Below are 288,358 nucleotides of genomic sequence, written 5' to 3'. Positions count from 1 at the left end.
CGCCTCCACATTCACCAGTGGTCATGTGGATAGACACTCCGTGTTATCGTGACTTTGTAAATATTGTCTGACATTAAGTCAAGTGGTTTACTGTGAATATCTTTCCCTTAAAATTTTTGTCTTTTAACTTTGACTCTTGTTATTTGTATTTATTGTGCTTGGTTTTACAGCTGTGTCTGTGGTAACTGAAATTTATTTGATTTGTGTTTCTTTCCTGCCTCCAAGAAAATGACGTTATTTGTATCAGTTCTCTCTATATATTCAGAATGTTAAACTTTTATTAGGTATGTTGTCAGTTTGAGAATTTCATTGCTTTCTTTTTAAAACATTTATCTGTGTCATTTGACACGTGTATCTATTTTTTTATGACACAGTTTTAATGTTTTTTTTACACTTTAACTCATTTAGAATTTATTGTGGTGTATGATGTGACATTTGGATCTAATTTATTCTTTCTTTGTACTGACATCCAGTACTCCAGACATTTCATTGCCAGTAATTTTCCCCTCAGTGGCCTTGCTTTATTTGTTCATTTTTAGAATTATGTCCAGTTAATTGGTCATGTCATTTGTCCTCTCAAAGCCTGTACGATTCTCGTAGAATTGGTGGTTTGTCAATAATATCTATCCTGGGATTCTCTTTCTACTCAGTTGAACTTTATTTCCTGGAGTACTGTTTTCATGCTGGTGACTCTGTTTCCCCCACTATCCCCATTATTTAGCAGTTGGATCGCCCCGTTTTCCGCACTCTGCCACCATCTGCCCGAGTCATCAGCTGGCAGTCGAGTTCTCCCCCCCTCATCCAGAGTTTCACTTTCTATAGTTTCAGTTGCACCTGGCCAACCACAATCCAGAAATATTAAATGGAAAATTCCAGGTATAAACAATTCATAAGCTTGAAATTGCATGCCGTCCCGAGTAGCCTGATGAAATTTCGTGCCACCACGGTCCTGCGTCATCCCCTTGTTGGGTGTCTCCTGCCCGCTGTCGGGGTTATCAGATCGACGGTCGAAGTACCTCAGGGCTTGTGTTCTAGTGACCCTGATTTTACTTAATAATGGCCACACAGTGCAAGAGCAGTGAGGCTGGTGGTTCACATATGACAGAGAGATGCTGTAAAGTGCTTCCTTTGAGTGAAAAGGTGAAAGTTCTCAACTTATAAGGAAAGACACTGAGATGGCTAAGATCTACGGTAAGAATAGATCTTCTATCCATGAAATCGTGAAGAAGGAGAAAGGAATTTGTGCTAATTTCGCTGTTGTGCCTCCTGCTGCAGAAGTTACGGCCACCGTTTGGAGGGATGCTTGGTTAAGATGGAAGAAGCATTCAATTACTATGATAAGATTATTTTTCTTTTTTACTATGAGGTAACTTTAATGGCAGTAAACATTTAAGAAGCAAATAATATGCATACAAGATATAAAATAAATGTAAAAAAATGGAAGTAGTGAATTGTAGGGTTAAACTTTTTCATGTATGTATGTGTGTGTGTGTGTGTATGTATGTGTGTGTTAAGTTGCTTCAGTTATGTCTGACTCTTTGTGACCCTATGGACTGTTGCCTTGCAGACTCCTCTGTTCATGGGATTCTTCAGGCAAGAATATTGGAGTGGGTTGCCATGCCCTTCTCCAGGCGATCTTCCTGACCCAGGGATCAAACCCACATCTCTTATGTCTCCTGCATCGGCAGGCAAGTTCTTTACCACTAGCATCACCTGGAAAGCCCATTAGAAAGCTGTAGTTTCCTTCATTATGTTCTCACACACACACACACACACACACACACACACACACACACACACACACATCTTTTTTGTTTCCTCATCAGGGATCTTTGTCGACACATCAGATTTTGTGACTCCCAGTTTGCCATATCAGGTGTGACACAGTATTGCTCACTTCTACCTAGAAGAGGGTCTCAGAGGGTCTTGCACAGCGTGTGTCAGCTTTACAGCTCTCTTGTCTTTCTCTGTTTTGCAGAATTGTACTTTTAGGGATGTTTTTCTTCTCATAGCAAGACACACAGGAAGTTCAAAAATACATCTATAAATGTACTTCTCAGAAAGTGTTTTGGCGTGCAGGATCACTGATTGGAAGCAAACTCTCTCCTGATTGCAAGAATATCCTGGCTAGATGGCGTTATTTCCTTTGTGGCTTAAATAACCATATATTAATCTGAATTTGAAACCCTGGGTTTCAAGCTCTTTTTAAGTTGTTAGAAATTGCCAACCACTAGCTCAGTAACAGGGGTAAAGTGAAATTCGTTGTTTGGTTTTTGAGGTTGCAGCATAAATGAAACTTCAGGAACAAAAGATAAATTTGGCCTTTGTTGCACTGACGGACGGAAACTGCTCAGTCCAGTGATAGCAGCAAAAATACACAGTTAAGATGATAAACCAAGGTTATGATTGAACAAGTAACTTCACAACAGAGGAAAACTTTACAGGGTCACTGCACAGCCCCATAAGCATTCAGGGTAGGGTTATATGTCTAGGGAGTTTCTAGTCACTGTTGTTTAAAGATGAAGATCTGTTTGCTTTAAAAAAAAATCTATTTAATTATTCAGCAAGGTTTTTGACATTCTGAAAGAACTTACCACAATGTCACAAAGAAATAGATTCTTCCAAGACCATATTTGGAGGGTGACTTTACAAAATGATCCACTTTCCTAAAATGCCCTTTCCTCTCCATCCTCCAACAATGGACCAATCCCTCATGCCTTCTCTTGCTAAGCTCTCATTGGCACCAGCGGAAAGCTTGCACAAAAGAAGCAAAAGGTCCGGACTTTGTTGAAATGGAGTCACTTTGCACATATGTAAAAACTACATCCATTTATTTTGTCAAGCCAAAATGACTGTTTAGGAGCCAGAAGAGGTAGGAGTAGTGGAAAGCAGCATTTTGGTGCTTACACGTGAGTCAGCATATGTCTGCATGACATTGTTCAGTCACTCAGTCGTGTCCGACTCTTTGTGACCTGAAGAATGGCAGCACTCCAGGCTTCCCTGTCCTTTATCTCCTGGTGCTTGCTCACACTCATGTCCGTTGTGTCCATGATGCCATCTATCACCTCATTCTCTGCTGCTCCCTTCTCCTGCTCTCAGTCTTTCCAGCATCAGGGTCTTTCCCCACCATCAGCTCTTTGCATCAGGTGGCCAAAGTGTTGGAGCTTCAGCTTCAGCATCAGTCCTTCCAATGAATATTCAGGGTTGATTTCCTTTAGGATTGACTGGTTTGATCTCCTTGCTGTCAAGGGACCCTCAAGAGTCTTCTCCAACACCACAGTTCAAAAGCATCAATTCTTTGGTACTCAGCCTTCTTTATGGTCCAGCTCTCACATCTGTACACGACTACTGAAAAAACCATAGCTTTGACTAGACGGACCTTTGTTGGCAAGTTGATGTCTCTGCTTTTTAATATGCTGTCTAGGTTTGTCACAGCTTTTCTTCAGAAACATTAAAATGTTTATTCAGGTACACTCATAATGAAGGAATATGATAATTTGGCTGACTGGGATGGTTTAGCAGCAGTGAGGCATACAATTTCATTATTTTTTGATAATAGATATCTGGTTTATAAAATAGTACAGTAGTTTTTAATGTATCTGGAGGTATAGTAACCACCATTTGAAATAAATATCTGTGATTGTTAAATGTATTGTATGTACACAGGATTTGTGAACAACATGAAGGTATTTAACAGAGCCCTAAGAACCTGACATTCTTAATGATTTGGAACATAGGCTGCAGTGCAAAAGCAAGGAAACATGCCTCTGACTGGCAAAATCCCTGGTGCTTTGTCATAACATATGTGCCTTTTGCAGTAAAATTGCATGTAAAGTACGGGAGAAGGTGTGGAACATCAAGGTCTGAAGTCTCGATAATAAATGATAGCGGCCCAGCAGCTGGGTCACTTAAGGCAAACCATCCGCTGTGTTGCAATGGCCCTAGGAGCTCTCAAAAGCATAAACGTGTTTAGTGAAGTGCATTTGTTTCTTGTTTGCTAGTTTGGTGGAACAGAGTACAATAACCAGTATTTTTAATGTTGAAATCATCAAGAAAGTGCACAAACTTTTTTTTTCTCAATATGCTCAGACATGAAAGAGTCAGACATATTCTTTAAAGTCTTGGCTTCATGTGGAACACTCTCTGAAAATGCCAGGGAAATGAAACATTGATTTATTTAAGAGATAATTTATATAATTTCTGTGTTGTCCTCAGTCCTTCTGAGAAGTAGGCATTTTCTAAACAAGCGGTGCTACATTTTTTGAAGCTTCTGCTTTTTTTCCAAGTAATTTTCATCTTCTGTGCATAAGTGTTCAGTCACTCAGTTATGTTTGGACTCTTTGTGACCCCAGTGACTGGAACCTACCAGGCACCTCTGTTCATGGGATTTCCCAGGCAAGAATCCTGGAGTGGGTTGCATTTCCTTTTCCAGGGGACCTTCCCATTAATTCTAGGTCTCTGACCCCCATTACATGTGACCTTGGGCAGTGTAATTAACTTTTTTGATAATTTCCTGATTATGCACACACACACATGCCTACACACACACACACCCACCCATTTCATAGAACTGTGCAAATTAGATACTGTGTCTGAACATTTTGTATATATTGGTTTTGAATGTTTGCTTATCTGACTTATGTATGATATAGCCAAGAAAGTAGGGTTTCTGTGGCTGGTTCCACGTTACATGTCTGGTTGGTGCTGAGTCCAGGTTGGATGCTTGGTGACCTACATCTGTTCCACAGGTTTCTGCTGCCCTGGGGCTTCTAACTTTTTCAGTATCGTGATTTTCAAGCTTTCTGAAGTCATTAAATCTGTTTTATGGATGTTGTTGCTGTTTAGTCACTAAGATGTGTTTGACTCTTTGTGACCCCCATGGACTGTAGCCTGCCAGGCTCCTCTGTCCATGGGAATTCCCAGGCAAGAATACTGTAATGGGTTGCTGTTTCCTTCTCCAAGGGATCTTCCTGACTCAGGGATCATACCCATGTCTCCAGCATTGACAGGCAGGTTCTCTACCACTGAGCCACCAGGGAAGCCTGTTTTATAGATGACCAATGTGTAAAACAGGTAAAACCAGGCTTGCTATGCTGAAAGTTTTGAGGAGCTTAAACCCTTAACCCCCCTTTCTTGTCCTTATAACACCAGGCCTCTGCAGAAGGGCTAAAAGGTCTGGTTTGGTGTGTGCTTTCTCTTAATTGTAGTAGATATCAATACATTTTCTTTTTTTATAGTTTTTCTTCCCTAGTTTTCTTCTTTTTTTCTAGTTTTATTGAGAAGTAATTGACATAAATTACTGTATATGTTTAAGGTATACAGCATAATGGCTTAATTGACATATATTGTGAAATGATTATAATAGGTTTAGTTAGCATTCATCATTTTGTATAGATACAATAAAAAGAAAAGAAAAAAAAATTTTTCCTGTGATGAGAACTCTTAGGCTCTCCTCTTTTAACAGCTTTATATATACCATACAACAGTGTTAATGCTGTATATTACATCCTTGACTTCACTTTCACTTTTCACTTTCATGCACTGGAGAAGGAAATGGCAACCCACTCCAGTGTTCTTGCCTGGAGAATCCCAGGGATGGAGGAGCCTGGTGGGCTTCCATCTATGGGGTCACACAGAGTCGGACACAACTGAAGTGACTTAGCAGCAGCAGCAGCAGCAGCAGAACTTAGTTGTCTTATAACTGGAAGTTTGTCCCTTTTGAACACTTTACCGAATTCCTTTTCTCCCCGCTGATCTCTTTTTCTATGAGATTGGCATGGTTTCTCATTTGTTTTTTTGTTTTGTATTTGTTTTAGATTTCACATGTAAGTGAGAGTATACAGTATTTGTCTTTTTCTTTGTGAATTTACTTCAGTTAACATAACACCTTCAAGGTCCATACATGTTGTTGCAAATGCATATTCTTAAGAACTCATCTGCAAGTTAGGGCTGATGGATAAAGAAAAGTTTTTTCAAGACTGAGGTAAGTTTGATCAGTTAGAAAACTGAAACTAGAAAACTAGACACAGAGAATCTCATTATATGTGTTTTCTCTGTACATTTATATCAGCACATCTTATTTGTCATTTAAACATTTCTTTTCTAATGCTAGGTTCCTGCTAGTTATGACAAATTGTGTCCACTTTAGTAATATTTTAATTTTTTAAGCATATTTATTTTGCTCTCCTAGGTCTTAGTTGCAGCATGTGGGATCTTTAGTTGTACATATAAACTCTTAGTTGCAGCATGTAGGATCTTGTTCCCACACCAGAGATCAAACCTGGGCTCTCTGCATTTTGCAGAGTCTTAGCCACTGACCACCAGGGAAGTCCCCACGTTAGAAATGTTTTAGATAGCATTTGAAACTCCAGAGGTTGCCAACATCCATTGGATCATCAAAAAAGCAAGAGAGTTCCAGAAAAACATCTATTTCTGCTTTATTGACTACGCCAAAGCCTTTGACTGTGTGGATCACAACAAACTTTAGAAAATTCTTCAAAAGATGGAAATACCAAGCAGCCTTACCTGCCTTCTGAGAAATCTGTATGCAGGTCAAGAAGCAACAGTTAGATCCGGACATGGATCAATGGACTGTTTCCAAATTGACAAAGGAGTACGTCAAGGCTGTATATTGTCATCTTGCTTATTTAACCTATATGCAGTGTACATCATGTGAAATGCTGGACTGGATGAAGCACAAGCTGGAATCAAGATTGCCGGGAGAAATATCAATAATCTCAGATATGCAGATGATACCACCCTTATGCAGAAAGCAAATAGGAACTGAAGAGCCTCTTGATGCAAGTGAGAGAGGAGAGTGAAAAAGTAAGCTGGCTTAAAACTCAGTATTCAAAAAACTAAGATTGTGGCATGAGGTCCAATCACTTCATGGCAAATAGATCAGGAAACAATGGAAACAGTGACAGACAATTTTCTTGGGCTCCAAAATCACTGCAGTTGGTGACCACAGACATGAAATTAAAGGACGCTTGCTTCTTGGAAGAAAAGCTATGACCAAGCTAGACAGCATACTAAAAAGCAGAGGCATTACTTTGCTGACAAAGTTCTATGTAGTCAAAGCTGTGGTTTTTCCAGTAGTCATGTATAAATGTGAGAGTTGGACCATAAAGAATACTGAGCACTGAAGAACTGATGCTTTTGAACCATGGTGTTGGAGAAGACTCTTGAGAATCCCTTCTACTGCAAGGAGATCAAACCAGTCAATCCTAAAGGAAATCAGTCCTGAATACTCACTGGAAGGACTGATGCTGAAGCTGAAACTCCAATACTTTGACTGCTTGATGTGAAGAACTGACTCATTGGGAAAGATCCTGATGCGGGAAAGATTGAAGGTGGGAGGAGCAGGGGATGACAGACAATGAGACGAATGGTATCACCGACTCGATGGACGAGTTTGAGCAAACTCTGGGAGTTGGTGATGGAGAGGGAAGTCTGGCGTGCTGCAATCCACGGGGTCGCAAATTGTCGGATGTGACTGAGCGGCTGAACTGATTGAACTGACTAAAACTCCAGAGGAGTATCTATAGTTGCTGACAGGATGGAAGATTTATTTAATCTCCATTATATGTCACTGCCATATCTTCTCTACAAAATTGTGGCATTTTTATGCAGTTGAAAGTGCACTTGCTGCTCCACAGAAGCCATTCCTTGATACACTGTTACCATGTGTTATCATCTACACTCCATCCTTTCAGAGAGATGCTGTTTGTGTTTGAAGCCACTGGGAACTGGAAGTCGTGAAAGAAAGTTACACACATTCAGGGTGGACCAGCTGTGCATAAAGATCTAATCATGACATTCTCTGAGTTGAAGCCTTGTGCCCAAATGACAGGAGAAAGCAGACAGCATTATGTGAAGACAGTATTGCCATCCCAGTCTGCCACTGCTCTTTGTTCTTTTACATCTTGTCTTTCAAGTCTTTCTTTTGTTAAATAATCTTAAACCTTACTGGAGATTAGTATATTATGTTAACTGACAGCTTTATATTCTAATACAGGAATAAACAAACAACTCTCCTCCCACCCTCCTAGCCAATACGAGGTCATTTTAGAAGACACAAGATGGAAATTACTCACACAATACCCTATTTTCAATTTACTTTTGCACTTTTGGAAAGCTGTGAGAATTCATGTTTTATGCATTTGTTCATAAAACATTCACTGAGTGCCAAGTATCTACAGAACTAAGCCGAGGGGTTTAGAGACATACTTAGTTTGAGTCTTTGATAAGTAGGAGGGAATGCACACAATTAAAATACTTGCAATTGATGACAGCTGTGGCTGGTGTAGTGACAGAGGACTTTGCAAACCTCAGCAGAGCCTTGGGAGGGAGAGTTTCAGGGAGCCTTGAGAGTTTCGGGGAGAAGCTGATAGGTGAATAGCGTTGTTAAATGTGAGAAGCACTTTGTCACGATCAAGGCCATGGTCAAGAATTCAAGGCTGGGAAGGCAGCTAGATGTGTTGAGGCCTTTGTAGTTCTCTGGGGGCAGCAGAGACTTGAAGGGTTGAGGACATATGTTTGGTGAATAGAAGATAGTGAGCACCATGGGGTTATGCAGTCAGGATCTTGATGTACTTCTGACCATTAAAAAAATTTGGCCATTTTCACCCTCATGGAAGTGAAAACACTGCCAAAACAGTGGTCATGGCAGATAATGCTACGTATCAGCACGAGTGAGATTTATTCTGGGAGGGGCTTGTTGTCGTCATTCAGTTGCTAAGTTGTGTCTGACTCTTTGCGACCCCAGGGACTCTAGGTCACCAGGCTTCCCTGTCCCTCACTGTCCCCCGGAGTTTGCCCAAGTTGCTGTCCATTGAACTGGTGATGCCATGCAACCATCTCATTCTCTGTCCCTGCTTCTCCTCCTGCCCTCCATCTTTCCAAGCATCAGGGTCTTTTCCAGTGAGTCAGCTGTTTGCATCAACTGGCCAACGTGTTGGAGCTTCAGCTTCAGCATCCATTCTTCCAATAAATATTCAGGGCTGATATCCTCTAGGATTGATTGGTTTTATCTCCTTGCTGTCCAAGGGACTCTCAAGAGTCTTCTCCAGCACCACCGTTCTGGTTACCACTCTGGGGGTTTAGATAACCGCAGATTCAGTGTGATGATGATTAGTTAGTCAAAAATAAGAGGTAATTTTACCCAAAGTTTCCCGTGTGAAATGATTCTAGACAGCAGTAGAGGGACTATTTCTTCCGTGGTTTGCCCTGTAAGATCACATCTTTTTTTTTTTTTTTTTAAATTTGGGACCATTCTTAAAGTCTTTATTGAATTTGTTACAGTATTGCTTCTCTTTTATGTTTTTTTGGGTTTTTGGCCACGAGGCATGTGGAATCTTAGCTCCCTGAGTAGGGATCAAACCCGTACCCCCTGCCTTGGAAGGCAAAGTCTTAACTGCTGGACCCCCAGGAGGGTCCCGTAAGATCACCCCTTGTGTGTTACATTGCATCCAGTTCTGATCGTTACACTTTGAGAAGGATTTCAGCAATGGGATCATGTTTTTCTTTTTTTAATTATATTTTTTGAAAAATACCAACTAAATGGGTTATTAAAAGTCTGAAAACCATGAAACTTTGGAAAGCCCTGAATAGTTAACCAGAATCTCTGGAAGGGAGCCCTGGCATGTGTAATTTTTAAGAAGACTCTGTTGATTTTAATTTGGAGGCGGGGTTGGAAAAACTAGAAGAGACAAACTGTGTTTCATTTCTCAATTTCGGTTATTTGTTTTTGTTCAGTTGCTCAGTTGTGTCCAACTCTTTGTGACCCCATGGATTGCAGCATGCCAGGCTTCCCTGTCTTTCACCATCTCCCAGATTTTTCTCAGATTCATGTCCATTGAGTCCGTGATGCCATCCAACCAGCTGGTAGCCATAATAAAATAACCAAATTAGTGTATTTTGTAAGAAAAGCATCACACTAGCTTATGAATAATATACATTTAGTAGCTTCTCATCCTCATATGATGGGGGAAAGGACATGTGTTGATGTAGACATTTGTTCCCAGATGTCAAGATCCCCAGAAGTTGAGCCTCACTGGCAGTGAGCTCTGTACAGAGATTGGATCATGTTTCTACCACCAGCCTCCTCTTTCTGCTTTAGAAAGCATGGAATAGTTTAAGGAGTTTGGCTATTTCACTTGTGAAATTACACTTGGAAAATTTTGCCTATTTTCTATCAGGAAGGAAGAAAACTTCAAACCTTTTCCTCCATCATATCTCTTCAAGTGCCCCCCACCCCCACCCCGAGCTTGTCTGTCCACTGTCGGATCTTTGGTTCCAATGTAGAGTCCACAGTGTAATAAGTCCCATTAAAATAAATGACTATTGATTGCTTCCCATGATGTCATCTTTTAACTCTGCTAGAATAAAATGCTTTTATTCTTGTTCTGTTTGATCTTTTCCTTATATCTGGAAAAAAAATTGACAAAACAAACAGAAAGTCTTTTGAACTTTTGAAAGAAGGCGTGGAGAAAAGAATCCTATTAGGAGAAACCCACCCAGACATTGATAGAATGCATTCATTTCTCAGAAGTTTGTTGAGCAACAAGTACATGCCAAGCTGAGTCGCTGTCCCAGTGGTAACCGGGTCATAAGCCCCTACCTGTCCAGAGGGTAATTCGCTAGAAGTTAGCTTGTATAGCCATATTTTACCATCAAATCCTTTTGTCTGCCTATGAGTGCACCAGAGTCCCAGTCCTGAGAGGAGAAGTGAGTCACTATTGACTCACCTTATAAGGAAGCTGGAACACCAGGGATTCCAGAGAACTGAAAAGGCTCAAGAGAAAAATAGTAATGTATATTCTAAATATGTCACTCATAAGTACTTTCAAGATAGTGTCAGGAAATATTACATATTAGTAATGTGACCACAGGAAAAGGGTCTAAGTGAGGGGTGAGCTGTGGGACCAGGCACTAAGTTGTGGCCCTAAGGTTTAGGAACAGGGTGGGAGCAAGGCCCCCAGTGGCCGAGTCTTCCAGAGAAGGGAAGAACATGGGGCAGCCTCCTCTCCTCTCAAGAAGGCTGGGGCTGGGCACTGACTTGTTTCAGGACCTGCCTAGGACTGACTCGCCCACTAGAGCAGAAAGGAAGAACTTCTTCCTGTTTGGGGGAAATCCATGACAAGCACATCTGGATTTTGAAATCTGCCAGTTCACTCCAAGTTGTCCCTACTCCATTCACAATCTTATTCCTCTTTTTAATTGTTTTCACAATCTTGTGTTGTGAGCTTCTCATATCCCTGTAGTTGATAATTATTTGCTCTGAAGTGTCTTAACTATATATTCACCACTTTCCCATACCCCTCACTTCAAGTTCTGTTTCTAGGGATCACCCTCCATAAATGAAACAGTAATTTCTATTATAGCATTCTTCAAAAATTATTATTGTTATTATTTAGGTTCAGTGGTAAATGATGTCTGCTTTGCCATATAGAGTGTGGTTAAATCTATATAACACTAAATAGGATGTTTGGCTATTTTTTATTGTAGAATGAATGAGTTTTCTTCTTTCTCATCTCAAATGGAAACTTCTGGGATGAAGCGGAAAATTATATCCAGTAGTTTAAGAGTTTGGGGATAAATAGAATAAACTGTCTTTTCATATAAAAAGATGATCCACAATCAAAATAGCATATTCTTTGCTATTTACAGAGCAGCAGGGGAAGATCTATACTGGTCAGTCCACTGTTTTTGCCAAACTTGTCTTCTTTTATTATATTCTGGCAAAATGGTTGACTATCCTTTGGTGATGCCATGGGTGTACGCTCTCCCAGAAGACTCTTAATCACCACACAACTAAAATGTAGTATTTTCTGACACTGTCTGGACGTGCTTATGAGTGACATATTTAGAATGCACATTACTGTTTTTCTCTTGAGCCTTTTCAGTTTTCTGGAATCCCTGGTGTTCTTTCTCAGAAGGTGAGTCAATAGTGACTCGCTTCTCCTCTCAAGAAAGGGACTCTGATATATTCATAAGTAAATAAAAGGATTTGATGGCAGAATATAGCTATATAAGCTAACATCAAGTGCATTACCTATTAATGTTTGACCTGGTAATAAATATGTAATCTAGGTACAGAAAGCACCTGTCTCACATTGCAGCCCATCTACCCTTGAGGCTGAATTTCTAATGCATCAGTACTTCCCAGTGTGCTCTGATCTTTCCTGTCTCTCTTCTCCCAGCTTGGGCCATCCCTGTGAGATAGTCAAGCTGGGGCAAGGACCTAGAGTCTGATCACTGGGCACTTCTGGGTGTACACTCTGATGTCATGGCAGCCGCAGGCATATTCACAGCTGAGACGGTAGGTGTCCTCCAGCTGTGTAACTTACTTCTAGAAACCTGCGTTGTTAGCACTGCTCTCCTTCTAGGTTTGGTCAATCTCTCATGAAACCCTGCGGTTGTTCCTGTTCCCAGTGGGCATCGTGTCTTGAGTCAGGGGCCACCTCCAGCCTGTCATTAGATAGCTACCTTATCAGTATCACCTTCTGTTTGTCCTACAGCTGGCGAAGACCAGGGAATTTCCTTTAGGTTTTCTTTTTTAGTCAGCAAAGGGAATGTGGAGAACCTGATCTAACTCCATAATAATTTCCCCTAATCATTGCCAGAATTTACTTCTGTTTCCGTAGGACTCAGCTGATGCTATTGCTTTCAGTCAAATTGCTGTTACTTCTTCCCTCTTTCAAGGGAAACCATTCGTTAGAATGTCTTGATCTTTGATTTGTAACTTTTAAATCCTTTACTGATTGGACAAAGCTTTTGTTTGTTAAAGAGTTACCATTAAAATATAGAGTTACCATTTATAAATAAAACCTAGGACAGCATATTAAAAAGCAGAGACATCACTTTGCCGACAAAGATCTGTATAGTCAAAGCTGTGATTTTTCCAGTAGTCATGTATGGATGTGAGAGTTGGACCATAAAGAAGACTGAGTGCCAAAGAATCGATGCTTTTGAACTGTGGTGTTGGAAAAGACTCTTGAGAATCCCTTGGACTGCAAGGAGATCAAACCAGTCCATCCTAAAGGAAATCAGCCCTGAATATTCATTGGAAGGCCTGATGCTGAAGCTGAAGCTCCAATACTTTGGCCACCTGATTGTGAAGAGACGACTCATTGGAAAAGACCCTGATACTCAGAAGGATTGAGGGCAAGAGGAGAAGCGGACAGCAGAAGATGAGATGACTGGATGGCAACATGGACACAGGGGACACGAGTCTGAGCAAACTCTGGGAGATAAAGGACAGGGAAGCCTGGTGTCCATGCAGTCCATGGGGTCGCAAATAGTCGGACATGACTTAACAACTGAACAACAAGAGGGCGCAGCTACATTTAAAAGAGTCTAAGTGTATACATTTCTCTACAGTTGTATCATCACAATTTCTCTACAAGTCTCTCTCAATGCCTGAACCTCCTTTTTAGCTAACTGTAAAGTCTTTTCTATTAAATATCATCTTCTCTTTGTTCCGGGCCCTTAAACTATCTATACATCCTTTCATCCTGCCCTGTAGCTCCAGAGTAAGATACCATCATCTTGCTTTTTAAGGTTAATCTATCTCACTGTTAACTGGATCCCACACCTAAATTATTTATGCATAAGAGCCTACGATGTGCCAGGCATCTGTTAGAGAGCTGAGGACCGACATGAACTGGCCTTGCTTGTCTCCCCATCTCCAGCATTTCCATCTCCACTACCTTTTTAGCCCCTTCTCCTCTCCCTTCAATCTTTCCCTGATGCCCCACTAGCTAATCCCCAGTTCCCTCTTCTTTTTCTTCCTATCTGCTCACTCATTTCCCCTTCTGTGATTTTCAGAAACTTACTAGATTCAGCATTAGATATGTTTTGATGAAGCTCACCTGATCATGAGAATCAAAAGAGGAACTTGGTGCAGTGTTTGTTTCTGAGTCCGTCTTTGGAAGTTTTTGGTAGAAGATGGCTGGGATCAGGGAATCTAATTTCACTTAGCTATATAGATGACTCTTAACATCAGGCCAGTTAGGTAGCACTGGGCTACATGACTTGCAACTCTGATATTTCCCCGTCCAGCCCCTTTACCTTCTGTGGACACACCTTCCATCACACTGCCCCAACCCTTGCTGTCCTCTCCTTTCCTTTCTCTTCCAGAGAGACCACTTAAGAGACCACCCAATTATTAAGGCCCCTACTTCATGATCCAATTTCTGGTCTGTATCTAGAGTCTGAATCTCTTTCATCTTATTCCTTAGACTTCTGCTTTTTCATCTGCCTGGGGGAGAGAGAGATGGCAAATTTAGTACAGAGAAAACTGCTAAAACCAAACCAATGAAAAAATCCAGCAACAACAGTTCCCCCTCACACATACAAATCAGAACCCAGACCTAATACAATATACTGCCAAAATGCTCATATTCAACAAAATATTATGCCGAGTCATGCAGAGAAGCAGGAAAATATAACCCACACTCAGGGAAGAAAGCCAACATTATAAATTATCTCTGAGTAACCCCAGATGTTGTATTTAGCAGACCAAGATGTCAAAGCAGCTATTATAAATAAGTTCAAAGAACTAAAGGAAACCATATTTAAAGAATTAAAGGAAAATATGACATTGACTCAACAAATAGAAAATAGCAATAAAAATAGAAACTTTAGAAAAGAAACACATGGAAATTCTAGAATTAAAAGATATTAACTGAAGTGAAAAATGCACTAAATATATTCAACAACAAAATTAAAATGGCAGGAGAAAGGATCATCACTCTTTTGATACGCTAATCAAATTTATCCAATTTAAATAACACAGAGAAAAAGGCCTAAGAGAAATGAACAAACTTTCAGTAATATGCAGGACAACATCCAGTTTACTAAAATATGCATAATGGGAGTCTCAGAGGGAGGGGAGGAAGAGACAGAGACAATATTTGAAGAAATAATGGCCAAAACATCCCAAATTTGGTGACAAATAGCCAAGGGTTCAACAAATAATAGGAACAGAAGTGAACTTCCTTAACTTGATAGAGGGCATCTATGAAAACCCTGTAACTAACATTACATTTCATCATGAAATTACTGTGTTTCTCTGAGGATCAGTTCCCAAGACATTGATATCAACTATTGGCATTTTTAATCAATAGTTTTGGAGGCTTTAGGACATGTAGTAATGAAAAAGAAAGGAAGAACAGCAGGAGAAAAGAAGAGAGAAAGAGAAGGAAAAGAGGGAGGGGGAAAAGATGGAAGGAAAGAGGAAAGAAAGGGAAGAGGAGGGGAGGAGAGGTTGGAAAGAAGGGCATCTAGATTTGAAAGGACTCTTTTCATTTTTAAATTTCAGATGAAACTATCTTGTATGTAGAGAATCCTAAGGAAGCAACAAAGACAGGAACAACTAATAAATGAGTATAGCAAGTTTGTAAAATACAAGATTAATATACCAAAATCAGATTTGAAATACTAGCAGAGAACATTGCAAACATGAAATAAAGAAACCAATTTCATTCAAAAAAACATCAAAAGGAATAAGTATTTAAGGATTAAACAATAAAAAGAATATGACATTCACAGTGGAAGCTAAAAAATATTACTGAGAGAAATTTAAAAAGAGGTAAATAAAACCATATCCCATGTTTATGGACTGGAAGAGAGAGCTAGGATTTCAATTCTCCTCAAATTGTAGATTCAACAGAATCTCCATCAAAAATGCCAGGAGACCTTTTTTGTAGAAATCGATAAGATGATCCTAAAATTTACATGGAAATGCAAAGGAACTAGAATTACGAAAACAATTTTAAAGGATAAGAGCAAAGTCAGAGCAGTTACACTGCTAAATTTTAAAACTTCCTATAAAGACACAGTAATCAAGAGTGAAATTTGCATGAAGATAAATATGTAAATTAACAGGGCAGAATTCAGAGTTCTTAAACAATTACACTAATAGTTAATTATAATTAAAAATTTTTGCTTTGAAATATAGATTCACAGTGAGTAATACAGGGAGATGCTGGGCAGCCTTTACTCAGTTTTCCCTAAAGGTGACATCTTATGGGAACTCAGCAGAATGTCACAGCTAGGATACTGGCATTGATACAGTCGATATGTACAGCACATCCATCCCCACAAGGGTCCCTCTTTTTGCCCTTTTATAGCTACACCCACTTGTCTTCTCTCCATTCTTGACCTCTGGCAATGACTAATCTGTTCTTCATTTGTATGATTTTGTCTTTTCAAGAATGCTATATGCATACATTGTATAAATGATACATGAAGTCATATACAGGTGACATTTTGGAATTGGATCTTTTCACTCAGCATAATTCTGTGGAGGTTCATCCAAGTTGCTGAGTGTATCAAGAGTTTTTCCTTTGTATTGCTGAGTAGTATGCAATGGAATGAATGTACCAACAATTTGTTTAGCCAGTCACCTGTAGAAGGACACTTTGGTCATTTCCATTTTTTGGTTATTACAAAAAGGTTTGCTAAGAACAATTGTGTACAGGTTTTTTGAGTGAACATATGTTTTCATTTCTTTGGGATGAATGCCCAAGTGAAATTGATGGGTTTATGGTCATTACATGTTTAATTTTTTAAGAAACCAGTGAACTTTTCTAGAGCAGCTGTACCATTTTACAGACCCAGCAGCAAAGTACAAATGATCCAGTTTCTCGTCATCTTTTCCAGTGTGTTGTCCTCATTTTTTTACATAGCCATTCGGAAAGTATGTAGTGATATCTCATTGTTTTGGTTTCAATTTCTTTGGTAGCTCTTCTAACATACATTGTTTTAATTACTATAGCCTGTATATTGTCTTAATAATGAATAGTTTTATTCCTCCCATTTCATCCTCTTTTTTTATTTTCAAGTTTGTTTTAGCTATTCTAGGACTGGTCCACTGATTTTTGAGAAATATGGAAAGACATTTCAATGAGTTAAATATAGCATTTTCAGCAACCTAATCTGGGACAATTAGATACATATATATATATATATATATATATATATGCAGAAAAATGAACTTAGAATTTGGTCATCGTATGCAAAAATTAACTCAAAATGAAATCCAGGTCTAAATGGAGGACCCAACACAAAGAAACTTCCAGACAAAATATAAGAGAAAATCACTGTGGCTCTGGGTTAGACAAAGATGTCCAGCTTATGGTATAAAAGGCACAATTCATAAGTAAGAAAATAGATTTTGGACTTCAGCAACAGTAAAAACTTCTGCTCTTTAAAAAGCCCCATGAATACAGTAAAGGATACATACACAATAATATTGTAATAACTTGCATGGTGACAGATGATACCTCGATTTATTGTGATGATCATTTTGAAATGTATAGAAATGTTGAACTTCTATGTTGTGTACCTGGAACTAAGGTAGTGTTGTAGGTCAGTTATACTTCAGTAAGATTTTTTAAAAGCAAGAATAAAGGGTTCATGAATAAAATGAAAAGACAAACCTCAGATGGGGAGAAAATATTTGCCTATCATATTTTGGATAAATGTTGTTGTTCAGTTGCTAAGTTGTGTCCGACTCTTTGTGACTTCATGGGCTGCAGCTCTCCAGGCTCCTCTGTCTTCCACTGTCTCCCAGAGTTTGCTCAAATTCATGTCCATTGAGCGGGTGATGCTGTCTAACCATTTCATCCTCTGATTTTTGGATAAAGGATTTGTATCCAGATATATAGAGAAAAATATATTCATGCTTACCATTTCAAAAATAGAACCTAATTTTAAAAAGGGAAAAAATATGTGAATAGATACTTTCCAACAGAAGATAGGAATGGCAGAAAAGCACAGGAGGAGATGCTCACTGTCATCATTAGGGAAGATGAACTTTTAAAGCACAGTGTGATGCTATCACATACCCATGAACATGGCTATAATAAAAAAAGGCCAACAACTGATGAAAATGTGAACACACAGAACTTTTGTACATTGTTGATGGGCATGGAAAATTGTAGAACCACACTGGAAAACTGTTCGGCATATTCCTCAAAAATTAAACATAAATTTAAGACACAGCCCAACAATTGATTCCCTTTCTAGGTGTCTACTAAACAGAACTAAAAACTGATGTCCACCTAAAGACTTGTGCCAGTGTTCATAATAGCCTCAAGCTGGAAACAATCCAGATATCTGTCAACTAGTCACTCACTAGATAACCAACATGTAGTATCTTTTTCCAGTGGAAGATTATTTACCAATAAGATGGAGAGAGCTACTTACCCATGCTGCGACATGAATGAATGTCAAAAACATTATACCAGGTAAAAGAATCTAGACACAGAAGACTATACAGTGTTGATCTCATTTTTATGAATTTCCCAGAGGAGATAGGAGAATATAGAGAAAGCACATCAGTGGTTGCATGGGACTGAGGGGGTGGGAGTGGAGATTATAAATGAGAAGGAGGGAAGATTTTAGTGCAACAGAAATGTTCTAAAATTGGGCTGTGGTGACGGTTGCACAGTTCTTCATATTTACTAAAAATAATTGAATTATACACTTAACAATGAATGAATTTTGTGGTATGTAAATGATTTCCCCAATGAAGCTGTGAAATTCTAATAATAATTCTTTTTTGGAAATGTTTTCTTATAGTGCCTGTTTAATAAGTAATCACCAGTGTTTCACCTGGCTTTTAGGAAAGCCAGATTTGGAGAACAATAGGAAGAAGAAAAACATAAGTTATTTAGTCTGAGACTCCTCTTATATCTCCCCAAGAATAAATAGACCCTGGATTCTCTTTAGTGACAGAAATCAGTAAGCTGGGAGAATGGCACCTGATACATCCCAAAAGATGATTTCTCTTCCCTAAAGTGAACTTTCGAAGCTGGCGTTTGTCACATAGCCAAGTTTTTCCTAGAGGTTACCCACAGTCCACTCTGCTGAAATACTAGGAAACTTCCATGTCGTTGTACTTCTCAAACTTACGATGTGAGTAGTGATACAATTCAAGTGATTATTTTTGTTCAGAGAGTTTAAATTGTCTTATGATGAGCAAATAACATTCTTAGACTTGAGTCACACATTCACAGACTAATTACATGCATATCTTTGCTTCACTTGCCTGCACAGTGATCATGTAACTCCAAAGGAAATGTGATTATTTTGTACCTGAATTAATTCAGAGCACAGTTATGTGATCATTGGTTTGAGTCCCTAGGACAGAAACATCAAAGTCTAGTCAGTAGCAAGAAATTATAATGCAGTCCTTGTCTTCTGCAAGCAGATTCTGTATTCTGCTGGTGATAAACTGTATTCTGTTGGCAAATGATTGTTCAGCAGGACAAATGTGGTATTATTCTCCATTTCTAAGCATGAAATTCCCATCTCTAGGACTGTTTAGTGTCCACCAGCCTTCAACACTTCACAGCCAGCCCCAAGTGCTTATGTAATAATCGTCTGCAACCAGTCACTTAAGGGCGACTTTCTTGATGACCTTGTCAGAGGCTTTCTGTTGGCAAGCGGGATTGATGGACTCTCAACCAGCACACAAGTGACAGAAAACACTTCTGTCACAGTGAATTCACTCTTTTGATACACAGAACTCACATTAGAAGTCATAATTGCCAAAACTGGTGTTCTGTAGCTTCACAGATTCTATTTCTGCCTCCTTTTGGGTGGTCACTTGTAGCTGAGTTTGGCAGAAGAGGCCTTATTAGAAGGATGCACGGGTTCTTCCATAGTCTACTGTTTAGCCTGATTTCAATCACCAAGTGAAGGTCTTTCCCCTTTTCACTGAAACCTAACTGATTAGTTTCACAATCTGCTTGTTTTGGCTGGTCATATTCATAGGAACCCCATCCAAAGAGAAAAGAAGGAAGTGAGGGAAAGTAAAAAAGTATAATGCAGTATAATGAACTTGGTCCTAGGGCATGGCTCTTAATCCAGGATGTGGCTGCTTAATGAGCAGATGATTCTGATTAAACGGGACCTCCAATGTCTTTCAGTACCCTGTAACCTCTGGTATCACCATGAAGGTCTCAGCGATAAGGCTTACAATCTTTGTTGGCTCTTTAGAGTTTTCCCCAGGCTTCCCAGGTGGCACTAATGATAAAGAATCCATCTGACGATGCAGGAGACGCAAGAGATGTGGGTTTGATCCCTAGATGGGGAAGATCCCCTGGAGAAGGAAATAGCAACCCACTCCAGTATCCTTGCCTGGGAAATTCCATGGACAGGCTATAGTCTCTGGGGCTGTGAAGAGTCATTCATGACTGAGCACACTTGCAGATATACCCTGCAGATGCCTAGCATAGTCCTTGACCAAGGACTAAAAGTGCATGCAGAGTCATTATTTACTTATTCATTTATGTTTGGCTGCATTGGGTCTTCACTGCTGCACACAGGCAAGTGGGAGCTTCTCTCTAGTTGTGGTGCATGGGTTTGGTTGCCCCATGGCATGTGAGATCTCCCCAGACCAGAGACTGAGGGTTGAGCCTGTGTCCCCTGTATTGGCAGGCGGATTCTTATCTACTGGACCACCTGGGAAATCCACATGCAGGTTTGTAGGGAGCCTCTGTGCTTTCCCCACTTCTCTAATATCTTGCTCTGCAAATTCCCGCTGCCTCAGCAGTCTAGAACTCGGTTCAGTTCATCTCAGTTCATCGAGACTGCTGTGTCCAGTGGGCTTCCCCTCCCAGCCACAGAAGGCAGAAATCAGGATTATTGTGGAACTTATTTTGTATGTTTTCCTTTTCTTAAGGATTATAATTCTGTATCCTTTGGGTGGTCACTTGTGGCTGAGTTTGGCAGAAGAGGCCCTATTAGAAGTCTAGAACTTGGTTCTGTTCCCACCCCCCCACTGCCCCCCCCGCAACTGCCGCCCAATGGCTGAAAGCAGTTGCCTTATCCATGTTTTTTCCTGCTTTTGAGAGGGTGTTCTTGCCTGGGAAATCCCATGGTCAGAGGAGCCTGCTGGGCTACAGTCTATGGGGCCATAAAAGAGTCGGACACAATTGAGGATGCACACGTGTGGTTGTTTTTGATGGGCGGGCAAATCTCCTAATTGGTCTATCAAAGATTGAAGTGGAGGGTCTATATTCAACTTTTATATTCTTATCCAGTTATCAAGAGTAAGCAGTAATTCCCAACAAGATTAATCCTGACACAATCTTTTCTGGGCCAGTCTCTATTCCTTATAGTTGTGCTTAGGATAAATGAGTCAAAAATAGCTTAAACATAGTTTTTAAGAGAAAATAGTTTGTAAGATAAGTCAATATTATATCAAAGTCAAATATCAATTATTTTTTTCTGCTTTATTTCTTGATTCTTATAGATGATTAAGAGTTGACTATCTTATACTAAATATAATTTTCTAGCCCCGCCTTTTGTCTAATGACAGTCTTTTTCTCTCTTCTTTTTATGTTCAGTAATACAACTTCGGACAGAAGGCAGTTTTAAATGTCTGCTCACATAACCATCAAACAGATGTTCTAACATTAGTTGTATAGTCCTGTAAGAAGACTGGACTTTATGTTGAACAGAATTAATAAGAATCTTGGATTACAAATTCAATATTTAGTGTAGATTTCAGCTTCTGGTGTTAGTGATAGAATGTATTGGCTTCCTAGAGGTTCCAATAAAGCTTTTAACCAGCTGTTCTGTTTAATTGTATCCTTTTGTGTGTCTCAGAGAGACAAGATGCTAAAGCTTTAACCTCAAATTTATTTTTGCACCTTGCCAAATACACTGGAACAAAGGTTGAATGTGATACAAATTCAGTACATTGGTATATTGAATCAAACATGTTTTCATGTCACTTGAATTGCAGATTGGCTGGGATTTTACCCTGATGCTACCTAACTCTCTTTCCAGACTTTTAAATCCCTGGTCTCCTTGGTTCGTTTCTTATATGTGCTTTTGGGTCAATTACACCTCTGCCTCACTGGCTGCCTTGTTCTCTCCAACAAGATAAACACTGAACAGAACCTTTTATCTTAGCAGGGCTTCTCTGGACACTGCATTAGAGCAACTTTTCTCTCTCCAATGTATTATTTATGAGATTTTAAGCTCTTCTTTCACTTTGGGTGTGAAACTAAACTTTCTTATACGGTGTAACAGATGTGGCGATAAGTCCAACTGATTACCTGTCTTCCTGTGATTTCATCTGCAGCACTTCCTTCAGCTAGCCGCTTTCAGCCGAGTTCTTTTCTGGCGCTCATGTGATGAACTGGGGGCTGGACTTTGTGACTGAGGGGTGCTTTAAACCTGGCCTGTTGAAGGACGACATGCAGCTGTTTTGGGCAGAGGCTGTCTATGGTGACAGCAACCACAGATTCATTCACAATTGCATGTCACGGCTCTACTTGCCAAGATAACGGGTTGGCCACATTAGGATGCAAGTTGTCTCCTGCCTTGAGGCGACTGTTCCCTGAGATGGTGTTTCCCAAGAATTGTCCATCAGTCCCCTCCCTCATAATCATACTGGGTGCTTGAACGACACACAGACCTGTGTCATGTCTGAGGGTGAAGCCTGGAACTTCCTTCAACAAGCATCCAGGGTGGTTCTCACACAAAGTTTCAGAACCACTTTCCTGAGGGGAGCTATTTTAAGATCCAAACTGGCAAAATATTTACTAATTTTAGTCTATGATGAATTCATGTTGTTATTGTTGTTTAATGGCCAAGTCATGTCGAACTCTTTTGCAACCCCACAGACTATAGCCCGTCAGACAACAATACTGGAGTGGGTTGCCATTTCCTTCTTCACGGGATCTTCCCTGACTCAGGGATGGAACCCACATCCCCTGCATTGGCAAACTGATTCTTTACCACTGAGCCACCAGGGAAGCCCAATGAGTTCATGCACCAGATGACTTAGTGTTAAATTTTTGATCTAGGATTTTGCATTGATGCCTCTTGCTGTGCTTGTTGTAGAAAAGTTTTCTGTAGCCTGGACCAAATATGGCTTCCCCTCAAGGTGGGAAAATTGGCACTTCCTCTTTTGTCTATGTCGTTAATTTCAATGAACAGCTACATCATTTCTCAACTTTCTTAAAGGGATATAGCAAAGTCATCCTTATGGTTCAGGTTCTTCTTTGTAAGGTTTTCAGTTTTCTGGACCAATTTTTATTATAATTGCAGGACGTGATCCTGGCATTGTCTCTGTCTGAATGGGGATTGATGGTGCCTTCAGGGATCTGTATAACTTTCTGCAGACATTCTTGCTCATGTTAAAAGAATAAATGGAATTCTCCAATGGATGTTCTGATTCTCTGCTATCACTAGCCAAGAAGTTGTTTGGATGCTTGCCAAGCCACTCACCTTCTCACTGGTCTCCTTGCTTCTACTTTTGATTATACAACCATTTCTCAACACAGCAACCAGTGATCGTTAAAAACATGTCACTCCTCACTCAAAACCCTCCAATGGCTTCCTGTAGTGGATGCTCTGCTGTGTTGCCCAGATACCCCTCCCCAGGACCGAAGCACTGTTTCCCCCAGATGGTGGGACAGTTGGCAGCTAACAGCCCTCAGCGAGTCACTCTTTAGGAATTGCTCTATTGGAGAGAGTCACCTCAGCCAAGATCACCTTCATGGCAGCCTGAATCCACTGATGGTTGGTGCAGGGGTATAAAGTCTAAGTTGTATTGGCCATTTTAACTCCAGAGCTCCCAGTGGGGTGCACTGCATCACAGTACCTCTTTTCCATCTGCCAAATCCTGCTTCTTTCACACTCTGTGTGTGCTTAATCGCTAAGTCGTGTTTGACTCTTTGGGACCCCATGGACTGTAGCCTGCCAGGCTCCTCTGTCAGTGAGATTTCCCAGGCAAGAATACTGGAGTGATTTGCCATTTACTCTTCCAGGGGATCTTCCCGGCCCAGGGATTGAACTCAAGTCTCCTGTGTCTCTTGCACTGCACATTGAGTCATCGGAAAAGCCCCACCCTTTGTAGCTATAGATGCCTGAGACCACTTCCCCGAAACTTCTCACCCACACATTTCCATCTTGGCGTCTTTCCTAAGGAACTCAAACTGCAATACCTCCCATCACATATATTTTATTTAAAAAAAAATTTTTTTTTGTATGCAGCATCTTAGTTCCCTGACCAGGGATCAAACCTGTGCTCCCTGCAGCGGGCCTAACCCCTAGACTACCCGGGGAGTTCCCCATCACATTTAGAACAAAGCCATGCTCCTCTCTAGTATGGCCCTGTGCAAACTGGGCCTACCTGTCCCCAGCCTCCTGTCCTTCCTTCTCTTCTCTATGCGTTTCATTAGCGCCACCTTGGCTCTCCTGCCATCCCTCAGACACTGCAGTTTTGTTCCCACCTCCTGGTATTTTGCCCTGCCCTCTGCCCAGAACAGAATCCTTGCCCAAAACTCCGCATGACCCACTTCTTTGTCTCTGTCCAAACAATCCCCACTAGAGAGCTTCTCTGATGGTCCTTCCTAGGGTGATGCCCCCTGCCCCCACATCAGCTTCTATCTCCTCATCTGGCTTTACTTCATAGCACTTTTCAAATGACATTTTATTACGTTATTTATTTCTTTTGTTTCTCTTGCTTGTATGGGGAGCTTATGAAGTCAGTCTTGTTGCTTCAAAGCAACACTCACATGTAGTGAGCCCTCAGTAAATATTTCTGAATGAGTGGATGAATGAATGAGTGACCTGCAGTTGACCCAACCCACTCACACAAAACAATAAAGATAAGAGTGTAAATGCGCTTTGCTCTCTGCCGTTTAATCTTCATATCTAATAGATATGTTCACATATCATTACCTGTTTATTTCTTAGCTCTGCCATTTATTGGCTGTGTGACCTTAGGTCAGTTATTTAACCTCTGTGCTTCAGTTTTCTTTCCATACAGGGTTGTTGTGAAGATTAAAGTTGTTAGAAAGAAGACTGCCTATAATGTGGCAACTACTTTGCAAGTGTTAATCAGTTTCTTTTAAAATTGTTGTTGCATCTTTTGACTTAAAAATCTATCTTAAATGCTTAGAACTATTTTGTCATAAATGTTTACTTACCTAACCACCTTTTGTCTGACCTTGAGTTTGTTTCCAGTTTGCTTTACTATCATAAATAATGCTGTAATAACATCCTTGCACATGAATTTTTTTGCATATCTGTAACCATTTCCTTGTAGTGATGCCTGTCATAGAACTACAGTTACAGTCCTACACACTTCTATTATTAAGGTGCATTATTAGCTCTAACAAATAGCCTGAAAAAGTGTAATGGCTCAAACACAACAAAAGTTAATTTTTCACTCAGATTTCGAAATGGGTGATGTTGCTGACTCCTTGTAGGTGGCTGTATTGAAACCGCATCTCCCAGATGTGGCCCCCAGAGTTATCACACCCGTCAGCGTCAAGCCAGTGGAAGGAGAAACAAGGAATGAGGAAAGCGCATTCCTGCCGATCACATCAGTCGGCTCCCCTGAACTGCCCTGCCCACTCAAGAGCAGGAATATATAGAGAAGAAATAGTATTGCAGTTTCTCCCTCTGAATCTTAAATAGCTTCCGTACTGCTTCCAGGTTGTGGGTGATATAAACCAGAGGATGTTGTCACTGTGCTGTGGCCCCATTTAGCTTTCTTTTTAGAGTTAGAAGGCAAAGGTTGTATCTGACGGGTCTACTAGCCCTTTCTTGGTTTTCCATCTCTTATCCCATAAATACATGGTCTAGAAGGGTCCAGTGTCTTTGTGAGTGTCTCTCACAATTCATCCGTGGCATTTTTATTAGGTATGAACATTCCCAGAGGAACTGAGAAGTGCCATTATCTAAAATGCTTTCCAAAATATACACTGGTAGGTAGATAATTTTGGCTTCCCTGGTGGCTCAGACGGTAAAGAATCCACCTGCAATGCGTGAGACCCAGGTTCAGTCCCTGGAGAAGATCCCCTGGAGAAGGGAATGGCAAGCCCCTCCGGTATTCTTGCCTGGAAAATCCCATGGCAGGCTACAGTCCATGGGGTCGCGCAGAGTGGGACATGACTGAGTGACTTTCACTTTCGCTTCAGGTGGGTAATTTAGATGAAATCTTTGGTAGTTAAGAGTTTTTCAAGAGCAGTGCTGGGCAATAAATTTAAACTAAGATTCTTGGTATAACTAGGGAATTACTGTGAAACTTTCAAATGAAAGTATAATCTTTGCTCTTAAATGAGTCAGAATCTAAGTTAAAATGAGTGATCCATGGAAAATGGGAAAAAAACCCCCCAGCTCTTATCATAAATTATACAGTACATAATCAGCACTACCTGATGATCTTAGATAGGGCTATTTTGCTTCTACTTTTCTATTCAAACTGAGAACAATAGCAATGAATAATGGTATGTCCTTCAGCATCTTAACTTCTTACGCAGATGCCTCAAAAGATAAGATGTTATTTTGGACAGATGACAACCAAATGATTTGTAAGCCTCAGGCCCAAGTTTAGTAGGACAGACTAAGCATGTTGACAATATTTTAAACTGTTGAAATAAACTTTTATCATTTCATTTGGAATGATTCCCCAAGCTTATTCTAAATATCTCTATTATGGAAATAAAATATTTTAGCTAGGAGTAAAATTACTTTCTAAATGTAATTTCTTCTAAAAACATAAGTCTAACACTCAGCAAACTTTTCAAAGCTATCTAAAATGGCAGTTCCTCTCAAACATTAAAAAATGCCCACCAGCATGTTATCTACTAAAAACTCATTCTTCATCAGTTCAGTTCAGTTCAGTTGCTCAGTCGTGTCCGACTCTTTGCAACCTCATGAATCGCAGCACACCAGGCCTCCTTGTCCAGCACCAACCCCCAGAGTTCACTCAGATTCATGTCCATTGAGTCAGGGATGCCATCCAGCTATCTCATCCTCTGTTGTCCCCTTCTTCTCCTGCCCCCAATCCCTCCCAGCATCAGAGTCTTTTCGAGTGAGTCAACTCTTCGCATGAGGTGGCCAAAGTACTGGAGTTTCAGCTTTAGCATCATTCCCTCCAAAGAAATCCCAGGGCTGATCTCCTTTAGAATGGACTGGTTGGATCTCCTTGCAGTCCAGGGGACTCTCAAGAGTCTTCTCCAACACCACAGTTCAAAAGCATCAATTCTTTGGCACTCAGCTTTCTTCACAGTCCAACTCTCACATCCATACATGACCATCAGCAAGGATCAAATCCACCCTGTTTTCACCAGAAAATATGTTACCATAAGCTCATTCACAGATGCTCTTGGTGGGATGGTGGATGTCTTCGTCAGAGACCTAAGCCTTTGGGTACATAATGTTTAGAAGTTAGGGAGATGAGGCAGAATCCATAAAAGAACTGGAGAGTGACTGGCAGGGAAAGGGGAAAATTACATGTTGTGAAAGTCAAGTGACAAATTAACATCAGTAGGAGGATGTGATTGGCAGCAAATGCAGAGCAGTAGATTGAGGAATCAGTGAAGTATAGGGAAGCCTGGCGTGTAGCAGTCCTTGGGGTCATAAAGAGTCAGACATGACTGAGCGACTGGGCAACAACAGATTGGTCAAGCATTGGAGGACTGGGAGTTGACCATCTAATTCATGTAGAAATCACTGGTGCCATTGACAAGAGGGTTTCACGGGCTCAATATGGATGGGAGCCTGATGGATATGTATTAAAGAGAGAATTGAAGGAGAATGTCCATTGTTGAGTGTAGATGGCTCTCTTGTCTTTCCAGCCAAAACCACCAGGATTGCACTTTAGTTGAGCAAGTTGGGCTTGTAGCTCATTACAGAGAGGGGGACCATACAGTATGGGGAGCACTGGGTCTGTCGGCAAGGTGTTCTATAATTGGAGGGGGGAAGTTTCAGGAACCAGATCTTTGTTCTGGTTTGGAGGCTATCTGGAAGCAGGGATAATTAGCTATCTTAATAAATCTTCATAGGAAGGCTATGAGTGTGGTCTAAGCTGTAGTTAGTAAAGAATTATCACTGACATCAGTTGGAAGAGGGAGTGTTGGGTAGTTTGTGGTTTTCACAGTGACCTTGCTGTTGTCTGTCCTTAGATAAGATGATAAAGTGGCCTTGTGTTTTGACTGCTTTATCATGCTCACAGAGTGACCTTGTCTAATGTTGATGTTCTGTGAAATTGTTTATGTTCAAAGGAAGAACACCAAGGTCTAGCTGCGAATGGTGTGCTGTTACAGACACTGCTGTTGGAGGACTTGGGGAAAAAGTAGTTTATACATGGTTTGAGTTTTATAACTGAATATTCTCATATGTGATTCATCTCTTGTTCCCCAAACAAGATATTAATAATTAACATGTCTGATCATTTATTTTTCTTTCTATCTCACTTTTTCCACTTTGAGGCTCCAGGTTTTGGGGGTTAGTGTTTACCTAGCACATGACATTGCAAATTTCATAACCTGAACAGAAGATGGTGGTACATGAAATTTTCGTGAAAGCCTAAATTGTAATGCTCCAGACTCATTACCTTTATTTGGCCATAGACTCAAAGAGATTGTCCATTCCAAAGTGAAAGTGAAAGCTGCTCAGTTGTGTCCGACTCTGCAATCCCATGGGCTATATAGTCCATGGAATTCTCCAGACCAGAATACTGGAATGGGTAGCCTTTCCCTTCTCCAGGAGATCTTTCCAACTCAAGGATTGAACCCAGGTCTCCCGCATTGCAGGTGGATTCTTTACCAGCTGAGCCACAAAGAAAGCCTCGAATGCATTAGCAGTACTTAATTTTATGGAATATTGAGTAGTTACTTTAACATTAAAAAAAATTATATTAACTGTTTGGTAACACCATAACATTAGCAATGATTTTGGATATTAGATTTCTTGATATATTTTTGTTTCATACATTTGGCAGAAGAGTCCAAAAACTATATTCAAAAAGTAAAAATGAGTATAAATTTGCATAAAATTAGACCCATGGAAGATTTAATTTTATCTCCCACAGTTTAAGTGATTTTTTTTTCAGCTATTTTCCACTTGGATGAACCAAGACTAGTTACCATAACAACTGTGGTTATTACCACTGAGATAAGTGGTCTTTTTTACACCAACAGTCTTATCAACATGCTCATGGTACAAACCTTGAACATTCACAACGTACAAATGAAAGACTTCTTCATACCCCCAGCCACCAGGACATCTCTCTTGATATATTCATGGTTCTCAGCTTGTTTTATATCATTCAGAGATATTTAATGCTTATATAAGCATTTACACATGTATTCTTCCAACCTTACACAAATGGTCTGCACTTGTTATTTTACTTAACGATTTGAGACTGGTTTCATTGCCAAATATGTACAGCGATTTTGTTTTTTCAAGCTGTTCAGTTCAGTTCAGTTCAGTCACTCAGTCGTGTCCGACTCTTTGTGACCCCATGAATTGCAGCACGCCAGGCCTCCCTGTCCATTACCAACTCCCGGAGTTCACTCAAACTTATGTCCATCAAGTCTGTGATGCCATCCAGCCATCTCATCCTCTGTCGTCCCCTTCTCCTCCTGCCCCCAATCCCTCCCAGCATCAGAGTCTTTTCCAATGAGTCAACTCTTCACATGAGGTGGCCAAAGTACTGGAGTTTCAGCTTTAGCATCATTCCTTCCAAAGAACACCCAGAGCTGATCTCCTTTAGAATGGACTGGTTGGATCTCCTTGCAGTCCAGGGGACTCTCAAGAGTCTTCTCCAACACCACAGTTCAAAAGCATCAATTCTTTGGCACTCAGCTTTCTTCACAGTCCAACTCTCACATCCATACGTGACAACTGGAAAAACCATAGCCTTGAGTAGACGGACCTTTGTGGCAAAGTAATGTCTCTGCTTTTGAATATGCTATCTAGGTTGGTCATAACTTTCCTTCCAAGGAGTAAGCATCTTTTAATTTAATGGCTGCAGTTACCATCTGCAGTGATTTTGGAGCCCCCAAAAATAAAGGCTGACATTGCTTCCACTGTTTCCCCACCTATTTCCCATGAAGTGATGGGACCAAATGCTATGATCTTAGTTTTCTGAATGTTGAGCTTTAAGCCAACTTTTCCACTCTCCTCTTTCACTTTCATCAAGAGGCTCTTTAGTTCCTCTTCACTTTCTGCCACAAGGGCGGTGTCATCTGCATATCTGAGGTTATTGATATTTCTCCCAGCAATCTTGATTTCAGCTTGTGCTTCTTCCAGCCCAGCGTTTCTCATGATGTACTCTGCATAGAAGTTAAATAAGCAGGGTGACAATATTCAGCCTTGATGTACTGCTTTTCCTATTTGGAACCAGTCTGTTGTTCCATGTCCAGTTCTAACTGTTGCTTCCTGACCTGCATACAGGTTTCTCAAGAGGCAGGTCCGGTGGTCTGGTATTCCCATCTCTTTTAGAATTTTCCACAGTTTATTGTGATCCACACAGTCAAAGGCTTTGGCATAGTCAATAAAGCAGAAATAGATGTTTTTCTGGAACTCTCTTGCTTTTTCCATAATCCAGTGGATGTTGGCAATTTGATTTCTTGTTCCTTTGCCTTTTCTAAAACCAGCTTGAACATCTGCAAGTTCACAGTTCACGTATTGCTGAAGCCTAGCTTGGAGAATTTTGAGCATTACTTTACTAGCATGTGCTGCTGCTGCTAAGTTGCTTCAGTTATGTCCGACTCTGTGCGACCCCACAGATGGTCTCCCACCAGGCTCCCCCGTCCCTGGGATTCTCCAGGCAAGAACATTGGAGTGGCTTGCCATTTCCTCCTCCAATGCATGAAACTGAAAAGTGAAAGTGAAGTCGCCCAGTCGAGCCCAACTCTTGGCGCCCCCATGGACTACAGCCTACCAGACTCCTCCAACCATGGGATTTTCCAGGCAAGAGTACTGGAGTGGGGTGCCATTGTGAGATGAGTGCAATTGTGTGGTAGTTTGAGCATTCTTTGGCATTGCCTTTCTTTGGGATTGGAATGAAAACTGACCTTTTGCAGTCCTGTGGCCACACCATTAGTGTGAAATATAACCTTGTTTGTATACTAAATAGCCATGTGAATTTGGTTATATTACTGGATTTGCTATTCTTTTACCTTAATCTCACTATTCATATATAATGTATTTAGTCAGGCTAGTTTCCCCTCAGTACTTTTCTTTTTCATAATCTTCCAGTCTATGGATATTTACCCTTGTTTATATCTTCACGTGGACTTCTGAATGAGTTTATGTAATAAAAGGAAATCTGTTAGTAATTTGTCAGTATCACATTAAATGTTCACATGACCTTAGAGAGAATTCATGTCTTTAGTTGATTTCCTCCTTTCCAAGATCACAGGAGGCCTTTCTTTGTTCAGTTCTTCTCTTGAATATTGTTTGCCGCTAGTAATATGGTTTTGTATGCTTTCCATCACTTTTCCCTGTTTTATTAATGTTAAAACTGTTATCTGGGAAATAGGTACTCAAAATCATCAGGTCTTCATTTTAGACTCCATCTTCTGTCAGTTATACATTTAAATTTTGGTTTTGGGTGTCAGTTTTGAAGAACTTTCTGTTCTCTCCTGTGTGTTATTTTTTCTGCTACCAGTTTTATGATCTTTTAGTTATCAGAGATGTTTAATAACCCTTTATAAGTGATAGGACAGTGCCCATCCTACCCATTCTTCTTAAACCTTAAAAAGTATATGGAATCATACAAGATGCTGAATTGCAAAAGCAATCTTGCGAAAGAAGAAAAAAGTTGAGACAACATGTTCCCTGATGTCAACTATATTTCAAAGCTACAGCAATTAAAATAATATGTTACTGGCATAAAAACAGACACATAGATCAATGGAAAGGAATAGAGAGCCCAGAAGAAAACCCACACATATGTGGGCAATTAATTTATGACAAATGAGCCAAGAACATACAATGGGGAAAGAACAGTCTCTTTAGTAAATGGTGTTGGGTAAACTGGGCAGCCATGTGTAAAGAATGAAACTGGACCACTATCTCACATCATACATAAATTTAACTCAAAATGGATTAAAGATTTATATGTAAGACCTGAAACCATAAAACTCCTAGAAGAAAGTATATGTGATAATATTCTTAACATAGCTCTTGGTGATGATTTTCTTGAATCCAAAAACAAACAAAACTAAGGCAAAAATGAATATGTGGGACCATGCTGCTGCTGCAGCAGCTGCTGCTGCTGCTAAGTCATGTCAGTCGTGTCCGACTCTGTGTGACCCCATAGACGGCAGCCCACCAGGCTTCCATCCCTGGGATTCTCCAGGCAAGAACACTGGAGTGGGTTGCCATTTCTTTCTCCAATGCATTAAAGTGAAAAGTGAAAGTGAAGTCGCTCAGTCGTATCCGACTCTTCGCGACCCCATGGACTGCAGCCTACCAGGCTCCTCTGTCCATGGGATTTCCCAGGCAAGAGTACTGGAGTGGGGTGCCATTGCCTTCTCCATGTGGGACCACACTAAACTAAAAATTTCTGCACAGCAAAGGAAACCATCAACAAAATGAAAAGGCATTTCATGGGAAAAAATATCTTCAAATTATTTATCTAATAAGAGACTAATATACAAAATATATAAAGAAAGCATATAGCTCAATAGCAAAATCCCAAATTTTGTACAAAATAGGCATAAGATTTGATTTCCAAGGAAGACATATAGATGGCAATCAGACCATATAGACCTTTTGATAAAGAGCTCCAGGGAAGCTACTGGACCCTGTTTGAGACAGAGTACTTGACTTTGGACTACAATTGGCTGTGTTTCCAGAAGCTGAACATGCAGCCCAGATGCCATGTCATCAGTGATAGCTGTACCATCATGTCTCCCTATGCTTTATTTGTTGTCCAATGAGGGATCCCTTAGGAGCAGCTGATGGAGAAGGAAAAAGCCCAAGCTTGGTTCCTGCTTGGATTGGGTCAAGATGTAGGTGTTAGGGAAACATGGATTGTGTTTCCCTGACCTGTACTCGGGAATGACATTGAAAGGCCATGGTGAGAAAACATCCTCCTGGGATGAATATATGGTAAGGCCTCTCGTTTCTGCTTTGCATGGAATGAGACGCTGCCTTTTCTTTAGATGGTTTATAGGTATCAGTTCAGTTCAGTTCAGTCGCTCAGTCGTGTCCGACTCTTTGCGACCCCATGAATCACAGCACACCAGGCCTCCCTGTCCATCACCATCTCCCGGAGTTCACTCAGACTCATGTCCATTAAGTCTGTGATGCCATCCAGCGGTTATAATATACACCAGGACTCATGAGCAGTGAAATATGGCCAGGAAAAAGATTGGAAGATTGCAACTCACTGCTTTCTTTACACCAAGAGAAAAATTTGAACACATATTTAATCATGTGTTTCATCATGGAGTCAACATTGTTCAAAACTCTCTTCTACCTAAAATCATTTGAGTTGAAAAAGACTTAAAGTGGTGTTAGTAATAATCCCAGGATTACTGTCAAATTTGTTTTGAGCCAGTTTATTATACTTGTGACAGATAAATATTGGTAAATAAAGCTAATTTACATTCACTGCCTCATCTGATATCCACGGAGCTTTACAAGTCTCCCGTGCTCTTCTCATTAACAAGATTATGCATGTAATGAGAGTAGATGTCTTCTTATCCCCTAAAGTCCTCACTAGTCTCTGAAGGCAGAGGATGTCTTGTTTCTCTCTTCGACAAGGTAAACAGTCTAATCAAGTATTGGGCATGCACATGTTGTCAGATGGCATTATAAGCAATGCATCATAAAATTTACTTACAAATCAGAAGCATTAATCTTTGGCTTGTTACATAGATTTGGGAAGCTAGAACTTAAAACAATTATTTATTCTTTATTTTTAATTTTTTTTCACTTTTTAAAATATAAATTTATTTTAATTGGAGGTTAATTACTCTACAACATTGCATTGGTTTTGCCATATATCCACATGAATCTGCCACAGGTATACACGTGTTCCCCATCCTGAACCCCCCCCCCTCCTCCCTCTCTGTACCATCCCTCTGGGTCATCCCAGTGCACCAACCCCAAGCATCAAGTATCATGCATCAAACCTGAACTGGCGATTCATTTCATATATGATATTATACATGTTTCAATGCCATTCTCCCAAATCATCCCAACCTCTCCCTCTCCCACAGAGTCCAAAAGACTGTTCTATACATCTGTGTCTCTTGCTGTCTTGCATACAGGGTTATTGTTACCATCTTCCTAAATTCCATATATATGCATTAGTATACTGTATATTGTTTTTCTTTCTGGCTTACTTCACTCTGTATGATCGGCTCCAGTTTCATCCACCTCATTAGAACTGATTCAAATGTATTCTTTTTAATGGCTGAGTAATACTCCATTGTGTATATGTACCACAGCTTTCTTATCCATTCATCTGCTGATGGGCATCTAGGTTGCTTCCATGTCCTGGCTATTATAAACAGTGCTGCGATGAACATTGGGGTACAAGTGTCTCTTTCAATGCTGGTTTCCTCAGTGTGTATGCCCAGCAGTGGGATTGCTGGGTCATAAGACAGTTCTATTTCCAGTTTTTTAAGGAATCTCCACACTGTTCTCCATAGTGGCTGTACTAGTTTGCATTCCCACCAACAGTGTAAAAGGGTTCCCTTTTTTCCACACCCTCTCCAGCATTTATTGCTTGTAAACTTTTGGATCGCAGGCATTCTGACTGGCTTGAAATGGTACCTCATTGTGGTTTTGATTTGCATTTCTCTAATAATGAGTGATGTTGAGCATCTTTTCATGTGTTTGTTAGCCATCTGTATGTCTTCTTTGGAGAAATGTCTATTTAGTTCTTTGGCCCATTTTTTGATTGGGTTGTTTATTTTTCTGGAATTGAGCTTCAGGAGTTGCTTGTATATTTTTGAGATTAGTTCTTTGTCAGTTGCTTCATTTGCTTATTTTCTCCCATTCTGAAGGCTGTCTTTTCACCTTGCTTATAGTTTCCTTTGTTGTGCAGAAGCTTTTAATTATGTCCCATTTGTTTATTTTTGCTTTTATTTCCAGTATTCTAGGAGGTGGGTCATAGAGGATCCTGCTGTGATGTATGTCGGAGAGTGTTTTGCCTATGTTCTCCTCTAGGAGTTTTATAGTTTCTTAAAAACAACACTCATTGTTTCATATTTTGTATAATAAGCGATTACTTTGACCTTTTGACTAACAACTAATAACTTAATGCTGATATCTAATGCTTGCATCAAGAACTTTTCTGGAATACTGTTGTCCAATATGGGACCCACTAGCAATGCGTGACTATTGAGTACTTGAAATGTAACTTAACTCAGTTGAGTTGAGCTATAAGTAAAAAAATATGAATTGGATTTCAATGACAAAGTAATTGAAAAGTAGAATATTTTATTAATACATTTATTTAGTGGCTCAGATGATAAAGAATCCCCCTGCAATGCAGGAGACCTGGGTTCGATCCCTGGGTTGAGAAGATCCCTGGAGAAGGGGATGGCTACCCAGTGTTCTGGCCTGGAGGATTCCATGGACAAAGGAACCTGGCAGCCTACAGTCCATGGGGTTGCAAAGAGTCAGACACGACTGAGCAAATTTCACTTAACTTATGGTAAATAATGTTCACTTCAGTTATGTGTGAAACAATATTTGGGTGATGTTGGGTTAATTTAGTCAGTATCAACTCCTATAATTACCCATTGTTTAGTGTAACGCACAAAATATCTGCACACACGGGGCTTCAAATTGTGATCTTTTATTTATTTCATTAAATTTTCTACCATCATTAAGTATTAAACCCCAAATGTTATACTGATTGTGATTTGTATCATCTTTACTCCTTGATCGTCATGCCAGACCCACTAGTGTGTCAAGTGAAGTTTATTACCCATGAATGGAACAACAGCAACAACAGACAAGCAAAGGATGTGGTTTGACCTTGATGATAATGATAAAATGAAGACATAAATATCACTCAGGCACCCCTTCCAGAGACCTAGGATTCTTCTCTATCCTTCCCTTCCATACTCTGTCCACTAGCCATCCATTCCTGCCATTCTGCTTCCTAACGACTCTCAAATGTTCACTTCATCCTCCTGTCCATTGCAACTATCTTGGCAAACCCCCTTAGTGTCTTTCCCAGAATTACTGCAGTGTCCATGGCCTGGGTCCATAATTCCAATTCTCTTTGTCCTCCTGCTTATTCTTAAAATGTGCGTCAACTGTTTTTCTCCTAAAATACAAATCTGTTCAACTTTTTAATGAGGAGTCCTGCAAAAGTCCTGACTGCCCACATGAGAAAATGCACACTGCTTAGAGAATATTCCCTGTGCTGTCTCTCACTACATCCTCCTCTATGTCAGCCATCTTGGGTGGGTGAACATCCTTGATCTGTGTTGCTGCCTGAGGCTTTCAGCCTGTGCTCACTGGCGTGTTAGCCTGGGAAGCTCTCCTTGCCTGGACTGCCCACGACCTGGACTCTCCTGTCATTCTGAAGGTGCTCTAGACTGAATTGTTCAGTCTCTCAGTTATGTCTGATTCTTTGCAACCCTAAGGACTGTAGCCTGCCATGTCCATGGGATTCTCCAGGCAAGAATACTGGAGTAGATTGCCATTTCCTACTCCAGGGGGTCTTCCACACCCAGGGATTGAACTCACATCTCCTGTATTCTCAGGTGAATTCTTAACCACTAGTGCCACCTGGGAAGCACTGTTGTGACCTCCCCAAATTCCTACTTTGAAGCACTAACATGCCAATGTGACTATATTTGGAGGTGGGGCCTTTAGGAAATAATGAGGTCATGAGTGTGGGGCCCTGATCCCATAGGGTTAGTGTCCTTATAAGAGGAGACCCCAGAGAGCTCTCCCTCTGTCCCTACTTTGTGACAAGGATGCAGTGAGAAGGCAGCCATCTGAAAACCAGGAAGAGAGCTCCCTCCTGAAACCATCTCTATTGGCACCCTGATCTCTGACTTTCAGCCTCAACAACCGTGAGAAAATAGATGTCTACTGTGTAAGCAGAGGTCAATGGTGATTTTTATGGCAGCCTGAGTGGACTGATATGGAAGGCTCTGCTCCAGCTTCATTCCCAGAGAGTGTGATCTGGGCTAAGTGCCTTTCCTCCACTCCCTGCAGCTGCTGGATCCTGTTATCAGAGCCCCACATCATTCTGTGGTTATGGTCACTTTGATCTTCCATTTTACTCTGTGAACTCCAGAAAGGCAGAGTGAGTCTTTCATTAGTCTTTGCATCAAATTCTCAACACATGATTGTTCATTTTAATGTTAAAAGAGGTACAGGACAGAATTGGTGTTTTGCTGGCTGAGCATTTTAGCAGTGTTTTGTAAACATGCTCCAAGAAAAATAAAGACTATTTGGGGGATGCATTTCATGAAGAGTTCTCACAAGTAGCTTCCAGTCTGAGGCCACCTGGCCAGAGGGAGCAGCAGGGATCTGGGGCCAGCCAGCTGGTGAGTCTGGGGAGTTTCAGGGAGCCATGTTTCTTGGGAAAGTTACCAAGCCCACACTTAGTTAATGCTCATAACAGGTGGGATTATCCCCATGGGGCACCCATGTTAAAGGGATCTGCTCCCTCCTTCCGTGACCTCAAATGCAAATTGTTAATGACGAAGGAGTGAGAAAGAATCTTTAGTTATCAAGCCTTGGTAACCCAATGTCTCAGAGAAACAGATGGGACTGTTATCTTTGGAGGGCCCTGTTTCTTTGAGCGGAAGGAATAAAACAATACCCTAGCACAGTTGTTCAGTTTCGCACGTTCCTGTTGCAGAAATCACGGGGCAATTTTCTCAGGCTTTGCTAGGGCTGCACCATTTATTTCTCCCTTCACATTAGTTTGTGAACCTAGTGAATTCTTTGTGACTTCATGAGATCTCAGGTAGTGGAGGATGTGGTATAGTGTGTGTTCATTGATCTTTCACTTTCTTTTTTAAAATCTGTCCTTATCAGTTATCTTTCTCTTTTCATTCGTGATCTTATACTTGTTTGCTAGTTTTCCAGGCATGCTGTGTTATATTTTACGGATTAGAAGTGACACATTTGGAGGGTGTCCTGCAGAGTTTTCATGGGTGGAGGGGTCAGCCTCCAGTGGTTACTAGGAGGCAGCATGCTGGAAGAGTAAGGCGTGGCTTCTCCGTGGGGTCATGCAGACTTGTTCATAGATAGCCCTGGCTTAGGATATGTATGTCCTCAGTCACTCAGTTGTGTCCAGCTCTTTTCAGCCCCATGGACTGTAGCCTGCCAGGCTCATCTGTCCATGGAATTTTCCAGGCAAGAATACTGGAGTGGGTTGCCATGGCCTACTCCAGGGAATCTTCTGGACCCAGGGATTGAACCCAGGTCTCTTGTATCTCCTGCATTGGCAGGTGGATTGTTTACCACTGAGCCACCTGGGAAGCCCCTTGTTATATTTACATCTGTTCAGTATTTGGCATCTAGTGCCTTGGTACCCCAAGTGTGTGATGTGTATTGTTTTATGAATAACTGGTGCCAATTTTCCATCAGGGAACTAATTGCAAGAGATGTTCCTGTAAGTGAAGCCCCTGGGTTAGGATGCTGACTGTTATTTATTTTCTGTGTGATCTTTGATAAGCTTCTTGACTTCCCTGAGCCTCAGAACCTATAAACTGGAAATAATGATGCTTACCTTTAGTGTTGCAGAGACAAGAGGCATAGATGTGAACATTTGTTAATAATGCCCCTGTTACTTCCACTATCCTTGGAAGCCATTTCCCTCTGTAGCTAGGAGGAGGGAAGGATGACTAAGGCACATAGGAGAGTTGGGCCATGGAAGGACCCTGAGAAATTGCTGTTTTCATCCAGAGGGATGTCTAGATCATTCATGATGGATAGTTTTTATTTTCTTCTTTAATATTTCTGGGAAAGAGATTTAGCTTGAACACTTCACAGAGAACTTTATTCTAGTGTTTCATCATCATAATGGGTGAAAAGTTCTTCCTTATATTCGGTGGAAATCTGTCTGGTTTTAATGCAAGCTCATTTCTTTGTATTCAGACCCTGGGGGGAAAGGGAAGAATCTATGGAGTCTCTCAACTGAGAAATCCTTCTCATATGAAATCATCATTCCTTTTCCTTTTCTCCGTGAGTCTGAATGAACTAGGGGTCATGAAGGGGTTTTCAGGGACACAGGTCCCCACTGCTTGTCATCTTCAGCCTTTCATGTGAAGCGGGTTCTCTTTCTTCTCATCTGGTTAAACGTGTGTCTGTGCTGAGCAAAGTCAATCTACTGCAGAGTAGAAGGGATGGGTGTCATCTCAAGGTTGCAAAAAAAAAAGACAACTTATTTCAATGGTATGCTACCAAATCCCAGACATTCTAGAAAAGAATTTCCTATTATAAAAAAAGCCCCATTTAGCAATTTAATATGTTGTATTTGAGTCTCTGTGCTTATTACCATTTTGTTCTGATAAGTTGAAGAAATATGCCATAACATGGTGAGACCTCAGCTCCCCATGTTACAGGCTACTCTTCTCATCTCCGAAGCCTTTCCTAATTCTTGTTCCTCAGATAAAAACCTGGCAGAAAGTGTTGTCCAGGTTCTGTTCACTTTTAGGTTCTCATGGTCCTGATCTGGCATTCAGAGATGATTAGCTATTTCGTGTGTGCCTGCTCAGTTGTGTTTGACTGTTTGTGGTCCCATGGGCTGTAGCCCTCCAGGCTCCTCTGTCCATGGGATTCTCCAGGCAAGAATACTGGAATGAGTTGCCGTTCTCTTCTCCAGGGAATATTCCCAACCCAGGGATCAAACTCAGGTCTCCTGCACTGCAGGCAGCTTCTTTACTGTCTGAGCCACCAGGAAAGCCCAATTAGGTGTTAGCTGGTTTATGTTTTACTGGTAGAAAAACCAAGTGAGTTGTTCACAGTGTTTTTAAAACTGGCTTTAAAAAATCGGTTGTTTTCGTGATGGTAATTAAGTTTCTTCCTCCCTGGAAATGGTATACAGATCCGAGCATCCTTTTTGCTCATGATGGAAAGAGTCCGTCCTACCTCATGGAAGGAAAACCAGTAGACAGAAAACTGGAGACAGTTGTTCTTGTCCTGATGAATGTGACTTTGATCCATTGATACATAACACTGACTAGTTTGCCAGTCCCAAGATGGCTGCCCCTCCTTTAGCTCTAAATAGTCTTCGAGGAACCAGGCCGCTGAAGTGTGCAGTAGCTCTCCCCACTCCCCAACATCATTTGTTATATTTACGTCTGCTCAGTGTTCACATCCAGTGTCTTGGTGGCCCATATGTGAGAGATGTGTGTTGTCCTGTGAATAACCGGTGCCAATTTTCCACTAAGGAACTGATTGCAAGAGATTTCAGTGTAAGTAAATAAGGGATAGTTTTATAACGTTTGATTCTCCAGGGGGCCACAGTGGATGCAACTGGGACTTTCTGAATTAATTCAGAACCAGAGCCAAAGAAGGTGGCTCAACGTTTTGGCTGATTCTGTCATGGCTTAAGTGTTGTGACTGGCAGTGTTACAGAATATAAATTCTGTGACCTCAATTCAAAGAGCAACAATTTAACCTCCACAAGGTAGCCTGGATGGGGTGTGCTGTGACAGTTATTTATTCTTTCAGTCATCTTCTTGTTGCAGTAGAAGAGATAATTTTGGTAATCGGGACTATTCCCAGACTTATATGCTCAGCCACATACACCATTAACATAAACGCTTCTATTCACTCAGGCCCTGGAAATAGGAGCTGTGATTAATATGCTCATCCATATGCTTTTTTATATCCTTTAAAAGTGAAAGATGATTTTTGAAAGAATTAAATAGGGACTGGAATTCATTCTGTAATCGCTCTAACAAATGGTGTTTTAAAGGACCTAGCAGGGGAATATTTGTGCTGAGATGAAATGGTAGCTAAGAAATTGATTTCTTATGACAAAGAGAAGTTCTTGCCTCATTTTGAAAGAGAATCTTAAATATGTAATATAATCAGGCTCATTCTTGTTTTTGGCCTAAAGCCAGGACTCGACTTTGCATTGTCGCTCAGATTGTATTCTCTACCCCTGCTTGAGCCTGACCCACAGTGACCCCTCCTCCTGACAGGAGCATGCTGGGATGTGCAGTGATGTCCCCTCATCTTGCCTTTGCATGACCAGCTAAGGTCTCCAGGTTCTTCTGAGTCATGGAGGGAACTGGGTGCCGTGGAAGTGGAAACTCACTCCGTCTGTTGGGTCAAGGATGGACTTGGGGTGCCTTAAATGCCTCTCAAAAATCCATAAATGAACTTAAGCTGAAACAAAGTTCAGGTGGGTAAACCACACCTCAAAAATTGAAGTAACAGATAGTTGTATATTTCTGAATATTTTCTTGTTTTTGCTACTTTAGCTTTTATTTTTATTATCTTTTATATAATTGCTTTACAGTGTTTTGTTAGCTCCTGCTGTACAACAAAGTGAATCAGCTATATGTATACATATATCCCCTGCCTCTTGGACCTCCATCCCATCCCCCAATCCCGCCACTCTAGGTCATCACAGAGCACCAGGCTGAGCTGCCTGTGCCATGCAGAAGCTTCTCACTAGCTATCTGTTTTACACATCCGATCCTTCATGTCAGTGCTCAGTCATGTCTGACTCTTTGGAACCCCACGGACTATAGCCCACCAGGCTCCTCTGTCCATGGGATTCTCCAGACAAGAATACTGAAGTGGGTAGCCATTTCCTTCTCCAGGGGATTTTCCCAACCCAGGGATCGAACCAGGTCTCCTGCGTGTCCTGCATTTACAGGCGGAGCCTTCACCACTGAGCCACCAGGGAAGCCGATGTTACGCATGACAGTGTGTGTGTGTCAGCGCTGCTCTCCCAGTTCATCCCACCCTCCACTTCCCCTCAACTCCTTTGTCCGAATGTCCATTCTCTATATCTGCGTCGCTATTCCTGCCCTGCCAACAGGCTCATCTATGCCATCTTTTTAGATTTCTTATATAGGAGCTAATATACAATGTTGGTTTCTCTTTCTGACTTACTTCACTCTATTGCAGACTCTGGATCCATTCACATCACTACAAATGACCCAATTTCAGTCCTTTTAATAACCGAGTGATATTCCACTGTATATATGTACTACATCTCTGAATATATCCTTCTATACTTTCTTTTGGGCTTCCCAGGTGGCTCAGTGGGAAAGAATCTGCCTGCCATTGCAAGAGACTCAGGAGACAGAGGTTCAATCCCTGGGTCAGGAAGACCCCCTGGAGGAGAAAATGGCAACCCACTCCAGTATTCTTGCCTGGAGAATCCCATGGGCAGAGGAACCTGGCGGGCTACAGTCCATGGGATTGAAAAGAGTCGGACATGGCTGAGCGTGTACACATGTATGCTTTCTTTTATGCTCTGGTAACAACAGACTGGTTCCAAATAGGAAAAGGAGTACGTCAAGGCTGAATATTGTCACCCTCCTTATTTAACTTCTATGCAGAGTACATCATGAGAAATGCTGGACTGGAAGAAACACAAGCTGGAATCAAGATTGCTGGGAGAAATATCAATAACCTCAGTATGCAGATGACACCACCCTTATGGCAGAAAGTGAAGAGGAGCTAAAAAGCCTCTTGATGAAAGTGAAAGAGGAGAGTGAAAAAGTTGGCTTAAAGCTCAACATTCAGAAAACAAAGATCATGGCATCTGGTCCCATCACTTCATGGGAAATAGATGGGAAACAGTGGAAACAATGTCAGACTTTATTTTTGGGGGGCTCCAAAATCACTGCAGATGTTGACTGCAGCCATGAAATTAAAAGATGCTTACTCCTTGGAAGAAAAGTTATGACCAACCTAGATAGTGTATTCAAAAGCAGAGATATTACTTTGCCGACTAAGGTCCGTCTAGTCAAGGCTATGGTTTTTCCTATGGTCATGTATGAGTGTGAGAGTTGGACTGTGAAGAAGGCTGAGTGCTGAAGAATTGATGCTTTTGAACTGTGGTGTTGGAGAAGACTCTTGAGAGTCCCTTGGACTGCAAGGAGATCCAACCAGTCCATTCTGAAGGAGATCAGCCCTGGGATTTCTTTGGAAGGAATGATGCTAAAGCTGAAACTCCAGTACTTTGGCCACCTCATGCGAAGAGTTGACTCATTGGAAAAGACTTTGATGCTGGGAGGGATTGGGGGCAGGAGGAGAAGGGATGACCGAGGATGAGATGGCTGGATGGCATCACTGACTCGATGGACGTGAATCTGAGTGAACTCTGGGAGATGGTGATGGACAGGGAGGCCTGGTGTGCTGCGATTCATGGGGTCGCAAAGAGTCGGACATGACTGAGCAACTGAACTGAACTGAATCATAATAAACTGTGGAAAATTCTGAAAGAGAAAGGAATACCAGACCACTTGACCTGCCTCTTGAGAAATCTGTATGCAGGTCAGGAAGCAACAGTTAGAACTGGACATGGAACAACAGACTGGTTCCAAATAGGAAAAGAAGTACATTAAGGCTGTATATTGTCACCCTGCTTATTTAACTTCTTTGCAGAGTACATCATGAGAAATGCTGGGCTGGAAGAAACACAGCTGGAATCAAGATTGCCGGGAGAAATATCAATAACCTCAGATATGCAGATGACACCACCCTTATGGCAGAAAGTGAAGAGAAACTAAAGAGCCTCTTGATGAAAGTGAAAGTGGAGAGTGAAAAAGTTGGCTTAAAGCTCAACATTCAGAAAACAAAGATCATGGCATTTGGTCCCATCACTTCATGACAAATAGATGAGGAAACAGCAGAAACAGTGTCAGACACTATTTTGGGGGGCTCCAAAATCACTGCAGATGGTGACTGCAGCCATCAAATTAAAAGATGCTTACTCCTTGGAAGAAAAGTTATGACCAACCTAGATAGCATATTGAAAAGCAGACTTTGCCAACAAATGTCCATTTAGTCAAGGCTATGGTTTTTCCAGTAGTTATGTATGGATGTGAGAGTTGGACTGTGAAGAAAGCTGAGTGCCGAAGAATTGATGCTTTTGAACTGTGGTGTTGGAGAAGACTCTTGAGAGTCCCTTGGACTGCAAGGAGATCCAACCAATCCATCCTAAAGGAGATCAGTCCTGGGTGTTCATTGGAAGGACTGATGCTAAAGCTGAAACTCCAGTACTTTGGCCACCTCATGTCAAGAGTTGACTCACTGGAAAAGACTCTGATGCTGGGAGGGATTGTGGGCCGGAGGAGAAGGAGACGACAGAGGATGAGATGGCTGGCTGGCATCGATGGACGTGAGTTTGAGTGAACTCCAGGAGTTGGTGTTGGATAGGGAGTCCTCGAATGCTGCGATTCATGTGGTTGCAAAGAGTCGGACACGACTGAGTGACTGAACTGAACTGAACTGAAGCCTTATGTGCCCATCTGCTGCTGGCATGACTAACTGCCACCAAGCCCATTTCTAGTAGACTGTCTTTGATAAGGGGTATGTGTAATTAGAAAGGTGTGAATTAGATGGGAAAAATTGAAAAAAAAAGTGACTCAATTTAAATGAATAATACACTACAAATAGGGGACATGTTTATAAGAGAGATTTTTTTTTGCCCTATCCTGACATGAGAGCAGTCTGTGATTTATTACTACAGAGAGTAGAAGGGGATAGGCCAGAGCTGCACGAGTTCCAGCTTCCAGGGTTGTAAATTCCAATCTGATATGCACATGGCAATGTCATCCAAAATTTGTCAGTTGACCTTGGCTGACCTCTGTTCCCCAGTCTCAATTAGCTCTTCAAACCCCATGGCCCTCATTTGAGGGCAGTCATCAGATTTGTCATTCCTGTCCTGTGGCAGTCACACAGGAGAGATGATGAGCCGCACGAGGGCAGGGCTCTAATTTTTCTTATTGCCAAATGTTCACAACTGACCTGTGGCTGCCCCTTAAGTCCATGCTGAATAAACGCTGTTAATACAGGGGCAGAGACCTAGTGGTCAGTGTCCATGGGGAGGAACGTGGAAGGTCAGAGTGGAGGCAGGTCATGAGTCCAAGACTGGGACATGGGGAAACAGGAGCCCCTGTATCAGGATCACTGGGAGGGAGCCACCCACAGCATGGCCAGGGGGCCCTGGCCTGGAGATCAGTGGGACCGGAGACCAAGACGAGCCTCAACCGTGCACTGATGGCAGTGTGATGATCCAGGGCAAGGGCAAGCTTACAGTTAGAGTTTAAGGGGCTCAGCTGTGAGAGAACAAGGGCTGCAGGAGCTGAGACCCAGGCTTAACCTGATGCTCTCTGTGTAATGAAAACCTGGACTGACATAGATGTTGCCTCGCTAATTAACTGGTAGCCAGAGCGATGACCTTGCAATCAGACTCTTCGGCTCCTGGTCCTGGCTCTATCACTTACTAACCACAAGCAGGTCACTTGGCCATATCTTGTCTTAAGCTGCTCCTCAGAAAAATGGTTCCAATAAAGCTCTTCTTACGAATCAAATAATAGCTCATTCCTATTAGCGTGCATGCTAAGTTGCTTCAATTGTGTCCAACTCCTGCAACCCCGTGGACTGTGGCCCTCCAGGCTCCTCTGTCCATGGGATTCTCCAGGCAAGAATACTGGAGTGGGTTACCATGCCCTCCTCCAGGGGATCTTCCCGACCCAGGGATGAATCTATTTCTCTTAAGTCTACCTGCATTGGCAGGTGGATTCTTTACCACTAGTGCCATCTGGGAAGCCTGCCTATTAGCAAGACTCTGTAAAAATTAGAAGACTTTAAAACATTAACCATGATGCACTCAATCATTCTCTCTCAGCCCCAGTGGGTTCAGGGGTCAGTTCTCGCCAAGACCTCTTGGAAGAGTCACCATTGACCCTTCAGTGCCTCTTAAGCTCACCTTCAAGGACAAGGATGACCTCAGAAGTATCCTTTTAGAGCCTGGAGCGGAAGAGAAATAGGGCTGAGGGAGAGTGCACAGCCCAGGCCTGAAGTGTGTTCCCAAGGGCTGGTGGAAAAGAGCCTGGGCATCCTGGGCAGGAGAGTCTTCCTGTGTTTCCTTGACCTGCCTCCCTGCCAACCCCTGTGATTGTGCAGCCAGGAAGGTGTGCATGCATGTGAAGAAGCAAACTCTCCCAGGGTTCAGAACTCCTTTGTCCATTCATTTGTCCACTCACTTATTTCACAGGTGTGGGTGAGCCCCTGCTACATGCCAGGCTGGATGGCGAGCCCTAGTCCCACTTTGGTGCTAAGCACCACACATACTCTTTGTGTCTCTTCATACGTGGGTGGATGGTGGGCTCCTCTCTGGAAGGATCATGCCTACTGGTGCTTCCAATTTGGGTTCTGCCATCAACTGAAGTTATTTCATGGAAGGCTTTAGTTCTCCTAGGGCTTTCCAGGTGGAGCAGTGGCAAAGAATCTGCCTGCCAATGCTAGAGTTGCGGGTTGGATCCTTGGGTTGGGTTGGGAGGAAATGGCAACCCACTCAAGTATTATTACCTGGAAAATCCCGTGGACAGAGAAGCCTGGCGGGCTACAGTCCATGGGGTTGCAAAGAGTTGGACCCAACTGAGCTTACTTACATAACTTTTACCTCACTTCCGTATTTACATATATACTCTTTAATCTCACCCTTCCTCTCCAATTTGTGCCTTACTTGAGAAAAATCTCATTTTTCCACAACCTTTCTGTAGGGATGTTGGCTCAGATGGTAAGAATCTGCCTGCAATGCTGGAGACCTGGCTGGGTTCGATCCCTGGGTTGGGAACATCCCCTGGAGGATGGCATGGCAATCCACTCCTACCGGAGGATTCCTGCCTGGCAGGCTACAGTCCATAGGGTCTCAAAGAATCTGACCAAGTACAGTACCCAGCATTATAAGGATATCAGTGATGATTCATCTAGGTTAAGGGACTGGAAATTCATAAAAAATTAGGAAGGAAAACACTTTAAAGTCTTCATAATTGATGAAATAGATAGATCCTCATCATTTTCTTACTAATCTGTTTTACTACTTCTGATTAATTTATTTCCACCTAAAAAACCAGTCTTTAAGATAATCTATCTCAAATACAAATTTAATTTTTCATTTTGTCCTATTTTTGTTTCACTTAAAATATACAGTATTTTGACAACTCTATGATTGGTCAAGGGTTTTAGGGCTCCCTTGAGGTCCCAGACATCACTTATTACTTTAATTGAATGGGAAAATGTGTTTTAAAATTGAAATGCATGCCAGTAGTAAGCAGGATTTTTAAGTCATTGTAGAATAAATTGTGAAATTTATTTGGAAATTCATGGTTATAAACCTATAAAACACTGAGACTTTCAGGCTGTTTTAAAACAGGTCTCTCTTTCATGTAGTAATTCTTCTGTTTCCACATTCCTTGCCCCCATCAAATTTCTCATCCTAACAGCTGGGGCAGCAGTAGTTCTGGGACTATATGGTATCCTGGAATAGAATGTTTAAAACATTTCAAAACACAGTCTGCCAAAGAGTGTCCCCAGTGTCCTCCAGAGAGAAACAGCTGGCTGATTCTAACCTGCATCCAACAAACCAAGCGTGCACAGTTTTCTAGTTTTGTGTGTGTCTTCAAACAGATACTTAAGTACTCTATGAATTTTTGTCCGTTCAAAACTGAAAGTAGAAGTGTAAGTTTTTGTCTCAGACTACACATTGTATATATTTTTTATTTAACAAACACTTCAAAATAAGACACTGAAACAAGAAAAGCTCATCTTCTGGTTTCTGTCGCTCCCTCTCTCCAGATGGATCCCAAAATACTTGCAAGGAACACTGCCTTATTCATAACGTAGAATAGAAATACATAGAGAACCATAACAATTGTACCCACTAAAACTATTTTCTGCAATTACCAACAGAAATAACAAAAATGCTAGGAAAACATATTCATCAAAATGGTATGTTTTTTTTTCTTTGTGAGCTGTAATTAGTTCCTGGGCCAATTTCCATTTTCTGAATTGCATACTAGATGATAGACATTTTTATTTGTTGGGGGGGGGCAGAAAAATGAATGTATTAGCTCATAAGCACATCCTGTCCAGATTACAAATGTGTTTCTCTGGAATGCACCAGTAATAAACAAAGTCTTTCTGAAAGAGAAGTCCTTTTCCCTTGAAACGTTTATTTGGAAACATTAATTTTCATTCTTCATGTATCATTGTGTTGTTTGGCGTATGTTAGTCCCTGAAATGCCATAGAGAATAATACAATATGCTGGCATTGCATGCTAATAGCAGTAATTTCAGGGTAAAATAGAAGTATTTTACTGCAGTAGCCCCCTTCTACCTTGCTCGCCTCTTCCCTTTCATGCCAATAAATAGAGTATATAATGAATATGGAAATTTTGGCTCCATTTTACTACAAATTATTGAGCATTTCCTATGTGTTATATTCACTGTCCTGGGCTTCCTAGGTGGCACTAGTGGTTAAGAATCCGCCTGCCAATGCAGGAAACTCAAGAGACTTGGGTTCAATCCCTGGGTCGGCAAGATCCCCTGCAGAAGGAAATGGCACCCCACTCCAGTACTCTTTCCTGGAGAATCCCATGGACAGAGGAGTCTGGTGCGCTACAGTCCATGGGATCGCAGAGAGTCAGATACAACTCAGTGTCTGAGCAGCAGCAGTATACAGTGTCCTAGGGGAGTAAAAAAATAAACACAATAAAATCCCTGCCTCAAGAGCTGCTAGTTTAGGAATTTTCTGTGACCAACTTCTTGCAGACCAGCGTGGGTCTCACTGCCCCGAGAAGGCCCAGTGTCTTCCAGGGGGGCTCCAGCCTGTGACTTTTGTCCACCTGCAGAGTGATTCGGGTGTGTCTGGGAGTGCTAAGCTGAATTGCCCTTCTTGTAAGTGGGACTGAACACCTTCTCATGCTTTTAAGAGTATTCATGTTTAGTTTTTCTGTGAGCTGACAATGTATTTGTGATGTGTATGTGTTCTAAGTTGCTTCAGTCATGTCCAACTCTTTGTGGCCCCCATGGACCATAGCCAACCAGGCTTCTCTGTCCATGGGATTCTGCAGGTAACAGTACTAGAGTGGGTTGCCATGCCTTACTCCAGGGGATCTTTCCAACCCAGGGATCAAACTTAACGCCTCAGGATGCTTCCTGCATTAGCAGGCAGATTCTTTACTATTAGTGTGCCGCCTGATGAGAGTATCTACCATACCGTTGGTCATTCTCTTTATGGCTTCCTGGCTCAGACAGTAAAGAATCTGTCTGCCAATGCAGGAGATATAAAAGAGGCAGGTTCTATCCGTGGGCCGGGAAGATCCCCCGGAGAAGGAAATGGCACCCTGCTCCAGTATTCTTACCTGGAGAATCCCATGGACAGAGGAGCCTGGTGAGCTACAGTCCATGGGGGTCTCAAAGTGTTGGACATGACTGAGTGACTAACACCCACCCACACACAAACACACACACACACATTAAATGCATCAGCCTCTTGTCTGTTAATGCAAAGCTCAAACTCTGTTCAGAGCTGTCTCTCAAGGTTCTCCCCCAGGGTCTTCTCTTCCTGATGGCCTCTGAGCGGAGGAGGGTTAATGGCTGGAGGAGAAGGAGAGCTGCCTCTTCTGGGTGTCTTGCTCCTGGGTCCACTGAGGTGTGGTCAGTGTCTTCTGCACGTTTGTAGCCTTGCTCTGCTGCTCCTGCTGACTGTGTTCCCCCAGTGCCTCAGATGGGGAGGTCCTGTGCTCTGCAGCTCCTCACCCACCCCAGGCCTCTTCCAGTGGCTTCTGTGCCTCCTCTCTTGGGCGGGAAGTGGGGGGTAAGACAGAGTGGGTGGCAGCTTCCACCAACTCCACGGTACCCATCTCTCCAAGCTCACTTTCCCTTTGACTCTGCTTGTTGGGTGTGGCCTGTGCTGGGGCTCTGACGGGCTGTCCGAGTCCAGCCTAGAGGAGGCCTGGGTTGCTCATGGGGTCCTTTTACTTCAAGGCTCCTTCACGCCAAGTCCTTGTCAACTTACTGAAATTCCTGTGCCTCTGTTTTCTCTGTCTTAAAACAGGCGTGACTGTAGAACCTTAATCATCTTGGCATTCTGAAGGGTAAATATAAGCACTCTGTAAATATTTGCTGTATTAAAAATTATTCCACTCTGCTTCCACCTTGAGGATAAGAGAAGCTTTACCTCTCAGACATTTATTGATTGACTGGGCATCTCTAGGCATTTATTTCAGCAAGTGAAAAAGATGGCTTTTTTTTTTTAACACCTTCATTATATTTAAATTGGGCTTCCCTGGTGGCTCAGATGGTAAAGAATCTGCCTGCAATGCATTGCAGGAGACCTGGGTTCGATCCCTGGATCAGGAAGATCCCCTGGAAAAGGAAATGGTGGCCCATTCTAGTATTCTTGCCTGGAGAATGCCATGGACAGAAGAGCCTGGTGGGCTACAGTCTATGGAGTCGCAGAGAGTTGGACATGACTGAGCAACTAACACTTACACACTTTATATTTAGATTAAAAAGTTCTTTTATATTTTTTAAATATAAATTTATTTATTTTATTTGGAGGCTAATTACTTTACATGGAGAAGGCAATGGCACCCCACTCCAGTACTCTTGCCTGGAAAATCCCATGGACGGAGGAGCCTGGTGGGCTGCCGTCCATGGGATCGCTGAGGGTTGGACACAACTAAGCGACTTCACTTTCATGCATTGGAGAAAGAAATGGCAACCCACTCCAGTGTTCTTGCCTGGAGAATCCCAGGGACAGGGGAGCCTGGTGCACTGCTATCTCTGGGGTTGCACAGAGTCGGACACGACTGAAGTGACTTAGCAGCAATTACTTTACAATATTGTATTGGTTTTGCCATACATCAACATGAATCCGCCACAGGTGTACACGTGTTCCCCATCCTGAACCCCTCCTCCCACCCCCCTCCCCATACCATCCCTCTGGGTCATCCCAGTGCACCAGCCCCAAGCATCCTGTATCCTGCATCGAACCTGGACTGGCGATTCATTTCACATATGATATTATACATGTTTCAAGGCCATTCTCCAAAATCATCCCACCCTTGCCCTCTCCCACAGAGTCCAGAAGACTGTTCTGTATACATCTGTGTCTCTTTTGCTGTCTCGCATACAGGGTTATTGTTACCATCTTTCTAAATTCCATATATTTGCATTAGTATACTGTATTGGTGTTTTTCTTTCTGGCTTACTTCACTCAATAGGCTCTAAAAAGTATTTTTTTTAAAAAATACTTATGTAGAAGCTTTTCATCTGGGTACATAATTATTTTAAAAATAAACTTAGGCTGAAACTTCCACTTATGGATCTGAAAGACTGAGACCTTCCTGTAGGATTCCCTTTCCTGGCAGAAACCAACTGTGAAAACTGGATGTAAAAGAATGAGATTCTAGATAGTGAGCAGCAGCAGACACACCATGCTGGCCAGGGCACGTGTGCTCACAGGGAGAGAGAGACGTGGTCTGTAGAAGTAAGTTTCCATCACCGTGGCGTTTGGTCTGGGACTTAAGTGTGGACTGCCTGACTCAGCAGTGGCAGGGGTGCGTATAGAAAAACTCAGTTTTTCTGATCTGAGAAAGTATAGCGAAGCCAGGAAACTGAATGCTGGAGAGAACAGGGGTAATCCTGGGAGAGCATGGATCCCCAATCTCCATCCACAGCGTCTCTGCTGGACTCCAAATATATGCCTGCGTGGAACAGACTCAGTGCAGCTCAGCTTAAGACAAGAGATCCAGAGTGAGACTGAACTTCTGCCCAGGAAACAATTTGCACTTCAAGACAAGCCAAGAAAATTACCTGCTAAAACAAAGAAAACAGAGAAAATAACAGTATCCAGGATCTGTTAACACTCATAATGTCTGAGATACAGTCAAAATTATCCAATGTACAGAGATCCAAGAAAATGGAACACACTCTCAAGAGAAAAGAAAATGAGTTGTGTCTGACCTGAAGATGAACCAGATGCTGGAACTAACAGATAAGTTTATTAAAGCAGCTATTAGAGCAACAGCCAATGAAGTAAAACAGAACATGTTTTCAGTGAATGAGAACCTCCTCAGAGAAGTGGGAGATCTCAGCAGAGAAATAAAAACAAGATGAGGAGCACATGGAAGTTATAGGACTGAAATTAGAGTTTTGATAAAAAATAGTCACTAGGAAAACTTAATAGTCAAATAGATACGACAGAGGAAAGAGGAACTGAACTCAAAGATAAAGGAATAGAAATTTGTCCAAGGTGAAAAGCAGAAAAAAGATTGTGGAAAATGAACAATGTCTTGTTAGACTGGATAAAATAATCAAACATATAATAGGAGTATCAGAGGGAGTCGCAAAGATCTGGACACGTCTGAACAGCTTCACTTCATTATGAGAAGGAGAGGAGAGAGAGCAGAGCAGAAAAAAAGTACCTGAAGAAATAATAGCTGAATGTGTTCCAAATTTGGTGAAAGTTAAAAATGTTTTGGATACAAAATGCCATGCAAACAAAACCACAATGAGCAAGGAAACTCCAAGGCTAAGTTACATCGTGGTAAATTGTTAAAAGTCAAAGATAAAGAGTAAGTCTTGAATGCTGACACATAGCCTACAGAGGAACAATGATGATTAATAGCCATCTTCTCATCAGAAGCCATGAAGGACAGAAAAGAATGGAATAACCTTTTGAAAATGCAGAAAGAACAGCTGTCAAGCCAGAATTGTGTATCCTTTGAAAAGTGTTAAGAATGATGGCAACTTCCCAGAACAGTGCTGTGTCCACTCAACCCTCTTTGCATAGCCTTGCTCCTGGGACCAGAGCCAGACATTGTTTCAGGGATAATCAGAAAGAGTTCTGGAACTCTCTCGAGTTTCCAGTTCTGTTGGACCTTGTGTTTATTCCCATTGTTGTGGGTGAAGGACCAAATGAACTCTTCAGTACTAGGAGAAGAGAGGAGATAGGACTATGTTATGTAAATATAGGAAAGATAAAAGAATGCAGTCTGCAGTCAAAGATCTCATGGTGACAGCAGTGGGAAATCACACACAAAATTCATTAGTGAAGAAGACCACATAATTGGATCAATAAACAAAAACATGTTTTTTTAAATTTTTATTTATTTTTAATTGGAGGTTAATTGCTTTACACTGTTGTGTTGGTTTCTGCCATAGATCAACATGAATCAGCCGTAGCTATACATTTGTTCCCTCCCTCTTGAGCTTCCCTCCCACCCTTCTCATTTGTCACAGAGCAGCAGGTTGAACGCGCTGTTATACAGCACCTTCCCATTAGCTAGCTGTTTCACACTTAGTAGTGTATATATTTTGGAGAAGGCAATGGCAACCCGCTCCAGAGTTCTTGCCTGGAGAATCCCAGGGACGGGGGCGCCTGGTGGGCTGCCATCTATGGGGTCGCACAGAGTCAGACACGACTGAAGTGACTTAGCAGCAGCAGCAGTGTATATATTTCAGTGATACTCTCTCAAGTCTCAATTTGTCCCACTCTCTCCTGTCCCCGCTGTGTCCATAAGTCTGTTCTCTACTTCTGAGTCTCTATTCCTGTCCTACAAATAGGTTCATTAGTACTGTATTTCTAGATTCCATATATATATATATTAATATATGATATTTGAAAAATATATTTTTTATTTGAATTTCTCAGTGGAGGGTAAATGGAATCAGAAATAGAAAGAAATGCTCAGATAAGACATGGTCTCACTGACGACATCCTCACCATCTGAGCTTGTGATCTGTTCTTTTTTCTTCTTGGGATTTAATATAAATTATATAACTATAAAGACTAAGTATCAGCACTTCTCTGGCTAGCACAGTGAGCAACTCATCAAACTCTTCTTCAGATAATAAAGGAAGACTTCTCAGAAGAGAAGACATTTGATATTGTCTGTCAGAGTGTGAGCATTTCCACTCAAAGGAGGGGAGGAGAAAGGAGAAATTGCTTATTGTATATATAAAAACAAGCATATGCAGAGCACAATACCATTTTAATTAAGCATGCTGCCTCATGAAGAAGTGTAAAAAGTCCTGCAAGTGAAGGCTTCAGGAATCATCCTCATCTCTATTCCTCATACACGGTGTTTTCCAAAAACGAGAGCAAAAAGGGCATCTTCAAATAAAAGAAAATTAAAATAATTTGTCATCAGAAGACCATGTAGCATTACGATAAAAGCTAAAGAACATTCTTTAGGCTGAAGGCAAATGATAGCAGATGGAAAGTTGGATCCTCAGGGCAGAAAAAGAAGAGCAGTAGAAATGATGAATATCTGGGTGATGATGCAAAAGACCACCCTTTTCCTTCCAATCTTTTTGGAAACAATTGTCCTGTGTAAAGAGAAATGTAATTCTGTCTCAAGGGGTTGTAACATATGGAGCTGTAACACAGAGAGCAACCATGACTATATTCCAGCACCTATCTATAGGGTCCCCCACCAGTGCAGTTCAGTAGCTCAGTCATGTCCGAATCTTTGCGACTCCATGGACTGCAGCATGCCAGGCTTCCCTGTCCATCACCAAATCCCAGAGCCTACTCAGACTCATAGAACAGGCAATATACTGGACAAATCTATCCCCCATCCTTGAATTGCTTTTAGTTTCCCCAGACATTCAGTTCAGTCACTCAGTCATGTCCGAATCTTTGCCACCTCATGGATTGCAGCATGCCAGCCCTCCCTGTCCATCACCAACTCCTGAAGTTTACTCAAACTCATGTCCATTGAGTTGGTGATGCCATCCAACCATCTCATCCTCTGTCATCCCCTTCTCTTCCCATTGTCAATCTTTCCCAGCATCAGGGTCTTTTCCAATGAGTCAGCTCTTTGCATCAGGTGGCCAAAGTATTGGAGTTTCAGCTTCAACATCAGTCCTTTCAATGAACACTCAAGACTGGTCTCCTTTAGGATGGACTGGTTGGATCTCCTTGCAGTCCAAGGGACTCTCAAGAGTCTTCTCCAACACCACAGTTCAAAAGCATCAATTCTTCGGTGCTCAGCTTTCTTCACAGTCCAAATTTCACATCCATACATGACCACTGGAAAAACCATAGCCTTGACTAGACGGACCTTTGTTGACAAAGTAATGTCTCTGCTTTTTAATATGCTGTCTAGGTTGGTCATAACTTCTCTTCCAAGGAGTAAGCTTCTTTTAATTTAATGTCTGCAGTCACCATCTGTAGTGATTTTGGAACTAATCTGGAAAAATATTAGAAAATAGGAAAAATTGGAAATAGTAAAATTCAGCCACTGTTTCCAGTATTTCCCCATCTATTTGCCATGAAGTGATGGGGCTGGATGCCATGATCTTTGTTTTCTGAATGTTGAGCTTTAAGCCAACTTTTTCACTCTCCTCTTTCACTTTCATCAAGAGACTCTTTAGTTCTTCACTTTCTGCCATAAGGGTGGTGTCATCTGAATATCTGAGGTTGTTGATATTTCTCCCAGCAATCTTGATTCCAGCTTGTACTTGTTCCAGCCCAGCATTTCTCATGATGTACTCTGCAAAGAAGTTAAATAAGCAGGGTGACAATATACAGCCTTGACGTACTCCTTTTCCTATTTGGAACCAATCTGTTGTCCCATGTCCAGTTCTAACTGTTGCTTCTTGATATGCATATAGGTTTCTCAAGAGGCAGATCAGGTGGTCTGGTATTCCCATCTCTTAAAGAATTTCCCACAGTTTATTGTGATCCACACAGTCAAAGGCTTTGGCATAGTCAATAAAGCAGAAATAGATGTTTTTCTGGAACTCTCTTGCTTTTTCGATGATCTAGCAGATGTTGGCAATTTGATCTCTGGTTCCTCTGCCTTTTCTAAAACCAGCTTGAACATCTGGAAGTTCACAGTTCACGTATTGCTGAAGCCTGGCTTGGAGAATTTTGAACATTACTTTACTAGCCTGTGAGACGAGTGCAATTGTGCGGTAGTTTGAATACTCTTTGGCACTGCCTTTCTTTGGGATTGGAATGAAAACTGACCTTTTCCAGTCCTGTGGCCACTGCTGAGTTTTCCAAATTTGCTGGCATATTGAGTGCAGCACTTTCACAGCATCATCTTTTAGTTGAAATAGCTCAACTGGAATTCCATCACCTCCACTACTTTTGTTTGTAGTGATGCTTCCTAAGGCCCACTTGACTTCACATTCCAGGATGTCTGGCTCTAGGTGAGTGATCACACCATTGTGGTTATCTGGGTCATGAGGATCTTTTTTGTATAGTTTTTTTGTGTATTCTTGCCACCTCTTCTTAATATCTTCTGCTTCTGTTAGGTCCATATGATTTCTGTCCTTTATTGTGCTCATCTTTGCATGAAATGTTCCCTTGGTATCTCTGAATTTCTTGAAGAGATCTCTAGTCTTTCCCAGTCCATTGTTTTCCTCTATTTCTTTCCACTGATCCCCCACCAGGCACTAGCTACATCAGAGTGGTGGTTTTGCAGAGTCTCCTCATGCTCTCAGGTCATTGCATTGCCGAGAGAAATATGACCATGTACACTCCTCAAGGTGAATCCAGAAGCTGGCTCTGCTGAGACTGTAGAGAAGCCATCTGGACACACAGCAGAATTACCATCTGCATGTGCCTTCCAAGTCCTCTTTGCTGCTTGGCCATTAAGATGAAATGTGGCCCAGGACATACCGCAATAACACAAGCACAAAATAATCTCATAATAGCCTTCTCCTTTGAGTGCAAGCAATTCTTTCCCTGTATGTAATGTATGTATATATGTACGAGGGTATATGTACATCTATATGTATGTGTTTTTATGATTATGTATGCATATGTTATAGTTACATGCACACAGATTTCACTGTCCATCAGTCTAGGCTTCTTGGAAGAAAAGCTACACAGTATATTAAAGAGCAGAGACATACTTTGCCAACAAAGTTCTGTATAGTCAAAGCTGTAGGCTTCCCTGTTGGGTCAGATGGTAAAGAATCTGCCTGCAATGCAGGAAACCTGAGTTTGATCCCTGGGTCAGGAAGATCCCTTGGAGGAGGGAATGGCAACCCACTCCAGTATTCTTGCCTGGAGAATTCCATGGACAGAGAAGCCTGGTGAGCTTCAGTCCAGAGGGTCACAAAGAGTCAGATATAAGTGACTAGCACTTCACTTCATGATTTTTCCACTAGTCATGTGAGGATGTGAAAGTTGGACCATAAAGAAGGCTGAGCACTGAAAAATTGACGCTTTTGAAGTGTGGTTCTGGAGAAGACTCTTGAAAGTCCCTTAGACAGCAAGGAGATCAAACCAGTCAATCCTAAAGGAAATCAACCCTGAATATTCATTCGAAGGACTGATGCTGCAGTTGAAGCTCCAATAATTTTGCCACCCGATGTGAAGAACTGACTTATTGGAAAAGACCCTGATGCTGGGAAAAATTGAGGGCAGGAGGAAAAGGGGACAACAGAGAATGAGATGGTTGGATGGCCTCACTGACTCAGTGGATGTGAGTTTGAGCGAACTCTGGGAGATAATGAAGGACAGGGAAGCCTGGCATGCTGCAGTCCATGGAATCAAAAAGAGTTGGACATGACTGAGCAACTGAACAACAATTTTACAGGTGGAGAAACTGAGTCTTAGAATGTATGAGCAATTTTCCTAGGGCTCCTGAAACAGGTAGGAATCAAATATAGCTGACTCCAGGGCCCATGCTCTGAAAGATATTTTTTTACTGCTTTAACCTGTATCACCTTTCCCCAATCTGTATACATAGCATATTTACTTCCTGTGTGTGGGGAAATATGACCTGATCTGGAATATATCTAGATATGCATACTTTATTATGAGACTCTAATAAGTGTATTATATATGTGTGCAATCTATATATGCATCCTTGTGAGGTTATGCTATTTTCTACAGGGTAACTAGCTTTAAGAAGGGCTTCCCTGGTGGACAGTAAAGAATCTGCCTGCAATGCAGGAGACCCGGGTTCAATCTCTGGGTCAGGAAGATCTCCTAGAGAAGACAATGGCCACCCACTTCAGTATTCTTGCCTGGAGAATCCCATGGACAGAGGAGCCTGGCGGGCTACAGTCCTTGGGTCTCAAGGAATTGGACATGACTGAATGACTAAGCACTAGCATATGCTTTAAGAAATTCTAAAAAGTAAAATACTAAAATATATTGAGAAGATAAAGTAGGCGATTTTTATTTGAAATAGTTCTTGCTCCTCTTTTCACATGGACTCGGTATGGACTAGTTTTTCAAATAAAAAGCTCTCCCAGCATATTTAAAATATTATTCCATTTACAAAATAAAACTAACATGCTTCCCCACCCAAATTGTGTAAAAATTATGTTACATTTGTAACAGCTTGAATAACTGCAGGAAATTATATCAACAGAGAAGGTGCTATGGCAGTTAACAGGTGACTTTAAAAAATAATTGATGATTCAGTAGCATTCCTAACTATTATTTTTGAAAGCATTTTATCAAGCAGTCTCAGGGGCAATTGTTACTGTTGTTATTTTTAGCAACATGGCAGAGCCTAAGTACCAATTTAGGTTGCTGTCTACATGTTTGACTGTTTTCTACAGTTAATGAGATTTATCTGTCCTCACAGAGGTTGCCCCTGGCAGCACACTGGGATTTCATTCAGGAGGAGGAGAGGAAGGCAATAACTTGCCCAGGACAAAGTCTCATACCCTATGCATTCATTAATTTACATGCTTTTTGGAATGAAAACACACCACATCAGACAGCTTTGTATTGTGCTGATCGAAGGATGGAATTCGGAAACTGTGTTTAGAATCTCCCACTCTTAAAATCTTGTTCCCAAAGTATTCGTTCTTTTCAGAGTGTCTTGGAAGATTGCCAGAGGCCTTCCAACTCAAACCTTCTCTTCCTCTAGATCAGTAGGAGGTTGACCTAGGGACACCACATCAGTATTTTTTAATGTGTATTTTTTTTTAACTTGCTGTTAACTGGGTTGATAACTTTTGACTACCTTTCAAGTTCTTTGATCCATTAGGGATAAAGTCTTCAGTCTTCACTATCTGTAAGGGAAGGGTTGGGACTTGGTGATCAGTACAGTTCAGTTCAGTTCAGTTGCTCAGTCATGTCCGACTCCTTGAGACCCCATGAATCGCAGCACAACAGGCCCCCTTGTCCATCACCAACTCCCAGGGCTTACTCAAACTCATTTCCATCGAGTCGGTGATGCCATCCAGCCATCTCATCCTCTGTCATCCCCTTCTCCTCCTGCCCCCAATCCCTCCCAGCATCAAGGTCTTTTCCAATGAGTCAACTCTTTGCATGAGGTGGCCAAAGTACTGGCGTTTCAGCTTCAGCATCAGTCCTTCCAATGAACACCCAGGACTGATCTCCTTTAGGATGGACTGGTTGGATCTCCTTGCAGTCCAGGGGACTTGGTGATAAAACATGACAAGCAGTGAAGGTCTTGAGGCAAGGATCAGAAGTCCTGTGCGTGTGGTTGGAGGCTGGAAATGTTGGAGCTGGGAGTTCTGATTTCTCTATCTATCATCTATTACCTTTATCTATCATCAATCATCTATCTATTATCTATCTATCATCTATGTATCTAAAAAAAGTGAAAGTGCAGTCACTCAGTTGTGTCCAACTCTTTGCAGTCCCGTGGACTGTAGCCTGCCAGGCTGCTCCTGAATTCTCCAGGCAAGAATACCGGAGTGGGTAGTCATTCTCTTCTCCAGGGCATCTTCCCAACCCAAGGATTGAACCTGGGTCTCTTGCGTGGTAGACAGATTCTTTACCGTCTGAGCCACCAGGGAAGCTCTATCTATGTTCTATGTTCTATCTATCTGTTTATCATCTCTCCATCATCTATCTACCTATCATCTATCTATCTATGTCTGTCTACCATCTGTCTGTCTGTCTACCATCTATTATCTATGTATGTGCCTACCCACCCATCTCTCTATCTTTGCAGCTAGCAGCTTAGATGGATCTGGGAAAGGCATTCTTTGCAGATATATCTCTGCACAATCAGAGTAACCTCCTGTGGTCTTGGACCCTACTTCAGGCGAATGTCAGACTACAGAACAGTACAGACGTGACTGCTGACCTACAGAAGCAGAGTGAGGCTGATGTTTGATTAACGACCGGAGGAATCTAGTTGCAACCACAAATGAGAATGGTAGCAGGTGAAAGATATTAGCAAAGCCTGCATGAATTTGAATAAGATATCATCAGGAGATGGAACTTACGCATTAACACAAAGCCTCCTTATTCTTCTTGGCATCACCATTTGGGTCACTTTACCGCTGTGCCAATTTTTCTCAATGGAGCTTTTCAGAATCACACACAAATTTCAGTTTAAACAACAGAATAAGCACTGGTAATTTTCCACTTTTCACGATCACCTATAGAATGGATTTTTCTTTTAGTTGAAGTGAGCTTTGTAGCTCTGTTATCTGTTTCATAATATTTGCCACATTTAATTATTATTTAGAGTTGAGTTTTTGAGAAATAATAAAATGCTTTCAAAAACATTCCCTTCATTGTCAGTAATATGTTAAAAACAAATTGAACATATATGCTGAGAAATATATTAAACACATATTTTAAATGGAAAATTTCCAGAGATTTAGCCATAAGCTTATTTTCTCAAAACAAAGGAAACTGTTATTATTGTTATATTTAAGTCCTGGCATTTTATCTTAAAAGAAACTAAGACCATTCTGTGGCTACTGCTTAAGTCTGGAACCCAAGAAACTTGCTTTCTAATGTTTTCTAGAATACTTGGTTTGAACCCATGTTTATCTCTAACTAAGCTGTGGTACCACATATCATTAGTCTTTTATTGACAATACTAGGCTCCAGGAAAAGTGATCACTCATCAGATATACAAAACAGCAGCTTAGCTGAACTGACATAGAAAACATGCGAGGAAACTATATGCCTGTTCTATTACTGATGACATTTGGAACAATAGACCTGTCAGAGCCTCGTGTGAATAGAGGGGCTTAATCATGGCAGGAATTAGTACACACGACAGGTGATTATGTGCTGGAGACATGCCAGGACCAGCTGTAAGGCTTCACATTATTTGTAATCTCAGTAATTGCAGCTTTGGAAAAAAAAAATTATTGGGGAACTCAGGGTTGGAGGGGGAGAAGTAAGCAAAAACCACATACAGCCCATTTATTTCCACAATAAAGTTCTTTACAAATGGGAAAAGTTCAACCCACATTATAAATTAAGGTCCATCCCCTTTCTCTCCAGTTAAACAAAAGAGCAATATAATCATGTCTTCCCTCCCTTTTTTGAAGTCCAATTTTAGTGGCTCCTTTCAAATAAAATATGCCTTCTATCATTTATTTGCTAATTTGAAATGGGATTTCCTTCTAAAATTACATAGGCTACAATATCTAAAGCAACTCGGGAAAACATGGGACCTAGTTGGCATTTTCCCACGTGGAATATTCTGTTATTTAGCTATAGTAAATATTTGATTTCTTTCTGTTGGGGGTTTATACAAAGAGATAATTCTTTAACTCTGAAACCATTTGTGGAAAATGATCCAAGTGCAACCCATGATTTGGAGAATTCCAGACATGAGAGGGTGAAAAGCAAAGCAGGAACATGGAAAGAAGACAGACAACAAAGTTTTTCAAGATCAGGAAACAAAATTCCTGGTTCATGTTCTAGTTAACCTGGAACAACAAGGCAGAATGTAAAAGGCAGCTTTGTTGTAACTGTTTATCTTTAGTCTGTTTGTTGATTGTTTTTCATGGAAATATAGCCCAAACCTTTCTATTTTCATTATACCCGTGTGGTTATTACTACAAATACAATCTTCCTTTAAATGGTTTTTTAAAAAAATTATCATTCTCTTCATTTATTTGTTTTTGGCTGCTCTGGGTCTTTGTTGCTGCACACGCCTTCCTCTCGTTCCAGCCAGCCAAGGCTTCTCTCTAGCTGCAGTGCGTGAGCTTTTCATTGCATGGCTTCTCTTGCTGCGGAGCATGCGCCCTAGACGCTCAGGCTCAGTGGTTGTGGCTCATGAGCTTTGCTGGTTGCAGCTTCTGGGCTCTAGAGCACAGGGTCAGCAGTTGTGGTGCACAGGCTTAGTTGTTCCATGACATGCGGGATCCTCCTGGATCAGGGATCTTCCATTGGCAGGTGGATTTTTTACCTCTGAGCCACCAGAGCAGCCCTACAAATGCAATCTTTGCACCATAGCTTTCCTTTACTTATGTTTTGTTTTGCTTTTTGTAACTTTTAGGTTTGTTTTATGATAATTTTAAACTTATCATTCCAAGAATAGTGTTGGAATTCCCTTAACCAGTTATCCAAATTCACCAACCATTTGCATTTGTCTCGTTTGACCTATCATTCTCTCACTATGTATTTATATCTGCATGCTTTTCTGAGCCTTTGATAATGTAAAGACATTGAGTCCTTTTAATTTCTAAATATTTCAAAGTATATTTCCCCAAAACAAGGGTATTTTCCTATATAATCACAGTCCAATTTTTTTAAAAAGGTGAATTTAACATTGATACATGACTGTGATCTGATCCACACAGGCAAAAGTGTCAGTTATCCTAATCATGGCCTTTATATCTAATTTTATTTTCTCATGTAGCATGTAATCCAGGATTACAAATGCTTTTTTTGTCATGCTAATTTTAGACTATTTTATCCCCAACAATCCATCAACCTTTAAAAAATCTTTTGGACATTGCCAATTTAAAGGAAAAGAGGCATTATTTTACAGACTCTTCTTCATTTCGGGTTTGGCTATTTCTCCTTCATTAGATTCCAGTAATGTATATTGTCAGATACAGCACAGGAGTGATGTTCTGTCTCTCTAAGCGCTTTGCAAGTGTGGAAAGCAAACTTACTAACTAGAGTTTAATTTTTCCTTACAGGGTTTCTTTTAACATAAAATTTATATATAATGATATGCACAAGTATTAAGTGCACAATTTGATGCATTTAACTGATACATACACCTGCCTAATACTTTATCCAGAAATAGAATAGCTCCATCACCTTAAAGAGTTCTGTCACACCACCTCCAGATGATTCCCCTCCCCCCTATAAAGGCAACAGTTTTTCTGACATTTTTTAGACACAAATGAGTTTTGCCTGTTCTGGAACATTCTGTAAACGGAACCACCAGGCAGGTGCCTTTGTGTCTAGCTTCTGTCACACATGGGATCTGTGGGACGCGTCCATGTTTTCCTCTGTCGGTACTTCATTCCTTTTTGCTGCTGTTGTTGTCCTGTAGTGTCTCATAGCATGATAAAGCACAGAAGTTGTTTACCTGCCTTTCTATGGATGAGCGTTTGCCATGTTTCCACGCTAAGGCTGTTTTAAGTAAATGACTTGGAGTATGCTTGGAGCAGATACAAATTTTATTCCCTAGAGTAACGTTGGGAGTGAAATTTCTAGTGGATAAGGTGGGTAACCAGGCGTGCACGCATGCTCAGTCATGTTCCACTCTTTGCCACTCCGTGCACTGTAGCCCCTCCCCCAGGCTCCCCTGTCCATGGGATTTTCCAGGCAAGAGTACTGGAGTGCGTTGCCATTTTCTTCTCCAGGGGATCTACCCAGCCCAGGGATCAAACCCTGATCTCTTACACTGGTGACACCTGGTAAAGGCAAGGTAAAACAGGCAAGGTAAAACATTTAATTAAAATTAAATAAGCTGCCAAACCTTTCTCCAAAAGGGCCTAGAGGAATACCTCAGAAATTTTGTGGGTTCCATTCCAGACAACCACAATAAAATGAATGTCAAATTAAAGCAAGTCACATGACTGCTTTGGTTTCCTAGCTAGCACAGATAAAAATTTACACGATACTGTAGTCTATTGAGTGTGCTCCTCTGTCCATGGGATTCTCCAGGCAAGAATACTGGGGTGGGTTGCCATTCCCTTCTCCAGGGGATCTTCCCAACCCAGGGACTGAACCCAGGTCTCCTGCATTGCAGGCAAATTGTTTACTATCTGAGTCACCAAGGAAGCCCCTATTATTACATCAAAACTTATAAAGCAATGTTTATTCTGGTGTGACCTGTCCATTCATATTCTTGACAGTGTCTTTTGATCAGTAGAATCTTAAATTTTGATGAAATATACTGTATCAATATTTCCTTCTGTGTAGAATGCTTTCTGGATCATAAGGAATTTTCTCCTACCATAAGTGCGGAGATATACTTCTCTGTTTCCTTCTTTCTTGTTGTTGTTCGGTCACTCAGTTGTGTCCGACTCTTTGTGACCCCATGGACTGCCACATGCCAGGCTTCCCTGTCCTTCACTATCTCCCAGAGCTTGCTCAAACTCATGTCCGTTGAATTGGTGATGCCATCCAACCATCTCACTCTCTGTTGTCCCCTTCTACTCCTGCCTTCAGTCTTTCTGAGCATCAGGGTCTTTTCTAATGAGTCATCTCTATGCATTCGGTGGCCAAAGTTTTGGAGTTTCAGCTTCAGCATTGGACCTTCCAATGAATATTCAGGATTTATTTCCTTTAGAATCGACTGATTTGATCTTCTTGCTGTCCAAGGGACTCTCAAGAGTCTTCTCCAACACCACAGTTCAAAAGCATCAATTTTTCAGTGCTCAGCCTTCTTTATGGTCCAACTCTCTCATATCCTTACATGACAACTGGAAAAACTCATATCCTTACAAGACAACTTGACTATACAGACCTTGGTTGCAAAGTAATGTCTCTGCTTTTTAATATGCTGTCAAGGATGGTGATAGCTTTTCTTTCCAGGAGGAAGCTTCTTTTAATTTCATGACTGCAGTCACCATCTGCAATTATTTTGAAACCCAAGAATATTAATCTATCACTGTTTCCATTGTTTCCTGATCTATTTGCCATGCAGTGATAGGATCGGATGCAACCTCAAAAACGACAGAATGATCTCTGTTTATTTCCAAGGCAAACCATTCAATATCACGGTAATCCAAGTCTATGCCCCAACCAGTAACGCTGAAGAAGCTGAAGTTGAACGGTTCTATGAAGACGTACAAGACCTTTTAGAACTAACACTCAAAAAAGATGTCCTTTTCATTATAGGGGACTGGAATGCAGAAGTAGGAAGTCAAGAAACACCTGGGGTAACAGGCAAATTTGGCCTTAGAGTACAGAATGAAGCAGGGCAAACCCTAATAGAGTTTTGCCAAGAGAACGCACTAGTCATAGCAAACATCCTCTTCCAACAACACAAAGAAGACTCTACACATGGACATCACCAGATGGTCAACACCAAAATCAGACTGATTATATTCTTTGCAGTCAAAGATGGAGAAGCTCTATACAGTCAGCAAAAACAAGACTGGGAGCTGACTGTGGCTCAGATCATGAACTCCTTATTGCCAAATTCACACTTAAATTAAAGAAAGTAGGGAAAACCGCTAGGCCATTCAGGTATGACTTAAATCAAATCCCTTATGATTATACAGTGGAAGTGAGAAATAGATTTAAGGGACTAGATCTGATAGATAGAGTGCCTGATGAACTATGGATGGAGGTTCATGACATTGTACAGGAGACAGAGATCAAGACCATCCCGATGGAAAAGAAATTCAGAAAAGCAAAATGGCTGTCTAGGGAGGCCTTACAAATAGCTCTGAAAAGAAGAAAAGTGAAAAGCAATGGAGAAAAGGAAAGATATAAGCATCTGAATGTAGAGATACAAAGAATAGCAAGGAGAGATAAGAAAGACTTTCTCAGTGATCAATGCAAAGAAATAGAGGAAAACAACAGAATGGGAAAGACTAGAGATCTCTTCAAGAAAATTAGAGATACCAAGGGAATAGTTCATGCATGCAAAGAAGGGCTTGATAAAAGACAGAAATGGTATGGACCTAACAGAAGCAGAAGATATTAAGAAGAGGTGGCAAGAATACACAGAAGAATTGTACAAAAAAGATCTTCATGACCCAGATAATCATGATGGTGTGATCACTAACCTAGAGCTAGACATCCTGGAATGTGAAGTCAAGTGGGCCTTAGAAAGCATCACTATGAACAAAGCTAGTGGAGGTGATGGAGTTCCAGTTGAGCTATTTCAAATCCTGAAAGATGATGCTGTGAAGGTGCTGTGCTCAGTATGCCAGCAAATATGGAAAACTCAGCAATGGCTGAAAAAGGACTGGAAAAGTCAGTTTTCATTCCAATCCCAAAGAAAAGTAATGCCAAAGAATGCTCAAACTACCACACAATTGCACTCTTCTCACAGGCTAGTAAAGTAATGGTAAAAATTCTCCAAGCCAGGCTTCAGCAATACGTGAACCATGAACTTCCAGATGTTCAAACTGGTTTTAAAAAAGACAGAGGAACCAGAGATCACATTGCCAACATCTGCTGGATCATCACAAAGGCAAGAGAGTTCCAAGAAAACATCTATTTCTGCTTTATTGACTATGCCAAAGCCTTTGACTGTGTGGATCACAATAAACTGTGGAAAATTCTGAAAGAGACGGGAATACCAGACCACCTGACCTGCCTCTTGAGAAATCTGTATGCAGGTCAGGAAGCAACCGTTAGAACCGGACATGGAACAACAGACTGGTTCCAAATAGGAAAAGGAGTACATCAAGGCTGTATATTGTCACCCTGCTTATTTAACTTCTATGCAGAGTACATCATGAGAAACACGGGGCTGAAAGAAGCACAAGCTGGAATCAAGATTGCTGGGAGAAATATCAATCACCTCAGATATGCAGATGACACCACCCTTATGGCAGAAAGTGAAGAGGAGCTAAAAAGCCTCTTGATGCAAGTGAAAGAGGAGAGTGAAAAAGTTGACTTAAAGCTCAACATTCAGAAAACGAAGATCATGGCATCTGGTCCCATCACTTCATGGGAAATAGATGGGAAACAGTGGAAACAGTGTCAGACTTTATTTTTGGGGGCTCCAAAATCACTGCAGATGGTGACTGCAGCCATGAAATTAAAAGACGCTTACTCCTTGGAAGAAAAGTTATGACCAACCTAGATAGCATATTGAAAAGCAGAGACATTACTTTGCCAGCAAAGGTCCATCTAGTCAAGGCTACGGTTTTTCCAGTGGTCATGTATGAATGTGAGAGTTGGACTGTGAAGAAAGCTGAGCGCCAAAGAATTGATGCTTTTGAACTGTGGTGTTGGAGAAGACTCTTGAGAGTCCCTTGGACTGCAAGGAGATCCAACCAGTCCATCCTAAAGGAGATCAGTCCTGGGTGTTCTTTGGAAGGAATGATGCTAAAGCTGAAGCTACAGTACTTTGGCCACCTCATGCGAAGAGTTGACTCATTGGAAAAGACTCTGATACTGGGAGGGATTAGGGGCAGGAGGAGAAGGGGACGACCGAGGATGGGATGGCTGGATGGCGTCACCGACTCGATGGGCATGAGTTTGGGTGAACTCCGGGAGTTGGTGATGGACAGAGAGGCCTGGCGTGCTGCAATTCAGAGGGTCGCAAAGAGTCAGACACAACTGAGTGACTGAACTGAACTGAACTGATGGGACTGGATGCCATAATCTTCGTTTTTTGAATGCTGAGCTTTAAACCAGCTTTTTCACTCTCCTCTTTTACTTTCATCTGGAGGCTTTTTAGTTCCTCTGCATTTTCTGCCGTTAGGGTCGTGTCATCTGCATATCTGAGGTTATTGATCTCTTTCCTGGTAGTCTTGATTCCAGCTTGTGCTTCTTCCAGCCTGGCATTTCACATGAAGTACTCTGCATATAAGTTAAATAAGCAGGGTGATAATATATAGCCTTGACCTACTCCTTTCCCAGTTTGGAACCAGTCTGTTGTTCCATGTCCAGTTCTAACTGTTGCTCCTTGACCTGCATACAGGTTTCTCAGGAGGCAGGTAAGCTGGTCTGGTATTCCCATCGCTTAAAGAATTTTCCACAGTTTGTTGTGATCCACACAGTCAAAGGCTTTAGAGTAGTCAATGAAGCAGAAGTAGATGTTTTCTGGATTCTCTTGCTTTTTTTTATGGTCCAGTGGATGTTGGCAATTTGATCTCTGTTTCCTCTCCCTTTTCTAAATACAACTTTAACATCTGGAAGCTCTTGGTTCACGTAAAGTTGAAGCCTAGCTTGGAGAATTTTGAGCGTTACTTTGCTAGCGTGTGAAATGAGTGCAATCATGCAGTAGTTTGAGCATTCTTTGGCATTGCCTTTCTTTGGGATTGGAATGAAAACTGACCTTTTCCAGTCCTGTGGCCACTGCTGAGTTTTCCAAATTTGCTGGCATATTGAGTGCAGCACTTTCACAGCATCATTTTTTAGGATTTGAAATAGCTCAACTGGAATTCCATCACCTCCACTAGCTTTGTTTGTAGTGATGCTTTCTAAGGCCCGCTTGACTTCACATTCCAGGATGTCTAGCTCTAGGTGAGTGATCACACCACTGTGGTTATCTGGGTCATTAAGATCTTTTTTGTACAATTCTTCTGTGTATTCTTGCCACCTCTTCTTAATATCTTCTGCTTCTGTTAGGTCCATACCATTTCTGTCCCCAGTTGTGCCCATCTTTGCATGAAATGTTCCTTTGGTATCTCTAATTTTCTTGAAGAGATCTCTAGTCTTTCCCAGTCTATTGTTTTCCTCTGTTTCTTTGCATTGTTCACTTAGAAAGGTTTTCTTATCTCTCCGTGCTATTCTTTGGAACTCTACATTCAGATGGTTATATCTTTCTTTTCTCTTTTGCCTTTTGCTTCTCCTCTTTTCTCAGCTATTTATAAGGCCTTCTAGATGTTTCTTAAAACTTTTAGGTTACTTTTATCTCTGTGACACAGCTGAATTACCCTCAACCAGTTTTTAAAACCATAATTTGTTGAAAAGACTTTAATTTTCCCACCATATTAATTTGATCTCTTGGCTAAAATAATCAGCTGATCATATAAGAATGGATCTATTCCTTTAGGCTATTTATCAATCATATATCACTGCCATGTGCTGTGCTCAGTCATGGCTTTTAAATAAGTTAAGAAAAGCAAAAATTACATGGAGAGATAGATAAAAAAGAGCAAAAAGGAGTCTTATATATGTACTCACTTGAGACACTCTGTTTCTTCCTGTAGAAACCAAGTTTTTAATCTGGTGTCATTTTTACCTTCCAAGTAAAGGGTTTCTATTAGTATTTCTTATACTGCAGGTTTCCTGGTGAAACTATCTAAAGATGATTTTCTTCCAAAGTCACTTTTTATATTTTTGCCAGACATAGTAGTCCAACCATTATTGTTTCTGATGAGAAGTCAGCCATTATTTATGTCATTGCTTCCTTATATATAACATGACAATTTTCTCTGACTGCTTTCCAGATTTTCTATTTACTCTTCAGTGTTTGGCAATTTAACTAACGTGTTATGTATTTACTACCTCTGTCCTCCCCCTACTTTCTTTCTCTTTCTTTTTCTCCTTTTTTTTTTCTCTTCCTTCTGTCTTTCTTCCTTCCTTCCCTCTTTCTCTCTGAGGTTTGCAGAGCTTCTTGAGGTCTATATCTTCTTTTCACTACATGTGAAAACCTGCTCGTCATTATTTCATCAACTTTGCTGTGTCCCATGTTATTTCTCTCCTTCTGTTCCTCCAATTTACTTATGCTAATCATTTGCTGTTGCACCTACCACTAAGGGTGTTCACACTCTCTTCAATTGTTTATCTCCTTTTCTTCACACTTATCTTCAAGTTCACTAACATTTTCTTTGGCTATCTCCAGTAAGCTGATAAGCCTACACAATAAATATTTTTAGTTATATACATCTTATTTTTTCTCTGCTAAAGTTTCCATTTGGTCCTCTTTTTATAGTTTCCATTACTCTGTTGGTCTTTTCCTCCTGTTAATTTATGATGATCATGTTCTTCTTTAAGTCATTGATATATTTATTAGACCACATCTAAAGTCCTTGCTGGGCTTCCCTGGTGGCTTAGCAGTAAAGAATCTGCTCACAGTGCAGGAGAGGTGTGTTCCATCCCTGTGTCGGGAAGACCCCCTGGAGAAGGAAATGGCAATCCACTCCAGTATTCTTGCCTGGGAAATCCTATGGACAGAGGAGCCTGATGGGCTACAGTCCATGGGGTTGAAAGTGAGTCGGACACCACCTAGCAACTAAGCAACAACACGGTCTTTGCCTTCTAATTGCAACATCTGTGTTATCTTAAAATCTGTTTCTACCACTACCTTTCTTTTAGCAATTGTTCACATTTTCCTGTTTCTTCCCATGCTTTATAGAGCACTGGACATTTTGAATGATAACACTGATTTGTGAAAATAGTGATTCAGGGTACTTTGTTTCTTCTCTTGTAAGTGTAGATTTTTGTTGTAGCCACAACTTAACGGTATTAAAAATATTGGAAGCAAACCTCAATCTCCAGCTCCCCTGGCTTGAATAGCAGCTGAAACTGCTCAGTTCTCGCAACCTTCCAGCTGTTGCTTTTCACAGGAAATCTTGGTGTTGCTCCAGAGCATACAAAGTTCAGGGTTCAGCCAAAGGTTTAGACAGAATCATATGTGGTTTTGAGGATTCCTCTTCTGTGATCCTAATTTCTGGAATTTCTTACTTATTTTCTCTGCTCCCTAGCATCTCCCGAATCCATCTTCTGACTTGTTAAGCTAGTGAGACCAGGTTTCTGTTCTAGTTCGTCCACCTCTTGCCACATAGACTGGGGTGTGCCCTTCAACAAGTCATACGAGCACAAAGTTTTATCCAGAGAAATTATTTTCTTCCAAGGACGACTCCTCTCCAGGTTCTGTGTGCTTTTGGTCAGTCCCTACTGCTTACATATACTTATTTTTTAAAATATTTTGTCCCAAGTTTATCATTGTTGTTTGCAGATGGGTTAGTTCAATAAAAAGTCCTTTGCCATTACCAGAAGTGGAACTCCCCAGAGGGGAACTCCCATTATATAACTTTTAAAGATGGCATTTCTGGAGGTTAAATAATGTATTCAATGAAATATATAGATAAAAATGATGTTATTACCCTTTAATGAATATGTGTCACCTATCCAATTACAAGCCCATTGAAGGCTCTCTTGGTCTTCTACTTCTTTGTGGTCTTATGCCTGTCACTAGTACTCAACCAAGGTTTTACAATAATGAAGATGCTTATATTCTTCCTTATATTGCTAAAGAGTCCAAGTGAAGAGTTATATATCCAAAAAAAGAGATCTCAGTTTTGAAAACATGGTCAAATTTTAGTCATCAGATTAGAGATTTCACAACTCTGGTTTACGAATCAGCAAACTATGGTCCACAGACGAAATCTGGCCCAGTGCCTGCTTTTGTATAGGAATTGTTATTGGAACACAGCCAAGGTCATTCATCCATGTATTGTCAATAGTTGCTTTCACACTACGATGGCAGAATTGAGTAGTTGTAACAAAGAATGCGTGGTTGGCAAAGCCAAATATATATAGGATCTGCTCCTTACAGAAAAAGTTTGCTGACCTCTGCTTTAAATCAATGTGAAATAATCACCAGTACTTAAAAGAAGCAGTTCAAAGGGCGTGCTTTACTGGTTATCAATATTTTGAGAAGCGTCTTGGATTTTTTTTGGTCAGTGTGCCAGACAAGAGACTCATTGTGGCAGGCAGTATAGTGGTCCTTTAAATAACGCCATGACCTAATCCTCAGGACAGGTGAATATGGCCAAGGGAACTTTGCAGTTGTGGTTAAGAGTGTGTCCTTGAGATGGGGAGATTATTCTAGATTGTCCAGGTGGCCCTGGTATAATCAGAAGAGTCTTTAAAAGCAGGAATCTCTACTGACTGTGAAGTGATGGAGGAAGGACCAGAGAGATGTGATGTTTCTGGCTTAAAAAGGGAGGTGAGGGGGTGGGAGCTGAGCCAAGGAATGCAAGTATCTTTTAGAAATCGAAAAAGGCAAGACAATGCTGTCTCCCTTGGAGCCTCCAGGGAGGTGTGGCGTCCTGCTGGCACCTTATTTTAGCCCACTAAGACATGTGTCAGACTTCTAACCTGTACAACTCTAAGATAATAAATGCTTGTTAGTCTAAGCACTAAGTTTGTGGTGATTTATTGTGGCAGTAATGAAACTAATCCATTCACATACTGCAACACACAAAGGAATGAATTCATTTCATAATTATGGAGGAATTATACTAAAATTAGAAATACATTAGCTAACCACAGAACACAGCAAAGTATCTCTTCCCAAATCAGCTTTATTTTTGCAACAATACAGTTTGAACAGGTACTTTTGTGTCAGTTTCTGCCATCTGTGGTATTTGAAATTATTAGAAAAAAATTCATGTGCAAAAGGAAGGCAATTCTATGGGCTTCATTGAGTTATGGTTGCCAGGGAAACCATTTTACTTGGTGATCAATATGTCCAGTATGTCTCTATCGCTTTGTGCTTAACTCCCAAAGAAGGGGCCAGCGTGATGTGGGGGGAGGCAGTCCATGGAAAACATTGGGAAAGAAAGGAAAACCCCGAACTTCAGTGAAAGAAAATCTGGATAACTTATTTCTATTGCCATGAAACTGAAAAAAAAATTAAGAAATGAATGACTTTGTTTGGTTATTTTGAAAACTGAATAGAATGGGATTTATTTTTCGATAGCAAAATGGCAGAACCAAGTAAGGCTCCCAGGATTCTCTTGCTATGCCATGAAAGCAAAGGTGCAGCTCACCCATTGGCAAGCCAAGCCCCTCCCAACATATTTTCCCCCCTTTGAATTCTCTTTCAATTAAGAAATATGCAAAAATGAAATGAACTTTGGGACTCTAGGCAATACAGAGTGTTGAATTCTATTCACTGTCCCTGAATCATAGACTGTTTTACACAGCCAAGGAACTGGAACCCTAGAGAGACAGGGTGCCTTCTTATTCTGTGGAACTAGAGAAAATTACGGAGAAGGCAATGGCACCCCACTCCAGTACTCTTGCCTGGAAAATCCCATGGATGGAGGAGCCTGGAAGGCTGCAGTCCATGGGGTCGCTGAGCGTCGGACACAACTGAGCGACTTCCCTTCCACTTTTCACTTTCATGCATTGGAGAAGGAAATGGCAACCCACTCCAGTGTTCTTGCCTGGAGAATCTCAGGGACGGGGGAGCCTGGAAGGCTGCAGTCCATGGGGTCGCTGAGCGTCGGACACAACTGAGCGACTTCCCTTCCACTTTTCACTTTTCTGCACTGGAGAAGGAAATGGCAACCCACTCCAGTGTTCTTGCCTGGAGAATCTCAGGGACAGGGGAGCCTGGTGGGCTGCCGTCTATGGGGTCGCACAGAGTTGGACACGACTGAAGCGACTTAGCAGCAGCAGCAGCAGCAGCAGAGAAAATTAAAAAGTGCTTAGGGAAGGTCTCAGGGCACCAAGGGACTGTTTCATGTGCTATGTTTTGAGGTTCAGTTCAGTTCAGTCACTCAGTCATGTCCTACTCTTTGTGACCCCATGAACTGTAGCATGCCAGGCTTCCCTGTCCCTCACCAACTCCTGGAGCTTGCTCAGACTCATATCCATGGAGTCAGTGATGCCATCCAATCATCTCATGTTCTGTCGTCCCCTTCTCCTCCTGCCGTCACTCTTTCCCAGCATCAAGGCCTTTTCCAGTGAGTCAGTTTCTCACAACAGATGGCTAAAGCATTGGAGTTTCAGCTTCAGCATCAGTCCTTCCAATGAATATTCAGGACTGATTTTCTTTAGAATTGACTGGTTGGATAATAATTTTGAGGTTATTAATGCTCTTTTGCTTAAGAAACCTGAAGTTGACTCTAGTCTGCTCGATCACAGGCAGACAATTTCAGGTTGGTAGGTAGCAATCTGAGAAGAGAGGAGAAGCGTGATAGAGAGACACACTGACCCTTCAAAAAGACACTCAGCAAATTAGCAAACACTCACTCTTGAGATGCAGTCTGAGTTTCAGAACCTGAGGGATTTAACATTTGCACATCAGTTGCAGCTGCTTTTACTTTTTACGTGAAAACCATTTTGAAGTACATTATTGTGAGAATGATTAAATTTGAAATCATCTTGGTCAGAGAGACAGGCAGGCAAAGAAAAAAAACAAAACACAAAAAACCACACACACGAAATGATGAATAAAAGAGCTAACATAAAAGGGATTTTAAGAATCCTTCTAAGGAAAGTGGAGTAACAGGCAAATTTGGCCTTGGAATATGGAATGAAGCAGGGCAAAGACTAATAGAGTTTTGCCAAGAAAATGCACTGGTCATAGCAAACACCCTCTTCCAACAAAACAAGAGAAGACTCTACACATGGACATCACCAGATGGTCAACACCAAAATCAGATTGATTATATTCTTTGCAGCCAAAGATGGACAAGCTCTATACAGTCAACAAAAACAAGACCAGGAGCTGACTGTGGCTCAGATCATGAACTCCTTATTGCCAAATTCAGACTTAAATTGAAGAAAGTAGGGAAAACCACTAGACCATTTAGGTATGACCTAAATCAAATCCCTTATGATTATACAGTGGAAGTGAGAAATAGATTTAAGGGACTAGATCTGATAGATAGAGTGCCTGATGAATTATGGATGGAGGTTCGTGACGTTGTACAGGAGACAGGGATCAAGACCATCCCCATAGAAAAGAAATGCAAAAAAAAGCAAAATGGCTGTCTGAGGAGGCCTTACAAATAACTGTGAAAAGAAGAGAAGTAAAAGCAATGGAGAAAATGAAAGATACAAGCATCTGAATGCAGAGTTCCAAAGAATAGCAAGAAGAGATAAGAAAGCCTTCTTCAGCAATCAATGCAAAGAAATAGAGGAAAACAACAGAATGGGAAAGACTAGAGATCTCTTCAAGAAAATTAGAGATACCAAGGGAACATTTCATGCAAAGATGGGCTCGATAAAGGACAGAAATGGTATGGACCTAACAGAAGCAGAAGATACTAAGAAGGGGTGGCAAGAATACATAGAATTGTACAAAAAAGATCTTCATGACCCAGATAATCATGATGGTGTGATCACTCATCTAGAGCCAGACATCCTGGAATGTGAAGTCAAGTGGGCCTTAGAAAGCATCACTATGAACAAAGCTAGTGGAGGTGATGGAATTCCAGTTGAGCTATTTCAAATCCTAAAAAATGATGCTGTGAAAGTGCTGCACTCAACATGCCAGCAAACTTGGAAAACTCAGCAGTGGCCACAGGACTGGAAAAGGTCAGTTTTCATTCCAATCCCAAAGAAAGGTGATGCCAAAGAATGCTCAAACTACCGCACAATTGCACTCATCTCACATGCTAGTAAAGTAATACTCAAAATTCTCCAAGCCAGACTTCAGCAATACATGAACAGTGAACTTCCAGATGTTCAAGCTGGTTTTAGAAAAGGCAGAGGAAGCAGAGATCAAATTGCCAACATCCGCTGGATCATGAAAAAGCAAGAGAGTTCCAGACAAACATCTATTTCTGCTTTATTGACTATGCCAAAGCCTTTGACTGTGTGGATCACAATAAACTGTGGAAAATTCTGAAAGAGATGGAAATACCAGACCACCTGACCTGCCTCTTGAGAAACCTGTATGCAGGTCAAGAAGCAACAGTTAGAACTGGACATGGAACAACAGACTGGTTCCAAATAGGAAAAGGAGTACATCAAGGCTGTATATTGTCACCCTGTTTATTTAACTTCTATGCAGAGTACGTCATGAGAAACACTGGAAGAAGCACAAGCTGGAATCAAGATTGCTGGGAGAAATATCAATAACCTCAGATATGCAGATGACACCACCCTTATGGCAGAAAGTGAAGAAGAACTAAAGAGCCTCTTGATGCAAGTGAAAGAGGAGAGTGAAAAATTGGCTTAAAGCTCACCATTCAGAAAACGAAGATCATGGCATCTGGTCCCATCACTTCATGGGAAATAGATGGGGAAACAGTGGAAACAGTGTCAGACTTTATATTTCTGGGCTCCAAAATCACTGCAGATGGTGATTGCAGCCATGAAATTAAAAGACGCTTACTCCTTGGAAGAAAAGTTATGACCAACTGAGATAGCATATTGAAAAGCAGAGACATTACTTTGTCAACAAAGGTCCATCTAGTCAAGGCTATGGTTTTTCCAGTGGTCATGTATGGATGTGAGAGTTGGACTGTGAAGAAAGCTGAGCGCCAAAGAATTGATGCTTTTGAACTGTGGTGTTGGAGAAGACTCTTGAGAGTCCCTTGGACTGCAAGGAGATCCAGCGAGTCCATCCTAAAGGAGATCAGCCCTGGGATTTCTTTGGAGGGAATGATGCTGAAGCTGAAACTCCAGTACTTTGGCCACCTCATGCGAAGAGTTGACTCATTGGAAAAGACTCTGATGCTGGGAGGGATTGTGGGCAGGAGGAGAAGGGGACGACCGAGGATGAGATGGCTGGATGGCATCACGGACTCGATGGATGTGAGTCTGAGTGAACTCCAGGAGTTGGTGATGGACAGGGAGGCCTGGCGTGTTAGATTCATGGGGTCGCAAAGAGTTGGATACGACTGAGTGACTGAACTGAACTGAAGGATAGTGGAGAATTCAGTTCATCTCAGTTCAGTCACTTAGTCGTGTTCGAGTATATTAATACATGTATTCATGTCTATGTTTATCCAATTATATAAGAATTTTACTTTTCACATTATCTTTTTCTTTTTTAAAGTTCAGTGGCATTCTTGAGCTATGTTGTTGTGAAAGATGACAGAGTTAAATAAATTGATCTAATTTATATTTCAAAGAATGACAATTAATAAATACCAGAGACAAAATTTAGATTTGTACCTAGTACTAAAATGGTCTGAAAAGGATGTCAGACAGTGTAAATGGATACACACTAGCAATAAGATTACTTTTTTTACTGCTTAAAAAAAAGAGAATAAAACTTGCTTAAAAGATATTACTTATATATAAGTACTTAAAAGTTATTTTTAGAAATGTATAGTTTTGTAGGTTCATAGTTTCCACATGAATGTCCCTTGGGGTCTTGTTTTCTAATCCACCCTGATAATCTCTGTGTTTTGTGTATTTATTTTTTAAATCAAAAAATTTCTGATTGCTCTGGGTCTTTGTTTGGCGCATGAGCTTCTCTAGTTGCAGCACATGCAGGCTTAGTTGCCCTGCAGCACATGGGATCTTAGTTCCCTCACCAGGGATCAAACCTGTGTCTCTCGCCTTGGAAGGTAGATTCTTAACCCCCGGACCACCAGAGAAGTCCCTAGTTGGTGTATTTAGACCATTCATGTTTAAAGTGATTATTGATTCTGATGAGAAGACTGCTGTCATCCCCATCTTTGTTTCTCTGTAGGTAAAGTGTTTTATTTTCCCTCGCTTCTTTCAGGTTTTTTCCTTTATTTTTGGTTTTCTACAGTTTAAATTTGATCTTCCAAGGAGAAGGCAATGGCACCCCACTCCAGTACTCTTGCCTGGAAAATCCCATGGACGGAGGAGCCTGGTAGGCTGCAGTCCATGGGGCTGCGAAGAGTCGGACATGATTGAGCGACTTCACTTTCACTTTTCACTTTCATGCATTGGAGAAGGAAATGGCAACCCACTCCAGTGTTCTTGCCTGGAGAATCCCAGGGATGGTGGAGCCTGCTGGGCTGCCATCTATGAGCTCGCACAGTCAGACACGACTGAAGCGACTTAGCAGCAGCAGCAGCCAGGGTATTCCTTTTTTGTATTTATTTTCTTGGGTGTTCTCTGAGCTTGCTGAAGTTTTGACTTGTTTTCTATCTTTAATTTTGTAAAATTCTTGGCCATTATTTGTTAAAATATTTTTTGCTCCATTTGCTCTTTCTTCTATGTTGGTATTTCCATTGCATGTAAGTTACACGGTAAAAGTCTTCCAGTAATTAGATGTCCTGCTCTGTTTTACTCATTCTTTTAAAATTTTCATTTCAGTTTAGGAAATTTCTATTGACCTATCTTCATGCTCACTGGTTCTTTCTTGGGTGGCATATAGTCTACCAATGAGCCCATCTAAGGCAATTTTCATTAATTAATTAATTAAATTCATTCATTAAGCATTTCATTAATTAAGCATTTCCTTGATACTTTCTTAGAGTTCTAGCTTTTCTGCTTACATAACTGTGTTATCTTGCATGTTGCCTGCTTCTTTCATAAGAGCCCTCCTCATGTTGATCATGGTTATTTTAAATTCCCTCTATGGCAACCCACTCCAGTGTTCTTGCCTGGAGAATCCCACGGATGGTGGAGCCTGGTGGGCTGCCATCTCTGGGGTCGCACAGAGTCAGACATGACTGAAGCGACTTAGCAGCAGCAGCAGCAGCATGATAATGCCAGACTTTATGTCATATATGAGTCTGGTTTTATGTTTGCTTTGTGCCTTCAGACTGTACTCCTTCTGGAACTTTAGCATGTCTTATGATTTTTTTTGTTGTTGTTGAAATCTAGATGTGCTGTGTCAGGTCATGGGAACTGAGGTAAATAAAAATTTAATGTGAGGTTTTATGTTAAACTAGCCAGGAGTTGGGTTATGTTTAATGTTGTTGTAGCCATAGGTGCCAGGTACTCTTTGGGCTTCCCTAAGTCCCCTTCCTTGAGGCTTCTCAGGTGGCTCAATAGTAAAGAATAATGCCTATAAATCCCGGAGAGTCAGACGATGCTGGTTTAGTCCCTGTGTTGGGAAGATCCTATGGAGGAGGGGCAATGTTCTGTAATCTTATAATTGAACTTTAGATTTTTGTGGGCTTGCATCTGTGGGTTAATACTTTCACAAGTGTTTCTAAAGTTAAAAACAAATTCCCCTTGGGTGAGACAGGAAGACCGGAGGGGACTGGAGTTGGGTGACTCCCTCTCAGCATCCATTAAGATAGAGCTCTGGTGATGACCTTTCCCTGGAGAGGGGCCTTTTCTCGAGGAGCCCCTGACATTTCACAGTGGTGATTACTTTCCTCCATCTGCATCATTCCTGGATCTTTACCTGGAGATCCTGTTGACATTCCTGGATTAAACTCCCTGCCCCATCCGCCTGCCGAGCAGGAGATGCAAGTTTGACCTCTGAGTCAGGAAGATCCTCTCGGGAAGGAAATGGAAACCCACTTCAGTATTCTTGCCTGGAGAATCCCATGAACAGAGGAGCCTGGTGGGCTACAGTCCATGGGGTCACAGAGTCAGACATGACTCAGTGACAGGCACACACACACACACACACACACACACACACACACACACACACAGTAGCTCAGGCTCATACTTGCCCATCCTATGCCTCCAGTAGCTTACCCACATACGCACACACACACTGGCTCAGGCTCATACTTGCCCATACTATGCCTCCAGTAACTTACCCCAGCTGCCATTTAACTGTTCCTACTGGCGTGTGGCTCCAGCAGCTTCTGCTCAGGGCAAGTGTGACTCCCTGGATCCTCCTGTTTTTCCAGATTTCAGGGTGGAGTTTGCTCTGCAACTCCAGTTCTCTGATGAGTCCCAGTAAAGACATTCCTTTTCCGGCATTCTTTATATTTGGAGCAGGAGTGACAAATTTCTCAGCTCATTACATGTCAGAGCTAAAACCAACCTATCTATTTTGTTAAGTCTAATCTTTCATTTAAGGTTGCACTTACTGAGTAAAGTTAAAAAGAAAAAAGACACTAGACAGTCATGTAACATTTTGGGGCAGGGGGTATGGACTGAATCAAAGTCACAATTTCCCATTTTCTTAGGGAAACACTGTACAGTACAAGTTGAAAAACTTGTTCTTAAGTATTTCTCTTTTTTTTCTTTTCCAGGGTTCCACTGTGTGTGTTTGGTCTCTTTGTTGTTGTTGTTCAGTTGCTCAGTTGTGTCAAACTCTTTGTGACCCCATGGACTGCAGCAACACCAGGCTCCTCTGTCCTTCACTATCTCCCAGAGCTTGCTCAGGTTCATGTCCACTGAGTCAGCGATACCATCTAACCATCTCATCCTCTGTCATCTCCTCCTTTTGCCTACAGTCTTTCCTAACATCAGGGTCTTTTCTGGTTCCCTAGAATTTGGACTTAGAAAATTGACATTTTATTGTTCTTCAGTCACTAAGTTGTGTCCGACTCTTTGTGACCCCATGGACTGCAGCACACCAGGCTTCTGCCATTTCCTTCTCCAGGGGATCTTCCAAACCCAGGGATCGAACCCAGGTATTGCAGGCAGAAGCTTTATCATCTGAGCCACCAGGGAAGCCAAAAAAAAAAAAAAAAAAAGAAAGTTGCTCAGTTGTGTCTGACTCTTTGTGACCCCATGGACTATACAAGTCCATGGAATTCTCCAGGCCACAATACTGGAGTGGGTAGCCTTTCCCTTCTCCAAGGGGATCTTCCTAACCCAGGGATCAAACCCAGGTCTCCCACATCGCAGGCAGATTCTTTACCAGCTGAGCCACAGGGGAAACCCCGAAAATTGACATTTTATTATTGTTGTTCAGTTGCTAAGTTGTGTCCGACTCTTTGTGACCCCATGGACCGCAGCACACCAGGCTTCCCTGTCCTTCCCTGTCACCCGGAGTTTGCTCAAACGCATGTCCATTGAGTCAGTGATGCCATCCAACCATCTCATCCTCTGTTGCTCCCTCCCTTCTCCTCCTGCCCTCAGTCTTTGCCAGTATCAGTGGGATGGCCACACAGCTCATTCTGGTTTTCTATACCATCTTCCTGGCCAACCTGATTCTAGATTTCATTCCTGTGTTCACATCATCACCATTCATTCCTTCAGCCTTCAGGATTCTTTCTCAAGAAGAGCCCTCCTCTGCTGTCATGGACCCTGTCAGGAGCTCAGAGAAGACAAGTTTCAATGGTCCTCTGTCAATTCGCCTTCAGAGCACCTTGACCTTTGTGCCACTGCCTGTACATTTTCCTCTTAAATTTGGATGGAAAAGTTTGAACATTGAGCTCTTTAAAGACCCTGTGTGCAGCTTTGAGAGTAAAGACCTCTAATCTTCACCTCAAAATGAGATTTTCATTGTGAGGAGTTTCTACTTTTTCACAAAAGCCCCAAACTTTTTATGCCAAAAGAGAACCTAAAGAAATGTCACAGCTAAGGAAAAGCCTCAGTGTGATGCCATTGTCCCTTTTGTGAATGTAGTGTCACTTAATGGTTCAGCCCATTTCATGTCTCAGATAAACAATGTCCAGCTTTTGACTTTTCTTCTCTTTGTTCAGCATGGTCTGGCCCGCTGATACCAGAGAGACTCTGGCTCGTTGTGGACAAAATGAGTTGAAAGGAAACTGCTTATTGCAAAATCTGCCTCTTCCTACAGCATAAATGAGAAATGAGGAAAGCTGTAATAAAATTAATTGTATGTATATCGAATCTTGATGCTGAAGTGCTTAGTGTTAGAAATTCTTTTGAGAACTCAACTCTGAGGAAAAAAGATTTTTCTCATATAGCTTTAAATATAATTCAGTTTCCATTAACTCTCTGAAGCTGTCAAAGACACATTAAAAAAATGCCAGTTCCTGGAGTGCACCTCAACTCTGTATTTTCAAATGTTCTTGAGGCAGCTCATTCAGCAACTTGCTTTAGGTCCCATATGTCTCTATTCTGCTAAGGAAATGTACGGAATTTGTAAGTAACTGTCTCCTTTCATCTTTTATGTTACATGTGTGCTCAGTCATGTCCAACTCTTTGTGACCCCATGGACTGCAGTCTGCCAGGCTCCTCTCTCCAAGGGATTTTCCGGGCAGGAATACTGGAGTGGGTTGCCATTTCCTTCTCCAGGGGATCTTCCCAATCCAGGGATTGAACCTGCCTCTCCTACATTGCAGGTGGATTCTTTACCATCTGAGTCACGAACAAGTCCTTGTATAATGTGGAAGGAAGCTATCACAATATAGATCTTTTGATTAAAGAAAAGCAGACAGCATCCAGTTGATAAATGGAAAGAAGTGGAGATTTGTTTTAATGTTAATGGGGTCTTCTTTGACTTTAATTCTTTATTTACTTCTCTTTTTCTTGAAAAGGCTTAACTAGACACGGCCTATGTAGGAACATTTAGAAATACAACGAGTTTCCAAGTCTTCAAGATTATCTAAGAGCACAGAGAAAGAAATAGGCAAAGAATACCATCCCCACAACTACCTCTGGAGGGAAATGGAAGAGACAAAATCGCTGTAATTGGATTTTCTCCAGTACATGTCAAGAGTACTTGCCTTTGTAAAAAATGTTCATGGGCCATTAATCATAACCTAAGAACCACATCTCACCTGAAAAATGAAAGATCCTCCTTTGGCCACGGCCCAGATGGATTCCATAAGGCAGAGAACATTTCATTTGCAATTCTCCACATGCTTATTATTGACCCAACTCTGAATATTTCTAAAAATAATTCTCATTTACTCACATCGTGAGCGCTTTCACCCTAGAACATTCTTTTCTCTGGGCTTCAATAATGCAATCACACTCTTTAGATGTTCCCAGCAGACCTCTTGGGACCTGAAGCATCAGAAGTGGATGAGGCCCTTCAGGAATGTTCTGGCATTAAGATCCTGAGTGCCTAGAGCAATGGGAGAATGTCAGCTGGAAGATACCTATTCCCTACCTTCTTAGGCCCCAAGAGCTGCCTGCTGTTTTCTGAAGAGTTGTGCCTACCTCTTAGGCTCTCCAGGATCCTTCCAGGATGTTTATCCAACTTGACAGAGACATCATCTGAGCCACGGGGGGTGTGACTATGCCCTTTATTCCATACCCCTCACAAGGAACAGGGATTGGGTAATGGCAGAGGCATTTGAACCCTCCCTTTGCAAGCCTGTGTATCCTGTAAAATAGCAGCTTCTTCCAGCCACATGTTTTGTATTTTTAAAGCCACATATTTTAAGCTTGCTTCCTCAGTTTTTGTCTGAGATTGTTCCAACACTCTTCAGTTCAGTTCAGTCACTCAGTAGTGTCCGACTCTTTGCAACCCCATGAACTGCAACACGCCAGGCCTCCCTGTCCATCATCAACTCCCGGAGTTTGCTCAAACTCACGTCCATTGAATTGGTGATGCCATCCAATCATATCATCCTCTGTTGTCCCCTTCTCCTGCCTTCAATCTTTCTCAGCATCAGGGTCTTTTCCAGTGAATCAGTTCTTCTCATCAGGTGGGCAAAGTATTGGAGTTTCAGTTTTAGCATCAGTCCTTCCAATGAATATTCAGGACTGATTTCCTTTAGGATTGACTGGTTGGATCTCCCTGCAGTCCAAGGGACTCTCAAGAATCTTCTCCAACACCACAGTTCAAAAGCATCAGTTCTTCGGTGCTCAGCTTTCTTTATAGTCCAACCCTCACATGCATACGTGACTCCTGGAAAGCCTTGACTAAACTGACCTTTGATGGCAAAGTAATGTCTCTGCTTTTTAATATGCTGTCTAGATTGGTTATAACTTTTCTTCCAAGGAGTAAGCATCTTTTAATTTAATAGCTTCAGTCACCATCTGCAGTGATTTTGGAGCCCCCCAAAATAAAGTCTCTCACGGTTTCCATTGTTTCCCCATCTATTTGCCATGAAGTGATGGCACCAGATGCCATGATCTTAGTTTTCTGAATGTTGAGTTTCAAGCCAACTTTTTCACTCTTTTTTCACTTTCATCAAGAGGCTATTTAGTTCTTCTTCACTTTCTGCCATAAGGATGGTGTCATCTGCATATCTGAGGTTATTGATATTTCTCCTGGCAATCTTGATTCCAGCTTGTACTTCTTCCAGCCTGGCATTTCACATGATATACTCTGCATAGAAGTTAAATAAGCAGGGTGACAATATACAGCCTTGACATACTCCTTTTCCTATTTGGAACCAGTCTGTTGTTCTTTGTCCAGTTCTAACTGTTGCTTCTTGACCTGCATACAGGTTTCTCAGGAAGCAGGTCAGGTGGTCTGGCATTCCCATCTCTTGAAGAATTTTCCAGTTTGTTGTGATCTACATGGCAAAGGCTTTGAGAATGAGTATAAAATAAATTACATGCGATATGAAAATGTATATTTTAAAGACACTTTTATATTTAATAGTAAGAGCATAATTTTGTATTATTATCTTGAACTTCTAGAACTTTCCATAGGCATTTTATAATTATAAGTATTTTACAACCATCTTAATCAGTAATTCCTCCTAATAGTTTAACAAACCACTTATCTGCATCTTGTCCTTGTGCCAACCCCATGTAGAATCAGAAATAGAAGTTTTGCCTTTAAGCTTTTTCCTTGCTGTTTATTCCTTGATACAGGAGTATCTCAATGTGTCATGTTTGCCCACAGATCATCCAAGAAAGGTTCTTCATTCCCCCTGCAGACCCATCAGGGAGGCAGTGATGAGGGGAAATTTCAGGATTGCCCATTTATGTTTAAATATTATCTTCACAGGGCTTCCCAGGTGGTGCTAGTGGTAAAGAACCCCCCTGCCAATGCAGGAAACATAAGAGATGAGGGTTGGAGCCCTGGTTTGGGAAGATCCCCTCTAGGAGAGCATGACAGCCTGCTCCATTCTCTTGCCTGGAGAATCCCCATGGACAGAGGAGCCTGGCAGCCCACAGTCCACGCGGTCACAAAAGGTCAGACACAACTGAAGTAACTTAGCATGCAAGCATGATCTTCACAGGAGCCTGTAAACAAAACCTTATGGGGTTCTAGCTATTTTGAATGGATTGTGGGCTGCTGGAATTTACAGTTCTTGGGTTCAAGTCTCTTGATGAGCAAGGACTAGATGTATGGGGCAGTCTGGCTACACTGATTTGTACAGAGGCAGCGCATCTTGTAAGACAGGAAAACACCTAGCCCTGCAGTTGGAAAAGTGATGAAATGTTGTTCCTTCAGACAAGGTTGTGGATTTATAGCCTATGCTATCTGTGCTCAGCGTACTTTCCCCAGATGGTGCAGAGCAGGGATGGAAGTTTCTTCTCTCCAACCCAGAGAGAAGTGATCTTTCTCCTTTCTGCTCTTTAGCTTCACTACTTTATGTCAGACCGGACTTTAGCCTTGGATGTTTCATGACCAGCGTCTCTCCATGTGAGGATGGCTAACAGCACTTATTTCACTTCCCAAGCCTCCCCTACCCCCATCAAGGGAGGCATTGCTCTTTTGCGCCTAGTCTTATTTATTTAAGTGAACCTTTTAAAATCCTCAGCTGTGTAACTAATATGGGTCGCAATATTGATGCCCTTGGTTTTGGCTGCAAGGGGCTTTTTATGAAATGCATCGACTCAGCTGTTCAGCTCAGCTGAGCTCCTCTGCATGCTCAAAATTCTGGGTTGCTGTAGCTGCTGAGTAGTGAAAATCAAAGAGGGTCCTTTAGTCATGGCAAGTCTATTCAGAGGACTGTGGAGGTTTGAGCTCTGTGTTGTGGATGTTTTAGTCCTGTGTTGCAGACCTGGGAAAAGGAAAAATGATTGCTTTCATCATCGTGGGGTCCTGCCCCGTGCTCCCCGCCCCCTCCTCCCCACCCCCAAAGCACAGGACATCTTGAGAAAAGACTTTGCCATATGTGACTTTATTATAAACTCTCAGTGAGTGTGTTTAGAAACCTTTCCACCTTGAGACCACCATTCTCTGAGAGCCAGCTCAGCCGTAAAGATGAACTACTGTGACATTCTAGGGTTCTGTCTTTCATAAATTAATTAACTTGGCTGCATCTGGCCTTAGTTGTAGCACACAGCACCTCTGTTGTGTCACAGGAGATCTTTCACTGTGGCGCAAGGTTTCTCTAGTCGTGGCTTCCGGGCTACAGAGGCCGTGGGCTTTTAGTTGCTTACCTGTATAAGAAATTTTAGTTCCCCGACCAGGGATTGAACCCACATCCTCTGCATTGCCAGGTGGATTCTTAACTACTGGACTTCCAGGGAAGTCCCCAGGGTTGTGTCTTTCTGATAAAACATTTGATCAAAAATTACTGATTAGCCAGGGTGCAGAGATCTTGATAACCATGATTTCACAGTGTAAATAAACAAAGAATCACCAAACCATCTACTTTTGGAATGCAGACAATAACTTCCTTAGGGTCAGAGATGGCTAGGTTTAACGAGGGTCAGTAATAGTTCAGGGGGTACTGTGCATGCGTGCTAAGTTGCTTCACTTGTGTCCAACTCTTTGAAACCCTATGTATGGATTGAAGCCTGCCAGGCTCCTCTATCCATGGGTTTCTCTTGGCAAGAATAGTGGCATGGATTGCCATGGCCTCTAGGGAATCTTCCCAACCCTGGAATCAGACCTGCATATTGTAGGTCTCCTGCATTGACAGGCAGATTCTTTACCACTAGAGCCACCATACCAGAGGGTTCAATAAGCACCTTTATCATTGACATCATGAACAAGCTATTAAGTACTAGTCTTGGGACCACTAGTACTCTCTGAGAAGCCAGTAACCATTAGCCGTTCTTTGGGAATCAAGCAAGGACAGTAACTTCTTCCAAAACATTAAATGAAAGTATTCTGTAGACAGTATAATTGACTCATTGATATCAGGGCTTCTGAGAATTCATTCAAATCACTTGGCTGAGCACTGGCCTTAGCTCCTCAGAGACTTAGCAGTAATGTAAACAATTGGTCTTGGAGAGGCTCATTTGCTTTTTGTTATTACAGAGATCTCATCCTTGAATGCCAAAAGGTTTCCCACTGACAGTTCCTAATATGAGCTTCAGAAAAGTCCATCTCCAATATGTATACATGTTTCAAAACCTACACGGAGGAAGTCATATGCTTCATATTTACCATTGGGCTGGTGACATAGCCTGGCACAGTCTGGGCATGTCTTACCTTTATCTGGAATGTAGTGGATACTCTAACATCAGGATAATTGTTTTTAACTGGCCTAAAAACTATATCTGTACTATAGTCATTGACTCTAAATGTGAGCATTCATTGGTGTGGCCACAGGACAGACACTGTGGACAGTTTTACATACAGCATTTATTTTAATTGTCACCAAAGTCCAAGAGTTAGATATTATTCATTTCATTTTATAGGAAAAAAGGAAAGAGAGAAAGTTAAGTCTCTGGCCTAAGGCCACATAGCTAATAAGAGTACATCATATTTTGAATAAAAATTGATCTGATTCCAAAAGCAGGACTTTTGTGCTAAAACTGTACCATCTAATGTGGAAGCTACATGACTGATAGCCCCTAGTAGCTGCTGAGCGCTTGAATGGGGAAACCTGGCTGGTCAAATGTACTGTATGCAAGTTCAAATGTGCTGTATACACTGGATTCAAAGACTTAGCATGAAAAATCTATATATAGTATGTCAGTAGTTTTATGAATTGACATTTATTCATGTTGAAATGATCATATTTTGGGTATATTAGGTTAAATAAAATGCATTATTAAAATTAATTTCATGATAATCACAAAACTTCTATACTTCTCTGCCCTCTCTCTGATGGTGCTTTATTGTGGTTAACTGAGTTTTTATTCCTCAAGACTGAATCTGAACCACCATTTTAAAGCATCTTCAAAAACCTTGGCAAGTTTTTCAGATCAGGCATCCTGCTCAGTTCAGAAAACCGTAATCCTGAACTCTTGCAATTACCACCAGGGAGACAGGCAGTAAAGATCAGTGAGACACGTTCGCTTATTTCTGACTCAGACATTCTGCCTTCAGAAGCAGCTATAACCTGATTCTGAGAGAAAAAGGTACCCCCAGGATAAGGCGCAACAAAAAAGCACCACTCTCCAGATTCCTGCCCAGTTGCGTGTCTCTTCTGGCTTTGCTTTTATTGTGCACGGGATTTGAGTTTCTTTATTCTCATGATGCAGATTTTTGCATATTGTTTATTATTGTTGATCAGATGATTTAATCTTGTTCCAAATTCAGCCACAGAGTTTGAATCCAAGACCTTTATGATAATGGATTCTTCAAGTTCCACAATGGTTATTTGCTCTTTGAAAGTGAAGTGTTAGTCTCTCCATGTGTCCAACTCTTTGTGACCCTAGGGACAGTAGCCTGCCAGGCTCCTCTGTTCATGGGATTCTCCAGACAAGAATACTGGAGTAGGTAGCTATTCCCGTCTCCAGGGGATCTTTCCAACCCAGAGACTGAACCTGAGTCTTCCGCATTGCAGACAGATCCTTTACCATCTGAGCCACCAGGGAAGCCCCCATCTGCTAAAATCCAGGGCTAATTCATCTGCAGTGTTACAAACTTCTTTGTCTCTCTGGAAAAGTGCTAACCAAATACGTGCCCATGGATATGCAAAGTAGAGGATGGAGACAAATATTTGGGAAATCTGAACAAGTTAGGATCATGGGTTTCCCTGAAATATACTCATTGTCATCATTTAAATACCTGTACTGACTGTTACACTGGGTAGCTAATGAATATCAGTGTTCTAGAAAATTTAGAAAATTTCTTATTTCGTATTATCTTATTTCTAGCTTATTTCTGAAAATTCTTTTCCCTTGGTCTGTCTCTGACACAAAGAAAATAAGTTTGCTCAAGAGATATGATAATAATAAATGCAAGACAAAAGAACTTTCATTGATTAATTTAGACAACAAATAAAAATCTGAAGGTAATTAAAGTAAAATCATAAACGCTCTCCACTCTACAATATAAGAAAGAGTCTCTAAATCCCCATTTAATTTTTTCTATCATGTAGAATATCCAGCTGCAATAAAAGAAGAAAATTACTAGTCTCTGCTTTTGTGTACAAATTTTATATTTTCTTTTTTCTAAACTCTGAATATCATCAATTAAGCACTGTCCCCAGAGCAAATGCATATTTGCCTTAAATTCAACAGAGCTTAAGGTTTAAAATAACCAATGGTATATGTAACAATTAAAAATAAAGCTGTAATTTATCATACTTTATTAATGAAGATGACTAGGAAATGACTTCTTAGGAGAGAAATTTTCCATTCACAGCAAAAGTCATTTTCTAAGATAGCCTCCCAGGCTGCGTCTACTGAAGAAGATTTCCATTGTAAATGGTTAGGCATTTTTATAGTTTAGTCTTGTTATGAGAAATGATACTTTGGATTCTTGAGGATTTGGAGCGACAGAAATACACTGAAATAGAATTTTCCTTCTATGCCCCTATAGTAAGATTCATGGGTTTGATCCCTGGGTCAGAGTGATACCCTAAAGGAGGAAACGGGAACCCACTCCAGTGTTCTTGCCTGGAGAATCCCATGGACAGAGGAGCCTGGTGGGTATAGTCTGTGAGGTCACAAAGAGTAAGACACGACTGAACAACTGAGTGTGCAAGTGTGGGAAGAGGAAGGATGAACCTTAGAGCAAAAATACCCATTTGTTTTTGATGCTATTTAAAGTAATAATGCTGTTCTATGACAACCTGTAATGGGACCTACTTGTCCAGCCCCTGCCCCACCCAGCTTCACAGCTCTTTCTTGTAGGATGAAAGGAGGACCATTTCTGCATCTCAGCTTTCCTCTTTAAAAAAAAAGAATTAATTAATTTGGTTGTGCCGGGTCTTTGTTGTGCATGTGGGGTCTATTTCCCTGTCCAGGGATCAAACCTGGGCCGCTTGCATCTGGGAAGTCAGAGTCTTAGCCACTAGACCACCAAGGAAATCCCCCGTCTCTCAGATCCCCTCTCACCCACCCAGCACTCCCACTGTATAGCCTGCCTTCCACATTGTCTCATCGCCAACATTCCCTCTTGGATTGGAAGACTCCTCTCCTATTGACCAAATCTAAGTTTTGTCAGTGCTAAATATTTCTTGTTGTCGTTCAGTTGCTCTGTCATGTCTGACTCTTTGCGACCCCGTGGACTGTAGCACACCAGGCCTCCCTGTCCTTCACCATCTCCCAGAGCTTGCTCAAAGTCATGTCCATTGAGTCGATGATGCCATTCAACCATCTTGTCCTTAAACAACACCAAAAACCAACAAAACTACCAGAATTCCATTAGCTAAATCTCTTCTGTATTTTGCCTCTTCACAATCCAGCTCTAAACCTGGTTATATTTTGTCCATACTTCTGAGTGTAATAATCTGGAAAAATCTTTTCAAGTTTCTCCTCCTGAGTTTATACCCCATTCCCCATTTCAACTTTTATACTATTCTTTCTCTTTCCTACAGGTGAACTGAATGGACTCCCAAACTATCTTGCAGCAAACTAAGTCTTATTATTAGTGTCTTTTCCCTTTTTCTGTTTGTATCACTCATTTTGCTTGCCTCCATCACCATCAGTAGCAGACTTTTGTCTCTGGACAGAACCCTCACGTCAGTGCCATCCTTTGATCCAGATCAGAGAAATTCCTGCCCTGGGCTCCATGCTTTAGAGCAGGGGTCCCCAACCCCCGGGCCACAGATCAGTGCTGGCAGTGGGTGAGCCAGCAAACCTGGATTAGCCACCCTCTAACTCCCTGGTCAGTTATCTGGTCTGGGAAATTGTAGCTACAGGCTTGGGGACCTAGATCTGCCCTTCACTGGATTGTGAAGAAATTCGAAGAGTGACAAGCAAGCCAGAGAGTGATGACAAAGCATACCTCCCAGAGCAGTCACTTTTAGTGTGGTCTAGTGTGCATGCATGCTTGTGCAGTTGTGTCCGGCTCTTTGTGACACCATGGACTGTAGCCCACCAGGTGCCTCGGTCTATGGGATTCTCCAGGCATGAATACAGGAGTGGGTTGCCATTTCCTTCTCCAGTGTATCTAACCCTCGTCTCCTGTATATCTTGTATTGGCAGGGGGATTCTTTACCCCTGAGCCACCTAGCCAGAGACCAATCAATATTGGTTCTGTGTTCCATAAGGCTATTGATGAATGATTGACCTATTGATGAATATCGTACTTATTAGGGTTCTCGAGAGAAACAGAACCAATAGGATATGTATATATAAAAAGAGACTAGTTATAAGGAGTTGGATCACATGGTTATGGAGACTGGTAAGTCCCAATCTGCAGGGGTGAGGCTGGCAGGCTTGAGACCCAGGAAAACTGATAAGGTTCCAGTCTGAGGGGGCCACTGGAGATCAAGGAGACTCGATGATGCTGAAGAATCTGACAGAAGGCATTTGCTGGAGAATTCCCCCTGACATGGGAAGGCTGATCTTTTTGTTTTCTATTCAGGCCCTCAATAGATTGGATAAGATCCATTCACATTATAGATGGCATTCTGCTTACTTGAGGTTCACTGATCTAAATAATCTCACCCCATACACCCTCCTCGTTAACATACAACATAAACATCACATCTACTTTCTAGGATTAAATCCCAGACAGCTTAGACACCGCAGAATGAAAGTGATTTGACAGTCTCCCACAGTGACTCATTTCGATATACTTATTTAGTTCAAATCATTCTTGCTTTTCATACCTAAATCTTCTGAAACTTTGCATGCATGGAAGTGTCATGGTGTACAAAGGGCCTGATGTGCAGAACAAAAATGAGACTGAAGGTGATGCCTGGGGCAGAGTAAAGTGCTTGTGCCATCTGTAGAGTTCCGTGATGAAAGACTCTCCATGGTTTCTGGCAGTTAACAAGTGGATAAGCAGTCATTTAAGACTGATTCAGTACATTTTGTAGGGCTGGAAATTCCTGATTACTTATTCACTTTTACATGAAGAAATTCAGTAATAAACAGATTACCAACTAACGTGACCACATGGTGAGATTCGTCACTGAAGAATGCCGCCTTCTGCTGTCTCCCCGCTCCACCTTGGAAAGTCAAACCACCTGTTCATCAGTGATATGTCAGCTATAAAAATTAAATAGGGGTGGGATGGGGGGGTTAGGAGGGAGGTTCAAGAAGGAGGGGGCATATGTATACTTTCACTGATTCATGTATGGCAGAAGCCAACATAACATTGTAAAGCAATTATCCTCCAATTAAAAATAAATTAAAAAATTAATGACACAAGACATAATCCATAGAAATGTGGTATCTTTTAAAACATATGGGTCTATTGTACAGATGCTAAGTGTTACTATTGTCACTGTGAAAAGATAAGACCTATAAAGTTGGGGGTCTTCCTTGACTAGAAGAAGAAAAGCAAACCCTCTCTGAGAATGCACCTTTGTATTTACGTCGCCATATATGCAGGAGTTCTAGCATTAGGTTGTAAATGTCATGTACTCTAGGACACACCCATGCTTAAAAGCATAACCAGACATCTCAAAGCTGTAACGTTGAGGCGTATTGCCCCACCCATTACTGCAGGTTGAAGGGAAGTGCTACTTGCTTAGTCGTGTCCAACTCTTTGTGACCCCATGGACTGAAGCCCACCAGGCTCCTCTGTCCATGGGATTCTCTAGGCAAGAATACTTGAGTGGGTTGACATTTCTTCCTCCAGGGGATCTTCCCAACCCAGGGATCAAACCCACGTCTCTTGCTGCTCCTGCATTGGCAGGCAGATTCTTTACCACTGGAGCCATCTGGGTAGCCGTATGCAGGTCAGAGCCACTGGATTCTATGTTTTACCCAGAGAGATGTAAAATTGTATATTCCCACCATTCTTTTTAAATAACACAACTTTGAAGATCCAAACAGCATCTTAGGACTTCTAGACAAAACTGTTTCATCTATTCCATAGTGCTGAAGGGCATCAGTATATTTTAAGTTACACTGTTAATATAAATAATACAATATGGAATTCATATTTGAAGTTATATCTTATCCAATGGCTAACACACTACTGAAATACTCTCACAACTATCAAGTTGTGTTAGGCAACATTTCGGGGGGAAATGAAAAGATAAAGTCAACTAAAACAGCTCTTCTGTTGGTACAATGGAGCAAGTGAAGTGATAAAACTACAGAGATAAGTGTCTTAAGCCGCAGACCTCAATAGAGTCATAAAAAGCTGTTTATCTGCGTACAGCATCATCTTCTGTCTCTGCTTATGATAATCCTTTTGAGTTAGAACCTAACTAGTATTTTCTAATATTACCTCAAAAATTGCTTTTATTTCATGTTCATGTGTTGTACAATGAGGAATCATCTTCAGTTCAGTTCAGTCACTCAGTTGTGTCCGACTCTTTGCAACCCCACGAACCATAGCACACCAGGCCTCCCTGTCCATCACCAACTCCTGGAGTTCACCCAAATCCATCCATGTCCATTGAGCTGGTGATGCCATCCAACCATCTCATCCTCTGTCGTCCCCTTCTCCTCCTGCCCTCAATCTTTCCCAGCATCAGGGTCTTTTCCAGTGAGTCAGCTCTTCACATCAGGTGGCCAAAGTATTGGAGTTTCGGCTTCAATATCTGTCCTAACAATGAACACCCAGAACTGATCTCCTTTAGAATGGACTGGTTGGATCTCCTTACAGTCCAAGGGACTCTTAAGAGTCTTCTCCAACACCACAGTTCAAAAGCATCAATTCTTCAGCATTCAGCTTTCTTTATAGTCCAACTCTCCCATCCATACATGACCACTGGAAAAACCATAGCCTTGACTAGATGGACCTTTGTTGACAAAGTAATGTCTCTGCTTTTCAATATGCTATCTAGGTTGGTCATAATTTTCCTTCCAAGGAGTAAGCGTCTTTTAATTGCATGGCTGCAGTCACCATCCGCAGTGATTTCGAAGCCCAGAAAAATAAAGTCTGACACTGTTTCCACTGTTTCCCCATCTATTTCCCATGAAGTGATGGGACCAGATGCCATGATCTTTGTTTTCTGAATGGTGAGCTTTAAGCCAACTTTTTCACTCTCCTCTTTCACTTGCATCAAGAGGCTCTTTAGTTCTTTTTCACTTTCTGCCATAAGGGTGGCGTCATCTCCATATCTGAGGTTATTGATATGTCTTCCAGCAGTCTTGATTCCAGCTTGTGCTTCTTCCAGCCCAGCATTTCTCATGATATACTCTGCATAGAAGTTAAATAAGCAGGATGACAATATACAGCCTTGACGTACTCCTTTTCCTATTTGGAACCAGTCTGTTGTTCCATGTCCAGTTCTAACTGTTGCTTCTTGACCTGCATACAGGTTTCTCAAGAGGCAGGTCAGGTGGTCTGGTATTCCCATCTCGTTCAGAATTCTCCACAGTTTATTGTGATCCACACAGTCAAAGGCTTTGGCATAGTCAATAAAGCAGAAATAGATGTTTTTCTGGAACTCTCTTGCTTTTTTGATAATCCAGCAGATATTGGCAATTTGATCTCTGCTTCCTCTGCCTTTTCTAAAACCAGCTTGAACATCAGGAAGTTCACGGTTCACGTATTGCTGAAGCCTGACTTGGAGAATTTTGAGCATTATTTTACTAGCGTGTGAGATGAGTGCAATTGTGTGATAGTTTGAGCATTCTTTGGCATTGCCTTTCTTTGGCATTGGAATGAAAACTGACCTTTTCTAGTCCTGTGGCCACTGCTGAGTTTTCCAAATTTCCTGGAACCATCTTGGGAAGTAAATTATAAGGAGATTTTAAAAAAATCTAAAGACTTTAGAATCATGTTAAACCCCAGTAGAGGTCCCTTTTTTCTTTTAGATTATTTAAATTTGCAACAGCTAAGCTCTGCTTTGGAAAGCGAGCGTGTCGCCTTGTTTTCATTGTTAGGCATGGCTTCAGGTTACCAAGAGGATTGCTTTGTTGTTGTTCAGTCACTCAGTCACGTCCGACTCTTTGTGACCCCATGGACTGCAGCATGCCGGGCTTCCCTGTTCTTCACTATCTCCCGGAGTTTGCTCAAACTCGTGTCCATTGAGTCGATGATGTCATCCAACCATTTCATCCTGTCGTCCCCTTCTCCTCGTTCCCTCAGTGTTTCCCAGCATCAGGGTCTCAACTCCAATTATGCAACAATTATTGAATAGAAAGCAGTAAGTGTTTTGTTCAGTTCAGTAATCCTTGAGCTCATACAGGGAGATCTTAGGCAGATGTGCACTAAGGTAAATAAGTCTTGTTCCTCATCCTCAAGGAATTCCCAGTTTGGTGCCAGAGAAGTACTCATGTGTGGATATTTACCATAAGACCTGTTGTAGGCAGGTTCCAAGTCCTGAATGCAGAGGAGGGGACCTAACCCAGCCCAGGTGAAAATGACGAGGCACCTGGTGAAACATCCCACTCCTGAGTTTTTGTGTTTCATAAGTCAGCCCATGAATGATTATGTCAATTTATTTGGTCATAACCAGAAAAATTTTTTCTCTTTTTTGAAAATATTTATTTTTAATTGAAGGATAATTGCTTTACAATGTTGTGTTGAAAACTTTCTTAAATGAAGAAAAATAAACTAGAAAAATTTTGTCTCCATTCTGAACCTTCCTTTAGTCCATTTTCCTCCATCTCTCTGAGACACAAACTTGATTTTATCTTCCTGATGAAACTCTCCTGGGTCTCCCATCGCCTGCCTGACTGATGAGGTCTCAGTCTCTCCTTCTGGCATATTCTTCTCCCACCCTCCTAACTTGCCATCCTGGCCTGTTACTCACTTTTCATGTCCTAGATCTCCAGCCAAACTCAAGCCTCACATATTTGCCAATTGCCCTAGAATGCTCCTCTGCGCTTGCATGCGTGTGCTTAGTCACATTCGACTCTTTGTGACTCCCTGAACTCTAGCCTGCCAGGCTTCTCTGTCCGTGGAATTCTCTAGACAAGAATACTGGAGTGGGTTTTCCATTTCCTTCTCCAGGGGATCTTACTGACCCAGGGATCGAACCCAGCTCTCCTGTATTCGTAGTTGGACTCTTTACCAATGGGCCACCTGAGAAGCCTCCTCTACTTTTGATGATAACATAGCCATCTTTTAGGATCCAGTTCAGAAGTTTTCTCTTTTGTGAAAACTTTCTTAGCTTCCCAAGCAAAGTGATTTTCCTTCCTTTGTGTTATCATTGTAGCTTATTCATATCTGTTATTGTAGCAATAAACGGTATCTTGCAACTGCTTGTTTATATATCTACACCTAGCCTCTAAGCACCTTGACAGCAAAGAAAATATTTTATTTTTCTCTGCCTGGCATGTAGAAAGCAGCAAAAAAGAAACCTGTGATGCATCACAAATGATTGCTCTTTTTGTTTCATTGTAGCAATTCAGTGTCTTGCAATTATTTATTTAATCATCCACTCCAACTCCAGACTCAGTATCTTAAGGGCAGAGACTGTGCCTTAAATATTTTTATCTGACTAACATATAAGATGAGTGAATAAACAGATGAGTTAATTTGGGAAACTGGCTATAAATAATAACATTTCATATCTGTAATGACCATTAAATTTTCCTAGTGAGAATATATACAACATAAATACTAGGTCACTTGAGAAAGACACAGCAAGAATGTTGTTGGGTGAAAGTTATCAATTAAGGTGATTGTGCAAGAATAAAACTGTGTCTCCCTCGGCCCCCCATAAAACATTAAGAAATGATGATCTGGAAGGGATATGGTACCAGATGTGCTAGAAGTAAGGCTTCCCTGGTGACTCAGTGGTAAAGAATCTGCTTGCAATAGGGAGACCTGTGTTCGATCCCTGGGTGGGAAAGATCCGTTAGAAGAGGGACTGGCGACCCACTCCAGTATTCTTGCCTGGGAAATCCCACGGACAGAGGAGCCTGGTAGGCTATAGTCCATGGGGTCACAAAGAGTTGGACACGACTGAGCACTTAGCATCACCTGAATCCTATAAAGTCAGCCCAACTTGCTGCTCATGACAATCTATAAAGGAGACTTAGAAAAACTCTAGGGGTCCAGATTTGAGAGCATTTTCCTTGCTCTCGGTGCAATCCTCCTTCCTCTCACCTAGACTCAGCCCTGGAACATTTAAAGGATGCCCATAAAGCTCTAAGGCTTCAGGTTCCCATCCTCATAGGGCTCTTATCCCAGAGGGCATCCCGTCTAACAACTAGATGTCAAGTAGCGAACACACTGGCACTCAATTCTCTCTCTCCAGGTTCACTGGCACCCATATTCTGGTTGTTCACTGATCCCATGGGTCCTCCAAGCCATTTTCAATCAGTCACATCCTTTGTGTATCCACTTCATCCATTTCCAGCTTCCAGTCCATGGTTCATCACTATAATAGATCTCTTGGATACGCTCTCAATGCCCTAGACAATGGGTCAGTGAGCTAAGGCCCTCAGGCCAAATAGCCCACAAACAGGTTTTATAAATAGTGTTGAGTTGGAACACAGCTGTCCTCCCCTTTAATTGAGATATTGTCTGCGGCTGCTTTTGTGCTAAACTGATGAGCTGAGTAGTTGTGACAGACATTGTGTGGCTGCAAAGCAAGCCATATCTAATTTCACGTCCTTGTAATCATAAGGAAAGGAACAAACTTCTGCAGCCTTAAAGGTGGACCAGGGAAGAAATGATTCCACTCTGCGAAACACTGAACTTGTAGTTCTAGCAATGACTTAGTGATGTTCTACTAAAGGCCCGTTAAATCTGTACATGTTACTTTTACTTTGGGTTCTCCATTGAGGCCCTTGGGGTGAGGCTGAGATCCTTTCCCTGATTGTATTTGTAGATACCAGAGGACTTGACCAGGGCTATGTTAGGAAGGAGGAAGGAAGGACAGTTGGAGATTTGGTGAACTGACGTGCACCGCATAACGCAGTGGGGAGAATGCGGTCACTCAGGATACATGGATGTGATTCCATGCCTTATCCCAGGTCTAGTGGTGATGACACTTGCCAACAGTCCGTTCCTTTTTCAAGAATGTAATTTCTCTCAAACATCCACTAGGGGAGTGAAAAGCCCCTTGAAACTTCTCATTCCCATCACATTCTATTAATAATTCACGGAGGTAGACTTCCCTTTATAAGAAGCCTCTGTGGTCTTTCTTTGCACTATGGACCAGACAGCGGAAATAGCTTTCATCTTCTGCTTCTGATAAGCATGTAATTGCATGTAACAAAAAAAAGAATCCACTGATAGTTTCAATAAAATAAAAGACTTTTAATAAATACTTATTGAGCTATAACAAGAAATGACATATTCAGGTGAGAAAAAGATCCAGGCATCTGAAGAAAAGCATATGTTAATTATGCACATTCACGATTTTACTTTACCAACACATGCATCTGATTATCTCATATTCCTCTTCTCCAAGCTGCCCTTTGCATGATTTCTGTGCACAGATACTTTTCACCATTGTGATTCTGACACACAAACCATCTCATCACTTCTGCATTAACAATGACACAGAGGCAGCCAGTATCAGGCCAATAGGAAATGAACTACGGTTCTGATTTTATCCCAACAGGAAAGAAGAGATGTTTATAATTTCCCAGTAGGAAATCAGATCTATTTCTCTTCATACCTTGACAAGATGGTATGTCTTTTCCCTCTCTATTAACTTAATACCAAAATAAATGGCAACTCAGAGTTAAATGAACAGGAATAGACTGCTAATGTCAATCAAAATATATGCCAATCTCACTTCTACTGTCAGTTGCATGGAACTCAAGTTCATTACTGAAAGTATTTATAATTTTCTTTCCTCCTTGTCTAAATCAAAGAACGAGAGAAAAAAACCCAGACTATGGGACTTCCCTGGTGGTGCAACGGTTAAGAATCTGCCTCCCAGTGCAAGGACATGGGTTCAATCCCTGGTCAAGGAACTAAGATCCACAGGCCCTGGAGCAGCTGAGCCGGTGCACCGCGACTACTGAGCCTGTGGGTCTCAACTACTGAGCCCATGCTTTAGAGCCCATGCTCTGCAAGAAGAGAAGCCCCCTTGTGTCACAACTAGAGAAAAAGGCCAGATGGCACAACAAAGACCCAGACCGCCCCCCAAAATGCCAGACTACAACTTATATCACATCATTTTATTTCAAGAGTTGTCTTATAATTTCCCCCAACTCTCCTCATCCAATTGACCCCTACCACCATTTTTAGCTGGAAGGTTACATATGAAAATCAGTGATACACTGCTTATATTTACCTGAAAATGCAAATATAAATCTATCTGTGTAAAAATGGTCCCTTAAATCAAATTATCAGACTCAGAAACCTCCTATTTAATGCCCAGAGCTAGTCTCAGATCCTCAGATACATATTTTGCTGCTTTCCAAGTTGAAAAATATATTCTAGATGACTCATGCTTCAGTGCTGATTTTTCCTTAGCAACATGAAATGGGTAAGAGAAGGAGCCTGGTTTACTGACAGCAGCTCTCTGCCTGTGGGTGGGCACTGGCAAGGGCTTCCATATGCATCTCGCTTAAGATGCTTCTTCTAGGAGGCTTCTTATCAAAACGGTGTGTAAAGCAGTGACGCTCCCAAGGAAGTGACTGGATAAAGGCAGAGCCCGTAAATTGGTGCCCAAGGCTGGCCTATGCTCTTGTCAGGACATTTATGGATTCCTCCACTGACAACTTTCTTCATCTGGGGTAAGTGGTCACATGATTTGTGATGAGTGCAGGGAGGAAATTTAAAAGTAGAGAAGAACAAATGTTAGCTTAGACGCCTGCATTGCCATCAGATATTCATTCATATCCAAAAGAAATGGGGCCAGGTATGTACATTCATATAAATGTGTCTATCTCTTACTATATGTCTACCATCTGTTAGAGAGTGTATACACCTGTAAGACATTACTGCAGTGTCTTTGGAGAATGCATGCTCAGTTACTCAGTCATATCCCACTCTTTGCAACCCTATGGACACACAGAGGCTCCTGCCAGGCTCCTCTGTCCATGGGATTTCCAAGGCAAGAATACTGGAGTGGGTTGCCATTTCCTCCTCCAGGAGATCTTTCTGACCGAGGGATCAAACCCACATCTCTTTTTGTCTCCTGCATTGGCAGGCGGGTTCTTCAACCACTAGTGCCAAGATCTTCTAGAATCTCATACATGGATCTCTTCCTGGAAGGAGCTCCCTGAACTTGCCCACACAGTTAAAATGATGTTTTGGAAAGAGTCATTAGAATCATGTCTTCCTATTTGGTTCCATACATCAAGGGGAGGATGACGCCTACAAATAATGGCTAAACTTGACATATTATGTTAAATCCCACCTATGTCTTAAATAATACTGCATCATAGATGTCATTTGTAAATTGCTTTTCTTCTTGACCGTCTGAATTCAATATAGTAAAACCTATTGTATGGTTTATTAGTTAAAGTATATTTACCTCTTGGGCACGTAAGGCCCCTAGAAGCCTCTCACTACAGGAAGAAGGAGAAGAAAGTTAAGTCAAACTTTCCAGTTGTTGTTAGGTCATCTGATAAAGAGGTCTCGGTGAAAGCTACACCAGCACAAACAAATCAACAACAAAAAGAGCTGCTGTCAGGTTATAACCCAGATTAGCTACTAGCAACTCCTTGAGATTCTGGGGTCTCAAGATAGTCTTGGCCTTCTTTTCCTGGGGCCAACACTGAGGCCCCTGCTATTGAAATCTGCTCTACATTCATAGGTTAGAAAAACTAGACAGTAAGTTCATTTACTCGAGCACATGATTAAGTTACAGTAAAACTATGTGGTTGGAAATGAATTAATTTGAGTTTTAAAAGTAAGTTTTCTCTGTTATGTTTTTATCAAGAAAAGGAATCACCGAAGTGATAAGGCAGTAAATGTAAGTGTGAAACTCAAACGCAGAAGTCAACAGAACCAAGTCACTCTGTGAGGGTACGATCAGGTTAGGAACAAGCCAGTTTCCGGAAAATTGAGATTTATCACATATAATCCAGGAATACAGAACAAAAGCTGTATTTTCTGATACAGAGTAGTGTCCAAGCTGGGTTTCTACATGGGATTTTCTTTTTTTTTTAGCCTTAATGTATGATTACTAGAGTAAAAAAGTTTTTCCCCAGAGAAATATTGGTTTAAAAAAAGCTTTCAGGTACTTCCCTGGTGGTCCTGTGGTTGAGACTCCAACTTCCAGTTCAGGGAGCTCAGGTTCCATACCTGGTCAGGGAACTAGGATCCCACATGGCCATGCAGCGTGGTCAAGAAGTAAAAATTAAAGATGCTTTCAGCTGACTAGATGGTCAGACAGTTCCTAAAACAGTTGCTTTGTGCAGCAAGTGCTAATATGATGTTCTCTCTGGGGAGTGTACTTCTACACAGAGGCCTCACAGAAACATTTAACAACTGACTATAATTTGTGATTAACAATTCCTATGATAACTGGTTTGCATTATAGTAAATATACGGGCCACCCCCTTAATTAATTCTTACCACAAAATCTACAGATGATGTGATCGAGTATCTATAGGAATTTTTTTTAAAGAATCTTTTGATGTGGACCATTTTTAGAGTCTTTGTTGAATTTGTTGCAATATTACTTTTGCTCTATGCCTCAGTTTTATGGCTGTGAGGCATGTGGGATCCCAGCTCCCCGATCGGGGACCGAACCTTCACCACCTGCACTGGAAGGCAAAGTCCTAACCACTGGACCACCAGGAAAGTCCCTATGTGGATGCTCAACAAGCAGTTCTTGGGGTTGAGGGTTGGAGGGTTGGAGTGACTTGTAGTGTTCAGCTATACTCTTGGTGTAAATAAACCCACCATGGCTGATTTCAGAGTACCAACATGATCCCGCAGATTGTGGAGCTGGGGAGAGATGTATATTGGCCACCATTAGAGAGTGTTTCTACCATCTGGATACAAATAAAAATGAAGAAACTTTACTCAAGAGGATAGAGCAGAGTAAGATGCAATTAAATAGTTAGACAGTGTTGAGTTTAAAGTGTTTATACCTTTTTATAGAATATAACAATGTGATATTATGTAGTAATACAAATTATGTGATTTTTAATAATGGCTATATTTAACAACTAGTTTGAAAATTTCCTAGAAATTTAACAGTTGGTTCTTGTGCACTTGTGTGAGCTGGCTCCAGTGTATCATGACTTTCAGAGCTAAGTAATATTTTTGTTAGGAACAAAGGTTTTATTTTTAAGGAATGAAAATGTAAAAGGCCTTCAGTTAATGTATATTGCTGTGTCTAGATGAGTACTTTCTAGATACACTATTTCTTTTTTTTTAAGCTTTTTATTTTGTATTAGGGTATAGCCAATTAACAAACTGTGAGAGTTGGACTATAAAGGAAGCTGAGCACCAAAGAATTGATGCTTTTGAACTGTGGTATTGGAGAATATGCTTGAGAGTCCCTTGGTCTGCAAGGAGATCCAACCAGTCAATCTTAAAGGAAATCAGTCCTGAATATTCATTGGAAGGACTGAAGCTGAAACTTCAATACTTTGCCCACCTGATGTGAAGAATTGACTCATTAGAAAAGACCCTGATGCCAGGAAAGATTGAAGGCAGGAGGAGAAGGGGATGACAGAGGATGAGATGGTTAGATGGTATCACTGACTTGATGGATGTGAATTTGAGTAAGCTTTGGGAGTTGGTGATGGACAGGGAAGCCTGGTGTGCTGCAGTCCGTGGGGTCACAAAGAGTCAGACACGACTGAATGACTGAACTGAACTGAACTGAACTGATTGCCTACAAAGAAAAGTTCTTCTTCTCTGCCTTCAAGGTTTGGCTGATCCTTTGTCCCCTGTATCTGACCCCCGGGGCTGCTGTTCAGGGCTCCTACTGCAGAAGTTCATACCCTTTCCCAAATGTCTCCCAGGCTCTTCTGTCTTCATATCCTTGGTCCTAACATTACTGTGACATCAGTCATCTTCCTCCTTAACTTCCCCATCACATTCTCCAAGGGTGTGATTATTATGGCTAAAACTTAAAGTTGGTGCAAATTAGTGTTCACCTCTAAGGTTTGCTGAAGACCTGTTTTCTGTTTCCACAGGGAACCTACTGTGTGTTTGGGGATGCGAGTGAAAACCCAGCATTTCTACAAACACCGCATTTCATCTTCCTGAAATGAAACTAGATAAAATGTATGATATTCAAAGAAACGATTTTTTACCTCAGAAAATCCCTCCTTGCAGTAGCTTTTAGCTTTAAGGTTAATATAAAATACTTGACATGATGTGTTGCGTGTAGGTTTTATGGTTGCATCACATTCTTTTCTGTGTATGCATGCTCAGTCGCTCAGTTGTGTCCAACTTTTTGAAACCCCACCAAGCTCCTCTGTCCATGGAATTTTCCGAGCAAGAATAATGGAGCAGGCTGCCATTTTCTTCTCCAGGGGACCTTCCCAACCCAGGGACTGAAACCATGTCTCTTGTGTCTCCTACATTGGCAGCCAGATTCTTTAACACTCGCATCACCTGGGAAGCCCTTTCTTTTTCTAGTAGCTTTATAATAGATATTAATACCATGAAAAAGTCATCACTAAAACGTAAAGTTAATATTCATAGGTAAGGCTCCTAATATTAGAAAATGGGACATATTCAAGAGGCCTTTTGTGACTGACTTTCTGGAGTCAGGAGTCTAGATAATAGAGAAATAGGAACAAATATCAATAATATTTTAAACAAATGGAATACTAGCAAATATGGAATTGGTTTACTTGTGTCTTTAATGTTTAACTGATTTATTTAAGAAATATTAATAATTTAATTCCATTTATAATTATTTAATAGGTTCTGAGAGAGATTTTTTATTCTCAATACTTCTTTTCTAAAAACAGGAATTGGAATAATTTTAGGAGTAAGTATAAACCTGAATTTTGAAAGGGTCAACCATAGTTCAGGATTTGGAAGATAAAATGTTCAAGTGAGCCTTGAGCTTAGTGTAACACATGTGCTGCTTGAATCCTTTTTGCAATAATACCTCAGAGCAAATAAAAACAGCTGTGTAGATGAAAAATTCAAATTAAGTATGTTTCGAACAGCCGCTGGTACTGAAGAATCCATTTGCAACTCTATTCTATTCCTTCTGTTACTAAATTCGAGCAAATAGATTGTCAATAAAACTTCATGAGTATCTAAAGTCAGAACATCGCTGATTTACGACAAACACTAATATAACCCAAAGGTTGTTATTGAGCAGAGCTAAAAGATATCAGAAAACAAGATGATAGAGATAGGTAAATGATAGAGATGAATAATGGGTTATGTGTCTAAATATTATGAATATTAAATATCATCCTTAGTAACACAGTAAACCCAGAATTTTAAGAATTACATATTTATTTACTGTTCATATATAGTTCACATATTGTTCACACAGTTATGTGTACATGTATTTTGATAGTTTATTTAAAATTGGCCTAAAATTTTCATAATTGTTTTCCAGCAAAATTACAAGTTTATTCAATAATTCTAGCTAAATAATCTGGCTATTACAAGTAAAGGCAGGGTTAATTTATGACTATTACTATAGTTACAGAAATGATATCATTTTCCTATGAAACAGAACTTTTGAGAGATTAGTCTGTATCCTTATCTTTGGGAAAGTCTGGGTACAAGGTCTCTCCTTGAAAGTAGATGAGCTACCTTGATGCAGGTGAGGGTTGCACGGATGCTGTCATTGGTCACAATTGGCCCCAGGCCCCTGTGAGCCCATTTTCAGCTCACAAAGAGATATATGTAGCCCACCCCGGAGAAGCTCCAGTTTTTGCCTCCCATCAACATCCTTGAGCCACAGGCCTGAGCTAAAGGAGGTGACATACTTACTCATCTTTCTTGTGTCCCCTCCCTACTCATGCCTGGCTCTGGGTAGAAGGAGATGGAGAATGAGGCAGGGTAACTTTGAGGCTCTGGATCATTCCAGCAGGAAGTCTGTTGGTTTGGTGCTGCTTTTAACTTCAGGGGTTCTGAAGCACAATGAATTGCTGAGAGGCGGACCGCACAGAAGGGAGGGCCTGAAGCCTCAGGGACCCGGGAACCGCGTCCTCCGGCAATGGGAGAAGCCCTGGGCCGAGCTGGGAGGGGATGGAGGCTGGCCTTCCTGCTCTATTTCCCACGGTGCGCAGAGGTGTGGGCCTGACCCTCTGGCCCTGCCCGAATAGTCACCGGATATAACGATGTGAATTAATTGACAATATCTTTATCAAATAATTTGGGAAGCCACTCAGAAGAAACGAATTGCTTAGCAGTTAGCAGGGAAGAGAGTGTCACTGAAAAATGCAGGTAAAACTAATGAAACTTGGACTCGTCCAGTGATTTTTGAAACCAACAGGCTGACTAGTTTTAATGCACAATAAAATAAGCTATTTTGAGTGACATGGAAAAAAAATAAGATTCCTTTATAATGTATATTATATAAATAAACAGTGTACAAGGGGTTTGCATAGATTTTCTTACCTCCTCCTGAGGAATAAGTGACTTTTTTCTTTAAAAGGCCCGATCATGCCTTCTTTCTTAACTTTTCCATGACTGTGATTTCACTAGTTCATCTAGAACAGAATTTAAATATCTAATCAAGGTGGAAAGAATTACATACTTAAAACACTCAAATACTCAATTTGCTCTTCAAAATAAAGCAAATGGCTTGGGATTCAGAAATTTTAATAAGTTCCAAGTTTTTATGCTATTAGCCATCTGCTTAGGCAGTGGACAAATGAAAACCTGGGAATATGAATATATCAAATATGTATGGAAATCAAGTGATAATATAATACACTCTCCAGAAAAAAAACATCTCTGATACTTCTAGATGAACTACACCAGGCAAATCTGTATTTTGTCATCAGGTTTGTGTCTGTTGAGGGGACTTCACACACTGTTTACTTTGTTTTAGACGTAACCTACGAACACTGATGGTTCTGAGTGATCTGTTCAAAAGACTGTCTCTCTCCCTTCTGTGGGAACCAGCAGGAGCAAGAGGGCACTTTCAGTTAAATATAATTTGTATTCATGAACTCCCTGAGTCTTTCTTACTCTCTCGCTTTAGATCTTTCTCTGTGTGACAGGTTCAGAGGTTCAGTCTTGATAAGCATATGAAAGTTGGGATGTTTATTTAAACCTCTTGCCTCTGCAAAAACCCAGCCAGGATCTTTTGAGAGCAGCCTTTTAAAGGAAGTTTGCTGGCACCACTGGCTTTCTTTCACACTAGCAATCCTAGGTACGTTGTCTGCCTTCTGTCATTTCATCACTTCTCCTTTGAGCCCTGTCAGCAAAGGAGAGAGGCGGGCACCCGAGTCAACATGCCTATTTTGAGAAAGGAAGGAAGGACTTCACTTTCAGCATTAGCTTCATGTGACGTCAACAGATGTACAGGGACGAAGGGACAGCTGTGACCATCTCAGATCTGAGACACTGGACGGTGATAAGATTTAAGGACACCAGGCTTTTAAGCTGTAGATTTTAGTATATGGGGTGGGGAGGGAGGTGGGAGAGGGGTTCAGGATGGGGAACACACGTACATCCATGGCTGATTCATGTCAGTGTAAGGCAAAAACCACTACAATACTGTAAAGTGATTATCCTTCAATTAAAATAAATTAATTAAAAAATAACTTTAATCCTTTAGATTAAAAAGTCTTTTCTAGCTCATATACATCATTTTATATGAATCTATGTTTTGGATTTCATTCATCTAGTTGATGATAATCCCCCTGCTCAGTTCTGGGTGCTGGATGAAGCACTGGGAATCCATTCAAGAATGCGTGCTCAGTTGCTCAGTCATGTCCGACTCTTGTGACCCTATGGACTGTAGCCCGACAGGCTCCTCTATCCGTGGGATTCTCCAGGCAGGAGTACTGGAGTGGGTTGCCATTTCCTCCTCCAGGGGATCTTCCAGACCCCGGGATAGAACCCCAGTCTCTTATGTCTCCTGCATTGCAGGCAGGTTCTTTACCATGAGAACCACATGGGAAGCCCCTATTCATGGATAAACTTGGATAAATAACTAACTCAAGGAGGTGCTCCCCTGGGAGAATTCCTTTTTTTTTCCCCTTCCATTGACTCAGTACCTTTTTCTCTGCCCCCAAGGTACCAGATTCATTATTCAACAAATATTTCTTGAACATTTCAATCATCAGGTACTGCTACCAAATGAACAGTCACAATTATAAGCCTCAGTGACAGACAACAATACCCTTTTGTTCCTTATTCACTCATCTGCTTGTTAGGTGGGCGTTGGCTGATGGAGGCTGGCTGTGTTAAGCTTGGTTCTCAATTATGAAATGGATTTGGATTCGCTTCATTTACTTTCCATCTTCTTTAGGTTATGGGATATCCAAGGATTGGCAGAAGCACAAGAAGGGTGGGACGAAACATGGTGTTTTACGGTCAGAGCTGGCATGCTGGCACATTCTATGAGCCAGACAAGTCACATGGCCACGCTCATCCATGAGGGTGGAGGTACCTGTCTTCCTTGGAGTCTGGCTGGGGAGGGAGGGGTTGAATATCTGCTGAACAATCATCTCCTCTATCACAAGAGCCTACTGTGTGCCAACTATTGTGAGATGCTAAAGAGGCATTTAAAGAGTCTTTACCCCCTACTAAATAGGCAGAGATAACGGGATTGATTAAAGACTGTGGAAGAGGGATTAAGAATCTGAGCTCTGAAGTCAGGTGGTCTGTGAACTCTGGTTTCTCTGTTTATCGGTTTATTTTGGCTGCTCCGGGTCTTCGTTGCCGTGCGGGCTTTCTCTGGTTGCGGTGAGCAGAGGCTACTCTGGCTGCAGTGCTCGGGCTTCTCATTGTGGTGGCTCCTCTTGTGGAGGGGCATGGGCTCTAAAACACTCTCGCTTCAGTAGCTGCAGCACAGGAGCTCAGTAGTTGCGGCTCCTGGACTCTAGAGCACTGGCCCTGTAGTTGTGGTGCTCAAACTTACTTGCCCCATGGCATACCGGATCTTCCCAGACCAGGGAGCAAACCCTGGTCAAACTCTTATCCACTATACCACCAGGGAGGTCCTGGTTGCTCCATTTATTAAATTTATGATCACAAACGAGATTTCTTTTATCTTCTCTGAGCCTCAATTTCCACATCTGTAAATTGTAAGTGACAATAAGGTACCATCCCAGAGGGTTCTTGTGGGGATTAAATAAAGCTGCATATAAAGTTTTAAATTTAGGATCCGGTGCCATGTAAAGTGAAAGTGATAATTACTCAGACACGTCCCGACTCTTGCAACCCATGGACTGTAGGACCCACGGACTATAGCCCACGAGGCTCCTCTGTCCATGGAATTCTCCAGGCAAGAATACTGGAGCAGGTAGCCGTTCTGCTCTCCAGGGGATCTTCCTGGTCCAGGGATGGAAGAACCTGGGTCTCCTGCATTGCAGGCAGATTCTTTACCCTCTGAGCCATGGGTGCTCTTGTCATCAACACCAGGCACCCCCGGTGGCCAAGAAGAGCATCCTTGTTTCGGAGGTGCTGGGCGGTGAACTAGAGTAAGCTCTATCCTGACATCGCACGTCTATCCATTTGGGTTCCTGGCATCTGTTGGTCCATCTATGTTCCCAAGGGCCTGGAGAGCTCCTTAAGGACAAGACTGACCCCTCCTTCCTAGGATTCTGCCGCTCAGCTGGCACTCAATACATGCTAATGACAAATCGCTGAAACCCAGTCCCCTCCCCACTGCGCTCCCCATAGCACCACTGTTAAAACGGGCTGTGGTGAAGGATCTCTTTGGCTTTTTGTTTGTGTTCATTGTTGTTGCTTTCATTTCCAGTCTGTCGCAGACCAGTGTTTTATCTGCCCGGTGAGACAGAGTTCCTGATCTGATGCTTGGCTGTTGCAGCCACGTCAGGTCGCCAGAAACGCTTCTGAACATTGACTCCTTTTTCCCGCATGTATCTGTGAATGAGCATCCTGCAGATCCATACTGCTTCCCAGACCGACTGCTCCCCACCCCTGCCCCTCGAATAGGGCTTCTGGGTGTCAGGTGAGTTTCCTCCTGACGTCTGCCAAGTGAAGGGTGCAGATCAGCAGATGCATCCTTCGGAGCCTTCCAGGTACTCAGGGCCAATGGGCCAGACCATTATTTATCTTGTCAGTGGCTTTCTCCCATAATCTGTCCCTGCTGCTCTTCAGAGACCAGTTTTCCTGTAAAAACACAACAGAGGCTGCTTCAAATGCAGGTACATGAGTCTAGTGTTAAGTGTAAGAAAGTGAAAGTGTTAGTCGCTCAGTCATGTCCGACTCTTTGCGACCCCATGGATTGTAGCCTGCCAGGCTCCTCTGTCCATGGGATTCTCCAAGCAAGAGTACTGCCCTTCTCCAGGGGATCTTCTCAATGCAGGGATCGAACCCAGATTTCCTTTGCATGCAGATTCTCTATTGTTTGAGCAGTAGAGTCTAGTGTTAGGCCAACTCCAAACTCCAAAGAACACTCATGTGCTTCAGGGGGGCTGCAGAGAATCCTGTAGACCAGACATGCTTCCAGCCAGAGACCATGGGCATGAGGAGACGAGCCTGGCATGAGTGTCTTCAGGGTCCCAAGATGTCGTTAAAGTTCGCTGGAAACCCAGAGCAGAGCTTCTGCCTGAGCATCAGATATTATGGGCTGTTTGGCTCCTGTCAGCTTCTGGGTTCTCAACTTGTTCCTACACAAGCTGAATGGATCTTTGCCCTCAGCTCTTTCTAACCAACCCAGGCTGGAATGTGTGGCCAAGACCCAGTGGAAATTCCACAAAAACTCCAGCCCACTTGCTGTACCCCAGTATGACCCCCACTGCCTCTGACCACCTCTTGGCTGCTCTGTGTAGCAGGGAGGGGGTGACACAGCAGCTTGGGTCCCCTCAGCCTCCAGCAGCTAGTGGAGGGGTGTGTAAAAAGATCACCTCCCTCCCTCTTGTTGCTTGGGGAAGAGGAGCCTCTCTCCTTCCCCATCAAACTCTATGTGTCTTTAGCCTCTAAGGCTCAAGTCTCATTCTGAACACCCCCATTCTCCCCACCCAGATTCAGTAGCTCAGAGGGGCTCCCCCACTCTCTGTCTTCAAATCCTGTGCCCTCTTTCTGGCACCTCTTCACTGTGGAAGATCAGGATAGGAAGAGTGTAGGTGAGTGGGAAGCATGCATGGGTATGGATGAGTGAAAGCCAGCAGGGTCCTGCGGGGCTCCTGGGCACAGAAGCCTTCCAAAGAGCTGCTAATCAAGGAAGGGAGGGGATGGGGACACAGTAGACACTGGTTCCTCCTCAAGGAGTTCATGCAAGGGTTCTTAGTCACTCAGTTGTGTCCAACTCTTTTCCACCCCATGAACCATACCCAGCCAGGCTCCTCTGTCCATGGGAACTCTCCAAGCAAGAATACTGGAGTGGGTTGCCATGCTCTCCTCCAGGGAATCTTCTCAACCCAGGGATTGAACTGCAAGTCTCTTATGTCTATTGCAGAGTTCAAATTCTTTAGCCCTTATCTACCTTTCCAACATCGTGGCAGTGGTCCTTAGGTCCTTTATATAAACTCCATCCTTCCCATAAGGCCCATCCTTCCCACCCCTGGTGCTTGTAGAGGCCCTACCTTCCAAGTCCACACGCACAAAGTCTACCCATCATTTATCCCCCTTTCATTCATGTCCTGTATTAAACCTTCCTTAGTATCCCCAAACGTGATGCCTTGCACACAATAGGTGTTCATTAAATGTCCCACAATAAAGACACTTTAGCAAAACCTCCTTCCTCTTCAGGGTGGGGGCATCCTGTCATTTTGTTGTTCAGTTCAGCCCATCAAGAATTAGGTTTCTAAGTGCTAGAAAATTTTTATATATTGAGGATTCTTTTTTTGTTGTTGTTGTTGGAGATATGGCTTCGGAAAATATGGTTCAACGAGTAAATGATTCAGTAAATTAATGATTTTGACCTGCTGTGGGGAGACACTGGGAGTTTGGCTTCATTTTTTATTACACTTGGCACAGTTTGCCTAGTGGGGTAGGACTTCTTTTTCCCTGTCTCAAATCTAAGATAATGTAGTCATTTTGTCAAAACATCTGACTCTGAAGGAAATTGCTTCTCTTACAACATTCAGAGCAAGTTTTCAAATCACACTGCAAATGAACGGTTGCCAAGACTATGCAACAAGACTTCAGACAGAAAGATCTACTTCCTAGAATCATAGATGAGGCAGGAACTGCCTTTTCAGAAAGGATCCCTCCTCCCAGCATTTTTACCCATGTCTGGCGCCCAGGGCGGGACAGGAGCCCAGGTCTGCAGTTTCCCACTGTGTGCTCTCACCACTAGGCTTCCTTCCCCTTGTTGGAGCCACTCACTACCTTCCTCGTATGTTTGAGGCCCAGGAGAGGCAGCAGGAAGTAAAGACTTGGGCTGAAGCTGGATGTCCAGTGAGAGGCCCCACTCTGACACTTCCTTGCATTGACTGTTGCCAAACCATCAGCCTGCACTGAATACATCCTTGTTCCTAATACAGGAATGAGCCTCTCCTGTAATCCCTGGGTTCCTGCGTCCCTGAGCTTGTCATAAGAACCAAGCAAGAGTCTTTCTGCTCCTTCTCCATCCCAGTTCCTATTCCACATGGGGTTTATGGAGATGATGCTCTGTCCCTTCGCTGTATCTTACCAGGAATCACATGAGGTTGGTTTGTTGCAACACTGGTGATGTTAACTTGGATCTGTTGGTTAACATGGTGTCCGTGAGGTTCTCCACTGGAAGGTTATTATTTGCCCCTTTGTAATGAACTAGGAATTCGTGGGGAGATTCTTGGACACTACATAAATCCTCCTTCCTCACGAGGCATGCATGCATCCGTGAGTCTTAGCATACATTGATGACTCTTGCCTGAATCAGTTATTGCTGTGTTGGTGGTAAAATGGTGAAATTCTAATCCATTATTGCTTCCACATTCATTGCCTGAATTGAACACATAATAAAACAGCGAATAAGACTTTGGGCTTCCCAGGTGGCCCTAGTGGTAAAGAACCTGTCTGCCAATGCAGGAGACAATGAGGTTGCCCCTCATTACTAATGATTCTAGTTGGGCTTTTCGTAAAAGCCTGACCATTGTTCCCTACAGTCCATTCCACACCTGGGGCTGAGCAGGGGTCACCAGGCTCTGTTTGGGTTGGGGCATGACAAACCCCATATTTATTGGGTATGTGCCCCCAAGCCTCTTAGACAATAAATCTCTGTGACAGTGAGAGGGACGTGACCCCAGACAAACAATACGTTCCTTGTTTCCAAACTAAGATGACAGTGTTTCTGGAGTGATTGCAGGTGTATGGTGTTATGATGAGCACAGATGCCTTTCAGTAAACTGGCTGGAACTCATACGTCTAAATGAGACTTAACTTCTGAGTAGTCACTGCAGGAGATGCCCTATGCATCCTCATACAGGTGTCATTTCTTAAAATACTGCAGAGCTCTGTTTTTGGACTGTTTCTAAGGTTCATTTTGAAAAATTGCCTAAGAATCATCAATGTATCATTTCAGTTCAGTTGAGTTCAGTCGCTCAGTCGTGTCCGACTCTTTGGGACTCCATGAACCGCAGCACGCCAGGCCTCCCTGTCCTTCACCAACTGCTGGAGTCTACCCAAACCCATGTCCATTGAGTTGGCGATGCCATCCAACCATCTCATCCTCTGTTGTCCCCTTCTCCTCCTGCCCTCAATCTTTCCCAGCATCAGGATCTTTTCAAATGAATCAGCTGTTCACATCAGGTGGCTAAAGTATTGGAGTTTCAGCTTTAACATTGGTCCTTCCAATGAACACCTTGGACTGATCTGCCTTAGGATTGATTGGTTGTGTCTCCTTGTAGTCCAAGGGACTCTCAAGAGTCTTCTCCAACACCACAGTTCAAAAGCATCAATTCTTTGGTGCTCAGCTTTCTTTATAGTCCAACTCTCACATCCATACATGACTACTGGAAAAACCATAGCCTTGACTAGAAGGACCTTTGTGGACAAAGTAACGTCTCTGGTTTTTAATATGCTATCTAGGTTGGTCATAACTTTCCTTCATTTACTGTTTATCTTTTTCTAACATAAAAATAATAAATTCTAAAATAAAAATAAATCACTCCTATTGGTTGTTTCCCATGATGAGTCCAATTTATAAATATAAGGGAAACGTATCCTATTTCAGGTCTGTGGGCCCAGGTTCAAGCTCACACACCAACGAGGACACTCCCTGTCTTGGATGAGGGCCAAGGAAAGCCACCGTGCAGCTGAGCTTCAGTGCTTTGGGTGGAAAGAAGACTCCTCTGTCTTGGGGATCTTGGGAGAACAGAACCCAGTAGATGAAATAATTGCATCAGACCTTTATTGAAGCTCACAAGCCTAGCAAATCTCCAAGACAAGACAATACATGTCTGACTCCAAAGCCAAGTGCCCTCAGTACGTATGAATCAGGACCACAGCCAGGCTGAGGCCAGCGTCATTACCTTGACCCACTTAGACATCCAGTCCTGGAAGTGGCCTTGGCTTGCCGTGCTCCCCATTTTTGTCTGAATTTCTTGGGTGGGAGGGTCCTCTGCTCACTCCTTCCGCCCCTTGAAACAGACTTTCCCCTCTGTCCCATGGGGAGCACAGCACCCCATCTTCAGCATCCTTGGGTGCAGCATCTTCTACCTAATTCACCAACTCTGGTCACATAAGAGATGCTGCCTCACACAGAGGTCAGTGATGCTGGAGACGTAACAGGCTGTGCTGGACACTGTGTGCTCTTTGGAGAGACGAGGCCTTTGTTTCTGCTGGTTGCCAAGTGGCTGGTGTATAGGGAACAGTCCTGGGAGAGTGTCTGCAGCTCTCTGGGCAGCCTTGTGTCTTATCTCAGTCACATCATCTTATCTGCAAGGTCTTAGGGTAGAGACGAGATTAGTGTGCCTAAAATATCGGCTCAGACAGAGCAAGCCGCAAACGAATTCACAGGGCAGAGTCCTGTTCCCTCTGTTTATACTTTCCAATCCCTAAATTATAGAGCACAACTTCTCTAATGAAAGTGTGAATACACACACACACAAAATCCATTTGATGTAACGCCTTCTAGTGTTCACTTTCCGACAGTACCTAGAACATCGTTCCACCCTGTTAGGTGGTCTTGCGGCCCCTCAGCCGTCCTGAACTAGTGGTGAGAGACGTACACACCAAAGGTCTCAGTCCAAGGAACTCTGTAAATGGGGTGGTTTTCACTCAGGGCTTCCCACACTTGGTCTGTTTTCCAGCCAACTGCCCCCTTCTACTTCGAAGTTCAGGGCCATAACAGTGTTGCACAGCTGAGCCCTGACTCTTAGTGAGCAGGTATAAATGCTTGTCTATTAGGTAAGGTATGGCATACTGCAGAGTTATAATACCAAATGAGTTCTACAGAAAGCTTTAAAATTCCAGGGACTTCCCTCATGGTCCCAGTGGTTAAAATTCCAAGCTCCCGATGCAGGGGGCCTGTGTTTGATTCCTGTTCAGGGAACGAGATCCTGGAAGCCACAGCTAAAGACCCCACCTGCAGCAACGGAAAGGATCCCACATGGTGCAACTAAGATCTGGTGCAGCCAAATAATTTTTTAGAAAACTTTATTTCAATGCTGAAGCTTTAATACTTTGGCTACTTGATGCAAAGAGCCGGCTCATTGGAAAAGACCCTGATGCTGGGAAAGATTGGGGGTAGGAAGAGAAAGGGGCAAAAGAGGATTAAGATGGTTGGATGGCATTGTTGACTCAATGAGCATGAGTTTAAGCAAACTCCGGGAGATAGTGAAGGACAGGGAAGCCTGGTGTGCTACAGTCCATGGGGATGCTCAGTAGACTGAGAGACTGAAAAATAGTTTACAGGTTTCAGGGGAACCTCTCTCTCTCTCCTTGGTTTTCCTCTCTCCTCTCCACCCCAACTGAAGTTCCTATTAGTGTAACAAAGCAGCACAATGGAAAACCTAATTTAAAGCAATTAATTGGTATTGGACTGCAGGCATTCTCAGTGACAGGAATGGCCATGTTCAGTTCAGAACCTGACGGTCTCTCTAGGTCTTTAATTAACTGCCTGTGTCTACACATCTCTACATGCCATTGGAACCACAATTATTTTTTAGGACTACTGTTATTTTTATAGATAAAGCCAAACCAGAAAGTCTTAGGAAGTCAATTTGCATTGGAATTAAAGCTGGGCAGAGCGTAAGCAAAGTGGGTTTTCCCAGATGAAGCCATACTGTGAACAGTTCCATGGGTGGGTTTTCCCATTGTCTTCTCAGTGGGAAAAGTTAAATAGACTAAAGTAACATTTAAATAACAATTTCTAAGGACAAATTGAAACACAACTGAAGACGTGCCATGGGGCCACTCATGACTTATTGCCAGATGTTCCCTGCAATAAGTAATTGTCATGAGCAAGTGTAGAAGCGAGGCCACTTCCTGGTGGGAAAAGCGCATGTGCATGAAGCTGGGGGGACAGGATGGGAAGCGCTGGAGAGGAGGTCCTCCGATTTGGGTTTCACGGGATGGGGGCTGAGAGTTGGGGAGAGGTGGGTGGAGCTCCGAACATGGATGTCCCGCCCTCTCTTCTGCTTACCTGTCGGGGGACTTCTCTGGGTTTCAGACTCTCCTGGCCTGCAGCAGTAATGCTTATGTAAATGAACAAGAGAGACACTTTCCCTTGGCTGATCCTGTCCTAAAGTTGGACACTTTGTCCTGACAATACATTCTGCCCATCTTTCACGGAGAAGGGAATGGCTACTCACTCTAGTATTCTTGCCTGGGGAATCAAATGAACAGAGGAATCTAGCTGGCTACAGTCCATGGAGTCACAGGAGTCAGGCACAATTGAGTGACTAACACTTTGGGCTTCCCAGGTGACCCTAGTAGTAAAGAACCCACCTGTCAGTGAAGGAGACACAAGAGATGTGGGTTTGATCCCTGGAGGAGGGCATAGCAACCCACTCTAGTATTCTTGCCTGGAGAGTCCCATGGACAGAGGAGCCTGGTGGGCTACATTCCATAATGGTTGCAAAAAGTCAGTGCACACGTCCAACATGGAAGGAAAGAGCACCACAGGGAGGAGGAGGGGAGGCACCGGCCTGTCTTCTGCTGCACACATGAATTTAACCCTGGCACCTGCCGAGGAGGAGGCAATAGTGTGTCCACTTCACAGATGAGGAAACTGAGGCTCGGCAGATGTGACTGAGTTGCTGGAGGGGGAGAAGGAACTGGGATTGGGCTCCTCCAATCCCTCTGCTGCCTCCCCCTGGGATGGAGGAGGAAAGAGGGCCTGGCCAGCCAGGAGCAGGTTGGAGGGTGGGAGATGTCTCCATGGGCAGGAGACGTGGACGCTCGGAAATACCCCAGCCCCATGGCTGACCTAGGTCGCTGACTTCCTGCTCTAGGAGACTTGACGCTGCGAATGTCTGCTGATCTCCATGGTTTTCCTAGTTTCTGTTGTCTTTCTTCTCCTGGTGGCCTTTTCCAGCTCACCACGGAGCTCTGAGCTCAAGGAGGAAGACCTGCTATTACATATACACACACAAACTCAGATGTACATATACTGCCCATGCACACACACACACATACACTCAGACGCATACACATGTGTGGATACATATTGTATGTATACCATATACATATATTTATAAGTATATCTATAGTACATGTATGTATATTATGTATGAACATTTAGCATAGGTTATAATCTGTGGTGTTGGAGAAGACTCTTGAGAGTCCCTTGGACTGCAATGGGATCAAACCAATCAATCCTAAAGGAAATCAATCCTGAATATTCATTGGCAGGACTGATGCTGAAGCTGAAGCTCCAATACTTTGGCCACCTGATGCAAAAAACTGACTCACTGTAAAAGACCCTGATGCTGAGAAAGATTGAAGGCAGGAGGAGAAGGGGACAACAGAGGGTGAGATTGTTGGATGGCATCACTGATGAGTCTGAGCAAGTTCCAGGAGTTGGTGATGGACAGGAAACCTGGCGTGCTGCAGTCCACGGAGTTGCAAAGACTTGGACATGACTGAGCAACTGAACTGATAATATGCGTATATATAGTATATGTATGTATGTTACCTACATATATAAGTATAGCATGTACTCATGTATATAATGATATATACTCATGTGAAAGTGTTAGTCACTCAGTTGTGTCTGACTCTGCAATCCCATGGACTGTAGCCCACCATGCTCCTCAGTCCATGGGATTCTCCAGGCAAGAATACTAGAGTAGGTAACCATTCCCTTCTCCAAGGGATTTCATCTTCCTGACCCAGGGATCAAACCCAGTACTCCTGCATTGCAGGCAGATTCTTTACCATTTGAACCACCAGGGAAGCCTGTATATTTAAGTAAATGTATGTTATGTATATAAAAATAGTGTGTGCCCACTATATATGTATAAATATAATTATACACATATGTGTTATTACTTTACTATAAGATATAAAAAAGGTGTCTATTTGAAATTAAATTATTCCATGTTATTCACTTTTTTGTTACACAAATGCTGTTAATAAACAAGATAAAAATAGGACTGGCTAATGGTGGCAATTGGCAGTAAGGAATTTTGTGTGTGAAGAAAATGGAATATTTTGATAATCTTTCTGTCACCTGACACAGCAGTTCCCTTTATTCCTTCTCCTTTTTCTTGGATTTTTTAATGTCTTCAGCTGGCTGGATACCCTGGGGACACAGCAGGTGGTCCTGAAGTCAGCCCCCAAAGCCCCCACCCCCCACCCCTCAGCTTGCTTCTGTGATCTCTACAGATCTGAGTTGCCTAGAAAGTGGTTCCGGACTCACATACACTTAGGGAACAGTTGGCACTAAAACCATCTTTCAGAGATTAATGGCTCTGATAAAGATCCCAGAGAAACAGCTTAAGTTTGCTTAACCTGGACTTTCCCCTAAGTAGCATTTGATTTCTAGAACATTTTTCTTTCTTCGATGCTTACCGCTAAATACTGAACAGGCCCTACCCGATCTCCCTTCATCCCCTTCAGCCCTGCGGGCCAGCTTCCCCAGGTGTATTTGCAGTGTCTACAGCTGGTCTGCACTCCAGGTGTCTGCAAACTTCCCCCTCATTTTCTTCAGTCTTTGCTTACCTGACACCCTGGGTGAAGCCACTTCTAGCCCTCATCCCTGTTTTCTTCCTTCTTCCTAAGCATGCGTCACTGTCTAACAGTCTACTCATCTGACTTATTTGACTTAATCTTTAAGACGACCAGAGCTTCTTGCAGGTGGCTGGGGGGGCTCCCTGCTGTAGCTCCAGGCCTCGAGCCTAGATCAGGGTCTGGAGCAGGAGAGTGACTCCTTGAAGGGGAATGAGGTGGAAGAGGCTGTGTACGTGCTAAGTCACTGCAGTCGTGCCCAACTCTTTGAGACCACATGGACTATAGCCCTTCAGACTCCTCTCTCCGTGGGATTCTCCAGACAAGAATACTGGAGTGTATACATATTCCCTCCTCCTGGGGATCTTCCCGACTCAGGAATCAAACTCGAGTCTCTTACGTCTCCTGCATTGACAGGTGAGTTCTTTATCGCTAGTCACTGGGACTGCAGGGAAGGACTCGCCATATGTGTAATTACCACTGGGGAGCCCAGTGAAGGGGGTGCACACAGTGGATGGGGAGCAACCTGTTGGGAGCCTTTTTGGTCATCCCCTCAGATTAGACTCCCAAAGTGATCTTGGCCTCTCGCTATCCTACATTCATCCAACAAGCCTTAAGCACCTACATCCAGTACACATCAGACAGTTAACCAGAGAGTGGTGATCCAGTTGTGGGGGAAAAAGTAGAGGTGGGGCTTCCCTCACCCAATGGCTCAATGGTAAAGAATCCACTTGTCAATGCAGGAGATGTGGGTTCGATCCCTGGGTCAGGAAGATTCCCTGGAGAAGGAAATGGCAACCCATTCCAGTATTTCTGCCTGGCAGATCCCATGAGCAGAGGAGCCTGGTGGGCTACAGTCCATGGGGATGCAAAGAGTCAGACACGATTGAGCATGCATGCGCTGCCTTCTCACTAAGTAAGATGTCTGCTCTCCATTTTTTTCTCCCATAAAACTGAATGGGTGAAAAAGCAGCTCAATCACCAGGAAAAAAACAGTTAAGAGCAAATCAGTGCTAAAGAAGAGAAGATGCTTTTTATTTCATTTTTAGCTTGAAATCAGCCTCACTCTCTGCTGGGCTGCATAGAATTTCAAATCTCTCTGAACAGACCTCCCCAAATCACTAGGGTTCTAATTTAAGAAATAACTGTGAGGTAACGTGACCCTCGGCACATTTGTCTGGAATAAATTATTTAAGAAATCCAACGTGTGCATGCATATGAACACATAATCGTTTAAGTGCAGAAAATACAAAAATCCATTTCAGCTATTAAACTGGATTTAAAAGGCACCAGGTGGTGAATTTGATGGTGAAAACAAAGCCTTGGGAACCTAAAATGCTGTCTAAATCTCAATTCACAGATTCTTTCAACTAGAGAACTCTCAGTAGATGGATGAAAATCCGTAAGTCAGACACGATGTCTTTAGGGAAGGAGTTTAGTTTTATATCAGATGCTTGTACACTGAGGTGCTCTGGGAAATTTGAAACATGGACAAAACACGTCCAGCCTTTGTCCAGGCCCAGTGGAGTGATTCTTCCGCAGCCACAGACATGAGTCCCACGTTCTTAAACCATGTGTGTGTGTGCTAAGTCGCTTCAGTCATGTCTGACTCTGTGTGACCCTATGGATTGTATCCTGCCAGGCTCCTCTGTCCATAGGATTCTCCAAGCAAGAATACTGGAGTGGGTTGCCATGCCCTCCTCCAGAGGATCTTCTGATTCTAGGGATCGAACCCATGTCTCTTAGTTCTCCTGTATTGGCAGGCAGATTCTTGACCACTAGCACCACCTGGGAAGCCTTCATAAACCCTGTACAGCTGTCAATTCATTCGAAGAAAACAGAAAAACTCTTGTGAAATAACCACATGATCATGAAGTTACTAAATGAGTATTTCATAATTTTCCACCAAAATAAAATGCTCAGTAGTTTAAGTCCTTAAATGCTCTAGGGCTCAGTAAGAGGAAAGGGATGTGACTGAAACATTCGGAAGCCTGACAGAGCTGAGTTTGTGATGCACATAAATAACTCACCTGGCTGTTTTTCTCCATCTGTTATAAAAGAGAAGAAACAACCAGGAAAGATTAAGGTTGCCTAGAAATCCTTGAACACTTCCAACTTATTTACACTTAGCAAGGCAAAACCTGCAAACTCAAGCATCCTCAGAGGTGGTACTGTGAGGGTCCCCCCTTCCATCTTTCCTGCCCCCATTGAAACTCCGTATGTTCTTAATTACCAGCCACTGTGGTTTGATTCAGTGGAAGGAACGTTGCACTCAATTGTGGTTTGCTTTTCTTTTTTTAAATCTTTCCCAGTGAGCAGAATTTTCAGAGCACAACTGGCTGGTGAACCCGTGACTGAGAGGTCAGCACACACACGTGGGAAGGCTGAGGTGGGAGGTATTTCTGCATCAGCTGTGCCTTGGAGACTGTTGGCCAGAAGATGTTCAATGGTTACTACAGCAGTGCTACCTACCGTATGGATTTTCATACTGTTAAGGGTAAGTTTTGTAGTCTGGCAAAGAAAAGGTATGTATGCTACTCCTTGATCTTCGGGACAAATGAGGGGCGCAAGATCAAAGTCTGTCTGCAGATCTAGTTTCGTTCCCCCTTCCTTCCCCACCTCAATGAGTGGAACTTCTCATTGCCTTTGTTATTGTTTGGTTTTATTTATTCATTGACTGAGAGACATGTGGGATCTTAGTCCCCCAATCAGGGATGGAACCAGCACCTCCTGCACTGGAGATGTGGAGTCTTAACCACTGGATGGGCCAGAAAAGTCCCTTACTGCCTTTGAACTATAGTAATTACTGAGAAGGAGACATCACCTTCCTTGTAAGGTGGTTGTGCAAGAAACACTCATCAAATCCCTTTATACAGAGAGGTCTATAGTGTGAACTCCTCTTACCTTAAATGTGCCATTTGTTCATTTTCCAAAAATAAAAACTGGAGAAAGAAAGTCTTCAATGCCAGCTCTAGTCCCCATTTCTAGCCGGACAGTGTCACTGATGGGAACAGGATGGGTGGGAGGACAGGTCATGGAGGGGGGATTAGTGGAGGGGCATGGTGGGGATTCATGCATTCATTCCAAAGATGCATCTTATTCACTGCCCTTGTGCCGGGTGCTGCCACATGTAGAGGGGATAAAAAGTGCCCATGACAGACAATAACGTAATGAATGTCAGTATATCTGATTGTGGTCAGTGCCAAGCAAGGAAGAGGCTCGGATGGAGATGAACACTAAGGAGCTAAGAAAAATCCCATGAACACACTCAGTGGAAGGAAGGGCATTCTGGGAAGATGGAAGCTGAGATCCAAATTTTAACATCTCAGAATCTTTTGTGGGGCACTAGTTAAAAAAGCAGATTCCTGGGCCTGGAGCAGAGCTTGGGAATTTACTGAGAACCTCAAGGAATTCAAGCAGGTTTCGAGGGTGCACTTTGAGAAACAGCGTGTAAGCCTGGCCATTTGATTCTGCCACGTGGTCTTCTATGTACGTGCTGCTATGTCTATATTGGTTGCTTTTCTTCTGAGACAATAGTCACAATGGGCTAGGTTGTGCTGCAGAAAAAAAAAGCAATCTTCAAACTCTTGGTTGTTTACAAGGTCAAAGTTCACCCCCTGGGTCAGGGGCAGAGGGCTGACTTCAACCTTGTCCTCATTCAGGGTCCTGGTGGCTCTGAAGTTTCGCTGCTCTGAGGAATTTTATTGGCTTCCATGTTTGGGGCAAGAAAAGATGGCAGATCTGGGACTAGATGTCTGAGCTGTAACTCTGGTCACTTCTACTCACGGTTCATTGGCCACACCTAACAATGTGGGGTGTGAGAATGCAAACTACTTGTGAGCCCAGAGGAGAGGGAACGGGTACTGGAAACAGTGGCAATGTCTGCCCCGGGGAATGCAGGAGGCAGAGGCATCAGGCCTGGAAAAATGGTACCTAAGCTCTCAAGGAGTTCTGGACACCTATGGATGGTGGAGGCACTACAATAATATGAAAATAGTGGTCATCATTTCCAGAATTGCCAACATTGTCCCTAGAGAAATTTCTTAATTTTTGAAAGTATTTCATACCTGCTAGGGTTAATTTAAAGATAGTTCATGTATATTAGAGCTTCCCAGGTGGCGCTATTGGTAAAGAATCTGCCTGCCAGTCCAGGAGGCAGAAGAGACAGAGGTTTGATCCCTGGTTACTCAGTCATATCCCGCTCTTTGTGGCCCCATGGACTGTAGCCCACCAGGCTCCTCTGTCCATGGGATTCTCCAGGCAAGAATACTGGACTGGGTTGCCATTTCCTTCTCCAGTATAGTAGTATAGTCATGTATATTAACATAGTCTCCTAGTTGAAGTGTCTTTAAATATCTGATAGTTTATGAGGCAAGGGACACAGTGTAGGAATAACTGAGTCTATGCTAATCACCTCATGTGATGGAATTGTTAGTGGTACTGGGTCTTCTGAGTCTGGGACATACTGGTTTCGGGGGTGCCTCAGGGCACGTGGCTCTACCTCCATCTACTCTTCAACCCTGGCTGAAACCCATCACCTCATTTCTGTGCATCTCTTTCTTCTTCCGTAAACTAAGCTGGAAAGAGACAATGGATCACTATGGTCTCTCTCAGAAGAACTGAGAAACTTCCATCTTGATGTGGTCAGGTATGATAAGGAGTTTTGAGTCACTCCCTATATGAGAAATCACAAACCAAGATACACAGTGGTATTTTAAGCTTCTGAGAAATATTCTGCAAGACAGCTTACCACAAAGAAGCAAAAATGGCTCATACCAGCCTACATGCTAAAAACTCATTGTGGAATGAGTCTTAGGATGTGCTTTATTAACTTGGGTTTGCATTTCACTTCTTCCACTTATTGGATGTGTGGCTTCGAGAAGTTGTTTAATCTTCTGATCTCTCATTGGCAAAATGGATTCTAACTTATTTCTAAGGTGCTTGTGAGAGTAATGAGATAATGTGACAACTGGCTTACTTTAGCATTGCATCAAAGACATCCTGATGGTTGCTTCGTGAATAAGAAATGAATTAAATGCCCAGCCTGTGAAAGACTGTGTCATCATTACTGTCATCCTTGTAGCTTCGTTTTGGTTGGTGGCTCAGATGATAAAGAGTCTTCCTGCAATGCAGGAGACCGGAGTTTGATCCCTGGGTTGAAGATCCCCTGGAGGAGGGCATGGCAACACACTCCAGTATTCTTTCCTGAATAATTCCATGGACAGAAGAGCCTGGCAGGCTACAGTCCATGGGGTTGCAAAGAGTCGGGCGTGACTGAGTGACTAACACACTCTGTAGTTTTGTGTCTGGTCTGTACCCGGTCACACGCGATTCTATCAGCTTCTGACAACCTAGACAGTTGCTGGAGATTCCTTCTAATCAGAGAAGAAGGCTCTTACAGACTTTCTTTCTTTCCCCAACTAAAACATGCTCAGGCAGCCCGTGCAGCAAATGCCCTTCAGTAATGGGTCTGGGTCCCCATCAGGCCTTGCCTGCTTTCCTGCCTGCCAGGAGAAAGAGGAGCCCAGTCATCTCTGAATTTTCACTCCTTGCACCTCATCCTGGTGCTTCCCAAACAGCTCTCAGTGCTGTCACGTTATCTCAGCCCCGAGGCCAAGAGAACACACACAGCAGCTGGTCTCCTCCCACTTCACAGATGAGGGAGTGGAGGCAACTTAGCCAGATGGGTCTCAGGTATTGAAGGAAGGGGCTCCAAAGGGCTGTGGATGTCCTTCGCCCTCTGGACTTTCTTTCTTCTTTGTTTCTACCAAAGCAAGGGCACAAGCTAAACACCCAAGAAGCCCTCTGTGCAGCTGGCTTGTTCAGAGCCAAGCCTGCAGCTGCCCAGCCTCTGACCCCTGACCCAGCAGCTCTCAGACAACAAAGGTAAAGTTGGTGTAACCTCCCATCATCCTCCAGGGCTAAGTGGACAAGGCAGGTTGGACACTTCAAAAATCTCGGTGAGATGAGTTGTCTTTTCTAAGTGAAGACTCTCCTTTCTTCTGGAATGCCTTCTGCTGTTCATTCCTTCCCGGGGCATCTCCTGGTCAGTGTACACTGTGCATCCCTGAGGCTGGGATAGGGGAGCGATGCCAAATCACCCCATCATCCAAATGTGTCTCCTGATCCTTGAATTGCGGCCAGACCTTTCCCTCCACTGTTTGCCCTTCTTCAAGTCCTTGACCAAAATAGAAGAATGGGGCTTCAAAACGGCTCACTCAGAGCTGAAAGAATGCGACTCTACAGCTTCATCTCTTTGAACTCAGTGGATTGAAGTCTTAAAAAAAAATTATCGGTTACCATTTGCTAAGAGTGAAATTGCTGAAAATCTGACTGTCCGAGACATGCTTGTGCACACAGGCGGCAGATAAAATTATCAAGATAAATTTAAGGGTGCTTTGGTTTTTAAGTACAACACACCCAGTCTGCCTGTCCTGGTCCTGAGCTGGGCTGTAAGAATCACAGAATTGATTTTCAGAGCAGAGCAGGAATCACAGAACTGAGTCCCAGTTTCCTTCTGTCACTTACTTCCTCTGGGATCTTGCTTAAGGAGCTTAATCTCCATGGATCTGATGTTCATCACTTCTAAAATGGGACAGTAACTACCACCTTGGGTTCATTGTAACATTCATAACATTTATGTAAGCAGAATATGACTTAAATGTGATAGCTTAAAAGTATCAAGCAAACACTCAGTGAGATCTGCTTTATACCCTGGGCTTCTATGCCCAATTCTGGGGCCATAGTTCACATCATAACCATCAGAGATTTGTAAATTTATTAGGAGGTTCCACCTCTGTCCCCAGGCAGAAAATAAAATATTCTGGGGAAAGTATACCATCTCAAAATTCACAGAGAGGCACCCACGTAGTCCAGCAAAGGCTGGGGCCGTGGTGGTCATCACAAAAATCATATCTAACAGGAAAAGGCAATTCTGAAACTAAAAAAAAAAAAAAACAAAAACACCCCACTGCTTGGTAGCTGAGTCTACAAGGCCAAGGAGGGAAAGGAAAGCATTTCTCACAGAATGAAGAGTCCCAGGAACTCAGCAGTAGTGGTGATATTTATTAAAGTAAGTCCACAGGGATGTCCCTGGCGTAGCAGTAGTGGTGATATGAAAGTAAGTCCACAGGGACGTCCCTGGCATAGCAGTAGTGGTGATATTTATTACAGTAAGTCCACAGGGACGTCCCCAGCGGTTGAATGGTTAGGACTTCATCTTCCAGGGCAGGCGTGCAGGTTTGATCCCTGGTCAGGGAACTAAGATCCCATATACGTCTGAGCCAAGAAACCGAGACAAGAAGCAATACTATAACACATTCAATAAAGACTTTAAAAAAAGTCCACATTTTAAAAAACTTAAAAAATACCACAAAGCCCACAAATTCTTTGATCTTCGTTCTTTTAGAGCAGTGGAGCCTCCTTCTCCTCTTCATGAGTGTGGACTGTGTTTGGTGATACTCTCCTGATGAGCTGGGCATGGTGGAGGTGTGTGACTTGGCTTCTTCCCTGCCCAGGTCACTCTCTCGGGGAGAGTGGGGAGCCAGCTACCACGCTGTAAGGACTCCTGCTGATACCACGTGAGCTCTCCTAGAAGCCTCAGTTCAAGCCTTCAGATGATGCAGCCCTGGCTGACACCTCTCTGCAGCCTGATTAGACAGCTTGGGCCAGAACCATCTGGCTAAGCCTTGCCAGGATCCCTGATCCACAGAAACCAAGATAACAAATACTTACTGTCTTAAGTGGCTGAATAGTGGGGAAATTTGTTAGCAGCCATCGATCACTGGGTGTGTTAGTTGCTCAGTCTTGTCTGACTCTTTGTGACCCCCATGGACTGTAACCCACCAGGGTCCTCTGTCCATGGTATTTCCCAGGCAAGAATACTGGAATGGGTAGCCATTCCCTTTTCCAGGGGATCTTTCCAACCCAGGGGTTGAACCCGGGTCACCTGCACTGCAGGCAGATTCTCTACTGTCTGAGTCACCATTACCACCACATAGATATAGACAGATCACTGATGCAGTGGTTAAAAAGTCCCCAGTGAAAACTTCGGTTTGGTTGGAGCCCAGAGGCCTAGGCTTGGTGGCTAAAAGAGACACAGAACCTGAGGCCTGACAGCGAGATGCCTGACAATCTTGTTAAGAAGTTAGGATTAATCCTATTAGCAAGCTATTGGAAGGATGTTTTTACTTAGAAGAACGACATGAACAGAGTTGATTACAATATCCTTGGCAAGAAATGAGATGGGTAGAGGCTGACTGGGTAGAGGGGGACCTCCAGTTAGAAAGTTGTAGGAATAACAGTGCAGTCAAGAGAAGAAGAGAGTCTGAACAGAGTCAATGATAGAGGAGGTGGGTATGGGAGGATTTCTTTCTGCTGCTTTGCAGAAAGAAACAACTAGTCTCTAGGGCCAGCTAGTGCAATCCTGCGTCACTCTACACTGTGTGGGGGAATAAAAGTGGGCTGAACTATATTACAGCCCTATATTCACACAGTGTCATCACACATGCACACACACTATCAATATACTTACACCCATGAGCTAAAAGAAGTGAGCATTTTGCAAAAAGGACTTCACAATTAGGAAATGGCTTACTCTTGGATTTAATGTGAAGCATTTGAAATCATCCTTTATAGAAGCTCTAATTTCAAGGACAAAAAGAAAATAAGGAATTCCCAAGTTCCATAAGAACCCAAAGCCTCACATTTGTTCATGGTATAAAGGCCACAGACGATTAGACTGAACAATAGTGGGGTGAGTTATAGGTTTGTTGGAACACAGGTTAAGGTGGTTTTGAAGCACTGGAAGAACTGAAACAAAATTTATAACTAAAACAGCATAGGCAGTGATATTAAATTTGCCAAGCCCTCATCTCCCAACACCAGTTACTTTGGGAAAGTAACATCTATCTTTGGTATTTCAATAGCCCCAGAAAGAAATGGGTATATAAATACTAAAGCCATGAATATTTTAAATGGCTTCATTTCTACCCAAATGATGAAGGAAGAAAATGTGTGTGCATATAAATATTAAGCTTTCATCCTATTCTCTTTAATCCATTCTACCATCACCACTCATAGCAGTATTTCAGACTCTTCTGGCAAGTAGAGTTCTAGTTGAACTAAAATGAAGAAGAGAACCAGAAAAGTTCAAAACCAGTAGAGAGTCAAAGAACCAAGTCTGATTTTCAAAGGAAAATGTTGGTGAGTGTAAAAGTTGGGAATTATATTGTTTCTGAAACTTTAAAAATGACCCTCTTTTACTTTTACATGTTATATGGAACATTTAAAAATGTTAATCTTCAAATAACTTGATTCATTAAATAGCTGTTGAATACTCAATGTCCTATTAATAACAGGAGATAAGACACATCCACTGGGAGGAATGATACTTCACTAGAATGAAAATTCAAGTGAAAATCTAAGTTCCTTGAGGCAGATACCATGCTGTTGGCCACAGCAGTCTTGGGTCAATGGTAAGGCCTGAAAAGGGAATCACTCATCATATACCCTTTTGATAGACAAATGAATGAATGAATGAATGAGTGGACTACTATATAAACACATGTAATGTTAATGATCTTGGGTTTGTTCAAATAAGAACAAGGCTAAGAATTTCCAAGGTATGTCTCCACTGTCAGAACTCCACTGTCAGAAGTTGTAACAAATAATTACAACTTAAGAGTTTGGTGAAAGATGTGAAAAATCCTGATTTTAAGAAAAGATAAAAAAACTGGAAGTTGTGAACTAAGCAGCAGCAGCAGATTTTAGGAACCTTGATGAAATTATTTTAGCAAAAAGCACACTGATCTAACTACAATGAAGAATACAGCTGTTCAGAATAATTGTGATATGGTGAATATAACTTAATGAAATGCTGTTTCTTCAAGGCCCTCAAAAGTCTCCTTCTGGTCCAAAGTGAAACTTCTGTGGAGGGAGTGAAGGAAAAGACAAAGAGAAACCACCACCATGGAGCCTGCACCAGAGCTATTTATTAAGTAACGTTTCTTTTTTTTTTCTTCTTAAAGATTTCATAAACAACTGAAGTATGTACAAAGTCTTACAGCATTTACAGCATAAAAAGTGTCCTATGAGCTGATGAAGGCTAAGGCAGTGCTGCTGGGAGCTCCAGGGCGTGTCTACAAGAGCGAGGAAGCCGAGCATCCCAGGTGGACCCCTTGGCTACTGCAGAATGACTGTCAGCTGAGGGACAGCCAACTAGACCACCTGTAGGACAGGTTATGGGGGAACAAGCTGATATGCAGCCCTACGGATCTTCGGATTGAAAAGCTACACAGAGTCATGTTTCAAGCTCCCTGCAGCCTCACAGGTTAACATATGTATGAGGACATAGTCATGCTGCCCAGATCTGGTTCAGCTACCAAAGGTACTGACTTCTGAAAAGAAGGCTCTAAACTGATATGGCTGGCATTTCCATTTGTGTTCAGTGGTCTTCAGGTAGTTCCTACCACCCAAGCCCCACTCCCCTCTCCCAGATAAAACAATTACAACAAAGGGAAGGAGGAGAATCCACTTGGAATTCTCAACTGAAAAACCATCTTTAAAAAAAACTTCAGTATCAGCTCTAGGGTGGCCAGTTCTGTCAAATGATTGATAGTCAAAAAATTTTAAATCAACCCAAATCAGATCAATAGCAACAAGCCCCTCTTAACACCCCACCTCCTGATTTAATCCCCTTCATTGTATCTGATTGTCTTTCCTTGGGGTCAGTATTACACAGAACCATCAACGTTTATACACCAAATCAGACACAGAACATATGTGTCCCCAACCATTACTTGTGTAAATGGCAAGAGGACTGTCAATAATAAATGACTGACACCGGATTCCCCACCTTCTTTCTCAGAAAGCCCAGCCCGGTTCTCTCTGGGATCCCTCACTATCTGTTTGATAGCAGAGCCCATTTATTTTCCCATTTGGGTCTCAAATGTAGGCAAATAGGCTTTTTTTTTTTTTTTTTGTAATTCAAAAAGATGTTACTCCCAACTTAAAAGCCAGTTGATAAAACCTTTAATTAAGACACCATAGCGCGGGATATAAAAACACTAGAACCACATAAATATTGAAGAAGTTGTATACCGTTTTCCGTGTAAACAGTTTTGCCAAAGATCGAAGCCCTAAATTAGGATGTGGCCTGACACTTTGGGGAGGGTGACGCGCGACCGGCCAGGCTCTGCAGCGATGGTAGCCGAGGACGCCAGGTCAGTCCCCGTGTTGGCGGGCATGCAACTGGAAAGACATTGCACAACAAGCAACACAAAGAGAGTGGAGAAGCTCACAACACTTCAAGGAGACCTCACAACCTTCACAAGTGCCGAGGCGCGGACAGAGACCCCCCCTGCCTCCCTCCGGGCGCGCTGCTGCCTCTTACACGTGGGACACCTTCTGCGACTCCCTGGCCTGTTTGATGCTGTACAACCACTTGATAATGCGCGCGTTCCTCTCGATGGCGGAGATGCCGTAGGGCACCCGGTCATTGGCACTGTCATCGTTCCTAAGGTCACTGTTACTGTCCTGAGACTGTTCGCAGTCCGAGCTGATCATGCTGGCGCTGCGGAAGTTGAGCGAGATGATGTCCGAGTTGGCCCGCGCGAAGTTCTCCATGCCCAGGTTCTCCAGCTCCTCTGGATCCAGTCCGCAGTAGTTGAAGAAGCGCTCCACGTCGGCGTCCACGCGGAAATACCTGTCGCTCAGGTCCGACTTGGAGCGCTGCAGCGAGGGTCTCCGGCCCACCCCGCCGGCCGGCTCGGCCGCCTCGGCCTCGGGGGACTTCACTGCGGCCGGGGCGGCCACCTTGGGCTTGGGGGGCAGCGGCGGGGCGGAACTGCTGCAGGGGAGGATGGCCTTCAGGGGCCTGGCCCCGGGCCCTTGGCGGATGTCCGAGGAGCTGTGCGACACGTGCAGAAAGGCGTCGGCGGCGGCGGCGGCGGAAGAGGCGGGCTCGGGCGGCCGGCGGCCCACGTGCGAGCCGCCCTCCTGGGGGCTGCCCCGGCCGGGCGCGGGCCGCGCGCGCAGCGACTCGGCGAACGAGTGCCGGTGCAGCTCGGCCGCGTCAGCCCGGGGCGCCGGCCAGTTCCGCGCGCTGTGCTTGTGGCCCGAGCCCGTGCTCGAGCCTTCGGAGCTGTTGAGAATGTTCTTGAGGATCTCCAGCTTCAGGGTCTCGCGAGGCGCGCCCCCCTCGCTCTTGGCGCCGCCGCCGCCGCCGCCGCCGCCGCCGAAGCCCTTGAGCGTGGGGCTGCCGAGCGCGCGCTTGGCGGCGGGGCACACTGGGGGCTTGGCCAGCACCGCAGGCTTCACGGGCTCCTGCTTGGCGTTGATGACCTCCTGGCTCTTGACGTACTTGGCCTTGTCGGCCTCCAGCCGCTCCACGGCGCTGAGTCTCTTGGGGTTGGGCTCCGCCTGGCGGCGAAAGTAGTCGGGCCCCTTGTTGAGGATGCGCAGGGGCACGGCCGACGTGAAGGTGCCGGCGGGGCTGACCGGCTTCACCATGCTACCTGTCTGTAGGCTCTCCGTGGGCATGGCGGGCACTCTCTCCCCGGCGGCCGTGGTGGATGCTCGTGTGCGCGCCTCCGGATGCGCCGGGCAGACACATGTGCGGGCGGCACAAAGCGCAGCGGATGGTCCGGAACCGAGGGTCAGCGGCGGCGGCAGCGCCTCATCTCCCGCTCGGTCACCGCCCCGGGACTCTAATCCCCTCGCCCCCTCGCCGGCCGGCCGGTGCAGAGAGGCAACCAACCCCCAAGTTCCTTTAATCGGGCCTCGCCGCCTCCTTTCTCCTCCCCGAAGGATGTGGGAGTCTCCTCCAGGTCTTTGTGTTCAACTGCAGGCAGAGCTGAAACACACAACAACCAACCGCGGGTTAGGATGGGCGAGTGACATCACGGCTGTAGCAACAGCGAAGCCGCGCGCCCCCGCCCCGCCGCCCCCGCCCCGGGGTGCCCCCGCCAGCCCGGGAGGGAGGTGATCCCGGCGGCCGCACGGGCCCCCGCCGCCCGCGCCAGGCGCTCGGAGGCCGGCGCAGCTCCGGAAAAAGAGCGGCGGAGGGTTCCCACGCGCCAACTCCTCCTGGCCCCTCCCCATCAGAGAGACCCGCCTCCCGATCACGCCCGGCCCGGCATCACTTAAACCCAAACCCAGGAAACACGAGATGACAGTAGAAATGCTGGTCCGCAAAGCCCGGTTCCCAGTTCCTGACATGCTACTGGATTCCTGTGGCTCTCTTATCTGCTTAAGCTACAGTCTCGGTGACTTCCAAGATGCCTGGTTTGCAATGAAGCAAAACTTCTGACTTCTATCTCTCTAACTTTAACAAGAACCTAACACTTCAAAAACTTAAAAGATGGCAAGAAATGACAGTAATCACAAAACAGTTTTTAAAAAGTCAACATGTTTATCTTATTTTCGCTAACCAGTGTATTTGAAAACACCATCTCCTGTAAATGGAATGTGTACTAAGTTCATCTCGTTAAATACAAGCTTATTTTAAACTAACCAAGCACCAAACAGACAAGAAAACCCCTAGCAATACTTCTACATCAACCATATAAAAAGATATTCTGATTATAAATGCTCCATGATTTTTCACACAATGCGCAGAAATCAACTGTTTTGTAGGTATTTTTCCAAGTCCCCCAGAGAACTAAGAAGGCAAGCTGAAAGTGTAAATCATACCTAAATATGTTACTTTATAGAAAACTTGTATAACAGTTAAGCGTTCATGGGTCTTATTTATGGCCTTCTGAAAAACTTGACTCCCCCACCCCCCAGCCAAGACCACTACAGTGAAACGCTTATTAATACTCCCAAGATAAATCTTTCTACTTAAAGAGATGGCAGTAACAGACCACTTACCTGTCTCCTGAGAAACCTGTACTTGAGTCAGGAAGCAACAGTTAGAACCAGACATGGAACAACTGACTGGTTCAAAATTGGGAAAAAAATATGACAAGCCTATATACTGTCACCCTGCTTATTTAACATATGCAGAGTGCATCATGTGAAATGCCCAGATGGATGAATCACAGGCTGGAATCAAGCTTGCCAGGAGAAACATCAACAACCTCAGATATGCAAATGATACCACTCTAATGGCAGAAAGTAAAGAAGAACTAAAGAGCCTCTTGATGAGGGACTGAGAAAGCTAGCTTGAAACTCAACATTAGAAAAAATTAAGATCATGGCATCTGGTTCCATCACTTCATGGCAAACAGAAAGGGAAAGAGTAGAAGCAGTGACAGATTTTATTTTCTTGGGCTTCACAATCACTGCAGATGGTGACTGCAGGCATGAACTTAAAAGACACTTGTCCCTTGGAAGGAAAGCTATGACAAACCTGGACAGCATATTAAAAAGCAGAGACATCATTTTGCTGTCAAAGGTCCATTTAGTCAAAGCTATGGTTTTTCCAGTAGTCATGTATGGACATGAGATTTGGACCATTAAGAAGGCTGAGCACAGAAGAATCGATGCTGGATGTGTAGTGCTGGAGAAGACTCTTTAGAGTCACCTGGATTGCAAGGAGATCAAATTAGTCCATCCTAAAGGAAATCAGTCCTGAATATTCATTGGAAGGAGTGATGATGAAGCTGAAGCTCTAGTACTTTGGGCATCTGAAGCAAAGAGCTGACTTATTGGAAAAGACCCTGATGCTGGGAAAGACTGAGGGCAGGAGAACAAGGTGACAGAGGGCCAGATGGATAGATGGCATCACCGATTCAATGGACTGAATTTGAGGAAACTCTGGGAGACAGTGGAGGACAGGGAAGCCTGGGGTGCTGCAGTTCATGGGGTGGCCAAGAGTCAGACATGACTTAGCGTGCTAACTACCACTCAGCACATGATACAGTGTCACACTTATCTCTGCAGCCCTCTGAACACCAACGACCTCTCTGTCACTGCTGGCAGAGAACACTGATGAGTGAGCGCATCTGCATTCCAAAAACTGGTTTAGACCCACTCAGCAACGTTGGTTATAATTAGGAGTATTAAGAGAGTAAGTACTAAACTAACATGCTGCTGCTGCTGCTAAGTCACTTCAGTCGTGTCCGACTCTGTGTTACCCCATGGATGGCAGCCCACCAGGTTCCCCCGTCCCTGGGATTCTCCAGGCAAGAACACTGGAGTGGGTTGCCATTTCCTTCTCCAATGCGTGAAAGTGAAAAGTGAAAGTGAAGTCGCTCAGTCGTGTCCAACTGTTAGCAACCCCATGGACTGCAGCCTACCAGGCTCCTCCGTCCATGGGATTTGCCAGGCAAGAGTACTGGAGTGGGGTGCCATTGCCTTACTGAAGCTAAAACTCGAATACTTTGGTCACCTGATTTAAAGAACTGACTCATTTGAAAAGACCCTGAAGCTGGGGAAGATTGAAGGTGGGAGGAGAAGGGGATGACAGAGATGAGATGGTTGGATGGCATCACTGACTCAATGGGCATGTGTCTGAGTAAACTCTGGGAGTCGGTGATGAACAGGGAGGCCCAGCATGCTGCAGTCCATCGGGTCACAAAGAGTCGGACATGACTGAGTGACTGAACTGAACTGATTCAAGTAACATATCCAGTAACTATTTACAAAATAAATAAAGTGGTATTAGTATAAAAAAAAAATCAGAGCTACCCCTCGTCCGAGGTCAGGGGTGGCAGCCCAAAGGAGCTACCCCACGTCTGAGGTCAGGGGCAGCTGCCAAGAGGAGCTACCCCATGTCTTAGGAATGGTAGCTGCGTGGGCGCAGGAGAGCCAAGAGGAGCTACTCCACGTTCAAGGTCAGGAAGGGTGACTTTGTTCAGGGTAAGGAGCAGCCATGAAGAGATATCCCATGTCCAAGGTAAGAGAAACCCAACTAAGATGGTAGGTGTTACAAGAGCATCAGAAGGCTGCTGCTGCTACTGCTGCTAAGTTGCCTCAGCCGTGTCCGACTCTGTGCGACCGCATAGACGGCAGCCCACCAGGCTCCCCCGTCCCTGGGATTTTCCAGGCAAGAACACTGGAGTGGGTTGCCATTTCCTTCTCCAGTGCATGAAAATGAAAAGTGAAAGTAAAGTCGCGCAGTCGTGCCCGACTCTAGCGACCCCATGGACTGCAGCCCACCAGGCTCCTCCGTCCATGGGATTTTCCAGGCAAAAGTACTGGAGTGGGGTGCCATCACCATCTTCACATCAGAAGGCAGACACACTGAAACCATAATCACAGCAGACTAGCCAATCTGACTGCGTGGACCACAGCCTTGTCTAACTCAATGAAACCAAGCCATGCTGTGTGGGGCCACCCAAGACAGGTGGGTCATGGTGGAGAGGTCTGACAGAATGTGGTCCAATGGAGAAGGGAATGGCAAACCACTTCAGTATACTTGGCTTGAGAACCCCATGAACAGTATGAAAAGGCAAAATGGTAGGATACTGAAAGAGGAACTCCCTAGGTCAGTAAGTGCCCAATATACTATTGGAGATCAGTGGAGAAATAACTCCAGAAGGAATGAAGGGATGCAGCCAAGGCAAAAACAATACCCAGCTGTGGATGTGACTGGTGATAGAAGCAACGTCCAATGCTGTAAGAGCAATATTGCATAGGAACCTGGAATGTCCGGTCCATGAATCAAGGCAAATTGGAAGTGGTCAAGCAGGAGATAGCAAGAGTGAACGTCTACATTCTGGGAATCAGCGAACTGAAATGGACAGGAATGGGTGAATTTAACTCAGATGACCATTATATATACTACTGTGGGCAGGAATCCCTTAGAAGAAATTGAGTAGCCATCATGGTCAACAAAAGAGTCAGAAATGCAGTACTTGGATGCAACCTCAAAAACAACAGAATGATCTCTGTCCATTTCCAAGGCAAACCATTCAATATCATGGTAATCCAAGCCTATGCCCCAACCAGTAACGCTGAAGAAGCTGAAGTGAAACGGTTCTATGAAGACCTACAAGACCTTTTAGAACTAACACCCCAAAAAGATGTCCTTTTCATTATAGGGGACTGGGATGCAAAAGTAGGAAGTCAAGACACACCTGGATTAACAGGCAAATTTGGCCTTGGAGTAGAGAATGAAGCAAGGCAAAGGCTAATAGAGTTTTGCCAAGAGAACACACTGGTCATAGCAAACACCCTCTTCCAACTACACAAGAGAAGACTCTACACATGGACATCACCAGATGGGCAACACCGAAATCAGATTGATTATATTCTTTGCAGTCAAAGATGGAGAAGCTCTATACAGTCAGCAAAAACAAGACTGGGAGCTGACTGTGGCTCAGATCATGAACTCCTTATTACCAAATTCAGACTTAAACTGAAGAAAGTAGGGAAAACCACTAGACCATTCAGGTATGACCTAAATCAAATCCCTTATGATTATACAGCGGAAGTGAGAAATAGATTTAAGGGACTAGATCTGATAGACAGTGTGAACTAGCCTGATGAACTATGGACGCAAGTTTGTGACATTGTACAGGAGACAGGGATCAAGACCATTCCCATGGAAAAGAAATGCAAAAAAGCAAAATGGCTGTCTGAGGAGGGCTTACAAATAGCTGTGAAAAGAAGAGAAGTGAAAAGCAAAGGAGAAAAGGAAAGATACAAGCATCTGAACGCAGAGTGCCAAAGAATAGCACGGAGAGATAAGAAAGTCTTCCTCAGCAAAGGAATAGAGGCAAACAACAGAATGGGAAAGACTAGAGATCTCTAAGAAAATTAGAGATACCAAGGGAACATTTCAGGCAAAGATGAGCTCGATAAAGGACAGAAATGGTATGGACCTAACAGAAGCAGAAGATATTACAAACAGGTGGCAAGAATACATAGAAGAACTGTACAAAAAAGATCTTCATGACCCAGATAATCACAATGGTGTGATCACTCACTTAGAGCCAGACATCCTAGAATGTGAAGTCAAGTGGGCCTTAGAAAGCATCACTATGAACAAAGCTAGTGGAGATGATGGAATTCCAGTTGAGCTATTTCAAATACTGAAAAGATGATGCTGTGAAAGTGCTGCACTCAATATGCCAGCAAATATGGAAAACTCAGCAATGGCCACAGGACTGGAAAAGGTCAGTTTTCATTCCAATCCCAAAGAAAGGCAATGCCAAAGAATGCTCAAACTACTGCACAACTGTACTCATCTAACACGCTAGTAAAGTAATGCTCAAAATTCTCCAAGCCAGGCTTCAGCAATACATGAACAGTGAACTTCCAGATGTTCAAGCTGGTTTTAGAAAAGGCCGAGGAACCAGAAATCAAATTGCCAACATCCGCTGGATCATGAAAAAGCAAGAGGGTTCCAGAAAAACATCTATTTCTGCTTTATTGACTATGCCAAAGCCTTTGACTGTGTGGATCACAATAAACTGTGGAAAATTCTTCAAGAGATGGGAATACCAGACCACCTGACCTGCCTCTTGAGAAACCTGTATGCAGGTCAGGAAGCAACTGTTAGAACTGGACATGGAACAACAGACTGGTTCCAAATAGGAAAAGGAGTACGTCAAGGCTATATATTGTCACCCTGCTTATTTAACTTCTATGCAGAGTACATCATGAGAAACGCTGAGCTGGAAGAAGCACAAGCTGGAATCAAGATTGCCAGGAGAAATATCAATAACCTCAGATATGCAGATGACACCACCCTTATGGCAGAAAGTGAAGAGGAGCTAAAAGCGTCTTGATGAAAGTGAAAGAGGGGAGTGAAAAAGTTGACTTAAAGCTCACCATTCAGAAAACTAAGATCATGGCATCTGGTCCCATCACTTAATGGAAAACAGATGGGGAAACACTGTCAGACTTTATTTTTCTGGGCTCCAGAATCACTGCAGATGGTGAATGCAGCCATGAAGTTAAAAGATGCTTACTCCTTGGAAGCAAAGTTATGACCAACCTAGATAGCATATTCAAAACAGAGACATTACTTTGCCAACAAAGGTCCATCTAGTCAAGGCTATGGTTTTCCCAGTGGTCATGTATGGATGTGAGAGTAAGACTCTGAAGAAAGCTGAGTGCCAAAGAATTGATGCTTTTGAACTGTGGTGTTGGAGAAGACTCTGGAGAGTCCCTTGGACTGCAAGGAGATCCAAGCAGTCCATGCTAAAGGAGATCAGTCCTGGGTGTTCATTGGAAGGACTGATGCTGAAGCTGAAACTCCAATACTTTGGTCACCTCATGTGAAGAGTTGACTCATTGGAAAAGACTCTGATGCTGGGAGGGATTGTGGGCAGGAGGAGAAGGGGACGACAGAGGATGAGATGGCTGGATGGCATCAATGACTCGATGGACATGAGTTTGGGTAGACTCTGGGAGTTGGTGATGGACAGGGAGGCCTGGCGTGCTGCGATTCATGGGGTTGCAAAGAGTTGGACACAACTGAGCGACTGAACTGAGCTGAACTGAACTGAGTATAGAATCATCTGCTCTCATGATAAGAAAAGAGAGTGTCTATTAAAATAAGCTTGGGCGGGGGCTGATAGTTGTCCTTAACATCTTTGAAAACTCCGTCTCTAAGAACACTCATCATCATGTTTTGTTAGAGACCACTTCGGTAATCTGCAAATGGATTCATTCTAATAAAAATATTTTCCTATGCAAGATTTAAGAAGCCCCAAGGCAATTCCTCCTAATGATTTCCTTTAATTGTGTGGTGCTATTATGATACTTCAATTTAGTTTTAGAAAACCATCTCCTCTCATGAAGATGAAGTAGGATTGTTTCTTTGAACATATTTTGAATGAAATGCTCTGAGGAGTGAGGATTCCTCCTCAGAGCCTGTGGGTCTACTCAATCACTGCCTGGGTGCGCCTCCCCTATGAAGCCAGTCCTCCACAGACGCGGTGGGGAGCCAGAGTAGGAGCAGAGTCTGGGCTCAGAGGCAACCCCACAGGACTGCCCCCAGGAAACCTGAGGGCCCCCAGGAGAGGCCTTGTTTCTCCTGAGCGCGTATGACATTTTCACTGCTTACCGCTGCAGCTTCCAACATGTGTCTGTGGAAGGGACAGTGCTGGAAAGTTCAGGGGCAGAGTGAAGGAGCTGACAGACATCTATGCCCATCAGCTTTGTGGCTAAGAACCACCGCAAACCTCCAGCAAGTGGAAAGATCACCCATCGGGTGATTGGGGCAGAGCCTGGGCCCCTTCCCCTGGGGCACTGCCTCCTCATCTGTGACATGAGTGCTTGGAGGAGATCCCCACTACTCCTTCTCCCTCTAAAAACATGAGGTTCTGAGCAGCCAAGAATGAGTGCATGAATAGTCACTTCAGTCATGTCCAACTCTATGTGACCCCATGGACTGAAGCCTACCAGGCTCCTCTGTCCATGGACTCTCTAGGCAAGAATACTGGAGTGGGCTGCCATTTCCTCCTTCAGGGGATCTTCCTCACCCAGCTTTCAAACCCATGTCTCTTCAGTCTCCTGCATTGGCAGCTGGGTTCTTTACCACTAGTGTCAACTGGGAAGCCCAAGAATGAGTGAGTTATTTCCAGTTTGAAAAAGGGCCCATGGGAACACTGGCCTGTGACTAGACTGTTCTATGATTCCAGCACATACTGTTCTTATGGGAAGGTTTTTCGCACGATGAGCTGTAGTTATCACATAGCGTCCACTGGCACTAGAGCTCACTCTGGCCTACACAACAGTGTTCTTTTCTAAGTCCACCATATTTGGACTGGACCCCCCAAAATATCCACCCCAACTGACTTTCCAGCACGCCCACCTGTCTGTCCAGGGGGCTTTGGTACCATTCAAACTAAATGAGATTCATTCCTCTGCACTCTCAGGACTGAGGTCCCAGGACTCCCAGGCTATGTTGTAGGAAGCATTCCCCAGAAAGCGTGTCTTCCTTGCACCCTACCTTCTGTCTTCATATAACAGAAACCCTGAGAATGGGTGAGCAGAGGCAGACAGCCTGAGGAGGGTTCCTCCTGGCATGCACAGGGGTGGAGTGGGCTGTGTGAGGGTAGCCGTTAGTAGACGTAAAAGCAGCCTGAGAGGTTTGCGTTAGAGAAACAGTTATTTATTTCCTTACGTTTCTAGCCCCTTTTCTGTCTTTGCTTCCCAGTTTCCCTAATAACAGTCAACACACTGATGATGTCTAGAGATGACTGTGGTCACAGTTGAAAAGTTTTAATTTAAACTCTGGGGATAGGGGGAAGGCATCTTATAAGAAGCCTTGAAAGCCACAGAAAAAGCTGTAGGAACTGGTTGGGTTTAGGATAATGTGCTCAGTTGTGTCCGACTCTTTGTGACCCCATGGACCCATGGAGCTTGTCAGGCTCCTCTGTCCATAGGGTTCTTCTGGCAAGAGTACTACTGCCATTTCCTCCTCCAGAGGATCTTCCCAACCCAGGGATCAAACCCGCATCTCTTGTATTTCCTGTGTTGGCAGGTGGATTTTTTATGACTAGCGCCACCTGGGAAGCTCCACATGGCACAACTGATGTTTCCTACCTATTTTAGTTGACACACTGAACCTACTTCAAAAATAATGAAGGTGGCAAAGAGTGCGCCTTCTCTTAATCGTGTCATAATCCTAATTCTGCTCTTTCACTTCTTGGTGCTTCAACAGTGCTGGCTGGCACAGAGTGCTATAGACTACCTGGTGTTTTGGAGTGTAGACTCACATTCAAGACACCTGGAAACCTGGAGTTACACTGTGATGTCACAGACGTGATAACCATGACCTGTGTTCATGAGCTGCAACCAGGCACAAGACCCTCTGCTGATGGCAGGCTCATTTGACCCTGATGTCAAGACAGGCCTGCAGGAGTGCCCGGGCACTGGTGGGAGCAGGCCTGGAGGGGGCTCTTTGCCTCTTCATCTTGTTTCAGGGGAGGAAAATTTGACCTCAGCCAAGTAGGGCTTCATCGACTAAAGTATCAATAATTATCCAGTCCCGCTTGATCCCTGGTGGACGGCTAAGGAGACAGAAGAGCAGCCTGAGGGAAACTCCCGTTCACAGACCATTTTGCCTACATTCTACTCCACTGAATATTCATTGAGAATGTCATGAAAGCATAAAAAGAACTGGAGGAGAAAATGTCACAGAACCAGAGCGTAGGGCAGTTCTCTGAGTGAGGGCAACGTGAACTCAACAGCGGCCCAGCCCGGGGGGCATGGTGGGCATAGCCCTCCCTGCCTGCTCCTTCCTGATGGAGAGGACCGGGCTGGAGGGGCCACGTTATCTGTGTGGGGAGAGCTGAAGGGGTGCAGAGCCAGCTGGGGACAGAGGACACAGGGAGGAAGACAAAGTGGCTCCCTGCCAGCTCCAGTGATGCCTCTCAGGCTTAGCTGTGCCTGTGCTTCCGGGAATCTGCCCGACACCCTGAGTCTGACTCAGCAGGCTGAGGTGAACCGCAGATTCTGCCTTTCTCACCAGACCCCAGGTGGTATCTGGGAAAAGGGTCCAGCCTTTGGGTGGAAGAGGAATGGGAAGGACTCTGAGTCCTGCATGGGTGAGCGTCAGAGTATGTCCTAGATACTGGCACAGAGGATGTGAGCCTGGCTTTCCGGTCTCTCACAGAGTAAAAGTCTATGGCTTTGGAGGCGTGGAAACAGCCATCCCAGCAAACTGAAACTTCACATCTGCCAGCTCCTCACTGGGTGGTTAGGTAAAGACCAGGATCTGAACTGATGGATGGGACATTGGGGAGACCTAGTACACTAGTCTCAGAGCATTTACAACCTGGGGGGCAGCGAGGGATAGAAAATGAGCTGATGTCCACACAGTTTATGTGAAAAATGCGTAAAGCCAAATTCCTGTAACCCAGGCAACATGCATCCCGCGACACTGAGGTCAGGCAGGTCACGGTGACTGCGGCCTCTGTGGAGGGGTCTCCAGCTACGGGGCTGCCACGGAGAATGGCCTTCATTTTTGATGCAGCAAACCCAGATCCCTGAGTGATGGCTCTTTATTTTAAAATTCAATCATGGGCCACACGCTCCTGGTAAGTAAGGAGAACCAGACAGTTAATACCTAACTGATCTTTAAACTTTAGGTGAGAACAAAGTCCTGGAGATGCAGCAAGGATCCTGGGGTGGACCACAATCTCTGATTTATGAGTAGAAGCTCCTTCAGTACATGAACACTGGTCATTTCTCATGTGTGTTATGGCAGAAGAAAGGTAGAAACGGCTTTAAAGAGGGAGTTTGACTAATTCCACTCTGAGTCACCTCACATCTCAGTGTCTGGATCTCATCAATGAAAACGAAAATGTGTTGAATTTGGTGAGCTTGAAAATGCCTTCCGTTCAAACATTCAGACAGTATATTAAAAAGCGAGACATCACTTTACAAACAAAGGTCCGTATAGTCAAAGCTATGGTTTTCCCAGTAGTCATGTACGGATGTGAGAGCTGGATCTAGACAAGTCTGAGTGCTGAAGAATTGATAATTTTGAATTGTGGTACTAGAGAAGACTCTTGAGAGTCCCTTGGACTGCAAAGGCAAACTAGTCAATGCTAAAGAAAATCAATCCTGAATATTCATTGGAAGGACTGATGCTGAAGCTGAAGTTCCAGTATTTTGGGCACCTGAAGAACTCACTGAAAGAGACCCTGATACTGGGAAAGACTGAAGGCAGGGGAAGAGAACGACAGAGGATGAGATGGTTGCATGGCACCACCGACTTAATGGACATGAGTTTGAGCAAGCTCTGGGAAATAGTTAAGGACCGGGAAGCCTGGAATGCTGCAGTCCATGGGATACAAAGAGCTGGACACGACTTAGCGACTGAACAACAGCAAACATTCTTGGAGGGAAAGAGCAAAGAAGCAGTTTACCTTTGAGGTTAAAAAGAGTTCTGGAAGAGTGACTCTTTTAGCTTCAGATCACAAAATGTTTACAATCCAAGTAAACATGTCCCATGTTGCTTCCTGGTTTTCTGGTAACAGCATCTGAGCCTACTGACATCAGCCGTTAAGATTCCAACTTGATTGGGGCGAACTTCATAACTGTAATCTTGGGTTTTTTTCATTTAAGAGCAGAGAAGCCTCACTGAAATAAGAATACAGTCTCCCATAACAGCATTAACTTTTGAATTCTTTATAAATGCAAGAGAAAAGCACTCAAAATCTAATGGTGCTTACGGAACCGTGGGCTGGGTTGAATCAATCCATTAGTACCTAGTGGCTGCGCAATTATGTATAAGATGTAAAGAAACAGGAACGTCTTGACAATTTAGAAAAAAGATTCAAAACACATACTATGACTATTAATTGAATAATGTTGATCAGTCTGGCAGAACTGTCAGAGTGCTGCCCCGCCCGCCACTTCTCGGGAGTCAGAAGACAGAGGAGGAGAGAACTGGCTGGGGCGTCTTTCCTCAGGGTAGCTCTCCACCGAGTTCATGGTTCATCCGAGAAACCTGAAACACGCCCAGGGGTCAGTGCAGAGTGCTGAGCTGGGGGAGAGGGGTGCATGGTGACCGCCCTGCGGGAGTGAGACCAGGACGGACAGACTCTGCATTTCAGGCAGCGTAACGGGGGAGCCTTACAGGGTGATGATGCATTAGCAACAGGGTCAGGTGTGTCGTTGGGAGGGAGGGGCTGCGGGGAGGGGCCAGGATGAGAGGGGAGCAGAGCAGGGAGGCTGGGCAGAGCTGGCCTGGGGAGGGAGAGGCTCTAAGGGGTGACCCCCTGGGGCACAACCTTTAGGCCTGGATGCTGTCTCTGCCCTGGAAGGGCTGAGCAGCCATGGGCAGGTCACTTCTCCATCCAGGGTCTCAGGTTTCCCATCTCTAAAATGGGCACAGTGATACTACCTACCTACTCAGGGAATTGAGAACGTTAAATAAGGGCATAGAGGCTCTTTTCATCCACATCACCCTCATGAGGCAGGTGTCTCTGGGGTTGGAGGGAAGACCGAATGATTTCAAGAGATGTTTTAAGACCTGCACTAGTCTGAACGTGGCATTGGGTCTATGGCCAAACCACCCTGAATGCGTCCCATCGCGTCTGAACGTGGCATCGGTCTGGCTGTGAAGGGTGAGGGGTGGTGGAGGATGATTCTGGGCTTCCTGCTCACACACTAGTCTAGTCTTTCCTCCTTCCCTTCTCTGCACCCCAGGCCTGAGCCCACGAGAACGGAACCAGCTGTGCACATCCACACCTGCCCTCCCTCTGCTGAGATGACCCTAACCAGCAGGATTTCAGGAAACTCACCCTCCCCCTCATTTGTATCGCAGACAGCCAACAATACTGTGGTCATCACAAAATTATACTTAGATGCAAAATGTATTCCTAAATTCAGTGCTTAGTTCCATGGGTTAAAGGAAGCCACGACACTGCATTTGGAGGACACTAACCTGCCCATTTTAATATGAATATGCCATGCTTGTCCCCTTTTCTTTCCCCTCCCAATGCCATTCACTTTAGTAGCTCCTTCTATGCTGTGAAAATGACTTGTAAAGAGTGCAACAGGAGAATTATAAAACTGAAAAGGTAAACGGCGGAGTAACAAAAGCACGTATCCAAAAAAGACTGAATTTGCACAAGATAAATCAAATGGAGACTAAGAAATGAGAGGCCCAGACATCTGGAAGCATTAAGTCCAAACCACTATCCTTTCGGCGGGACCTGTACTTTTTCAATTTCTGAGTGATGTGCCTCCTTGCTTATCGCCCGCTGCAATTCCTCAGCTCCTGGTGGCTGGATCTTCTCTCTTCTGACCTCAGCGTTGCCATCAGCAGTCAGCTCCAAGCTGTAAAGGAAATCGTCTTCTGCCAAAAACATCCTCACTCTGAATATTCTCAGAAACCATGGAGTTGTCCTAATAACATTTCAGCTTTTGATTCCAGTATCCCAGTTTTTAGCTTACGCTTTCAGTTGGCTGGAGGTCTTCACACGCTACATAATAAAAGAATCCTTGCCCCTGCATTTTCATTACTTTGTTTTCACTTTCCACCAGCTGGGTAAACCATTTCTCTACCTTTTAGCAGGTCCTGCAAGCCTTGTTTCTTCTGACATCCATTCTGTGTAGCTGGAGGATAGAAACGCAGGTTGGAATACTGAAGAGATGCCAAGAGGCCAACTCTGCCTTCTCAGACCTTCATGGGTGTGGACCAAGGAGCAGAGCCCACCCTTGGGCTCTCCTAGGGTGTGCTGGGCACACGGTTGGGCAGCACACACTTGCACTGGTATTTGGATCAATGTGTGAAAATTAGAGTCATGTACTGCGTTACGGCAACAGCCTCCAGGTGGCGCTGTGACCTGAGTGAGTCTGCAGGGAAGAGGGGAGAGGGTACAACTCATTACCCAGGAGCTTCCATGTGATGTCCGGGCTTCCCCGTAGCTCAGCTGGTAAAAGAATCCGCCTGCAATGCAGGAGACGCCGGTTCGATTTCTGGGTTGGGAAGAACCCCTGGAGAAGGGATAGGCTACCCACTCCAGTACTGGGCTTCCCTGGTGGCTCAGCTTGTAAATAATCCACCCAAAATGGATTATGGGAGACCTGGGTTTGATGCCTGGGTTGGGAGGCTACCCACTGCAGTATTTTGGCCTAGAGAATTCAGTCCATGGGGTCACAAAGAGTCAGACATGACTGAGCGACTTTCACTTTCACTTTGGTGTGACGTCAGGGGCAAAGAAGGAGTAGAAGGTATCACCTAAGGAGCCGGTATCAGGCCGCCTTGGCTCTCTGCTTAGCAGTGGTTTGGACCATGGCCTGTGCCCACCCCCATCGCAAACAGGCTGAGGCTGGACTCAGGACCCTCTCACCCTTCCAGAAAGCCCGACGCAGAGCTGATGGAGTCTGAGAGGGCTAGACACAGGGTCTGTGCTGGACCCTCCACCCCAGGACACAGGCCAGAGGAAGCTGCGTTTCCACCAGTACAAAGTGCTGTTTTTCTGGGCCACACGAGTACTTGGGGAAAGGTGTTCTAGGGTTATCTTAAGAAGAAGAAAAAGTTTTTTTAATGCGGACCATTCTTCAAGTCTGTATTAATTTGTTACAATATTGCTTCTGTTTCATATTTTGGTTTGTTGGCTACAAGGCATGTGAGATCTTAGCTCCCCAGCTATGGATTGAACCCACACCCCTTGCATTGGAAGGCAAAGTCTTAACCACTCGATCACCAGGAAGTCCCAGTCTAGGGTTATCTTAGAAGGAACTGAGGCCAGAGAGCCCTGCACTGAGGGGAGGCTGTGAGCACCGCCAGAGTTGGGAGACATGTGGCTGCCCCTCAGGGAACCCAAAAGCTCCCAAAGAGATCCAGTTCCAGGCTCCCCCATGTGCGGGGACACCAGGTGACACAGCCAAGGAGAAGACCCTGCCATCTTCACAGACCTGGATGGGCCTGTCCCCAGGTTAGAAAAGTGAAAGCGAAAGTTGCTCAGTTGCGTCCAACTCTTTGTGACCCCGTGGACTGTAGCCTGCCAAGCTTCTCTGTCCATAGAATTCTCCAGGCAAGAATACTGGCGTGGGTAGCTGTGTCTTTCTCCAGGGGATATTTCCCACTCAGGGATGGAACCTGGGTCTCCCGCATTGCAGGCAGATTCTTTACTGTCTGAGCCACCAGGGAAGCCCATGTTAGGAGCGACACCTAATAAGGAGCTGGGAAGGGGGAAGAGGGAAAACCACAGGTTTGTGAAGCTCCCGCCTCCATTGAGATTTCCAAGCCAACAGAAGGCCTGAGCTGGGAAACAGAGGCAGCCCAAACAGGATGAGAGATGCTGGAGGTTTTCAGTGTTTCATGCCTGAAACTGATCTAAGGACTCTGAATTATTGAAGATGAACTGAAGAGGCTATGGGTGGTGTCTGAGATTTCATCCCAGAGGCGGAGAAGAGAATTCAGGGTGCATTCTTGGGGCCTGAGAAAAGAGGACACTCACTTCCCATTCATCCCTCATGAATCCAGGCCGGACAGTAGAAAGGGTCCAGGTGGCATCTGTTGGCCTGTTGATGCCGAGCCCCTCAGTTCAGAGCCAGGTCCCGGGTTTAAGGTCAACCTCATTTACTCTGGAGTCCGGCACTTAACAGCTCTGGGCCCTGGGCACATTTACCAAGTTCGGTGTGCCTCAGTTTCCTCCTGACGACATGCTGACAGTAATCATGCCTACATGTCCCAGGGCTGTGGTGAGAATTCCGTGAGGGAGTGTGATCAAAGGGTCAGGTGGGGCAGCCCGTCTGTTCAGGCAACATGAGCTGTTATTAAATTTCGCTCCCATGTCCTCAACTTGGCACCATCACCCCCATCCTTACATTTCAAGCTTTACGGTAACGGAATGATCTTCTGTCTTAATTCCATTGCTCTCAGGAGATAGCGTGGGTGCTATTTCTGTCCAAGTGGGCTGACTAGGCAGTTTCTGTCTACAAGGTCACCGGTGTGACCCCATTTTTATTTGAGTTTCAACGAAAATCAGTGGTTTTAGATTTCCAAACAAACAGTTGTGCGAGTGAAACAGCCTAGAGTAAATAATAAAACCATTATTAAAAATGAAATCAAATCTAAAATTGATAGGAGAAAAGCAGCTGGCTAAATCTCAGTCCAGAATGGAGCCCTGACTTTAATGTCATTCTCCAAGGTCACTTAGAAAACTTGTTCACAGGCTTCATTTGTGAGTCCACTCTAAAAAAGAAAATGTTATGAGTTTCTTTTAAAATGCCCTTCTCTTATTTAAGACAATTAAAATGAGATCAACAATCAGAAGAAAAACTGTATTTCTGGTTCAACAGTCTTAACCAAAGGCAAAGAAAGTTTTGCTCTAATAGGGCCACCAACTTGCATGGATGTGGGGGGCAAGAGGGTCTTGCCCTGCACCTGAGATGTCAGAAGTTGGGGCTGCATGGAACCAGCACCAAAAATTGCTTGGAAATACAATGATTTCCTCAATACAAAAAAAAAAAAAAGACAAGTAATTAAAAAGCAGGGCAACTGAATTCCTAATTACAGCCCAATAGGGCTGGCCTTATCCACAGAAATATAAAATGATGCTATCTTCAGCCTCTTCTGTCCTCTCCCAGAGGTGCCTCACATGGTCTCTGTCCAGCTACGAGAACATGCGAGGCACACCAAACTTTTTATGAGTACAGAGTCCAGCAGAGCCCTGGCCCTGTCCACACACCAGCACCCTGAGGTCTCAGGTTTCAGGAGACCAGCTAGTTAAGGTGAGGCTACGCATTAGCTGAGGGGCTTCCCAGGTAGCTCAGTGGTACGGAATCCACCTGCCAATGCAGGAGACTTGGGTTTGATCCCTGAGCGGGGAAGATCTCCTGGAAAAGGAAATGGCAACCCACTCCAGTATTCTTGCCTGGAGAATCTCATGGTCAGAAGAGCCTGGAAGGCAGTGCACCATGGTGTCAAAAAGAGCTGGACATGACTGAGCGACTGGGCATGCATGCAAGAGTTAACTGGCTCCCAGTTAGGCAGACCAGGAGCACCATCTAGCAGCAGCAATAATATCCCCACAAACTCAAGTACAGTGAACGTTAGCAGCAGCTCCTGGAAACTCTGGGCTTCCCAGGCGGCACGGGGATAAATAATCTGCCTGCAATGCAGGAGATACAGAGGCACAGGTTCGATCCTTGGGTCAGGAAGTTCCCTTGGAATAGGGCATGGCAACCCGCTCCAGTGTTCTTGCCTGGAGAATCCCAGGGACGGCAGAGCCTGATGGGCTGCTGTCTCTGGGGTCACACAGAGTCGGACATGACTGAAGCGACTTAGCAGCAGCAGCAGCAGCAGCAGCAGCAACCCACTCCAGTATTCTTGCCTGGAGAATTTCATGGACAGAGGAGCCTGGTGGGCTACAGTCCATGGGGTTGCAGAGTTGGACACCACTGAGTGACTGAGCATGCACACAGAGACTCCATTTCTGGGTTCTCATTTGCCATCTCATCCATCCTCACCATCACCCCCTTATGAGGGGTCTGATCCCCCATACCAGCAAGAGAGTAAGCCCTTGTAAATGGTACCCAGGCCAGAATCCAGGGCTGTGTGGCTCGGGACCCTGGGCCCGGTTCTCCCACTGACACGGACTGTAGGCATGTGCACTCTGCATGCTGGGTTTTTCTTTGGCTGTAAATCTGTACACACTCTATGACGATTGTAGCAGAGTGGCAATTCAGACAGAAACTTTCTTTGTGAAAATATTTTCAATTTCTAATGAATAGCCTTGGGGTAAAGGAAATAAATATGTGTTAAATATGTGTGTAAGTACTGTGAAATAAATGAGTTAAAACAGTGACACATATCAACTTGAAAGGAGAAAAAGTAAATCAGTGATTTGGGGGGAGTGGACCAAATTCACCAGGAATGTATTAGGAAAATCACTATCTAAATTATGTTTTAAAATTAACCTGTTTATAATGACCATTTCTCATTAAGCATGTGAAAGTGAAGTTGCTCAGTCGTGTCCAATTCTTCGTGACCCCATTGACTGTAGCCTACCACGCTCCTCCATCCATGGGATTTTCCAGGCAAGAGTACTGGAGTGGGTTGCCATTTCCTTCTCCAGGGGATCTTCCTGACCTAGGGATAGAACCCGGGTCTCCCATATTGTAGGCAGATGCTTTACCGCCTGAGCCACCACGTACCATGTATTTAATGTAGGGACTTTCCTGGTGGCTCAGATGGTAAAGAATCTGCCTGCAATGGAGGAGACCTGGGTTCGATCCCTGGGTTGGGAAGACCCCCTGGAGGAGGGAATGGCTACCCACTCCAGTAATCTTGCCTGGAAAAATTCCATGGACAGAGGAGCCTGGTGGGCTACAGTCATGGGGTCACAAAGAGTTGGACATGACCGAGCGACTAATACACACACTTCTTAATGTACAGAGAACTGTACTAATGTGTTTTCTAGGTTTTAAAATTCAATCCCACCAAGATTTCTAAAGCAAGTGTTATTATCCTTAATTTACAGACAAGGAATAGGCTTCCAGGTGGCTTCACAGTAAAGAAGAGATGCAGGAGATGCAGGTTCCGGATATCCCTGGGTCAGGAAGATACCCTGGAAGGGAGCATGGCAACCCTCTCCAGTAGTCTTGCCTAGAGAATCCCATGGACAGAGGAGCCTGGTGGGCTACAGTCCGTGGCGTTGCAAAGAGTTGGACGTAACTTAGCAGCTGAGCACATGCATAGATGAGGAAACTGATGTCCAAAGACAGCAACAACGTTGTCAGAGAGACTACCGGGCAGCTGTGGGTTCCACACCTGATCTCTATGCCTATACCCTGGCCCATCTTCCCAGGTCACAGCATCACTCCAGCTCTCAAAAAAATACATGTGATGTAATTCTAAACGGTTTACACTTAAATACTGTGAGTATATTTACATTAGGAAGCCACACTGATGATATTCTACTTCCTAAGATCTAAGACCTACTCTCTTGGCCACTCACTGCTAAGAACCAGCTTCTTTCCCCAGCAGGAAGAAGATAAGAAGTCGTTTAAACTTGTTAAATCAAATAATCCTGTTACTCGCTCATGGTGTAAATGCGCATGCAGAGAAGGTGAAATGTTTAATAACTGAGTTCCATGCATTTCTTTCTTGACACCAGTGACTGCAGATCCACCAAAGTTAGGCAAACTCTGATGAAAATAATGAGACTGAAAAGAACAACGGGAACAGAGACCATGTTTCATTCTGTGCGTGACACAGAGCATTTGGAGAGCAAGGGGAACTCGCTTTTCACGGCCAGTTCTACCGAAGCCCTCAGTGGTGCACACAGTAGGCGCTCACTAAAATGGGCACCAGATGAACTAAAGCCTAAAATGCAAAGCTTCCCTGGTGGCTCAGATGGCAAAGAATCTGCCCCCAGTGCAGGAGACCTGGGTTCAGTCCCTGGGTTGGGAAGATCCTCTGGAGAAAGGAACAGCTAGCTACCCAGTCCAGTATTCTTGCCTGGGAAACCCCATGGACAGAGGAGCCTGGTGGACTATAGTCCATGGGGCTGCAAAGAATCAGAGATGACTGAGCAACTCTTTCACTTCAGTAGACTAGTGAGCTCATCGTTTTGTATAGTAAAGGCTCAAAATTCCATAGACAGAGAACCTAGCAGGCTACAGTCCATGGGGTTGCAGAGTGGGACACGACTGAGAGCGCGCGTGCGTGCACGCGCGCGCACACACACACACACACACGATAGCCTCCTGAGAGCGAGCACACACACACACACACAAGATAGCCTCCTGAGAGCGAGCGCGCGCGCACACACACACAAGATAGCCTCCTGAGAGCGAGCGCGCGCGCACACACACACACACAAGATAGCCTCCTGAGAGCGAGCGCGCGCGCGCACACACACACACACACACACACACACACACACACACACACACACACACACACAGGATAGCCTCAGATAAAAAGCCTGGGAAGTGAACCTCAGGACGCACTGTTTACAAATTTGAAACAACATTACAAGTACCTTCTTCCGATTGGAGAGCTAGAGACACCAGCCCAGAAACACACTGGAACTGTTTTTCACAACTTAGGGGGCCCATTAGCCCTGAACTGTGCTTAGAACACAAATATGGTCCAAAGGGAAGTCAACACAAGGTTGAGTTTTACAGCGAAACTAGTAGGTTCACTTAAGAACAAGAGCGACTATGGCTGATCTCGTTTGCCAAACAACACAGAATTATTTTCCATCTCTGGAATAGTTTTTGGTTCTGGAAAAGTTCAGCGTTTGTTAGAATAACTAGTTCTTTGTCTCAAGTGTACTCAGAAAAGACAAGCAGTATTTTTTCATTAAGGCCTCCCTGGTGGCTCAGATGGTAAAGTGTCTGCCTGCAACGAAGGATTCAGACGGAATGGTGAGACAAATACTTTTCAAAGTAAGACATGCGAGTCTAGCACCTATTTCTGCAGCACATATTTTAATCTTTAGCGCTTAACATGTCTCATATAAACCATTTTTAAGCCTAGAACAGCACCGGGTAAGGCTTCACCACAGTCTGCACCTGAAATGTTACTCTGGGTCCAGTGACAAGGTGCTTGGGAACAGTTGATGTGGTCATTCCACCATGCCTAGGCCTGCTCTGTCCTAGCTGACCGGAAGAACAGCAGCAGGCAGGTGGCCAAACTGCTACGTGCTCTGCCGGTCCATCCTCACCTGCCCCCAGGATCCCCTCCTCCCGGGCATGCTCTCTCATGCCTGCCTGCCCTTTCTGCTCCCTGCCCTGGCTTCTCCCAGCCCTCCTCTACCAGAGCCTTGCACGTGTCCCCTAGCCCACTGCCAAGCCTTTTCTGACCTTTCATTCTGTGTCCCATCCCACCTCCCTGGTGCTCCCCTTCCAGTCCTTATTGTGGAGTGGGGTAGTGCCCCGCCCCTAGCCATAGACACCTGGGGGCAGGCTGCCTCCTCTGGTCTGCCCAGCGCAGCTCTGGACCATGCAGGACAGTAGAGATCAGAGTCTCCTTGTTTGACTCGTGTCCAGCACAGGATGTGATAAAGCTAAGGGACTTCCCTGGCCATCCAGTGGTTAAGAAGCTGCTTTGCAAGGCAGCAGCATGGGCCTGATCCCTGGTGGAGGAACTAAGATCCCATGTGCTGGGCGGTGCAGCTGAAAAAAAAAAAAAAGCTAAAACTATCAAAAAGGCTTTGCTTATACCTCTCCACCTCCCTACTCCTGTTGCCAAAACAAAGCAGCTCACTGAAGAGGCTTACTAAGGAGGGTGATAATTTTTTAAAAATTATATGAAAAATAATCTGATAAATACCTTGAAAACTATACACAGTGTTAGATGGACAAAAACCTTTCATGAGATCTGAAAACTCTACCTTCAATATTCATTCAAATGTAATACACTTTTCTAACACTATTCCTTCATGGTTTTCTTTTCAAATGAAACTAGCTGCCTCTACCTTGATTAACTATAAGGTTCTCATTCCTGTTTACTAAAGAAAAATGACTCATCCAAAGTGAAAAAACGGGATTTGGCTTTTAAGCTTCATTCTCTGGCATTGCTTAAATATGTTTAGAGAGAAATGCAGTTCTTCTTTTTTTAACTAGAAAAAGAATTACTTTGCTTGGGGCGAAAGGTGGTTGATGTTCAGAGCTTCCAGGTGTCTGAACCGGCGTCACCACTAAACTCGAAGGGGAAAAAAAGCAGTGAAAGTCATTAATGGGAAACTATCCTTCTGTGATACCTCACGCCAGATAGATGGACACCTTAGAATCAACAGGTTATCACCCGTCCTGCTTAGCAGGCAGGGACACCAAGGCTCAGAAGGTCTAAGTGGCTTGCCTAAAGCTGATCAGTTGAAGGAGCAACCCCAGGTCCATCTGTTTTCTAAAAGCATGTGCCCTCATACAGCCCTCAACAGTTACGGAGATGTCCCAGGCTGCCAGGAGTGAAGAGTGGCTGGGTTTGGATGTGAGCCCAGAAGGAAGGAAGGGAGGAAACAGCATTCGCAGGCTCCCTCCCCACCCCTTGCCTGGAGGATGCCAGACCTCAGGCTGCTTCCAGAACAAAGTCCCTGTCCTGCTTGTGGCAGATCTGTGTGCCCACTGCTGGGAGAAGCTGCAGTTCACAGGGCTCAATGTGCCTGAGGTTAAAGCCTTGGGGAGGGTGGGTAAGAGGCAGGAGGATGTTCTGCAAACTCTGCGAGGAGAAGCATTCTTATAGCCCCCTAAACCCCATTAGACTGGCTTCCCTGGTGGCTCAGTCTGTAAAGAATCCGCCTGCAGTGCAGGAGACACAGGTTCGATCCTGGGTCAGGAAGATTCCCTGGAGAAGGGAGTGGCCACCAACTTCAGTATTCTTGCTTGGGAAATTCTGTGGACAGAGGAGCCTGGTGGGCTACAGTCCATAGGGCCACAAAGAGTTGGGCATGACTTAGCAACTAAACCACCACTACCACAAACCCAGTTAGTGGCAGTGACAATAGAAGCTCTTTGATAAGATTCTCTGTGGGGCTCTCAAAGTTTCACTGCACCCTTGATGGGAGAAAATAATTATCCTAATAGCTTGCTCAGGAAATGAGAATATCTTCTGAAAGGCACAAACATCACAATCTAGTCCTCACTTGCTAAGATAAAAATCAGACTTCCCTGTGTTTGCCTGGTGGCCCCAGTGGTACAGAATTTGCCTGCCAGTGCAGGAGATACAAAAGACTTGGGTTCGATCCTCAAGTCAGGAAGATCCCCTGGAGAAGGAAACGGCAACCCACTCCAGTATTCTTGCCTGGAGACTCCCATGGACAGAGGAGCTTGGTGGGCTACAGTCTATGGGGCCACAAAGTTGGACACAACCATTCATGCACACACAGTTGCACTGCACTTGCCTGGAGGATTGGGCCTGAATCCTTCGGAGCACAGTGGTGGTGGTTTAGTTGCTAGGTCTTGTCTGACTCTTTTCCATCCCATGGACTGCAGCACACCAGGCCTCCCTGTCCATCACCAACTCCTGGAATTTGCTCAAACTCACATCCATCCAGTCAGTGATATCATCCAACCATCTCATCCTCTGTCACTGCCTTCTCTTCCTGCTTTCTGTCTTCCCCAGCATCAGGGTCTTTTCCAATGAGTCAGCTCTTCGCAACAGGTGGCCAAAGTATTGGAGCTTCAGCTTCAGCATCAGTCCTTCCAATAAATATTCAGGACTGATCTCCTTTCAGATTGACTGGCTTGATCTCCTTGCTGTCCAAGGGACTCTCAAGAGTCTTCTCCAACACCACAGTTCAAAAGCATCAATTCTTCAGTGCTCATCTTTCTTTATGGTCCAAATCTCACATTCATACATGACTACTGGAAAACCAAAGCTTTAACTAGAAGGACCTTTGTTGGCAAAGTGATATCTCTGCTTTTCAATATGCTGTCTAGGTTTGTCATAGCTTTTCTTCCAAGGAGGAAGCGTCTTTTAATTCTTACACAGCATGTTTCTATACACAGAACGTGCAGAGTGCTTTAAGCAGGGCACAGGCTCTGAAGCTGCCCGCGAGTCTACAGGCTGATGGAGGAAATCCACATTAGGAGCTGTTTACTAGGCAGTGGGGTGATGACCAGGAGCCAGGAAGGCGGGCTGGTGCCCGGAGGTCAGAGGGAGCTTTTACAGTTACCAGGAGAGGGATGCTCACTGGAGTAAACATGTGCCAACAGCAGCTACACAAGCGTGTATCAGGTCAGCCTGGGTTTGCCATCACATCACCCAAGTTCTTCAGAAAACATTCAGCCAGCAACTGGAATTTAGTAACCAACTTATGAAATTCTGCAGTCAGGACCTCATATGTCTGCAAAATGAAGGCACAGGCTCCAAACTGAGAGATGCTGCCAGAAACTACTTCAGATGCGATGCCAGTGTCTCCAGTTGAACATTTGGATTCATGTAATTTCCTCTTCCATTAGCTTAGAGGGGATCCGACTCTTCTGGGACATTCTTTATTGATTTCTACAGGGAGGGAATGGGATTCTTCCCTTTTGTTTAATAGCCTTAAAGGTAGATGGAGGCTTTTAAATGTTCATGTTCATCTATTTACTCACTGTGCATGTGTGCTAAGTTGTATCAGTCCTGTCCAACTCTTTGTGACTCCATGGACAATAGCCTTCCAGTCTCCTCTGTCCATGGGGTTCTCCAGGCATCAATACTGGAGCGGGTTGCCATTTCCTGCTCCAGGGGATCTTCCTGACCCAGGGATTGAACCAGCATCTCCTACATCTCCTGAATTAGCATGAGGGTTCTTTACCACTAGCACCACCTGGGAAGCCCTAAGGACCTTTACTCACTAAGGTCCTCCAGATCACTCCAACTGCTCCTTCTACAACTCGAGGAGTTAGAGCTTTCCTGTGTTTACAAGTGTATCTAGAAAGACATTTTGATAAATGAAGCCAGTATGTATAATATAATGACTGATTTGCTCCTTTTATCAACTTACAATTGACCATTAAAATGAAATTTATCTCAGGTAGACACTGGAAAAAAGAAACCACATAAGAAACCTATTGTCTATCTCAAAACATATCTCAGCAGCCCATTTCCAGTCATCGCAGGAAGAACCACTCAATATTCAGCTTCTCATTTCTCAATGCCAGCTTTTTTCAAATGTTACGATAAACACTCTAAAGTGACCTATTTTGCCTGACACCTGAGAAAAGTGCTGTGTCATTCCAAAATCCATTTCTCCCGTTTGCACGGGAAGCGATGATACTTCTATAGTCACCCTGCTCTGACAGGTGGGAAAGTCTCTTCTAAGGAAAAATCTCAAGAAAAAAGTTATTCTGAAAAGGGTCCCATATTCTCTTCAGGTTGGGCAATTTGGAACAGTGTTCGTCTTCGCCTCTTTAGCCTGAACCAGAGTGTTAGACTGGGAGCACCCAGGATAGACCCTGGAGGGGAACTAGGCTGTGAAGTGATGGAAATTACAGGGATTGTCAAAGAGCAGGATTATCTCAGAGGCACGTGGCCTGAGACCCCCAGAGGGCAGGAACACAGGGTGCAGACCAGGTTTTGGACTCTAGGGGGTCCACGTTTGAATCCTGCTTCTGTGTCCTCAAGCTCTGTGGCCCTGGGCAAGTCAGTTCCCACTTGGTGCTTTCATTCCTATCTGTTATGTGTGGATCATAACAGCATCTTCCTCACAGGGTGGCTGTGAAGATGGCAGGGCACAGACGGAAGGCACTCAGCCTGCAACCCAGCCCACAGAAGGCAGGCAATGAATTTTCACGGTAACATGACTGAAAGCATTGAAAGTGCCTGGTGTTACTTGAAAGATCATTTCCCTGGTCAACTCATCGTTTTCAAGTCACATAGAAATTCCAGATGTTCTTGTAACAAAAAGAAATGCATCAAAACAGAACCTGTATCTACAAAAAATCTGTCTGGGATTTTGCCAGGTGTTGCAAGTGGGGGAGGAACTGACACCTTTACTAGACTGAGTCTCCAGTTCGTCAGCACGGGCTGTCTCTCCAGTGATGCGGGCCTTCTCTGCTTGCTTCCGTCTGAGTTCTAGTGTTCAGCATGTGACTCCTGTATGCGTTTTGTTAGGTGTGCGTCTGTGTGTGCTAGTCGTGTCTGACTCTTTGCGACCCCATGGACTGTAGCCCACCAGACTCCTCTGTCCATGGGATTCTCCAGGCAGGAATACTGGAGTGTGTTGCCATTTCCTTCTCTAGGGGATCTTCCCAACCCAAGGACTGAACCTGTCTCCTGCACTGGCAAGCGGATTCTTTACCACTGAGCCACCTGGGAAGCCCAACTCTGTTGGGTGTACACTTAAGTATTTCATTTTTTTGAGCTATTGTGAAGAGTTTCATATTTTAAATTTTGGCCAGTTCAGGACGCATCCTTATCATTTTCCACCTCTCTGGACACAAGTTACTAAGGGATAGGCTCTAGTGGCTTTTCTGAGATTCAAAGAGTGTCAGCAAAGTTAATCAAAAGGTCTAATCAGAAAAATGACTTGTGGAGTGTCATATGGAATTCCAGGCTCTATTAAAGGTAGCCTATTAGATCTGTTTGGCTTGGAGGATGAAATTTTTCTGGTAGACAAAGTAATCCAAGAACAGATCTATTACAAGTCCACGATGCTGTGATTTCTGGAGAAGGAAATGGCAACCTACTCCAGTATTCTTGCCTGAGAAATCCCATAGATCGAAAAGCCTGGTGGGCTACAGTCCCTGGAGTCACAGAGTCAGACACAACTTAGAGACTAAGCAACAACAATTATTAGACCTGTGGCCAAGAAGATGTTACTGGGGAACCCAGTCTTTTGTTTTTTAAGGGCTGAATGATTCTATTACCAATTTCTCCAGGTTAATACTTTTATTAATTAACCAGGGACCACTCCACTGCCCCTCCCCAAAATAAAATAAAAAACTGAGATAAAAGAGAGCTAAGATAAAGTAGATTAACAGAGATGTAAAAGAGGATATAAAATTGAAGAAGATTTTCCTATATGGATACCAAATCCTCCTCATTTGTAAGGAATCAGAATAACACATTTCCCATGGAAACAGAACAAAACTGAATCCCTGTCACAAACACTATTAATTAACTTAGAAATCTGCTTTTATTCTATCTTCCAAAGGACATCTGTATAGGAGGAAACTGCTTCTCAGAATCTATAATCAGGACAGAAACAAAACCAAGTCTGGCACAACTGACAAATTCTTTCTCAATTAATCTTGATAAAGCAGGAGTTATGTTAATAATCCAATAAGTTATAATTGCTAACTATATAAAATCTTTACTGTGTCATGTGGATGTGTTCCAGAATCTAGCTTTCTCTGCAAAATGGTTTCTAAACATGGAAGCATCTTATGGGGACTATTATTAGCTTACAAACTGACTGGCTCTAATTTGAATAATGTGAAATATACATAAGGTAAGTGAACAAAATCCCAAAGGTTACTTTTGGTTCAAAACTGTGGCTTCTTTTGTTTATCTCCTTTCGTTCCCAAGACCTTGTTAAAGGAGAAGACAATAGTAAAAAGCTACAAAGAGCAAGAGAGACAAAGCGGATGGATGAGTAGGAACTAACCTAATGGGTCTGGGAAGTTATAAGCTAAGTGTCTGGTGGGAAATCCCAGGGAAAAGTGACTGTACTGTCCTGGCATCACCCCCGCCCCCAAAGTGGCAGGACCCCCGGAGCAGGACAGGCCCCGAGCTGGGGGTTAGAAACCAAGCTGAGAACATGGAGCTTATGAAGCTCCAAGCTCAGTACTGGCTGGCCTGAGTCCCCACTGTGACATGGCACCGAGGTAGCCCCCCATGCACCTCTGCAGGGGGCCATAGGACCCTTAGGTGGGCGGAAACAAGCTGAGGGCAGGACTGAGTTATACTGACGCTCACCTCCTCCCCTGAGCCCTCCCAGTGCCAGCAGTGGGTCAGAGGGTGCTTTTCAGGAGGCAGCTTATCTCCCTCTGAGGAGTGTGTGTGTATGTGTGCGCGTGTGTGCGTGTGTGTGTGTGTGTGTGTGCCAGCTCAGCCTGTGATCCCAGCCAGTGCTTCCCACCATCAACAACCCTCACCTTCATAAACTGAGTTGTCCACCCAATGCTCAGCAGCTCCCTTTTAAGTGTTAACGGGCAGCCAAGCACCTAACATAGAAGCCAGAGACTCAGTAATCAAACAGGAAAAAAGGAACTGGGAGGAAAACGAGAAATTCAAAGGACATTTGAAGAAAACCTCAAAAGGTCTAGGAAATCATCTAGAAAAAACCAGTGAGGCTGTGTATGGAAGCCCTAAAATAAAAACCTTAAAATTTTTTTTTAAAAAAGGCAAAAACAAGATTTGGAAATGAAATATTTAATTTAAATAAAGATTTCTTCGATAGGAGGATTGGAAGGAAAATCAAGGAAATCTCTCAGAAAGTAGAGCAAAATAACAAAAGTTAGAAAACAGGAAGGCAAAGATGATAAAAATGAGAGGATCCATCCAGAAGGTCCAATGGTCAAACTGTTAAAAACCCCAGGCAAAGAAAACAAAGAATGAGGGAAGGGAGAAATCATTTAAGAAATAATACTAAAAAAAGTTAGTCTGATGGAAGGGTCCAGAGATTCAGAGCCAGAAAGAGCAGTTCAAAGAAAAAAGAAGCAAACAAACAAACAAACAAAATCCACAGTAAGGGTCACGTCACTGTGAAAGGAAATCATCAGGATAAAGAGATCTCACAAAGCAGGACACCTAAGGGGCCTGAGTGCCTTGGACTTCTTAAGGCAGCACTAGATTCCAGAAAACAATGGCGCAGTCTTTGCAGGGAGGGACAGTGCTTCTTAACCTACAATTATACGCCCAGGGAAGGTTGAGATGCTTAGACAGCATTGCCGACTCAATGGACTTGAATCTGAGCGAACTCTGGGAGATGGTGAAGGACAGGGAAGCCTGGCATGCTCCAGTCCAGGGGGTCGTAAAGAGTTGGACACGACTGAGCGAATGAACAACAACACAATCCTTCTTCAGCACAAGGACAAGAATAAAGACACTTTTCAGACATGTAAGGATATATGCTGTGAAAATGCTGCACTCAATATGCCAGCAAATTTGGAAAACTCAGCAATGGCCACAGGACTGGAAAAGGTCCGTTTTCATTCCAATCCCAAAGAAAGGCAATGCAAAAGAATGCTCAAACTACCGCACAATTGTACTCATCTCACAGGCTAGTAAAGTAGTGCTCAAAATTCTCCAAGCCAGGCTTCACCAGTACGTGAACCGTGAACTCCCTGATGTTCAAGCTGGTTTTAGAAAAGGCAGAGGAATCAGAGATCAAACTGCCAACATCCGCTGGATCATGGAAAAGCAAGAGAGTTCCAGAAAAACATCTATTTCTGCTTTATTGACTATGCCAAAGCCTTTGACTGTGTGGATCACAATAAACTGTGGAAAATTCTGAAAGAGATGGGAATACCAGGCCACCTAACCTGCCTCTTGAGAAATCTGTATGCAGGTCAGGAAGCAACAGTTAGAACTGGACATGGAACAACAGACTGGTTCCAAATAGGAAAAGGAGTACATCAAGGCTGTACTGCTTGCCACCCTGCTTATTTAACTTCTATGCAGAATACATCATGAGAAACGCTGGGCTGGAAGAAGCACAAGCTGGAATCAAGATTGCTGGGAGAAATATCAATAACTTCAGATATGCAGATGACACCACCCTTATGGCAGAAAGTGAAGAGGAACTCAAAAGCCTCTTGATGAAAGTGAAAGAGGAGAGTGAAAAAGTTGACGTAAAGCTCAACATTCAGAAAATGAAGATCATGGCATCTGGTCCCATCACTTCATGGAAAATAGATGGGGAAACAGTGGAAATAGTGTCAGACTTTATTTTTGGGGGATCCAAAATCACTGAGGATGGTGACTGCAGCCATGAATATAAAAGACGCTTACTCCTTGGAAGAAAAGCTATGACCAACCTAGATAGTATATTCAAAAGCAGAGACATTACTTTGCCGACTAAGGTCTGTCTAGTCAAGGCTATGGTTTTTCCTGTGGTCATGTATGGATGTGAGAGTCGGACTGTGAAGAAGGCTGAGCGCCGAAGAATTGATACTTTTGAACTGTGGTGTTGGAGAAGACTCTTGAGAGTCCCTTGGACTGCAAGGAGATCCAATCAGTCCATCCTGAAGGAGATCAGCCCTGGGATTTCTTTGGAAGGAATGATGCTAAAGCTGAAGCTCCAGTACTTTGGCCACCTCATGCGAAGAGTTGACTCATTGGAAAAGACTCTGATGCTGGGAGGGATTGGGGGCAGGAGAAGAAGGGGACGACCGAGGATGAGATGGCTGGATGGCATCACGGACTCGATGGACGTGAGTCTGAGTGAACTCTGGGAGTTGGTGATGGACAGGGAGGCCAAGTGTGCTGCGATTCATGGGGTCACAAAGAGTCAGACATGACTGAGCGACTGAACTGAACTGAAGGATATAAAAGTGGACCTCCCAGACAGTGAAGCTCACAGAGGCTGTGCTTTGTCAGATGGTGGGGGTGGGGATCAACCCAGAAAGAAAAGCTACATAGACCCAAGAAAAGAGCAGCACCCCCGGACCTCAGCAATAAAATGAAAAGTATCTGAGGGTGTTTCTTCGGTTCTGTCAACGAGAAGTACCAGCAGCTGCTGAGCAGCTCAGGGCAACTGGGGCTGGAGTGACCCTGGGATAAAAAGCTCCAGGAGGAGATGTGTGCGTATTGGTGAAACACTATTCAGATGCTGGAATATGTGGGATTCAGACTACCTCTAGGTGGATCAGAAAGTGATGTTAAAGACAAAAGGAGGCCATGAGTAACTCAATGAAACCAGACAGTTTTTGAAAAGACACGGTTGCAGTATACAAACTGTGTACACAGCAGAGTTTGTGGCTATGTTTTGTGTGCGTGTGTGTGTTAGTTGCTCAGTTGTGTCCAACTCCTTGCGACCCCATGGTCTGCCAGGCTCCCCTGTCCATGGGATTCTCCAGGCAAGAATACTGGAGTGGGTTTCCATTCCCTTCTCCAGGGGATCTTCCTGACTCAGGGATCAAACCCAAGTCTCCTGCATTGCACACAGATTCTTCACCACTGCACCACCTGGGAAGCCCCGTTCTTGGGTAGATAAATCAAAATGTCAACAGTATAGGCTGGTATTCCTGTTCCTGCTGTTTTGAGTTCTCCACCACTGAACCTGGGCTACAGCAAAGGGGCAGCTACTTCTGGATGTGATCCGGCAATCTGTAAGCACATGTTCTGATTTAGAAATAAATGACAGAGAAAGAAGTTACCTGTGGAAATATCAGTGCCCTTCCTGAGGCATCTGGCCTGGGATTTCTGCTGCTAGATGAGTATCAGTGGGTTATTCTCTTTTTCTTACATCCCCATCACTCTCCACCATTAAACAGTTAACAGGATAATTCAGTGGGTCATTCTCTTTTTCCTACATTTCCCTTCACTCTTCACTATTAAACAGTTAACAGGATAATTCAGACCAGGAGACCTAGATCAGAAAGAACCAAAGGGAAGCACCCAGAAAAAGCGACGCCTAATGAAGATTTCCCAAAGCCATCTGGGAAGGAAGACAGCATACTACGTTCAGGGTGGCCTGCATAATGAGAACATATTTACAGGTGCACGGAGTTTGGTATCTTCTGTAAATGCTCTGAGGCCACATGACTTTCCTCCATCCTCATCCTATCAGAAACTATGTGCTCTGGCAGAAGGTGTCCTTGGAGTCAGGGATGCAAGTGTGGGAGGCAGGATGTTTTGCTCCCATGTTTGGTGACAGGACAAATGCTGACTCAATGTATATATGAACTTGGCTTAACCTTGGGCTCCACTGCTCACTGGCCGCATGTCCCCGAAGCAGGTTTTTAACTTACACTGAGCCTCGACTTTCTTGACAGTGAAAGAATGGGACACTTAAGATGCCTTACCTGATGCCTATGGGCTGAAAATGATGTAACAAGTACAGAACACTCAGCAGAATGCTGGGCACAGTCCACACCAGAGCCCTGGGGATCAGAGCTGTGGCCACCTGCTATCCGAGGGCAGCCTGAAGGGTCTGTGGACAGGTTCTCAGGAGGGACCAGGGCCTTCAGAGTTGTCTGAACACTTTCTATGGGCACTGCCACAAGAAGGCTATAAGGACCCACAAGAAAATAAGGAGTCTATTTCAGCCAATTTTTCAAAACCTTGCCAAGTGAGAAGCAAGTCGTTTGGTGTGTTAGCTCTTCTATCCCAATGAGAAACTGACATTCTATGTTTCCCACTCAAACTCAAATTAAGAGAAACATTAACTTTCTTTGGGCTTCCCTAGTGGCTCAAAAAAATCCACTTGCAATGTAGGAGACACAGGTTCGATTCCTGGGTCAGGAGGATCCCCTGGAGAAAAGAATGGCTACCTACTCCATGATTCTTGCCTGGGAAATCCCAAGGACAGAGGAACTTGACAGGCTACAGTCCACAGGATCACAAAGAGTCAGACACGACTTAGGGACTAAACAATAGAACTTTGTTCAGCAATGCTGTCTGATCTTTATTCCTCCATCTTGGGTGGAGTTCAGCGACCTCAAGACGCAGGCATGTGGAAGGAAATGTGGTTTTTGTTGACTAGAGGATACCATTATCCCACTTGTTCAGAAAAATCATCAATAACATTACCTCTGAATGTTTAAAGTAATATATAAGAATAATGTCTATAGGCAATGTTAAAATGAGAATAGAAAGATGAGATTGTAAGGCTAGAAGCACAAATACAGTTGAGTGTTGTTTTTTTAAAATGTATGATCATTATTATTATTGTTACTTGTTTTAGAATAGCAAGGGGAGATGGTATTCCCTGGATGGGCCAAATTCATGTCTACAGATACAGTTATTTTAAAAGGCACTTTTCAAACTACACTTTTAAGGTTCAAGAGTGGACTTTCAGAATTTTTAACCTCAGTGTCTGGAAGACATTCACAACTGAAGCTGATGCAGAGTCTGCTGGTTTGCAGCTGGAAATAAGAGCATGCTGAATCAATACCTCCTCAGTGCAGCCTCTCTGGAAGCTTCTGGGCTCCTGTACCACGGCCATACCTCCTTCTTGAAGATCCCCTGCTCAGAAGTAATCATTTGTGATGAAGCTTTCCACCCCAGCCAGCCACTTACTGAACCTCCCAGGGCGGACCTTCTGATACAGCACCCTGATAAGCCACTCAGTCCTGAAAAATGAGATGGCCAGTTTCTGGATGGGAAGAGCGTTTGAAATCTGAACACCCTGGAGTGTGAGGCCGGTTTCCCTTCTCATCGTCAGTGAGTCTCCAGACACTGATACCTGCTCTTTGGTTTTATCAAGCCCACATGGCTCCTGCCACCGGGATCAGCATTTCCACAAGAGAATGAGCTCATTCATCAAAGACCTGGAAATGATGTCACAGAACGGGGTCAGTGCAGAGAGGAGGAAAGAGAAAAGGAGTATGTCCGACTAAGTCCCTCAGGATTATGGAAACCACATTATCATCAGTAAAGAGATTGATGATAACTGGGAAACATTTTGAAAACTTAATGACACCTGTGCACACAGGATATATACTTTGTACATCTAAAGAGCCCACCCCAGAATCTTCCTGATACTCACATATTTGGAGGACGAGAGACTTCACAATATAGATAAGTTTTTATAAAGACAGATACTTTTGATTTTTAAAAGGCTGTCCTGAATTTAACCTCCTTTTGTTTTCAAAAGAAACAGGAAACCTGAGTCTCTTTAATGCAGATCAAATAAGGAAACTGCAAAAAATGCTTTCAGGTTATAAAGATGGACTGTGCTTCTTTTTAAACTTTATACATTTATTTATTTTTGGCTGTGCTGTGTCTTTGCCGCTGTGCTGGCTTTCTCTAGCTCTGGTGAGCAGCGGCTACTCTCCAGTTGAGATTCTTACTATGGTGGCGCCTTCTGTTTTGGAGCAAGGGCTCTAGGCATGCGGGCTTCAGCAGTTGTGGCTTCTGTGCTCTAGAGCACAGGCTCAGTAGCTGTGGCACACAAGCTTAGTTGCTCCATGGCCTGTGGAATCCTCCTGGACCAGGGATTGAACCTGTGTCTCCTGCAATGGCAGGTGGATTACCCCTGAGCCACCATGGAAGCTGAGGACTGTGCTTATCAGCAAGACATATACCCTAGGTACATACTACCTGCAGCAATGATGAGAGACACCACCTCTGGCTGGTGTTACTGCACCAGGCCTGCAGGAAAGGGCTTCATAGACACTCAGACATCAACTCCCACAATATCTCTGTTAGGCAGGAGCTATTATGAGCCTTCCTTTTATAAATGAAGAAACTGAGGCCCCAAGACGTCAAGATGCTCAAGATAATTTGTCCAAGAAAATACTCACTCTCCCTTCAGCTAGAAAAAATGGAACTGGAACATGAACGGGACCACGTGGGGCCATGATCACATCTGCCCGATGAAGAAACCAAGGTGCCGAGAGCTTAAGGACACCCCCAAACCTGCCCCCTATTCTCCACAATAGCTCCCTCTGAGCTCCCCTCTCTAAGTTTCCCCCACTCTTTTCCTGAACGTTGGTCCATGGATTGTCTGGCTTTGGGGGTGAACTTGACCAAATCGGTCTTTGCTCCTGACTCTGAGTCCGGTTGCCACCAAGAAAGCACCGCACAGCAGCCTATCAACTCTGCTCCTGGAGTCGGCTTGCCTCCTGCTTCATTAGACTCAGAGAAATGGCTGCACTTTGATTCCCTAATTGGTATACCTACAATTGATTTTATTTTATTTTTCTTCTTAAAGGGTTCTGGATGGAGCTGAACAAAAATGCTAGAAAATAAACTTGCCATGAAAGAGGCTCTGTGCGTTAAGCCATCCCCTGGGGTCCTGAGATGCGTGCTTTCTGGTCTTCTTCATTGTCTTTCTTTAGGTTATGAGGAGCTGCTAGGCTGCGAATCCTAGAGGCAGTCCCCAAATGCCACATGCAGCGCAATAAGGAGAATCTCAGCATGGTCTGGGGTGAACAAACCATTCCTGATGCATTCCAGTTCATTATATCCTCCAGCCTCTGGAATCCAGAATCACAAGCCTGAAGGCAATAAATTCAGTTCTGCTCAATATGATCATTTACTTGTTTTCTTCCTGATCTTTTCCTAAGAGGCTGAATGTTCATTCATTCAGCACCTCTGCATTAAACGTCATGGCACATCCAAATCTCGGTGTCTTGGAGGAGGACTTTCCAGACCTTTGAAATGGGCTGATGTGTTCTATGACTGGGTCACAGAACAACTGGAAATGGGACAGAACACATCTGATCTGGTCTGAATTTTAGGACGGGCATATTCGCTTGTTCAGTAACTGAATCACCTTCTCCTATTAAGACATCCCAGCAAGGTTCTATGTGCCAGATAGAGAGAGACTCACTGGAAAGGAGATGTCTCAGCAAAGCTTGAAGGTGGTGAGGGAGAGACCACAGAGATGCTGGGGAGACTAGAGCAGAGGCCTGGAGGCACCTGTGTGGCTGGGAGGGAGAAGGGAGAAAGAAGGGCGATGGGGGCTGCAGCAGGACCACAATGCTCCCTGTGCAGAGCGGGTGCCACCAGAGTGAGGGCCTGGACTCAGGAGATGGGGGGCTCTCTGATGCTCTGGGGCCAGGACAGAAGCAGGGGCAAGCAGCTGGATGGCACAGTGATCCCAGGGTTCTGGAGCTTGGAGACAGTAGTGGGGCGGGGAGAACTGGTCCATTTCTGGATATTTATTAAAGATGGAGCCAACAGGAATACTGTAGCTTCCTCTATTCACTGTCTGTCTCCCACACTCGTATTCAGTTCACTGGAGCAGCCTTTGTTCTCTGCATCTCTGGAGCCCAGAACAGTGCCTGGCACACAGGAGCCCACAGAAACCCGTTGAACCAGTGAATGAACCCGAACCTGCCCAAGTTCCAAGTGCTGCTGAGTGGCCGCACTAGGATTCCATCCCAGGTCTGTCTCACTTCCAAGCCCCAGCTCAGAATCACTATGCTATTCTGCTTCTGCCAGCACTGCAGGCAGAACGTTACAAGGACATGCAGGGGAATTCCTTTCTGTAGTTGTAGAGAAAATGGAAAACAAGGCAGGAAAGTCACCTTAAGAGACTGGCTGGGGTGCGGCATAGGAACGGACGCGATTAAGTGGGCAGTGGGATAGTTCAGAAAGCAGTAGTGTTCATCCACGTGATCACATGTTCTGAGGAAGACAGATATCCCCAGAACTTACAGTGATACAACTCACAGATGAAAACAACAGCAAGCGTTCCACCAGAGGCACCGGTGACCCCAGAGCACTCGGCCACTCTGGTGGTCTGATGTCACTTCTTTTTTAAAAATTATTTTTATTTATTTCTGGCTGTTTTGGGTCTTTGTAGCTATGATGTGTTTTCTCTGGCTGTGGCGAGTGGGGATACTCTGGTTGTGGTGCTCGGGTGTCTCACTGTGGGGGCTTCTCTTGTTCTAGAGCACAGGCCCAGCAGTCGTGGCCCGCAGGCTTAGTTGCTGTGGCATGTGGGATCTTCCCGGACTGGGGATTGAACCTGTGTCCCCTGCACTGGCACGTGGATTCTCAACCACGGAGCCACCAGGAAAACCCCTGATGCCACTTAAGACTGTTTTCCCTGCTGCCTGAAGTCTGAGGACAGCACAGCACAGAGTCTGGAGAGGCACCTGCGAGGTTTAGATATGGCCTCCACCTCACCAGCTAACCGTCCTTTGGCAAGAGATCAGTGCTTCAATTCCCTGTGTCTCAATCTGCTCATCAGTAAAGAGATATGACCCATCTCCTAAGGCCATGAAATCAGGGGGAAATAAACTAACATATGCAAAGTGTCTAGAAGAGACACCTGGATAATTAACCCTTTCTGAAGGTCTGTCTCTCACCTCATTGCCAGCAATGCATCTAACACCTTCCCCACCCCTCCAGGCAACTAAGAAAAGAAACTGCCTTTGATGTGTGAGTCCAGGAAGAGAAGCCTGGCGTCCCCCTCCTGGGGTTCAAGAGAGACAAAAGAGGAGTCTCATTATCTTTACTATTGCTGTTTTTTAAAAAAATTTTCAGCCACACCTGGTGACATGTGGGATGCTAGTTCCCCCATCAGGGATTGAGCCCTCGACTCCTGCATTGGAAGGCAAAGTCTTAGCCACTGGGCCATCAGGGAAGTCCCTGGAGATTCATGATGAAGAACAGAAACCACGAGGCCAGTGTGAGGCTGGCAAGGACGAGGGGACCCTGGGGCCGGGTATGGACACACGTGGGGACAATGCCAGTATCTCTTCTGACTGTTATGCTTAACTACAGCTTTCAAGGAAAGTCCTGAGAATTCCTGGAAATACGTAATTTACTCTCGTCTTCTCATCATAATAAATGATTACTAAATACAAATCTGTATGACTCTAGGCCCAGCCACTATGGCTTCTGGGAGAATCCTCCCAGACTGACAATACCCCTTGTCATGGAAAGGTGACCGAATCTCAGACAGAATCTATCAGGACTTCTGAGGCCACCTCACATCAGGGCAATAATCTGGGAAAATGGTGTCTCCCTGTACAAATATTAGGCTTGGAGTTATTAGTCAGTCCTTCCCTTCTGAAGGGGCAGGGCTGGCTTATTAAAGATCCAGAGGGCAGGCGAGAGCAAACTTATTAAGTTCATGGATTACTTTAAAAGCCGGGCAGGATGTCAGTTATTTTAAAACATAGAATACCCAAATAAAGAGGCTAGGAGTGAATGTGTGAATGTGTAAATGTGTAATGTGCTCAGTCGTGTCCGACTCTTTGTGACCCCATGGACTGGAGCCCACCAGGCTCCTCGGCCCATAGAATTTTCCAGGCAAGAATACTAGAGAGGGTTGTCATTTCCTTCTCTAGGGGATCTTCCCGACCCAGGGACCAAACCTGCAATCTCTTGCATCTAGCTGGCAGGTGGATTCTTTACCATTGGTGTCACCTGGGAAGCCCAGGAGTGAGCGTAGGCCTTTAAGAAATGATGGAGAGTCACTGAGACTCTCCTCTGACATCTACCTTCTTCCTTTGCTTGCTGAGTTTTAGCCAAGACCTGAGTCCAAAGCGGCTATAGATACAAATGCCTATGAAACACGGGGAAAGATTTGTACCCAGAGGCCCTGCTGTATTTATGAATCACTCTCCACCAGAGATCTGTTTCCTTCTTTTGCAGGAAACTTTAAAAGATCCCTGAAAGCCATAAAACCAGATGCTATTTCCTTCGGGAATGTTCTTGGGAACACACTGCTAGAAATTGTTTCCTGGTTTGATGGGAATCAGCGCTCATCTGGAAGCAGGTGGGACCAGGAGGGGGCTGGGTGACCAGGAGTTGGGGCTGCAACCCCAGCAGGAGCCCGGGCTCAGGCCAGGGGGTTCTCAGCACTACCTGCTCCACACAGTAAGGTCCCAGCAGTAAGGTGAACCCGCAGGATGCCTGGGGGCCGTTATGAATGACACAAACAAACACTCAAGGACAGACTGTGACAATCAGGCCTCTGAAGTCTAGCTCACACACAAGGACAGTCAGGGTTTTCCAGGCAAAAATGAATTGGAACTCACTTGTAAAAATGACTAAGTAAGCTACTGAAGTAAAGATGCATGTGCGTGCGTGTGCTCAGTTAAGTCAGTTGTGTCTGACTCTTTGCGACACCATGGACTGTAGCCTGCCAGGCTCCTCTGTCCATCAGATTTTCCAGGCAAGAATACTGCAGTAAGTTGCCAGTTCCTTCTCCAGTTGATCTTCCCGACCCAAGGATCAATCCTGTGTCTCCTGCATTGCAGACATATTCTTTATCACTAAGCCACACGGGGAGCCCCTGAAATGAAGATACTAATCTTAAAATTTAATATTGTTATAATTTTAAACTGTACTAAAAGACAACCCAAAAGAGAGTTATACCTTTTACTCATGGCCTTTTGCCACGTAACTACACTGGCCTTTTGCCAGTGTAACTAATCCAAGTGATGGCTATCCGATATCCATGGCTAAATTTGATTCTTAGTTAAATAAGACATAAAGTGCCTAGCATGAGGCTAGGAATGAGCCTGGCCTCAATGAAGGGCTGAGAGGATGTGGTATTAATCCCTCAGTTAGCTCCTAGAGTCAGGGAATGAGGGGCCTGTGCACCCTTGGGGGTCACAGAGAAGAGAAGCCCTTCCACTGACTCTCCTCATATTTATGGTTGCAAATAGGAAAAGGAGTACATCAAGGCTGTATATTGTAACCCTTATTATTCAACTTATATGCAGAGTACATCATGAGAAAGCCTGGGCTGGAAGAAACACAAGCTGGAATCAAGATTGCCGGGAGAAATATCAACAACCTCAGATATGCAGATGACACCACCCTTATGGCAGAAAGTGAAGAGGAACTAAAGAGCCTCTTGATGAAAGTGAAAGAGGAGAGTGAAAAGTTGGCTTAAAGCTCAACATTCAGAAAACAAAGATCATGGCATCTGGTCCCATCACTACATGGGAAACAGATGGGAAACAGTGGAAACAGTGTCAGACTTTATTTTTGGGGGCTCCAAAATCACTGCAGATGGTGACTGCAGCCATGAAATTAAAAGACGCTTATTCCTTGGAAGGAAAGTTATGACCAACCTAGATAGCATATTGAAAAGCGGAGATATTACTTTGCCAACAAAGGTCTGTCTAGTCAAGGCTATGGTTTTCCAGTGGTCATGTATGGATGTGAGAGTTGGACTGTGAAGAAAGCTGAGCACTGAAGAACTGATGCTTTTGAACTGTGGTGCTGGAGAAGCCTCTTGAGAGTCTTCTCTTAAGGAGAGAAGAGTAAGGAGATCCAACCAGTCCATCATAAAGGAGACCAGTCTTGGGTGTTCATTGGAAGGACTGATGCTGAAGCTGAAATTCCAATACTTTGGTCACCTCATGCGAAGAGTTGACTCATTGGAAAAGACTCTGATGCTGGGAGGGATTGGGGGCAGGAGGAGAAGGGAACGACAGAGGATCAGATGGCTGGATGGCACCACCAACTGGATGGACATGAGTTTGAGTGAACTCCGGGAGTTGGTGATGGTCAGGGAGGCCTGGTGTGCTGTGATTCATGGAGTCACAAAGAGTTGGATACGACTGAGCGACTGAACTGAACTGAAACATTTTATTTAAAGAAGCATTTGTGATGGGACCTTTCAAAAGTAGTTTATGAACTTCTATACCTGCTTATTGGAGAAGGCAATGGCAACCCACTCCAGTATTCTTGCCTACAGAATCCTGTGGACCGAGGAGCCTGGTAGGCTTCTGTCCATAGGGTCGCACAGAGTCGGACACAACTGAACCAACTTAGCATGCATGCATGCATACCTGCTTATTGCTAATTCACGGCTATCACGTGACTACAGTACATGTAAGCAGGTCTGTAGGTATTAGCTTTTCCAGATTTCTGGTGCTCTCCCCAGAACCAGGCTGTTAGTTATGAACTGTCTTGTCATCATTCTTGTGTCCGGAAGTCTCCCAACCTCTTCACAATTCTTTCTTCTGATCTACTTGAATTCAATTTTAAAAATCCACGTTAACTATAAGTCAACCAGGCACTGGAGGGACAGTTTAGGAGTGGGGAGTGTATTTCCATGGCATTATACTGATAGAGCCATTTTCTGAACATAGAATTATTTTTATTAATTTACGGGTAGATGAGGGATGAGTCTGGTACAATCTCAACATGTATATTTAGAATGTTGCTTTCTGTTTGCAAAAAGAGATACAGAGAATGGCAAATAAATACAAAACATAAAATCAGTTTTACAAAGATTAACAAATTCACATAATTCAGAAGTCCAATATTTTTCCTAAGCTAAAATTTATGAATTTCTATTATCAAGTAACAATATCCAATCAGATCTATTTTATCGAATTAGAAGTAAAGCTATCTTCAGGAAAGTAAAGTTCCAAAATAACATTTAGAAGAGATTTTCTATTTGGCCTATTATAATTTGGAACTGACTTTCCTGGAGCATCTTGTACAGTTATTTAAAGAGGAACCTTTTATTTGAGGAACAATCATCACCAGTGTTTTCCCTCCTGTGCCATTCCTTACAGTGCTTGGCACAACTTTACAATATTGTTCAAGTGACACATTCAAACACTTAATACATAATTGACTTTCTGTGGAAATTTTCTCAAAAACTGAAAAAGAAAAGCACTTGTTTTAATCAGATTTTCTTCCCTCTGTTGGTCTGCATTTGAAATAAAAAAGGACATTTAACACTTAGCCAATAACACAGTCCAGATCAAGTTTTGATGTAATTTTTCCAGAATAAAAAGAATCCCTGGTCAGGAGCTCTGATTTATGGTAAAGAAAGAAATGATAAGCTGGAATGGGGGTGGGATGTGAGGTTCAAGAGGGAGTAGATATATGTATACATATAACAGATTCATTTAGCGGTACAGCAGAAACTAACATGACATTGTAAAGCAATTATACACCAATAAAAAAAAGAAATAAGAAAAATAATGCCAGCAGGCAAAATACACTTGAAATACTGTTATCTTAAAACTGAATTACATTTTTATTATATATATATCAATGTAAGATTTCCAAGTGATCATTTATTATTTATTTCTTCATTGATTCTCTGATGGAGAAATTTAAATTTTAACTGTCTTAACCAGCTCCTTTCCTTTTTGTCCTCTGCAAATTAAAGTGCATAATAATGTCATAAATACATTTCATAAATAAATAAACATAAATTTCTTTTTCTTTTTTCTAATCATGCATTTAGTACTACTTTCTGGTTTGGGGCAAATGATTCTAATAAGAACAATTCCTCCTCTAGACAAGTATGATAACCCACACAGAAGAGTTTCTTGAATACATAACTCTAAACAGTCCAGATGTAAAAAATATATGAAGATGTGTGTACTCAGTTACATCCAACTCTTTGCAACTCCATGGACTGTAGCCCTCCAGGCACCTCTGTCCATGGGATTTTCCTGGTTACTGTATTGGAGTGGATTGCCATTCCCTCCTCCAGAGTATCTTCCTGACCCAGGGATCAAACCTGGATCTCCTGCACTGCAGGCAGACTTTTTAATGGTCTGAACCACTAGGGAAGCCCATATTAGGAAGATAGCAAATTTAATTTCTGTTAGCCTGAAATCACAGATTACTTCTTTTGGCTTCAGACCTTTGTGCTGTCTTATATGTCAGTTTCTCAGGGAATTCTGTTTTCTTGTGCCATTTGATCATTAGTCATGGAAGAGAAGAAGCAACAGAATAAACACAGAAGTACAATGTCTTGAATTTTTTTTTGCCCCTGACTCTGAGCCTCTCACTACTACAGCCTTTGAGTGAGTAAACTGAATAATTACAGTAGAATTTTTTCTTCTGGCCTGACTCACTCCCATAATAAATTAGCTGCACAGAAGGGCAGCAGGGTGTTATTAATCTAAGGTCAACCGCCACAGCCGGCTGGACTGCACCGGCTCAAAAGGCCACTCTGGCAACCCCACAACCTTCTGCTTCTGAGGCTAGCGGGCTGGCCCTCTGGCTTCCCCATCAGTGTCTGGGCACCTTGCCACTGTCCAGGATAGCTGACCTCATTTTCCCAACTGTCCTTCACCGTGGCAGTGGGGCACACGGCTGGGGAGGGGGAGAGGCCACTTGAGACACTGACAGGCGCTTGTCCCCGAACTGCCCTCATGTACCGCCTGGCCAGCGACCAGAAAAGCGGCCCGCCCAGGCTCAGTACTGTAGAAAACACTACAATCATCATTTTCATAAGCGCCCTTCACAGAAACAGCTACTGTGTCTTTGTTTGAGACCAATAAATAAATCTAGCCCTGGGGCTTGTGAGAGTTCTATTTACAAAGCCTCTCACCAGGGCCAAATCTGAATAGCAGAAAATGATTCCTGCACACTTTATGTTAATTTCATGAAACTGGATTTTAGTCTTTCTTGGCGATTCTGTTCTGACTGTGAGGCTCCTTGGGAACTGATCAAGCTTCCATTCAGTCTCTCATCTGGTCCTTTGATAAACTTCATTTATACAACGGGGGCTCTGAGCCAACCATGGGGCTGGATGTGTAGGGTGGAGACAGAAGTGATGATAAACAGATAAGGCAGAGGACCTCACAGTCTAGTTGGGGAAGACAGAAATGAAGCAGGCAGACCACAGTCCTGTGATGTGTGGAGTGTCATGTGCTATACAAGAGGACAGTGTTATACCCAAATGCTGCTCTTTCCTGGCAAATTCCTGAACCAGGTGGCCGCTTCCACCTCCTGCAGTGTCTGTAACAGGGTTAGAGAGGGTTGCTGAGGGACTGAGATCCTGCATGTCAGGTGCCTTGGAGCAAAACAGGCACCCGATAAAAAGGAGGTACAGGGTGGGAAGAGGGCTTCCCCGGTGGCTCAGCAGTAAGGAATCCGCCTGCCAATGCAGGAGATGTAGGTTTGATCCCTGGGTCCAGAAGAAGGAAATGCAGCCTCCACTCCAGTATTCTGAAAACCCATAGACAGAGGAGCTTGGAGGGGTACATTCCAAGGGGCTCGCAAAGAGTCAGACATGACTTAGCAACTAAACAATGAAAGGGTGAGAATAAATTACTTCTGGATGGACCCAGGTGAAGGAGGTGTGAAGTTCCCGGGAAGGGTGAGGAAAAATTGCTCTATGTTTTCACTGTAGTTCACTGAACCGCAAAGCAGGAGAAGGGGCAGGCAGCCCCCGCAGAAGGAAGAGTCTGAGTCAAGTCGTGATCCATCAAAAGCCAAACCAAGGAGGGTGGGCATTCACTGCTGATGTAGGCAGTGAGGAAGGGCCTGGTGGGAGCTGGCGGCTTCCTGGGGCAGCTGGCGTCCCCAGGAGGGGACACTTATAGGCCAGGGGGCTGAAGAGGACCAGCGGCCAATTCCTGAAAGTGCCAGAAAGCTCACACAGGACTCCAGCAGAGCAGAAGCTTCGTGGAATCTTTCTCATCAAGCCTGAAGTGAGGGCCTGCCTAGAGGGGGCCCTGGGGTTGCCTGGGGGTCCTGCACCTACTCTGAAAGTTTCCCCTCGTCGCGGCTGGTTCAGGGTCAAATAGCCCACATTTCCCTATTCCTGAAACTGCCTTTGTTTACAGATTTTAGTAAATAAGTAAACATCCACAATCTGAGAAGTAGGAAAGGGTTTTCAAAATCACCACTTAAAAAAAAATCATTTAATTGGAGGCTAATTACTTTACAATATTGTAGTGGTTTTTGCCATACATCGGCATGAATCAGCCACAGGCACACATGTATCCCCCATCCAGAACCGCCCTCCCACCTTCCTCCCCATCCCATCCCCCGGAGTCAATGCAGTGCTCCAGCCCTGAGCACCCTGTCTCATGCATGGAACCTGGACCGGCGATCCGCTTCACATATAATATACATGCTTCAATGTTACCCTCTCAAATCATCCCACCCTCGCCTTCTCCCACAGAGTCCAAAAGACTGTTCTTTACATCTGTGTCTCCTCTGCTGTCTTGCATACAGGGTCATCGTTACCATCTTTCTAAATTCCATATATATGTGTTAGTATACTGTATTGGTGTTTTTCTTTCTGACTTACTTCATTCTGTATAATAGGCTCCAGTTTCATCCACCTCATTAGAACTGATTCAAATGCATTCTTTTTAATGGCTGAGTAATACTCCATTGTGTATATGTATCACAGTTTTCTTATCTATTCATCTGCTGTTGGGCATCTAGGTGGCTTCCACGTCTTGGCTATTGTAAACAGTGCTGCAATGAACATTGGGGTACATGTGTCTCTTTCTATTCTGGTTTCCTCGGTGTGTATGCCCAGCAGTGGGATTGCTGGGTGATATGGAAGTTCTATTTTCAGCTTTTTAAGGAATCTCCACACTGTTCTCCATAGTGGCTGTACTAGTTTGCATTTCCACCAACAATGTAAGAGCATTCCTTTTTCTCCACACCCTCTCCAGCATTTGTTTGTAGACCTTTTGATAGCAGCAATTCTGACTGGCGTGAGATGGTACCTCATTGTGGTTTTGATTTGCATTTCTCTACTAATGAGTGATGTTGAGCATCTTTTCATGTGTTTGTTAGCCATCTATATGTCTTCTTTGGAGAAATGTCTGTTTAGTTCTTTGGCCCAATTTTTGATTGGGTCATTTATTTTTCTGGAATTGAGCTGCAGGAGCTGCTTATATACAAAATCACCACTTCTAATTCTTTACTGTCACCAGCAACTTTTCTTACTATTAAATATTTGTTTGGCTGTGCCCGGGCTTAGTTGTGGCATGTGGGATCTAGTTCCCGCATGAACTTGGGCCCACTGTATTGGGGCTGTGGAGTCTTAGCCAGTGGACCACCAGGGAAGTCCCTTAACAGCAGCTTCTTGCTGCTTCTCAAGTGAATCTTCACCTCAGGTTCAGACCAAAGTGTTTTGGAGTAAAAATTTTAATTTTTTTTCTTTATAAAGGTGATGACTATGATGGAATAAATCGCATGAAAAACTGCATGAAAATCTATGTATATAAGAAATGGAGAAAGTGTTAGTTGCTCAGTCATGTCCAACCCTTTGCAACCGCTATGGACTGTAGCCCACCAGGATCCTCTGTCCCTGTTTTCCAGGCAAGAATACTAGAGTGGATTGCTACTTCCTACTCCATGGGATCTTCCCGACCCAGGGATCAAACCCAGGTCTCTTGCATTGTAGGCGGATTCTTTATCATCTGAGCCACCAGGGAAACTTGTATATAAGAAGGACAGATCCATAAAGGAACAAAATCAATGAGTCACCTTGCTGTACGACCACTTTGCTATAAGTTGCAAAAGACAACAAAGAAGTCACTGTTTCCACCCACAGATTTACTCTGTGTTTAAATCAGCTTCATTTCCTAAACACTATTAAACCAATGCTTAAAAGCACAAACCATCCCCACCCAAGGCTTTTGGTGCCCGAATGTGGCCCAGCAGGCTGTCAGTGTGGGGCCCCGTGAGGACCGGCATGTCACAGGCATGCTGGTGGCCCAGGGGGCCTTTTCCAAAACTGTAATCAAGGGCCCTTTCTCCTCCACAGGCCATAGCACTGGATCTGACGCATCCAAACCACCTAGAGGCTCTTGCTATTATTCATGATACTAACATCTTTCAAAAGCAAACAATTTGCAGCCTTTAAATTATAGGTATTTTTTACAAGGTTGAATGATGCAAGACAGTTTTAATTATTTGAGACATTATAAAGTCAAAACATTCTGCCTGCATACCACAAAGTACACAATGAGGCCCCACTGCTTGTTGATTTAATAAGCAAACAAGACTGCCTCTCTCACCCCCCAAGAGATGGCAAATATAAACCGTAAATCTAGTGATCAGTCTGGAACTGACAGAACAACGCACTATGTGTGATCCAGTGACTTGGCGGTTGGCCCATGGGGCATACCAGTGGGGCCCTCCTGTACAATGAAAACAAACTTTTTTAGTACAAAAATATTTCCTAAAACTACTAAATATTTCACTAAAGAACTTTTATGGTACAGAAATATTTCACTAAAATTATCACTAAAATGTAAGTCTCTGAATATGAATTTTTGGACTCTTTGAAAATTAACAGTCACAAATAACAGAAAGGCAGAGAAGGTCTAGCATCACTATGGTATCTTTGACGATATGAACTGCCTTCGAAAGGCTAGGAAAATACTGGCAAATACTGACGATATTAAAATGAATGTGTGAACCAATTTTCAGTAACAGGCAATCCAAATGGCAACAGGGTGGGTTTGACTATTTGTCACTACAGATGGTCCCTTGCTTTGCAAGGTTAGGACTGTCAAAAGAACCAAACAGGCTGAAACCAGGCAAATGAGCTCAATAATCAACAGCAAAAACGATGGTTCTCTGCCCTTTTAACAATTTTTGGCCAAAACTTTAAAGCTTTTGTTGTTGGTTATAAATGTACAGGGAAATGAATGCTGTAACTTAAAACATATTTGAATTGGCAACATAATCAGATTGAGAACTTTTTCTTTCTTTGTAAGTTTCTCTAGAGCAGTTTGCATAATCCAGGCCTGCCTTCCTCATTTCATCCCACTGCTTATGAAAGGGGTGAGCATCTTTGCCATACTTGGAGAACTGTCACTCTTCTGAGTTCGGATCGGCTTCCAAAGTCAGAATATCTCTGAGAATTCCTTTAGAGGGACATTTCTGATGAAGTCATCTCCTCTGGGACATCTTCACTCTTGTTGACACGGTCACTTTCCTCATCTCTCTTTGCTCGGCTTCCGTCTGCACCTCTGGGGCATCTGGGATGGTGGCAGCGTTACCTTCCCCACAGTCAGAGCATCTTCTACAGATGTCTGATGGGATTCTCACTTTAGCAGCATCATGTTCATGGCTCTGCTGCATGTCCATCTGTCTGGACCAATTCTCTTAGAAGTATCCATGTTTATAGAAAGTCATAAGTTACAACCTCAAAACGAGGAAGCACAGCTCCATGCTTCCTGTCTGTGGGTGAGCTGACCAGTACCTGTGCAGTGACCTATCAATGGCAGACTCCAAATAAAGCAATGTGACTGGTCATAGGTCAAGCTGAGCCCCTGCTGTTTACTTAGAGATTTACAGACTGAAGAGCTAGCTATGAGGTTTATAGTTCATGTAACTACAGCCAATATACTGCAGTAACTGAAATGTGGGCTGTGGCTTTAAGCAACTGGTTTTATTCAGCTAAAACGTGTAACGGAAATTCACACAGATTGGAACCATGTACATGGGGGCAGAATTCAAATGCATCAGTTTTCTTCCAACTCCATGGGCTACGACAGACTATTTCCTATTTGTTTAAGCTGGGGCAGTTCTCAAGTTCCTAAGGTTTGCATGAACATTCAGAGGTGAAAAAGACATTTGAATCTAGGAAAAATGAAACATTCTGAAAAGTAACCACCCATCAGGCAGTAGAGCTGTGATGAAACCTAGGTGTATCCAGCACCAAAACTTGTTCTCCAACCTTAGGTAACATGCAGCCCAAAGCAATTTTATGAAAATAGCCAAAGTCTTTGAAACCATCCCCTCCTCCCCATCTCAGGGCACCTGGTTCTGCAGGTTACAGCTCTGGGCTGCACCCATCCGAGGAAGCTCTCATCTCCCAGGAAAGGCGAAGCAAAGGCAGACTTCTTTTTCTGTACACAATTGCTAGTACAGAAATCCAGCTGATAATATTACAGTAATATTTTCTCCCAGGATGACAGACTTTTCTGAAGCACAAGTCTGATCATGTCACTCTCTTCTTGTACCCCTTTAATGGTTTTGAGGTTTCTAGCCTCAGTCCATCTCGGTTCACAGAATGACCAATGTAAGAGGCACAGTGAGTTTGGGAAGGCAGTGGGCTTTGTGGAGGTAAGGTGGGCAGTCCTCCCAGGAAGGAGGTTGAGATATCCCCACTGTAAACACATGGGACATAAGAATTGGCAAAAGCAGAAACTGCACTGGGAGTACTGACTAAGGCTCAACACCAGGAAGGGAGAACGGAGGCTGAAGGTGGAGGCTGAGGAGGAGAGGCTGTGAGTGACCTCTACTGATATGACCTTGGTGGAAATCAGCTCACTTATGCAACAAACGTAACTAGCTTTACAGTCATCTTTGCACAAATTTCTTTCCATAACTGAAACCATGTATTCTGGTTTAAAGCAGTTGGCTACATTTAAATAAAAATAGTTAATTAGTTAATTTAGACACAATCAGAAGCAAAAGTCAGACATGAAGTATATATAATTTTATGGAAGATCAAATTATGTAAACAATGGTAAGCCTCTAGTATTACAATCAAGTTATACAATAAGAAACTGGCTTGGTCAGATGGTAAAGAATCTGCCTGCAATGTGGGAGACCTAGGTTTGGAAGATCCCCTGGAGGAGGGCATGGCAACCCACTCCAGTTTTCTTGCCTGGAGAATCCCCATGAACAGAGGAGGCTGGCAGGCTCACAGTGTCTCAAAGAGTTGGACACAACTGAGAGACTAAGTACACACACACACACACACACACACACACACACACACACACACACACATTGTAGATACAGGCTTCCCAGATGGTGCTAGTGATAGAGAACCTGCTTGCCAATGCAGGAGGTATAAGAGAAGTCGGTTTGCTCCTTGGGTTGGATCCCCTGGAGGAGGGCATAGCAACCCATTCCAGTATTCTTACATGGAGAATCCCATGAACAGAGGAGCCTGGCAGGCCACAGTCCATAGGGTTGGACACGACTGAAGTGACTTAGCAGCATGTAGGCTGTAGATTCACTCTAAAACAGAAGTGAATGGGTTTGTGGGAATATCCTTTGCGGCTCCGTGTCATCTTTTCCCAGTTCTGTGGATCAGAGGCAGAGGAACTCACTCTGAGTTCCACTGAAGCAGTGGCAAAGGCATCTGCCATCTGCTCCTGTTAACATCCTCACTCTGCTTCAGTGTAAACACATTCTTGAAAAGCATTGGTGAAAAACCCAGCATTGTTGAGAGAAAGGAAAAGTAAGACGTGCGGGTCTAGAAAATAACTACGCAGCGTTAATACAAAAGGTTTCCTTTCCTTTCAAGTTTTAGATACGGAGCCTAAGCACCACTTAAACAGAATATATTTGAGTTAGGAAACTCCAGCTTTCTGCTATAGCATCTACCCTAGGGAAATAAAGCACGTGGCCTGGGACTGTTAAGACAGTTACTTTGCCTCCTGGCCGGTGAGCCCAGACTTTCAGGATCAAGGAAACGGGTACCAAGAGATACAAACACTGGTGAACCTCCAGACGCCATTTAGAACCTGGCTATCTTGCTGCTGATAATATAAATCCACCATGATTAAATTGAAGTGCAGCAACACACCATCGAGAAATCAACTCCTGAAATATGGAAAATATTAGATTTTGGAGGAAGTCAGTATACCTAGATTGGAAATCAATATAGCTCTAATTAATAATACCTTGTGGTTTATTCTGACTAAATACTCATTACGGTCATGGCTACTTTGGGATTAAAATGAAATTATCACTTGATGAAAAGGTTAGAAAGATGTTTACAGTGATTTCATTGCCATTTGGGAGTAACAATTGCTGGCACAAGTTTAGACACAATTTATTCTTTAAACAAGGTTAAGCTGGTATAATTAGGAATAAGTAGACCCTCAAGTGGAGAAGGAAATGGCAACCCACTCCAGTATTCTTGCCTAGAGAATCCCAGGGATGGGGGAGCCTGGTGAGCTGCTGTCTATGGGGTCGCACAAAGTCGGACACGACTGAAGCGACTGAGCAGCAGCAGCCCCTCAAGGTCATGAACAAGCAGAGTGTTCAGTGGAGCTGACAGGGGCAGGGTGCTCAGGACTCCACTTTAAATGCAGCCACACTGATTGGGCTTCCCAGGTGGCGATACTGGTAAAGAACCCACCAGCCGATGCAGGAGATATAAGAGACACAGTTCAGTTTCTAGGTTGGGAAGATCCTCTGGAGGAGGAAATGGCAACTCACTCCAGTATTCTTGCCTGAAAAATCCCATGGACACAGGAGCCTGGCAGACTACAGGCTATGGGGTCACAGAGTCAGACACAACTAAAGTGACTTAGCACGCTTGCATACTACCTAAGGCAGCCCTAGGAAATGAATACAGTATGTGAAATACACTCAACAGAGAACAGAATCAACATATGACACCTGCATGCTGCCCTCTGTGAAGGCGTCTACCTACCTTCACAGGGAATAACAGTCTTATGGAACTAAACTACAACCCATCCCCATCAATTGAACTAATGACTATTTTTTCCAAAGTTACTAAGGAAACACCAGATTAAGAAGTGTCATTTCGCTATATGCTGTCTGTGAATGTGTATGTGATTGAGTACTACACAGAACCAGCAGAGAGGCTGTTTATCTTCCCTGAATTCCAAAAGATTTTCCTAGACTCTAAGTTACAAGAGAAGAGAAGAGGGAAAGGGACAAAGGTTAGGGCAGGGAAAGGTTTAGCCAGACAGCATCATGGGAGCATGCTATAGAGGCAGAAAGCCTACACAAATTCACAAAACATGACTGGGACGCTGAACAAAGGAGCTGCATTTAACGCTCAGCAAGCAGGAAGCAGGAAAGAGTATGAAGGGGTGGACGGAGATCAACAAAATTTTTTAAAATGAAAATAAGCATGTAAAACACACAGCCTTCATTAGGCCCTCCTCCATGTAATACCATATGCTACATGATAGAAAAATCACATATTAATAAATGTTATAAAAATACACACTTTTCTCAGAGTTTGAAAAACATTTAAATACTTAAAATTACTTGTGTTTAATTTTTAAACTTATTAAATATTCATTTTAAAAGCTGTATTAAAATATTTAAGTATATCACAATTAACACTACTATTAATGTATAACCTTGAATAGTTCTGCACATTCCTTTAGAGGCTATTCCCAGTTTAAACCAAGAAATTTGCAGGAATACAGACATTGCACACAGAAGATTTTGAACAATTCGTCATCCTGTCTGAGTAGGGACAGTCCCTCCATTAGGAAGCTGAGATTTAAAAGAGAAGGTGAGTGTCCTGGCAGGGGTTACTCTGCCTGAATGAAGTATGATTATTACTCACATCGAATGTAATACTTCTCAGATGAGACGTGTCTGTCTGTAATTTGAAAGGAATGCTTTACTTTCAATCATTATAACTATTCAAAAGTCAGATATTAATCTTGGATACATTTTTAAAAATACTAGTAGAGAGTTAATGCTCCTGGAATTACCCAGAAGGGCTTAGAGACTAGTAAGTGCGTTTCCATGGTAACAGACTGCTTCGCTGTGGAGAGATCACACATCCCTAAAAGCCAGCAAGCACAAGGGCAAGACAGAGATCTGCATTTTGGCTTTTCAGGGTCACCATCCATAGTAACTTTGGGCAGGATTTTTATCTTTATGAGGATGCATATAGCATTCATACTTAGAAGCTGCCGAGGCTTCATCTGCTCCTCTTCTCCAGGGTGTGGACAATACAACGTGAGAGGGGCGCTCTGATGGTCAGTGGGGGTGACAAAGTCACCCACAGATTTCCCTTTGCTTCCTGCTGTGAGTTACAGCACCTGCTTATCCAGTCTTGATGCTGAGTCCCCAGAGATAGGACAGGCTGAGCTGAAATGAAGGACATTCCCAACAGCCTTCAAGGAGACCAAGTGCACGGGTGGCCACTGTCCAGCAGGGGCTCCATGCACACCAGCTGGACAACTGAGCCATGACAAATGGCCAAGTGTCATGAGAAGGAGGGAGCAGAGAGTGCGGGTGAGCGTACACTTACACCCCAACTGCCAAAAGATGTACGGATGCCCATGACCTGATGCGGACCATCAGCAGTCCCCGAGCCAGGGTGTCTCCATGAGGGATGGTGCAGAAGGAAAGGTTTCCACTTGCTTTGTTTCACTGGCAGTTCTGGCTGGAGAGGTGAGTATGAAAATACCCCTCTCTCTTCTCTTCCGGAGCTCACTTCTAGACGGGCACTACTCTGACCCTCTGCAGTTCAGTTCAGTCCAATTCAGTCACTCAGTCGTGTCTGACTCTTTGCGACCCCATGAATCACAGCACGCCAGGCCTCCCTGTCCATCACCAACTCCCAGAGTTCACTCAAACTCATGTCCATCCAGTCGGTGATGCCATCCAGCCATCTCATCCTCTGTCGTCCCCTTCTCCTCCTGCCTGCAATCCCTCCCAGGGTCTTTTCCAATGAGTCAACTCTTCACATGAGGTGGCCAGAGTACTGGAGTTTCAGCTTCAGCACCAGTCCTTCCAATGAACACCCAGGACTGATCTCCTTTAGGAAGGACTGGTTGGATCTCCTTGCAGTCCAAGGGACTCTCAAGAGTCTTCTCCAATACCACAGTTCAAAAGCATCAATTCTTTGGCGCTCAGCTTTCTTCACAAGCCAACTCTCACATCCATACATGACCACTGGAAAACCATAGCCTTGACTAGATGGACCTTTGTTGGCAAAGTAATATCTCTGTTTTTCTCTGCAGAGGTCCACCCAAAGGCAGTGTTTACTTGTGAGACAAGGGTCCAACCAGACCTACAGTCACGGACCCAAGTGGAAAACAGTCCCACAGGGACAGGACCTTTGTGTTTCGGTTTCCTCCTGATACAGGGATCTGAACCACGTGGTGAGGATCAAGTGAGAAAATCCAGGTAGAGCTTTAAAAGGAGGCAGAATGCACAGCAAGCATCCAATAAATGTCAGCTGTTGTTAGTAACTATTACTGTTCATGTTGTTAGTACTGTTAATATTTTTCAGATCAGCCTGTGTCCTGCTAGGCCATGTGGGGAAAAACTCAAGTCAACCTTACATAAATGATGAGAGGAAAACATTGACTTTCTAAGAGTGTGCACAGACCTCAGCTTTTCTTTTGAGCAAAACAAGTTCACTGCAGCTGAATCTTGCTAACTGGTGACACATTTCGGGAAAAGGACAGAATCATACATCAGGTATAACAGAAATTTCTAACAGATCAATCACAATTTTAGAAACTCTACGTTTCTAAAGTAAAAAAAAATTGTTTCAACAGTATTTTACTTCTATGAAATACTTTTTTTTCTAAAAGATGATCTCCTGATCTAAAAATAAATAAGGGCATCATGACTTTTGAAATGAATAACTTTCACTCAGAAGTACAAGTTATTATCAATGTCTCCATATTACACCTGTTTCTCTAACGCTCTGTCATATCATTACAATGTTAGCAGGTTTACAGTGTTGTTCCAAGTGAGTGTCTTTTCAAGGTAACACAATTATTTTGGTTCTTATTTTGGTTGTAATCCATTTATCACACCAAATAGAATAACCGCCAAGTGTAATCACGAGTGCTAATAAAAATAAAAATTACCAGGGAAAGAAATGTATCTTGAGTAGTAGAAGATCATGGCTTTGAGTTCAGATTCTACTATGTCTTTCTTGAGGAAGGGTAAAACCATAAAACCAAGACACCCCAAAGTAAATCAAGTCACAAAACTAAATGACTGTGAATCTAAGACACCATGTTTTCAGCACCACTGCTGAGGGAGGCAGCAGTCAAATATAAACCTTAAACAACTAAATAGATGCCCTGCACAAAGGACCAGGTTGAGATATCTCTAAGTTCTCAGAACTGTAGAAATCACAGCTTAGCCACCAATGACCTTCAAGTGATGAAATCCTTCATGATCCTTGCCTGCTGAAGGCCCCAGCTTCACAGGGACAAGGCAGGGAGGCAGCCTCTGATGGCAGCATCAGAACCGGAGAGTTGATGTGAAATAAAACCACTCGTCTGTGAAGGTTTTACTTCAGCTTGTCCTTGCCCTTTGTTGGAGCATTTCATTGTCATTCTAAAACCTCAGAGCTTTATTACAGAGTTTTTACCATCGCTAAAGGAATATTCATGGCACCAGACTCCGCCACTGTCAGAGACAGTATTTATGTCCATGAGAAGATAAAACTGTTGTTACAAGGGAAAATGTCACAGATTTACAAGCAATCAAATTTACAAGGCAGCGAGTGGACGTGCATGGGTTTCACCTTGGGAGCCCTCTGATCCAAGACCTAGCATGAAGGCCGAAATATCTGTCCTTCATGGTTCTGGGGACAAAATATCACTTCCTCTCCTGCAGCCCCTCCTCACACTCCAAGGAGGGGGCTGGCCAAGGACAAAGGCCTAACTCAGAACTGGCTTCAGCGTTCTCGAAACTTCCACACAAATTCCAGGGCACGCAATCGATAGAGAATCATGTTTAAATCTTTCTAAAATCTGAGAAATGGGAGAAATAGAAATTGGTTTATTAAAACTAAGTGTTCATACTCATGAAAATGAACATGTTAGGGGCTCAGTCATGTCTGACTCTTTGTGACTCCACAGACTGCAGCCCGCCTGCCAGGCTCCTCTGTCCGAGGAATTCTCCAGGCAAGAATACTGGAGTGGGTTGCCATTTCCTTCTCCAGGGGATCTTCCTCACCCAAGGATCAAACCCAGGTCTCCTCATTGCAGGCAGATTCTTTATCGTCTGAGCCACCAGGGCAGCCCTATAAAAAGCAGCATATACAGGTCCCTCTCCTCAAATCTCTTCTAAAACTATAAGAGGACACAATGCATTATGGAGAGAAAGGGGACCATTTCATCGAATTCAAAACTGAACTGTGAAGGATGGCACATTCTCTCTGGAAACGGCATTTTATTAGAGGAGTTCTAAACTAGATATATGACTTGAAAGCATCCTTTGGGCCCTGAAGGGACTGGGAATACAGCAAGTCAGTAAAATAATGAAGACAGCCATGGAGTGATTCTGGGGAGGTGAGAAAATCTGGGCTTTCATACAGACTCTTTGAATATACATATGCAGGCAGTACAATAAACGTTTTAATGGAAAGACAGAAAGTTGTGATTATCCCTTACTATTAATTATGAAATTATTTGTAATCCTAGCATACTCTACCAGGTATAAAGCAAGTGAAAGTGTTAATTGCTCAGTCATGTTCCACCCTTTGAGACCCCATGGACTGTAGCCTGCCAGGCTCCTCTAAACATGGAATTTTCCAAGCAAGAATACTGGAGTGGGTTACCACATCCTCCTCCAGGGGATCTTCCTGACCCAGGGATCAAACCTGCGTCTCTCATGTCCCCTGCACCGGCAGGCAGATTCTTTACTGTCTGAGCCACCAGGGAAGCCCAACATTTTACTACTGAAAATGTATTCATGTTTATATCAATTTCATTGATATTTCAAAAAATTGGCACTGGCCCCTAGAGACCAGAGCTCTGGGTGTAGTAAGAACTTTGGGACTCAGCTGTCTTTTGAAGCAGTTTTCAGCTGCAGCTTTCCTCAAGTTGATATCACTGGGACATCATATGTAAAACAGGCAGACGCAGAGGGTCTGGGCTGGAGCAGAGCCTCAAATACCCAATACCTGAAGAAACAGAGTTCGAAAACCACTGACAAAGGTGAGTCATTGATTCTATGATGGACCAGGAGGTGCTGGTCCCAGCAGAGCTCTGAGGTCTGGTCTTGGAGCCAGGATGGAGCAGGAGACAGAAGGGCTTGTATCCTGGCTCTTTCTGCGTGAGACAGGCTGCTCTCAAGTGTTACCGTCTCTCAGGCATCTGCCTCCTCGTTCGCAGTGCCAGGATAACAGTTTCCCCATTGCCAAGCGGATGAAGTGAAAGTGCTTCGTAAAATGCGTAAGTCTGTATGAAGAAAGCAAATGGCTACTGCTGATCAGGAGCCTGCAGTCAGAGGGCTGGGAACAGCGCCCATGACCTGTGTCCCTGGTGGGGGACAGGAGAGGCATTCTGGCCCCACAGTGAGGACAGAGCTGAGGGACAGCACTGTTTCTCTTCAGGGTCACCACCTGATAAACTCGCCTAAAGGGGATCCTATGGTCAGAGAAGCCTTCAGTCAATCTAATTGGCTGAAAGAATATGGTTCCTAAGAAGGAAAAACACATTTACTTCCAAAGTCTGAGAAACACTAAGCACAGCAAAACCATCACATGGGACACACTCTGGCAAGTCGGTAAGGATGGGGCTTTTCAGGTGGCACAGTGGTAAAGAATTCCCCTGCCAATACAGGAGACCTGGGTTTGATCACTGGGTTGGGAAGATCCCCTGGAGAAGGAAATGGCAACCCACTCCAGTTTTCTTGCCTGGAGAATCCCATGGACAGAGGAGCCTGGTGGGCTACAGTCCCTGGGGTCGCAAAGAGGTGCACACAACTGAGCACAATCGAGAGAGAAGGGTGGATCTGCAGCCAAAGCAGGGTTGGAATCTACCTGCTTGTTCAACAGCTTCCTTCTGTGAGAACCTCAGGAGGTGATGCATACGAGGGACTCAGCACCAAGCCTGGCCCCTGGGAAGTGCTGGGTAAATGCCAGGCGCAGCCCCAGCTCCACAGTCTCCTACTTGTGCCACGTCATGTACGTCCTTACGCTCTGTAGCTTTCCGTCCACTAGCAAGCCCGTGTCTTCACTGCGAAATGCTCCGACTCCGAAACGCATTTGAGAACATCACTCTCTTTGGTCCTCGGTAAGGTCATCACCTTACCGACCTGGGAGGAGACTGGAATCTGCAGGAGGCCGTTTGTATATATCACGGCAATAAGGCACAAGCAGAAAACAGAAATTGCACTCTCTAGACATACCCTCGGAATCACATGGCCGTCCTATTCACAGACATGGCTAAGTGCCAATAAAGTCACTACTTATTAGTTTAAAATTTAAGAACACTTCACATAGCACTTCAAAAGTGGGTTTCAATAGCACTAAAAATAAGAGATCGATTGGATGCAAATGTCTAATTATCAAAAAGTGCTCTGAAACATAGTCATACTTAAGATTAATAAGACACACGGCAAACACACATAATGTCAAGTGTCATTAATATAGTACAATGAGGAACCCTAAAATGCTGCAGATCTGGCATAAAGTGTCTTCTTCAATTCCTGCTTCTTAATGGGAGACTTAAGGTCACGGGTTTATATAGTTTTTCTCAATCATATTGAGTATCTCTTACTCAAATGCTTAGTGACTGAAGGATGTTTAGAATAAAAGAGCTGTTCTCCAAGGCCCTGAATGAGGCACCTGACTCCACTCTCACTCCTGGAGGCCACCTTAGATGGGCGGCATGTCCCATGGTGAAGTGAGCCCTGTACACAACTGACGGACACCAACACCACGTGTGCAAACCAGCAGCGCTCAAGGAATGCAGCAAGGAATAAACAGCTGCACAAAAGCAGAATGCAGCACATTACATAACAGACACAGGTCCTGGGCCGCTGGCCCTGTTAACCCCCACGTGGCCACGGCCTATATCTGCAGACACGTCACATTCGTACAGCAGCAGACGAGAAACCCATAACCACCCTCTACACGTGCAGAACATCCTCAGTTATGTTAATCCTCACAAACTGTTCTCAGGCCTCTATCATGTTAGAGGCTGTGCTGGGTTCTAAAGACACACTGAGTTAACACAGAATTCCCGCCTCACACCTCTTATAATCTATGAGAAACTGGTAGAGGCAACTTCCTGTAACACAAACCAGATCAATAAGCGCTCTTATGTCCTCAGGTGGGCATCCCTGGTAGCTCAGTGGTAAAAGAAGCCTGCCAATGCAAGAGACATGGGTTTGATCCCCGGGTTGGGAAGATCCCTGGAGGAAGAAATGACAACCCACTCCAGTATTCTCACCTGGGAAATCCCATGGATACAGGAGTCTGGTGGCCTACAGGGGTGGCAAAGCGTCAGATGAGATTTAACAACAAAGCAACAATAACAACACGTCCTCCAAGAATGAGAAAAGGACCTGCCTGCACTCACAGATTGAGGCACTATGAGTACTGGGAATAAAAGTTATGAATAGATGCAGATTTAGGGATAAGAAGGGCCTCCATACAGGAGAGGAACACTGATCCGGGCCCCTCAAGTGGAATCTTGATCCAGTTTCTACTTGAGCTTCATGCTATCAGTGGGTCTGTTTTACCTCTCGGAGGAGATGCTGTAATCTTCCTCTTGATTGTGTTTCCACGTGTCTATTTAGATGTCAGTCTATTATGGACATTTAAGAACTGACAATTGCTTTCCATTCTGTGTTGGTGAATAAAATTGTTATTTTCGTGGAGGGCTTCCTGGGTTGATAAATAGCTTCTTCCCTCTCCAGGAAGTTCATCAGGACACAGAACTCCATGAATTCAGCAAAAACAACCTGCAGTCTCTTCTCTGATTTCAGCCCCAGCCCACGTCCTCCCGGTGTGCCACGTGGACAACAGGGGTGGCTTGTATAGCACTGCTCTTAATAAACAGCAAACAACTGAGAGCCTGGGCAGTGTTATTTATTTACTTTTAATTGACGGATAACTGCTTTAAAATTTTGCGTTGTTCTCTGCCATATATCAACATGAATCAGCCATAGATATACTTATGTCCCTTCACTCTTGAATCTCCCTTCCACCTCCCACCCATCTCACCCCTCCAGGTTGTCACAGGCACTGGTTTGCGCTCCCTGAGTCACAGGGCGACTTCCCACTGGCTATCTATTTTACATATGGTAATGTCTATGTTGGAGAAGGCAGTGGCACCCCACTCCAGTACTCTTGCCTGGAAAATCCCATGGATGGAGGAGCCTGGTAGGCTGCAGTCCATGGGGTCGCTAAGAGTCGGACATGACTGAGCAACTTCACTTTGACTTTTCACTTTCATGCATTGGAGAAGGAAATGGCAACCCACTCCAGCATTCTTGCCTAGAGAATCCCAGAGATGTGGGAGCCTGGTGGGCTGCCGTCTATGGGGTTGCACAGAGTCGGACACAACTGAAGCGACTTAGCAGCAGCAGCAGCAGCAATGTCTATGTTTCCATGCTACTCTCTCAATTTGTTCTGCCCTCTCCTTCCCTGCCCACTGTGTCCACAAGCCTCTTCTCTATGTCTGTGTCTCCATTGCTGCCCTGCAAATTGTTCCATCACCATTATCTTTATAGATTCCACATATATGTGTTAATATATGATATTTGTTTTTCTCTTTCTGATTTACTTGTTTTTCACTTTCTTACTTAGAACTTGGGAAGTCTTTGCATTAAAGGATGAATTTTACATCAATTTGCCATGGAACTTGAGAATCATATAAATACTTCAAGCAAAAAATAATTTCAAGACTACTGATAAATGTACCTGGTATATATTTAATTGTGAAGAAATCTGAATGAATGACTGGCAAAAATTCTTGGATTTTGCTCAAAAGCCTCTTTTTTTTTTTTTTTTTTTTAATGGAAAAAGTAAGTTTTACAAGGGGCCTCAAAGGAATTCTCAGACTCTGGGAGACAGGAATTGATAAGGAATTCCAGGCAAGGGAAAGCTCACAAACTCTGATGAGCAAAATGTGTGGGGAACAGGAGGAGAGAGATGGACATTGACTTTAGACGAAGGTGGGTAGCCCAGTTGAGAAGTGGCTTTAACTACCAAGCTTCCTGGTAGCTCAGCTGTTAAAGAATCTGCTTGCAATGCAGAGACCCCAGTTCGATTTCTGGGTTGGGAAGATCCCCTGGAGAAGGGATAGGCTACCCACTCCAGTATTCTTGCCTGGAGAATTCCATGGACAGGGGAGCCTGACAGGCTATAGTCCATTGGGTTGCAAAGAACTGGACATGACTGAGGGATTTTCACTTTCACTCTGACATTAATAGGTAATGTCAGAGGTAAACAGAAAGGTAACCAGAAAGAAGGGCTTCCCTGGTGACTCAGCGGTAAAGAATCCACTTGCCAATGCAGGCGATTTGGGTTTGGTCCCTGGGTTGGAAAGATCCCCTGGAGGAGGAAATGGCAACCCACTCCTGTATTATTGCCTGGAAAATCCCATGGACAGGGGAGCCAGCAGATTAGGGTCCATGGGATAGCAAAAGAGTCAGATATAACTTAACGACTGAAAAACAACAACCAGAAAGAAACAGGATTTTTGGAGCAGGAAGCAACAAGAGGAAAACAGGGCTTCAGAATTTTCTGCTTACTAAGTGGACTGGTCTGAGAGCAAAGACTAAGGCAAATTGACAAGCAAATGGCAAAGTTAGGAATGGAGCTGTTTGGTGACAAAGAGATGACAATACCAATGCTCGGGGCACAGGGAGAGTGTGCAAGGTTTGATGCCTCTGTGGGCACATGGGGTAAAGAACCATGAGTTCCATTGGTCCAGAGGAGGGTCCTTCCACTGACTGTCCTAGTCAAAGCTGCTTCTCTTTGACCAAGGATGTTGCTGAGCCCAGCTCCAAGTCTGTCTTCCAGAGCATCAGGCCCATGAGACTCAAGTAAAAGCAAGAGATCAATATCTTAGGCTCGGATGAACCTACAAGAGTTAAGTCTGTCCAAACACCCCAGAAAGACCAGGTGCGAGAAAGAATTTCACCTCCTCTGCCAAACAGGAGGAAGTCCCCAAAGAAGAAACTCAGATTAGGAGGATTTTCAGGTTTTCTGTTATATCTGTGAACACAGTACCTAACAAAATAACAGAAATGAATATTCAACCACATCTTTTAAGTTTCGTTTTTAACTGGAGGAAAATTACTTTACAGTGTTGCATTGTTTTCTGCTGTACAACAATGAGATTCAGACATAATTACATATATATATCTCCTCCCTGTTAAGCTTCCCTCCCCTCCCCCTCCCCCACACCTCTAGGCCATCAGAGTGGCAGGCTGGGCTCCCTGTATTACACAGCAACTACATTTACCCTAGGTGTCTTAGTTATGTTTTGGCCGCTATATATATGCCATAGACTGTGTGGCTTATGAACAACAAATGTTTATTTCCCATAGTTGTAGAGGCTGGACATCCAGGATCATGGGGCCAGCATGGTTGTGTTCTGGTGGGGATCTCTTCTGGGCTGCAGCTCCCCACTGTGTTCCCACATGGCAGAAGTGGTGGGGCTTCTCCTTGGAGCATTCTCTGTAGAGGGCACTAATCCCATTTAGGAGGGCCCCACCCTTAGGACTCCAGCACCGCCCAGAGGCCCCAGCTCCTAACATCATCACAGGAGCCATACAGACTTCAGCGTAGGAATCTGGGGAGGGACACACCCCCACTGAGACCACAGCATTGGGCTACTGAAGAGAGACCCGTGTGGAGAGGACACTCCAGTGCTCAAGGATCACACGGTCCTGAGCAGTGTCATGCGGTTTTGAACGTCAGTATTTACAACACACAAATGCTTTCTCGATCACAGTGAGGCAGCAGATACCCAGCAGGCTGGAGAACAGACCAGACAGGAGGGTCTGGTTTTCCTGAAGGTGTACCCCTGCTCTGACAGCCTCTTTATCACTTGACTTTTTGGCCTCTTCCCTTCTGTTATTCATTGAGGACTTGCCCTGGTTTCCAGCATGCATGCTCAGTCATTCAGTAATCTCCAACCCTTTTGTAACCCCACGGAATGCAGCCCATGCCAGGCTCCTTTGTCCATGGAATTTTTCAGGCAAGAATACTAAAGTGGGTTGCCATTTCCTACTCCAGGGGATCTTTTCAAGCCAGGGATCAAACCTGCTTCTTCTGTCCTGCAGGCAAATTCTTTACCAGTAAGCCTCCATGGAAGCCCCTGGCTTCTAGGGTCTCATAATATTCCACCAGACAGCTGTGTCCTCTGGAAACTTTCCCACCCCTTTCCCCATAGCCCAATTTCCCTCAACCGATCTTCCCATCCCATTTATGATTCTATCACTAAGCAATGATATTCAGGTCTGGGGTCTGACAGAAGAGTCAAGGTGGACCTGGGTGTTATACTCAGCGTGTGTCTGGTCACATGGTCACTCTCTGTACGATTCTTGTGCCCTTGTCTACACCACAAAGACTAATCTACAGGGCATGTGAAGACTGCAGAGGGAGCTGTGACCCCGACCCCAGAGCAGGCCTTCCATAGACAACAGCCTTAACTTTTCTGCTTTTTTGCAGAAAAGAAACTACATTGACAATGAATTGACTTACAGTGTAACAGCCACTAATAAGGAACAACAAACTGTGCACACAGCAACCTACAGGATATGTCTTTCATTTAAGAAAAGAGCGTTTTAAGTATGCCAAATCACTTAATTGGTAATTTAATAATTTAAATTGCAATCAGCAGTGGCTTCTTGAACTTCATTATAAATGTGTGCTGCTGCTGCTAAGTCGCTTCAGTCATGTCCGACTCTGTGCGACCCCATAGACGGCAGCCCACCAGGCTCCCCCGTCCCTGGGATTCTCCAGGCAAGAACACTGGAGTGGGTTGCCATTTCCTTCTCCAATGCATGAAAGTGAAAACTGAAAGTGAAGTTGCTCAGTCGTGTCCAACTCTCAGTGACCCCATGGACTGCAGCCTATCAGGCTCCTCTGTCCATGAGATTTTCCAGGCAAGAGTACTGGAGTGGGGTGCCACTGCCTTCCGCGAAATGTGTGCTAAATCCTCACAAATAGAATCTGTGTACTGGAGAACTTTATTTATTTATATAAGTTTAAAGAGTTTTTTTTATGTGGATCATTTTTAAAGTCGTCATTGAATTTGTTACCATATTGCTCCTGTTTTATGGGGTTTTTTTGTTGTTGTTGTTGTTGTTTTTGGCCACAAGGCATGGGGGATCTTAGCTCCCTGACCAGGGATGGAATTTGCACCCGCTGCATTGGAAGGTCACGTCTTAACCACTGAGTCGTGGAGGTTTATTTTATTTCTATTCTTCCAAAAGTCTTCAATTTTTATGAGAGAAATAAAACAACTGAAATCCCAGCTGCTATTTCCAGAGGTTCTCCCCATCTCCCTCTTCTTTTCTAAAAGGCAGTGAGCTGGGTCAGGTTCTCGTTGGTGGCTGGCTCTCCCTGGCCCCAGGAGACCTGCTCAAGGTCAGCCTTGCCAGTTTCAAGGAGCCACCCGACAGGCCTGGTGGAACCTGAGCTCGGAGTCACTGGCCTGGCTGAGAACTGATGTGGGAAAAGGCAGAAGTCAGAGATGCTGGCATGAAAGGACGATAAGTCATGGACAAGAACTAGATTCCTTTCTGCAGATGACCAGCTTCATGAGACACTGAGATGGAGAAGAAGTGATGTGGAAAGCTAGCAGGTATGCCCGGTCAGGGCCATTTCACACACACACAAATGTGCAACGGTGTTTCTGCTGCCAGCGATCTCAAGTCCCCAGCACTCATGCTCCAAAGGAGCAAAACTCCATCCCGAGAGGTTTTGAAAAAGGCGACTTTCTGGGAGAAAACTGACTTTATCAATTGCTTAAGTTTGATTAAGATAACAAGCAACTACAACCAAAGGGAACATTATAACCTACTTCCTGAAGTTCAATCACATGAATAATGCACAAAGGTTGGTGGCTGTGTGTCCCCAGAAGGGTGACTCACATACACATTTCACAGGAGCACTGAGCTTCTAGGCTGAAAACACTCAACAGTTTGACCCAAAGAACATGATAAGGTCATTTTACGCCTGCCTTTTCTTTTTTAGTTTCCTTAAAGAAGGGACCACTTTCGAGAAAACAATAAAGGACCCATCTTGTACTTTAAAAACGTAACAATCTTAAACGAATGCATCGAGGAGTGGTGAGAAATGTTAATGACAATAGTAATATATATTCTTCATAAGGAGACTTATTTGGCATTTGTAAACTCAGAAAAGAACAAAGTTTTAACAAACTTTACATGTGAAAATAGCCTAAAACAACTGAAAACATTTGGACAATAAGACAGAAACTATGCTTTTCATAGCAATCTCTAAAGTACTTTTTGTCTGTTTCTAGCTTACCTAAGAGAAAACTGATACAAAAACAATTTAAAGTAACTAGCGGGCTGCCGTCTATGGGGTCACACAGAGTCGGACGCAACTGAAGTGACTTAGCAGCAGCAGCACACAATGGGAGAAGGCAATGGCAACCCACTCCAGTACTCTTGCCTGGAAAATCCCATGGACGGAGGGGCCTGGTAGGCTGCAGTCCATGGGGTCACTAAGAGTCAGACACCACTGAGCGACTTCACTTTCACTTTTCACTTTCATGCATTGGAGAAGGAAATGGCAACCCACTCCAGTGTTCTTGCCTGCAGAATCCCAGGGACAGGGGAGCCTGGTGGGCTGCCGTCTATGGGGTCGCACAGAGTCGGACGTGACTGAAGTGACTTAGCAGCAGCAGCAGCAGCACACAGTGACTTGGCATTATTTGAGAATTAGACACAGGGACCCAGAGCTAGAGCTTACAACCTGGCGACACTGTGTTAAGGACTGATAGGGTTGACTCCTTTCTCATCTCCCTGATGCAAGATCTTGCCAAACAGTAATATTGACAAAGCTCAAGACGATGCCGCTGTGAAGGTGACTCACTATCTCCTCCAGGCAGCCTATCCAGGAGGGAGGAAGAGTGGCCCTACTCTTCCAGGCCTAAGTTGCCCTGACACTTCCCGTGGCTGCCATGTGACCTCCCCCAAATCCGTAGGGGTGTGTTTGTATTCTTACTTGGGATGTGGGTAACTGAGGCTTGAGCTGAAAGCCACTGGCAGGGCCAGCAAGCAGAGGCGCTGAGGTTACGCCTGTGTCCACTCCACCTCCCACGCCCGGTACTTTCCTGGTCACCATGCACGTGTGTTCAGCTGTCCGACTCTTTGCAACTCTATGGACTGCAGCCCTCCAGGCTCCTCTGTCCATGGGATTCTCCAGGCAAGAATACTAGAGGGTACAGCCACTTCCTCCTCCAGGGGATCTTCCCGACCCAGGGATCAAATCTACATCTCTTCTGTCTCCTGAACTGGCAGGCAGGTTCTTTACCACTGGTGTCACCTGGGCAGCCAATTCCCTTACTGTCAGGAGCCAGCCTTTGGGTGGAGGGGAGGGGGTGGTGCAGGGAATCATAAGAGGGATAAAGATGCCCCTTGTTGCTGGGGACTTGTCCTGCTTTTTTAGCACTTGAAAGTCTCATATTCCAGAAAACTCTGCACTTGAGGGCAACTCAAGAGGGGTGGGTTCCTGGAACAAGTGGAGTTGGGAAGACAGGCTCTATTGGAGACAACCTCCATAAAACCCACCTGTGAGCAGGTGCCTTTCTACGACCTGGGGGCTGGGAACAGGAGACGCCAAGTTTCCTCCAGCCAAAAGGAGCTCAAGGCTTTCATGTCAGAGCTTCTCACATCTGGGATAAGGTAACATGGTGATAACATTGATGGATTTCAGGGTAGATCACTGATATGTGTTGTTGGCTTTTTCTTGAATCTCTCCACACATTGTAGAATTCCACTAGGCAGGAGCTGATTCTTATCTGTCAGCCTGAGTTAGATGCTGAGACTGCTGGAGGCCAACACCATCTACCCAATAAAGTTCTGCATTATGCAATAATAAACAACTATAAAATGCGTGGTATGCTGTCCAAGTAAAAAGGTGTGTTACATATGAATGCTGGAAAAGAGGCTGGAGGAAGGCTGGCAATGAAACTAAAACATGTGGTCACTCAGGGACATGGACACCAAGGCTCAAACTTAGTGATTTCATAAGGGTTGCTTTTCACCACTTGTCAGGTCCCTGCAGACCTGTGTTAACCAGAGAGCTGCCTCTCTTTCCTAAATATTCCCAACTTCATTTGGTGACAGTGGGATCTCAGTCCCTCTGTCAAAGCGGAGGAAGCCCCTAGACACTGATCTCTGCTCAGCCACTTCCTCAGCTCCGTCATGAGATGTGTCTGATTATAGGAAGCTTCCATGCTCACCATCAGGAAGGAATCTGGTAGTGGTATGGACGTGGGACAAAGCACCCAGCGATGTCCTTTATGTTGTTGTGTTATTCTTCAGTTGCTCAGTCATGTCTGATTCTGCAACCCAATGGACTGCAGCATGCCAGGCTTTCCTGTCCTTCACCATCTCCTGGAGCTTTCTCAAACTCATGTCCATTGAGTCAGTGACACCATCCAATCATCTCATCCTCTGCTGCCCTCTTCTCCTTTTGCCTTCAGTCTTTCCCAGGATGGACACAAACATTCCATCCTCCAATACCTGCCCACCCTCTTGGCCTGTCCCCTGGCTGGCATCGAGGCTCTGCCCTCTTGACGTGACCTCCCGTGGGAGGCTGTCCCACAGAGATCTCTGTGTCCCAAACCCTGGGGTACTTGCTGCTAGCCCCACAGCATTAGGCTAGCCAGAAAGCAGCACCTTATTCCCCAAGCACATAGCGCTTCTCACTGTTCATTCATTTCATTTTGTCTTCAAATTCAATCACTTCCAGTTATCAGGGAGATTACTAGTAACTATTAATATGACATAGCCCTTAAAAGACTGTAACTGCCAGCAGACATATCAACAACATGGAAACCCCTGGGAAAGAAAGTCATCATTACTGTTATTAATATTTTTGGTCCTGTAGGACCTCAATAGTGGGATCCCTTTTTTTTTTTTTTTTTTGCCAGATAGCAAAGTATCTGAAACCTCTGTCTCTCTGTCTTAGGGCGATACTGACATGGGTTTCAGAGAGAATCAATATCTTCTGCTCAGAATGGATCAAAACAAAGCAGTTGACTTACCTGAGAGGGGAGTAAGTGTTTGCCCAGTTGCAGGCAGGAATTGCAGGGAATCCTTGATTCCTTCAAGTACTCTCCACTGCACAAAACAGCTAAAAATAGAGGCAAAAAAGAGATGGCTATTGCTTTTCTATTTGACAAAAATAGGTAGGCTATTAACTGTATACAGGAATAGAAAATGATAATTCTTTTAAAACTTAGTCAATAAGAAAGCAAAAACAAACAGGGAAGTAAACCAAACTGTGTTAGTTCTTATATAACCACTTCATCTACAAGCTCAGTGTTCTTGCTTTGACAACTTTTTCAAGGACATATTTAACCAGAGACAGCAAGTATAAAGGTGGTGGTTGTTGTTGTTTAGCCCCTAAGTCGTGTCCAGCTCTTCGCAACCCCGTGGACTGTAGCCCGCCAGTCTCCTCTGTCCATGGGATTCTCCAGGCAAGAATATAGAGTGGGTTGCCATTTTCTTCTTCAGGGGATCTTCCCAGACCAGAGATCAAACACACATCTGCACTGTCAAGTGGATTCTTTACCACTGAGCCACCAGGAAAGCCCCGAAAATCTGTCTGCTGCTGCTGCTGCTAAGTCGCTTCAGTCGTGTCCAACTCTGTGCAATCCCATAGACGGCAGCCCACCAGGCTCCCCCGTCCCTGGGATTCTCCAGGCAAGAACACTGGAGTGGGTTGCCATTTCCTTCTCCAATGCGTGAAAGTGAAAAGTGAAAGTGAAGTTGCTCAGTCATGTCTGACCCTCAGTGACCCCATGGACTGCAGCCTTCCAGGCTCCTCCATCCATGGGATTTTCCAGGCAAGAGTACTAGAGTGGGGTGCCATTGCCTTCTCCATTTTCCATCAAATGTAAAAAGAGAGCAGAAGGCCTTAATCATAGTAAGGTCAAACAGAAGTGTTATATTCCAAGCCCAGATTTTATGGGCTTCTCTTTAATGACCACAAACAAAATAAATGACTGAAGTAAATAAAAAAGCTAATTAAACAAATAAAAGAGCCAACAGGCATCCAATGCTGCTGCTGCTGCTGCTAAGTCGCTTCAGTCATGTCCGACTCTGTGCAACCCCATAGATGGCAGCTAACCAGGCTACCCCGTCCCTGGGATTCTCCAGGCAAGAACACTGGAGTGGGTTGCCATTTCCTTCTCCAATGTATGAAAGTGGAAAGTGAAATTCAAGTTGCTCAGTCGTGTCCGACTCTTCATGACCCCATGGACTGCAGCCTACCAGGCTCCTCCAGCCATGGGATTTGCCAGCAAGAGTACTGGAGTGGGGTGCCACTGCCTTCTCTGAGGCATCCAATAGCAGATGATAGTTCCTGGCAATGCAGGCAGTTCCAAAAGCAATCCCTGAATTACTAAGAGCACAAGAGTTAGGAAGGCATTTTGATTTTCCTTTAAGATGCATTTTTATTTCTTATTTATTTTCTAAAAGATTTTTTCATGTGGACTATTTTTAAAGTCTTTATTGAGTTTGTTACAATATCGCTTCTGTTTTTTATGTTTTGGTTTTTTGGCCACAAGGCATGTAGTATCTTAGCTAACTGACCAGGGATTTAACCCGCACCCCCTCCATTGTAAGGCAAAGTCTTAACCAGTGGACCACCACAGAACTCCCAATGAAGCACTTTTAAATTACTGGATATATTAGAAATTATTTTTGAATCCCACATGATATAAATCTATCGAAATAAAAATACTTTCATGCAACAATCTAGTGTGCATTCTGAGAAGCAAAAATAGGAAGAAAATACATGATAGTTTCTATTTATGACATTTATTACAGACCACAAATAAGACCACAAGTGATACTGAGTGCACGCATGCATGCTAAGTTGCTTCAGTTGTGTCCGACTCTTTGTGACCCTATGGACCGCAGCCTCCCAGGCTCCTCTGTCCATGGGATTTCGTAGGCAACAATACTGGAGTGGGTTGCCATGCTCTCCTTCAGGGAGTCTTCCCAACCCAGGGATCAAACCCGCATCTCTTCTGTCTCCTGCATCTATAGGCAGGTTCTTTACCATTAGCGCCACCTGGGAAGCCCCTAGAAGAGGCCTAATGTCTCCAAAAACATTTTCACAGCCCAGGCAGGTTTTGGAGTGTCAACCCTGCAATATTTATCGACTGCCAATGACAGACTTCCTTCACTGCTTTTTTTCTTTTCTTAATTACTTATTTAATTTAGCTGTTTCGCGTCTTGGTGTCTCTGTGGCATGTGGCATCTGAGTCCCCCGACCAGGGACTGAATCCAAGTCCTTTGCATTGCAAGGTAGAGTCTCAACCCTAGGACCACCAGGGAAGTCCCTTCCTCAGTGCTTTTGACACCACAGATGCCCAGGGAACCAGCCAGAAAGCCACCTGCAGGTAGAACTCTGCAGCGCTTCACTTCCCGGCGTCCACTGACCATTCCTCCTTTCTTTCCACTAGAACTTTCAGACCCTGTTCACCTCAGTTTCTTTGTGGAACATCAAATCTACATGGAAGGACTTTTCAACTTTAATCTGATTATCATTTTTCCTACTGTGATTATAAAACTCTAAAAGAAAAGGTTAGAAAGCATCACTTGGATAATGTTTTACTTTTAAACTATTACATGTTTTATACTCGAGTTCATGCTCACAGGCCTATTTTTGATAGGTCAGAAATGTCATTCATCAATAAAAAGCTATAGAATTATAAGAAGAAAATGTTCAAGTGCCTCAGACACTAATTTTTACTTCTTTATCTCAGAAAAACATAGATTTCCCTTCTTGTAGTTAAAAAAACTTAAGATGTGATTCATCTGAAGATGAAAGTGCAGATTTGGTTACTTTGCAACAACATAAATAACTATTTGGTGCTATCAGAATAGAAAAATGCCCCTTTCGTGTATGTTAAAAGATCTTCTGGGATATCATAGTAAATCACTACACAATATTCACACACCATTATATTAATGTTTACATCTTTAATAAAAAGTTCCTTCTAGACACAGAAAGTCTCAGGATCCAAACCTGAGAGTCAGCATCAGCCAGAACCACTTCCTTCGGCTTCCCATGACGCACAGCCTAACGAGATGCTCATAGGGAGGTTCACACAGAGTACCTTTGACAACAATAATTTACTTTTAAGACAGTCAACTTCTTAGAATGCTCTAAGGCCAAGGTAATTTAGGAAGCATTTTATGAGATTCAAAGAAGGAAAGGGGAGAGACAAGGATGGGATCACATCAATTAATTCCTCCCCAAGTGTGGGTCCAAGCCCATCTGTGGGTAGGAGGTTACTTTCCATATCTGCACAGGCAGCAGGCAAAAATGAAGAGGCAGGAGGGTTCCGGGCAGGTGAGGAAGAGCAAAGCCAGGAACTGGACCGTGCCCTCTGCCCCCTCTACACATCCTGGTGAGATGTGACCAGGGGTGTGGTTTGCATTATCGGGGCGTCCGAAGAGGAAGTCAGAGCTGGCTGCAGGGGGACTCCTCCACTGACCATCTCACCAGACACAGTATCTCAAAACTGAGATGCAGGATGACAAGGAACCGCATCCAACTTATTACAGACAACACCCTATCACCATAAATGACAAACTTTCAGAATATTCCTTGTTCTTTTTTTACAAACTATTATTTGGGAGAAAAGAGTATGCCCCAGGAAAGGATTAGGGAGGGAATTTGCAGGGGCTGGGAGGTATGGGTGGGGAGAAAACCACAGTTAGTATTCTGAAGTTGTCCTCCACCAAAGAACACACTGAACGCCTTGAGCCAGATTATAGCTTCAATTCAAAGCAATTATTTTAACCAGATTCTTAAATGGCAACGTCTGGCTTTTCAGGAGTAGGGAGATAATTCCTGACGGCTTTCAGATACCAGCAGGGTTCTCCACCGATCCCAGACGCATGGTGGCAGTCAGCCAGCCGTGTGACTGGTGACTCAATACACAAGTTTCTGTGGTCTCCACCATCTGATACGGTGAGGACATCAATTTTTAAGTCTGGGGGCTAAACAGTGGCAAGGGGGCTCTTTCCCAATAAAACAGAACTCCGCAGAGAAGCTGTACTCTAGATACACTGAAAAGCAAACAATTCGATTGCATTCGCTTGCGTTTCTTTAAGCTCAGCCTTGGCTGTTTAAATATTTTCTTCTTCCCAATGCAACATCTTTATTAGAGAATTCAAGATTATTTCCTGTTTGATTTACAAAATCATCCAGGCAACCACAAAGAGAAATTTTTCAATGTTGTTAAACATCAGTCAAAGTGGCAAGAACCCCACCTTCTGTGATGTCAACTCCCCATAACAGCATCCCTGTTAAACAAAGCCTGAGCCAAAAATTCTGTCTGGCACAGGGCGAATACACACCTTGCAGTGTCTCTGGAAGAATGGGATATGCAAACATCCTCTACAAGAAAGAGGCTTCATGAAAACTACAGAGGGGGAAACAAAGAGAACCCATCCAAAATGAAGGCTGCACAGATCTTTGAAGAAACAATAGAGGTTACTTCTGCTGAGACCCTGCGCTGACACCAGGAGGGCCACCGCTCTGTCCTAATTAAAGTGTGATTCTCCCAACTCTCCTCCAGGGTTCATTATTCAGGAGAGTCCGGACCGGTGCAAACAAAGTCGCCCGGGTACCAAAACGCACCTCCAGAGACACCTAAATGGATGCAGCGTCGGGCTCCCCCAAACAGCAAAGAAACCAGTAAGATTCGCTCCCTAGCACTTGCACTCTAGCATCCAGGTAAAAACAAGGTTCCCGCCCCCAAGAAGCTGGTTGTTTACCAGTTCAGCCTCCTCCGGGAGAGCTTATTCGAGATGGAACGCTGGAGGGGTGCGTGACATTAACAAAAGCAAGATCAAATTAAGCAGATGACATGATGAGCACGCTTCATTTCATGCATGGCCGTGTTTTGCAGGCGAGATAAAGATGCAAAGTAATTACCATGAGCTGAAACTTTTTCCCTGAGCCCTTTCGGCAGCCAGTGACTGCCCTGCTCTCACAACAAAGACGACCGCCTTCTCCTGGGTGCCCGACTCCTTCTGTAACGTTACCAGCTAAGCACCTCGGCCGTGGCCAGGACGCAGCGGAGTATTTCTGTATCCGTGTCTCCAATGCAGCATAAAGAGTTCTGTGGAAACCTATCAAACCGGCGAGCAGCTCGGCTGGCAACCAATGAGGAGCGGCTGGGGCGGAATCCGGCACATGCTCTCTGAGGCTCAGCTGTCACCAGCGTTTAGCAGGCTGCTAATCTAATTATAGCTAGTTTGCTAGCACAGAGCGACCAGAGCCAAGCGCAGGAGCAAATTAAATTTTAATAAACGAAACCCCGCAGACAAAATCATCTTGATTCCTGTCACCGTGAGGATTGATGGGTCACCTTATAAACCAGAAGTGGTTTTTAAAGTGCATTCTTGTTTTTCTTCCAATCTAGAGAAACAAAGAGTGGTTAAATCAATGTATGGGGTGACCAGCTTCCTTCAACTTAACAGATTCCAGAGAATATGAAAAAGAATGTGTATATATAGAGAGGTATAACTGAATTACTTTGCTGTACAGTAGAACTTAACATGACACTGTAAATCAACTATACTTCAACAAAATACATTTTTAAAAAACTTATATTCCAAAGAACATGAAAAAGAAGATGCATATTTATGTATAACAACCACTTTGGTATAGTTGAAATTAACATGACACTGTAAATCAACTATACTTCAATAAAATAAATTTTAAAAAAACTTTACAGATTCCAAAGGATATGAAAAATTAAGTGTATATTTATGTATAACTGAATCTCTCTGCCATACAGTAAGGTTGCTAAGAGTCGGACACGACTGAGTGACTTCACTTTTACTTTTCACTTTTATGCATTGGAGAAGGAAATGGCAACCCATTCCAGTGTTCTTGCCTGAAGAATCCCAGGGACGGGGGAGCCTGGTGGGCTGCCGTCTATGGGGTTGCCCAGAGTTGGACACGACTGAAGCGACTTAGCAGCAGCTGCAGCAGCAGAAATTAACACAGCATTGCAAATCAACTGTAAGTGTGTTAAGTTGCTCAGTCATGTATGACTCTCTGTGGCCCCATGGACTGCATCCCATCCTCTGTCCATTGGATTCTCCAGGCAAGAATGCTGGAGTGGATAGCCATTCCCTTCTCCAGGGGATCTTCCTGACCCAGGGACTGAACCCTGGTCTCCTGCACTGCAGGCAGATTCTTGACCATCTGAGCCATACTTCAGTGAAATAAATTAAAAAAAAAAAAAACACCGATTTTAGCACAGAGGAATAAATAATAAATTCAGTAGTAGGATGATATTAGTGGTAGTGGTATAAAATTGGAGTTTTTATTTACCTTAATAAGCAATTTGCCACTTATTTGTCCTAAAGTGCTAACTAGTCTCTCAATATAGCTTGAAATACCATGCTAATTCCCACCCATCCTGAGAATGTACTAATCAAGGTGTCAAAAATCATCACTTTGACTACAGTGATGAATAATAATTCAGAAGCACAAGAGATGGGAAAGGGGCACCAGAAGTCACTGTAAACTAAAAAATTAAGGAAATCTGCCCACAGCACAATTTCTTGGTAAAAATAGCTTCAGAAACTGAATCTCGCGAGAGGCATAGGAGAAAAGCATGGTTTCCAACAATCAGGCTATTGGGATCCGCTATTCCCTGCTGTGTGGCATGGGGCAGGTGACTGGATGTCTCTGAGTCTCAGAGGCAATAGCGGGAAGTATCTTGCAGCATCATTGCCGGGAGCTGTGAGCACTCAGCGCTCAGCATGGACCCTGGCACAGAGCAAGTTATAAATTAAGCTGTTATTCATAGCAGCTATCTTTTCACAACACCACAGTATCTCCCTCCTTTCCTCGTACCAGACTACTCTAAAAAGAAGTATCTAAACTTCTCCAGGGCACAGCTTTGTCAGAAACACCATTTAGAAATAACCAATGGGAACAGAATCTAGAAAGAGGGTACTGATGAAACAATTTTCAGGGCAGTAACGGAGACACAGACATAGAGAACAGACTACGGAGATGGGTGGGGGAGGGAGGAGAGGGTGGGACGACCGGAGAGAGTAGCATGGAAGCAAATACACTGCCGTGTGAAAAACAGCCAGCCAGTGGAAACTTGCTGTTTGCCTTGGGGAACTCAAACCACGGCTCGGTAACAACCTAGAGGGGTGGGAAAGGGTAGGAGGTGGGAGGGAGGTTCAAGAGAGGGGACATATGTATACCTATGTATAATTCATGTTGATGCATGGCAGAAACCAAAGCAATATTGTAAAGCAATTATCTTTCAATTAAAAATACATTTGAAAAAGGAAGTAATCAATGGTGACAAGCCAAGAGCAGACTTGATAGCACACAGAACCATTACTGGTATTCACTGTACTAACAAACATTACTTCCCCTCCTTCTTTTTGGATATGTACTATTCACTAACCTCAGCTGACTCTATATGAACCAATCTCAAAAGGAATTGTTGGGAAATGAGGGATTATAATTTCATTTTGTGAGTGATTTGTAATATAGATTAAATGCTATTATAAATCTAAAAAGGGCTTCACTGGTGGCTGAGATGGTAAGGAATCTGCCTGCAATGCACAAGACCTGGGTTCAATCCCTGGGTGGGGAAGACCCCTTAGGAGAAGGGAATGGCAATCCACTCCAGCATTCTTGCTTGGAGAATCCTATGGACAGAGGAGGCTCATGGGCTACAGTCCATAGAGTCACAAAGTTGGATATGACTGAATGACTAACCACATACATCTGAAAAAGTATTTTCAATGGGATATAAATTGAGAAGGTTTGTAATGAGACTGATTAAATTTAAAATGACACATTTATGTGAAAAGGGCTCACAGTGGAGAGGATAGCTAGTCAAATGCAACTTTTATCCTTTTATCTTCCAATATGTTCCTCAAAATTAACAGTCCTTCAATCATATTAACCAAATCTCTTAAAACTTCTTTTTCATAATTCCCCCAAATCGGTATATGTTCTACCAATCCAAGTTCCAATCCAGTGATAACATGCAAACTTCTCATTTCTGTAACTTTGCTGTGTTTTGTTTTTTCTTTGAAAACCTTTACAAAACACTGACATGCTCAACCTGCCTTCAGCACATGCATAATGCTTGTTAAGTGTAGCAGTAGTATGTGTGTGCTCAGTCGTGTCTGACTCATTTGTGACCCCTTGGACTGTGGCCCACCAGTCTCCTCTGTCCATGGGATTTCCCAGGTAAGAATACTGGAGTGGGTTGCCATTTCTTTCTCCAGGGGATCTTCCCAATCCAATGATCCATCCTGCTTTTCTTACGTCTTCTGCGTTGTTAGACGGGTTCTTTACCATTAGTGCCACCTGGCATTATGATTTGCTGTGAGGAACCAAATCCTCCCAGAGATTAATTAGTAGCTGTGGGGGAAAAAAATTACTATGGGGCATCCTTCATCCTTCCCTCTTTGGGTACCACAAACTGTATGAGAAATAATCCAAGGGAAGGAATATCATGGCCGATAAATGTCAGAGCAAAGCACAGAGAATCCTGGTCTATACATCAAAGAGTGAAAAACTGAGGAAATGCAGACATAGACACCAACCGTGAGAAAATATGATAGACACAAATTTCTTTAAATGACTGTCCCAGGTGCTACTTCGCAGCAGAGCCTGCATGGATTATCAAAGCGGGATCACCATTATCGGGAGCTAAAACTCCAAGAGGAATTGGCTTCAGTGATTTGGCCTAAGGCACAGATCCCTGGAGGCTGCCAGCATCCAGCCTGGTACCACTCGCAGGCATTCATCTGGGAATGCCAACAGCTCTGCCTTCCTCTTCACGGAACAGACTGCTGGCTCAAAAAGGGGCACTTTTAAAAAGCTGTTTGATTAATTTGTCTCATGCCTGTTTGGTGTAAGACATTAAACACACTTTGTAAGAGAAAGAAGCAATAATCCCTTCTTAGGTCTTATCTTTCAACACTGAGAGCCCATATATTAGTTCGAAACTGGGTAACAGTTAATTGCCGATCATTCTGTCTTTAATTTTTGGCTGTGCTGGGTCGTCGCTGCTGCACGAGAGCTCTTCTCTAGAGGCAGCGAGCAGGGTCTGCTCTCTAGCCGTGGTGCACAGGCTTCTCACTGCAGTGGCTTCTCTGGTCGCGGCGCGCAGGCACCAGGGCCCTTGGGCTTTAGCAGCTGTGGTGCACGGTGCGTGTTGCTCTGTGGCATGTGGGATCTTCCCAGACCACGAATCAAACCTGGGTCCCCTGCAGTGGCTGGCAGATTCTTAACCAGTGGACCACCAGGGAAGCCCTGCTGATCATTCTTCTTATCACTCTTCTGGGGGAACCTAGATCATTTTCTTCCAATGATCCTCGTTTCCTAGGAGTGGTGAAATGAGATGAAATGGCAAGGAGCAAGGAGACAGAAGGACTCGGGAACCTGCAAGGAGGCCAGTTCTGGAGATACTGACACGAGGCTTGCTTTGCCTGGGCGGTAGCTGTCACCACATTAAGGTGCAGAAGCCCTGGGCACCCCCCGTACAAATAGCTGAAACACACTGCATCGTCTCTACGCTGACGATCTAGGGCAGCTCATAGCTGCTCGGGGAGGGACTTCCGAGGACCCACTGGCCTGGCGTGGTGGACAGCATGAGTCAGCGATGACTGACCACAGTGCCAAGATCATGGGTGTTCTCCCAGGGACCACCTCCCCATTTCCTTGGGCCACTTGCCTGCCATATCCCCCTAGTACAGATTTACATGGTCCCAACCTCTCGGACTGTTTGTCACTCCAGCCTGCTCAGTGGACTACAGAGGGCAGTACTCTGGACTTTGAAATGGCTTTATCACAGGTCCATTTTTCACTGGATCAGCCCAGGGGTGCCCATTTCCCTGAGAGTGTGCCTGCTTCTCAGGCCTCAAGAGTAAGGGATCACGTGGTGGAAGAAGAATAAAAAAGCTTTTAGGTGGAGGTGTTTGTGTGTGCTTCAGTCAGGTCCGACACTTTGCGACCCCATGGACTGTAGCCCGCCAGGCTCCTCTGTCCATGGAATTCTCCAGGCAAGAATACTGGAGTGGGTTGCCATGCTCTCTTCCAAGGGACCTTCTCAACCCAGAGATCGAACCTGTGTCCCTTGTGTTTCCTATATCACCAGGCGGTTCTTGACCACTAGCGCTACCTAAGAAGCCCTTAAGTGTAGGACTAATCCTCAGAAAGATTTGTTAGTCACTCAGTTGCGTCCAATTCTTTGTGATCCTGTGGACTGTAACCTGCCAGGCTCCTCAGTCCATGGGATTCCCCAGGCAAGAATACTGGAGTAGGCTGCCATTCCCTTCTCCAGGGGAACTTCCAAACCCAGGCATTGAATCCAGGTCTCCCACATTGCAGGCAGATTCGTTACCATCTGAACCACCACAGAAGCGCCCCCCCCCCCAAAACTTACACACACATAATTCACATCTGCTGTGTCTCATTCGCTCCTTCTGGCCTCTAGCACCTGGGGCCAGGGTGTGGAAGGCCCAAGTGCCAACAGCCTGGTGGTTCCATTTTGTTTTTCTTTTCACTAAAACCATGTCAAAGCTATGGTTTTTCCAGTAGTCATGTATGGATGTGAGAGTTGGAACATCAAGAAGGCTTAGCACCAAAGAACTGAGGCTTTCAAACTGTGGTGCCGGAGAAGACTCTTAAGAGTCCTGTGGACAGCAAGGAAATCAAACCAGTTACCTAAAGGAAATCAACCCTGAATATTCTTTGGAAGGACTGACGCTTGAAGCTGAACCTCCAATACTTTGGTCACTTGGTGCAAAGAGCTGACCCACTGGAAAAGACCTTGATGCTGGGAAAGACTGAGGGCAAGAGGAGAAGGGGACGACAGAGAATGAGATGGTTGGATGGCACCACTGACTCAATGGACATGAGTTTGAGCAAGCACTGGAGATAGTGAAGGACAGGGAGGCCTGGCATGCTGCAATCCATGGGGTCACAGAGAGTAGGACATGCCTTAGAAACTAAACAACAAAAAAAAAATAAAAATAAATAAATAAATAAACCAGGTAAAATATGAATAAAGGATGGACAATTTTGTTCATCAAAAAAAAAAAAAAAGAAACTAAACAACAGCAACAACATGGTTGCTCCTACACACACACAAAATGAATTATTATAATCCATGGATATATAATTAAATATTATTAAAATCTGATATATACTAATTATTATAATCTAATACTTAGAAGTGAAGGAAATGGCAACCCACTCCAGTATCCTTGCCTGGAGAATCCCATAGACAGAGGAGCCTGGCGGGCTACAGTCCATGGGGTCACAAAAGAGTCAGACATGACTTAGTGACCACATAACAACAAACAATAATTAGATATAATAATAATTCCTAGACATTGTTATCTGATAAAAGCTATGAATTAGCTGGCAGAAGTTGACCTGAGCTTAAAAGCTTCCCTTCCATTCTCAGATCATACCAAGTTTCCTGAACTCCACCAGGCATTTTTAGGATTTGAATGTGTTTTCCTCATTGTTAATCTCCATCCTCCCAAAAGGACCCAGGATTAGACTCCCTCTACTGACCATGGCATAATTCTTATAAAACCTTCAATTACAATAAGTGGATTAATGTCCTAAATTTCAGCTCTGTCTCTTGAAGTGGAATGCCTACACATTTCAGTCAAAAGCAGTTTTCTACAGTTGTAAACAGTTATATAAAGTATCAGTACCAGTTCGGGAATGCAATTCTATGTATATTGTCCAAAATCAAGACATATAATCTTGCATCAGTAAGGCATGTTACTATTTTAAGCAAGAGCTTCATGGAAGAACTTCAAGTATGCATGGCATGAACGTTCATAATTATATTTTAACATGACTAACTTTGAAAGATTAGACTTTTATCCAAACAAGTGTGTAACTACAGAACATAATTTGGTATGAAATTCATCTGAGGTCTTTATGAAACTTTTAAAGCCAGTAGAGACCAAAGAATGAATTTGAATAAACTCTGGGAGATAATGAAGGACAGGAAGCCTGGTGTGCTGCAGTGCATGGAGTTGCAAAGAGTTAGATATGACTGAGCGACTGAATAGCAATAAGACAGAGGTCAAAGAGCAGCTGTCTTGAAAAGGGCCACAGCAGAACCTCAGAGGTTACATCCTGAAGGATACTCCTTGGGAGAATGACATTGCTAGAATAATACCATCATATGCTTCTCACCTTTTGTCTCATTATTTTTTATCCCAGTCTAGCCATCTTCCAGGCTTCCCAGGTGGCTCAGTGCCAAAGAACCTATCTGCCAACATAGGAGACGTGGCTTCAATCCTTGGGTTGGGAAGATTCCCTGGAGAAGGAAATGGCAACTCACTCCAGTATTCTTACCTGGAAAACCCCACGGACAGAGGAGCCTGGAGGGCTACAGTACATGAGGTGAAGAGAGTAGGACACAACTTATTGACTAAACAACAGCCACCTTCCAGCTGGCAACCTTAGATAAGTTACTTAAGGCCCTCAGGCTTGAATTTTCTCATCTGTACCATAAGTATGATGATGCTGTGTAATAAAATGAGTTAATATACACAGAAAGCATGTAGAGAGTGCTCAGCATATTACAAACATTATTTAAGTTCTCTCCACTTGGCTGATGGCAAAATTAAAACATCCAGGCCAAATGGTATTAATGTAATTAGAAAAGCTGACCCTCTTAAGAAAAAGGACTAGATAATAAAAATAAATAATAATATACCCTGAGTACAACACAGATGGGAAACCCTATACTGTTAAGAGTTTATTAATAACATCTAGAAATTATGAACCTTATATAGGCATGACTTTTTTTTCTGGGATAATCTGAAAAAACTTCTTGAAAATTTTACAAATGTGTATACATTTACCCCTGGCCACTCACTTTGAGAAACTCATCCTAAGGAAATAGTTGGGATCAAGTGCTAAATTACAAACCATTCAGGATATGTGCAAATAAAATGCAAGTAAGGAATTTATCACAGTATCCTTTATTATAGAGCAAAAAGAAAAGATCATTCAACAAGAGCCATTACATAAATGATGGTGTATAAATAAAATGAATGGAATAGAATGCGGCTATTTCAAAGTTATACTTTAGAGGAATATTTATTAAGTGGAAATATAGCTGAATATTAAGTGAGAGTTGAATCGATATATATTATCCTACTTCTGTTAAAATTATTTCTGTGTATATATGCACAATTTTCTGTGACTACATATGGAGAAAAAGTCTAGGGGCAAATGTGAGAGTGAGAGTAGTTTTTATCTTTGCATGGTCAACTTGCCTGAACTTTAAAATGCTTCCACTGTGCTCTTAATCAGAGAAGGCAATGGCACCCCACTCCAGTACTCTTTCCTGGAAAATCCCATGGATGGAGGAGCCTGGTGGGCTGCAGTCCATGAGGTCGCTAAGAGTCGGACACGACTGAGCAACTTCACTTTCACTTTTCACTTTCATGTGCTGGAGAAGGAAATGGCAACCCACTCCAGTGTTCTTGCCTGGAGAATCCCAGGGACAGAGGAGCCTGGTAGGAGGCCATCTATGGGGTCACACAGAGTCAGACATGACTGAAGCGACTTAGCAGCAGCAGCAGTAGCAGTGCTCTTACTAATGTTGAACATAAACTTATTCTTGCAATTTTATTAAATATCACTTTATTATTATTATTTTGGCTGCACCACGCAGCATGTGGAATCTTAGTTCCCTGACCAGGGATCGAACCCAGGCCCCCTGAAGTGGAAGCACAGAGTCTCAACCACAGGACCACCAGGGAAGTCTTTGAACATAAATTTTCAATTAAAACTTGATATTTTCCCCACTCCTATGGAAGAAAAATAACAAATGACAGGAAACAAGTTTTTAAGGAGTGGCTCCTCTAACATCTCAGGCTCCCAGGTGCCTGCTGCCTCCCCAGGGTCAGTGTCTCTGTTCTCCCGGCAGTTTACAGGATACAGCTCAGCTTTGCTAACCAGCTAGCAAGTAGCAATTTCCGCGACCAGGCTTCTGATGTGCTAATTGTTCTGAGCCAGAAGTCAAACCAACAGAGTGGGAACCAAAGGTTCAGCCTGGACTGTCAATCTGTTGATGCTTATTAAGCATTAGAGCCTCAGCTGACGCTGGAGTAAGGACTCACTGCTCACTACGACTCAGATAGTTCTTTCCTAAGTCATCTGGATAATTCTCTCCTTTTACCTAAAGGCACCCTTATGCATTTAAAAGATATCTCCAGGTTCAAATGCCTGGAAAGAAGCCATGAAGGTTCAGTGATGGAGAAAAAAGAAAAGAATTTCTTTGGATATAAAGGCAGAAACATTAGCATTACTGAAGATTGATTGGAACTCTGGCAGTTTGGGAAGAATGCTTTGCTACTCCTCCAGTGAGAATTAAGTTTAAAATAAGGTAGAGCAAAGCAGGGGCCTCCCAGATAGCTCAAAAGGTCAAGAATCTGCCTGCAATGCAGAAGACCTGGGTCCGATCCCTGGGTTGGGAAGATCCCCTGGAGAAGGGCGTGGCAACCCACTCTAGTATTCTTGTCTGGAGAATTCCAGGGACAGAGGAGCCTGGCAGGCTCCGGTCCTTGGGGTCACAGAGTCGGACATGACTGAGTGACTACTACTTTCACTTTGGAAGCAAAGCAGTCACCTTTCAGTATGTGCCTGAACTGACTCTATTTTCACCCTCACAGTTTAAAAAGTCTTGCAAATCACAGCTCAGTATCATTAACAGACAATGGTTCCAAGGTTTTGTTAGAGAGATATTTCCATTTATATGCGTAGATTTTAAAGGTAATTTTGTTATATCTGGGGACCAATTTTTAAAGTTCTACAATAGAAATTAAAGTGCAAATGGGATTTACTTAACAGAAATTTGCCTTGAAGCACACTGAGCTCTGCTCTACCTATACTGTTAAGTGTGTAATCACCCGTAATGTCAAAAGTCAAGACTTTTTTATTCCTTACCGAAAATAATCATCCCCCAGTTTCTTTTTGACTGTGAAGTTCTTCATAAATGGTGACTGGTTTTCTGAATCTAGATTCCCTAGATTCCTCTTATTTCTATTTTCATACATAGGGATCCTTTTCTAAATTTCCTTTTACAGCAAAGAATCAATTTTTCATTATGTAATTGTGTTCAAGGCAGGGATAATAATTAGGGAAGCTTTTCCATTTAACAAGTGTTATTCTCCTGGAAAGGCTTCCCCAGTGGCTCAGTGGTAAAGAATCCACCTGCAACGCAGGAGACTCGGGTTCAATCCCTGGGTCGGGAAGATCCCCTGGAGGAGGAAATGGCAACTCACTTCAGTATTCTTGCCTGGAGAATCCTATGGACAGAGGAGACTGGTGGGCTACGGTCCATGGGGTCTCGAAGAGTTGGACATGACTGAAGCAACTGAGCACGCGTGCATTTCCCTGGAAAGTTTACCACTCAGTAATTTGAGCAGAAAAAAAATACTATGTTCTTCAAGAATGAGGAAGAACTTATTTGAAGAGAAAGAATCCTTTGAAAATATGACCATCTGAATAGTTTCTAAGTAAAATCGAAAATCTATGTCACTTATTTAAGGTTCTTGCTTGGGTTAACAGTGTATACTTTATGGACGCAATAAAGGAAAATGTTGTCCCTCCAAACAGAACTGAAGAGTCTGTAAATTTCTGGTGATGCTTGAAAGTCATTTCTTTAGATGTGGGTTCTGTCTATGTAGGGCACCTTTCGCAAGCCCAGTATCAGTGTATCGGGTAGAACAAGCACCTGGAAAAGATAAGCTTCACTGCATAGTACCTTTATCATATGTATGTTATTAGCTTTGAAACTGGAAGTGATTGGAAGGACATTAATTCCTCTTAAAGGAAACTTTCTTGAGCTTCTCTTTCACTTTATTTTCAAAGTCAGATTACAAGCTAATTTAAATTTCAAGTATTCTGATTACATTCCTCTTGAATGACTGCTCCTGATCTTTGCCAAGTCAGTGTTCCCATTCAGGGCGAAGCTATTTTAATTCTACTGCAGGCAGGTCTCCTAATGAAGAGGAGAGTTTAAATTCCTCTTATGTGGAAGCGCACATGATGAATGTTTTTTAACACAAAGTCTGAGTCAAGCCTACACAATTGGCTTTCTTGTACTAAATTATAGAGAAGGCTTTTAAATGAATATTGCAGAAATGTTCTGCCATAGGAATAAATGGCATAAAGTTCCTGACAGATTAGTGTGAAAGCACTATAGGAGTCTACAGGGCAGTGATAGGAACTGCCCACCTGATATCATGATGGTATTTTGCACCTATATAGATTAAAGAAGCTTTGGAAGTTTTAATCATCTTCCTCCAAAGGGGCAAGCATAATCTTCAAATTTGCTTTCACTGTTAAGAACAAGAATAATTTGAATATGTGATGCAAGTTTGTAATCTGGCTTTAAGAAGATGGTACCTGGTGTTCCCTTATCCTGAGAGTGAGGGGTGGAGGGGAAGTGGGTGGTTCTTAGTTCATTTTATTTTGTCTACATTGGGCACAGCTCATCCACGTGAAAGAGCGGATCCTGGCTTGTCTGGCTGAGATACACAGGAAACCTTATAGGCCTTGCTCTTCCATCGGTGGGATGGATGGTCCAACTGATGAGAATCAGTACTTGAGCCTATGAAGACGCTCTGGTTGAGAGCCAGGGTCCCACAGAGATGAAGAAAAGACGTTCTGCTCCAAACCCTGCCCTGGGACAGGCCAGGTGAGGAAGGAGAGAGAAGGAACATCTTTTTGATGTGTTATTACAACTTTTCTTAAAATGTCCTCATTTTCAGCAATGGAACATATACAGAATTTTTTCTATTATTTTCTTTTTGAAAAATAACTTAATTTCTGTCTTCCCCAAAGATGCTGATGCTGTGTGCCTTTTGGGAGGATCAAACAAACAAACAAAACAAGCCTCTGTGGGGAACCAAGAGAAAGCAATCCTAAAGCACTGCTATTTTAAACAACAGTGAGGCTCAGTCGTGTGAAATTAATTGGAATTTCAGTCAATCTACCGTTCCTCCCGATTTACTAGTTTGGGGGCTGCTCTGCAGTCTGTGCTCACTCATGCCTTCATACGTGTTTCTTTTCAGCATGACTCTATGACCTAAATTGCAGTGAAATGGAATGTATGACACCAAATTTCTCATGTCTGAACAAACCGAAGTCATCCAACTGCAAAACACAGTCCACCTGCAAAATTCCTGTCAGTCATCCATCAGTTTTATTCTGCATTTGGTGGAAATGTATGCCACAGTGAGGAACCCACAGCGTGGTTGCCCTGAATTCCAACCGATAAGAAAGGATTTCCCACCCAGAAAAGGATGGGAAGCTACTAAAGACGCTGAAATTCCAACACTGTCATTTAATGAGAACGAACAAGTTAGATCAACAAGGCAGAGGGAGAGAGAGCTCAGAAACAGACCCACAAAATTACAACTGACTTTTCACAAAGGAACCCAGACTATTCAATGAAGGATGAAAAGCCCTTTCAACAAATGATGATGGGACAGCCAGATACCCATAAATATTGACCTAAGATAGCTCAGAGACCTAAAAGTTAAAAACTAAAACTATAATCCCTCTAGAAAAGGACATAAGGGAAGATTTTTGCAACTTTGGGGTAGGCAAAAATTTCCTAGAGTCACAAAAAAACACTGACTGTAAAAAAAAAAACAAAACGTATCAAATGGTCTTTGAAAAGTTTTTTCAACTTCTGCTCATCTCATCAAGACACTGTGAAGAAAATGAAAAGGCAAAATGAGAGAAAATATATCCTTTACATAAATGTAAAAGAACTTTTAGCCAGAAAAAAATGAAAGAACAACTAATCAATAACAAAGGACAATCAAAATGCTTAAAAAAGGTGAACACTTGAACAAACACTTTGCCACGAAGATGCACAAAAGACCTGGGAGTATATGTAAAGATGGTCAAAGACATCCGTCATGAGGGACATACAAATTAAATCCATAACAATACACTATTCCATAGTCACTTAACTTACTAAAAATAAAAAGACAATAGCAAATGTTGACAAGAATATGGAACAAACAGACTGTCACACACTGCTAACAAGAAAGTCTGAATTAACCAAACATTGATCCCGATTATCCAGCAATTCCACTCAGGGGTATTATCCAAGGTAGAAGAAAATGAATATCCATAAAAAGACTTATTCAGCAATGTTCACGCAACTTTACTCAAAATGTCTAACTGGAAACAACCCAAATGCTCAGTAACAGAAGAACAGATAAACAAATTGCAGTACATAATGAAATAAATATTACTCAGCTACTGGTACAAAAAGGATGAACTTCAAAGACATGATGAATCTTGAAGACATGCTATGGGATGAGAGGAACCAGTATGAAGGGTATTCACTGGATGATTCCATCTATGTCACGTAAGACTAATTTAACTGGAATTCCAGTTGAAATATTTCAAATCCTAAAAGATGATTCTGTTAAAGTGCTGCAATCAATATGCCAGCAAATTTGGAAAACTTGACTGGAAAAGGTCAATTTTCATTCCAATCCCAAAGAAAGGCAATGCCAAAGAATGCTCAAACTACCACACAATTGCACTCATCTCACACGCTAGCAAAGTAATCCTTAACATTTTTTCTCCAAGCCAGGCTTCAACAGTATGTGAACCGTGAACTTTCAGATGTTCTAGCTGGATTTAGAAAAGGCAGAAGAACCAGAGATCAAATTGCCAACATTCGCTGGATCATCGAAAAAGCAAGAGAGTTCCAGAAAAACATCTATTTCTGCTTTATTGACTATGCCAAAGCCTTTGACTGTGTGGATCACAACAAACTGGAAAATTCTTCAAGAGATGGGAATACCAGACCACCTGACCTGCCTCCTAAGAAATCTGTATGCAGTTCAAGAAGCAACAGTTAGTACTGGACATGGAACAACAGATGGGTTCCAAATCAAGAAAGGAGTACCTCAAGGCTGTATACTGTCACCCTACTTATTTAACTTCTATGCAGAGTACATCATGAGAAATGCTGAGCTGGAAGAAGCACAAGCTGGAATCAAGACTGCCAGGAGAAATATCAATAACCTCAGATATGCAGATGACCCCACCCTTAGGGCAGAAAGTAAAGAAAAACTAAAGAGCCTCTTGATGAAAGTGAAAGAGAAGAGTGAAAAGTTGGCTTAAAACTCAACATTCAGAAAACTAAGATCATGGCATCCAGTCCCATCACTTCATGGCAAATAGATGGGGAAACAGTGTTAATGTTTTTGGGTTCCAAAATCACTGCAGATGGTGACTGCAGCCATGAAATTAAAAGATGCTTACTCCTTGGAAGGAAAGCTATGACCAATCTAGACAGCATATTAAAAAGAGACATTACTTGGCCAACAAAGGTCCATCTAGTCAAAGCTATGGTTTTTACAGGAGTCATGTATGGCTGTGAGAGTTGGACTATAAAGAAAGGTGAGTGCTGAAGAATTGATGCTTTTGAACTGTGGTGTTGGAGAAGACTCTTCAGAGTCCCTAGGACTACAACAAGATCCAACCAGTCAATCCTTAAGGAAATCAGTCCTGAATATGCATTGGAAGGACTGATGCTGAAGCTGAAACTCCAATAATTTAGCCACCTGATGTGAAGAACTGACTCATTTGAAAAGTGGTACCTGATAGTGGTAAAGATTAAAGGCTAGAAAAGGGGACTACAGAGGATGAGATGGTTGGGTGGCATTACCGACTTGATGGACATGAGTTTGAGCCAGCTCTGGGAGTTGGTGATGGACAGGGAGGCCTGGCATGTTGCCTTCCATTGGGTCGCAAAGAGTTGGACACGACTGAGCGCCTGAACTGAACTGAAGACTAATTTATGGTGACAGAATAGAATATTTTTCCCAGAGTGGAAAAGGGAGATCTGATTAGAATTTACCTCCAAAACCTGCATATTGTATTAAAAATATAGTCTTGTTACCAAGTTTTGAAAAAGGTTTATTATTGACTTGACATCCTAATTAAATTATATTTCAAATTCTTCTGAACCTTTCAATATCTCATTTATGTGTATTAATAGTGTGCTGTGTATACACAGAAAAATAATAATGACTCTATTCTTCATGATTTTAAATGACAGTTAAAGTTTACTCATTTAATATTGTGCCTGTTTGTGTGTATACTCAGTCATGTTTGACTCTTTGCGACCCCATGGACTATAGCCCACCTGGCTCCTCTTCCATGGAATTCTCTAGTAAGAATACTGGAGAGGGTTGCCAATTCCTTTCCCAGGGGATCTTCCTGACCCAGGGATTGAACACACGTCTCCTGCGTCTCCCTCACTGCAGACAGATTCTTTACCACTGAGCCACCAGTGAAGCCCCAGGAGGTAGTAAGATGACTTTTACATCCAGTTTCACTCCCCAACTCCTCAGGTCTCACACCCAATACTGAAACCAAACAGAAACATTTTTAAACTGAGCTGAAGTTCCAGAGAGGGAGAGAAAAATATTTTAAGTCAGGCCAAATATCGAACAAAAATTTATAATAAAGCATAAAACTCCCTGAGATACAATAATCGAAAATACTTTCCTGGAGCACCAAGGCCCACTGTTGGAAGGCCTTGTCCTGACTCTCCGAGCTTGCTGTCCTAGGGATCACATGAAGTCCCATGTGTGCGCCCGGCTCCCACATGTCCATCTCCAGTTCATCTCCTTCCCTGACCTCAGGATTGCCAAGGCATACAGCACCTCAAGGTCTCCATGTATCTCTCCCCTCCTGGCAAGGCCCTCCCTGGCCCCCATCTGCATCAGTTTCTGTTGCCTTGTAACAAGTATCCCACCCACCTACTATTGCACAGTCTCTGTCGAGGCATGGCTTAGCTGGGTCTCCCAAGCCTGCCCTCAAAGTGTGGTCTGGACAGCCTTCCTCTGCAAAGCTCAGGGGCCTCCTTCAAGTTCCCGTGGTTGCTGGCAGAATTCAGTCCCTGGAGGCTGGAGCACTGAGGCTCCAGCTTTCCTACTGGCTGGGAGGGCCATCCTTTTCTCCAAGACACAGCTCATAGCTCCCTTCTCCAAGGCCACGAGGAGAATCTCTGTTGCCAAGACGGAGTCTTACAGGAGATAACCTAGTAGTCACAGCAGTGTTATTCATCCCTCTCACTGTATGCCATTAGCCCCACCCACCCAGCACAGGGGTCATCTCAGAACTCTCCAACCATGCCCTCTAAAATGCTAGCACCCACTCCCACAACACACACATCTGCTCATCTCCCTGCTTTATTTTCCTCCGTAGTACTTTTAACAGTTGAAATAACAAATATTTGATATATTTATCTTCTGTATTTCAGCTTCATCTCACTGAAATGTAAGCCTCACTAGGGCAGAACGTTTGGTCTGTTTTTCTTTACCACTATATCCCCAGTCTGCAGAAGACTACCACCCGGCTCAAAGCAACTTATCAGCAAATATTTATTGAATGAATAAATGATTTACTACCTAGGATTGCCTGAGAAATGTCAGCATCTCAACATCTCCAATTTTACTCCTAAGCACAGATTTCTGTGACCTTTTCCCACTATAGTTAGTTGCCTTACATCAGAACTTTTAGTCACAAAAGATCAAGCTAGACGTTATCTTTTCCACAGTTGCAAAGCTATATAGTGGCATTTTATTTATAGTTTTATCAGCCAACTATGCGGTGAGAATGCCACACTAAATATATGCAAAACCCACCATTTTTAAGCTTGTGTGAAAACAGATATGTTTAATGTCCGGTTCCCAGGCTCAGAGATGACTTCTGTTTGTTTGTTTTTTAATCTTAAAAATAATCTTTGGTCAAACAGTGGAGAAAATAGGAAGTAAAAACCAAGGTCCTTTGAACACTGACTCCAAGAAAACCACAAGTATGTGACTAAGTCAGTGACTGAAACAAGACCGAAGTGTGGTGTTTGGAGGCAGTGAACGTAACCGTGAAATATGCATCTGACCGAAGGCTTTTCCTGATGTCCAGGCTAAAAACCTCTTACATATGGATGTGTGTGTCAAGTCCTTCAGTCATGGCCAACTGTGGGACCCCACGGATTCTAGCCTGCCAGGCTCTCTGTCCATGGGATTCTCTAGGCAAGAGTACTGGAGTGGGTTGTCATTTCCTGCGCCAAGGGATCTTCCCAATCCAGGGATTGAACCTGCATCTCTTATGTCTCCTGCACTGGCACGTAGGTTCTTTACCACTAACACCACTGACAAGCTCTTAAGTAAGTACAGCCTCCACTAAAAGTAACCGAATAGCACTCAGCTGATCACAGGTCAGGCAGGTAGATTGTCTCTTTCATCTTGTTTAACTTTCCCTACTCTTGTTTATTTAACTAGAGCCACTACTACTAATGCAATTCAAGGAATGCAATAAATTTTAAAATCTCCCTTGCCAATGATAAATGAGTGTTCACTCCTGCATCCCTGGCTGGTTTCTCTTCTGCCTTCTCTCCTCTAACCATATATATGGTTTAATCTACCCCAAATAGTGATTCCGGCAAGCCCTCTGGTTATGAACACAGGGTGGCTCCCTACAGCCTCACTGCTCAAGTTCATGGTCTTCCCTAGGACCTCACTTGTTAAGTTTCTCACCTAGGTTAGGATGTAGCCTGGATCAGCCTGGTTTCTATGTTAACTGCAAGACTCTGACCTCTTGATTCCATCTTCTTCTGGCCACCACTGGCCTCAGGATGATTGGCTAAAAGAATACAGATCAAATGAATGAAAATCATAAATATCAAACCCTAAGTCTTACTAACTGTAGAAACATATCTTCACATGGAGGACAGACTTCTCTAACTCTTAGAAACACAGTAAGGTTAAGAAAGAAGAAAGTCCATGAAACAGTCTCCAGTGTCTCAAAGTGAAAGTATCATAAAGGTAAACAAAGTATTACGGGGACTTCCTGGTGGTCCAGTGGTTAAGACTCCAAACTCCCAAAAGCACGGGGTCCAGGTTGGATCCTTGATCAGGGAACTAGATCCCACATGCTGCAACTAAATATTCTGCATGCTAGAACTAAGACCCTGTGAAGCCAAATAAATATTTTTTTAAAAGGAAAGTATATGAAGGTAAATTTGGCATTTCCCAAGCATCTTAACTGAGCTTTCTGTGAAGGCAGAATGCAAACAGTGGCCCCAGAATTCCCAGCACCTTGGGGCACAGCTCTGCCCAATCATAGGACAGTAAACACAATGGACTTCACTCCTGGGATTAGCAATGTTATAAGGCACATTAACCTCAGCAAGGACTTCCCAGGTTGCTCTGTGGGTAAGGAACCCACCAGCCAATGCAGCTGATGCTGGAGACTTGGGTTCAATTCCTGGTTCAGCAAGATCCCCTGAAGAAGGGCATGGCAACGCACTCCAGTATTCTTGCCTGGAGAATCCCATGGACAGAAGTGAGCTACAATCCAAGGGATCACAAAGAGTTGGACATGACTGAAGTGCCTGAGCAGGCATGCACGTACAACCTCGGCAAGGGGGACTGATTGGGTGGACTCTTTACTCTCTTCACCCTTTAAAAGCAGAGAGCTTTCTTTGGCTGGTCACAGAGGAGAAAATTAAGAGACTGTAGAGACTGTAAGCTGAGGGGGCTCTGACATGGATGCTGCTCTGATGCTGTGAGAGGGCCCAGGATAAGGAACTATGAGTGGTTTCAAGGAACTTTTAGGAACGAATGGCAGCCCTCAGCCTCGGTCTTGCCTACAACCTGAATGAGCTTAGAAACTGAGTCCTCCCCAGAGCCTTGATCTAGAACACAGCCAGCCAACATCTGGAGTGCGAGACCCTGAGCAGATTTAGTCTAGCCAGGAAGGACTTGTGATCACTGAACCCTGAGCTGAGAAACAACTTTGGAAATATCCTGCAGCAAAGGAAAACCAATGCTCTTTTTTCTAAGTCCAGCTTCTATCTGTTCATAGAAAATAACATTGTATAAGCACCTCCCAGTACTGAAAACTGTCCTCATGGGCAGAAATGTATAGCCAACAAGTGAACGAGGACGAAAAGCATAAGAGCTCTTCCAGGAAATCACTTATCTTTCCTACAAAACCAAGATATTTGGGACCAAGCAGAATATACAAATCTTTAATGATCGTGCCTACTCTGGGGGCTTCCCTGGTAGCTCAGATGGTAAAGAATCTGCCTGCAATGCAGAAGACCCGGGTTCAAACCCTGGGTGGGAAAGAGCCCCTAGAGAAGGAAATGGCAACCTATTCTAGTATTCTTCCCTGGAGAATCCCATGGACAGAGGAGCCTGGCGGGCTACAGTCCATGGGGTCACAAAGAGTGGAACACAACTGAGTGACTAACATGCATGAGTGGGCGCGCGCGCGCGCACACACACACACACACACACACACACACACACACACACACACAGGCCTACTCTAAAGATTATCATGTATGAGTAGGACATCTCAGAAATGTCAGAAGAGGAACCAGCCCTTCCATGATACTTTACAAGCATGATCACCAATGGCATAATGAACATTATAATTTATTCAGGTTTCCATGATATATAGGAAAGGTGCTCATATTTTATTCATCAAAAGAATAATTGATTATCTACTTAACACAGTATCCTTTGTAAGTGCTTATTGACTAATTCCAAGAAAGGCTAAGAAATACATGCCATCTACATATTATACAAGAAAAAGTAAGTATTAGACAATGTTTACCCACTGCTTTTCTTAAGAGCAACCGTTAGTCACTAAAATACACATATTCTGCATTTCATTTTGCTTCTATAAGCAATCCTACTTAATTTATAGATATTTGTATCATTTCTACCCCATGCCAGACTCCCTGCTAGGCACCAAAAAAAACATAAGATAGTAAGTCAGTGCCTGAATTCCAGTTATCCAGAGTCTGTTACGAGAAACATCTCTATAAAGAACTGAAACAAGCAATTTCAATCAGTAGGATATTAGTATTATGGGGACTGCTTAAGATGCAGTGTTACCTGTGAATTATGTAATCTTGGTGCAATGGTGCTGTGCAAGCATGCTTGCTCAGTCAAGTCTGATTCTTTGTGACCCCATGGACTGCAGCCCACCAGGCTCCTCTGTCCATGGGATTTCTCAGGCAAGAACACTGGATCAAGTTGCCATTTCCTCCTCCAGGGTATCTTCCCCAACTCAGGGACTTAAGCTGTATCTCTTGCATTTCCATTGGCAGGCGCATTCTTTACCACTGAGCCATCAGGGAAGCCCACAATGATGCTGAGCTGTCAATTAAGACAGTGTGTATTTCCATCTGTCCATCCATCCAAGACGCTCACGAGTTAAACAGAAACAATTGACTGAATTAAGGGCTGTTCTGACATTTGTTGTGTGCCTAAGGACTGTGATCAACTACGTATTTTTAATGAAGGAAAACTAGCTTTTCATAAAATACATCTGTTGTTATTGTTCAGTCGCTAAGTCGTGTCTGACTTTTTGAGAGCCCATGGACTGCAGCACACCAGGCTCCTTGTCCTTTACTATCTCCTGGAGTCTGCTCAGATTCATGTCCATTGAGCCTGCGATGCCATCCAACCATCTCATCCTCTGTCATCTCCTTCTCCCCCTACCTTCAATTTTTCCCAGCATCAGAGTCTTTTCAAATGAGTCAGCTCTTCGTCTCAGATGGCCAAAGTACTGGAGCTTTAGCTTCAGCATCAGTCCTTCCAATGAATCAGGGTTGATTTCCCTTAGGGTTGACTGGTTTGATCTCCTTTGAGTCCAAGTGACTCTCAAGAGTCTTCTCCAGCACCACAATTTGAAAGCATCGATTCTTCAGCACTCAGCCTTCTTTATGGTCCAGCTCTCACATCCACACATGACTACTGGAAAAACCATAGTTTTGACGACACGGACCTTTGTCAGCAAAGGGATGTCTCTGCTCTTTAATATGCTGTCTGGGTTTGTCAAAGCTTTCCTTCCAAGGAGCAAGTGTCTTTTAATTTCACGGCTGCATCTATCCATTGTTTAATATGAAAGATGGCTTATAGATCTTAATCTGCCACAATTAAGTGTACACATCTCTAATATGACAGTCTGAGTGCAACAAACTTTCCCCATGCATGGAAAGGGAGCATTATCTTCCTCACTAACCTCCAAAATTCCCCAAATAAAGTTATATTAAAATCATGCTGACTCCCCAGAAACAGAGCATACCAGAGTTTGGGACCTAAATCAAACCAAACATTTCACCCCTGACCCAGCAACGTAAAATGACAGTAACTGTATTCTGGGAGGGATAGAGTGATTACAGTAGAGAATACTGAACATTACAGTTTATGAACACACACACACAGTATCTATTCTACCAGTCCTGCTGGGAGGAAATGAAAATCTTAATCCCCATCATTCCACCATGGTTTTTCTTAAGTGAGAAATTTCCCTGCGATAATGCTTGTCTTATTTGGCGTTTATTTTTAAAAGGATGAGCTGTGACTTTTCGCACAAGCTGTTTTCAAATTCCACCACTTAAAATTATTCCTGAAAGAACTTTCTTCGGCTCAGCCGTCAGATGTTTAACATCTGCTGTGCATTAGACAAAGTCAAGGATGCAAAACACGGTGCTTAGAAATCACAGGCACATAAATAATGCAGGGGTGGGATGCAGTGAAGCCGACAAATCGTGACCCTAGCCATCGAGGCATTTATACATTGTCTGCGGAGATCTGGTTAATAAGTGTGCAGGACTTTAAAAAGCAATAATACATAAAGACAAGAGGACCAGGAGGGGAATACCTGGAATAGAGGATTTCTGCTGATGGGCTCCATCCCAAAAGGCAATCGGCCCACCCACCACATGGTCCCCCGGTACTCTGCTGCATAAGGTTGCACTGCAGGTGGGACAAGGCCTCTTGGATTATGAATACTGAATTTTGGTTTCTTTAACTCAGTAGCTAATGAGTTAGTTTTTCCAGTAGTCATGAATGGATGTAAGAGCTGGACCATAAAGAAGGCTGAGAGCCAACGAACTGATGCTTTCCAAATGTGGTGCTAGAGAAGATTTTGGAGAGTCCCTTGGACAGCAAGGACATCGAACTGGTAAATCCTAAAGGAAATCAACTCTGAATATTCACTGGAAGGACTGATGCTGAAGCTGAAGCTCCAATACTTTGGCCATCTGATGCGAAGAGCTGACTCATTGGAAAAGATCCTGATGCAGGAGAAGAAGGGGGCAGCAGAAGATGAGATGGCTGGATAGTATCAGTGTCAATGGACATAAGTTTGTGCAAACTCCAGGAGATGGTGAAGAACAGAGAAGCCTGGCGTGCTGCAGTCCATGGGGTCGCAAAGAATTGGACATGCCTTAGCAACTGAACAAATAAATTTATTCTTGAGTAAAAACAAAAGCATAAAGGCAAGTAGCCTGTGCTGGTGAGATCTACTGAAGGGGCTCAGAGCCAGGCTTGGGGGAGATTCTGGCGCAGCTTTGGGGAACCTGCAGCCTCGGTCACACAGACCCACAGCCTCGCCATGGACATCGAATCTCGGTGTCCCATCTGCCCGAGGGGGCCAATGAAAGAGACAGTGACAGCTTGTATGAAGGGCACCTCAGCCCCAGCACTGCATTAAGCGCTCCTCAAGAGCATCTCATATAACTCTTATCAGAACCTTTTGAAGCAGGAGCCAGGAGAACAGTCTAGAAAGAATAACAGAATGGGACAAGCACAATAGGGTGGCTGTGAGGATTACATGCAGACAGTGTGCTGTGATGATCAGCATTTTACAAGGCATGCAGTGCTTACTAGATGGCATGAATCATCATTCCTTGGCTGAGTGAGGAAAAGGGGCAGGGGATTTCAAGCAAAGGAAGAGAGTAGGGTTTGCAAAAAGCCTTCCAGATCACAAGTAGATCAATACAGCTGAGAAGGATTCCAAGGAGGACAGCAGGAATGGCTGGGATATAAATCTGAACTCGATGTGGCTGCAGCTGAGTGGCCGGCCTCCCGCATCCATAACTTTTACACCCATGGTCCAGGGGAGTTAGGGCGAGACTTTCAAGAATGAAGGTGAGAAGAGATACTAATTTCATTGAGATCCACCCACAGGCAACACTCAAGGAAGACTGAAAAGGGAGCAGACAGGGGGCAGAGAGACTGGTCAGAGGCTTCAGCAATATCTGTTATCTTGCAACAGGTAGTACCTGGGGCATGGCCCAGATGGTAAAGAATCCGCCTGCAATGCGAGAGACCTGGGTTCGATCCCTGCATCAGGAAGACCCCTGGAAAAGGGCATGGCAACTCACTCCAGTATTCTTGCCTAGAAAATCCCACAGACAGAAGAGCCTGGCGGGCTATAATCCAGGGGGTCACAAAGAGTCAGACACAATTGAGCGACTAATGCTGGAACAGGTGAAACAGAAAGAAAAGGACAAACATGAAAGAACAAAAATACTTAATGAGAGGATACTCTGAGGTTTTCCAAGATGCTTCCTTGGTAATGGAGGCTCAGCGGTACTAGGAGAACAGTCAGAAGAGGGTGCTGGCTTAACAGAAAGATTGGGAGTCATTCATGACATCGTGAACTTGAGCCTGGAGTGGAATGCTGATGATATGGGTCTAGCAAGTGGTGTAAAGGTTGAGATCATCAATGGGGAAGCACAGGTGTGGGTGTGATGTTCTGGGTGAAGGTGACCCAGTGACCGAGCCTGAACCCTGCGGGAGGGCACACTTAGGTCACAGGACGTGGATGGACAGAGAGGGGCAGGGAGATGAGAGAGACTGACCTGGGAGGACCGAAAAACAGTCACGAGGTCCTGAGGGCAGGGGAGAAGGAATGAACCAAGCATGTCCCTGATTTATACATCAATTCAAGAGCAGCGAGGGAGAAGACAAAACTGAAGCAGAGCTGGGGAAGCGGGAAGGGGAGGAAGGAGGAGATGACCACAGACAGGATGGCTCCTGAAGAGGACACCGTCATGAGAGTCAGGACATCAGGGCTCAGAAGGCAAGAAGAGTGAAATTAATACCGAATCTTATGTCAATCAATGTCAGCATCCCTTTTAAAATAAAAAAGTATATATATTCAGCACCACCAAACTCATCCCCAAAGGAACACTCAAGGCTTCTATTTTTATCCTCAAACTATGAACAGAAAATTTTCCTGAAAAGAACTTGCAGGTGCTTCTGAAAGAGACTAAGTCAGGGAAAATCTACGGCAAAATATTGTTTATTAAATAATTCACTGCTGATTGACTCTGTGATAATGAACTAGGTTCAAGCACTGGAGAGCCTCAGGCTGGCTTGAAGGATTATTAGGCAAGTGTTTAGAATCAACACTGAATTTCTACAGTGCAGATGTAATCCAAGGAATGTGAATCCATTAAGCTTTTATGCTAATAACTGTTCAGGAGAAGTTGAAAGAGAGGTTAAAGAAAGAAACTGAAGTTTAAGTCTTCCTTTGACATTAAAAGGATTTCTGTTCAAAATTCTTAAATTGGTCGCCTAGCACACTAACCTCCTACGTGAAGAATCTATTTTTAAAGACACTAAAATCTCAATATTCATTACACACATTAAATAGTCTCTCAAGTTTTACAAGAGAGCAGTCATTCAGCAAAACAAGTATAAACCTTACAGAGACAGACTTCCTCCATTGCTGTTTGATAGGAAACAACGTCTTCAAATCCTTACTAAGCATCTTGCTTGATTAATGTTAGTTTTGAAAGAAGAGAGAAAGAAAGGAAAAGAGGATAATAACTACCATCCCGTGAGGTCTATCTCTGGTTAGCCACATCCCAGGTTCCGCAGCCTCTAGGTACAAGTCTAGGTGATGGGGAGAGGGGAAAATAGCAGCCTCCAGATCCAGCCACATAGGGTTACAGCCCATGAATACACTCCCTGGTCCTCACACCTCGCTATAAGCAACCTACCCAAACACAGAATACAGAAACCATGATGCCAACACTCAGGTCATTAACGCTGACCTCTTCTCTACAGAGTGACATAAGAGCGATGTCACCACTTGGAATCCTACAGAATGTTTACGTATCTGCTCCCCCCAAATGTAAAGTAGCTCATTCTTCTTGCACAGTTTCATAGGAGGGGAAATCTATCGCGTCTCCATTTGCCACCTAATCAAGTTCATGCATGGAACACTATTTCAGGATTGTCTGAAAATGCTCCCTGCATCACCAGTATTTTCGTAACTTCCATCCAACTTTCTTTTGCTTTGAAAGTATGTTGATATGACGGCTGTCGTCAACAGCTCTAGAAATCTGAACAGGCTCCTTGGTTCAAGCTGTGAAATCTAAGACCCCACGTATTATTCTCCCTGTATAAAGGCACCTGGCAATGTGTGTTCAACTGGACCACTACCAACCCAGCAAACGGTGACCCACAGCCATCCTCAGGTCGAACAGCACAGTCGAGCATAAGCATGGGGACAGAGCATTTAAAACTCACAACTAATGCTTGCCTGACTTGGCATCAATCACTCTTCTACAAAAGTGAATGTGGGGACTTCCCTGGTAGTCCAGTGGTTAAGAATCCATCTTCCAAAGCAGGGAACACAGGTTCAATCCCTGGTCAGGGATCTAAGATCCCACAAGCCATGGGGCAACTAAGACCCAATGCAGTCAAACAAATAAAGAAATTAGCTATTTTTTTTAAAAAAAGTGAAAGTGAGCAGGTAATACAGGCTGAAGACTAAGAAATGGCAAAATGTACACAAAGATTTCCTTCTTCAAATCCTTAATCTATGGGGTTCCTAAAGATGAACCAAAAGGGAAAAAAACTATCTATGTAGAAGTGGTACTAAGACATCTTGGTTTTCTGATTCCTTAAAGGGTAACTTGCACTTAGTGGGAGTTTTTCGGTATATACAGTATAACAGGAAGAACATGATACATGGGATGATGAAGCTGTAGGTTCAATCTGACAGTTAATGCCTGGGCTCCTACAAACGGTGCTTCAGTTTCCTCACCTATGAAGTGGGCACTCCAGAACTGCCACAGACCAGCAAATCACTTCTGAGAAGCTAGAAGACTGGGCTGCTAATATTTTATTTTAAAGTCCATGAAGTGAAGGGAAAAGTCACTCAGTTGTGTCCGACTCTTTGCGACCCCATGGACTGTAGCTTGCCAGGCTCTTCTGTCCATGGAATTCTCCAGGCCAGAACATTGGAGTGGGTAGCGCTTCCCTCCTCCAGGGTATCTTCCCAACCCAGGGATCGAACCCAGGTCTCCGGCATTGCAGGCAGACGCTTTACCATCTGTTGTGTATCTAGATACAGTAGGGACTAGTTCTGACAATTTCATTGCAGAAAATATGAAAATCCAGGCATAGTTCATGTGATAATGCTAAACTTCGTCATCATGCCTAGTGAAGGATGGAATCCATGCCCCCTACATTGGAAACACAGAGTCTGTTTTTTTATTGGAGTATAATTGCTTTATAATGTTATGTTAGTTCCTCTTGTACAAATATGCAAATCATCTATATGTACACATATATCCCCTCCTTTTTGAGCCTTCCTCCCACCTCCCATCTCATCACTCTAGGTCATCACAGAGCATGAAGCTGAACTCTGTGCTATAGAGCAGCTTTCCACTAGCTAGCTATTTCACACATGCTAGTGTATATGCCAATGTGGGTGCATGGAGTCTTGACCACTAGACCACCAGGGAAGTCCTTGGTATGACAATCTTAATATAATTCCTTTAAATAAGATGAAAAGAATCCTTGGTTTGTGTGTTCCACTACTGCAACAGTTTGCACAGGTGGCCAGTGAACTGTAATCAATAGAAGCAGCTGGAATCGCATTACAAGGCCTCACATGAAATACAGCCATTCATGGAAACATGAGAGACCCGGGTCTTCTGAGCATAGAGGGCACCCGGGCAGGGGAGCAAGCAGGTCAGTCCATTCACTGGAGCACCCACTTGGGGTCAGGCACTGGTCCAGACCCTGGGCACAGAGCTATCACAAACACACAGAACTCCCCACCTGCCTGGAACTTACTACCTCCCAGTTCTACCTGTCAACCTTCTAAATGAAGAGTGACGCAGCAGCCAGGGAGAGTATGATCACGTCGTCAGAGACGGGACACACTGCAGCCGTGAGGAATGTAACACACCCAGGGTCGCTCAGAGTGGCTGTGAACACAATTCCATGGACAAAAAACAAGGTCCTCCTGTGGGACACAGGGAACTCAGTTCAACATCCTGTGATCAGCCACAGTGGAAAAGAATATGAACAAGAATGTATACATATGTATCATTGAATCACTTTGTATATAGCAGAAACTGATACAACATTTAAATCAACTATATGTGTGCATGTGCTAAGTCACTTCAGTCATGTCCGACTCTTTGTGACCCCACAGACTGTAGACCACCAGGCTCCTCTGTCCATGGAATTCTCCAAGCAAGAATACTGGAGTGGGTTTCCATGCCCTCCTCCAGGGGATCTTCCTGACCCAGGGATCGAACCAGAGTCTCTGACATCTCCTGCACTGGCAAGTGGGTTCTTTACTCCTAGCGCTATCTGGGAAGCCCCAAATCAACTAACTGTCAATAAAAAAAAAAATCACCACCAACATATGGGAAAAGAACACATTAAAGAGAGAGAGAGAGAGAACGCAGTTCTAGTGCCCTGAACCTTTCATGTGGTAGACGCAGTGATAGGATTCCTCCTGGAATAAACATGGCAACAGTCAGCCCACTGCACACAGACCTGTACTCACCCACTTACTGTCAGATGACGAGTAATGTCACTTCACTAAGTTTTAAAGCAACTCTTCAACAGATTATTAAACTCAGACTTTCAATGAATTAAAGCTGCCTTTTAAATAAAGCTTTTTATTTTAGCCGTTAACTTATTATTTCCTAAAACTAAATCACATACAAACTTGTTGATCAGTAAATCGCTAAGTTGTGTCCGATTCTTTGTGACCCTGTGGACTGTAGCACACCAGGCCTCCCTGTCCTTCACCATCTCCCAGACTCTGCTCAAACTCATGTCCACTAAGTCGGTGATGCCATCCAATCATTTCATCCTCTGCCACCCCCTTCTCCTCCTGCCCTTGATCTTTCCCAGCATCAGGGTCTTTTCTAATGAGTAGACTTTTCTCATCAGGTGGCCAAAGTGCTGGAGCTTCAGCTTGAGCATCAGTCCTTCCAATGAATATTCAGGGTTGATTTCCTTTAGGATTGACTGGTTTGATCTCCTTGCAGTCCAAATGTATATGCTATCCATTCTATTTAATGCTGAACATATTTAATTGGTAAAGCAGTTTGCAGGCTTTGTTTCAATTCATCCACACGGTCTTTTGTCCCTGTTTTATGAGAATTTCCAAGTGCTGCCAGGTTTTAACCAGAACCAGCACTTTCCTAAAGAGTATCCATGAATCTCCAATTCTAAAGCGTGAGTGAGTTTTGTTGGCCTGCAGCTACACAACGGCCAAAATATTTCAAACTGGCTTTTATTTTGTGACTCTATTGCGTGAGGTCTATAATTTCCAAAATTACTAAGCCGATTATTTTATAAGTATAATATCCACAGCCTGGCCAACTCCATCTACTTTAGAAATGAGCACAGGGACTTACTTTGATCCTTCTGGTGCAGTCCCGGCAGTTTTATTCTCCTAGTAGCTGTTGTTTTCATATAGGAGTTTTAGCATATGAAAGTTTGCTACATAAAATATTGATTTTTTTCATTCATGCATTTTTAACTGAAAGGGAGCTTTGATGTACTCAGGTGAGCTTATAAAGCATGAACTCTTATCATAGGTATAGTATATTCATTCACTGTATGGTCATGAAATTTTTTTTAAGAGTATAATTGCTTGACAATGTTATGTTAGTTTCTGCTGTACAACAGTGTGAATTATCCATATGTATACGTCTATCTCCTCACTCTAGAGTCTCTCTCCCGCCGCCCTCCAATCCCACCCGTCTGCGTCACTACAGAGCACTGAGCTGCTATACAGCCGCTTCCCAGTAGCTCTCTGCTTTACACATGGTAGCGTACACATATCAGAGCTACTGTCTCAATTCACTCCATGCTCTTTCCCCTCCTGTATCCACAAGTCTGTTGTCTACGTCTGCATCTCTGTAAACAAGGCTATTAGCCAGTTTACACAGGGCTAGGCAGCCAGTGGGACAGGCTGCGATGTACTATGCACCCTGGGAGATGCATGGTGGTCCATGTCAGTGGTGCCCAGGACCACATGCCATCCACTCTGGTAAGCGCACATGGTGTCTCTGAGCGCATGAAAGTCTCCATAGGTTACTGCAGGAAGTAACCCCCAAGTATCACAAACAGGACTTCAAGCAAGCCCCCCAAACCTGCGTCAGTACCAGACCAAGGGCTGTCATATTCACCGGTCCACATGCCTCCCAGGAAAGGGCACATGTGTGTTCACACAATCAAACCAAAATAAGAAAGAATCAGGCACTATGTTACTTTTTTGGAGAGACAGTGCCACATATCTTTGAGAATGAAATCCTAGAGCCGGTCTGATTGGGTTCAAATCTTATTTCACTACTTCCTAGCTGTGTAACCCTGGACAAGCTATTTCACCTCTTTATGCCTCAGTTTCTTCATCTGTAAAATGGAGATAACTCAACCCAGAGATGTGATGAAGATTAAATGAGGTGATAACATGTAAAGTATCTAGAACAGGGCCTGACAATATAACCACTATTCAACCATTCAGATGCGGTGCAATATTGTATAGTATTATCGTTTTGGCAAGAAAATCAAGGCCGAAAGAGACCAAATAGCTTGTCATGGGTTTTAGAATTCGTCAGTGATTTATTCCAGAATGAAAATGAAATCTGTAAGAGTCTCCCTGAGACCAACTTTCTGAAAAGGTAAAGCCCACAATGTGAAGCCATATGTGGGGCTGAAAAGCAAATTCCTGTGCACGACAGGGCTCTGATGATGACATGGGGCATCCCTCACCGGCCACCTGAGCTGATGTTGAGTAGTCACCTCTCGTTGTGGGGAGGGGAACACCCAGTGGACAAACAAGTCCAGTGTATACAATCAGCCATCGACAAGACTTCAAATCTTAGAAGAGAATCAGTGTCAAAAAGCCCTGGCATCTCTCCCGGGTGAGGGGCCTCCTGCTTTCACTCATGCTCTTTAAATATCAACCAATGCCCACTGTGTTCCGCTCCCACCTTGGAAAATCATCTCACTCAATTCAGTGCAAACAGTGTCCCTGCCTAGTGCCCCGAGGGAGCCAGGCTATTTCCATAGTGTGAAGTAGGACAGCTAGAAATCAGAAAAGAGCTGACATGTTAATGAGCAGGTGCTGTTTATCTACTTCAAATTCCCAACAAGGGTCCAGAGAGAGTTGATAACTGATTTGGATGCAGATTACAGCTCTGAGATAATGGAAAACAACATCCACAGAAAAGCAGGTCTTCCCCAGCACCTCCATCTAGTGCCGGAGAAAGGCGTGGTCCTGCCTAAAGAACTGCACAGGGGCCTTGCACACACAGTCCAGCTGTTCCAAAGTCGTCCAGAGCACCCACATCTTAGACTGCTCTCCAGAGTCTGTGTGATCATCACCCAACTAGTACCACTCTCTTAAGAAATGATATGGGGAGGGCTTCCCTGGTGGTCCAGTGCTTAAGAATCCGCCTGCCAATGCAGGGGACACAGATTCGATCCCTGGTCTGGGAAGATACCACATGATGCTGGGCATCTAAGCCCACGTGCTACAGCTGCCGAGCCTGTGCTTTAGCCCAGGAGCTGCACCTAGCGAGGCCCTCACACCCTGGAGTCTGCGCTCCGCAACGAGAAAACCCACCGCGGTGAGAAGCACACACACCACAACAAAGAGAAAGCCTGTGCACAGCAATGGAGACCCAGCACAGCCAAAAGTAAATAAATAAATAAAAGCATGAAATGATATAGGGAGATTACACTGGGCAAAACTTAAGCCTGTACATCAAAAAGTCCAGGTAAACCAAAGTCTGAAGAAGCCAGCAGCGAACAGGTATGCTGTATAAGACAATCTGCGTAAAAGGCAGGCAAACCCCAAAAGGGTCACGTGGTATCATCTCTGAGTGACATCAGCATCCCACCCACAATTCCCATCACTGTGGCATTGAGCTAGAAAAGCGGAGGAAACCACCCAAACCCTGTTTTTCAACAGCTTAATACAAATGCATATGTTCTATTTCTAAATCAACGAACATCTATGATTCTCAAATGTCTTCACGATAAATGTAATTAGTGTAATATTCTGGGTCAAGCATAGAGTACAGTAGCTGAAAAGTAGGAATAATACTATTTTCAGTCTAATAGCGTTACCTGTTCTTACTCACTGCCTGAGTATGAGTCCAATCAGAAATGATGTCCTTATAGCTGATTCACTTTGCTGTACAGCAGAAACCGATACAACACTGTAAAGCAGTTATACTCCAATAAAAATTAAGAATGATCCGTATTTACATAAGCTTATTTCTTATACATTTGTAATGAACTTTCAATATTTATCTAAAACAAACAAAAAAAACACAATGTCTTATGGAAACAGAGAAATCGGAAGCAATCTCTCTTCAAGATAAATGTGAGGAAACAAAGGCTTGGAGACTTTACATAGCTTATCTGAGTCCAAATGCTGCCAAGGACTCAAGCTGACTTCTGCTTATTCCACACGAGACGGAGCCAGGTACCAGGATATAAGTTTAATCTTTAGCGCTGCTCCCTGGCTTACTGCAGAAGCTAGCTGTCAACCACGCAGTCAAGTCACAAAAGGATTGCGGAGTCCTGCAACTGAAACTGAGAGGGGGGTGGTGTATACACTGGTTTAGGGATGTCCTCATTTACCGGACAGGTCATTCCAGCCAGTGTAGTCCTGCCAAAACCCTGACGCCACATGTTTGTGACAGCCGGTGACCACCATGACGAGTGAATTTCACCCCCAGGGTAATGCCCTCAGCTCCCCTTCCTGGAGCTCACGGCACACCTGCTGGGACTTCCTTGGACTGTGCCCCCCCAGACCCCAAACAGGCAGAAGCAACAGAACAATGACAAGTCACTATGGGGGAGGAGGAGGCACTGAACCCTGAAAGAACACTTGCAAACATGTGGTTGAAATGTCTCCATCAATGAAGTGATAGGGAACACCGAAATCCTTAATCATGACAGGATGTTTTGCGTATGGGGGAAAGGATAAAAAAGGAGAAGAGTGGGAAACAGTGCCACGTTTCAGATTAAAAGGGTAGTCCTGTTTTTTTTTTACTAAAATGATCATTTTCACTTAATATTTTTTTCATGTGCTTACATTATTTTGCTGTACCCTAGAAAAAAGATTTTCCCATTTCTAAACCCTTCTTTAAAAGCAAAACAAAACAAAAAGCATGTGCATTTGTCGCTATAGGGTTTCCCTGGAGGCTCAGCTGGTAAAGGATCCACCTGCAATGCAGGAGACCCGGGTTCAATCTCTGAGTTGGGAATATCCCCTGGAGAAGGTACTCCAGTATTCTGGCCTCCATGGAGTGTATAGTTCATGGGTTCTCAAAGAGTCAGACACGACTGAGCGACTTTCACTTTTCTGTCACTAAAATTTATTTTACTAATAAACCCTATACCAACAAAGTTGCTGAAACAAGGATGATGGAGAAAGGAAAAGCTGTAAGTGGACATTTACAGCTTCATTAAAACTGAGCTTACCAAATGCTGGTCTTGATCTGGGGGAGACCCTCGAGGACCCACAGCCCAGGAACACCTGGTCTGGTCTGTTAAGTGTGTGCATATGAGTCACTCGTTAAGAGTGTTATTTTGGATACTGGTAAAATGAAATGCTCAGGGGAAAACAAACTGCTTTTGCTTGCGAGACAGTCAATAAATTGCCACAGAACACAGATGAATTTGCTCTGGGGACAGTAATTTGTGCACTTCTCAAAGCAGGGGGCCTGCCTTCCCACATGGTACCATGGATGCCAGGACATATGTGTTAAGTGAACTGTTAAAGAGCAAATGCAACCACGTGGCCACTTAGGACACTTCTGGGTACCAGTTCTGCTCCCAGAGCCCCAGGTGAAGCACAGCTGTCCTTTACTGGGGAGTGTACCAAAGGCTGACCACGTTCAATATGATTTTTTTTAAGCCTTCATTGGATTTCTTATAATATTGTTTCTATTTTATGTTTTGCTTTTTTTTTGGCCACGAGGCATGTGGGATCTTAGCTTCCCTGATCAGGGATGGAACTTGCATCCCCTGCATTGGAAGGTGAAGTCTCAATCACTGAACCGCTGGGGAAGTTGCTCAGTATGATTTAATATACTAATTATTAGTACTTTCTGTAAATATTTTAATTACATGAAGAATACATATATTCTTATAAAAATAGAAAAGCATATCTTTGCTGAATTCTTATAAATATATTAAATGAAAGTAGCTGTCGAAAGGTCTCAGTTTTCTCCTCTGCAAAATAAGGAATTAAACTTGGCACCATCTCCATCTTAAACATTTTAGGATTTCATATGGCAAGTACAACACAGTTCTGAGAAAAGAGCACAGACATCGATGATGTCCTAGGGTTGATGGGGAGTGCTGGTGGCACCGGATCCAGGGTGAGCAATACTGAGATTCACTGCAGCATTATTTACAATAACCAGGACATGCAAGCAGCTTAGATGGCCATCGACAGATGAACGGATGAAGAAGCTGTGGTACGTAGACACAATAGAAAATTATTCAGCCATAAAAAAGAATGAATTTGAGTCAGTTGAACCAAGGTGGATAAACCCAGAAGTCTGTTATACAAAGTGAAGCAAGTCAGAGAGAGAAAAACAAATATCATATATTAACACATATATTTGAAATCTGGAAAAATGGTGCTGATGAACCTACTTGCAGGGCAGGTATGGACCCAGACATAGAGAATGGACTTGTGAACTCAGGGCGAGGGGAAGGAGAGAGTAGGATGAACTCAGAGAGTAGCGCTTAAACATATGTATTATCATATGTAAAACAGATAGCGAGTGGGAAGCTGCTGTAGAGCACAGGGAGCTCAGCTCAAAGCTCTGAGATGAGCTAGAGCAGAGGGATGGGAGGGGTGGGAGACAGGTCCAAGAGGGAGGGGTACATGTATACTTAAGGCTGATTCGTGTTGCTGGACAGCAGAAACTAACACAACATTGTACCTCCATTATCCTTCAATTAAACATAAGTTTAAGGAAAAAAAATTAAGTGAGAAAAGGCTAGGCCACATTTATAAGCCATCAGCAATTACTCATGAGAGAAGAATGACACGCTTTTTCAACAGGTACAATTATCCTCCTACAAGGACCTTTTGAAGACGAGGAAACACAAATTGGGTGACTTACTAGGTCAGAACAATCTAGAATTCACTGGGTCCCCTACAGCCTGCATCCCTGCTTGCGTCACGTTCTGGTGATCCTTATCTGCTCAGACAGAGGCCAGAGAAGGAAGAGGTTCTCTGAAATGACGTGCAAACTGCAGGTTGAACACAGGGGACAAAAACAAAGATAACAAGGCTTGGTGGCCCTGAACACCAAACAGTGAGAAAGAGAAAAAAGAGACATCTGCTTTCCAACTCTAATTAACTCAGAAAACAAGTCAGAAAACACAGCCCAGACAGTACTCGTTGAAAAAGAGATGCTCGTAAAAAAATTTAGAAGACTATAAACAGCACTCCTCCTTAAGATGGAACTTCATCTTTATGACTGAAGTGTGCACCTTGAATTTGAAACAATTTCAGTCCACAAATTTTCCTTTAGAGAAGGAAAGCCAAATTACACATCTGTGTACAAAAACTGGAAAAAGTGCTAAGTATTGTGTTTTGTTTTTTTTTTTTACAAAGTAGCATATGTACCAATTAGAATCATTTACTGCAGATAACAGGCTTTGCAGAAGGTTAATCAGAGCCTAGGATTAGAGACCAAACTGGAAATATTTTTTAACATGCTTGTACCTTTATGCCATGAATACATAGGAAGTCTATCAATTAACTTAGCGATCTCAAAAAATCCTCAAATCCCAAAACCTACCATCAGCTGTTTTTCTCCTTTAACTAAACAATAAAACAAGGTTAAAAAAAAAAAAAGTAAAAGTATGCGATCAGTCTTGTCTTGACTCTTTGCTACTCCACAGACTGTGGCCCACCAAACTCCTCTGTGCATGGGACTTCCCAGGCAAGAATACTAGAGTGAGTGTTGTCATTTCCTTCTCTAGGAGATCTTTCCAACCCAGGGATTGAACCCGAGTCTCTTGCAGCTCTGTATTGGCAGGTGAATTCTTTAACACTGAGCTACCTGGGAAACCCAAAGAAAAATATGGTTGCATATGAATCAGAGAAATCCAGTCTAGGAAAATCTAAGTGAATATCACAGAATCTTAAAGAAACAGGTCACTTAGTACAAATTCTTAGGCAGTGAAGGGTTTGAAGAACTGAGTATCATTAAATATTGAAACATATTCCTGCTTAAATGGTTTGCTCTTAGGTGGTACTCAGGTCAGATCAATGCCAAAAGCAAATAAGAAAGGAAACTCAATGAGAGTTGAAATCAAAGGTCACCTCTGCAGGGGATGAACCCACTCTCTCCGTTTGGAGCAACAACTCAACTTCTCTGTGGTTTGCAGAAACATTCCCAAGGCACTGCTATAAATTTTGAAAAGTAGCTGTATTATTTTTACTTGTTTAATCTCAGGACCAATCATAACTTATGTGCAACCATGTAACCAAGTCAAATTTTTTAAGTTATACAAATTAAAAAAAAAAAAAAACAGCCAGCATAATTGTTGACTGGTCTCTCAGCCCTGCCCAACTCTTTGCGACCCCATGGACTGTAGCCCACCTGGCTCTTCCGTCCATGTGATTCTCCAGGCAAGAATACTGGAGTGCGTTGCCATTTCCTTCTCCAGGAGATCTTCCTGACCCAGGGATCAAATCTGCATCTCCTGCTCAGCAGGCAGATTCTTTACCACTGAGCCACCTGAGAGGCCCCATTTTATGGGCACCACCTCATTTAATGCTTACAGTAACCATGAGAAATAGGTATTGTCACCTCTGTTCTGCAGAAGACAATAGAACAGAAGCTCTAACGTGGATTATACATCTGCGCACCAGCCTACACAGCAACTCATCCTTCGATGCTCACAAGGAGCCTATGATGTGGACTCTGCCTGTATCCTGATGTGACAGGTGAAGAAACTGAGGCACAGAAAGTGAACAGCTTTCCAACATCATGCACATTGCACGTGGCTGAGTCCAGATGCTGACCCGGAGCCCACTGTCATCAAAGCCACCAGCCCCAGGAAGTTCTGGCTCTGTCCACCTGTGAGAAGAGCTCCAACAGCAGATGAGAGGGGACCAGAGCTGGGCTGCCCAGAGCTGGAGGCCCCCTCGACGATAAGCCAACTGATTAATCTAACTGGGGACCATCTCAAGTTTCCTAGAAGAACTCACAGTCAGGAAAATATGCCCTGCCTCAAAGCTAGCATTGCTCCACGGTCTCCAGAGCATCTGACCAGCGTACACGGCATCCCACGGGATACAGGCACTGCCACATCCCAGGATAAAGAGACTGGGTAGGGACGATGCCCGATGTCCTCCCAACACTCATCCATCTCTTAGTTCCTACAGTCAACCATATGCTGGACCACGACAGGCTCTCTTGGTCACTGGGCTGAACAGGCCAGGGTCTCCCTCAGCTGCTGACAATGCATGGAGACAGACAGACAGACACCCGGGACTACAGTGCACCAAGGGCTGTGGAATTGTGGCCAGTTGCTTTCCAATATTCAGTTAGGGGGCATCAAGTGCAGATGGGGTAGAGTCAGAGGGTATTTGAGAAGGCGACGGAGGCTGAAGAAGGAGGCAGGAGCCGGGTGTCTCAGAAGCGAGATGAGGCCCCTGCCCTCTAGGAGGGAGGCAGAAAGTCAGGTGAGGGCAGTCCCACCAGGAGGGAGATTGCTGGCTCCTTAAGGACAGACAGAGGCGCCAAGCAGAGATGCGACAATGTCTCCAGAGCCAGGCTGGCGGCGGTGTACCACGAAGGAGGATTTCAGCCAAGGTAGGAGCTCGCCATTCCCACCCAGCGTCCAGGACAAGGATGCTCACCTGGCTGGCAGCACCTGAGCCCTAGTTCTTCCCAGATCCTGGCGCGACTAATATACTATCAAGGCAAGATGGGGGGGTAAACATCAGTTTACTAAATGAGGGCAGAAGCCACCGAGATGAACAGGCACAGGGAGCACCCACGGTCCCCAGCTCACAGAACCCGCCATCTGCATTTGCAAGGGCCACGCACAAGAAAGAAGGCGTGGCCATCAGCAGATATTATTAAACCACCTTTCCCCACAGAATCTTACCCTGTGGGATTAGGGCACTTATTACAGACTAAGCACGTCTACTAACAACATGAGTCTATGTAGAGAGGAAAGCGACTGAAGTGTGTGAACCCAAATTTAGCCAGTGTTATCTCCAGGCTTTGGGAGAGACCAGTCACATTCTACATCATAGATCGGGGTCATTTAAATTTTTTGCATAATACGTGTTCTATTAGTGATTGGAGAAAATATAGCAGGTCTCACACTAAGTGAGAGTGTTTACAAATTCATCTGTCAGGTGGCAGTCCACTGATGAGGGACTGAGCCTCGAAGAGCCCCAGATTTGCAGAAAAAGCAACTGTAAGCAAGCACCCGGCCAACCTCAAAGAGAGCCGGGGAAGTGCACACGTTTCAGGGCCCGGGTGGTTGGCGAGGGAGTGCTCTGGGCACAGCCAGAAGCAAGGACTGCCTCTCACTCAGACCTGGCAGCACAGAGCTGGGGGGAGGTCCTTTTCAGAGGCTGTCCCTCCCACTCCTGCCAGCGACCCCACAGGACAGACTCCACACACCCGTTTGTTGAGTGAATACGTGTGAAGAAGGGAGAGGAAGGAAAGGGAAGGAGGAGACAGAGAGAGAAGACAAGGAGGGATTGGGTGGTGGTGACGGGGGAGGGGTGGTGAGGGGGGAGGGACAGGAGGGAGATAGTGGGAAAACAGGGAAGGACACCCAAACTCCACTCAGCAAATAAGGAGCTGCCATTACTTTATGGTCATCAGGTGTACACATGAATTTAATAACACAGTTTTTAACATGTATTACCTTTTACTTCTTTTCCAGGCTGTAGAGTCTTGTTAGCTTCCAATTCAAGAGTCAGAAAGAACAGGAGAGGCGCCCTGGATGTCCAGTTGGAGACAGCTAAAATAAAAGGGCAGAGATGATTCTGATTATTCTGGAGAAGAAAAGTGATTAGTTTTTCAAGTATCATTAAAGAGAAACTGTTTTACCATGTAACAGAGAGTGTATATTTCCTAATCTACCTGGGAAAAATCTGGGTCCAAAGCCTCTTTCTTATAGAGCTGCTCGATTTGGGAAAAAGACAAAAGTCAACTATAAGGCGGGCTTTGCTTGTGCCCTTAATGGAAAACAACCTAAAGAGCCTGTGGGCTGCCACTAGCCTGGAGATCCCTGTGAGCCTCTCTCTACCTCATTCCAAGCCCAGCATCCCCAGTAGGACACAGCATCCTTGTAATTCACAAAACCGAGCAGGAAATGATGTCGCCTCCTCACAAGAAACTGCATAACTGGGGAGGAGAGAGAGCTATGTTGTTTGTACAGCAGAAACTTTGTTAATGTTTGCAAGGGAATAAAATATTACAAGTCAGCATTTTCTCTTATCTTGTCCTCCAAACGCAGTTCCTACCAGAGCTCACAAACATGTGCCTCATTGTCCTGGGTTTTCTTTATTCTCCTGATGCAAGGTCAGCTCTTGGAAGCAACACTACCCCAGTTTTTGAGTATTTCATTTTTAGGAAGGAAATAATTAACACTGACTGGGCACCTACTCAGGTCCAGAAACAATGTTACTCCACTTCACAAACGTGGAAAGAAACTGAGGCTTTTTGGAGGAAAGTCAGTGTTCTGTTGTTCTGTTGTTCACTCACTAAGTCGTGTCTGACTCTTTTGCAACCCCGTGGACTATAGCCCACCAGGTTCCTCTGTCGATGGGATTTCCCAGGCAAGAATACACGGAGTGAGTTGCCATTTCTGTAAATGCTCTTACTCTATTTGGAGACACTTGGATGAATCATGAGAGTGATTGTTATGTGGACAGCTAGCAGCTCAAGAAAATGTGATGGAAAACTTAACCATCTTTTCCTTTAGCATCTGCTTTCGTCTGGTGCCGTCAGCCAGATAATGACATCTTTGTTTACTTGACAGTGGGAGCCAGCCAACAGGGAAGGAAGATGCTCTGTCATAGATACCTTTTTTTTTTTTTAATTTATTCCATGTTTTGCACGGGTACAGGAGTAATCAACAGTATGATTTTTTAAGGAGGCATTTGGGACTTCAACAGATGATGCCTGAGAACCACTTCATTAAGGTGGACACCAGTTTCCCCACCATCATTAGTTCCTTTCTGGAGCAATATGTAGTGAACAATGTGCCGGAAGTTCATGAGTAAGGCTGCAAATCTTGACCTAGATTTTGAATAACTTCAGAAAAAGTAAAAAGCAAGCCTGAAAATGTCTATTTCAATAACTAACACTGATAATTCCCACTCTCACATTCAAAACTTTCAAAATAATCTATTTTCCCTTTGTCTCACTACTCAACAGGAACATAAAGTCAGAATTAGCACTAAATTAAAATAGAAACATAAACCCCAAGTTCTATGGGCTCTTTTTGATTGCTTACTGCCTGCAGTTTAAGATTTTATTTGCTTGCTGAAATATAAGGGACACCAAAAATTTAAATGAATAAAATCACAAACATTTATGAGGACATTAGAGAAATTTTAATCCAAAACACCTCTGGGCCCAATTTGAATTGACTGTGACCCATAATAACAAAGTAAAAAGTTTTGCATTTTACTATTTCGAAAACAGGCTTTTGTTTTGTTCTAATATTGTATCAAAAATTCCTTTTCATCTTTATGATTATTTTTGCCTTTTCCTTCTCTTACTTTGGAAGAGAGAAAGTAATAAAGAGTAACAAAGAGAAAGCAATAAAGACAGACAAGCCATGCAATTATGTCTGGAATGAGGAATAACACCACAGATGAAGCACTTCAAGACTGGAATTATTTTCAAAGTTGTCACGTGACCTCAAAACCATCGTAATAAAAATAATTCACAGCACCAGTCTTTCAACTGACTCATTTCAGAGCAGAGGAAAGCCCAGAGTGGCCAAGTGACCTCTCCAAAGTCACACAGCAAAGCTGGTCCTAGATCTCAGATCTGCTAGGTGCCAATCCAGTGCTCTATCAGATCATAAATTTCAAAAGCAACCCCCCATGAGCTCACAGTTTCATCAGCTTTTCTACTCATTCATTATCCTACACAGCATGGACACGTCTTGATGAATCAACTCAACTTTATAGTAATACAAGTGCTAGCTGCTCAGTCATGTAAGACTCTTTGAGACCCTATGGACTGTAGCCTGCCAAGCCCCTCTGTTATTTCCCAGGCAAGAATACTGGAGTGGGTTGCCATTTCCTTTTTCAGGGGATCTTCCAAATCCAGGGATAGAAACCCCTGTCTCCTGCATTGACAGGCAGATTCTTTACTGTCTGAGCCACCAGGGAATCCCATATTAATACAAAACATTGCTCACAATGATCAAGAACATATTCTGCCTTTGGTCCACAGATACAGCTAGGATAAACCACTAAAGGCCATGAAATACTCTTAGGTTGTCTAACCTAGAAACATCTACTCTAAAAATAGAATTACTGGACTTTCTTGGTGGTCCAGTCATTAAGAATCCATCTGGCAATACAGGGGACTTGGACACATGTTTGATCTGTGGTCCAGGAAGACCCCACATGCTGCAAGGAAACTAAGCCTGCGGGCCACAACTTGAGAGTAGCCTCCGCTCACCTCAACTAGAGAAACCCCATACGCAGCAACGGAAACTGAGCATAGTCAAAAGTCATTAAATTAATTTAATTATTTTACAAAATAAAAATAGAATTACCCTGTCTTATTCATAGTCCCTTGGACTGCAAGGAGATCAAATCAGTCTCTTAAGGAAATCAACCCTGAATATTCTTCGGAAGGACTGATGTTGAAGCTGAAGCTCCAATACTTTGGCCACTTGATGTGAAGAGCTGACTTACTGGAAAAGACCCAGATGCTGGGAAAGATTGAGGGCAGGAGGAGAAAGAGAGAACAGAGGATGAGATGCGTGGATGATATGCTCTGGGAGATGGTGGAGGACAGGGCAACCTGGCGTGCTGCAGTCCATGGGGTCAAGGGATCAAACAACAACAACTCATAGCCAAATCACAATCACAGCTTTGCTACAATACCTTTTTCCAAGTAGATTTTATAGCTAGCTATCAAGCAAAATCTCGGTATCCTAAAGCTTACAGAAGCAGTTTTTAAAGTAAGGATTTCAAACTAATTTACGACTACATCCATCAGTTTAGAAGATCTCTTGTTCTCTAAAACTGGAGTCATTCAAGAGCACTTAACCCACCCCAGTCAGGAGCTTATCATCACCAACAGTCACTAGTTGACTCCCCAGTAATTTACATTGAACAGCAGTGGGTGCAGGGGAACCAGAAAGCAGGAGAGGATGTTGTGCCCACTGCAGAGTGTCCACTGGGATCACTAGGGCGCCCTCACAGTGGTAGGGGAGTCAAGGTTTGCCTATGATAGATGGATATGTGTGCATGTTTGTTTAGAGGCGTAATTAGTACCTTCACAAGTGGTTTTCCCAGAGATTATGAGTTGACAGAGTCAGTAAAAAGTACATGTAGCAAAGCAAGGCAAGGTAAATTAAAACAAGCCAAGAGATGACGGCAGTTCCTGCTATACATGTGCAAAAAAAGGAAAAAAAATGGTGTAGGAAACAAAATGTCCATTAAAGATATTCATTTCCTGAAAATATGTCAGCAACAAAATACTTTCTTTATAATTCTCCACATTACCTCATTAATGGTATTAAAACTCAGAGAAAGACAACAACTATTAAAGAGAGAGAGAGAGGACTTTCCTGGTGGTCCAGTGGTAAGAATCCACCTTCCAGGGCAGGGGACGTGGGTTCGATTCCTGGTCAGGAACTAAGATCCCATATGCCTCTGAGCAATTAAGCCTGTGAGCCACAACTACTGCAGCCCTCAGGCTCTAGAGCCCATGCTCTTTCAACAAGAGAAGGCTCTGCAGTGAGAGGCCCACAGCTGCTCTTCACAACCAAAGAAAGCACAAGTGTAGCAACGAAGATCCACCACAACCGAAAAAACAGACGGGATCTGAACACAAATTTTCAGCAAAGAACACCAGTGCCAAGGGAGCACAAGAGCTCTGCTACATAATTAGTCAGTAGGAAATGGAAACTAAAACCTCAATGAGATGCCGCTGTATACTCATGAAAATGGCTAAAGTTACAAGGATTAAAAAAAAACATCAAGTGTTTTGCATGAATATGGAGCAACTGGGAGTCTCATACAATGTGTTTGTATGGGGATGGGGGTGTTAGTCGCTCAGACGTATTCGACTGTTTTGTGACATTATGGACTGTAGCCCACCAGGCTCCTCTGTCCACAGGGATTCTCCAGGCAAAAATATTGGAGAGGGTTGCCATTCCCTTCTCCAGAGATCTTCCCAACCCAGGGATTGAACCTGCGTCTCCCCTGCATCGCAAGCAGATTCTTTACCATCAGGGCAGGGAAGCCCTAAGTCAAGGCAAACACCCCATCACCCTGGAGCGACAGAATTTAAAGGCGGTGACTCCCTAAGGAAGCCAGGCAGTCGAAGCTGGACTACAGCACCGGAACCAAAATATTTACCTGATGGAGACTCTTGAGTATTCTTCCATCAGCCGAGTTCAATCCTGCTCTCACACCTTCACTAACCATGTGACCTTGAGTGAATAAACCTTTCAGAGGCCAGATTTCCTGGTCTGGAGATGGAGATAACTACAGCCAGGACCTCACAGGTCATCTTGAAGATTAAATGCCAACAGATCGCAAAGGAAGTAGCTAAAGAGGCGTTCACTCACTGGGAGGGGCCTCGTAGCTGAGCCACCTCCTTCTGCCCACTTTTCATGAACAAATGGAAACAGTCCCTACTTTGGAGTTAGATGTTTCAGTAAAAACATGCGAAGATGCCAGGCACACAAGAGTGACTCGATTATGAATCACTGATTTCTAAACATTCTGGAAAATTAACTTGTATTTCCCAAAAGGCAGGATCATACAGCTAGAGACATCTTCTTGAGATTCAAACTAAAAAGACCATAATCACCTCACTGTCAGGCTCCTCACATGCTGTGAACTCACCTTAAAAAGAAGGCTTTCATGTGTTCCAACAATTAATTTCTTTGGACTGAGTTGAAATAGATCTATTTCTCTAGACTTGACAAAAAAAGAGGCATATGAAAAGTTTCAATAAATTCACTCAGATGTGTTCTGTTCACTGATTCTCTGCATATAGTAACACTTAAGTGAAAGTGAAAGTGAAGTCGCTCAGTCGTGTCCGACTCTTTGCCACCCCCGTGGACTGTGGCCCACCAGGCTCCTCTGTCCATGGGATTCTCCAGGCAAGAATACTGGAGTGGGTTGCCATTTCTTTCGCAAACCCATAAATATCCAAGATAGAATTTTCTGAAGAATGTCACAATGGAAGACCTGTAAAATGTTTCCTCTAATGTCAATGTCACAAAAATATTTTTAAAGATAAATGCACCTAGTTTCAAATAATATATTAAAACAAATTTCGCCCATCTCAACTGTTCATTCTTAACACTCTTCAAAATGGTACTCTGACACACAGCTTATTATACAAATACATTTTTTAAACCTAGCACAGTTATTAATTGCTTGCAATCCAATTATATACATTGTCATTTTCCAGGGTTTTAATGATTCTGAGTTAGTAGCTGGAAATTGACTTCCCTGGTGACTCAGATGGAAAGTGCAATGTGGGAATACCCAGGTTTTATCCCTGGGTTGGGAAGCTCTCCTGGAGAAGGAAATGGCTACCCACCCCAGTATTCTTGCCTGGAGAATTCCATGGATGGAGGAGCCTGGCAGACATAGTCTATGGGGACACAAAGAGTTGGACACAACTGAGTGACTAACACACACAGCTGGAAATAATAGCTCATTTAGAAGAGATTAATAAAATAACAAAACAAATAGAGTTTATAGCGGTTCCCTAAGCACCAGCCGAGATTGTGGGACGGTTATTTAGACGCATGAACGTAAATATAAACCAGAATGGTCTTGACATATTCTGTGGGACTAATATGCTAATCTGGAAAGAAGGAACAGAAGTGCTTCCTTCCTTCAAAAATTTTAAACTTGTACAACACCAGAGACCTCCCAAATCCAAAATAAACTAAGAGAGATTTTCTTTTTGGTCAACACGGTTCTTCCAAAGTCACTGTATTTACAATCTCACTTGATTTACAAAAATAAACTCAAACTGGATTAAAGACCTAAATATAAGATCGGAAACCATAAAACTCCTAGAAGACAACGAAAGCAAAACACTCTTTGACATGACTTGTAGCAATATTTTCTTTTATCTGTCTCCTCCGGCAAAGGAAATAAAAGCAAAAATAAACAATTGAGGCCTAATTAAATTTAAAAGCTTTTGCACAGCAAAGGAAACCATCGACAAAACAAAAAGAAAACTTCCTGAATGGGAGATAATATTTGCAAATAATACATCTGATAAGGGGTTAATATCTAAAATACAGAAGGAGTTCACACAACTCAGTATCAAAATAACAAACAACACAATTAAACAGTGGGCAGAGGATGTGAATGAATAAGTGTTTTTCCAAAGAAGACACACAGATGGCCAACAGGCACATGAAAAGGTGCTCAGCATCACTAATCATCAGAGAGAAACAAAGCAAAACCACAACAAGCTATTACCCCACACCTGTCAGAATGACTGTCATCAAACAGACCATAAATAACAAAAGTTGCTGAGGATGTACAGAAAAAGAAAGACTTGTACTCTGCTGGTGGGAATGTAAACTGCTTCAGCTACTGTGGAAAGCAGTGTTCCTCAAAACACTGAAAAAAAACAAAAAACCAAATTACTCTGTACTTCTTCATCCAGCAGAACCTACTGTAGAAAACATGTATTTTGTAGCTACTCAAATTTTTATGTGCAAAATCTCTTGCTAACCTACATTATGAAAAACATTTCTGTCAAGAAAAAAAAAAAACAGGGATAAGGAATCCATTAAAACCTAAGATAGAAGGCATTTATAGCATTTATCTTTTCTGGAGGCTGATATTTAAATTTTCTTTCATTTTTTTCTACTATGGTAAAATACACAATATATAAAACTTGCCCTCTTAACTGTCTTTAAGTGTACAGTTCAGTGGTATTAAATACGTCACAATGTTGTACACATCACCACCATCCATCTACAGAATACCTTTTATCTTGTACAACTGTAACTCCAGACCCATTAAACAATAACTCCCCATTCCCCCTTCCCCAGCCCCTGGCAACCATTCTAATTTCTGTCTCCATGATTTGCCTGGGCATTTTGTACGAGTGGAATCATACTGTATGTCTTTTTGTGATGGGCTTATTCCAATTAGCATAATGTCCTCAAGGTTCATCCATGTTGTAGCATATGTCTGAGTTTCTTCCCTTTTTAAGACTAGAGAGTCCTGCATTGTGTATCAACCACATTCTGATTAGTCATCCATCATTTGATGGACACGAATTGCCTCCGCATTTTAGCAGTTGTGAATGCTGCTGCTATGAACATGGGTATATTGAAACAAAGATCTCTTCTAGACCTTGCTTCGGATTCTTTTGGGTATATACTCAGAAGTGGAATTACAGGGTCATATGATGATTATACTTCTATAAATTTTAATTTTTAAATGACTATCTATAAAATAAGTCACTATGTTCCTTGAAAACCAAAAAATAGAAATTATGTAATACTATTTAAATAATCCTAGTATATCATGCCAAGAAATTATGTCAACAAATTTCTGTTTTCTGCTTTGATTATAAACTGGCAAACTTCCATCCTCTGGGCATCTATAAATACCAAGTAAGAGATAGTGTTGATGAGATTCAAATCTCCTTTTTTTTTCCTTAAAAAATTAGTCTACACAATATAGTCAATGTTGGACTACAGGAGCTCCAAGAATCACTTAAGTTGTTTGAAAGGCACACACTCCTTATGTTCACTGAGAATGTGGGCACAGTTTTCCCCCATTATTATTATTATTATTTTTTGATCCTTAGGAGAACGGACCTGTTTCACAACCCTGAGGTTTGGGCTCTCCGGTCTAGGTGAGAAATACAACTGGAGTCTCCTTCAAGGGCTTTCCAAAGCAGGTGGCAATGATTTCAGGCCAAAGGATCTCTACTTTCAGCTTCCTCTTAAAAAAAACAAAAACAAAAAAAACAACTATTCTTCTCATTAATAAGCATGTGGAGAACAGCGCCAACAATACTGGTATTTTCTTCTCCTCTACAAAAATTCAGCATGATGTTAATAAAATGTAATATAATCTACTGGGCACTTTTTTTGTTAACACTTAAACACAAGCTTTATTGAGGCATCATGTTTTATATTTTTACACTTTTTTAATTGTGGGAAAATATGTACAACACAGAATTTACAATTGTAACTGTTTTTAAAGATATGGTTCAGTGACATTAGGTACTTTTGCACTGTTGTGTGACCATCACCACCAAACATTTCCAGACTGCTTCATCTCAAGAAACTGAAATTCTGTACCCATTAAGTATTAAAGTCTGTTCCCCTCTCTCCGTGTGTGTGTGCTTAGTCGTGTCTGACTCTTTGCAACTCCGTGGACAGTATAGCCCACCAGGCTCCTCTGTCCATGGGATTCTGCAGGCAAGAATACTAGACTGGGTTGTCATTTCCTTCTCCAGGAGATTTTCCTGACCCAGGGGTAGAACCTGGTCTCCTGCAGTGCAGGAGGGTTCTTCACCGTCTGAGCCAGCAGGATAGTCCCTCTCTCCCCTGCCCCTAACAAGCACTACTCTACTCTCTCTCCCTCTTTCTAGGACTCTGACTCCTCTAAGTACTTCCTGTAAGCAGGAGAACGCAGTAGAGGTCCTTTTCTGACTGGCCTACTCCACTCAGCACCATGTCCTCTGGGTTCATTCAGGGGGTAGCAGGTGTCTACTGGGCACTTCTTACTTTTCAAGTCACAGGAAAACGGCCTTCAGGATGGAAATGTACAGCCAGGTGCTTCTCACTCAGCAGGGCCACAAAAACGGAGGGGCTGAATATACACTGGGCTTCCTAGTGACTCAATGGTGAAAAACACACCTGCCGATGCAAAAGGTGTGGGTTTGATCCCTGGGTCGGGAAGATCCCATGGAGGAAGAAATGGCAACCCACTCCAGTATTCTTGTCTGGGGAATCTCATGGACAGAGAAGCCTGGCAGGCAACAGTCCACGGATTCACAGGAGTCCGACATGACTTGTAAACAACAAAATAATATACATCACTGTGTTTACAACAGAAAGAGCCTGACTGCACTGGCCACCTCCAGAAGAACAAGCATCACCAGCCCTGCAGAAAACTGCTCTCAGTCCCTCTCTCCCTGGTACACCCCTCAAACTGTCAATGCTGTCCCCCTAGCACGTGAGCAAGGGGAGCTATGAGCCAGGCTAGTGGCATGTCTCTGAAATAAGTCAGGGTGTAATTTCGTAGAGGACTTAACTTTTTTCTTTTTTTTGAGGACTTAACTTTTTATATTCAATGTCTCCTGTAGGCTATTAATATCTTTAGAGCTTTGGGAAATTAATATCAGTATAAAGGACTGGCAGGGAAAGATTGACACTATAAGTAAACATCAAATTAATGGCTCTATTACATTTAAGGCAGTTCTGTTCTCTTAATGGGAATACTAAATTGCATGGTAAGAAATATAGCTTGCTCCATAAAAACAGAGCATTTACTGTATGATCTTTTGTAGCATTTTTTGGGCTGTTTGGCTCTTTTATGTAAGCCTTACTTTTCAGCTAAATTGCATGTTTCACAAACAGTCTTTGAATTCTTTCATGTCTATCATGTTCTACTCTCAAATCAATGTCCACGATAAAGTAGATGTTAGATAAAATATTACTGGTTGAATAAGAAGTGATTGACAAAACAATCTAACACATAAAAAATAAATTGATTCATCATCAAAGAAGTGTTTGAACTAGGTAGTATTTATAGCTTGGCGGTTAAAGGTGTCTGTTTTACAGTCAAACCATCCAAATTTGGATCTCAGTTCTGCTTGGGGTTGTTCTGAATTAAATAGCAATACATTTAACACCAGTGATTTGGAACCTGAACGATGGTAAATAATCAAACTCCTTTCAACCATTAGTACTAGGAATGCCATTGCAATGGACTGCATGTCTTCCCTCAAAATTAATACGTTGAAATCCTGAACCCCAAAGTGATGGTATTGGGAGGTGGTTAGGTGGCGAGGATGGGGCCCTCAAGAACAGGATTAGTGCCCTTATAAAAGAGACCCCGGAGAGCTTCCTTGCATCTTCTGCCAAGCAAGAACTCAGAAACAAGAGTGTTGTCATGAACAAGAAGCTAGCCCTTATGGTACATGGAATCTGCCTACACCTTGATCTTGGACTTCACAGTCCTCAGACCTATGATAAATAGATCTGTTCTATTTCTTACTGTCTGAGGAGCCCCTTAAAGCAACCACAAAGCTATGAATGCACTCCATTTCTGAATCTTTAACTCTTACTGTTCTCTGACCTACATTTGATTAGTCTGTTACATAAAGGAAAAGGAGTTTGTCTCAGGGCAAGTTTGAGAGAACAATGCTTGATTTTACTTTTTATTCCCTTTCAGATATCTTGTTCTGTTGGCAGTGGTGGCTCATTTGAATAGCACGGGTATCACAGATTTCAGTCTTGGGAAAAGGGAAAATTAGAAGAATGTCACTCATACACTCAGCTGGGCCCTGGTCATCTGCCAGTGCTTTCCAGTCAATCCAGGGCCAGAGGGCAAGGGAACTCACTGGCTGACGTCTCAGTTTCAGGCATTTACTTTAAGAATGCATATATATGGGTTCCCCTGGTAGCTCAGTGGTAAAGAATCCACCTGCCAATACAGAAGACACAGGAGATGTGAGTTTGATCCCTGGGTTGGGAAGATCCCTGCAAGAAGGAAATGACAATCCACTCCAGTATTTTTGCCTGCAAAATTCAATGGACAGAAGAGCCTGGCAGGCTACAGTCCACAGGGCCACAAAGAGTTGGACACAACTGAGCACAGACACACACACACACACAAACTATTGACATTATGTATAAAATAGATAACTAATGAGAACTTGCTATAAGGACAGAGAACTCTATTAAATGCTCCTTGGTGACCTAAATAGGAGGGCAATCCAAGGAAGAGAGGATATATGCATATGCGTGGCTGAGTCACTTCGCTGCACGACAGAAACTAACACAACATTGAAAAGCAACTATGCTCCAATAAAAAATAATATTAAAAAAAAAGGAGGAGCCTGCACTCTCCAAGAAGTGAAACAAACAAAATATTATACTTCAATCTACTATTTTATTCATGACTCCTGGAATACAATTTTTTAAATTACAAAATATATTAAGAAATAGGAAACTGTGATCCATAATTAAGAATAACAGTTAAGAAAAAGAGAATCTCTACTCCATTAATGAAATGAGTAGTTGGGGACTTTAACTATAATAAATATGTTAAAGAATTTATAGGAAAATAAGTATATAATGGGAGAAGAGATTGGTTATTTTAGGACGGAATAGAAACTCTAAAATAGAACTAAATAAAAATCTAGGGCTAAAAATACAAGATTTGAAATAAATTTACTGAGTGGGTTTGCTAATGGGACACTGCAAAAGAACAGGTCAGTAACCTTACATTCTCCAAATTAAACAGAGAAAAAGAACAGGAGATAAAGAACTAAGTATCAATGATTTGAGAATTAGTATCATTTACTGAGATAACAAGTATAGTAATTAGAGAAAAGAGAACAATAGGATTAAAATATTTCAAGAAATATGAATAAAATGTTCCAAATTTGAAAAAGTCATCCCACCAACCCAAGCAGCTCAATAAATCCCAAATAGGTAAATACCAGGAAAACTAGACCCATCTATACGATAGTCTAACTGCTAAAAATAAAACATAGAAACAACTTTTAAAAAGCAAGGAGAAAAGACAGACAGCAGAACGAAAATAAGGATGCTCAACTTCTCATCAGGGCCCAGGGAAACAGAGTGGAACAGCAGAGGGCCTTGCCAGGTGGCCCAATGGTTAGGACTCCACCTTCCAATGCAAGGTTGTGGGTTTGATCCCTGGTCAGGGAAATAAGATCCCACATGCCTCATGGCCCAAAAAACAAAAGATAAAACAGAAGCAGTATTGTAACAAACTCAATAAAGACTTCAAAAATTGTTCACATTAAAAAAATCTTTAAAAAACAAGGAATGGAATAGCACAGCTAAAGGGCTAAGAGGAAAAATAATGCTGCCAATCTAGAATCTTATATGTGGCAGAATTATCCCTCAAAAATGGAGGCAAATGAAAGAAGTTTCCAGCTAAACAAAAGCTGAACACTCTGTTCCTAGCAGGCCCACACTGTACTAAATGACAGAGAAAGTCCTTCAGGTTGAAGGGAAATAGTACCAAATGGAAAAACTGAAAAATACAGGAAGGGATGAAGAGAACAGAAAAGATAAATGCGGGGATAAATGTTTTTAAAAGTATCTTAAAAAAATTTTTTTTTAAGTTACAAATGTAACTCAGACTTTAGCTTCATTCTGAGAGATCTGAATGTCCACTTCTTACTCCACCCTGATCTCCATCAGGAAGAAATAGCTTGCACTCCCAAGAAGTGAAACAAAATATTCCTTAAAAAGGTATCTGGCTGTAAAGCAACCTAGAATAATATGCATGTGTGCCTGTGTGCTAAGTCGCTTCAGTCACGTCCGAGTCTTTGCAACCCTATAGACTGTAGCATGCCAGGCTCCTCTGTCCATGGCATTCTCCAGGCAAGAATATTGGAGTGGGTTGCCAAGCCCTCCTCCAGGGGATCTTCCCCAACCAGGGATGGAACCTGTGTCTTTTATATCTCCTGCACTGGCAGGTGGGTTCTTTACCACTGAGCCACCTGGGGAGCCCACAGAATAATACATGTACAAGTAAAATATATGACAAGCCCACAAAGGATGGGAAGAAGGTAACTGGACTCAGTCCCTCGACCTTGTCCTGCCCACCTGGCTAGAAGTTCTGTCCAAATCTCTCCCCGACCAGCTCCCCACAGCCAGCCCATCCCTTCACCTACCAACACCCACCCTTCCCCAAGAGGAAGGAAGATTGGACTGCATCCAGGTGGGACCCTCTTCAGGGAAGCCTCCTTGGGTGTGTCGCCTCGCCCCACGTTCTGCACCTGTGTGTCTGCTCATGGCATCCACATCTCCTGGGGGCCCAGAAGCTGGCGCCTGGCACATCCTGGCACCAGGAGGCACCTCAGGACAAACTCCCTGGAGTTGGGCAGCAAGCTAGTCTGAGACAATGAAGGATCACCCTTCTGGTGCTTCCCTGGACAAGAAGCTGACCTCTAACCAAAACAAAGAGTATCGGGAAAGGCCCCTGGGGAGGGTGAACTGAGCTCTCCCTATCCCACCAACAGCAGCATCAACCCACCGGCCATCCACGTTGGATGCAGTTCCTCCAGGTGACTGTGGTCCTAGCAACCCCTGACTGCAGCCTCCGAGACTCTTGAATTCCCAGAGAAATGCAACAGTGGGAAACCTTTATCCTTTGGGGCCACTGCGTTTTGGGGTCACTGGTTACGCAACAGTAGACAACACTGATTGCATGTCGACTCCCAGTGTTCTTTGTGGCCAGGGCAATCATTTATCTGAAAGTATCTATTTCACAGATAAAAAGATCATCAAAAAGGCACAGAGAATACCTGTTCTGGTTCTCTCTGGCTCCACTCACCAAAGAGAAGGCGGATAGCTCAGATTCTAAAATTGTTTAAAAGATACCCTAGTTTCTATTTTGTGAGGTATTTAGATTAAATGGGTCAACTATATAATTAAACCATAAAAATAGAATGAATTGAATGATATAATAAGAAATAGTTCAACTTTCTATGAGTCAAATTTATTTCCAAATGGGATTTATTTTAATTATAGAATACACATTTTACTAGATGTCACTTTAAATCCTTGTAACTTGGAAAAAAAAGTTTCAGCTCACTGAGGGCAATTTTACTTAAGGACCTAAGACTAAATTTAGAAACTACCTTCACTCTATTTATTTAAATTTGATCAATTTAATAGCATCTAACTGACTTTTGTTGAAATAAGAAAAAGTGTTCCAAGAATGTAAACTTTATGTACTCTAAAACAGTTTTTAAAAAGAGCCAAGCTGTCTGAAAGGAGGGACAGCATTAACTCAGCTAAAAAAATTAAAAGTCCCCAAATTTGGTGCTTCCCAGGTGGTGCTAGTGGAAAAGAACCCCCCTGCCAATGCAGGAGACAAAAAAGATGAGGGTTTGATCTCTGGGTCAGGAAGATCCCCTGGAGGAAGAAATGGCAACCCACTCTAGTATTCTTGCCTGGAGAACCCCCATGGACAGAGGAGCCTGGCGGGCTACAGTCCATAGGTTTGCAGAGTGGGACATGACTGACTGACTTAGCACGCAGGACAAGGATGTTATTTCAGAAAAACATTTTTTAAATCTAAGGCAATAAGTACATTTTCATGGCCCAGAGTCTTGATGTTAATTAACAAAGACATCTTATACTGAATACATTTTAAAATATTTTATGAAAAAAAAATATTTTATGATCTCTGAATATGTTCAAGAACAGATTTCCATTATAGTCATAAATAAAATATGAAGATCATAGCTTTGCTTTTGAAGGCCTTCAAATGTTTACTAAATGGCACCCCCAAAAGCAAATCATAACTGAATTGATATTTTAACTATGAAAATGCACACAGACGAAAGACAAATGCAAAATGCTTAGAGAAGAACATACACGACCACGGCTTATTAAACAGCAGTGTTAGATTAAAAATTACCCACTTTGTTTCAGATTCATGGTGAGAAAGTTAGAGCCTGTGACACACAGGTCATCTCCTCCGCCCCAGGGAGAGCTTTTATAACCCTTTCTGTCTTCGCAGCATTTTCCCTACAAGACACCCAACCTCAATCACCAACCCTCCGGGACCCTGCAAAGTTGTGTGGTGCCTAGAGAATCTCAGATGAAGCATCTGGCAACCTTTAGATTAAATGCTTCAGGCAGTATGTATGTGTGTATCTGTGTGTCTGTGAGCATGCTCAGTCGCTCAGCCATATGTAACTCTTTGCAACCCCACGGACTATGTAGTCCGCCAGGCTCCACTGTTCCTGGGATTTCCCGGCCAAGAAGCCTGGAGTGGGTTGCCATGCCCTCCTCCAGGGGATCTTCCCAACCCAGGGATCAAACCCAAATCTCCAGTGTCTCTTACACTGGCAGGCGGATTCTCTACGACTGAGTCACCTGGGAAGGCCCTCAGGTATCATAACATTTGATTTTTCAAAAATGCTACTGTTAAAGGAATTTGGAATCTAAAACACATGCATTAACTGAATCCAGAAATCATATGTTTTCCTTTCCTATGACTGAGATGAACACTGGGAAGCCATCATTTGGCTTTGAAAACTGTACAACTGACCGATACTATTAACTGAATGGACTGAGGTCTTCATTTTAATTTGCCCAAGCAGGATTTCCTATTTATATATATATTGCTACTTGTGTTTTTTGTAAATCATGGTTTTCAAAAGTTAACAGACTTTGACATTATTTAATACACTGAACTTAATCATGATGAAATTATATTAGCCAAAATAGAATACCCAACCCTTTGAATAGTCACTTGTGATTATCACAAGTTCTCAATTAAGAATTGCTAAGGAAACACTCAATGCAAAACAATTTAATTCACTAAAGATATCATGGTAGTATGAAAAATTTTTTCAATGATATTCGTTTTCTCACAAAAGAAAAAAAAGAGGACTTTGCCCAGATCAGTGGTTCAGTAACAGCAGGAACTGTGTTAAAAATGCAAATTTTCAGGGACTTCCCTAGTGGTCCAGTGGCTAAGACTCCATGCTCCCAATGCAGAGGGCCTGGGTTCAATCCCCAGTCAGGGCCCTAGATCCCACATGTTGCAACTAAGACCCTGTGCAGAGAAAATACATAAAAATTAATAGTTTTTTTAAATGCAAATTCTCAGGGCTTCTAAAACTCAGTGAATCAAAAACTCTGGGAAGAGACCAGCAACTATTTAACTCTTCAGGCGACCGATGAGCTAGAGTCTGAGAATCATGGCCCAGACACAGGGCTCCTAAAGCCACCTCTGCATCACTGTCATCCTGGAGACTACCTAGGCAGCCCCCCAACTCCATTTCCACTCAGATGCTCCAGAATCCCAGATGTGTAATGGGTTCTACAGTGCGGACCACTGGAGCAGGTGACCCCAAAGGGCCATTCGAGGAAGAACTGTGACACCAAGTTCACCCTGAGAACTCCCATTCCACTTGACTCTCTGCCAAGCCAGACAGAAGACAAAAGTGTCGCCCTGCAAACAGGAGGCCAGAATCTCAATTCACAGATACTCCTGCCCCCAAGAGACACAGGGCCTGGCCTCCTTTCCAGCCGGTAACAAACGCCCCAGGATTGAAGGCCGGCCACTTCACTCCACCCCTTCTCCACTCACAGGCATTTATCAGATTATTTTGGTGTTAAAGAGAGGTATGACCTTGTTTTCCAACAACGATGCGCCGCTGAGACAGGGCCCTGAATAGATTCTGTTAAATCTACCATGGAGCTGACTCTGAGCTTCTGAACAGGAGGCAACATATTCAAAGAAAAGATAGAACTGGAAATGGCAACCACAAAGGCAGGTTATGGGTGAGGTGGACACGAGTCAGGGTTGGAACACTCTGGGCTCAGAGTGGGGGAAATAGCACTGACTGTCCACAACCCCTTCTGGACCTCTGCTTGCCCGACCCACCAACAGCCCCTCGTGGCTTGAGGGGGCAGGAGGCAGAGGGACACCCCAGGGTAGAATGGACCCCAGGACACCTCGGGAGAAGCCACGGGCAGAGATCTCCAGCTGGGAAGACAAGGATGGGGAGGCTGACTCCATCCTGCCAGCCTGGGCTGGGTGGGAGTGGTGAACAGCATGACCCCAGGAAAGGGGAGGCCAGGCCAGGAGGCCAGTGGGGGCCTCTCTGACTGCTCAGAGTTGAGGCAGCCACCCCGGCTCCCTGAGTACAGGCACCAGACCAGCTCTTCCCCTTGCCAGCACCTCAAAGAGGCCATCTCAGCTCCTGACAACCACGTTACATGGGACCATAGTAACACCACCCTGCAGGCTGTTCTGAGAAAGAAATGAGGTAACCCCAGGGGACCCTGAGCAGCTCTCCACAGGCACAGGAGCCCAGAGGCCTGTCTGCCGGGTACTGCGACCAAACATACCCACAGAGCACCTTGCTCATGGCCCAGAAATCTAATCAAACCCCTCTTTGAGATATTCTACCCAAGAGATAACTAAATTGTAAAAATTCAGCCTCATCCCCCTTTACATAGGACTCAACAAGTCTTGTAATGTTTAACAGAAAAAAAAGTAACCTCTAATTTTTTTCTCATTTACAAAAAAATACATAAATAAATCAGAAAGCTGCTCATCGCTGATCTAAGTATTTAATATGAAAGCTTTGATAAGGTCAAATATAAAACTCCTAGCATCCTAAGGTAAAGAGTTCAAAAAACTAACGTCTAAACCAAACATTAAGAAATCCTCTAGTTTTACTTTAAATCGGCCTTCTTTCCCCAAAAGATGTGAGATACATTTAAGAAAAAAGAAAATAAAATCAGAGACAAACAGAAAATTAAAAAACTTCAGGGCTTAGAGAAAATTAAAGCATAGAAACAGAGCAAAATACAGAAGAAATCACACATAAATTCCTTCTAAGTTGCTATAGTTGAGCTTCATTTCTGCCTAAAGTTTATTGATTGTCATCAAATTATTTGTCTTTTGTGTTTTTGACAAATCTGTAAGCATGTCAAGTGTCAAGCACAGTGGGTAATAACTCAGGACATACTGACTACACCTCCACCAAAAGACAGGTAGCGATGTCATATGGCTGCTTCTGGAATATCCTGCAACTCAGGTGATGAGCAGGACAGACAGGGGGACTGCTGCCTCAGGAAGGTGACCCAAGCAGAGTCTAAGATAACCCCATGCCACCTGAACGTGGCCTGCACCCGCTTCCTGCACACGTGGAATATCAAAAGTGAGGGAAGCAGGGCCATGGATGGGCTACATCAACTCCGAAAAGAATTTCCCACCAGCCTCTTAGATTGCTAACAGCTCAGAAGATCCATGCATGCGTGCATACTCAGTCACTCAGTCGTGTCCGACTCTGCGACCCCATGGACTGTAGCCCACCAGGCTCCTCAGTCCATGGGATTCTCCAGGCAAGAATCCTGGAGCAGGTTGCCATTTCTTACTACAAGGGACCTTTCTGACCCAGAGATCGAATCGGTCTCTTATGTCTCCTGGCATTGGCAGGTGGATTCTTTACCAGAGCCACCTGGGAAGGCCCAGAAGGTCCATAATTTTCAACTATGGTTCAAGAAGCCTGACCAGATGCAGAATCATCCACTTCTATATGGATGCAGCCAAACAGGGACCCAGTGGGCAAAGCCAGAATGATCTTTCAAATATAATAGCTTGAAGGCCACTCTAGAGGTCAGGGACAATGTATCATTAGTCCTCACACCCAGCACCCAGTCAGCGTGGTGTCTGAGCAAACACACCCTCAACACGTGTGATGCATGAATGAGCTGCCGACCAGGGCTGGTGTGGGTAACCTTTTCCAGACTATCCAAATCTAACTGAACTAGACCTCTTCACAAATGACTCTCATTTATGAAACAAGCACTATGGGAAGCCTGAGAGCATCTCCCAGCCTGTCCTCAACACAACCATCAACACAAGTTATTCTGGGAACTGAGTCCAACCAGCCACAGAAGCAGCCACACCATTAAAACAACTTCATGCTCCCCAAACTGTCCTCAAGCTTATCGGAGGAGAACTTGTCTGATCGCCTAGCCTCGTAACCTTATAAAAAACAAACGAGGCTCACTTGGCACGATCTGTTCTTCCCTTTAGTTCTCACTACTTCCTTTCCTACGAGTGCCCAGCCATCTGCTCCACACTATGCTGCAGGACGCTGCCAAGGATGAGAAGGAAAAGCCATAAATCATAGAGTCTAGAACAGCATCCTCCCAGGAAGATGCAATGCAAGTCAAAAACGCTAACCGTGTATGTTCCTTTAAATTTTCTTGTGAGTAACATGCTAAGTCGTTTCAGTCATGTCCCACTCCGCGAACCTATGGACTGTAGCTTGCCAGGTTCCTCTGTCCATGGGATTCTCTAGGTAAGAATACTGGAGTGGGTTGCCATTTCCTTCTCCAGGGGATCTTTCCGACCCAGGGATTGAACCTGCATCTCTTATGTCTCCTGCATTAGCAAGCAGGTTCTTTACCACTAGCGCCACTTCCTGTGGCTATAGCAAAATTTAAAAAAAAAAAAAAATGAAAAAAAAGGTGAAATCATTTTGATAATCTATTTTACTTATAAACTTGATAATATATTTTAATTATACTATATTATCAATCCAAAACAGGTGAAGTTATTTTGACAATATATTTTATTTATAAGCTTGATGATATATTTTAACAATAATATATTATCTGTCCAAAATAGTATCACATAAACATGTAATATAAAAATTATTCATGAACTATTTTACATGTTTTTTCCAAGCAAATCTTCAAAATGTGATATTTTATGCTTGGAGGATATCATGATTGACGCCAGCCACCAAGCCAGTACCCAGAAGTCAAATGCGACCAGTGGTCAACACACTGGACAATGCAGGGCTAGGATCTCTTGGCATTTTCTGAAGAATCAGGGCATTTAATTCTGGCATCTCTTGTCTTCTCCATAATCTCTCAGGATATTATCAATACTGGTATCTTCATCCTATCTTCAAATTTCCCCTGCACCGCAGAGGCCCTTGGCCTTGATCTTGAGATGCAAACCACCCTCAGGGCAGCAGAGCGGACTCGGACACAAGCAGATACTCACATAAAGCTGTGAGATACAATTCCTGTCCCTCCATTGAATCCCACAGTAGCGATAAGGCAGAGACATACTTTTACGCCTTCGCATTCAAGTTATTTGGGCTTCCGAGGTGGCTCAGCAGTGAAGAACCTGCCTGCCAAAGCAGGAGACCCAAGGGATTTGGGTTCGGTTCCTGGGTTGGGAGGATCCCCTGGAGGAGGAAATGGCAACCCACTCCAGTATTTTTGCCAGGAAATCCCATGGACAGAGGAGCCTGGCGGGCTGCAGTCCATACAGTGGAAAAGAGTCAGACACAACTGAGTACGCGCGTGTGCATTCAAGTTACCTGAACATCACAAAAGGTGTGATTGTTTATTCTGTTTTTTTATTTAGACCACATGAGGTCAAGGAAAATAACTAAAGATGAGGCATAACAGCCTTTTAGGATGATCAGGAGGGCATAAAGCAGAGAGAGGAAGCAGCAGAGGCAACGCCAGGCAAAGCCCAGGGAAGTGGCTGCAGAGGCCCCAGGGCCAAGGCAGGGCAGCCCTGGGTGGTGGGTTAACAAGACTTTGTCCTGGGCACTTGAGTGGGGCCTGGGGTGGCCAGGCAATGTTACAAGCGGTGACACAGCTGATTCAGAGGAAGCACAGTGGAGGCAGGAAAGGGAAGACGGTAGAGGCAGGGCAGTCAGTCAGAGAGGAAAAGAGGACCAAGGTCTGAGCTGTGGGGGAAGGCACACCAGGAGCAGGGGAGATTATCTCAGAGTCAGATGGAGGGGGACACCCAGAGAGGATGTCGGAGGGGACTAGGGTCCTTACTGCAGGATCAGGGTGATGGTGAGCTCCAAGCATCAGCTGGTACGAACATGGGCTGAAGAATACTGGCCAGACTTCTGCCCTCAGTCCGGAGGCCTCTCCAGCTCAGCTCAGGGGGGGGACTCTGGTCAGGCGCAGCCTCAGCTCAGATGCAGTAGGGGGTCAGGAGATGGAGGGGAGAAGTCACTCCTTCCCAAAGGCGAGTTTTCGTGGCTCTCACACAGTCGCTTCATTAGATCACAAAGCATTAAGCATCTATGAGCACAGACAAAAGCTGTCTTGCTTACTACTAGGTTTGCTATTTTAGGTTTGAGGAATTTACCCTCTTAATAGCAGAGGGAAGATTCTTAAGGGAGCTTTGCTACTTTTCAAAATACAAGAAAAAAATAGCTTTTGATACAATATTCCCTTGGTATTACTTTTTGTTCAAAGAGGGGATGGAGGGGTCAAAAAGTAACAGTGAAAAGAAAAAGGGACAAAGCTTTACTTTCTTCTCTTGTAAAGACGAATCTGTGCTTTGTGGATGCTGCACCCCCCATGCCAAGTGAGCGACACTGTGATGCATGTGACCCCAGTCACATGAACACTTTCCACGAGGACAACAGGGCATTTGAGATGATGGACATGGCTGGAAGAGGTCACGTCAGTTCTCCCATGATGAGCAGGAACTTGGAGGCAGAACTAGGGAAAGGAAGTTCTAAGAGACGGCTGAGATGAAGATGAAGCTCTACAGGAGGTGGCCCAGAGGCTCAGAGCCACCAGGGCTTCAAGCAAGACAAGTGAAATCCACCCCACCAGAGAGCATTCATGGGCCCTGGTAAACAGCAGGCACTCAAGCATACATGAGTATGGGGGCCACACCACTGGATTCTAAGGGCTACAAAGAAATGGCAGTGGCGTCAGTCACTACTGACACCACTAGTTACCACATCAGCTGCGTCTGACTCTTTGTAACCCCATGAACTGTCGCCAGCCAGGCTCCTCAGTCCATGGGATTTTCCAGGCAAGAATACACCCAAGCCAGGTGATACTTGGAGCTCACCATCATCCCAATCCTGCAGTGAGGACCCCAGCCCCCTCTAACATCCTCTCTGGGTTTCCCCCTCCATCTGATTCTGAAATATCTCCCGTGCTCCTGGTGTGCCTTCCCCCACAGCTCAGGTCTTAGTCCGCTCTTCCTCTCCAGCTGATATCCCTGCCTGGGCCTTCTTCCCTTTCCTGCCTCCACTATGCCTCCTTCTCCAGTGGATCCCAGGTCTTCCCCACCCTGGGATCGAACCCACATCTCTTGTGTCTCCTGCACTGACAGGTGGGTTGATTACCCCAGCACCACCTGGGAGGCAGTTACTACATCAGTTAGCCAAAATCTGAGCACCGGTTTTGGAAAACAGCTCAGTAAGGCCTGGCATCCATGTTCTAATGGTGAAACTTGGAAGGAGAAAAGATTTTAGCTCTATTTACCTTTGGCCTCAGCCAGTCTCATCTAAGGGGATTAGGATTCTAGACAAAACTCTTGCCTGGAGTTTAATAAAAGACCTGAAAGTCAACCTCCTGGAACCTGCTAAGGCCACACCACCTGATTCCAAGGGCTACCCACCACAGTCAAGGTTCCCAGGCTTGGTACCAAAGTGCTGCCTGTGGTCGTTTCTAGTCTCAAACCAACTCATGATCCAGACAGGAGCAGATATGGAACCTCAGGAAAGCCCAGACCATTCTAAATGAGTGGATCTAAATGTGAGCTCTGGGAGAAATGAGTACATTTTGGTTATATGCGACTAATCAGTTGTTGCCCTCCCCAGTGTAGGTGGCCTCGTCTCATCGGTGGAGGACCTGAATCCCACATGGCAGGTAAGGGATAAGATCTCTCTGTACCTGGCTGAGCTGAGACCCAGTCTCTCCCACCCTCCCTCGGGGCTGACCCCTTGTCTCTGGTGCATTTCCTGCTGCAAATGAAACATTTTGGGACTTCTCAACCTGCAAAACCATCAAGAGCCAATTTATTAAAATAAACTTCGTTGAGATCAAGATTGAGATCCTACTGGTTCTGCTTCTGTGGAGAACCCATATCAACACAAGGTATACGTGAATAGTCAATACTATCCGGAAAAATGAAAAATCCAAAGTAATGTGAAGGTCCTTAAGACCTAATGTACAGCACAGGGAACTCTGCTCAATGTCATGGGGCAGCCTGGATGGGAGGGGAGTTTGTGGGAGAATGGATACAGGTATATGTATGGCTGAGTCCCTTTGCTGTTCACCTGAAACCATCACAACATTATTTGTTAATCGGCTATATTCCAGTGCAAAATAAAAAGTTTAAAACAATTTTTTAATAAATTCAGAAAGGTAAATTTCAGTGATAAACATAAAAGTTTTGGGGCAGGAGAGTTGTTCATCTAACTGAGAGCACCCCTTTCTCCTGTCCTCAGGTATAGGATATTGTTCCATTTTAAACCACTGAGGGAGAAGGGCTTTATATTTTAAATTGCAAGCTAACAGATGTTCCTTTTCTCATCTAAATAAATACATAAATAAAATGAAGATCCTTAAGTATTCCTGAGACAAAATGTGTAAGAACATGTGATAACGTCCTGGTTTCCTTAATTAAAAGGCCTTAGGGTGCGGTCTGGAGAAGGCAATGGCAACCCATTCCAGTACTCTTGCCTGGCAAATCCCATGGACGGAAGAGCCTGGTGGGCTGCAGTCCATGGGGTCGCTAGGAGTTGGACACGACTGAGCAACTTCACTTTCATTTTTCACTTTCATGCATTGGAGAAGGAAATGGCAACCCACTCCAGTGTTCTTGCCTGGAGAATCCCAGGGACGGGGGAGCCTGGTGGGCTGCCGTCTCTGGGGTCGCACAGAGTCGGGCATGACTGAAGCGACTTAGCAGCAGCAGCAGTGGCAGGGTGTGGTCTCTTGATCATTTACTCAGCTCACTGCAACACCTTTTGGGAAAGAGCCAGAGAAACTACAGAGCTTTTCAACAGCTGAATGCTTCGTGCTGAGATTCTACTGGAAAAGGCACATGGAAATAGCAATGGAGGATTAACAACTGAAGAGGTTCGGATGTGTGTCTGTGGATTCTGAAAGGAAAAATTCCTGTGGGAGAAATCCAATAAGCCCACCTGGCCAGTTGAGCTGGAACCCTTCACATTGCGGTGAGGGCAGGGTGGCTTCTACTTGGGAAAATGTGGCCACTGCAAAGCTCACGCTGAGCATGGGGGTTACAGCTGGAGAAGTGTAACCCCACTCAGACTACCTGCCATGCATAGGACTCCGGGGGCTTCCCAGGTGGCCAGGGGTAAAGAATCTGTCTGCCAATACAGGAGACACAAGAGACGCGTGTTTGATCCCCGGGTCAGGAAGATCCCCTGGAGGAGGAAATGGCAACCCACGCCAGTATTCTTGATTGGGAAATCCCTGCAACAAAGAAGCCTGGTGGGCTACAGTCCATGGGGTCACAAAGAGTCAGACATGACTGAGCATGCACACACCCATGCATGGGACTCCCATCACTTGTATGGAAAATTCACTTAAAACCAAATTCCAAGGACTTCCCTGACGGTCCAGGGATAAGAATCTGCCTTGCAAGGCAAGGGATACCAGTTCGATCCCTAGACTGGGAAGGTTCCACATGCCGTGAGCAGCGAAGCCGGTGTGCCACAACTACTGAGCCTGTGCTCTAGAGCCGGAGAACTGACTACTGAGCCTGCAACTACTGCAGGCTCTGGGCTCTGCAATGAGAGAAACCACCATAGTGAGCAGTCTGCACACCACAGCTGGAGCAAGCACCCACACAGCAACGAAGACCCGCCCCAGCCAAACAAAAAACAAAAGAATTCCAAACAATGCAGGTAGACTGCATATATCCACCAGCATGACCTAACAGAATATTTCAACTTTCCACAAAAGATAGATTTTGTATGACTCTGCAATACTCTCCCCTACAAAAGTTGTAAATATAAATCCACTAACAAGGATTAGAAAAGTAATCTCTGTTAAATTATAGAACTCAGTTATGAGACAGCCAATCTCTCCCCTGAAAGATGGTGGCCACTTTGACCAAAAAGTGTAAGAAGGCTGGTTAGACACCGAGTCTTGCTGCAGGTTAAAACAAAGCCTACAGGAGCTGGGAAGAGCACCCAGGACTAGTCGAATTCCAGACCACTACAATGATTTATCTTCTTCCTTCAAGGTCACTGAACAAGAACAAAACTCACTGGGAAGAAAAAAACATCTGATTCTTAAAATCACAACGTTCCAATCAGTGATTATTTGAATGAGCACTGGCCAGGGATAGATTAAAAGGATTTTAAAAATCCCCAACTCATAGTCAAGTGTACAGAGAATCTCCCAACTCACCTTGTTCTAACTATGTAGTCAAAACAGAAGCGCTCTCAGGGGTCACTGGTATTTCCCAACACCACTGAGTTCCCAGTTTCCAACTGTCCATTTCTGATGGAAACGGTGGCCCCCTGAGAGCCAGGGATTGGAAGATGATTAATAGTTTTCATGTGGGTGAGTAAACAGGCTCACCCATCTAGGATGGTTGGAGGGTTTGCATGAGAATTTGAAAATATCCTTGCATTTTATGTGCTAAACTTCACCCAAAGACTATAGTCAACAAGCAAGCACTGGGAAAGATGAAAGCCTAGAGAAGAACATACCAATATTCTTATTTCCAAAATGATTTCCTTTTCAAAAAAATACAAAAACATAGGATCAAAATCAGTGAAGCAACAAAAGCCATTATAATGGATACAGCATCACCAGTAACAAAATACGACTTAGAAATGGGAGGAATAACCCATGATCCAGAGGGCTGACCGGGCAGGTTCACCAGGCTGCCAGCTCCACCCCAGTTCCAATGCCAGCTTCCCAGGGGGAAGAGCAGTGTGACATGTGATAGCCCGGTCCCTTGTATGGCAGGCACACTTCCTCACCACGTTTTCTTGTGTGCTTTATAGAAGGAGAAGGGTGCCTAAAAGCTGGTATATCAGGTATTAGGTAATCAGCCTCTGGTGACATTTGCTGGAAGATGAAGCAGGTGACACCCTCTGACATGCAAAACCACAAGCAGTCCCACAGTCCCAAGAAACCCATATTTCCAGATAGAAATTTTCCCTCTTCCCCAACCTCCATCCCCAAAGTCCTCTCTGAAGGCTGGCTGGAGCCTGCTTGCTGGATCCCAGAATTCTACCGCTGGTCTGGAAGGCCCATCATTGCAGCCGAAAAAACAGTCAGAGAAGAGCCCTGCTGTCCTTTGGGTCCCATGGGAAGGACCCGTTGTCAGCAGTGCCACCTGCACAGCCAGTAGGTAAATAAGCCACATCCCAGGCCCTGTGGACACAGCAGTCCTTGCAACAGTGACCTGCTCAACCTGGAGAAACACACTTATAACAACAACAACACATACACAATTTCCCTTAGGGATGAGCTGAAGAAAATAGCACCAGCCTAGGGGCCAGAGAATGGCTGGAGAAGGAGGGACCTTAGCTTCAGCGGTTGGGGTGAGTCTCTCAAAAAGAGACTTTCACGCTGTGACTTGTGTAAGGAGAACACTCAAGATGGATACAGGGACAGAGGACATTCCAAGAGATGGTAACCCCCGACACCAACCAAGCTCCACGGAGAGCTGGCTACTCTGCCAGCACCATCCTCCTTAAACCCCACAATGATCCCCTGAAGTGGGTCCCGCAGTTTCTCATCTGATAGATCAGGAAACTGAGGTTCCCGAAGCCTGAGGAACCTGCTCAGCCCGTAGAGCCAATCTTTAAACCCACACCGGGTCCATGAGCAAGGCGCCCTCTCCCAGCCTCTCAGGGACCCACTTACTGGTTTGCTGGCTGACAATTATTTGGCCTGGTCATCCAAGCCCTCGACCCGCCCTGCTCCCAGTGACAGAGAGAAACAAAGCTCGGAGCTCCCAGGGGATGTGCCGCCCACTCTGAATGAGCACACAGTGTCTGTGTGTCCCCTTGAGCCTGGTAGATCCAGACTGTCCCAGTTCCCTTGATTCTCTGACATCCACAGTCTGCAGTCCACCTGCGGGAACATTATCTGCAAATGCCTTCTCACGCGGTTGTGAAGCAGCAGAAAGACACAGGGGATGCAGTTTTCTACACTAGCTTCCAATCCAGAGGTAGGAGAGCCCTCTACACAGCCGCTTCCCCCAGACCCTTCCAAATCACAGAATTCAACTCATATTACGCAGGCACAAGTAAAACTGAAATACAAACCAGCAGGCCCTCTCAGCCTGGTCTCCAGGAAAAAACAGATTTCACCAAATCTAAGGCAACTCTATTTTCCAGTGTTGACATCTGAAATGAGGATCCACGTCACAGCCGGTCCTTACAAGCAGAGCTTAATGGGAAGTTTCCTTTCATTCTCAATGGTGTACACAGCAATGACGCATCTTAAGAGCAATACTGTGTCAAAGTGTTAATCGTTCAGTTGTGTCCAACTCGTTGCGACCTGGTGGACTGTAGCCCATCAGGCTCCTCTGTCCATGGAATTCTCCAGGCAAGAATACTGGAGTGGATAGACATTCCCTTCTCCAGGGGATCTTCCCAACCCAGGAATCAAACCCTGGTCTCCTGCGCTGCAGTGAGCCACCAGGGAATAGCGTGTCAGGTAAGCAGAAATTCAACATACCTCCTCTGCTTTTCTTGCAGCCCAGTTGGTACTGGTCACCACGAGGTGGGCACAATGAGCTGCCAACCTGAGAATGAGAGTGAGTCACACCCTCCAGCAGGACCCACTGCCTGCAGAATAAACAGAAACTCCCCCCCCTACCACCACTCACCCTGGGTCCTCAAGGTAGGCCCTGCTCGGCTCCTCTGCTACTGTCCCCTGTTCCTCACAAAGGCCACAGGGCCTTTGCACAGGCTGTCTGTCTTCCCGGCCCAGAGACATTCCAGAGGTTGCTTCTTTTTCTCACATAATGTCTCCACTCAATCAGCCTCCATGAGGTCCTCAGATAAGAATGCCACCCTCAGTCTTGACTGCAATTATTACTGCTTCAAATTAGCTTTTCAGTTACTTGTTTATTTCATCTATTTTTGTCCCACTTTACACTTGAATCCCTCAATGAGGCAGGGACCTTGTCTTTCCTGGGCACTACTTATCTCCAGGACCTGGCACACAAAGAACCCTCTATAAATATCTGTTTAATATAGCAATCATAATAGAAGAAATTACTAAGCTACATTATTTCACATAATTACTTTATTTTCATAACCTTCCAGTCAATGGGACCAAAAAAATGCTGCCAAGAAGAGCTATTTTGAAAGATAGTGATTCTTCCTGAAAAAGACAAAAAAGATGAAAGTAACTTCTAACAGGGCCCTGAGGGCGGGGGTGGGGGGGGCGGAATGCTTTGCATTACAACCTAACTATTCCAAAATTTCCCATATGCTTCCAAACTGTAATTTTAAAAGTTTTACCTGGAAATGAACAATTTCAAAACCCACTGATCTTGCTCTGATGTATAAAACACAGCACAGAATTCTTATAATTTTTCTAGAAATCTGTCTGCCAAATGACGTATTGTTTCCTTGGGCTGAGTTTTCACCTTTGAATTTCTCCCTAAAGTGTTTATAATGTTCAAATTCCATCTTTACTGCCAGTTCCACTTTAGAATTGTTTAATCATACTGGGAAAAGGAAGCAATTTGCTTCACCTACTAATGTTTCCTTTAAAAAAAATTAAAAACAAGTCTCATGTCTTTAAATGCTGTGTTCTTATGTGATTATCCTTAGGGGACTCAAACTGCAAAAAGTTTAAAATGTGAAAATCACTCCCAGGCCCTTCTCACAAGCAGGAGGGAATCAAACATGTCAGAATAGGAGAGAAGATGTATGATTTAACTTCAAGAATTTCGTATCACATAAAGACATTCCAGGAACAAACCTGGGTTTAAAAACAATGAAAGTGTATTCTGCAATATATTTCCCCGCTGGTATCTAATGACTTGAACTAATTGTTTCAACCACGACATCTATGAACAACAAAACGCTAAATTTCTTACTACAAAAATCTTCCATACAAATCACTCCATAACTTATCCCAACAAAATTTAGAATCCATACTACATTTATGTGTACGCATGCGTGCGTAGTTGTTTCTGACTCTTTCAGACCTCATGGACTGTAGCCCACCAGGCTCTTCTGTCCACGAGTTTTCCCAGGCAAGAATGCTGAAGTGGGTTGCCATTTCCTTCTCCAGGTGATCTTCCCAACCCAGGGATCGAACCTCCTTGCATTGGCAGGTGGATTCTTTACCACTGAGCCACCAGGACACAGGCACACCTGGGTTAAAACTGCAGCTTTGCTTCTCCGGAGCTCCATGACTCAGCCAGGTCGCTTAGCCTCACCTGAAGCAAGGAGATAACAGCAAGGACCCTGTGCTGCAGGAGTTTAGAGAATGCAGCGTCATTTGCCTGGGACTTGGCCAGTCCCCAAGCTGGCTAGAGAGATAATCCTCATTACAATCCAGAACCCCCTTGTTCCTGCACTACCTCCTCTGCTCGGTGCTGTACTAAGTGGAGTGAATATATTTTTTGTGGATGAGTCATGCCTTTGCAGAGCTCCAGAGGCTTCAGCCTGAATTTCAATTCTTGCAGCATTGTATGGAGTGGTAGAATGACGGTAAAAACCAGAATACACGAGAATTCACCCTATTAAGTGGCTGTCTTAAAGTCAAGAAGTGAGTAGGTTTCTTATTTGTTTTTCTCTCCTAGGAGTTGAGTGTTGAGGAGAAAAAGAAAAAAGCCCAGGTTTGCTGAGAGATCCTCTAGGCTCAGAATGATCAATCTTCCTCTGTTAGGAGAAAAGAAGAGTCTAGGGTACAGTCAACTAAATCAAATTTTGGCCAACAATGTTTAACATCTGGAATACCTGGAATTATTCTTAACACCTGGACTTCTTCAGAGAGGATAGTCGTAAAAAGCTGAAAATGCAAAGAACAAACTTTTCTTAAAAGTCTATTCCTAAGAAGATTGTTAGAAGGTATCAATGCAGAAAGAGTGTATTTTGGGGAGAGGACGAGAAACAAAACTGAGAAAGGAATCCCTCCTCCAATTCCACTGGATCACACATGTCAGTCCACCAGCACCGGTCATAGCACCATCTACCGCCACATGGTCCCCACAGCAGCCCAGCTCTGCAGGGCCCCACGAGTTAACACCGAGCCTTGACTTAGCTAAGAAAACTGTTTAGGAATGAAAAAGATGTCACTTCAAAATTAAAAGTGATGAGGAGGGGGGAAACCTCAAAATGAGGGTTAACTCCTAACAATCTTTTCAAATGTCTAGGTAACAGACATCACCTTTCTGTTACGAACACATGATCATTAAGCCACTTTAATTTTTCTTTGCTAGTTACACTATACACTCTGCAGATTTTAAAGCACAGATAAGAATTATGTGTTCTGGCTGATGTAAGTATAAAGGGTACATATATTTATCTTTTATTACCTTTTGACACAGTGCGAACCACCTAACTGCTGTGCTAGCAGCCACAAGGAATTGAAAGTATGATTCTAAAGGATGAGGCTCAGAGCCCAGGTTTCTCCTTATGTCTAGGCTTCTCCCTAGACAAGGAGGCCCTTAAGGACAATGAGGTCTCATGAAGTGTGCCTGCATATGAGCATGTACAGAACTGTGTTCTCATTCTGAGATCTGCTATATCTCATGTATAAGAACACACACAACAGCCTGTCATAAGCAAAACAACAACCCAACCTCAATCCTGATCTAAAACTAAACCGCAGACATAAAACAGACCATAAATTAAAAGATCGGGGATTAAAACAAAACAACCATTTTCCATAGAGAAAAAAAACATATGGACTGATAATAAAAATTATAAATAAAACCAGCTGACACTTCCCTAGCACCATGTCCCGGAGGGCACGATGCTAAGCTCTTTACAGCTTATCAGGTTGTCAAAATACCATCTATAGTAATGGCACAGATTAAATACCATAGGGCAAGACGATGGAGTGTTAACTCAAGGAAGAAGGCTGGCTTACCATTAACTCACCCTTATGTCAGAATAACTGTACTTAATAAATAGCTCATTGGAATGACTAGGAGTGGTGACGTCGCAAAATAAGTACAAGTTAATTCGGGTATTTTCCATGGAACGACTCTAAGTGTAAATTGGAAGGAAAAGGCTAAATAAATAACTTGAGCTCCAACAGGGGAAATGAAGAAAATGGAAGTCGTTCACAGTCATTTACTATTTATACTGCAAAAAATGCTTACTCTACTATCTGCCTCCTCAGAATCAGACCAGCGCGCAGCCCTGACCATACCAGCCACGCAGTGTTATTACAGATGTGTGCCAGGTTGTGAATAGGACGTGGCCGGCAGGAAAAACGCAAAGTTAGCTCCTGTCTCGGGCGAGAAAGAAAGCCTGCTTACTTTTTGTGGCTCAATAAAGCTGAACACCAACTCTCAAGGGGTAAAAAACCGGACATCAGGTGCTCGCTTTCCGCTTTGCAGAGGGATTTGAGCTCACGATGAAGTTCCTCGCTTCCCTCCCCGGCCTGCACCCCGCACGGAGGGAGAGCTGTCACCGCCTGGGTCCCCACCACCACCAGCAGAGCCCGTGGACCAGGCAGCGCGCTCGGCGGCCGGGCTCCCAGCTCCGCGGGGTGATGGGGCGCCAGCGCGCCAGGGGTCTCTTAATTCCATTTCAGATCTGAACGCTTTCAAATAAAGTCCAGACAATTGAGACCACGAATGGAGCCCGAGGGGGTCCCCCAAACCAAACTTTCGGGGCCTCGGAATCTGCATATCTTGCAGGAATTCCCAGCCCACGAGGAAAAGAGACCGATTCTCGCAAAGTACTCAGGACCAGAGATGAGAGGCCGCGCGAGGGGGCCCTGGCAGAGGGGGTCCCGGGCGGAGCCCCTACCCGCGCGCCCAGCTCGCCGGGCCCCCGCTCCGGCCTCCCGCCTACCCCCGGCGCGCGGCGAGCTCGTGGCCCGGAACACCGGCCGGGGTCGGTCTGGGCCACGCGGCCCGCGCGCCCCGTTAAACCGAGACCCAGGCTGGGCGGGAGCTGCAGGGGCGGACCCGGCTGCTCGGCGGCCGCGCGCAGCTTCGGCGTTGTGAGCGATCGGGGCGCGGCGCTGCCCCTCAACTCGGCCCCCGGCCCAGCCTTACCTCGTCCGCGCTCCTCTGTGCAGTTCGAGCCGGGCACCGGGCTCCGGGGACGGCAGGCAAAATTGTCGAGGCCCGCGAGGGACGAGGGCCGGGCCGCCGGGGCCACCGGAGGGTAGAGCGAGGGACTGGGAAGGCCGCGGGGTCCGGGGCGCGAGGCAGCGGGGGGCCGAGCTGGCGGCGGCCGCGGCGGCTCGGTCTGAGCCGAGTGGGAGGACTCTGACTGCCAGCGCCAGGGAGCGAGGGAGGGAACTTGGAGCGAGTTGCCGCGGCCGGGAGCGCGTGTCCCCGCCGGTGTGCACGCCCCCGGGCGCCCCGCCCCCGGCCCCACCCCTCCTGCAACCCCCCCCCCTCCTAGCACCTCCCCCAGATCACCCCACCCCTCACTCCTATCGCACCCCCCGCCCCGCCTCCAAAGCGCTCCCGCATTGGCCCCCGACTCCCTGCAGGTTCGAGAAGCGCTGGATCTTAACTGCCAGGAAACCCCAAACCTGGAGCCTGTTCTGTGAGTGTGAGAACTCGCCAGTCCACCTACCTAGATGTCGGTGCCTGACAACATTTTCTATTGACTAACTTTCATCTACTCAGATACACCCTCTCAATATTTGTAAACTAAATTTCTGAAGGCTTTTTTTTTTTTTTTTTTGGTTTGTTGGTTGGTTGGTTTTGTTTTGCTTTTTTTTAAATTTAATTTTTATTTGAGCATAGTTGCATCTCCTGTGTCTCCTGCATTGGCAGGTGGATTCCTTCCCACTGAGCCACCTGGGAAGACCTCAATACGTAGTTTCTTCATAATGTATCAGTTTCTGCTCTACAGCAAGGTGAATCAGCTATAGGTATACGTAAATCTCCTCTTTTTTGGATTTCCTTCCCATATAGGTCACCACAAAGCACTAAGTAGAGTTCTCTGTGCTATACAGTAGGTTCTCATTAGTTATCTATTTTATACCTACTATCAGTAATGTGTATATGTCAACCCCGGTCTCCCAATTCATGCCACCCACCCTTTTCCCCATTGGTGTCCATACTTTTGTTCTCTACATCTGCGTCTTTGTCTCTGCTTTGTAAATAAGATCATCCATACCATTTTTTTAGGTTCCACATACATGCTGAAGGTATTTTTGAGACTCCAAAAGAGATTTGAAGAAGACATTAGAGAATATAGGAAAAAAATCTTCGGGTACCATGTACTAACCCTAGAGTATAGACCAACTGATGTTTATAAATTAAGTAATTATTTCCGGGTGCATCCTTATTTATCTCATAATGCATGGTTTGGTAATGCTTTTTCTTTTGATTTGCCTAATAACTTGGTTGGGGTTTTGAGGGTTTTATTGTTTTAGGAAGATTAAACCCATTCTTGTTTAGCGTTTACTATTGGGAATGCTAAAAGAGAAAACCTGTATTTATCAAAATGGTTGATTTTGAATGAGATATGAGTTCACAACATAATTACTTCTCTAAAATATGTAGCAAAATTTTATTTTATATCTTTAGCACATTTGAAATGCAGTTGCATTCATCCTGTTTTCTCAGGAGGATCATCTATATTTGAATTATGTGACTCTTGTTTCATGCAAGTTCAGAAATTATCAAATAAAGAAAACTCAGGCTCCCATAATAAATCTTTGGCTTTTTACAAGAGAACCATTTTAAGAAAGTGACATGATACTGGGTTTTCAATGGAACTTTCCTCTGGCATACTAATGTATTCCATGTGATCACAGATTATGTTGTGGTCTCCATTAACTCCCAAAGTCATGTAACAGTAGAATGAAGTTATATTTCATCCTTCCCATAGCAAATGGAACCAACCTTTCTCACTCTGAAATAGTCTATCTCTACCCCAACCTCTTCCTTTTGGGAATTGCTTCCTGCCTTTGTGTATGACACCCCTCCACCGACATTGCAGGAGCACGTGACCCAGGTCTGTCAATCAGAGTGCATCTCATCCCTGGCACAAAGTGGAGGGGGGCTGGCACATGTTCTAACGAGGGGGTGGTCCTTTTTCTGAACTGATGTGGCAGCTTCTGAGACCATGCCATGGAGACCTGCAGCAGCTGGAGGAAACCTATGAGAGAGGAAAACCACCTGAGCCAGGGAAACAGGTAAAGTCCTGACAACAGTAACAAGCCCCTCCGGGCAGCCTGGTGGCTCAGAAGGTAAAGAACCCGTCTGCAGTGCAGGAGATAGGAGCTCGATCTCTGGGCCAGCAAGATCCCCTGGAGAACGAAATGGCAACCCACTCCAATATTCTTGCCTGGTGGATCCCATGGACAGAAGAGCCTGCAGGCTACAGTACATGGGGCTGTAAAGAGTCAGACACAACTGAGTGACTAACACACTGACATCTTCACTTGATCATCTACTAACATTTTAACTTTTCATGGGCAGCCATCTCTGAAACCAGTTAGAACTGCTGGATGTCTGAGGAAATGCACCAATAAATTGTCTTTTTAGCTTATTCTATTTTGAGCTACATTACTTTCCAAAATACTCACTTAAAAAGCCATAAACAATTCCCATAATACCTAGGCTCTGAAAATCAGGAATGTAGCCAAACAGTGCAGCTTCCTTGTCACCTAAATGGCCTTTGAAATAAAGTAGATGACAAGACAGTCACTTATCAGGAAGGCTTGCCTTGAGACAGGACTAAGGGTGTCATTTAGGGCATTACTGTTGCCCAGGGTGGATTCCATATTTTCACTTTGTCCTTCCCAAAAGCAAAAAATTAATAAAAGATGTGGTTAGAAAACAAGAGAGAAGATAACAACACCTCAAAACTAGAATATCCCAGTAAATGTTTTCGTCTTAATTATTCCAATAACAGGCGCCTTCATAATCCCCAGTATTTGCTGATATAAAACATTTCTTTTTTATAAATGAACTGGCAATTGTAGGGTCTGCTACAGACTCTGGAGGACTGCTGACTTTGGTTCGTCATGCTGGAATTTTACTCATCAGGAGAAGTGGGCTATTGGCCTGTGCTTGGAATTCTTTTGTCTCAGAGATTCTTGTCTCTAAAAGTAGATAACAATGTTCGACTAGTAACCTACGAGCATCCACACACTAGTCAGAGGGTTGCTTAGCCATTACTCACAGATCCCGTGAATGATAGGAGTGTTGGTGGTGAGGGAGTGGGCTGCATGCACCCAAAGGCATTGCTTTGAACCTCTGATTCCAAGGGTTTTTTCTTATGGGAATTCTGATCCTTATTCAGAGTTTTCACCAGTCTTTCTTCACATGGGTACGTACCCAATTGTATGGACAACCAGTGACATTTCATGTATAAAAGCCTGTAAGCCAAATAGTAATACATTATAAACAGATCTGAGCCCCAGAAAAGAATAGTATAAGGAGGTCAACCATCTCCAGATTCGGGACAGGGTAGCTTAGGAAGAAAACAAAGAGTAGTTCTGAAATCCTGGCCCAGCTCTGAATGACATTTATTCAAATGATTGGCTATGATTCCCCAGTGAAAATGTCAATCACATATCCAGAGTTTTCCCACGTCCATACATCAGATCTATGTGATGTCAGTGCCATTTCCTTGTCCAAGAGCACTGTAACATCTCTCAGTTCACCAGGGATCCAACAACCCCATCTGTCCAGAACCCATTCCAGGAACAGGGCATACATCACTGCTTTTCAGACCCTAAAACAGAATCTCTTGAGTGCCCATAAGACACCACCTCTCTGGTCTGGGGGGAAAGAGGGATTGACTTGTGTATTAAAAAAAATCCCCCAAGAGATTGTGATGTTGAGCCAGGGTGAAGGTAAATAAGTTCTGTGAATACCTGCTCTTAATTCCACAGAAAAAGACTCCTTGGATTTAGGATTGTATGTAAAATTATAGTTATTGATTGAACAACCTTGATTTATCTTTTCCCCTGAACAGCCGAGGTTATAGAAGAAGCACTGAGGGATGCTTCTTAGGAGGAGGAGGATTTGCTAGAAGCAATCAGGCTGAAAAAGCACAGCTCATGGCAAAGCGGAGATAAGAGAGTCTCTAAGTAGAAAAGCACCACCAGTTGCTATGGGAAGAGGTGACTCCACCACAGGCAACAGCCAGGGGTTATCTTTATTGCACATTTCACAATTTATTACATGCTCATGCTAATGATCGATGAATCAAAACAGTTAAGTTATGTCCAATGAGTACTGACTCACGTCATTTAACACTAGTAATAGCTCTCATTTATTGGGTACCAGGTCTGTGTTTCCCAGGTGGTACTAGTGGTAAAGAACCCACCTGCCAAAGGAGGAGACTTAAGAGATGCAGGTTCAATCCCTGGGTCAGGAAGGTGCCCTGGAGGATGGCAGGGCAACCCACTCAGTGTTTGGTCTGGAGAATCCCATGGACAGAGGAGTCTGGAGGGCTACAATCCATGGGGTTGCAAAGAGTTGGGCACAACTGAAATGACTCAGCATACACTCACAGATCTGTGCCAGATGGTATACATGCCTCATTTCCATTCATCACAATGGCCCTAAACATAAATATTGTGATCTCCATTTTATTAAGAAGAAACTCAGGCCCAGGAAAGGTGAGTGAGGTATCCAAGGTCATGGAGTTAGTAATTAGGGAATTTAAAGGCTGGTTCATAGGGTGCCAAAACCTACGAATCTTTTACTCTAAATCAACCTTGCCTATGAGTCATATGAATTACCTGTCCAATAACACAGTCCTTAACCATGTGAGCTATTTAAATTTAAAAACTAGATTGAATGAAGGCTTCAGTTTCTCAGTGCCACTAGCCACTTTTCAAGTGCCATTAGCCACGTGATGGAGGCACAGAGAAAAAACATTTCTCTCATCACCCCAGAAAGTCTTGTTAGTACTGACACTTCATGTTTGTTTTATCAGTGAGGGCAGTGTTCTCTGTGATTAGATTTTTCAAGCAAGCTATTCCACCTTTGGGTTAACTATTTGGATGGGATGTTTTCTAAATGATGTCATACGTTCGTGTGCCCGTGTCTTGTTTTGTTTGGGCTGCTACAGCACGAATGCCATAGACTGAGTTGCTTATAAACCACAGAAGTTTATTTTCTCACAGTGTTGCAGGCCAGGAAGTCCAAGATAAAGGCAGCCCCTGATGTGGTGTCCGGCGAGAGCCCAGCTCCTCCTTGTGTCCTCAGATGGAACAGGGGAAGGGACAGGGAGCTCTTTGGGGGCCTCCTTTATGAAGGCACTAACCCTACTCCCGAGAGCCCCACTCTCATGACCTAATCACCTCCAAGGCCTCACCTACTAGTATCATCACTTTGGTGGGGGGAGCATGATTTCACTGTATGAATGTGAGGGATACACATTGCAGCCTGACTTAATTAGCAGAGCACATGGAACTCAGTGCCTGTTTGAGGCATTCTGGGCAGGGCACCCACCGCAGTGGACCCAAATGGCCTGCCCCCAGCCCACACTTCTGTCTCCATGGGCCCTTCTGCTCCCACCCTCGCTCCTCGTTTTTCTCAGACTGCCTGCTTACCTGTGGGTACATTCTAGTACCTGTGATGTTCTGCCCTCAGCCTGCTTGTGCTCATGTACTTTTCCTGCGGATTGTTTCCCCCAGTTCCCTATCTCCAGCTACCATCGATTTGCCTGTAACTGCAGACTTTTCATCTCTAACTCCCAGCCCATTTTCTGATCCTCAGGAAAGCTCTCTTTCTAGCCTTTTACTGGACTGGTACTACTCACACTGCTCTGCCTCTGGACCAGCAGCATCTGTGAACTGTTGCTACTGTTCTATGACAGGATGAGTTTAGAAGACAGAAGTCTGTGGCTACACACCTCTAGCAACTTGTTTTTCAATAGTTGTTTATTTGTCTGTGCCAGGTCTTTTACTTGCGGCATGGGACCTCTTCGTTGCAGCATGTGGGATCTAGCTCTCAGGGATGGAACCCGGGGCCCCTGCATTGTGATCTTGGAGTCTTAGCCACAGACCACCAGGGAAGTCCCATTTATAGCAATCTGACATTGCTAGGACATAATCTTGTATTCTGTGCTGCTGCTAAGTCACTTCAGTTGTGTCCAACTCTTTGTGACCCCATGGATTGTAGCCCTCTGGGTTCCTCTGTTCATGGAATTCTCTAGGCAAGCATACTGGAAAGGGTAGCCATCCCCTTTTCCAGGGGATCTTCTCAACCCAGGGCTCGAGCCCAGGTCTCCTGCATTGCAGGCAGATTCTTTACTGTCTGAGCTACCAGGGAAACCCCTTGTATGCTATAGTATGTACATAAATACCGGACTACCATGGATTGGACGTTTCAAGCAAACTAATACTGTACCTGACTCCCCTCAGTTGTCTCTGGGGCCCCTAACAGTCTTTTCCTACACTGTCAATAATGATATTATTATCCCCCAAGCATGAGTCAGGATCCAGGCGGGCAGGAAACAGGGATGTGAATACAGGGAACCACTCACAAAAATGCTGGAGAAGCTGAAAGGACAAACACGGGAAGGTGAGTCAATCTAGATTTAGCAGGAACTGGAAACTCTCCCATGAAGGGTGCAGATGAAGGAGAAGTAGGTGTCATTGGTCTCTCAGATTTGGAGCTGTTGAACTGATCCATTACCAGGAATAACAAGGATTGCCCCCAGGAGCTGAGACTGTTTAGGACATGCAGATGCTGTCAGTTTAATTGAACCTAAATGAAGTGATTTTCCTATCCTGTTATTCACACCGAACACATATAAAAATTTCCTGAGGAAGTCTATATTGCCAAATATCATCTATAACTAATTAGTGATGGAAAGGGTTTGAATCTGTACAGGTCCTTTCCGTCTATGAAACATCTAGGCTTCAGTACTGAGATGTTGTGCCCACTTCTATGAAATAAATGAACTCTTATTTTCATCTGGCTCAGAACTCCCAGTTACTTCAAGATTTTAAACTGTTTCTAAAGGGTTAAGCCGTCAGAATTTGCTTGCACAGTATCTGAAATATTAGACTAATATACATGCCCTGTGCATTCTCATAGACTGGGTAAAATAATGTACTAAGGATAGTTTTTAAAGTATTTCTGCCAACTGTGAGCTTAGAATGTTTAGCTACTTCCATAATAGAAACATCATCCATCTATTTTGTATAGAGCTCATGAATTCTTATTTTCCCCAGAATAAAAAAATCAGAGGTGATACAAATAACCGGAATTTTTAATTTCATTCCAGCCTCTTCCTAATCAAATATTAAATCAGTTCATTAGTAGCCAGAAAAAATGAACTAATTTGGTTTTTTCTCCTCCTTTCTACCATTATATCATACAGTGTCTAACGAGCAAAATAGATAAGCCAGAGAGAATAAGGAGAAAAGGACAAGTCAGGAAACATGAGGTCCCTGAACCACAGATGGTAACGATGCTTAATCACCAATTTCTTCTCTTTAAAACACTAGAGTCTTCAGGGTTCAATGTGTGTTTTCCCCCTGAACTCTCTAAAGCAGATGTTCTGGCTTCTCAGTGTTTGGTAAAGATATGCTCAGAATTTCATGGAGGCGTTCTATTTTTCAGTTACCTGGTATTTCAGGATGAGCAATGCTATTTCTGACATTTGTAGAAATCAGTTGCAAATGATCGGGATGTTGCGGGAGGTTTTAACAAAATGTCAGAATGCTTTTTAGCTCCTCCGCCCACTCATCCTTCCCTCACTCATCTGTTACAGAATCTCTCATTGTCAATATTTTCACTCATGCACCTAACCATCCACTTCTTACCTGCCCTCAGTACAACACAATAACTTCCCCTGTTTACTTTCACAACCAGTCAGATGTATTCTTTGTTACCTTTTCTGTGACTCTTTTTCCTTTCTCGAAATTGGTAAAAATCAATCTTTTGAGCTGCAGCTCAGTGATTCCAACTTGTTGTATTTACTCACAAATTCCACATATCCTTAATTTTCTGCTCATTTCACCAGTGACCAAGACTTTGAAGTAGATATTTATGGAGGACATCAACACTTGCAAATTGCCAGCCAGTCTGTCACAAGAGAGGGACGAGGTAGAGGAATGGAGGCAGGGAGGTTGGGGAAAAACAAAATGGGAGAACTAAAGGAGTGTCTCTATTCCCCATTTCACCATTCCACCCAATCGAACAAGCTCTGTCTGACTCAGCTGACTGATCTACAGAAAGCCTAACAGTCTATCAATAGCTTTTGGGACAACAAATCACCATAGGTTGCCATTGTGGTGCTTCTGATAGAAGTATGGATCCTGGAGAAGGGCATGGCAACGCACTCCAATATTCTTGCCTGGAGAATCCCCATGGAGAGAGAAGCTTGGCAGACTGCAGTCCATGGGGCTGCAAAAAGTCGGACATGACTGAGCAACTAAGCACCCATACATTTAAAGTTTCTACCTACCACCTTGAGTAAAACTCTCAACTAACTTCCTTGGTGTCTCAGACAGTAAATAGTCTGCCTCTAATGCGGGACACCCGGGTTTGATCCTTGGGTTGGGAAGATCTCCTGGAGAAGGAAATGGCAGTAGAAGTATGGATTTTTGTAGCATCAGCTACAAAAATGTCCATGTGTGATGATGGTGTTTTATCAGTTTGCACTTGTCTTCCTCTGATAGCCTGTACTCCCTATTTAGATGTTAACTGACTGTGTTAGTCATTCAGTTGTGTCTGACTCTTTGTGACCCCATGGACTGTAACCTGCCAGGCTCCATTGTCCATGGACTTTTCCAGGCAAGAATAATGGAGTGGGTTGCCATTTCCTTCTCCAGAGGATCTTCCCAACCCAAGGATCGAACACGAGTGTCCCGCATTAGAGGCAGACTCTTTACCGTTTGAGACACCAGGGAAGTTAGTTGAGAGTTTTATTCAAGGTGGTAGGTAGAAAACTTTAAATGTGTGGGTGCTTAGTTGCTCAGTCATGTCCGACTCTTTGCAATCCCATGGACTGCAGTCTGTCAGGCTTCTTTGTCCATGGGGATTCTCCAGGCAAGAATACTGGAGTGAGTTGCCATGCCCTTCTTCAGAGGATCTTCCTGACCCAGGGATTAAACCCAGGTCTCCCACATTGCAGGTGGATTCTTTACCATCTGAGCCACCAGGGAAGCCCAGAAACTTTAAATACCAGCACAATTTTCTCACAGTCGTAAAGCAGAATAATTGCTTATGAATTTTAGATTGGCTGGGTTCCCAAACTCCTAATCAACATCTTAAGCATGCTGTTCTTGGAAGGTCTTCCTGAGTTACACTGGATTAGACTGCATATATCTCAGAACTCAGATCTCACTACACGCTCATAAGTTGTCCTGTTCAATTGATGGTAGTCGAGTGGCTCCTCCTTAGTTAACCTCTCCAGACTGTAAGCTACCTGAGAACAGGGGATGGAGCTGACCCTCATCCTACCCCAGGTGAAATTTCTCATACTGCTTAGCAAAAGCAGAGGCAGCTGACAGAACTTCATCAGACACTTACTGAGAAAAACAGATGCTCTGATAGTGGCATAATCATGATGTCACTTTATATTCATCAACTCCCAGTCCCCAGAAAGCCTGGACACTGCAGCATCTTCCTGCACAGTCCTGAGCAAGGGAAGTGCTGTCCTGCTGGAGAAGTCCCAGCTCTGAGTGTAGCTATCAAGAGCAGCAGGGCATCTTTCCCACCTGGTAACACCCACCAGAATCCAGGAGAGAATGAGGACTGGACATTCCAGAAGCATCTAACCCTTAAAAAGATCCACAAAGTCACACTTAGGAATATGAATCGTAAAATATTCTTGTTAATCTTCTATGAACGCAAGTGTTGCAGGAGATGCAGGTTTGACCCGCTGGGTCGGTAAGATTCCCTTGGAGGAGGAAACGGCAACCCACGGCAGTTTTCTTGTCTGGAGAATCCCACGGACAGAGGAGCCTGGAGTTACAATCCATGGGGTCTCAAAGAGCTGGACATGACTATGACTGAGCACACACACGTATTGTTCATAAGCTTCTAATGTCCTATGTGTACACTAGCATGTATCAGTATCTACCTGCCTGTCTCTATGTGTACATGTATTAATAATTTCACTAAGAAAATCTTTGCTGTTCTTTTTAAAAATCTTTATTTATTTATCTGACTGCACGAAGTCTTAGTTATGGCACATGGGATCTTCAATCCTGGTTGTGACATGAGAACTCTTTAGCTGCGGCCTGTGGGATAGAACCCTGGCCCCCTGCAGTGGGAGTGTGGAGTCTTAGCCACTGGCCCACCAGGAGAAGTCCCAGTCTTTGCTGTTTTTAATGAGAGAATCTCTTAAACAAGGACACAACTACTTAAATGTAGACGCTTATTATATTTTAAAGGGCATTTTAATAAACCTTTGCATGAGGACTAGATTGGTATGTACAGGTTGTCATCTTCTACCCTGTCCCACTAGAATAAAGCAGTTACCTAACTTATGGAGATGTACCCTGTCAATAGTTGTGTTCTGTTGTAACAAAGTTTTATAATAATCATACACTAAACTGTAGAATGTTCATTGTGCATATGATATAGACAGGCTGTGAGGGGTCTTAGCAAATTATAAGATGTAATTTCCATCCATGAGTAATTTTCAGCTCAGAGGTTAAAGCATCTGCCTCTAATGCGGGAGACCCGGGTTCGATCCCTGGGTTGGGAAGATCCCCTGGAGAAGGAAATGGCGATCCACTCCTGTATTCTTGCCTGGAGAATCCCATGGACGGAGAAGCCTAGTAGGTTACAGTCCACGGGGTCGCAAAGAGTCGAACACGACTGAACGACTTCACCTTACCTTACCTCACCTTACCCAAGCAATGTAATACACCCATGAAAAAAACTCAGCAGATGAACAAGGTCAAGTAAATATAATGCAAAATCAGTTCCAAATAAATTCAAACAGATGCTTTATAGAGAAATCAGATGGAGGAAGATTATAAAAGTTTCTTCAAGTATGTAAAATTTTAATAGGACTTTATATCATGGGATAATTACAAAGAGGAGCGAAGGGTTTTTCTCATAGAGAAATTACAATTATAATTTAAATAAGGCATAAATTAGAAAAAAATTGATAACTTCTCTGAAGAGACTATGATAGACAGATTTATTAGAGATTTATTAAAGTAGGTAGTTTGGAAGTGAGAGAGTAAGACTCATTAGCAGATGACAAATAACACACCAACAGTTTCTTGCTTCTAAACAGTGTTTCAGAAGATTCTAGATATTCATATGAGAGGCACTGTTCCTTTATCTCTAACTTTAATATAGAATATTATTGTTGAGTATCTTTGACCTCTATTGATCAACATGAGTAAATGATAAAATAAGACTTTATAATGTACAAATAAAGACAAGATTAGTTGAAGTATATAGTATTATGAATCATAATTATATGATTTAATATTCCACACATTTTTATATAAAACAGATGTTTTGAAATTGTACATACAAAACAACTGTGAGCATTTGGAATAAGAAGAAGTTTTAGCTTATGCTTTTGATGTCATCTTAATTTTATAATCAGGTTAGAATGCCTAAATCAGAATATTACAGACAGGAATTTTTTAAGTTCCCATAAATTCTGAAGATTGGAAAGAAAAAGAAAGCAGTAGACCTTGAAGAGCAGTAGATCGCAAGACTAAATACAAAAGAAGTGTTTCTTAGTGAAATTGATGCTAGTGAGAGGGTCAGAAACTAAACCAAATATTTTGATGATTTTAATGATTTTATTTTTTAAAACATTTTCTTGGTTTTGATGTGGACTATTTTAAAAAAATCTTTATTGAATTTGTTATAATATTGCTTCTGTTTTATGTTTTGGTTTTTTGGCTGCAAAGCCTGTGGAATCTTAGTGCCCTGACCTGGAATTGAGCCCACATCCCCTGCGCTGGAATGAGAAATCTTAACCTCTAGATTGCCAGGAGAGGCCCTGATTTTATTTTAAATAGTTCATATTGAAGAATGTTATACATGTAACAGAAAACTCTGTATACATTGTACACATTAATTTACCCCCACCCAATAATAGCAGAGAAATGTTATCTGGAACAGAAAAGTTGAAAATTTCCTGTTGTAAGCAAGTCTAAGATATTTATAACTCAGATTTCTTCCTTTTGTCTTTCTCGATGGGCAAGTCTTACTTGTTCCATATATTCCTATGCATAAATGACTTCACTAAACCTACAGGCATTTCCCCCTGACATTTATGGGATTGGAACATTTTTAGTGAAGGCTTTTAGTAAAGGTGGAGCGAGCAGAAACATACTTTTTGAAGATAACAATTACTTCTTTAAGCAAATAGACATTAATTATCAGAAAAGATTTCAGCATATTATGTGTTTATCATAAAATATTTCCAAGAAAGAATAAACCATCTAAGTTACATGATACAACTACCCTCCATACAATGAAGCACTTACTGTATTTTTCCACATACTGAGGCAAACCACATAATGTACAAGGAGTGCAATGACTCGAGCCACAAATATGCCTGCATATTTCCAGCTTCTGTTCCTTTTAATTTACTGGGATTTCTTTCCTTGCAGTGATAAGAAAAGCTTCAAAACTCTTAAAAGAGATGATAAGAATATTTTATGCAGGAGAAATTTCAGGTATGTATAAGGTTATTTGGACGTGTCTTTGGTGCTTCTTCAAACAACAAATCCTTCCAACAAGTATGAAGTGTCTTTGGTGCTTCTTCAAACAACAGATCCTTCCAATCATTTATAACAGTATGACCAACCAAAGAGGAAAGAATCTAAAACATTTATATGCTGAAGGTAATTGTTGTCTAATTATGCATAAGCAGAGTTACAGAACTCCCCAAGCAAGATGAGCCCTTAGTGGTTATATACTCAACAAACCAGAAGCATAAATTACATGATACTGTTTTTACAGTAGTAAGCCAGAATTAGGAGGAAGGCAGTCAAGGAAAATGCTGAAAGTCTGGGTGCCTCATAAAAAGCGTTCACTCACTCATTCATTTATTCATCAACTCATTTGTTTGTTCAACCAACATACAGGGCAAAGTTTCTGTCTCTGATAATACAACAGGAAGCAAGTAGACAAAGTTTTTGTACTGTATTCTCATGGGAAACAAAAATCTTCAAATGATACAGTAAACGTGTAAGATAATTTCAGGTGATGGTGAGTGTGTTTGTTTCAAAGAGCAGAAATGTCTAGTGGCTATGAAGGTGTGGAGTTGTTGGTCATGTCTCCAGGAAGGTCTAAAAGGGGAAATGGCATTTGAGCGAAGACCTAAGGCAATAGAGGGGTTTCCCTGGTGGCTCAGTGGTAAAGAATCCTCCTGCACTGTAAGAGCTGTGGCTTTGATCCCTGGCTCAGGAGGGTCTCCTGGAGGAGGGCATGGCAACCCACTCCAGTGTTCTTGCCTGGAGAATTCCATGGACAGAAGAGCCTCATGGGCTACAGTCCATAATGTCACAAAGAGTCGGACATGAATGAGTGACCACGCACAGCATAGTGCAGAGTTTGGGATGGACATGTATACACTGCTATACTTAAAATGGATAACCAATAAGGACCTACTGTATAGTACAAGGAACTCTGCTCAATGCTGTGTGGCAGCCTGGATGGGACGGGAGTTTGTGGGAGAATGGATATATGTATATGTATGGCTGGGTCCCTTTGCTGTTCATCTGAAACTACCATGACATTGTTAATACTCCAATACAAAATAAAAAGTTAAAAAAAAAGAAAAAAGTTGATTTTGAGCAGGGATCTGAATGACACACTGAAGCCAGCCAAGTGAGTGTAACATTTCTGGCAAGGAGAAAACCAGTGCAAAGGCCATAATATAGGAATTAAGTCAGCATGTTTGAAGAATAAAAGAAAATTGATATAGGCTTATTTGTTTTAAAAATTAAATCTGTAATAATTGCATCTAATGGTCTACTCTCCCACCATTTTTGCTTCTGCTTTGAATTCTGGTTTACTATCAAACCTGCTTTATCTCCCAGCTTGATATCATTTCGTAAATTTAGTTGACTTATATTCTATTTTCACTGATATTATTGATAATAATTTGAATAGGACCAAACCAAGTATAATCCAAAGAAAGAATCAATTCAAAATCCTATTTCAGGATAATATCCATTAATTAGTGGATCTGTTTTGGGGAGGGATTCACAGATTTACATGACTATACATTTCCTCATGTTGTCATTATTAATAATTATAATAAATATAACTATCATTTAAGAGCGGTTAATAATACACAAAAGCATGAAGTTAAATTTTACATAGTCCTCTAAACAGTCTCCAAAGTTTTGTGCATAAGAGAAACCTGGGCCACAGAGAGGTTAAATAAGTTAATTGCTTGGGGACCACAGCACGATACGTGTCAGTTGCTTGGTCGTGTCCGACTCTGCGACCCTGTGGACTGCAGCCCACCAGGCTCCTTCATCCACGGGATTCTCCAGGCAGGGATACCGGAGTGGGTTGCCGTGCGCTCCTTCCACAACATGAACTAGAACAGTTAGTTCTCAGCTGTGTAGGTGAGCGGCATTGCATGCAGTAGAATATCTCAGGGTTCAATGAAAAGAGTTACTTCTTCCCCAGGGGCTGATTTTCCTTGAGATTATCTTGTCCTGGGTCATATTAACAGGGCTGTGTATATTCTGATAATTCTTAGGCTAGATCTCTATTGTCAGCTCACTCTTTACCTAGAATTTGCCTTCCCTTTTTCCTGATCTCTTACTTATCTACATATTTTTCTAGGACTCAGTGATTATTATCTCATCTTTACAACTTTTCTTTCAGCTACTCCAACAATACCCCTACCCCCAAAGCTAGACTAGGCTGGCATGAGAACTGACCACTACTTCTCTTCTGATAAACTTTATTGAGATACAGTGACCACCACTTCTTCTAAGCTCATTCAGGAAGAGCATGTGTCTTTCCATTTCCAGTCCTTTCCCCTTTGTTCCATGGTCCACACTGCAATCAGGGAGACTTCTACGAATTTTTGGTGGTTGTTGTTTAGTCACTGAGTCGTGTCTGGTTACTCTAGTGACATCAGCCTTTTTCTATAAATTTAAATCTCTTTGATGACTCTCTATTATTTTCAGCGTAAAATGTCCAAACTACCCAACCTGGCATGCTCTAGAGGTTATGGTGAGTCAATAACTTCTAGAATTTGTGGGCAGGATTGGTCAATTGGAGATGTGAGCCTGGGTCAGGATGATGGTAAGACAAGGTGAGTTGCCTGGTGCGCAAGATTTAAGGAGGTTCTGGCTCTCAGGATGGTGCAAATGCCAACTGCAAGGGGGAGGGGAGAGAGGATAGGCCTGTGAATGGGCACATAAACGTGCATCTATATGCGAGTGCTCACAAAGGGTGATCCTAGAGAGGAGTTTAATAGTCAGGTGAAGAGGGCAGCCCATTCTGTAGATACCAGTCAGGCTCATTCTCCAACCCCTGCTTTCATCACCCAGTGGACTTGTGAACAAAATGGCCCTAGTGGTAGGGATGGAAGTTCTGCCTGGGCTCAGCAACAAGGACTTTTGTTCACCAATACTGGCGTGGCTACAGCCATTGTGAGTATCCAACCTGTGGCAGAGACTAACCCTGAGGACCAGCCGTGGCCCACTCCCCATGGTCATCAGCCAGCTGCCTGGTGGCAGGTTGATTCCTTGAAGTACGTCCATCACGGAAGGGGCAGGGCTTTGTTTTTATTTTAGCAGGCTCTTACTCTGGATACAGATTTGCCTTCTCTGCCTGCAGTGCTTCTGTCAAAACCACTATCCATGAACCTACGGAAGGCCTTCTCCCCATCAAGGTGTTTCGCATAACATTGTGTTCCAGGGAAAAGCCAATTCTGACTTCATGTTGGAGCTGTTCCTTTGACTTGCTTTCCATTGCTTTTGTTATTATAATCATGCAGAATGGCTTGCCTCCTCACAGCAACCATTCCCTCCAAAGACCACATTACTGTTTATTTGGTTTCCTGCCCTCTTCCTCATCCTTGAATGATGCACCCTGGAGGCAGAGATGTGTGTTTCATTCATTCGTGTGTCATCCATACCGAGAAGAATGCCTATCACATAATAAGCTGTCATAAATATTTTTAAATGAGTGAAAGAATTCTATTCCTTAAAGTTTGGTAGATACATAGGTATCAGTAAGTATTCTAGAAATCAATACATTCTGGAGAACTAAAAAAGATTTTTCCCATTAACAAAGTTGTTGCTCAGTCACTCAGTCGTATCCGACTCTTTGTGACCCCATGGACTGCAGCATGCCAAGCTTTCCTATCCTTCACCAACTCCCAGAGATTGCTCAAATTCATGTCCGTTCAAGAAGAGTTACAATGTTATTTTTAATTAGGATTTCACCTCTTTGAAGTGGTGAGACTTAGTTATGAATCTCAATATTAATACTTAAGATGATATGCACTCTATAAAATAAATAAGTATATACAAATGTGTTTTGATCCAGCCTGTGACTCACTGCTATTAACAACCACAAATATGTCTTTAAGGAGGTAACTCAGACAGTGGGTAATACTGATATTTTATGTATATTTCTATATAAAAATAATTTCTAAATACAAATAATCTTAGTGAAGTTTCTTGAATTCTTTTGCATTGGCACATCTTTCTTTAAACATTCTTATGGTTTTAGACATGGAACAATAGACTGGTTCCAAATTGGGAAAGGAGTATGCCAAGGCTGTATATTGTCACCCTGCTTGTTTAACTTATATGCAGAGTACATCATGTGAAATGCCAGCTGTGAAGTACAAGGAGAAATATCAATAATCTCAGACATGCAAATGACACCACCCTTATGGCAGAAAGTGAAGAACTAAAGAGCCTCTTGATGAAAGTGGAAGAGGAGAGTGAAAAAGCTGGCTTAAAACTCAACATTCAAAAAGTGAAGATTATGGCATCTGGTCCCATCACTTCATGGGAAATAGATGGGGAAAAAATGGAAACCGTGGCAGACTTTATTTTCTTGGGTTTCAAAATCACTGCCAATGGTGACTGCAGCCATGAAATTAAAAGACACTTGCTCCTTGGAAGAAAAGCTATGACCAACCTAGACAGCATTTTAAAAAGCAGAGACATTACTTTGCAAACAAAGGTCCGTCTAGTCAAATCTATAGCTTTATGATGACAGAGCTAAACCATAAAGAAAGCTGAGCACCAAAGAATTGATGCTTTTGAACTGTGGTGTTGGAGAAGACTC

The 288,358-nt window shown here is 43.5% G+C and overlaps 1 protein-coding gene across 3 annotated transcripts; it reads right to left on the bottom strand.

Annotated features, from left to right (window-relative positions):
* Nucleotides 1-127,193: 127,193 nt before the first annotated feature.
* FAM110B (family with sequence similarity 110 member B) lies at nucleotides 127,194-271,462 on the bottom strand. Of its 3 annotated transcripts, XM_060393427.1 has the most exons (5): nucleotides 271,211-271,462; nucleotides 239,140-239,235; nucleotides 196,050-196,138; nucleotides 143,145-143,435; nucleotides 127,194-130,074 (listed from the first exon to the last, which is right to left on the bottom strand). In XM_060393427.1, the coding sequence occupies exon 5, from the start codon at nucleotides 129,759-129,761 to the stop codon at nucleotides 128,610-128,612; it is 1,152 nt and encodes a 383-aa protein (XP_060249410.1). In that variant the 5' UTR covers nucleotides 129,762-130,074; nucleotides 143,145-143,435; nucleotides 196,050-196,138; nucleotides 239,140-239,235; nucleotides 271,211-271,462; the 3' UTR covers nucleotides 127,194-128,609. The 3 variants fall into 3 exon arrangements, with proteins under 3 accessions (XP_060249410.1, XP_027828773.1, XP_027828774.1); XM_027972972.2 differs by lacking the exon at nucleotides 143,145-143,435; XM_027972973.2 differs by lacking the exons at nucleotides 143,145-143,435; nucleotides 239,140-239,235; nucleotides 271,211-271,462 and adding an exon at nucleotides 200,966-201,154.
* Between the last annotated feature and the right edge of the window lie 16,896 nt (nucleotides 271,463-288,358).

Source organism: Ovis aries, chromosome 9 (genome assembly GCF_016772045.2).
Source record: "Ovis aries strain OAR_USU_Benz2616 breed Rambouillet chromosome 9, ARS-UI_Ramb_v3.0, whole genome shotgun sequence".
Classification (NCBI taxonomy): domain Eukaryota; kingdom Metazoa; phylum Chordata; class Mammalia; order Artiodactyla; family Bovidae; genus Ovis; species Ovis aries.
Note: the sequence above shows the minus strand (reverse complement) of the source record. Positions and strands in the feature narration are given on the sequence as shown.

What these genes read in the sequence shown, in the direction of transcription:
- FAM110B (XM_060393427.1), bottom strand. Translation starts at nt 129,761, where the DNA reads ATGCCCACGGAGAGCCTACAGACAGGTAGCATGGTGAAGCCGGTCAGC.